Genomic DNA, 278971 nt, shown 5'->3' on the forward strand with positions numbered 1-278971 from the left:
GGGTCCACGTATTTTGGCAGGATCAGCCGCCCGGATAGATTGGGGTTGGGGTCGGGCGCTGTCAGGAGGCTGGGACCTAGAGAAGGGAGGACACTGGCTTCTGGAGGCATCGCCTCCAAATATAGTCTGTTGTTCTTGGGGTCCCCACTGCCTTTCAGGGTGTAGATGATTCTCTCCTGGTTCCAGGGACAAAGAGCAATGCCCTGGGTTTTCAGGAAAGAGGTGAGGCGGTGGGAAACATCCTCTAGAATAAGGTCACTCACCTGCAACCCCATTTCATACCCCCAAGGCAAGTCTCCCCCAGACACCCAAATTCTCCCGTATGTCCCCAACCCTGAGTCCAGGTGCAGACAGAGACAGAGCTTTCTGCAGCCCCCAGAAGGAGAACCCTCGCTCTGGTCAAGTGCTCTCCAGCACAGTTCTCTGCAGTTTGGCTGCGCCGGGTAGAAGGGTCTCTAACCAGGGCCTGGCCACTGGCCATGACAGACCCTAACACAAGACCCTTTTCGAAGTCGCCAGTGACCACAGCCCTCCCCATGCAAACTTACTCCCCCCAGCGTGGAAGAGTTTTAGCGATTTCTCACCACAACCCTGCTGCCCCATCACTCAACACCAAAGCTTCCTTCTGGAGAGACCGCGTAGTCAAATTTCTCAGCCAGTGCCTCAGCCTTCCCGCCCCATCTCTCTCAATCATGCTGAGGTTTGGGGAGAGCATTGTACTTCATCCTGGAGCCTCAGGCACGGCAGAAGAATTGACATCCTGAAATAAAAAACCTCTTGCTAGCACCCATCCCCACATATCTGATCCTTAATGTCTACAAATGAGTCCTTAACCTGTTCCCCAAATATTCCTAAGTTCCATACCCCAGCCACACCAGAAGACACCCCTAAACAGGCACATCTTTTTTCTGGGTTCTCCTGCTTTAGAGGGGTGCCCAGCTGGCCTCTTCATACCCATCCCCTAGCTCTTGCCAACGATGTCAGGAGGGTGAACGAGGCATGGCCAGCAGAACTCTCTCCCAATCACCCCCAATCCTTCCATCTTTGAAAGGTTCCCAAACCAGCTCCCCAATTCCAGTTCCGCCCCCCAGGTCGGGGGTCCCAGGAAGAAAGCCGAAGAGGTGCCCCTACCCACTCTTTAGCCCACACTATATTGAGGACCTAGCCGCATCCCAGCGGCATCATCTCTGGCCCTGGCTGGGCTGGGGGGCTGGGGAGGCAGAGCTGCGAAGGGGGGAGATGTGCGGTGGACTCGCTTCCCTTCCCTTCCCTCCTCCTCCCCCTCTCCGTTCTCACTCCCAAATTGGGGGCCGGGCCAGACAACTCTGATTGGCTGGGGGACGGGCAGCCGGCTCCCCCTCTCCCAGGGGCAGGGTTCCTCCCCGCTCTCCATCAGGATGGTATAAAAGGGGCCCGGGCCGGTGGTCGGAGCAGACGGGAGTTTCTCCTCGGGGTCGGAGCAGGAGGCACGCGGAGTGTGAGGCCACGCATGAGCGGACGCTAACCCCCACCCCAGCCGCAAAGAGTCTACATGTCTAGGGTCTAGACATGTTCAGCTTTGTGGACCTCCGGCTCCTGCTCCTCTTAGCGGCCACCGCCCTCCTGACGCACGGCCAAGAGGAGGGCCAAGAAGAAGGCCAAGAAGAAGACAGTAAGTCCCACACTTTTGGGAGTCTAGGGCTGCTTGGTATCTTGCCCTGCGTTTGGTCCCAGGGGTCCGCAACTTAAACTGAGACTCGGGATGCTCCGGAGGCTCAGGAATGGAAGGAAGATGGTGAGGGCTTGTCCTCGGCGCCCTGGGATAGAAGGGACCGCACTCTGGGTCAGGGTGTAGATGAACGCCCCCCAGGAGTGAGAAGGGAGGATGCTGCACGGCGCGAGTTGGCACAGGAGGAGTTCTGAGCGCGCACTGTGAAGTACTGCGGGGAAAATGGGGTCTGGACGCCGGGTGGGGGGAAAGTACGTCGAAGATGGGATGGGGGCGCCGAGTTGGGAATTTGGAGCCCAAGCTATGAGTGATCAGAAAGGCTATGAGATGATTCATAAGGAAAGATTGTTTACCCTCTCTGCAGGCTAGACAATGTTCCTGGGGCCGCGGAGGTGCTGGGCGGAGCGGGGGAGGGGGCGCGGAGCGTGGGCGGGTTGAAGGAAGAGATTCGTCGGCGCGGACTTGGTCAGGCAGAGTCCTTGCGCCCTCTGCTGATCTACACTGGGCAGTGCGCCTCCTTATCCAGCGCTTCCCCGCGCAGGAGCCGGAGCGGGAAGACCGGGATTGTTGCCCGGTGCGGACCCCACCTCTAGACCTGGAAAATAAAGTTGGAGATAGGGTAGCCCAGTCTCTAGAAGTAGCCAGTCGGGGGAAATTGCTTAGTGTCGCCCGCCACCTAGTGGCCGTCTCGGTAGACGATCCGCGGTGGGCGTGGTTAACTAACTTCATTTACTATTTGCGGACTTTCTGGTTCTTTGGCTAAGGAGTGACCCAGAGGCACTGGCTGGCTTTGGGAAACGGGGGGTGTCACTGAGAGAGGCCTTTTGAGATGTCTGAGCGCTGGAGGTTAGGGCATATCCTACTTTTACGGTACGCTTCAAGTCTCTGGGCGGAATCCCACGCCAATCAGCCCCTCCCCCATCCTCCTAGCCCCGCCCACGCCATCCCACCTGCCCCGGGAATGGGGCGGGATCCGGGCTAGACCTCTTGTCTCTCCTGCCGTCCCCTCCTTCTGTCTCCACCCAAACCACGCCCCACAAGCCTGCCCTCTGGTTGGGGAGCTTCTCTTCCCACTCCTCCACCCCCCACTCTCCCACCGAATGGCTTTTTATTTCATTTGGCTTCAGCGCAAATGGTCTGGGGTTGGAGTTGGAAGCAACCCCGGCCTAAAACTTTGTTTAAATTCCTGGGAACTGGAAAGAGTTATAGCTTCCCTGGCCAGGCGCCGCGGCCCTGTCACTGGCGCTGATGAGGAGCAGATGAGCGTTTAAGGATTTGGGGAAAGGAAAAACAAAAAGACAAAAAAAGGAGAGGCGGGAAAGGGGAAATCTAAATGTGCCTCTAAGACCGAGGGGAAGGGACGGTGGGGTTGGGGTACCTGGAGCCCCGAGGTGGGGGACTCGCGTGCTGCTGACAGCCCCCATCTCCCCCTCTTGCCCCAGTCCCACCAGTCACCTGCGTACAGAACGGCCTCAGGTACCATGACCGAGACGTGTGGAAACCCGTGCCCTGCCAGATCTGTGTCTGCGACAACGGCAACGTGTTGTGCGATGACGTGATCTGCGACGAAATCAAGAACTGTCCCAACGCCAAAGTCCCCGCGGGCGAGTGCTGCCCCGTCTGCCCGGAAGGCGAGGGTATAGCTCGGGGCCTGGGCCGGGGCGGGGGCGGGGGCTCTCCCTTGCCCAGCGCAGGGGAGGCGTCTGTTGCCGGAAGCACCTGGAGCAAACCTTGCCTCTAAGCCGAATCTCTTCCCGCCCCCCCCTTCTAGCGTCACCCACGGACCAAGAAACCACTGGAGTCGAGGTAATCCTCTGCCCTCGACTTTCGCCACCCCGCCCAAGACTCTTCACGGTTCTCCTTCTCTAACCCGGCTTCTCTTGTTTCTTCTGCCCCAACCCCATAGGGACCCAAAGGAGACACTGGCCCCCGAGGCCCAAGGGTAAGCGGTGCCCTCTCCCGGCTGTTGGGGCTGGAGGTGGGCGTGGTTCCTGGCCTGCGCTCACCCGGCCCGCCCTCTCCCGCTGCAGGGACCCGCTGGCCCCCCTGGCCGAGATGGCATTCCTGGACAACCTGGACTTCCCGGACCCCCCGGACCCCCAGGACCTCCCGGACCCCCTGGCCTCGGAGGAGTAAGTGGAGAGTCGAGGCGTTCGTGGAAGGCCTTATGTCACCTCGCCCCCACCCCCCCACCGCGGGGTTTTTAGTTTGTTGGGGTTGTTTTGGCAGATGGCATACTTCATAGTATGAAATAACTTCAAACTTACAGGAAGAAAACGAGAAAAGTTGCAAAAATAATGCAAAGAACTTTCACATATCCACGATTTGTCACATTTGCTTTATCAGTTTCTGTGTATAAATATAATCATCTGGGTTTTTTTTTTTTTTCTAAACCATTTGAGAGTAAGTTGCTGGTATTATGTCCCTTGGCTCCTGAATACTTTAGCATGTATTTTCTGAGAGCAAGAACATTCTCTTAACATGAGTGTTGCACAATGACTACATTTTGGAGATTTAACATTGATACAGTACTATTTATTATCTACTATGCAGTCCATATTCAAACTTCACCAGTGTTCCCAATAATGGTCTTTATAGCTTTTTTGTTGTTGTTCCTGTTCCAGGATCCAAGCCAGGATCATGAATTACATTTAACTGTCATGTCTCTAGTTTCCTTTCACCTGGAACATTCCTCAGACTTTCTTTGTCTTTTATGACACTGAAATTTTTTGAAGAGGCCCGTTGTTCTGTAGACTGTCCCTTAAATTGGGTTGGTTGGATATGTCTCCATGATTACATTCCAGTGGTACGTCTTGGGCAGGGCTATGCCACAGGTCATGTTGTTGTCCTGCATAGCGTGTCACATCAGGAGGCACGTGATATCAGTTTTTCCCATTACTGGTGATATCTTCTGCCTTTCAACTCACTGCCCTGACCCTGCTTTCTCATGTACTCTCTCTTCTAGAACTTTGCTCCCCAGATGTCTTACGGCTATGATGAGAAATCAACAGGAATTTCTGTGCCTGGCCCCATGGTGAGTCACCAGTGAGGGATGTGGAGGACAGAAGAAGAGCAGATGAGGATCCAGACAGGATAGGCCAGGGAAGGGATATGGGGTGGCATAGATAACTTAGGAGCTCAAGAAGACCTTTGGGACCTCAGAATCCAGAGAGGATGCCAGGCGACTGGGTGGTCTGAATGGGAACCATGGGAGATAACCTTTCCTACAGAGGCTTCATTATGGCCTCCCTTTCTTTTTCCTCTGTAGGGTCCTTCTGGTCCTCGTGGTCTCCCTGGCCCCCCTGGCACACCTGTGAGTATCCAGGCTGTCTACACCGCTTTGGGCTCTGGACTTTTGGAAAGAGGACTGGCATGAGGGCAGGGAAGGTGCTCAGAGATCTCTTGGTGAGATGAGGGACAGGTTGGCAGGGACCTACTCTTCTAACCCTACCCCTCTCTCCCTGTCTGCCAGGGTCCCCAAGGTTTCCAAGGCCCCCCTGGTGAGCCTGGCGAGCCTGGAGCCTCAGTAAGTGCTCCCCAACTTGTACTCTCTATGCAAATACACACTCCCTCTACAAATACATGGGTTCTCCTATCGAAGGACCACCATCTGGGGTCTTCCTTACCTCCTTCTTCCAATCCTAGCCTTCCCCTTCTTTTTTCCTTATCCTGGCCATTCTAACATCCTCTCTTCCTGTCTCCTCTAGGGTCCCATGGGTCCCCGTGGTCCCCCTGGCCCCCCTGGCAAGAACGGAGATGATGTAAGTAGCCCTGGTAAAGAGATACCATCTGACCCCCACCACCTCTCCATGTGTTAGGTCCCTGTAATCTCTATCCCAGTGCCCCCACCACCTTTGGGGGTGATACCCAGAGAAAGGAGGGCATGTTCTCCTTGATTCATGGGACTGCCCTTGAACAAGGAGCCTCCTGGGATGTTTCCCCATCTTCCTAACAGAGGTGGCTGTCCCTCCCCTCACCCCAGTCACCTTAAAGCAGTCCCCAACCCCATCCCCTGATGTGAATGGCTTCCCACAGGCTTAACCACTTACCTCAGATTCTCACTCCACGTGGTGAGATTAAGATGCTGGTGACAGAAATAAACAGAAATTCCTTTGGAGGGACGCAAAATTCAAGCAAGGGTTGCGTGGTAAATTTAAACTGAGATAAGGTTCTGGGCCCCTAAGCCTGACCCTCAACAACTCCAGGAAGACCCAGGCCTTCCATACTTTTCCAACTCAGGGGGCACGGGCACGATGGCCTTTTCTCTTTCTCTCAGGGTGAAGCTGGAAAGCCTGGTCGTCCTGGTGAGCGCGGGCCTCCTGGACCTCAGGTGAGCAGGAGGATGGCGTGGCTGCCTCCAGGCTTTGCTGCATTTGGGCTTCACTTGGGAGCTGTGTCCACAGTGGTGTCTTCTAACAGCCCTGCCTTTGTCCTTTTCTTTTCTCTCCAGGGGGCCCGGGGATTGCCCGGGACAGCTGGCCTTCCTGGAATGAAGGGACACAGAGTGAGTCACCTTTGTGTCATCTAAGTTCCCAAAGTCCCAGTATCGCATTCCAGCCCTTTCCCCAAAGGATCCTGGTGTGCGTCGTGGTGGGTGGCAGCTATATAAGTTCCAAGGGATAGAGAGTAGACATCAAAGAGAACTTCCCTCCATTGGGAAGGAAATCCCAATAAAGGGATGGAGTGAGATCTTGGGCCAGTTGGGATTTAGTCTAGCTCAGACACAGGGAGATAGCTATGATGACCTCCTGAGGTTCCTCATGAGGTCTGGGTGGCTGTCAAGGTTGTCCACAGTCTCCACAAGGTCTCACGTTGGCCCTCTTCCTATCTTAGGGTTTCAGTGGTTTGGATGGTGCCAAGGGAGATGCTGGTCCTGCTGGTCCCAAGGTAAGAAGCTGTATGACTGTCATGGTCCTCCACCTCCCCTGCAGTCCCACCATGAATGAATTTCTAACTCTATTCTCTGCTCTGTAGGGTGAGCCTGGTAGCCCTGGTGAAAATGGAGCTCCTGGTCAGATGGTGAGTATGCCCAGTTGTAGAAGGAAGAGAGGGAACAGGACGTAAGGGCGAGATGGGGGCTTGGGGAGAGGGGTGTGTCTGCTGTCTCACTTGGCTTCTCTTGGTTTTGTTGTCAGGGCCCCCGTGGTCTGCCTGGTGAGAGAGGTCGCCCTGGAGCCCCTGGCCCTGCTGTAAGTACTCCTGGCCCCTTGGGGGACTCCAGGTTCTGGAAGAGGTTCCCCAGGAGCTAAAGTGACTGAGGTGAGCAGTGCTCCGTGAATGTAACTGGGGCTTTCCCCTCTCTCCTGCAGGGTGCTCGTGGAAATGATGGTGCTACTGGTGCTGCTGGACCCCCTGTGAGTACAGCCCTTAGACCTCAGTGCCTGGGATTGCAGAGGGGTCTCAGTGTCAGCTCTTGGGTCTGATACCAGGGGCAGGACTGAACCCCAGGGCCTCTTCTGTCCCAGGGTGTGACTTGCGGCTGCCATCTTCCTTCTCACTAACATCTCCCTTTCATTCACAGGGTTCCACTGGCCCCGCTGGTCCTCCTGGTTTCCCTGGTGCTGTTGGTGCTAAGGTGAGACCCCCCACCCTCCAATGAGCAGGGTTCCCACAGGCCAAGGGGTGGGCATCTCCCTGCTCCCCAAACCAGAGGGACCCAGAATCAAGAGAGAAGCCCAGTCCCCAACACCTTTGTCCTGGGGTCCCCTTCTCTGATCTTGGAGTCCTGACTCTTGGTCTCCTGTCATGGCCCTTCACCCCCTGCCATCCAGCCATGAGGTTGGACTCCCAGGGTGGCTCCTGACAGGTTCTTTCTTCCAATCCAGGGTGAAGCTGGTCCCCAAGGATCCCGAGGCTCTGAAGGTCCCCAAGGTGTGCGTGGCGAGCCCGGCCCCCCTGGCCCTGCTGGTGCCACTGGCCCTGCTGTAAGTGTCACCTCCTCAGTACCCCCATGCCTGTCCCTAACTCAGAGTCCTTGCCTGTCACTCACCCACCTCTCTCTGTGTCACAGGGAAACCCTGGTACTGATGGACAGCCTGGTGCTAAAGGTGCCAATGTAAGTATCCTGCAGGTTTCAGAGCCGCCCCTGGTGCCCACCTTCCGCCCACCCTGTGCCCTCCACTCCTGGGCTTAACTTGTTCTGCCTCCCGCAGGGCGCTCCTGGTATTGCTGGTGCTCCTGGCTTCCCGGGTGCCCGAGGCCCCTCTGGACCCCAGGGTCCCAGCGGCCCCCCTGGTCCCAAGGGTAACAGCGTAAGTACTGCTCTCTCTCTTCTGCCCCACCCCATGAGCTGGCTCCCGTGGCCCTTGTCTGGGAAGCATGAAGATCCAGGCCAGCTGAGCATCCCCACTTTTCACTCATCTTCCTCTCCTCCCACTCAGGGTGAACCTGGTGCTCCTGGCAACAAAGGAGACACTGGCGCCAAGGGAGAGCCCGTAAGTCCCCCAGCAGCCCCTTGGGGGAGGTCCAAGGAGGAATGGGAGCCCCTGGTCCTGGACACCCAGCCTCAAGCCTGCTCTGGAGCTGGTACCAGGACAGCCCCTCACCACAGGCTGCCCCCTCCTCTCTGCCGTCTCCAGGGCCCCACTGGTATTCAAGGTCCCCCTGGCCCTGCTGGGGAAGAAGGAAAGCGAGGAGCCCGAGGTGAACCCGGACCTGCTGGCCTGCCTGGACCCCCTGGCGAGCGTGTAAGCGCCCCCTTCTCAGCCCCAGAGCCGGCCTGGTGCCCACTGTCTGAGCTCACTGACCTCCTCTCCTCCCACAGGGTGGACCCGGTAGCCGCGGTTTCCCTGGCGCAGATGGTCTTGCTGGTCCCAAGGTAACCTCTCTTCAGGGGTGGGAGGCTAACCCTGCCGCTCCCTGGACATTACCTTCCTCTCCCAGATGTAGTCAACCGTCTCCCACTCCCACTGCCCAGTCATTAGTGCCCACACTGGGGCTGCAGACCTCTCTCTTCACACGTAGCCTCACCTTGACCTTCCTACCACCACCATTGCCTCTCAAAGCACCACCCACAGCCCAGGAGGAAGAAGAGGCCAGCCCATGATAAAGAGACCCTAATTGTTGCTGTGACTCCCCCCACCAGGGTCCCGCTGGTGAACGTGGTGCTCCTGGCCCTGCTGGCCCCAAAGGTTCTCCCGGTGAAGCTGGTCGCCCCGGTGAAGCTGGTCTGCCTGGTGCCAAGGTGAGACCCCAGCCCAGCCCTCTGCCCGGCTTGGCCCATGACCCTGCCCATCCTATGAGGGTTCTGGAGCAGGACCACAGATCCACCTTCTAGAATGTCCTCCGCCCCAGCCTCCACTCTCCTTCTCCCCGTCTTCCACCACCCTTATCCCCCACCCCACTCACACCTCTCTGCTCCCCCTAGGGTCTGACTGGAAGCCCTGGCAGCCCTGGTCCTGATGGCAAAACTGGCCCCCCTGTAAGTATCACTCCCCCAGGCCCACATCAGTCTCCTGACCTCTCACCCTCTGTCCTCACCTCCACTTTTGTACCTTCCATCCTCAGGGTCCTGCTGGTCAAGATGGCCGCCCCGGACCCCCAGGCCCTCCTGGTAGCCGTGGTCAGGCCGGTGTGATGGGTTTCCCTGGGCCTAAAGGTGCTGCTGTGAGTACTCAGTGAGGCGTATCACAGGGACAGACACACTTGGGGCGAGGGTGGGGGTGGGGGGAAGAGTCCTTGCTCTGGGGCCACCTCTGCCACTGACTTGCTGTGTGGCCTCAAGACACTCATTGCCCCTCTCTGGGCCTCAGTCTCCCTATTCCATAAAATGAGAGACCTCTCCTGGCTTTACTACCATTGCTCTATCCCTGGAAATAAGTATCGTTGGCCCCCAAACACACACACACGCACACGCACACGCACACGCACACGGGGATAGGATGGGCCTTTTACATGATAGTTAGCCCCAAATCTTGGTGGGTTCTTTGAGGTTCAAAAGAAGATATCAGAAGAGATGAGAGCCCTTTGCAGCTCAGGTCACCAAAGGCATACAATGGGGAGAAGAAAGGGAAGAGGGTGGAGAGAGGGGCCTAAGGGGCGGGTCGTCTGGGAGGAGAGGGCTCAGGGAGGGGCCAAGAGATGGAGCAGTGGAAGCCAGCAAAGGCCTTCCTCAGGGGCCAGAGCTGATTGACAGATTCAAAAGCTCCTTAAAAATGCCACTCAAAGTAAACGGGAGGGACCCAGGAGGCCCCGGTTCCCCACTTCGCTCCCTCAACCCTAACTCTGTCTCCCCACAGGGAGAGCCCGGCAAGGCTGGAGAACGAGGCGTTCCTGGACCCCCCGGCGCTGCTGTAAGTATCGCCTTTTGGTCCCTGTCCCCTCCCTGCCTCCGCCCACGTCACATCCCTACATCCTGCAGGAGGGATGCGGGAGGCTCCAGCCCATCCCCAGGGCGTCAGGACCCCCAGCCCTCAGGCCCCCTACCTGTGCTTTCCTCCTCAGCTGCCCGCCCACCTCACCACCCTGACCCCTTTTTCACTCTCTCCCCATAGGGTCCTGCTGGCAAAGACGGAGAAGCTGGAGCCCAGGGACCTCCCGGACCTGCTGTGAGTGTCCCTGACGGGGAGGCCTGGGGAGGGGGTGCTGTGGGGCAGGAAAGGGGAGATAGCCCCCATCCCCCTTCTCCTGAGCTTTCCCATGACTGCAGCATTTCCTCCTTGCAGGGCCCTGCTGGTGAGAGAGGTGAACAAGGCCCTGCTGGCTCCCCCGGATTCCAGGTGAGGCCTCACGGCTGTCAGGGTGTTGGAAGAGGGGCACGAGCAACACCTCTTCCAGATTCTAATCCCTCGCTTCCCTCCCCCATTTCCCACCTACAGGGTCTCCCTGGCCCTTCTGGTCCTCCTGGTGAAGCAGGCAAACCCGGTGAACAGGTAAGAGGTAGCAGGCCGCTGAAGAGATGGGGAGTGCAGGGAATACAGAGGGAGAGTCCGGCCCCCTAGCTAATCAGACAACCATCAACTAGAGGGATCAAGGTTAGACTCGAGGAAGGACTTCCCATCATGAAGGGTGCTACACAGAGGGGAGCAAAGAGCTGCACCTCTGTGTGATAGGATCTGGAAGGAGCTGCATGGCTGCTGGCCTGGATGACTTCTTTTTAGAGCTGCTGGAATACTCTGGCTTTCCCTCAACCCCAAGTCTGGGGAGGGTGACACGTTCACGAGGAGGAGTAGAGGGATAATCCCGGTTCAATGCTGAGAAGGGATTGGTCTCCAATCACAGACCCCAAGGGCTAGCCCCCAGGTGGACAAGAATGTTTTCTAGTTGGGAGGACCAAGGTGGGTTCTGCTCACTGTGTGTCCCTCCCTCCCGCTCAGGGTGCTCCTGGAGACATTGGTGCCCCCGGCCCCTCTGGAGCAAGAGTAAGTAGAGCCTCTTGCTGCTTCTGCCAACATGCCCCGTGCTTGGCCCCGTCTCTGCAGCCGCCTCATGGGCCCTGTCCTTTCCTTCTAGGGCGAGAGAGGTTTCCCCGGCGAGCGTGGTGTGCAAGGGCCCTCCGGTCCTGCAGGTCCCCGTGGATCCAACGGTGCCCCTGGCAATGATGGTGCTAAGGTAAGGGCAGCACAGGGACCAGGTCTCACCCTTCCTGTGATGGGGGCTGCCTGGCTGTGACCAAAGCTGGCTGGATGTTGGGGAGGGATGGGGGGACAAGACTGGGGGGGTCCATGTGCAGCCTGAAGTTCTGGGCTGTGAACCTTTCCTCTTAGCTAGTACCTGTCTTTGGCCTCAGAACCAAGCCTGGGAGAAATTAAGAGGGGGCTCAAAGCTGTGACCCACTTCTGAGACTCCCATCTTCTTGGTTGTCATACAGGGCGATGCTGGTGCCCCTGGAGCCCCTGGTAACCAGGGCGCCCCTGGCCTTCAAGGAATGCCTGGTGAACGAGGTGCAGCAGGTCTCCCAGGCCCTAAGGGTGACAGAGTAAGTTGAACTCCCCCCTCCCTCGAACCCTGTGTGGTTCCCATCTCTCTCGGCTTCAGATCCCTCAGCATCTCTCTTTCTACTCCTTTGGGTCTTTCCCTGTTCTCCTTAATCCTCCTTCTTCTCTGGCCTCTTGGCTGACGAATCCTTACCTATAGTCCAGGCCCCACCCTTCCCATGTGTTACCATGGCAACAAGAGGTGGGAGGGGGGCTCCTGGATGAGGAATTCCTCTACACAAAACAGGAGCTTCTTAATCTAAGTTCCCCGGAATCCCCACACAGGCACCTTTCCCCTGAGAGATCTTGAGTCCTTGGCACACGTGGGGGCAGGGCAGACACAAACAGGATGCCATAGGTCACCTCCTTGCCCCACACTGGAAGTCTCAGGCTTTCCTATGTCTTTAGGGCGATGCTGGTCCCAAAGGTGCTGATGGTGCTCCTGGCAAAGACGGCGTCCGTGGTCTGACTGGTCCCATTGGTCCTCCTGGCCCCGCTGGTGCCCCTGGTGACAAGGTGAGACGGCTGCCTCCCCACCTTCTTCCCTAACACACAGCTTCCCCAGCAAGCCTGGGCACAGCTCTGCAGGGGGAGGCAGCTCCTGCCATGCTAAGCTGGTGATCCAAAGGTGGGGGGCCAGGAGGGAGGAGGACTCTCCTGGGTTATCCGCCAGGAGTATTCAGCATGGGCCCCTGACCCTGCACCTCTTGTCCCTCCCTCTCAGGGTGAAACTGGTCCTAGCGGCCCTGCTGGTCCCACTGGAGCTCGTGGTGCCCCCGTAAGTACAGAAGAGCCAGTTATGGCTCCATACTCCAGCCTTCTCTCCCTTCGTACCGCCCCTGGCCCTCTTTCTGGCCCTCCTCCACCTTGGCTCCCACCTGCTCTGGTCCCTGTGGAGTTCTCCTCAGGCCCTCCTTCCCCACCCTCCAGTCCGTCCCATCCCACCTTCCCCCAGATCAGGGCATCTCTCCATTTGCCTCCTTTTCTTCTAGGGAGACCGTGGTGAGCCTGGTCCCCCCGGCCCTGCTGGCTTCGCTGGCCCCCCTGTGAGTACCAAGATCCCTTTCATCTTCCATCTCCAACTAGGCCCTGGGGCCTTGAGTGACTGGATGAGGAGAGAGGCATTGGCCTGATTCAGAGAAGCGGGGTGGAGGGGGAATTGTCTCCTGCCTGGAGTTCCTGTCCTTCCTCAGCTGACTTCCTAGGCTCACCTTCCACTCACCACACTCCCTCCTCCCCCAGGGTGCTGATGGCCAACCTGGTGCTAAAGGCGAACCTGGTGATGCTGGTGCTAAAGGCGATGCTGGTGCCCCTGGCAGTGCTGGACCCACTGGACCTCCCGGCCCCATTGTGAGTATCTCGCCGTCTAGGCCCCGAGCTGCCAGCAGGCTGGATCCAGGACGGGCCCAGCCGTGACGCCTCTGTGCTCTCCTACAGGGTAACGTTGGTGCTCCCGGACCCAAAGGTGCTCGTGGCAGCGCTGGTCCCCCTGTGAGTATCTCACTCTGATTCTCGGCCGAGGCTCTCCCCAGCCCGCGTTTGGAGATGGGGCGGCTGGGCCAGGTGAGGGGCTGTCCTCCCTCTGATTGCGTCTTTGTCCTTTTCTCCAGGGTGCTACTGGTTTCCCTGGTGCTGCTGGCCGAGTTGGTCCCCCTGGGCCCTCTGTGAGTGTCTGTGGTGGAGACTCCACCGGTCTGGGAGGGTATGGGGCACAGGCCGTCAGGAGCGCGGTGGGCCCGACTACGGCTTCCGCAATGCTCCGGAATCCGATGGATTCTGACGGCCCCAATTCTCCCCAACCAGGGAAATGCTGGACCCCCTGGACCTTCTGGTCCTGCTGGCAAAGAAGGCAGCAAAGGCCCCCGCGGTGAGACCGGCCCCGCTGGGCGTGCTGGGGAAGTCGGTCCTCCCGGTCCCCCTGGCCCCGCTGGTGAGAAAGGAGCCCCTGGTGCTGATGGACCTGCTGTAAGTGCACTACGCTCCAGACGGGTCCAGAGTGGGGGCAGCGTCCCTGGCCACTGGAAGTCACCTCACCCCCACCCATCCCCCACAGGGCTCTCCTGGATCTCCCGGACCTCAGGGCATCGCTGGACAGCGTGGCGTGGTCGGCCTGCCCGGTCAGCGAGGAGAAAGAGGCTTCCCTGGTCTTCCTGGCCCCTCTGTGAGTGCCCCCTCACCTTGCGGATCCAGACGAGAACAGTTGCAGGACTTGGAGGGCGCAGGGTGGGGGTGTTGGGGTCAGCGGGGACAGAGGAGGCGGGTCCTAAGGTCCTCTCCCACCCCATCCCTGGCCTGACCCTTTCTTCTCCCTCAGGGTGAACCCGGCAAACAAGGTCCTTCTGGAGCAAGTGGTGAACGTGGCCCCCCTGGTCCCATGGGCCCCCCCGGATTGGCTGGACCCCCTGGCGAGTCTGGACGTGAGGTAAGCGGTTGCCGGCCCCACACCAGTGCCGTCGGTGTGGCCGTCTTGGCCTTGGCCTGAGCCTCCCTCCCCTTGGCTGCCGTTCACCTTCCCCTACTCTCTGCAGGGAGCCCCTGGTGCCGAAGGATCCCCTGGACGAGATGGTTCTCCGGGCCCCAAGGTAAGACGGCTGCACCCTGGGGCCACAGCCCCACCTGCCGCTCCACCTGGCCCTCTCAGCTGGGGCTGACCCGGATTCCCCTCCTACCCCCATTCCCCTCTCAGGGTGACCGTGGTGAGACCGGCCCTGCTGGACCCCCTGGTGCTCCTGGTTCCCCTGGTGCCCCCGGCCCCGTCGGCCCTGCTGGCAAGAGCGGCGATCGTGGCGAGACTGTAAGTAGCTGGGCTCTGGCTTTACCGTTTCTGCTCAGGCCAGGGACTCTCCAGCCTGCCGAGGGGTCTGCAGATGGACACCTGGCTTCACCTAAGCAGGGGAGACGAGGAGGCCTTGCAAGATGTCTGGGCCCCTGGCCTCCCTGGAAACACTGAGCCACAGCTCAGCCTTGAGACCCCTCCTCCCGACAGTCCCGCTTCCCCCGAGGAATGGGGTTTGTTCCCAGGTGCTCGCCCCAGCTTCCGTGAGGCCTGAATTTACACGAAGATTCACCTGGGGTCAGGAGAGAACGGATATGGTGGGAAAAGATGAGAGGAAAGAGGGATTTGGCCAAGGGGGGGGGTCTCACCTGCAGCTCAGGCCGTGCCAGCCCTCAGCTGGGCTCTCCCTGACCAGGATCTAATGCTCTAATGCTCTCTTTGCTCTCCCCAGGGTCCTGCTGGTCCTGCTGGTCCCATTGGCCCCGCTGGTGCCCGCGGCCCCACCGTAAGTGCCCTGCTCTGGCCCTTGTGTGCTCAGAACCCTTGTCCAGATGTGGACTGCACTCCCTCAGTGCTAACAGAACTTCCACCTGACAGCCTGTCCCCATCTCTCTTCTAGGGACCCCAAGGCCCCCGTGGTGACAAGGGTGAGACAGGCGAACAGGGCGACAGAGGCATTAAGGGTCACCGTGGCTTCTCTGGTCTCCAGGGTCCCCCTGGCCCTCCCGTGAGTATGCCCAGCCCCTCCCCAGCGCCCAGCTGCCATCTTGTCTTCTTTTATCATCTCCCCAAGTCCTACTGTGTGATGGGGGAGGACACTTTGCCTCGGTTTCTCTCTCTGGACCGTCCTTCTCCTCCCTAGTGGGGACTGGGGTCTGAAGACTAATGGGTATTTCCAAGTAGCCTCTGAGAGAGTGAGGGGTGCGCAACGAGGGATCGTGGGAGGGGTCTCAGCCTATGGACACCCTGGGGCTAGACTTCCAGAATAACAAGGTGGCTGGCAGGGGGGTGGTTGCTGGCCACATTTGACCTACACTCGGCCTAAACTGTCTTCGCATCTCTCCTTCAGGGCTCTCCTGGTGAGCAAGGTCCCTCCGGAGCTTCTGGTCCTGCTGGTCCCCGCGTGAGTGGTGTCTTCTATTTATCTGCTCTTCCTGGGTCCCTCGCCTCTCTGGAGAAGGGTCTGGGGCAGGGGATGAAAGAAGGGAAGGGGGTTCTGGACCACCTTATGCAGCCCTCGCCTCCCCCTCCCCACTGCTTCCTCCCACAAAATTTCCTGGCCCAGCTGTGGGAGTGAGCCGTAATGAGGCCGAGGAATCAGAGCCCAGGCAGAGTGGGTTGTGGGCTTCTCTGCCAGAGCTGGGGTGGGCCCGTGCTTTCTGGCAGGCTTTCTCCAACCAGCTTCCTCCCTGCAGGGTCCCCCTGGCTCCGCTGGTACTCCTGGCAAAGATGGACTCAACGGTCTCCCAGGCCCCATCGGTCCCCCTGGTCCTCGTGGTCGCACTGGTGATGCTGGTCCTGTTGTATGTGGTCCCCCACCTTGTCTGCCCATGGCCCTCCAGCCCCGAAAGCACTGAACCCCGGTAATCCCCCCTCTCCTCCCTCTCTGCGCAGGGTCCCCCCGGCCCTCCCGGACCCCCTGGTCCCCCTGGTCCTCCCAGCGGTGGTTACGACTTCAGCTTCCTGCCCCAGCCACCTCAAGAGAAGGCTCAGGATGGTGGCCGCTACTACCGGGCCGATGATGCCAACGTGGTCCGTGACCGTGACCTCGAGGTGGACACCACTCTCAAGAGCCTGAGCCAGCAGATCGAGAACATCCGGAGCCCTGAAGGCAGCCGCAAGAACCCTGCCCGCACCTGCCGTGACCTCAAGATGTGCCACTCCGACTGGAAGAGCGGTAAGGGCTGGCCCGGCTGTGCCTCCGCCCGCCGCGGCGGGGCTGAGCCCTGAGGCGCCCACATCCCGCACCTCCCCTGACGCCATCGCACTCTGCCCCACTGCAGGAGAATACTGGATTGACCCCAACCAGGGCTGCAACCTGGATGCCATCAAGGTCTTCTGCAACATGGAGACCGGCGAGACCTGCGTGTATCCCACTCAGCCCAGCGTGGCCCAGAAGAACTGGTACATCAGCAAGAACTCCAAGGACAAGAGGCACGTCTGGTACGGCGAGAGCATGACCGGCGGATTCCAGGTGAGCGTGAGCTCGATCCCGTAGCCGCTCTTAGGGGATGGGCTGGCCCGGGGCTCAGAAGGGCCTGAGGGTAGGTCCTGGGTGGACCAGACCTCTGCTAAGTGTGATCAGCTGGGAGGCAGGAGACCTGGGTCCTTGATACGGGGTCAAACACAGGGTGCCTGGGGGCAAGGGGTGCCACCTCTGGACGTAAGGTTCACTAGGATGCTCTCAGGGGACTCCGGGGGGGAGGCCAGGACCGGAGGCTCCAACACAGCCACTCACTCTTCGCTCTTCCGCTCCCACAGTTCGAGTACGGCGGCCAGGGCTCCGATCCTGCCGATGTGGCCATCCAGCTGACCTTCCTGCGCCTGATGTCCACTGAGGCCTCCCAGAACATCACCTACCACTGCAAGAACAGCGTGGCCTATATGGACCAGCAGACTGGCAACCTCAAGAAGGCTCTGCTCCTCCAGGGCTCCAACGAGATTGAGATCCGGGCCGAGGGCAACAGCCGCTTCACCTACAGCGTCACCTACGACGGCTGCACGGTGAGTCCAGCAGGGCCCCCGCTCTGCGCTTTGGCTTTCCGGGCAGGCTCAGTCCCCCACCCCCTCACTGCCACTTGGTGACACCCCTCTCCCATTGTCTCCCTCTCACCCCAGAGTCACACCGGAGCCTGGGGCAAGACAGTGATCGAATACAAAACCACCAAGACCTCCCGCTTGCCCATCATCGATGTGGCCCCCTTGGACGTTGGCGCCCCAGACCAGGAATTCGGCATCGACGTTGGCCCTGTCTGCTTCCTGTAAACTCCCTCCACCCCAACCTGGCTCCCTCCCACCCAACCCACTTGCCCCTGACTCTGGAAACAAAGAACCCAAACTGAACCCCCCAAAAAGCCAAAAAAACGGGAGACAATTTCACATGGACTTTGGAAAATATTTTTTTCCTTTGCATTCATCTCTCAAACTTAGTTTTTATCTTTGACCAACTGAATATGACCAAAAACCAAAACTGCATTCAACCTTACCAAAAAAAAAAAAAAAGAATAAATAAATAACTTTTTAAAAAAGGAAGCTTGGTCCACTTGCTTGAAGACCCACGTGGGGGTAAGTCCTTTTCTGCCCGTTGGGCTTATGACACCCCAACGCTGCCCTTTCTGCTCCTTTCTCCATGCCTTCTTGGGGCCTCCCCTCCACTGCTCCCCGAATCTAAGTCTCCCCGAAAGACGCAGGAAACAATGCATTGTCTGCCCAGCAACCAAAGGCAATGTTGAAACACCCAAGTGGCCCCCACACTCCCAGCCTATTCCCTTCACCCAGAACCCCCGAGCCCTGGGGGAACCCGGAGTTCTCAGACTGCCAAAGAAGCCTTACCATCTGGCATCCCTGTTGCCCCGGCAACATACCCCTCTTTGTTTTTGAGGGGGAGCATGCCAGGGGCACCACTGGCCCTTCACCACCGGGTTTGGAGAAAAGTCAGGAGGGGCCAAGACAGAGCAGAAACGTCGGATTTGAGAAACATGCCAATCCCCCTGTGCTACCCAGCTGGGTGGGAGAGACTGCTCTGTTCCTTGTGTAATTGTGTTGCTGAAAGACTACCTCGTTCTCGTCTTTGGTCTTTGTGTGTCACCGGGGCAACTGCGTGGGGGGCGGGATGGGGGCAGGGTGGAAGGGGCTCCCCGTTTTATATCAAAGGTGCTACATCTCTGTGATGGGGTGGGGTGGGGAGGGAATCACTGGTGCTATGGAAGTGGAAACGCACCCCCCCCTTAGGCCAGCAAATGTTCCTTTTTGTTCAAAGTCTTTTTTTATTCTTTGTTTTTTTTTTTTTTTTTTTTCTCTCGTGGATGGGGACTCGTGAATTTTCTAAAGGTGCTATTTAATGTGGGGGAGAGAGTGCCGGCTCCAGACAGGGTCACTTGCTCTCCACCCTCTCTTCATCCCCCTCGGCGGCGCCTCGCACCACCTCAGGCCTCTCTCCTCTCTCTCCCCCGACCTCTCCCGCCTCTGAAACCCTGTCAGCTGCATCCCATCCTCGCGGCCTCTCTTGTAGTCTGTTCTGCGTTCTCTCTCACTGGGTTTCAGAGCACAATTTCCCAAAGCACAAAGCAGTTTTTCCCCCTAGGGGTGGGAGGAAACAAGAGACTCTGTACCTATTTTGTATGTGTATAATAATTTGAGATGTTTTTAATTATTTTGATTGCTGGAATAAAGCATGTGGAAATGACCCAAACCTATCTGCAGTGGCCTCCTAATTTCCTTCCTTGGAGTTGGTGGAGGGGAGTCCTGGGGAGGGAGCTTTGGGAGGTGGGTGGGCTCTCCTTCAGCGTCTGCCCCTTCCCTTCCCCTCTCCCTCTAGCACCCTTGACGGACCCTCCCCCTCCCTCTTGCCTTTCTTACGCCTTTACCCTTTCTCTTAGCTCTCTCCTGCCATCTTCCTTGCATGTCTCCCATACCCTCTTGTCCCTTACAGTGCCAGACAGGCAACCCACTTGTGCAACAACACACACACGCACACACACACACACACACACACACACACACACACACACACCTACCTCCCGGCAGATCCTGCCCTGCCCAAACCTCATGCCCATGCCCATCAATGCCATTAACTCTCGCTGCTCCTCCCTCCTGCTGGGGGCACCCTGCAGCGTTGGGGGGCTGTGGTCAGGGCACTGGGAGGCCCGTGGTTGGTGGAGGGAGGTGGAGTCCCTGGGAGCCCCCCTGGGCAAATGCCTAGGGTCATCTGGCCTCTTCTCCGTCCTAGCCCCCTCTGAGCTCCTCCAAGGGAGCAGTCAGCAATACAACATGAGACAGGGCTGCTGAGCCTGCCCTGAGGGCCAGAGGAGACCTGGAGAAAACATTGCTTCCTCCTCCTTCTTCTGGTCTCCCCCGGGAGGGAAGGAGGGAACCACCAGCCCTCAGGAAATCCTCCCCAGGGCCTTGGAGAGCTGCAGTCCAGGTACTTATCAGCTGCTACCAGGAAGGTGACAGGCCTTCTAAGTCCCCAAAACATGACCCCTGGGTGTGTGGCGGCCTGGGGAGATCGTTTTGCCCAGCCCCTGCCTCCTGCCCTTTCCTTCTCATTTTTAGAAATTCCTGCTTCCTCTTCCTCCTTTCTCTCCCTCCCTTCCTTTTTCCCTCACCCTCTGTCTGCCCCTCCCTGCTGACCTGAGAGCCTGAGGCCCCCACAGGGAAGGTGACTGGTCAGCTCCCCAATCTCAGGGAAGAGGCACAGCCGTCCGTGGGCACATAGAGGATCCAGGGAGTCAGAACTCCGGAGCAGACCAGGCGCCCAGAGACCTAGAGACGGGGAGAAGTTGACAGCTGTCCCATTCCTGCCCCCCTCCCAAGGTCTCAGGAACTAAACCTTTGGGCAGGAAAGGCCCTCATCCCTCCCTCAGGTCCACAGAGAGATGGACCAGTCCTCAGAAGCTGTTGTCTGCAATACTAATAACTTGGCTGTCATTCAGTAGTCGTGACGGTTAATTATGGCCTTTAATAATTCATCATTAGCACTTCTACCACATTCAGGAAAGTGTAGGACTGGAATCAGCCTAAAGAGGGCAAGAAATTGTGTCTTGTAAACAAAAGTTTATTCAATATGCAAATGACCCCAAGTTACCTCGTGATCCTTTGATCAATCCATTGAATGATGGCCTGCCTGACACCAGCCTAGGCAACTCCCAGGCACCTGGACCTCCTGCCCCCTGAGGCCCTTGGCTGTCTTGGTCCCATCCCTATCTGTCGCACCGGCAGGTGCACCACGCTTCTCAACTTCCAGGCCTTTCTTTTTTTTTTTTTTTTTTGCTGTACGCGGGCCTCTCACTGTTGTGGCCTCTCCCGCTGCGGGGCACAGGCTCCGGACGTGCAGGCTCAGCGGCCATGGCTCACGGGCCCAGCCGCTCCGCGGCACGTGGGATCTTCCTGGACCGGGGCACGAACCCGTGTCCCCTGCATCGGCAGGCGGACTCCCAACCACTGCGCCACCAGGGAAGCCCCAGGCCTTTCTTAGGTTTCAAATGTCTCATTGTCCCCTCATTCTCCTGGCCAACCCAGGCTGAGTTTTACTTGAGTTTCCAAAGCTCTCCATGTCTATGGAATTCATCTCAGCCTTAAGACCAGACATTGGTGCCGCTGTCTTGCTGTCATGTTTTCACCCTGTTATTCTTTTCAAACCAAGAGGAGCTGGCTGAGGCCGGAAGCCAGGGGCTGAGACGCAGGGCTGGGTGCAAGTCTGGGTGTAGATGCCCGGGAGACTAAAGAGAGAGACCATGAGGTCAAGAGGTGGCCTTTCTGGGTGAGCGTGTGGAGTGTGACATCGCTGTGAACAGGAGTGAGCACGTGTGAGAGGAAGAGCACGTCCAGACCAGGCCCTGTGTGCAAGCAGCCCGCGGTGTGGAAGGCTCTAGGCTTGGGCTCGCTGCAATGATAAACTCATTCTCTATCTGCTGTGCAGTACGGTAGCCACTAGCCACTGTGGCTATAGAGCGCATGACATGTGGACAGTGCCCCCGAAGGACTCCATTTTAAATTTTATTGTAATTAATTTTAAAAGCTACCTGTGGCTCATGGCTACCGTACTGGGCAGCACGGTAAAGGAGGGGCTACACCTCTCACTGCATATGCACAACTCTACACGTGGGTACGTGTGTGCACACGCACGTATGAGGGCACGCCAGGTGACGCCGAGTGTCAGGGCGGTGGTGGTGGCAGAGCCCCGCTGTGCAGCCCCGCCTGTGTCATGTGGTTTGGGGCCAGAATGTGGTTGCAGAGTGTGTGCAGGACAGGAGGGGAGGGGGACAAAGGGGCCATTGTATCACATTCCCACCTCGAGCCCTCCTCCCCGCTGACATCACAGCTGCCCTAAATACAGCTGCCCAGACCCGCTGCCTGCACGGAGGCACAGCGTGGACTTCCCACCCTGCTGCTCCGTGGGCTCACACTTGCTTCTCTGTGAGGGAATGGTCATGCTCCTGCGGCTGATTTTTCGGTCAAATCCAGACCGAAAATTCTAGAAAGAGAGGAGGCTTCATTTGGATTTTTTACCTTTTTGCTCTCTCTCTCGGAATCGTGGGTCCATTTCGGGCTCGACCCCATCTCCTGGCAGGATTCTCTATAACCGAAACGTGGCGGATTTTCCCTCTTTTTTCTCCAGCTCCTTAACTGTCGGCTCCCCAGGTGCCCCCAAGACATTCCTAGGCAGAGCTGGCTGAGGTTGAGAGGGGCTTCCCTGCTGAGCGTGGGCGCCTCAGGCCAGGGGCACACAAGGCCCGGTGGGGCTGCATGTGGGGCTCTCAAAGCCAAGACCCACAGGAGGAGGGAGAGCGAGGTGGGTTCCCCCGGCCTCCCCTGAGCGGATGAGAATGCGCCCACCGACCTAGGAGTAAACTGCATCGGTGTCCAAAGGGGCCCTGTACCCGTGGGGGTGGGGGGACGGTGGGGGGTCTGTGTACGTGCAGACTGCTTCCACACACAGACGGCGACCTGAGGGATGGGCCTGGGCATTTGAGATATGTGTACATAGGCATGACAGAGGGAACAGGAGAGTCTGTGTGACGAGGATGAAACGGGGACAGTAGAGCAGAGAGGAGTGTGGGGGAAATGAGGAGAGGCTGGAGGGGTGGGGCACCATCCTCAAGTCCAGGGCCGCAGGGCTCTAGTGCGGGTGAGCAGCTGTGTCTCTGTGTCTCCTCCCAGGTGTGTGCTCCAGAGGGTACCCAATAGGGCTGAGAGATGTCCATGGATCAGGAAGCAAGACCCTGGAAGAAGGACGGCTCTTGTCTCAGAGGGTAATCAGGCCCTTACACACACAGAGGTCCAGTGCTTTGCGGAGGATGTGCATGGCAAGGCCCGGAGGGAGGTGAGTTTGGTCCACATGGGTGCTGGAGAGAGTGGGGTTTTCTCTGCGTAAGACAGTGGAGGAAAAGGAAAATGGGGTAGGGTGGGGACCAGAGCACATTTTAGAACAAGGAGGCCACATATTCAAGTGCTAGGTGACTTCACTGCTGTGAGGCAAAGGCCTGCCACTCCTCAAGGTTTCTGAAAGCTCTGACACATGCAGAGGCCTGGTGTGAGGAGGTGTTCTGGAAAGTGCCTGAGTTCTGGGTTTGGGTCGATCTGAAGTGGAGATACAGGAAGGACCATGAAAACAGCACTGCGGTGGTGGGATGAATTGGGAGATTGGGATTGACATATATATACACTAATATGTAGAAAATATTAACTAATAAGAACCTGCTGTATAAAAAAATAAATTTAATTTAAAAATTAAAAAAAGAAGAAAAGCACTGCCCGATAAAAATACAAAGTGAGGCACACACGTGATTTCTCATTTTCTAGCAGCCATATTAAAAATATAAAAAGAAACAGGGGATGTTAATTTTAATAAGATATTTTATTTAACCTAAGATAACCCCAAATATTATCATTTCATCAGTACATTTGCAGCACATCTCAGTTTAGAAGTCACATTTCAAATGCTCAGTGGCCACAGGTGGCCAGCAGCTGCCTTACCAGACAGAGCGGGATCGGACAGCAGGTCAGCGCCAATGAGCAGGTGAATTTCAAGCTCCGCCCTCATTCACAGGGAGAGCTTGAACTTTTCATAGAATGGAAATTGAGTGCATTTAATCCGGATCTTAGGGGACAGGGAGATCTCACAGACCTCTGGTTTTGGGGTGACCATGTGCATGTTGGTATGTCATAAAGTCTCCGTTCTCGGGAGCTGCCAGATGACAGGTACTCACCTAGTTCTCCCAAATTCTCCCAAAAGCCTCAAGACAGTTATAATTAATATCTATGAGTAAAATGTCAGAGCTGTGATTGGAACCCTGCTCCCTCTGGCTCCAAATCCCAGCAGATACACCAACGGAGCTCTCTATAACACGGGGTCTAAGTGTGTGCGTGCATCTATCTCAAGAATAAGGAAGAAGTGTGCAGGTGGGGGCTGAGGCCAGCTGTAGGGGTCCCTGTGTCCCCTGGTAGCAGAGGGCCTTCTCACCAATTTGAGAGGTGGTGAGCTACCATCTAGAGTCAGGCCATGCGCGAGGGCTGTGTTTGGGATACAGGTGGAGACGCTGGGTCCTGTGGGCATCGTGGGCGTGGCACTGGAGGCGATCAATTCTCAGGAGGGGAACACAACAGCTATTTGTCCTCGGCGGTGAGGGACTGGGGTGTGACTGCCAGGTGGAATCTTGCCCCCTTGCCCTCCCCGCGTGCTGCCAGCGTGGCTGGGAGCTGGGAGCCCAGGCACAGCTCTCTGTCCTCCGCAGTCACGCCATGCCCCCAGCCCCTGTCTGGGCCACTTCCTCCCGGCCAGCAGCCAGGCTCCCGTGTGCTCCTGGTAGCTGAGGGGGGAGGGAGGCGCTGCCAGGATCCCAAGGCAAAGTCGCGCAGCAAAGGGAAGCGTGGCGCGGGCCTCGGACTCTCCCGTCCTGGCCCAGGGTGGCAGCATGAGACTCGGAGAGGGCGGTCCCCTGCTCACGGGGTGGGGGGCAGGGAGGAGGGAGGAGCCACCCCAGACAGCCCGCTGACCAAGTGGAGCTTCCAATCTGAGCAGATTCTGTGCAGCTCCAGGTTTCAGCCAGATGAGGGGCCCCGGGGGAAGGAAATTGCACATGAGAAGTCGGAGAGCCCATGTGGTTGGGGCTTGTTACCTAAAGAGTTCTTCAGCCAACAAACGTTTATTGAGCACATACGCGGTGCGAGCTCGGAGCCTCTTCCTGCCTCCACAGATGCTTCTGGGATTAACTAACTAATGGGTGTGGGGTGGCCAGCAGGGAAGGGGGAGGCACCCACAAGATAACGGTAGAAACTTTGGCAATGGCCTTGCTCACCTCACCCCCTTTGCCCAGAGAGGAGCAGCAACCTCCTTAAGAGCTCGGAGTGGCCCAGACCTGATGGCTTCCCTTCACATTCCTTCCGAGCAACCTTCCTGAGTGCCTGCTGTGTGCGGGCGCTGCACCCCCTGGGGGCACACAGAATCCTGCCCTCCTGGAGCTTACATTCTAGGGCCAAAGCGGACCCCAACAAGGCGCTCCTACAGGGCACATCCTATGGGAGAGCACGGAGGCTGGGCAGAGGGCTCTCTCTGAGCAGGGGAAAGGCCTCTGTAAAGACCTGCCATTTGGGCAGAGGCCAGAATGACTGCACTAAGGGGAAGTTGTGTGGACATGGGGACTGGGGGTCCCCGGCAGAGGGAAGAGCGAGTCGAAGGCCCTGAAACAGGGTTGTGTTAGAAGGCAGCGCGGCTGGGGCACACAAGCCGTGGGAGGGGTGGTGATGAGGTCAGGGGGTGGGCGGGTCTCTACGCCTGGCCAAGAGCGTAGATTAACTCTCGGTGTCACGGGAAGGCAGAGGAGAGTTGACAGCAGAGGGGCGAGACCCCCTGATTTTTCTTGTTAAAGGATGGGCCCAACTGGTGTTGGAGGCGAGACTGAAGGGGCAGGGAGGAGGCAGGGAGGCCACAGGGAGGCTGTTGTGGGGGTCCGCGGTGAGATCCTGGAGCTGGCCTGGGAAGGTCGTTGTGGAAGCCGTGAGATGTGGATGGATTCGGGACATTTTTTGAAGGTGGGGATTCTGGGAAGTGAGAGGAAGGAGAGCAACTTGGGGTCCTCGTGACCCCCTTGCCTATACATTTCTGAAGAGCGGGATGCAGTGTTCAGAAACTCGGCCTCCTCTGGGGTCCTTGGCTCTGGGGGCATCGCCATTAGACCGGGGGCTGCCCTGCCTGTTTCAGCCTCCCCTCAGCCCCCAGGTTGGGCCCTTGCCTCCAGGTGAGAGAAAACTCCCATGCATCCCCCCTACCTTCCCCCTCCACACACACCACACACACACACACACACACACACACACACACACACACACACACACACGGGGAAAAGGGGTGATTAAGCATCAGCTCCAGGACAGCGGGTGGGGCCCAGCCCTAGTGTGAGGGGCGTAGAAAGGGGTGGCGAGGCCTCAGGGTGGGCTTGTCTGTGTTCTCTTTGAGCTGCCCCCGGCGTCAGGGGCCTGGGCCAAGAGGCCCTGCTTCTCCCTCCCCCTCCTTACCTGGGTCCCCTCTGGGGCTTAGTCCCTGGCCTGTCCTCCCCAGGGAGCATGAGATGTGAGACGGGATGTGCCCTGGCTGGTAGGGGCAGGGGTGGAGCCGGCCTGCTTTGTTGCAGCCACCTGAGAAGAGCAAGCTGTGGCCGCTTCCTGGTCAGCCAGTCTCTCCAGGGCTCACGTGGGGACCAAGCTGAGCTGGTGACCCCAAGCTCAACAAGGGCTGTGCGGCGTCCTGTGGACCTCGACCCTGTCCCTGAGGAGCGCACCGGGAGGGGTCGCTGATCCGGGTCACTGATTCAGGGTCCTGCACCCCAACCCCCTCTCCATATCTAGGTTATGACTCCCAAAGGGACCTCCCCCCAGGAGATCTGGATGGGTGAGAGCCTGGATCTCCTGCTTCCAGAGCCCCTCAACCCTCCAGAAGGCGGCGTGCGTGGAGGTGGACATGCCAGGTTTGAAACCAAGCTCTGCCACTTGCCTGCTCTGTGACCTTGGGTAAGTCACTCATTGTCTCTCGGACTCAGTGTCCTTGTCTATAAAATGGGGATGGTGATCCAGGTATCCCTCGCCATTAGGTTCATGGGAGGATTAACATCAGGGCTGCATATGCAGGTCCTTCGCTCTTACTTTCAGAGAATTTGAGACACGGCCAAGTGCCAAGAGTCCAGAGGGCAAGGCGGCAGCTCCTGGCTCCCTCGAAGGGCTCCCCCAAGGCAGAAAGGGAAGCAGAGGCAATGAGGGCTGGGAAGGGGGCTGCTGAGAGGAAGGTACAGCAATAGATGAGCAGAACAGCAGGTTTTATTCTGGGCGACCTGATCCCAGATGCCCTCAGCCCATCCCATGCCATCCTCATCTCTCTGCTTATTCCAAGCCTGGGGTCCACTGGGACAGGAGCTGGAGTCGGAAGGAAGGATGCGGCCATGGGTCGTGGCTGCTCTGTGCGTGGGGAGAGAAGGGAGGATGAGGCCAGGGTTGGAACTGGAGCGGCAAAGAGAAGAGAGGGTGGGGGTCTGCGAGGACCAGGCCCCGGTTCTCCTGCCTTCCCCACCCTGACCCTCTGAGTCCAAGTGCTTGGCACTGGGGCCCACACACCTGGCACTGCTGAGCACCCCCCACCACTGCCTCGGAGGGGCAGACAGGTCTGTGTGCCCTTTCCCATCCGCCCCCCTCACCTGCCCCAGCCTTGAGACGGAGGCCACCTTACTCCCAGAAAAGAGGCTGGCACTGCCCAGCCGGACCCACCTGTGTGGGCCCTCAGTGCTGGTCCAGGATGAGGGGCACCCGGGCGCTGTCCACTTGCGGGGGCAGCCGCTCGCCTGTGCGCACATTGAACATGGGCAGGGTTGAGAGTGGCCGGGGCACCTCTCGGCTAGCTGCCATCTGTCGCAGCTCCTCTGTATTCCCACGGATGGTGCAATGGTGGACCATCTGGATACTGGGGACACAGGGCCAGCAGAATCATCAGCTCTGGGAGTCAGCACCCACTTTGGGGTCCAGCCTGGCATTATCTCTGAGCCACCCTGAAGTCTTCCCCACCTACAATGTGTGGGGAGACACACACGGGATGGGTGGGGGAGGACAAACAGGAAGTTCTATGGTGTCAGCTTAGTGTCCAGTGGCTGAGGCATGGGGTCTGGGTGCAGACATCCTGGATTCAAAGCTGTGTGTCCTTTGAAAGTTGCTTAACCACTCTGTGCTTCAGTTTCCTCAACTGTAAAATGGGGATAATAATAGAACCTACCTCCTAGGATTGTTTTGGAGATGAAATGAGAAAATGCAGGCTGGGTGTTTAGAAAAGTGCCTGGCACATGGTAAGAGTTCCTAAGATACTAAGACATGAATAGATACCTACAGTGGTATTTATTACCAGAAGCCAGTGTTTGCTGGGCTCTATATTGTTTTTATATTCTGATGGTGATCCCCTGTGTCCCTTCTGGCAATCAGTTCCCTCTTCTAATATTCTCTCCCAGCACCGAACCTCCCTCCCCTCCCCGTCATCCCCATCTTAGTCTGGCAAATCTACCTCCTTCACCTTTTCCTAGATTTGCCCAAGTTCTTTCCTGCTGGGCTTTGACTGCCTATATTTTGGACCCTCAGACCTGGGCTCCACTCCCTCTGTAACTTGACCCCCTCCCACCCTGCCCCAGGCTGTCCCCAGCATTGCTTAGCTCCAGACACACACAGAGTCTTGCTTCCTGTCTGTGTTTCGGACCAAGGCTCCTTGAGGCTGGAATGAGGTCCCACCCTCACCGGACTGGAAGCCCCAGCAGCGCCCAAAGGACTGACTACCACCCCCTTTAGTAAGTCCTACCTGAGCTCTAGCTCCAGTTTCCCCTAAGAAGGCTGAGCCTTCTTCTCATCTGACGTTCTCATGGGCTTGCTTTCTGCTGTCCAGGAGCAACTTCAGTTCGTTTTGAGAAGTAGGGTAGGGCAGCACAGTGGTTAAGCATGAGAACCTGCTTTGGGTCTGAGTGTGAGTTCCACTGCTTACTGGCTGTGTTACCCTGTGTAAGTTACTTAACCTCTCTGTGTCACCATTTCCTCGACTGTAATGCAGTTGTTGTATGAATTAAGTGAGTTGATGCAGAAAAACATTTACATCTACTAGTCAGCATGCAGCAAAAGATAGCTATTATTGTGGGGAGACTTCCATGGCTATTATTATCGTTGGTGCTGTTTTATTGTAGTAGGCCCACTGATAAACTTGGCCTCCGGTGGAAAGATGTTTCCGAGCCCTGTTACATGAACCCACCCACATTTGTGGGCTCAGCCTGGAGACCTTTTCCCAGACTACCTGGTTGCTGGGTCAGACAAACAACAGGGACTTTTCAGTACAGACAATAAGAACTGGTTTTCTTAAAGGGGTGGGGGCCCCAGGCAGGGTGGAAGCAATCCTACTTACTGCTGGATTACTGATCAAATCTGGGAGGAGGAAATGATCCCTACCCATGCCCGTGTCTCAAGTCATGGACACAGACTCCAGCTAGAGCCTGAGAGATCAGACTACAGAAAAGTTTTTCTAGCTTCCTACTGAATGTGCCGGGGAGGGTCAAGATGAGCTATTGAGTCTGGAATTTGGCAAGCAGAGTTGTCCAAAACACAAGTTTCCATTAGCAGGCAAGGGGAGGCTGAGAGGGGACGGGAGCAGGAAGCGTGTGGCAGCGGAGGCAGCCTGGCAGGTAATGATCCCTCCGGTGGGGGAGGCCTTAGTTGATGGGCCTCCTCCCCAATCCCAGCCCCACATCTGGGTCTCATTACTCTAGTAACACACACAGGTGGAAAAACGTTCTGCGGACAGTTTTCCAGAGCAGCAGCAGAAGTCAGACCCGCGGTGCCCTCCTCCGCAGTCCTTCCACATCAGCACTTGGGCAGAAAAACCAACTGGCAGGCATTCTCCCTCTCCACACACACACACACACACACACACACACACACGCATGCACGCACAGCCCCTTGAGCCCTGATTCTGACACACAGATCACAGGAGAGGGTCATTGGGCTGGAGGTTGGGCTAGAGGATGTTCTGACCAATAAAATCTGACGTAGGTGAAAAACAGGCAGCAGAATCACAATTTTGGATCATTTGAAAAATGAACCTGAACAGGCAGAAAGAAAAAAAAATAGGATTTTGTAGAAATAAATCAACACAAAATCCAAACCAACAAGGGCTGATACCGTTTGCGCAAACACACAGGGTAAAATTGGTTATTGACTCGAAACTGATGGAGGAAGCATAGTTTCCTGACACCAGCAGAGCTAGAAAGTTGACCCAGGAAAGGCAGACCTGGTGGAAGTAACTGGCCAGAAGAGAATCCCCGCAGTGGCAGGAGACGACACTCATCAAATTTGGCACAGGCCCCCAAATTGAGAAATAAAATCCTCCTTGTAAAATTTACATAGAAAAATCACTGATCCCAGTGGGGGAAAATTCTACCAAATAAAAATGAAAGCAGAAAAAAAAGCAAATCTTTTTCATTGCTTTGTGTAAAAAGTTGATCAAGGAATTAAATCGACTTAGATAGATCAAGGAATTACATTGATGTTCACTCAGGAACATTTATTCCCCATAAAAATTCAAAAATGTTGGTATAATTCCGATTCTAAAAATGTATTGTTTAACCCAATGGATTTATATGGTGGGGTCAAAATGGGGGGGTTAAGGCGCCCTAGAGTCAGCTGGCGAGAACATACACACCCCGTGGGTCCACCTACTTGGCTCACTCGGCCACAGCCCTTCTCCCCAGGCTCCCTGGCACGTCAGATGCCCACACTACCTGGCGTCTGCCCCACCCAGGGGGGAACAACGGGGCTCCTGTGACCCTCACAAGATTCTGGTGACCTCACAATGCTCCCCTGAGGTCACCACAGGGATAACCTTACCACCCTCTGCACCTGAGGCACAGCTCTGCTGAGGCCAGCGTGGGTGACCATCCTTAGCCCTCCTTCTGGCCACCCAGGGAGGGCAAGGCTCCGGCCAGAGCCCTACAGGGAAGCCTCTGAGGGAACCAGGAACTGGGACGCACCTCCTCCACCGAGGAGTAACTCAGGGGAGACTTCCAGCCACCATCCTGGAGGTCCTCGCACCCAGTTCCCTTCACGGGCCCCAGGAAGAGATGAAGAAAGACACTTCGCTGCCACCCCCATCTGGGCCCTTGGCCTCAAACAGTGCCCTGGGTGCAGTCCAGCAGGCCAGCACGTCCGGACTCCCGAGCAAGAGAGGGACTGGGTGCCACGCCTCCTCCAAAACCCACCGGAAGCCCAACATATCCAAAGTGATCCTGGGGGTCATGGCGAGCAAGGGGGCGCGCAAGCGCGTGTCCCTGGCTACCCTGAGGAAGGCCGTCGGCACCAGCGGCTACATGACCCGCAGCGCCTGGCGCTTCAAGCGAGCACTCAAGAGGCTGGTGGACAAGGGCATACTCAAGCAGGTGACAGGCAAGGGGGCCACAGGCTCCGTCTTCATGGCCAGCAAGCACGCCTCCAAGTTCAAGCCCGAGGCAAAGAGACGGCAACGGCAGCGGCAGTGGCAGTCGGGGCAGCGCCGGCCTGGGCAGCGCCGGTTGCCCATGGGCTCCAAGCAGGGGCACAAGAAGCTCGCCAAGGGGGTTCGCAGGGCGGCCAAATGCTGCCACAGTTAACCAGGAAGGCTGGGCAAGCAGGGAGGGCTGCGAGGCCCGCCACAGGCTCAGTGCAGTGGGGATAAAAGGAGCCTAACGTTTCACACCTGCCTCCTGGAGTCTCTGGGGTTCAAGGGAGAGGGACAGAAAGAGGTCTGGAGGCACAGAGGACAGGTAAGGCCATGGGTGGGGAAAACCTGGGCAAAATAAGAGTGAGATAGATTTGGGAGGGGCTGGAAGGATTGAAAGCACCCAGATATTAGCTGGTCCAACCGCATCATCTTGCAGGTGAAGAAACTGAGGCCAGAAAGAGTCACAGTAACTGTGTGGCAGAAAGCAGCCTAGAACCCAAGTGTCTGACTCCCAGCGAACCGTGGTTGTGTGTGTGTGTGTGTGTGCGTGCGCGCGCGCGCGCGCTGGAAGCCTTTTAAGTTGCTTTCTAAAGTTGCTTCTCAAGCCCTTTCTCCCAGGGTGGCAGCAGATCCCTGAAGCTTGGCTAGGTCCCCTCTCCTGTCCCACTTTAGGCTCCTCCATGGAGACCAGAAAATGAGAAAACCAAGCCAGGACAGGTCGGGCCCAGCGCCCAACCGGCCGAGGGCTGGAGCGCACAGGCCGAGGGTAGCTTCATCATCCCAGAGTAATTTGGTTTGTCTGCTGCTCATGGAGGTTGGAGGGTCCAGCCTGCTAGTCTAGGAGACCTCCCACCCAGCCCCCAGATTTCCCCTACTCACTCAGAGGTGGCCAGGTCTCTCTTCAACCTGGAAAAATAAGGGAGGGGATTAGCTATTATCCACAACCCCTCCCGGTGCCAGGCCAGGCAAGGGGCCCTTCCTCCCTTCCTGGCTGAGGACTCTGCTCCCTGAGGGATCTGGGTCCCCACGTGGCACCAGTGCCACAAGGAATCCCACAACGTGAGCACCAGCCCCAGTGCCCTCCCTGCCCTCAGCCCCCACACTCACCGTCCCTCCCGCCGGCAGCACATAACGTAGGCCAGGAGCAGGGTGAGCAGTAGGGCCACCAGCAGGGGCACCAGGAGGGTGACCAGTGCGTCGGTCAGGAATTCTCGGGCTGTGGCCTCGGTGGGTGGGCAGAAGAACGGGTCGTGCTCCAGGATCCCATCACCTGGCGTGGGTACCTCGTCTGCCGGCTCTGGCACTGACTTGTCCACCTGCTCAGAGAGCCCAGGGCTGACCCAGGAGTGGATGGCCAGACACAGAGAACCTCAGGGCGCAGGGCAGGAGTTCTGGGGCCAACCTGCTCCATGCAACTGCAGGGATTCCTCCTGCCTGGCCTCCCCCAGCTCATGTGACCGAGCAGAACAAGCACTGCTCTAGGTGCCAGGAAAGAAATTCTAGGAGAGGCAGGACCGCACAACGGTTAGAGCACAGCTCTCATGTCTGACTGCCTGGGTTCGAATCCTGTTTCAGACAAGTGCTATGCTGCAATGACTTACCCCTAGGTGCCTCGGTTTTCTCATCTGTAAAGTAGGGACGCTAATAGTGGTACCTGTCTCCTGGGTGGTTGTGAGGATAAAACATGTTGATTGCATAGTGCATTGCCCATGGCAGGTGCTCAAGAATGTTGATTACCAGTTCCTGCCTGTGCTGTCGGTCAAGTCACAGGAAGGGTTCCTAGCCCTGGGAATAAGGTCTCTAGGGACCCTAGACCCCTCAGCTCAATATCCCAAAGAGCAGTAGTGAGCATCTTTGGTTTATAACATGGGGGTGAGAGCTATCTGTCCCTTATTTTAGGCCAATTTGCTGTGACACCTTAGAGGAAAATAGAGCTGTCACACAGAGGCCCCAGGTGGAGAAAGGAGTTTGGAACCATCCTGCGGGAGTGATTGTTCTAGCTGTTCCGTTGGGCACAGCTGGGGCTCCAGGAGCGGGTGATCCCTTGTCTGGATCATGGGCTCTGTTGCCCTCTTGTGGAAGAAGGTAGAACATGTGTGTGCGCACGCGCGCGAGTAGATAATTGAAGAAACGGAAATGGGATGGGATGGGGATGGAGGAGACCGTGATGGGGGCCATGCCCCGCCCCCACCCCTAGAACCAGGGTCCCTCCTCACCAACAACACGTTGCACCAGTCAACTCGGAAGTGAGGTGCCAAGGTGTCATAGCAGGACAGCAGTGGAGGCTGGCCCTGGGCACAGCGAGCTTGGCTGTCCGGGGATGCCACCATCTTCAGGCAGGTGGAGAAGGGTGAGGAAGAGCCCACCTTGATGTATACCCTGGGCCCAGACAGAAACCACTATCAGAAAATTGGGGGTATCACTGGGCACTGGAGATTTGAGGGTTATGGTCACCCTGAGATCTGGGGTTATGGTGAGAGTACACAGAGCACCCATCTTCTGGGGCCTTGGCCCCCAGGAATGTCCTTTGATGGATGGATCTATCATGTCCTTATGGGCACCAGGAAGTGCAGAGTTCAGGGTAACTAGGGTTTGGGCCCAGGAAGGGCAAGAGGGAGGAGATGAGGGGGTGGCCAGAAGGAAGTGGACAGTGATGTGATGCTGGGAAGTAAAGATGCGCACGGTGAGCGTGCAAGTGGTAAAGCCCCACTTGGAAGTTAGGGAGACCCATGTTCTATGCCCACCGCCTAGACAAAAGGCAAGCTGCCCCCTCCTCCAGGAAGTCCTCCTGGGCTGCATGCCTACCCTTCCTTGCGGCCCTCGATAGGAAGGGGAACTCGGCCCCCACGGTCCAAGGCAGAGGTGATGTTGAGCAGCTGGAGTTCCCCTGGCTCCCAGAGCCCCCCCAAGGCTGTGAGGAAACGGCCGGCAGGTGTCGAGGGCAGCACCTCCTCTACATCATGGCTGCGCACCAGGAACTCAGCCTGGTATGGTAGCAGGGGGCCTGGGAGGGCCAGGTGGGCACCTTAGGCCGCACCCAGCCCCCAGCCCTGCGTGGATCCTTCCTAAGCCTCCCCCCATCCAAGCTGGTCCCCGTGTCCCCTCAGCTCCCTTCCTTCCTCCCTAATACCCCCTATATCACAGACCTCAAACGCCCTTCCTCCACACCCACAGCCTCAATTACTCACCCAAGCCTCCACCGTCTATCAGCAGAGCGGCCGAGAATACAACTCCAGAGTCTTTCCAGGGTGCCCTGCTCCCCACTACTCACTCTACACCCGCCTTCCAGGGGAGATCCCCCAAGACTGGCATTGGTGGGGTAGGGGTGGGGCGGGGCTGGCGGTACCTTCTGGGTCTCCAATCAACAGCACCAGCCTATGCCGGGTGGTGTCAAAGCTGTCCCGATTGTAGGCTGTGACCTGGAGGATGGGGTAGAGGGCTGAGAGGTGGGGTTAGGAGAGAACCTAACCCCTAACCCCGGGCGGTGCGGCTGGGCCTGGCGGGAGAAGACTGAGATAGCCCACCAAATTAGAGGCATGTGAGTCACGTAGATGAGTGAACGCCGGGTCCCTGTTGCAAGCGACACAGCCCACTGGGGCCCCTACTGGTACCTCGATGACCTGGCGTCCGCGATCTGCTGGGGTGGGGGCGCCATAGAGAAAGCCAGGCTGGTGGGGGCCGCGCTGGGCGTAGCGGAGCCACCTGGGCAGGTCTGGGTGTCCCTGGAGGTGGGCGTGGTAGGTGATAGGGACGGTGGCTGGGACAGCTGGCGGAAGGGAGGAGAGGGGATTGGAGACACAAGAGGAGCCTTCACCAGCCCTGGGCCAGGCGCCCCCAGCCCACCCCGGTGCCCCTCAGGCCCCTCTCACAGACGACGAGCTCAGGAAGGTGCAGGAAGTTTTCGCGATCCAGGGTGTGTACAAAGACGCGGCCCACGAGCGGGTGCAGGGTGGTCTGCTGGGCCTCGGTGCGCCCCAGCCCTGCCAGGAGACCTGTGGGGACCCACGACCCCCAGACACACGGCCCAGCCTCAGTCCTGGCCAGGGAATAAGGTCCCCTTTTCCACCAGCCCCTAGTGGCCCTGAGGGAGTGGAGACATGTGTGAGAGGAGGCAGATGGATTTGCTGGCTCCCAGGCAGGATGGGTTGGGGCCCTGGCTGTGCCGCACACTTTAATCAGTGACAAGACCCAGACCTTAGTTTGCTTTGGATTCACGGAAGCCCCTCACTCCTCATTTTGGGCCTCCATTGAGGGTCACAATGGGCAGGAACTGATGTCTGGCTGAAAGGGGTGTGGGGTGTGTGAGTGTGTGTCTGTGTGTGCAAGTGTGTGTGTGGGTTAAGAGCACTTGGAAAAGACCCCCAAGCTGACTGTGGGAGGCTGGAGGGGGTAGGAGGGAGGGAGAGGTAAGGACCCCTCAGAGGAGGCAGGTAGCCATTCTGGGGCCTCCACCCACCTCCCCTAATATACAGAGGGGAGAGGGCCCACACTGGAGGCCACTAGGAGCTGAGCAAAGGGGAGCCTGAGCCCAGAGCCCCAGGGAGAGGACCTGCCCCAGTGACCCTCACACTCTCCCAGGGCCAAATTTAGCCTGGACCCAGAAAGAAGCCAGCCCATTAAAGGGCCCATGGCACTCTGGGCCTGTGCAGTTAGGCCCAGCCTAGCCTAGGACACCTTGCCCCTCAGAGTTCCCAGCCAGCACCCCATATCGCAGCTCCCAGCCCCAGTTCCCTAGAGCCCCATGGGCTGTGGAATTTACACCCCAAAGTCCCTGTGGCCCTTGCCTCACCCCGACCCCCAACCCCTCCCCTGAGGAACTTCTCACCTCCCCCCCAACCTGGACCTCTCCCCTGAAGAAGACCCCAACTTACCCACAAGGAGAGAAATCCAGATTAGCACTGCTGCCATGGCTGTCCCAACCTGGCCCTGCCTGTGAGTGACAGAGACAGGAGCAGGGAGCAGGGAGGAGGGAGGAGGGAGGAGGGAGGGGGAAGGACGGGAAGATGTCCCAGAGCAGCTGGGCCCGGCTTCAGCCAGCGGGACCCTCCCCTTCCCCACCCAGAGCAGGCACTAAATCTAGGGTGGACACCCTCCTCACAGGATGAGGGCCCTCCAATCATCCCCTTCCTAGGGCCAGAGTATATTTTCTAAACCATCAACCTGACTGCCTGAGGCCCCCCTTAAAACCCTAATGGCTTCCATCGCCCTGAGCTCCGCAGCGGCTGATGGCTTTCAGGCCCTGCCTGTACCTGGCCATCCTGTCCAAAATCCCCTCTCTTCCTCCTTACCCCCTCCCCGCACACACACACTACCCCAGGCTTCTGCCCTGCCTCCCTCTGCTGCCGCACAACCTGATCATCTCTCCTGAGTATACACCCCTTTGCACGAGCTCTTCCCTCTGCCTGGAGCTCCCTTCCTGCCCTAATCCTACCTTTCATCCTACCTTCTACTCACCTTGCAAGACGCAGCACAGGCATCCTCTCCTCTCTGAAGCCTTTCTGTCCTCCCTCCTGTGTGGCACAGCCAACCACACAGTGTTGCGGGGTGGCCTGGGATCTCATGATCTTTGCATCCCTGGACCTAGCCCAGGGCCTGGCAACTAGTAGGTGTAGGGGGCGAGGTGACAGCTTCATGAACAGCACGTGAGGGCACCCATTCACCCAGCCCTCTCCTCAGACTAGGCACCCCCAGCATGCCCCCCAGGTCCGGGAAGAGAGAGAGCCTTGGACAGAACCAACCAGGCAGAGACAGGGAGTAAAGGAGGCCTGCAGGCCTGGACATGAATCCCACCTTGACCCATTCACTGGAGAATATGGCCTTGAAAAATCATCTGCCCTCCCTAGGCTCTGTTTCCACGACTACAAAGTGGCAAGAACAGTGCTCTCCTCCGGGTGTCCTTGTGAGGAATCCACAAAATCGTGAATTGAGCGCATATTACAGAGCACCTGCTATGTGCCAGGCACTGAGGGGGCAGAGATGAGCAGCCCCTACTCAGGTGGAGCTCTCACGTCAGCAGGTGATGACAGCTGCCCTCTGCCTGCTACTGTGCTGAAGGTTTTACATAGATTTACATATAGTAACTCATCCCATCCCCACGGCCGTTCCATGAAGCAGGTATTATCTTTGTCCCCATTTTACAGATGAGAAAACTGAGGCATGAAGGGTGTATAACTTTCCTGAGGCCACACTATAGACAGCTGAATGCATGTAAAGACCTCAGCCCGGTGCCTGACTCAGTCCAGGATGCCGCCAACGTCCTTGCCGGTGGGGTACCAATTCCCCTTCCTTCCTGCGTCTGCCGAAGGATCTCAGTACAGGTGTGATGGAAGCGGTGTGCCCTTCTTTCCCTGGACCACCCATTCAGAACAAGCAGAGGGGCACTCTCCCCAGATGCCCTGAGAAGGAGGCAGGGGACTGTGGGTCCCAGCGTTCCAAAATCCTTGGTACCTGTGTGAGCATTCTTCCTGGGCCTTGAGACATAGGGGGTTGCCACCTCATCGCCATAGGCGAATGCCCCAGGCAAGGACATCTGGGACCTGCCCTGAGTCAGCCTGAGAGGGAGGGTGTTGGCCTGAAGATTGGGGTGACCGGTGGGCATGTTACTCAGTCCTTGTCCCTTCCTGTCTCTCCCCACATGACCATCCCACCTGTCCTTGGATAGCCAGCAAATTCCAGAATGAGTGTCCACTTAGGCTCTCAGACAGGGCAGGGTATGTCCCAGAGTCACCTTGGTACCTCTCTGCCTTCTCAGAGATGGAGGGCAAGAGGAAGAAAGGAGGCAGAGGAAAGTCAGAGGGCTCTGGGGGAGCAGGCAGAGGTGCCAGAGCCTGGCTAGCTGCCCAGGCCTCAGCCCCTCAGTGGCTCCATGTGATTCCCTCCCTCCCTGGCTGCTGCCTCTCCTGCTATTTTTAGAGCCACCCAATCACACCCTCAGCTGTCTTAAGGTGGCATTGCCCGAACCCAGTGCCACCAGGCCCACTGAGGCCAGCCTTTCTTACTGATCCTTCGCTCTCTCCCCAAAATCAAGGGAACCAGGGACTGGGCCAGGAGGCAGCTGGAAGTCCCTTGAAAGTCTCCTCTGCCCCACAGATGACCTCCCCACCTCAGAGCTGTCTGGATTGCAATCTGCTGCTATAACAGATTGAGTGCCTTCCGTTCCTTGAGGCTTAAGGGTGGTGGTGGTGGTGGGCGGGTGTCACAGGGTCTTTAAACCTATTCTGGAAATTTTAAAATAAAACTAAAATATATAGAATAATACAATGAGCCCCCGTATATCAATCAGCCAGCTTCAACAATGATCAACTTATGGCCAATCTCATTTCATCTAGAGCCCTCCCAGTTAATTTCCTCTGTCAATATTTCAGTGTGAATCTTTGAAAGATAATGACTTTTTAAAAATATAATCACAATTAAACTACCCAATGACATTATTTTACCATAAGGTTAATAATAATTCCTTAATATCAGATCTATAGTGCTCAACTTTCCAATTTCTCATAAATGTCTTTTTTTTTTTTTTACAATGTACTTGTTTGAATCAGGATCTATATAAGATGCACACATTGCAACTGATCGATAAGTCTCTTTGAAATCTCTTTAAATCTTTGGAGTCTCCCTCCAACTAACTCTCTGTCTCTCTCTGCCCTTGGGGTAACCAGGTCATTTGTCATGTAATTTCCCAGTCTGGATTTTGCTGATTGCATCTCTACTGTGTTCTTTAAAATATTCCTCTGACCTCTGTACTTCTTATAAATTGTATCTCCTGGACATTGTTTTTTCTTGTAAATTGTAGTTGGATCGAGAGTCCTGATCAGGTGTATATTCCACTTTCTTTGGCAAGACCACTTCATAGGTGGTCATAGGAGCCCATCTTGAGCTCCTGATTTTGTCCTATCCAGCTGAAGCACCCATCTAGGTGAACTGGAGGGTCAGTTCTGCACCTGGGTTTTTCTCAGCCTTGTCTCCAAAAGCCCAGCCCAGGTTCCCATGCCTCTGCTTTACTCCTGCTACTCCAGCCCTGACCTCAGCTAGCTGATTCTCTGTCCCTGCTGCTTTGCCTTCCGCACCTGTCTCCCCAGCTTTCTGCCCCATCTTGGCCCGTCAGTGTCTCAGTTTAATCCCTTGGGTCCTTTGTCCCTGTCTCTCCCCATCTCAATGAATGTTTGCTGAATAAATGAATGATTGATTGAATAATATATCATCTCCCCAACTCTCTCATTCCACTTCCGTCTCTATGAACCTGTTTCTTGATCTCTGAGAGCCATATTTTCTTCATCTGCATCTAAAACGGAGGGTTAGATGTTGGCATGAGGGACAAAGGAAAGGGATTCTTGTCATTGTGATCTGACTGTCGCATCTGCCTCCCAGACTCCACCCACATCTTTCTCCTGCATCCTCTTCGCCGCCTCCAGCACTATAACAAAGGGTGCGATCTGACGGTCTGCCACGAGAGGGCGCATTCGCCAGTTCAGGCCCGGACTTGCGCCTGCGCATTATGGGGCCCGAGCCGGGTGGCCCGTCGGAATGGCAACAGAGAGCCCCGCCCCAGGCTACGGATACGCGTCAGAGGTGCTTGCTAAGCTCGGCGGCTAGAGGGGGCGACGGAAGAGGGGACCCACGGCCTCTAGCCCTTGCTCGTCCTCCCCTTCCGGGTCCGGAGGATGTTCTTCCAAACAGGGAGAACCCGCGAGGAGGCAGGGCACTGGAGACAATGCCCTGTTTCCCACTCTCTCCATCATTTATATCATTTCTCCGACTTGAAACACTTCCATTTTTCCCCACCCCCACGACGTTTGGGGACACCAGCCTGAGGACCTAAGTGTACCCAGAATCTTACCCCCCTTTTATCGGTGAACTTCAGTCTTCAGAGGGGTTCCTTGAGCCTCGTGGCCGCCCAAAGCTATCAATCATGAGTCTGAGCATGCCAGAGACCATCCCTGGCCAAACTTTTTAGCTTAGAGGAGAAACACAGAAGGAGGGGGACTGTCTGAGGCTTCACAGCGCAGTGTTCCGCACAGCTCGATTGCTGCACTTGGAGCTTACAGCCCTTCCCTTTCTGTAAAGTGGGGGCAATATGGGTCCACGAGATAACGGAAGAAAAAGTGCTTTGTAAACTGTAAAGCTCTGGAGAGAGTAAGGGGTCTTTTATTTATAACAGTGCAAGGCAGCAGCCGCCCAGGGCCAGCCCACTGGCACAGCCCAGGAGCTGGGAGAGGTCAGTTAGAAGCTACCACTCAGCGATAGAGGATTAGGAAATAAAAGAAACAAAATCTCACTCTTTTACCAAGGACCTGCCAACATGGGCCACGTTCACACCAAAACCGTGAAGAAGGTGGCCCGGGTCGTCAATGAGAAATAATACAAGTTCCTGGGCAACGAATTCTGCACCAACAAGCGTGTGTGCGAGGAGGTGGCCATTATTCCCAGCAAGAAGCTTCGCAGGGAGAAAGCAGGCTATGTCACACATCTGATGAAGCAGTTTCAGAGAGGCCCAGTGAGAAGTGTCTCCATTAAGCTGCAGGAGGAGAGAGAATTATGTGCCTGAGGTCTCAGCCCTGGATCAGGAGATCATTGAAGTAGATCCTGACACTAAGGAAATGCTGAAGCTCTTGAACTTTGGCAATCTGTCCAACCTGCAGGTCACTCAGCCCACAGCTGGGCTGAATTTCAAAACACCATGGAGCCAGTTGACTCTGCTGTGCTGTAATATTTTCACCGTAAACCTTGGGACCAAAAAAAAAAAAGGAAAAAAAGACTCAGACTTTTTTTTGCAGATGGTATGATTATATAGAAAACCCAAGAGATTCCATAGGCATGTTGTCAGAGCTATTAAGAGAGATCAGCAAGGTTGCTGGACAAAGTTTAACATCCAAATACAAATAAAATACAAAATTCAGCAGTGTTTCTATACACAAGCAATAATTTATTAGAAACTGTAATATCTTTTTAAAAAGAAATAATTCACAATAAAATTAAAATTGTACAGAACCCAGAAAAATATTAGAAAAGATATCTGAAGATATTTGTGAAGAAAAACTATAGGCTATAAAACCATAAAAACTATAGGCTAAAAAAAGAATAAATTGAGAGATGTATTAAGTTTAGGGATGAGAAGCCTCAATGTCACTAAGACAGTTCTCTCCATAAAAATATGTCGATTCAAGGCAAGTCCGCTGAATATTCCAACAGGATTTTTCAAAGAGCTAAGCAATGATTCTAAAATTCATATGGGAGAGCAGAGGACCAAGAATAGACTAGACAATTCTGAAACGAAGACTTATTTGAAAGCGATAGTAATTAAAACAATGTGGTATTGGTGCTGGGCTAGACAAAGAGATCAATAGAATAGAGTGCCCAGAAACAGATCCAAGCATATGTGGAAATGTGATTTATGATGGCAGTGGCATTGCAATGTAATGAGAGAGAATAGGCAACTCAATAAAAAGTGTTGTGACAGTTGACTTTTCATCCATAAATATTAATTCCAGATGGATTAAAGACCTAAAAGTGAGAAACAAAACTTTAAAATAATTAGAAGAAAATGTAGGAGATCTCAGAGCAGGAAAAGTTTTCTTAGATGAGAGACACAACTCACAAAAGATTGATTTCATTACATCACCAAAAAAAAAAAAGATTTCTTCTATGAAAATGACGTTATAAACAAAGTTAAAAGACAAGCAACAGCCTAGGTGATAATATCGGCAGCACATAAAGCAGATAAAAAGTTAGTATCCAGGATATGTAAAGAGCTCCTACAAATCAATAAAGCAAGCACAGAACTTTTGAGTGCCATCCCAAAGGGCAGTCTTTCCCTTATTCCTTGCTAACAGAATCCTGATTCAAAAGTCAGGGGTCTAGGCTTTGGGTGAGGCTGGGCCTTTCCCATCTGCATCAGGTGAACAGTGATTGGTCTAAATAGAGCATGATAATACAGTTCTTCTGGTCAACGATTAGTTTAGGTGTGGACCTGGATGCAGTTCTGTCCACTGAGACCAGAAGGAAGAGCTCCTGTGGGCCTCTAGGAAAAAGACACTGAGAAGAAAGCATCCACTTTCTTCTGCCTCTGGACACTGTTGTCTGCATGAGACGCCCGGAGCTGAGGCAGCCATCATGGACCATGGTGGGGCCAGTCTAGGAAGCAAACCAACATGAGGAGGGTCTTATAGAAAGATGGAAAGAACCTCTTCCTTGATGTCATAGTTGAGTCTCTAAATGAACCAAACCTGGGACTCCTTGTTATGTGAGATACTAAAATTCCCTTTTTTGCTTAAACCACTTCTAGTTGGGCTTTCTGTAACTTGTATCAACAGCTGCACTGGAGAGCAAAGGATGTGGACGTAAGCAATTTGCCTGGAGGAAACCCAGATGGCCAATAAGCATGATAAGATGCTCTACCTCAGAGGCAGGGAATGCAGATTCAAATGAGATACCACTTCACACCCATCAGATTGGCAAAAATAGAAAGTCTAACAAGAGCAGATGTTGGCAAGGATGTGGTCAGATAGGACATCTTGTACAAATGCTGGTGGTGAAAGCATAAACTGGCTTAGAGAGCAGCTTGGCAGTACTAGTCTAGGTGACAGGGTGCCTGCAACCCTGGCTTCCTGCTCCGAGCTGTGCACTCCAGAGATGGGTTAGACAAGCACAGGGGTGTTCATCGCAGCCCTGCTTATAACAGCAAAACACAGAAACAACTAAAAGGCCCATGAGTAGAGGAACTGATGAATAAGTTGTGGCTTATTCATATGATGAAATAGAAAACAGAAGTTAATATGAATGAACCAAAGCCACATATATTAATGTGGCTGCATCGTGGAAAACACCTCAAGTGAAAAAAAGACGCAAAATGATACACACAGCATGATGGTCATTATATACATTTTAATAATACAGAAAACATTACCATACGCTGCTTTATGAATACTTAAATGTGTAGGGAAAGTATGAAATTATGGGCTAGACTTAAAAGGTAAGGAAATTCTGACATATGTTACAACGTGGGTGAATCTTGAGGACATCCTGCTATTCGAAATAAACTAGTCACAAAGGGACAAATACGGTATGATTCCATTTATATGCTGTACCTAGAGTAGTCAAATTCATAGAGACAGGAAGTAGAATGGTGGTTGCCAGGGGCTCGGGGGTGGGGCCTGGGGAGTTATTGTTTAGTGGGTAGAGAGTTTCAGTTTGGAAAGATGAAAAAGTTCTGGAGATGGATAATGGCGATGGTTGCATAACAAGGCAAGTGTACTTAATGCCAATGAACTGTACACTTAAAATGGTTAAAATAGTAAATTTTATGTTATGTATATCTGACAATTAAAAATGGTAATTTAAGAATTATGGGCTAGGGACTTCCCTGGCGGCGCAGTGGTTAAGAATCCGCCTGCCGGGCTTCCCTGGTGGCGCAGTGGTTGGGAGTCCGCCTGCCGGTGCAGGGGGACGCGGGTTCGTGCCCCGGTCCGGGAGGATCCCGCATACCGCGGAGCGGCTGGGCCCGTGAGCCATGGCCGCTGGGCCTGCGCGTCCGGAGCCTGTGCTCCGCGACGGGAGAGGCCACGGCAGTGAGAGGCCCGCATACTGCAAAAAAAAAGAAAAAGAATCCGCCTGCCAATGCAGGGGACACGGGTTTGAGCCCTGGTCCGGGAAGATCCCACATGCCGCAGAGCAACTAAGCCCGCGTGCCACAACTACTAAAGCCCGCGCGCCTAGAGCCGGTGCTCTGCAACAAGAGAAGCCATCGCAATGAGAAGCTCGCGCACCGCAATGGTAGCCCCTGCTCGCCACAACTAGAGGAAGCCCGCGTGCAGCAACGTAGACCCAACGCAGCCAAAATATTAATTAGTTAATTAATTTTTAAAATTATGGGCTATAAAGGATGCATTCCAAATTTGTGAGAGTGGGTAGGGTGGGCAACAGGACTGGGGATAAAGAGAAAGGGGATTGGGGCTTGGTAGCGCAGTGGTTGAGAACCTGCCTGCCAATGCAGGGGACACGGGTTCGAGCCCTGATCTGGGAAGATCCCACACGCTGCGGAGCAACCGGGCCCGTGAGCCACAACTACTGAGCCTGCGCGTCTGGAGCCCATGGTCCACAACGAGAGAGGCCAAGATAGTGAGAGACCCGCGCACCGCGATGAAGAGTGGCCCCCGCTCTCCGCAACTAGAGAAAGCCCACGCACAGAAACGAAGACCCAACACGGCCAAAAGTAAATAAATTAATTAATTTTAAAAAAGAGAAAGGGGATTGAACCTGTGCCCCCTGCATTGGGAGTGTGGAGTCTTAACCACTGGACCACCAGGGAAGTCTCTGACAGCATTTATAAATTCTGTTTGTTATGTGATTCTCTGAACTTTTCTTTTTTTTTGGCCCCGACCAGGGATCAGACCTGAGCCCATGGCACTGATAATACCAAGTCCTAACCACTGGACTGCCATGGAATTCCCTGAACTTTTCTTATTTTTAAAGAAACTTTTCAAACTAAAAGTAAAAAAGTAAGTGCACATTCTTTTTCTTTTTTTTTTTCTCTCAGAAACAAGAGTTCTCTAAAGTAGAACTGCCCTGAAGTGGCAACATTTGTCACCCAACCCTCGCCCTCAAGGCCACCTGAAGTGCAAAGGATTGAGTGTGGAGCCTGAAAGCTGGCTTTGCAGACAGTACCTAGGCCAGGCGCATGCAGCCTGGCCGAGCCCGGTGGAACCAGTTGGGAGGGGAGCTGGCAGGGCCAGGATTCTCTCTCCTTTGACCTTGGGCAGGTGAGGCAAAGGCTGGTGGGAAGGTGACTCTGAGAGCCAGTCTCTTCCCCAGGCATCCACTGCAGATCCAGAGAGCAGATGAAAAACAGAAACCAACATCAAAACACAGGAATGTGTAATAATAGCAGTTGGAGCAGTTCTACGAATCTGCTGATGACAAAATAATATTGCTCAATCTTTCCAGTTATTTTTTTTTCTTTGACCTCCCTGCATATCTCTGGAGCTCCGACGGCTATGGCTGTCTGCTTTGCAAAATACATATTTACAAACCCTCTAAGCTTAGCTAAATATAGGCTTTCTTTTAAAGCAACTGATGATTTGGAGAAATCTTTCCTCTGTCCTAACCCTTCCCTGCCCCCAACACACACACACACACACACACACACACACACACACACACGCGCGCACACACACACCCTGACTCTTCCTTCTTGGTCTCCTTCCTGAATCTCTAAGAGGTATCTGAACTTTCCAAGTGACACTAGAATGAAGCGTGGAGGGTGGATGAAAGAAAGCGGGGCAGAGCAGAGAGACCCAGGCAAGCCAGTCTCCCAGCTGTGGGAGGACCCCAAGGGGCACTCTTTCTGCAGGGGCACTGGGGAACTTGAGACACTAAGAGGAAGGAATGAAAAACACTTTGGGAGGTAGAGAAGGAAGGTCACCTTCACTCCAGGGATGATCCCAAAAGCTTTGGAGGAGCTGCAGGCAGGGGGTGCTTATATTTCAGAATTTCATATAATAGACCTTAAAAGGAAACAAGAGGCCCTATAGTCCAATGAAGACACACGTGGAGATGCAAATACCGATGCCCACTTTCAGTCGTACCTCCCCACACGTGTACACGTGTGCACATACACGTTCAGATATACATGTAATCAATAACAACCAAGCTCCTTTGTGCCAGGAGCTGTTCTAAATGTATTTAATTCTCACAACACTATGAGGTTGGTCTGTTATCTCCATTTTACACATGAAGAAATTTGTTGAAGTCCCTTAACTGGGCAGTGGCAGGTTGGAGATTCTAACAAAGATGGTCTGGCTGCAAAGCCCATGTTCTGCTCTGTTCCAGAATTGGAAACAACCAGGATCACCTATGCTCGGGAGACACACTCAGACATTCAAATTTGAGCAAGTTGAGGAAATTGGGGCTTAGGGAGAGGAAACAACTAGCCCAAGGTCACTCAGCAAATGGGTGGAGCTAGCGCTCGGTTCAGACCTTGTGAACCCTGGTCTCTTTCCTCCAAAACTGGTAAGTCACTTCCCACTTCAAGTCTCAGCCTTCCTCATTCCCCCTGGGAAGGGGTCAGCCAAGGGCCGCTAAAGGCCCTTCAACACTGACATCCTGGATTTGAGCTCCCCTGTATATAAAACATGTACGCATAGGCAAGCCTTTCCAGCATCCTTGGATTAGCCCAAGTCCCTGGCAGAGGAGGACAGATGAAGGAGAGTGATCGGGGCAGGGGCCACTGGCTCACTACAAAACGACCAAAGAGCGGGGTCTAGGCCAGTCTTTGCTCAGATGACCCTAGCCACGGAAACACCACTTTCCGAGGCTGAGTCTCAAGGCCCCAGGGCTGGGAAGAGAAGGCAGCCTTGGCACCCAGCCTGGATGTGAGCCCAGGGTGCTAAGAGCTTGGGATTTATCACAAATCAGGTCTGTCCCTGCCTTCATCACCTTCATCACCTGTCTTTGCAGTTAACACCTGGTGTTTAAAACTATGAAGCCTTGGGCTTCCCTGGTGGCGCAGTGGTTGAGAGTCCGCCTGCAGAAGCAGGGGACATGGGTTCGTGCCCCGGTCTGGGAAGATCCCACATGCCACAGAGCGGCTGGGCCCGTGAGCCATGGCCGCGTGTCCTGCGCATCTGGGATCAGAGGGCCCCCATCAGATTTGAGGGTAGGTGGGAAAACAGGGAGGAGCTTTATCTGGAGAATAAAGATTACCTCTCCCTATAGAAGCCCCCAGGCTTTTTAGCAAGAACTGGGGAAGGCACACACCCTATTTTCTGTGTTCCACACTTTCACCTCAGTTTACCCTTATCAGAGCACAGAGAGGCTAAGGGATTTGTCCAGCGTCACACAGCTAGTAAGTGGTGGAGCCAGGATTTGAACTCTGGCAGCCTGGCTCCTGCACCAGCTTTGGGAACCACTCTATTCCACGTCAGAGGTAAGGAAGGAACTTCCATTCAAAGACCATCAGGCAGCTCCACAAAGGAAAAAGGAGAGAAAGAATGGCTAAATTACCCTGGGAGATAAGTAAGGATCTGAGGATCACAGCCTGAGGAATGAAAATTAGGTTCAAACCCTTCAGTTTGGGCGTAACCCTCCCCAAAGTAACCGCCCTCCTCACCCTCCCTGCAGGTGTGATTATTGCCTCAGGCAGGCAGGGACTGGGTGGAGAAGATAACAGCCATTCCCCACTCCTCTCACAGGCCAGCCGGCCTGGCGCCTGACCCCGGGGAAGGAGTGAGGCGCTAAAGCACTCATTGCTCCATAACAGCTTCTTCGGGAATACTGGCAGGGGGTGTCGCCCAGGAAATAACGATCCCCCTCGTTAGCCTCAGTCCTCCGAGCTCTGGGCTGGCTCCAACTGTCCTGCATCCCGAAGTACTTAAAAGAGTTTCACTCTTGGAAGTCTCAGGACAAGGGGGACGCAAGCATCCCGAGTCTAGTCCACTCCAAGCTGCTGCTGGAGATGTTGTTGGGGGTCGGGGTGGGGAGCGTCCACTGGGCCTGACTTGGTTCCCACCTCCTCCTCCCGTCCTTTAGAAGCTGGATTCCCCACCTGGCCAGAAGCATGGGCACTGACCCCTTGGGCTGGGACCAGTTAGAATGACTCACCAAAGGGTGTGGGAGATTCTGGGCGGAACACCCAGGGGCCTGTACCCTCCCCCAATCCACACAAGAGCTTCTGAGGACACCGCCCAAACCCCCAACTAGGTGAGACTTCTGTCTCACCCAACTTCTATAGTGAGGTTGAGCGGGGGCGGGGCCGGGGGCGGGGGCGCTGTGGGTGGGGAGGTTCAAATCCCAGACTTGAGCTTGGAAACCCAAGTCCCAAACCTCCTGCTCGGAACCCAGATCGTTCCTCTCCGTTACCCTCAGGATTGCCAGCCTCAAGATCCAGTCCTGTGGTTCCTCGCCCCTCCCTGTCCCAATATTCAGGGTTCCCAGGCGGCTTCCCACACCCCATCCCCCACGCTCTTTTGCACGTGCTAACCAGTTTATATCCCACAAAACCCACACATATCCCAACAGTGGAGAGGTGAGAGGATTCCTTTCGACAGCCCTTCCAGGCAAGGGCAGTGGGTAGTGGGAGATTGGGGAGAAGAGGAAGAGGATGGAAGGGAAGAGGGCGGGGGAGGAGGCAGAGGCTGCAGGAAGGCCCGAGATGCAGGAAGCAGCTGGGAGTGGGGGGAGGCTTTGTGCCTGAGTTGTTCTCTGGGTCCTAGGGTCCACAATGTTCATCATTTTCTGGGATCTGTGGAGTGAAGCCGTGCATCTGGATCTGTCATGGTCTAGGGGGTGGACCTTCACTCCCAGGCCCTGGCATCTGGGGAAGGGTAGAGGGCAACCCCAGGCCCCTTGTTGTGTATGTGGGGGTTGGGGGGAGCATCAAAACAGCTGCCAGGACAGGGAACGTATAGGTCACTGCCCCCCTTCCCCCTCCCTCCCCACACACACTTGCACACAGTGGCCAGAATCCTTTAGAGTAGAGATCCAAGCTAGAGCTCTCACTGGTGAAACTCTGGCCCGAGGCCTCCAGAATTCCTCCTCCAAAACTCCTTCTTCCTGTTTGAGAGGCAGGAGTGCTCTAGTGAGGCCGTGAAGACAGGCATACCACCCCTTCTTTCCCAGCCTGGGTGCAGTGCAGGCAGGTGACAGGACACCCTCTTCAGAATGGCAGAGGGCAAAAGCCAGCTTCGGACTGCCACCTGGGTGATGAGGACCATCTCCTTTCTCTCTTCCCCTTCCTCCTCCACCATAAGGCCAGCAACACTGGGCCAAGGTTTCGCGCGTTAAAGGGTGCAAAATGTTCCCTATGGGAAATTGTTAAAATGCAGATTCCAGGGCAATCTGAATTTTTAAAATTTTCAAAGTGAACTATACTAGGAAGCTCCAAGGACATTGAAGGAAATGATCCTTTGCCCCTCCCCACTATTCTCCCTCCACACCTCGGGTAGAGGAGGGCCACACTTGAGACCACAGTGGTTGGCTTGCCAACCCCCAATATTTAGTGGGAGTGCGGTTATGTGGGTTGTGAAAAGCCACAGTCAGAGGTTGGGATGGAAGGGTTGAAGTGTACAAGCCAGCGTCTGGGGTCAGTGGAAGGCTGTGGCGAGGAACGGGCAGGGGAGGGGAATACAATCGCGTGGAGGGGAAGGGGAGGGCTCACAGGCTCCGGCCCCGGAAATCCGATCCCTTTAGGACCCAGAGGTGCCAGTCCCCAGCGGCGGCTGCGAGAAGGGCAGCCGCTTGGTCTCCGGCAGCCGCCGCTCGGGCAGAGCCAGAGAAAGACCGAGGCTCGGGGCGCGGGGGGGAGGGAGGGAGGGAGGGTAGTGCAGCGGCGGAGCGGCCCGGGCCGGCCGAGCAGCCATGGGCGCCCTGGTGCCGGGCCCCCCAAGAGCCAAGGCCCCCGGCCGGGGTTGGGGGTGCCGGGGCTACCAGCCCCGCTGACACCGCCTCGGACGATGTGAGCCGGCGCCTCCGCTGCTGCTTCGCGGGCAGGGCTCGCAGTCCCACCGGCCCCGGCCGCCGCTTTTCTAATTTGGGTGGGGGCGACCGTTCCAGGCCGCTCGGTCTTTGGTAGAGGGGCTGGCTGTCTTTGGCAGCTTGACTGGGGGAGGCGACCCACACAGGGCTCTCGGAGATATTTTTTCCCTTTTTTTTTTTTAAAGCGAGGTTAACTGTTTTGAGCAGCTTGGTTTTGGGGGGAGGCTAAAAAAGGCCTTTCGGGGTTCCTTTTCTCTGGGGGAGGGGGCGGTGGTCCCGACTTGGCCAGCCGCCTGTTGGAAGGGGGGAGCGGGAAGCGTGGGGATGAGAACCCGGCTCCCCCCACTATGATGAAGACGGAGCCGCGGGGGCCCGGGGGTCCCCTCCGGAGCGCTTCCCCGCACCGCAGCGCCTACGAGGCGGGCATCCAGGCTCTGAAGCCGCCCGACGCGCCCGGGCCAGACGAGGCACCCAAGGCGGCCCACCACAAGAAATATGGCTCCAACGTCCACCGCATCAAAAGTATGTTCCTGCAGATGGGCACGACGGCGGGCGCGCCGGGCGAGGCGGGCGGCGGCGCGGGCCCCACTGAGGCCTTGCGGGCGCCCGAGCGCGGCGTGCGCCTGTCGCTGCCGCGGGCCAGCAGCCTAAACGAGAACGTGGACCATAGTGCCCTGCTGAAGCTGGGCACCAGCGTGTCGGAGCGCGTGAGCCGCTTCGACTCCAAGCCCGCGCCCTCCGCTCAGCCTGCGCCGCCGCCGCACCCGCCGTCCCGGCTGCAGGAGACGCGGAAGCTGTTCGAACGGAGCGTCCCGGCGGCCGCGGGCGGCGACAAGGAGGCCGCGGCGCGGCGGCTGCTGAGGCAGGAGCGCGCCGGCCTGCAGGACCGGAAGCTGGACGTCGTGGTGCGCTTCAACGGCAGCACCGAGGCGCTGGACAAGCTGGACGCCGACGCCGTGTCGCCGACGGTCAGTCAGCTCAGCGCCGTCTTTGAGAAGGCCGACTCGAGGACCGGCCTCCACCGCGCGCCGGGGCTGCCCAGGGCCGCGGCCGCCGGGGCGCCCCAGGTCAACTCGAAGCTGGTCAGCAGGCGGTCCCGGGTGTTTCAGCCGCCCCCGCCGCCGCCCGCCCCGTCGGGGGATGCCCCAGCCGAGAAGGAGCGCGGCCCCGGAGGGCAGCAGCCCCCGCAGCACCGAGTGGCCCCCGCGCGGCCGCCCCCCAAGCCTCGGGAGGTGCGCAAGATAAAGCCGGTGGAGGTGGAGGAGAGCGGGGAGTCGGAGGCCGAGGCGGCGCCCGCGGAGGTGATCCAGGCGGAGGTGACGGTCCATGCGGCCCTGGAGAATGGCAGCGCCTTGGCAACCACCGCCAGCCCCGCGCCCGAGGAGCAGAAGGCCCAGGCGGCCCCCGAGGAGGAGGCGGCGACCGTGGCGGCGCCTGAGAGAGGGGTGGGCAATGGCCGGGCCCCGGACGTGGCCCCCGAGGAGGTGGACGAGTCCAAGAAGGAGGATTTCTCGGAGGCGGACTTGGTGGACGTGAGCGCCTACAGTGGGCTGGGGGAGGACTCTGGGGGCAGTGCCCTGGAGGAGGACGACGACGAAGATGAGGAGGAGGGTGAGCCCCCCTACGAGCCCGAGTCGGGGTGTGTGGAGATCCCGGGGCTTTCGGAAGAAGAGGACCCGGCCCCGAGCCGGAAGATCCATTTCAGCACGGCGCCCATCCAAGTAAGTGAACCCCCTCCCCGCCCCCGCGCCGCCCCTGCCACGTGCACGCAGTCGCCCCCGCCTCGCCAGCCAGCCGGGTTTGGCAGGCTGAGTCAAGCCCTGTCACCCAGCCCCCTTCCCAGAAGTTACCACCCTAAGGGGGGCGTGGGGGACTTCCAGCTGTTTGTCAGAGGGGGAAGATTTTTAGGCCTGAGCCGGGGTGGCCTGCTCTGACCTGCCCTCAGGTTCCTGAGCCCGCTGCCCCGCCCAGCTCTGGGGCTCACCTGCCCTGCCCTGCGCGGGTCCTGGGACACCTGCTTTCCCTTCCTTTCCCAGACCTTCGTCCTCCAGAGGCTGCCAGAGGCGTGGGCTTGGGTGGTGGGAAGGTGTGTCTGTGTATGTGTGTGTGCGTGTGTATCTGTGTCCTCAGGAGAGCCTCCCCACTTTGGTCCTTACTCCACTCTGGGCTGGAGGAGCCTGGGGAGCTTAGAAACACCCCTGCTTTCCCCCTGCACCAGAGCTGCATGGGGGGATGGAGGAGCAGGAACGTGCAGTGGCCTGCAGCCCTTCCTCCACAATGTCTGTAGCCCTCACCCCAACTTTACAGAACTGAAAGAGGGAAGCAGGTCTGTGAGGTTGAGCTGAGCTGGGGCCATGTGACTCGGGCCCTGTTCCCCGGGGTGTGTGCTGGGCCAGCTCCCGAGGTGGGGGTACAGGTTTCCACGGGGAGCAGGCGCTTTCTGTGGGTTTTGAGGAGGCTAGGCCTTCTGAGGGGTGTGGAGAAGGGAGGGAGTGAGGCTGGGAAACCCCCAGGTGCTTTTGCTCTTGGCCTTGGCAGGACCCAGGCGCTCTTGCCTCATTCTCTGGGTGCCCTCTTTTTTGGGGACTCAGCTGCGTACACACACACACACACACACACACACACACACACACACACGCTATTGGTGATTGGTTTGTGGGTTGTGCCAGTGCCCTGAGATCCTCAGGAGAACGTTGATGGTGAGATCCCTGGGAGAATTAAGAACCACAGCCCTCCTGCTACCACAGCCTTTCCTACCACCCTCCATTCTCGGCTGGCACGTTCAGCCTAAAGGCTCTTTCTCACCACGCCAGGCTCAGCTGTGCCCAATTACAAGTCGGCTTCATGGGGGTGTCCAGGCCAAGGAAAGTCCAGCCTTTACCCCTCACCAGTCAAACCCTCATCTGTTTGCCTGAAGTTTCCATAACTACTCCTGGACACTGAAGCTGCCCAAGTTTCCTCTCACCTGCCCCAGCATCTTAACTCTGTTCCTCTCCCACCTCCACCCCAGGGAGCCTGAAAAGTGCTACTCCCCGCCTGGGCCAGCCCCTTCCCCCAGCTGTGACCTCACAGGCCCTTTCCCCTCCCCTCTCCTCTTCTGAAGGTGCTGGCATCCTGGAGGGAGAGAATTGAAGATTATGGGTGTTTCTGGGGACACTGAGGATAGAGGTGGGGACCACTGAGGCGGTCAGGACCTCCCCCACCACCACCACCGGCAGTTCTCTGAGCTGTCTGATCCCCTCAGTTGGAGTTTGGTCTTTCAGCCCTGGGCCTCTGACTGTCTATATTTGACACCTTACCCTGATTTTTGGGTAGAAAATAGCACATGATTTGGAACAGTGCTCTCTGACTCCCTGGTGACTGTTGCTCGCCTGTGTGTGGGAGCCTGTGGTGTGGGGTGCCGCCTGTGCGTGTCTGACGTTTGACCTTACTGGGAATTTCCTCCCCCCACCCCCCAGTTTTTCCCTCTCTTTGCTGCGCCCCCTGCATTGATACTAAGTCCAGGTCTTGTGCCCCTTGGATGACCCAATTGTTGCCTTTACGGAGGCTTCTGCTGAGGACAGAGAGCTCAATTCCAGATTGTCACCTGGAGAGGGGGGACTGGGTCCAGGGCCCTGAGGTAGGCTGGGCACATGGTGGTGGGCAGTGGTGAGGGGTGGTCTGGGACCTCTGAGCCTGAGGCCTGGGTTTCCTGCAGGGGGCAGGATTTGATAGGCTGAGAAAAGAGGGGAGGGCGAAGCCCAGGACAGGCTGTGAGGGTGTTATGGAGGTCACTCTGTGTGTGTGTGTGTGTGTGTGTGTGTGTGTGTGTGTGTGTGTGTGTGTGTGTGTGTGTGAGTGAGAGATTGCGTGTGCACACAATGGGGGGGTTTTGTTGACCCAGGCCACCACATAGACTGAGGGATGAAGGGACCATCTCTGCTGGAGTAGAGGGTGAGGGTCAAAGGGACTCAGGTACAAAAGGGGGCCAAAGCCAGTTTGCCAGGTCTAGGCACACACCAGCCCCTGTCCCAGGGCCTGGGGCATATGTGCAAAGGGGACAGAGTCTCAGTGACCCACCCTCCAGTCTCATCCCGCCCTGTCACAGGCTAACCCCCGTGACCTTGGGCAGCGGACCTGGCATTTTGCACTATGTGTGGATGGGGTAGCCCGTCCCTCCCAGGAGCTTGGGGCTGCTGGCCAGATGTCAGGGGGGCAGCCCGACTACTGCACAATCCACAAGGAGCTTTTAAGCGTTTGTGTTCAACTTTCTCTGATGCTGTGAAGTTGAGGGCAGTGAGTTAAGTGACCACATGGACTCCTCCAGCTAGGAGCCCCCTTGTGGGAGTGGTGGGGCTTCGCGGGGGTGACACCAAACCAAGGCTGGGACACGAGAGTGCCGCTGCCGGCCTGGGTGCCCGTGGAGCCTGCTCCTGGAGGAGTGGGGCCCTGGCAGGGGCCTTGGGGGAGACGGTGCCCCACTTCAGCTGCTCAGGCCTCAGGCCCAGCCATCTGATAGAGCTGCTGCCACCCTTCGTCGCCCCCGCTTGGCTCCAAGTGGTACCAGCCTGTCGCTGCAGGCAGTGAAGCAGGAACACGTCATGGTACCCCAAATGGTGCTCATTAACCTCCCGCCAGGGGCACCCTGCCTGGGCCCAGAATTAGGCACTCCTGCAGAGCCCTTGTCCTAACTTCTCTGCTCTTTGGAGGAGGGTCAGGCTGGGGAATTTCCCTTTCTGCTGAGAGACAGCAGAGGGGTACGGGGGACAGTAAGGCCGGGTTCGCTGTGGACAGTGTCAGAGGCTGCCACCTTCCCGCTCTCCTTGCTTTCTGCAGGGCACTGGGCCCAGGACCTCTGCCCAGGCCTCCTAGTGCCCTGGGGATAGGGGCGTACCTCAGAGAGCTGAGGTTCTAGAGGGAGACTGAGGCCTGGCTGTGCAGGCAAGGCCACAGGGGCTCCTCTGGCCTGCCCTCTCTCCATGGGGGTAGAGGTGGTCCTTCCTGCCTCCCTCCTCCACCCTGGCCTCCACTTCAGGTTCAGGTCAGCTGGGTCCTGGGTGCCCCTCTGCCTCTTTCTACCGCTCTCTCTCCTCCCTTCCCCCTCCCTGCGTCTCCACTCCCGTCCGCCACCCCCCAAATGTGGCATCCTCCAGCATCTCCTTCACTCTTTCTCCTCTGCCCCTCTTCCACTCATCCTGTTCCTTCCTCTCTCCTGCCGTCTGTGTCCGTGCCCACCCTCGCCTCTGTCTGGGACAGGGGCTGTCTGTCCATCTCTCTCTGACCTGGGGACCTGGGTTCCTGAGTGTGACCGTTTCTCCGGCATTGACCTTCCTTTCCTACTCCAGTTGGCCATGCTCATGTGGTCGGAGCTGCAGGGGAGTAATGGTGTGGATGCGGCAAGGCTGGCTCCCTTTCTCTCTCGCCCCACAGTTCCGGAACCAGAAGGGCCCCCACTCTGAGCTGGGGTCATTGCGGGCTGGGGGAGGCCTGTGGCAGGAGGGGAGCGCGGCGGGGGGCGCAGCCTGCCCGTTGGGTCCCCTCTCAGCGGTTTAGCGCTCGCCCTCCTGCGGGCTCCTCTGACAGGCGGCTTCCTCCCCAGGTGTTCAGCACCTACTCCAACGAGGACTATGATCGCCGCAACGAGGACGTGGATCCCATGGCAGCCTCTGCTGAGTACGAGCTGGAGAAGCGGGTGGAGAGGTTGGAGCTGTTCCCTGTGGAGCTGGAGAAGGGTGAGCCGGGCCTCCTGCGCCTCCTCCCCCGTGCCAGCTTCCACCCTGGACCCTCAGGCGCTTCCACAGAGACGTTCTGCTTCTACCTCTAACTGGGCCTCTGTCAGCGCCCCACGGCCCCACAGACTCAGCCCAGCCCAAGCTCCTACCGCCACCACCCCTGTCATGCTGCACTATGTGCTCCTGAAGTCATCAGGCCCCCCGGGAGCACTGGGGGCTGGGTCCTGGGCTGTGTGGGCCAAGCCTTGATGGGAGAGCGACGGTGGAGGTGGGGGGCAGGCCTGGGTGGAATGGTCACATCTAACTACGTCCTTGTGTACAGTGAGGGGGCCGGGAAAAGAAGGGAGGGGCCGCTATAACAGCATTTAACAGGAAACCTGACCAGACTCGGGGGGATCCCCAAGGAAGTGATGCTTGAGTTGAGCCCTGAAGAGGAGATCAGGGGAGTGTGTGGGAGAGAGGAGAGACCTGGTGAATTCAGAGGGTGGGGGAAGAAGGGTGTGCAAACAAGGCCTTGTAGACCACTTTTTTCTAAGATGGACCGGAAGTCTTGCAAGGCCTGGGAAAGGTATTCTAGAGAGACCACACCAGGCTGTGCTGTGGGGTGAAGGGTTATAAGTGGATGGAGAGGGGCCACTGCGGTGTGGACAAGACGATGGCCATGCAGGAGGTGGATGAACAACTTGAGAGCTTCTTAGAAGGTGGGATCGGCAAGAGTCGGTGGTTACTTGGCTTCCACAGAGGGTACGAGGGGGCGGGAGGAATCCAGGTGGCTCCCAGGCCCCATGAAGGAGTGGCAGACAGGAAAAGCCTGTTTGTGGGGGAAGATCATGAGTTTGGATGTCAGAAGCCCGTTAGACAGGCGGGGGCAGCAGCTGTGGAGAGAGGAGTGGGTCTAGGGGGAGACAAAAGCGGGAGGTCTTGAATTGTAAAGGCTGTGAGCAGCGATGAGACTGCTTAGGGAGGGGGGAGATCATCCCCATCGTGGCTCCCTCAGTGGTCCTGTGGCCACCACACACCTGCATCTGCATCCAGACAGTACCCCTCAGCACCTCTGCTGCCCGTCTGTTCTTTGGATGGGGCAGAGGGCAGGCAGTGACCCAAGAGCATCCTAGTTGGCAGAGAAGAGGTGGCCAGAACCATGTCCCTTCCCCAGGTGTGGGACACCCCCACGTGGAGACTGCTTCTTGAGGTGAGGCCATACCTCAGCACGAGGGTAGGGGATGGGGAGTCTCTCACTCTGTCCCCTGCAAGCCCCAGGCTGGAGCTCCTCACCCCACCCCCCTACCTGCTTCTCATCACCCTCTGCTTCGCAGATTCCGAGGGCCTGGGCATCAGCATCATTGGCATGGGGGCCGGGGCAGACATGGGCCTGGAGAAGCTGGGCATCTTCGTTAAGACTGTGACTGAAGGCGGTGCGGCCCATCGGGACGGCAGGTACCGCCTCCCCTTCCCTGATCAGCCATCATGTATGGGGCGGGCCACTACCTGTGTGGGGCTCAGATGTTCGTGGAGCACTACTGTGCCAGGTGCTGGTCCAGGCCCTGGGGGTACAGTGAACAGAACAGGCGGAGTGCTCGCCCTCATGGCATGTGCATGCTAGGAGGCTATATGTAGGTGTTGTGTGTCCTGGTTTTGAGTGTGTGTTGGGCCATGGGGAGGAGAGCACGGGTGTGGAGGCTCTGTCCTAGCAGAGTACCTGTGAGCTTTTTTTTAGTTTAGCAAACACTGAGCCTCTGACCCTGTTGTAGGGCTGGTGCCAGGCGCTGGGGAGTCAGTGTTGAGGCCTTGCCCTCAGGAAGCATGTAGTGTAGTGAGGCAGACGGTTGAATAGTGGATACACAGAAAATGGTGAAACAGAGAAAAATACAGGGTGCCACTAAACCCTAAAACAGGAGGGCTTGACCTCTCTGGGTATCAGGGAAGTCTTCCTGGAGGAAGTGATGTTGGAGTTGAGACCCGAAGCATGAGCAAGAGTTAGCTAGGCTGAGGGAGTGGGGCATGCAAGGCATTGCAGGCAGGGCACCGAAAGCAGGCAGGTATAACTGGAGCTAGAGACCACAAGGGATCAGGTGTGCGGTGAGGCTGGAAGAGCCAGTGGGGGCATGCCAGGGAGGAGGCTGCTTCTTGCCTGTGTGCCTATGTTTGGCCTCTGAGGCTGGAGGGTGTGAGTTCTGTGGGTCAGAGGGCTCAGGAAGACCCCCTGGAGTTACGGGCAGCCCAGTGACCCCTCTGGAGCCTCCCTACTGTGTGTGGATTGCAGAGGGGGAGTGGGAACAGCTGTAGGGCACCCCGGGTTATTGTAAGTTAAAGGCTGATATCAGGGGTACCTTGTGGTACCTCTAAGCACAGACCCCTCCACGTGACAGAGGTGAGTGGGTGTCCTTGCGAGGACCGGGGTCATGATGCTGGAGGTGGGGTTGCCTCACTCAGGGAGCTTCTGTCTGCTGCAGCCCAGGTGGCATGGCGGGCTGGGGTTGGGGGGTCAGAGAAGAGGAAGGAAGGCCATCCCTGCTCTTTCACTTACCCCCTCATTTGAACTTTCCAGAGCCTTTCCCATGGTCTCTCGTTGGCCGCGTGGGGAGTGTGTGTGCATGTGAGAGTGTCCCCACACGAGGCATGTTGGTGTGAGCTGTTTACAGTAGGCTGTCTCCTCCATTTCTGTGTGGGAGCCCTGCGGGGAGGCCTGGCATTCTGGGGGGAGGTGGGAGTGGAGGAAGGAGGTGGCCGAGGGTCCCTCCCACGCTTTCGTCCCCCTCGGCGGCCTGTCTGGACCACCCCCATCTCCTTGTGTGGAGAACAAGGGCTTCCAGCACCACAGCTGGGGCGTGTTGGGGGCTGTGCACCTGTATGGGGGCAGGGGGTGACCCTGTGGGACTGTGTGAGAACACAGGTCTCAGGCATTTGGAGGAAATCTGCGGACTCAGGTCTGCACGGAAATGGATGTATAAGAAGGCTGTGTGTTACGTGTGCGCGGCAGGCCCTTGCTGGTGTGCATGGCCGTGATGAGCTCTGTGGATGTCACACTGGTCCGCCGAGTGTGGTGGAGGAGGGGAAATAGCTTGTGATTGTCATGGCAAGTGTGCTTGCCACCATTCCTGGTCCTGGATGCCTGGTCTCACTGCCCATGGGCCTGGCTGATACCTGGTCCTCCGGCCTCATGCATCTTATGCAGGCAGACAAAGTACCAGGTCCCTGTGGGGACTGAGCCTTGAGTTACTGATGGGAGGGGGGCCATGTCTACCCCAGCTCCACAGTTCGCCTCGTGACCCCCCCTAACCAGTGTCACCTCCCTTAGGATCCAGGTGAATGATCTCCTGGTGGAAGTGGATGGAACAAGTCTGGTGGGAGTGACCCAGAGCTTTGCAGCCTCCGTGCTCCGGAACACCAAGGGCCGTGTGCGGTGAGGCCCGGGAGGGTGGGGGCGGTGGGCAGTGGGAGCAGACAGGAGGCTCAGCCCTCATCTGGCCACTTTGCCCAGCTGCCCACGCCTAGTGAAGACTCTGGGTGGCCCAACTTACAGAGGAGCTTTCACCATCTCCCTGCCAGAAGGAACTGCTGTGTTCCTATCCCCTGCCCTGTCTGCCTTCGCATCTCTAGCCCCTGACTGCTGCTAGCCACCAGCACTCAGGCTTCAAGGCCCGTTGTCCACCATGCCTCCACACTGGCCTCTTGGGCTTATTCTCCTTTCTCCCTGCCTGTCCTGACTCATTCATTGAAGATCCGAGACATGCAGGGAGGATGCTATCCAAATCGCAGTTGATCCCTCCCTCCTCTCTAGCCTGGTGATTCCTGTGAAGACTCCTCCCGGGGTCTGTCAATTAAAGGGGTTGGGTTAGAAGCTCCCTACTTTCCTCTCTGGCATAACATTCAAGGACCACTCCCTGCCCCCTCCAAGAGGGGCACTGCCCCCAGAAAAGGGTGGTAGAGAAACAGGATGTGGGTGGCCACGGAGAGGAGGGGCTGGTGCCTGGAAGTTCCACTATTTCCTCTCCATCCTAATCTCTAGTTGCCATCATCCCGCCCCTTCCTGAAGCTCAGGGCCTTGGAGTGCACACAAGACACCCGTCTACAGCCCCAGGGTCGGCTTCGCCAATCCCCTGCCTCGTTTTCTCCCATGTGGTGGGGGAAGAGCTCCTACGCTGGCACCTCCCGAACTCCTGTCCCCTGCGGCCTAGCCTGAAGTTTGACTGACGTCTCCCCACCCCACAAACTGGCCAGAAGGGCTAGTGGGCCTCTGCTTCTCCTGGGAAGGAAACCCAATAAGGGCCCCCTGCTACCCCATTCATTATTAACACTCTGCAGTCTCTGGACTCAGTTCTTTCATTTCACCTCCCTGGGAGGACCTGGATGTGGAGAGGGGAATACCAGCGGGGAGGATGGTGGCATTTTCCGGCCAAGGACAGAGACAAAGGGAACGATGCTGGTGCCTCTGCAGATTTATGATTGGCCGGGAGCGGCCGGGTGAGCAGAGTGAGGTGGCCCAGCTAATTCAGCAGACCCTGGAACAGGAGCGATGGCAGCGGGAGATGATGGAGCAGAGATACGCCCAGTACGGGGAGGATGACGAGGAGGTAGGGACTCCGCCTGGCTGGCAGCGTCATCGCCCCCTGGTGGCTTGATGGAGTATTATAGCCATCCTCTGCCTCTGCCACTTTCCAGGCCTTGTGAAGAACCCCAGAGCAACGCTCCTATCCTGGGGGAGCCCCCAGTCTGAGGGAGGCGATGCAGACCTTTCCCCTAAAGAACCTCTAGTCTGATGGAAGAGTCACACCCTCTGTCTTCAGAAAGCCTTCCTGGTCCTACAAGAAAAACGTAGTTCCCTCTAAGAGCCCCCACTCTGAGGGGACCTAGTCTAAGGAAGGAGACAGTTCCAGACCTCAGGGGACCTGCTGTGTGAGGGGGAAAGCAGAGGCTGTTTCTTCAGGGCCCTCAGTCTCACAGGGGAATTACCCCTGTCTTCTGGGGACTCTCCAGGCTGTTGGGGGTAGACACAAACCATGCCCCTGGGTGACCCCCAGTCTGATGAGGGCAGCGTGAACCACACCCCTGGGTGGCCCCCAGTCTGACATGGGCAGACTGCTGCTGGCCTAGGCCCCAGTCCTCAGGGCTGAGGGAGGTTGCGGTGGGCAGGGTGCACAGCCGCCTGTCTCCCTTCGCAGACAGGAGAATACGCCACTGACGAGGATGAGGAGCTGAGCCCCACGTTTCCAGGTGGCGAGATGGCCATCGAGGTGTTCGAGCTGGCAGAGAACGAGGATGCCTTGTCCCCTGTGGACATGGAGCCTGAGAAGCTGGTGCACAAGTTCAAGGAGGTGGGCAGAGGGGTCCCTGGGCTGGTGGAAGGCAAGGGCAGGCTGGTATCCAGCCCCGCAGTACTGCCTGCCCCAGCCCGAGCTGAGTGCCTGTGCCCCTGCCCCCACAGCTCCAGATCAAGCATGCCGTGACCGAGGCGGAGATCCAGCAGCTGAAAAGAAAGGTAAGGGCGGCGGGGAGTGGGGGTGGGGCGCTGGGGGAACGACCCCTCCACCCTTACACTGCACATGCTGGCCCTTGCCCTCCACCCACAGGTGCGTGCAGAACCAGCCGCTCTGAGGTGAGGGAGGGTAGTGTTAAGAGCACAAGCTCTGGACCCATCTCTCCACCACTCACTTGCTGCTCTGGGTCTCATTCTCCTCACCTGTAAAATGGGTTGATAACAGTGCCAACACCGTAGGATCACTGTGAGGATAAAATAGAATAATACGCGTAAAGTCCTTAGTACAGTGTCTGACACATAGTAGGTGCTCAATAAAAAGTTGTGCTGTTAGCCGTCAGCATTCTAACAGCTGAACGTGGATGTCTTCACGTTCACGCAGTCCCACACGTGTCCTCTACACACAAGCCCAGCGGTAAACGTAAACCATCCAGGGGTCCAGGCACGTGGTACCCACAGACTCACTCACCCAGACACCTAGAGACACCCACTCTGCTCAGACATAACACGGGGACAACGGACCCATGCTTCACATGGCAATACCTCTGTGTCCGTCTGCTGTGTCCGTCCGCTGTGAGACACAAGAGGAGTGTCACAGGACGTGCGCATTCTCACAGAGATGCTGATGCTACCAGTTGGTGCACACACGTGACATCTACAAACACACACATGTGCTATGTACAGACACCCACACGAGCACACTGGGTGCCCACACCCTCACAGGCATAGATACACAGACTTCTGATACACGGTCTGTACTGGGTCCCTGCTGGGCCTGGACATTAGGAGTCCCAGTTCCCCTGGGGCTTCCAGTGTGGCAGGGAGAGGCAGGGGCACATAGGGACTGTGCAGACATGGTACACACATGTGCACGCCCACACGTGGGCTTAGACCAGCACACCTGGAGAGAGGAGAGCGTGAAACAGCCCCAGGGGGAGGGCAGGGTTTAGATGACTGAGGCAGGGGAAGGGCATTCCTGGCAGGGAGACCAGCGTGAGCTTGGAGGCTGGCTTTGGAAGGAGGCCCACAGGCTGTGGCAGCCGTTCCTGTGGGGGAGAAGTGGGAGACAGCTGGACTGCCAGGGTGGGCTACGCTTGCAGTGTCCTGACGCCCTGCTAAGGGCTCCAGCCTTGATTCTTTGGCCGTATGGGGCCACGAGGGGGAAGGTCACTGCCGACAAAATGGGAGGCGTGGGGGTGAGCAGGACTTGGAGGCTGGCGAACCAGTTAGAAACCCGGGTGATGTCCCGGCAGGGATGGGCAGGGCTGCCCAGGGCACAGGCAGAGGGAATGGATAGGAAGGGCGGGTTTGAGTTGCATTTTCTAGGGTGAGGTGACAGGCCTTGTTCCTGGGTAGATGCGGAGCATGAAGGGGAGGAGCTGCTGGGCGCCTTCTAAGTGCTCAGCGCCATCTAGGACCTGTGATGGGCGAAAGCAGGTTTGATCCTTGCCCTTGTGCGGCTTAGAGTCTCTGCACCGACACTGGTATCACAGAAGCTGACCCGGGCTCTAGAGGAGAGGACAGGGCCGCTGAGCTAGAGCCAGCAGAGCCTGGTGCAGCCGGGCTGTGTGTGGGCTGTGCTGTCAGAGGGGAATCACGGGAGACTTCTAGGGAAGTGATGCACTAAGGAGAGGGCCTAAGGGTGAGCTAGTGGGAAATGACGAGGCGGTGGGAGGGTAGGTGTGGGCATTCCAGGCTCAGGGAACGGGGAGGCAAAGGCCCTGCAGCAAGAGGGAATGTGGCAGGTCTGAGGATGTGCACGAAGGCCTGTGTGGCTGGGACACAGAGGGCAAGGGGTGTTTGCAGCCAACGAGGTTTGAGGGGCAGGCAGTGGGGCTTGAAGCTGAGCCCTGGGGTGGCAGTGAGATGACGGCACCTTTGGATGGAGGTGGGCTAGTCAGAAAAGGAGGAATAGGTTTGTGTGGGTGGGGGCAGGGTGCCTCTGAGGAGCTGGGAGTAAATTTGGGCTGGAGGTGCGGGGCTCAGTACACAGAGGTGGTGAAGGAGGTGAGTAGAGAGAGAACAGAGTCCCCAGGACTGGGCTGTGGGCGCTGGGAGGTCTGCACTGGGGTGGCCAGGGAGCTGGGAGAGGAGCCAGGACTGTTGAGGAAGCCACAGAAGCCAGGGCTGCAGAGAGGGGATAGAGGGCAATGGTGACCCTCACCTGCCCTGCTCCTTTACCTCCACCATCTCACTGCAGCCTCTGTGAGCTTGGCAAGGAAGGAATCACTCCTGCTTTACAGATGGGAGGACTAAGGCTTAAGACAGAAGTGGCCTTACCCCAAGGCCCCGAGCTAATCAGCGACGATCCCGGGCCTCCGGCCTTCTAGGAGTGTGGCACGTGTCAGGGCCCCTGGCTGGGAAGGCTGAGGTTGTGGTCCCACCTCGTCCCTCTCCAGCATTCGGTTCTCAGGCCCAGCCAAGGAGAGTCAGTAGCTGGGGGGCAGTGGGCTCCGTATCTGCGGGAATCATCCAGCGACTCTGGCCCCCGCCAACCCAGGGGTGTTTCTTCCTCTCAGCTGCAGAGCCTGGAGCAGGAGAAGGGGAGGTGGCGGCTGGAGAAGGCCCAGCTGGAGCAGAGTGTGGAGGAGAACAAGGAGCGCATGGAAAAACTGGAGGGCTACTGGGGCGAGGCCCAGAGCTTGTGCCAGGCTGTGGACGAGCACCTGCGGGAGACCCAGGCCCAGTATCAGGCGCTGGAGCGCAAGTACAGCAAGGCCAAGCGCCTCATCAAGGACTACCAGCAGAAGTACGTGGCTGGGGGCTGGGCTTCCTGGGCCTAGGGGGGACTGAGAGGCCTATGGTGGCATTCCCTCCCCACCCCAGCCAAGTAGGGAGGCAAGGAGCACAGAAGTTGGAGGGCCCTGTGGTGGGGATGCCCGGGTTTGTAATGACTGGGCGCCAGAGGCAACAAGCCAGGCCCCAGAGGCTTTGGGAAGAGCTGGGACCTCCCGACCTGAGGACAAGGAGCCGGCAAAAGCGGCCCAGGTGGAGCCGAGGACGGGGCCGAGGACCCTGAGACGCTCTGGATGGAAGCTAGACCAGACCCCCTTACCCACTGTCTGTCTCCCCCTGGTACCCAGGGAGATTGAGTTCCTGAAAAAGGAGACGGCACAGCGCCGGGTTCTAGAGGAGTCAGAGCTGGCGAGGAAGGAAGAGATGGACAAGCTCCTGGACAAGGTAGGCCCAGGGGTGCCCTAGGGGCAGGCAGGTCAGCCCCCGTCTGGCACCCACCCTGTGGATCCTGCAGGGAGAGAGAGGAGTCATGCTGCTGGCTGGGAGCTCAGGGTCATGTCTCCTTCAGGGGGGCCCGAAGGGCGGGACCATGCCCAGCGCCCAGGCCTGACTCCCTCTCCCCTTTGTTTTTCAGATCTCGGAACTGGAAGGAAACCTGCAAACACTGAGGAATTCCAATTCTACTTAACAGGAATCATTCCTTGACCGGACAATAATTAATCCCCTCCCATTGTCCTCCTCCCTCCCCTGTCCTCAATACTTCACCCCGCCCCCTACCAGCCTGGGGACAGGTGCCCCGACTCCCCCACCCCTCCACCCCACCTCCCCCAGCTTCAGGGACCAGAGGGCCCATATTGCAGGCCCCCTTAAGGTGGCCCCGGGCAGACAGGTGGCTGGAAGGATGGCCTCCTTCTAGCCTTTGGGGCTGAGGCACAGAGGCCATGGGATGCCAAGGGCTGGCCTGGGTGGTGGATGGACACGAGGACCTGCAGACCAAACTGCCAGACGTTACAACCTCCAGCCTTTGTCTCTGGACTGGAAAGGGGCCGGGGGCTCTCCCAGCATCTCACCACCTGGAGGCTGCTCCCTGCTCACGGGGCTCCTAGGCGGCCCCTGGGCCTCTCGACTTGAGTCTCCCTTCCTGTCCCTTCCCGCTCCCCCGTCATCGTGCTGTTCTGTTGCATCCTGACCCTCCTGCTGGGAGGGGTTGCCTCCACCTCTCCTCCCATCCCCGTCTGCCCTCCCAGGATGGGTAGCGTCCACCCAGAGCCTGGAGGCTGGGCCTGGCCCTGCACTGATCTCTCACGTATCCTGCGTGAAAAGGGGAGAGTCCGGGACACCTGCTGTCCAGCTCCCCCTTTGCTCGGGGCAGCAGCCCTCAGTCTCTCCTTGTGCCTCCCCTCCCCCAGGTGCCAAATAGCCATAACCTCTTCCTGGAACTGTTCCGCGGCCTCTTTGGGGACCAGGTTTCCTGGCCCACCCTGGGAATGAGCGGGAGGACAGGAGGTCAGCTTAGGGGGCCTGGTTTTAGGCAAGGGGAACATTTGTCACTGGAGAGCCAGGCCCTGTCCTGCCCTACGCAGGGCCACACCTGGAAGCCTTGTACTAGCACGGCAGAGATTCGGCCTCGCCCCACCCACACCCACAGTTTTCCAATGTTTTGACTGGAGGGCAAAATTTTACTACTTTTCATCTTTTTGGAGACCAGGGCTGCCCTGCTGGCAGCCTGCTTTCTAAGTGAAATCGACTCCGTTTCCCCACTTTAACCCCAAATTGGGGCTTGGACCAAGGGAGGTGAGACCCTCACCCCAGGTCCCCTCCCCTTTCAGATGACATCTCTCATTCTGCCTCTTCCTCACGCCCCTGCCTCAGCCTGGGTTTTTGTTCTTTTTTTAAAAAACGACGCTTGTTCCATCCATTTTGGCTTTTCCTCGTCCCCTGTAAATACACCATGCCATCGATCAGTATTTCTCAGCACCCACTTCCTGCCCCCAGACGTGCGCCCACCCCCGAAGGAGCTGGCTGTCTCAGTGCCTGGGCCCGTGCACTTCACCTCCTCGGCCTCAGCAGATGGAGGGGGCGGGGCTGGGTGGGCGGGGCCGTGGGGGGGTGCTTCTGGTTTCTCCGGCCGGGGCCACCTCTGTCCCGCCTTCCACAGGACTGCGTCTCTGTATATAATATATATATGTATGTATTGTTCCCGGTTTTGTACGGACCATGCCCTCTGTCAGGTCGTCCCCATAAAAGCAGCCCCCAGAGCCTTGCTGCCTGGTTTCTTGATTCGCAGGAGGGGGTGGGGGGCAGAGATGCCAGTCTGAGCCCAGTGGTCTCCCGCTAGTGCTACCTCTGACCCTGAGGATCTTTATACTGAGAACCCTTGTTCCCGCAAACTCCATCTGCCACCATCCCCCCACCGCCCCCCATCCCTTCCGGGCAGGGCTGGGGTTTCTAGAGCTTTCCTTAGGCTCATCGCTTTCCTCTTTTTCAAGGTCTCTGATGGAATTCAAAGGATGGGTTAGCTACAGTAAGGTGAACCCTGAGTCCCTCCCCTGAGAAGTGTAACCTGATGGGGATACCCAGCCCCTAGTTTTCCGGAAGTGCAGCTGGGGGTGGGAGATGATATGTCAGAGCAATTTTGTCGCCTGGGTTCTAGAGATTCCCTCTGGCAGTAGCCAGAGAGGCCTTAAGTAGTCCTAGACCTCTGCTCTGTGCCAGCAGGTTTGGTTGCTAACTCACCAGTTCTAATACCAACAGGCCTGGGAGTCCCGATGCCAGGGTTCCAGGGACAAACTTCAGTGAAATCCCAGACAGAGATGAGAGCAGGGGGCAGTGGGGCCTCTCCTTGCTCTGGGAGCTGTGTGCTATGTGTGAGAAAAAAGTACAAGACACTTGTGTTCAGTGGCCCGGCCACCAAGAGGATTCTCACGGTCCCCTTTGCCCTAAAGAATGGAAGTCCCAACATTAGGGCCCTTCAAAGTCACTTTGGTGGGTCCCTGACAAACCCGAGACGAGTGGCCTCTACCAGAACTCCCAGTGGCAGTCGGCTCCTGGGGTGGCCACTCCCTTCTGGATGGCTCTGTCACACAAGTCTCCTTCACGTCAAGCCAAATTCTGGCTTCCCATAGCTTCATTCCAAAAATCCTAGTTCTACACCTCAGGGCCATATATAACCAGTCCAATTCTGCCACCCACCTAAGAATCACCTGGGAACCTGGAGATGGTGGCCATGCCTCTCTAGGCATTTTCTCTTACAAGTGGCTCTTCCTTGGAACACTGCTGGGAAGACAAATCCAGGTGGCTGAATCCCAGGATCAGAAACCACCAAACCACAAGGTCACAGGTCATATCTCCAAGTTACAGGTGACTCGGGCCCTGCTCAGGCAACCTGGCCAAGAAGACCCAAGGAGGACTTCCCTGGTGGCACAGTGGTTGAGAATCCGACTGCCAATGCAGGGGACCCGGGTTCGAGCCTTCGAACCTTCCCTGGTCCGGGAAGATCCCACGTGTTGCGAAGCAACTGAGCCCATGCGCCACAACTACTGAGCCTGTGCCCTAGAGCCCATGAGCCACAACTGCTGAGACCGCGTGTTACGACTACTGACGCCTGCGCACCTAGAGCCTGTGCTCCGCAACAAGAGAAGCCACTGTGATGAGAAACCCACGCACTGCAACGAAGAGTAGCCCCCACTCACCACAACTAGAGAAAGCCCGCACGCAGCAACGAAGACCCAACGCGGCCAAAAATAAATAAATTCATTAAAATAAAAAAAAGGTCCCAAGGAGTGAAGTGGCTGGATCTTCCTGGGTGGCGAGGCAGACGTGGGGGTTGTGATGAGGGTTTCTGTTGATCTGACCAGAGCAGAGCATCCAGGGTGGGGTCCTGCCCCCGTCTGTCCTGTGTATTAGGTGAGGGGCTTGCACCCCGTATGTTCCAAAAGGTGGAATCCCTTTGGAAAGTAGCCCAAGTCAAAGACTGAGTGTGGTGTGTGGCTGGGGATGGTGTGTGTGGCTTTGCGAGTTCCTCAGGCCTGAGAGGTGACTCACCTGTGAGCTATGTCAAGTAGCCATGGGCAAGCCTGTGTGAGGCGTTACCCCAGCCCTGCCCTGCCACCTCCCCAGTTCTTAGGAGCTTGCGTAGGTTTGCCACAGCCCCAACATTCGCCATAAGGGAGGGAAATCAGATGAGGGGAGTTTCCCAGCTCCCAGAAATTTAGGGGGTCCTCCTGAGTCTTATGATCTATAGACACTCTCCCATAGAATGTGCCCCCAACATTGACATTACATACCTATCATCTCCCCACTCCCTACGGGGGCTATATAATCAATCCCTCACTCCAGCCTACCACCCAGATTTCACCAAATGCCCACAAACTGTGTTTCCCAGACACAGCCCGATAACACCTCCAGAGTCACCACTCCCTCCCCAGATCTCCACAGTCCAGCCAGCAACCCATGGCTGCCAGCAGATTCTAAAGACACCCAGAGATGCCACAACTCCCACCATCTCATTGGATCTTCAGCCCCTAAAAGTTATGAATTCTGTCCTTACCCATGGTCCTAAGACCATCCGGGCTCAACATGCCACCTCCCAGAGCCCCTCAGAGACCTGGGACTGCAGAGACTTTGGCCATCGGGGAACTCTATCCCTACAGACTGCACACTGCTCCCCTGGGCTCTGGACCCCCTTGCCCAACCTCACCACTTGCTCTTGAACAGACAAAGGGGGTAACAGAAACACCTACCTCATGGGTTTATCGTGAGGGTGACGTAAATCATCTGAGAAAAGTGCCTAGCACAGTGTCTGGCATCCCCTGCACCATCTCGGGACCGTAGCTAGCTGTTGATTATTGTATTCTCTCCCCTGGCTGGCCTGCCACCACCTCCAGCTCACCAGGTCCAAGTCTGACCTCATCCCCCCACGCCCCCTCCACCTACGGGGCCTCCAGCCAAGGCCTGCAGTCATCTAGACCCCTCCTTCTCCTTCTGTGGCCAGCCAGTCCCCAAATCCTGTCAGTTTCTTCAATTCCACATCCTTAATATTCCTCATCACGATCTTTGATCTTCGTGCCCACTGCCATCACCTCTCAACAGCCTCATGAGTGGTGCCCCAGCCTTCAGGCAGCCTTCTCCAAAGGAGCCGAGGGGTTCTTCCTAAAATGCCAATCAGAGCCCCTCACTCCTCTGTTACTTTTTCCCCTACGGCTGGTAGGATGAAGTGCAAGCCCCTCTCCCCATCCTTCATCTTCCTCTCCTTTCCTCCCCACCCCCACAAGTCCCACTAGCACTTCTACCCTGGCCTGGCCTGCAGAAGTAGCCAACAGGTCACCTCCTCCGGGAATCCTCCTGGATCACTTCCACACACAGCCCCCGCCCCGGTCCTCACCCGCCCCCGGGCGAGGCCTGGCTCCCTCTGGTGTGCTCTCCCCGCGCTGAAGTGTCCTCTGTGAACCAAGGCTCACAGCACCCGCTCTCTTGAGAGCCTCCCCACTCGTCTGTCCCCCTGACAACGCTGCGAGAGCCACGACGGCCCGGACCGGGTCGGCTCTGCTCTCCACGGTCCCCTCGGGCCTCGGCGCACCCGACTGCTCTGTGGACTTCTGTTGAATGGATGAATCAGGAGCCCTCACAGGCCTTGCAGAGGAGGCAGAAGCCCCGCAGGTCCTAAGGTGGGGCCGCATCTCCGTCCGCTCACACCCGCCCCGACTCCCGCGGGCCGAGAAGTAGCGGTAACTAGAATCCCCTCGCCCGGCTCCGCCAGCCGGGGCCGCCTCCTCCCTCCCCCATGCTCCCGCTGCCTCCGCCCCTCCCTCCCTCCCTCCCTCCCGTTCTTTGTCTCCCGGGCGCCCGGCCTCCCCGCCACGCGCCCCCTCATCGCCCCTTCCCTGGGGACCCCCCGCGGATCCCCGTTGACACGACGCTAAGAGTATCCGCCTGCCAGGCGGGGGACCCCGCGTCCAGCCGGGCGGGGCGGGGAGACGGTTTCTCTCTCTCTCTCTCTCCCTCCCTCTCTCTTCTCTTCTCTCCTCTCCTCTCGTCTCCTCTCGTCTCCTCTCCTCTCCTCTCTCTCTCTCTCTCACACACACACACACACACACACGCACACGCACACACACGCACACGCACACACACTCGCACACACACGCACACACACGCACGGAGCATCCTCCCGTCAGGTCTCCTGGTCCAGCCCCTCCCGCCGTGCCTCCTGCTTCCTGCAAACCTTCTCCTTCTCTCTCCGAACTCCCCCACCCCCACCCCCACATTCCCTCCGGCTCCAAGACCCCCCTCGCTGACCCCTACCCCTACTCCCGGGATGGAGCGGATGGAGCCAGCCCGGAGCCCCCCGAGGCCGGGGTGACTGTCCCCCGCCCCTCTCCCGCCTGGCCCCAGCCCCAAACACCATGGGCCTGAGGGGATTCTGAGGCGCCGGACGCTGAAGATGACAGATGCTGGAGGTGAGGTATTGGGACCCCAAGAGCCCCAAGTTGAACGGGGAAGCGGAGCTGGGGGGGTCTCCGGCTTGCGGTGGGAACCCGAGTGGGGTTGGATAGGGCGAAGAGACAAGGACCTTTCTTCCCCTGTCCCTAGGGCGGCCCGCACAGAGCCAGGGTTCTGGGCCGTTAGGAGATGGGGTGGAGATAGGATTTGTGTCCCTAATCCTCTCCCTTTGCCCGAGGTCCGGAGAGATTAATTTTTTTAAAAAACTGGTGTTGGGGGAGGGGGGAGAGCTTAACCCCTTCTTGCCTGGTGCGGAGTTGGACTAATGGATCGGACAGAACTAGCCACTTGGCTCTGATTGGGCAATAGGGGCCCCGAGAGTGCAGAAGGTGCCCTGTCCTCCACCCCCACCCCATCTCCAGCGGTGCTTGCTGGATGCCCCCAGCTTGGGCCTTATGGGAGGGGGTCGCCCCTTTCTCTAGCTCCACACTGCCTCCCCCTGCCCCAGCCTCCTCTCCCAACCATCCCTCCCCAGTTGCACTTCTTTCTCGGGCTCCTTCTCCTCTTCCAGGGCCCCTTTCCTCTTTCCTTCCCCACTGAGGGCCGCCTCTCTCCTGGCAGCGGATTCTGCCCTTCTGCACCCCTCCCCTGGGCCTCACTCAGGGCTGCTGGAGCCCTGTCTGTACTGCTTCTTCCCCTGGCCCCGCTGCCGCCGCTGCTCTCAGGCTCATCTCCTTCTTGCTCTTTCTTCCTCTGCAGCTCTGTAGACTGACTCTCCACCAACCTGTCTCTGTCCTGCTCCCCATTTCCTCTCCAGGGCTTGTGTACCCTTTCTTTGTCTTTCTCCTTCCCCTGGGTCCCAGGAAACTTGGAGTTCACCTGCCTCCCTTTCTCATAGGGAAGGGTCAAAAGTTATTGGTGTTCTTCCTCCGGGAATTGGGAAGTTTTGGGAGGAAGGAGTGGCCTGGTAGAGTCAGAGCCCAGACTGCATCCAGAGAACAGGTTCATTTCCACCTTGTAGTGGTTACCTGGTTTGAATGTGCATGTATGAGTGTGGCGCGGGTGTGTGTGTGTGTGCGTGTGTGTGTAGGAGTGTAATGTTGTAGGAGTGTAAATGGGGGGGATGTCTAATTTACCAAGGTTCAGTGTTGGAAGGGGGGGTGGGAAGGGCCTGGTGACATTCTGATGTCATGCTTCCCAGAGTTCCCCAAGGGACAGTGTAGGGAGGGTCCCCCATACACCCCCCAGGGAGTTAGTTGTTGAAGAAAGCGGTTTGTGCTGAATCAGAATTCATTCGGCACTGATGTGAGCTGGAGGCCCCAGCCCACCCCAGAGCGTACCTGAAAGAGGATGGCATCCACAAGAGGGTCTCCACCCTAAACTGGGACCTTGAATAAAGAGCACATGGGGTCTCCATTCTCAGGTGGTCTAAGAGAGGAAGCACCCTCAGGGAACCTCCATTCTGTTGGGAGAGGCAGTTCTTATCTTCCGAGATTCCCTCTTCTGATGGGGAATGCTGCCCCTTCTCCTCAGGAGCTCCCATCTGATGTGGCAGAGATGTGACCCAGTTAGGGAATCAATGAAGTATGAAAAATTACTCATTTCCTAGTAGTGGGGAAGAGTGGATTTAGAAATTATATAGACAAATGAGAGGAGTGAGGGCTATCTAGGACAGCTTTCTGGAGGAGGTGGCAGCTAGGTCCTGGTCAGATGAGCTTTGCGATGGAAGGAGGGAATTCAGTTCATTCTTAGGGGCAGCCTCTCTTCCCATCTACCCCTTCAGGACAGGAAGAGAGGTTCTAGAACTTCTCTGTTACTAGCACCCAGGGTTGAAGAACGGCAGGAGGGTTCCTGGAGGGCCCACATCCCTGGCTCCTTCTCATACCTCATTTCCTGCTTGCAGCCCCAAGCATCCGCAGAGCCTGGGGTAGCTTTGAAGCGTATCCGGTCCTAGCGAGTATGGACCAGCTCCCTTACCTCTACCCCTGTCCCTTCTCCCAGCAGTGTTCTTTCCTCATGAGCAGGTTCCCAAACTGCAGATCACCACCCAGGACAGAGCTGAGGGGCAGGAGACTGTGGTCAAGGTCGAGTTCTGCCTCTTATCTCCTGCATCTCAGTTTTCCCATCTGTAAAGTGGGGACACTAAGAGTCCCGAGCCTGGACAGTTCACAGTGAGATGAATCTATGTAATAACAGAAGAGGAGAATCGGAAAAGACCAAGCAGGCATGAGGTAGCTTTCCTACACCTGTCAAATGGGTGGTCTAATGCAGTGCTCTGCCCTTCTCATGGGGACCTGAGTGTTAGAAGTAATTGGAGATCACGTCCCAGGCATGCAGCATGCCCCTGACCCTGAGCTTCCTCCTTCTCCCCTCATCTGATATTCCCTTGCTTCTCTGACACCCAGGCTTTGGTTTAGGGATGCTGCAATCCTACATCTGCTAGGAAGCCTGCCCAAATTGTTCCGGCTACATATATCCTGCTTTCCCACCTGCCCTTCCTTTCTTACTTCCCACAAACAAAACCAAACCCCTATCCATCCATATTTCTTCCCAGAACATTATCTGGTGCATCATAGAGATTTGGCTCTGCACTGTTCTGCTACGGGTACTCTTTATACCCTTCTGCATCTGTGAGTCTGTCTTGAACTGTGAGAACTGTGACTTTGTCGAGAACAGTGGCCCTGTTGATGATGCCAGCTTCCTGAACAGCTCATGTTCAGGAAGACAGGTGGTGAGTGCACCAGTGATGAGAGTGGGGGGAGGCAGGACTGGGTGATGGATGGGAAGATGGATGGGTGGATGGTATAAATTGACGGATGTAAAAATGGGTGGATGGTTGGACGGGGCGGATGGTGGATGGATGGGTGGCTGGAAAGATAGATGTTTGGACAGATGATGGATGGGTGAATGAGTGGACGGTGAATAGGCAAGTAGATGCATGGATAAGTAGGGACGTAAGTAGGTGGGTGGATGGAAGAACCTGGGTTCTCATTTTGATCTTGCCATTAACTTATTATGCGACCTTAGATCAGTCATTCTCCTGTCTCTTTCTTTATTTGTAAAATGAGAGGATTGGATTTAATAGTCTCCAAGATTTCTCCCAGATTTGATATTGGACAGCTTATGATGATTAAAAGCTTTTAGGGAATGCTAATGACGGAAGGGCCCAAGACAGTGACGGGGAGAGAAGTTCAGTGACCCGTGTGCAGGCACTCGGCAAATCAGCTTGGACCCGGGCTTCAGGACAGCCTGTGTCTATACCCTGGACTCGCTTCTACCTCCTGCCTGCCCCAACCATCTGGGCTGTGGTTCAGATGATTTCTCTTTCAGGGGCCAGAGAAAGAGTTGTAAGGAGAGGTGAGGGCCGGAAGGCTAGGAGCAGGTAGCCATTGGCAGCTCCCTTGCCTGCACCAACCTGAACCTCTTATCCATGGTCTTCTTTTCCTCTTTCTCCTCTTGTCCTCCCAGCTCTCTTGAGTCATGGCTTCTTCAAAGCTCCGAGAACCTGCGGATGAGGTTTTCGGTAAGTTCTGTTTGGCTCTATCTCTAGCCAAGGCTATCGGGCCTTGGCGGAGAGGAGTCCTGGTAACTTCAGTGTGTGTGTGTGTGTGTGTGTGTGTGTGTGGTGTGTGTGTGTGTGTGTGTGTGTGTGTGTGTGTGTGTGTATTTTGGCCTTACAGCCTGATTTTTTGTCACCATTATCTGAGTAGATACCCAATTACAACACGATGATAATAAGGGTCCCCATTTATTAAGTGCTTGTCTCATGCCAGGTACTAGGCTAGCACCCCCGTTTCACATGCACTGTATCATTTAACCCTCACAACAAGGCTAAGGAGTGTGCCCACTTGTCCTACGCCTAGGACACGGAGCACAGAAGTGACTTGCTTTAAAGATCACACTGCAAGTTAGTGGCAGAGCTGGGACTAAAACTCCAGACTGCCTAACTCCCTGCTGGCAGCCACTGTGCCGTATGTACACCAGTATTCCCCAGCGCAGGTGACACAGGTTACCTCCGAGCTGCATAAATAAGGGACCTCATCTGCATGGATGTGCAGGGAAATCAAAAATGCATAACACACACTCAGCATCTACACCCTCGGGGCACCCCCAGACTGACACCCCTGTGTTCTCACTGGGGTGCATGGACACCCCCCCCACCCCATCATTTACCCCCTGCAGCCTTTCTATTGTGTGGATCAGAGAAAGACCACTGACGGGGCACAGCTCCCAGCATGCACTGGGGTGGAAAGGCTGTTTACCAGCTGGGTTCGGTGGAGGAACGTGGAGGGCGCGGTGGAGGCAGAAAGCTCGCGTATGCAGCCCTCAGGACTCTCAGCTGGGAGGGGCTCCTAGCTGTGGAATGCCACAGGGCCTCCAGTTTCTCCACCCCTGCCTCTCATCTCTACCTTCCTTGCCCTCTCCTCCTCCCACTTCCCCGCTCACCTCTCTCTCCCCTGTGGCTGCCACAGGCCCCGGCAATGCCAACGCCGCCCGCCGGAACTGCTGCCTCCTGGCTCCTGGGGAACTGCTTCCCGGCCTGGCCTCCCTGGGGCCTGTGCATGGAGGCTTTGCCTCGGGGACGCCCCCAGCCTCGAACTGTCTCTGGGCCTCAGACTCTGAGTCTCTCCATCCCCACGCAGGCCCAGCCTGACCCCTGGCCTGGCAGAGGCGAGCTCCCCGTTCCTTGGGCTTTTTGGCCTCCGCTCCCCCACCCCCGACCCTTCCTGTTTTCCTTCTCCCTGACCTGCTGAGGTAGCTGCCTGCCTGGCAGCCCTCCTGAAGAGAAAGGCGATGAAATATTCATGACTTCCCACTGCCCAGGGCCGGGCTAACTCCCAGGGAGAGAGGGAGAGGGAGAGCAAGATAGTGGGAGGGATGGACAAGGTGATGAGGGCCTGGTAGAGTAAGGGACCAGAGGAGAGGCTGGCCCCACCTTGCCTCAAAAAGCCCCAAGCCCCTTAGGAGTTCCTTTGCTCCCTAGACCCTCCACGGTAAGATGACCATGGTTTTGATGTGGCCCAGATTCAGGTGCAGAGAGCCCTTCTCCACGGCCCAGGGCGGCTGGGCACCAGCTGCGCGCTGGACGGGTCGAGGAGGCTCATGAGCTCCCTTCCAGGAGCCCTGCCTACTGTCCTTAACTCCCTCTGCACCCTGGGCCAAACTTTCCTCTCCAAGGAAAGTAAGGGCCTGTAAGGTGAGGGGTTGGACTCACAAGTCACTCCCATCTCTGCCTCAGAGGACGTAGAGAGGGCTTGGTGGTTACACACGGAGCCCTGGAGCCGGAGCCCGAAGGCCTATGACCCTGGCCTGCTCTTCACCAGCCCTAACCCTCGGGCAAATGAAGGCTGCCCTGGGGGTTCTTGGAGTCGCTTCCTCCTTGGGTTGTGGGGAGGTTTAAACGAGCTAGTAACTGTAAAACGCTCAGAACACTCATATACACATACACTCTCTCACACACACACTATTCTATGCCTGTGTTAGTGCAGTGAACAAAAGAGAGAAACGTCTGCCTTCACGGAGCTGACGTTTTAATGGGTGGAGAGACAATAAACTAAATTAGTAAAATATATGGTATGCCAGAGGATGACAAATGATATAGGAAAAAATTTAGCAGTGGGGGTTTGGGGGGTATTCTAAATTGGGTGGTCTCTCAGTGAGAGAAAGCATTTAAGCAGAGACTTGAAGGAGGTGAGAGAGAGAACTGTGCAGAAATCTGTGGCAAGAGCCTTGCAGGAAAGGGAAGAGGAAGTGCAAAGGCCCTGAGGTGCAGGATAGCTGGTGTAAGGAAGAGCCAGGAGGCCAGGGTGGCTGGAGCAGAGGGAAGAAGAGGGAGAGAGTCGCTGAGCTGCCTGAGTCTGGAGGCCGTGGTAAGAACTCGGCTTCTTACTCTGTGAGAGATGGAAGTCACTGGAGGGTTCTGAGCGGAGGGAGGCGTGACCTGGGCTGACATGTTTTATCAGGATCACTCTGGCTGCCGGGTTGAAATTAGGCCGTAAGTGGGAAAGGGAGGAGGAGGGAAGACAAGCCGGGATGATCTGTAATAATGGAGGCAAGAGGTAGTAGTGACCTAGACCAGGAGTGCTGTGTGTTCTCCCTCTCCTTTCCTCTCCCCTCCTCCTTCTCCCCACATGTATACATGTATGTAAGTGCGTGTGTATACAGACACATATACACAATATTTTACTGTGGGAAGTCAAAAGTAGAGAGACTAGCACAATGTACCCCATCATACGCTTACGTACTCATCTCTCAACCTCAACCATCATCAACTCATGGACAGTCTTGTTTCATCTACATCCCCTTCCACTCTCCACTCCTAGTCTCCTGGATTATTTTGAACCTAACCCAAAACATCATGTCATTTCACCATAAATATTTCAGCATGTCTAGATATATTTCCAAAGTAGACCTAACAGGAATTGTGGACGGATCAGTTTGCAGGGTGAGAGGGAGAGGGAGGAATCACGGGTGACTCCAGGGGTTTGGCCTGAGCAGCTGCAAGGATGGAGATGCCATTCACTGAGCTGGGCAGACCGGGCAGCTTAGGGGGTAGGGAGGTCAGGTGTCCAATTGTGACATATACGTTGAAGATGCCCATTGGACATCCAAGTGGAGGTGTCAAGTAGGCAGCTGGACACATGAATTACCAACTGGGTCTGAGAGGAGTGACTGGGTGGACAGTGGGGCCTTTCAGTGAGCCAGGGACAGAGAACCAGTTTGAGGCAAGGTGGTGGGTTCATTTGATGGGCTGAGTTTGAGGTCCCTGGGTGATTCTGACATGGTAAGTTCCCTGGCAGGTGCTGAGGTGCCCAGACTTGGAATTCAGGGGAGGGGTCAGAGTTGGAAATAGGTATAGGTAGTAGTTCAGCCACTGGGGTGGCTTAGGGGGTGTCTGCAGACAAGGGAAAGAGGAGCAGGCAAGGCAGGGCCTTGAGTGATGGGATGGGGTCCCTGAGATCATGAGGGGTGGAGTGGTGAAGAAAGGTCTTAACCCATGCTGAGGTCTGGGAAGAACCTGTTCTGCCTGGAGAAGCTCAGGGTCACTGCAGAGTGAAGGTTGCATTCTCCGGTGGAGCAAACGGAAAGTGAAACTTGGAGCAGGAGGGTCTATGCATAATCTGTTGGGTTTGCCTACTCTTCCGCATGTCCTCATCCAGGACCTAGCCCTGGGCCACGGACCCCAGGACGGGAGAGACAGGCTTCAGGGGTCTGTAGGCTTTCCTCTCTAACACCGCCGCTGGCTTTTGGGGGTCCCTCTGCTCCAGTTAACTGTGAGCCCTCTAGATGCTCAGCAGTGCTGTCTCTGAGCGTGACCTTGAGCGTGGCACAGCAAGCCAGTGTCCCCAGCAGGGCCAATCTCTGGAGCTAGACTAGCCAGGCCGGCGCGGCGCCCCCTGCTAGCCAGGCTCAAACCCCAGACCATTGCTAGCTGCTGGCCTCAGTCAAGAGACTTAACCTCTCTGATCCTCAGTTTGCTCAGCTGTGAAATGGCCACAGCAGCTGTGCCTAGCCTGCGGGTTGTTCTAGGTAGACAAGGTGTTGTATGTATGTCCTGGCGTGTAGTGGGCGCTTCCTCAGTGGTAGCAGTTACAACCATGCTCTCTCCGGCCTCATCCTCCAGTCCTTCCCTCCACAAACCTGCCCTCCCATTGCCCTGGAGGTGCCCGCCCCCAGCTTCCCTTCCTCCCAGCACTGCATATACCAGTTTTGCCAACCTCCTCTCTTGTAAACTCCCATCCAGACCTTAAGACCCAGCTTTGGTGTTTCCTCCTCCAACCCATCCAAACAGAGCCATCCTGTCCTCTGTGCCCGTGAGAGGTTCCATCACACACTGCATGTATGAGCTGATATGTCCAGCTCCCTGCGAGACTGTGAAAGACCCAGCTCTCCGTCTCATAGGACTATCAGTGCCCTGCGCTTGGAGACATTTGTGGAATGCCTGGGTGTGAGTACAGGTGGCCACTTGAGGTGGGCCTCCGGGATTGCTGTCCTCATGTGTCTGGTCTCTGCCCCTCTTCCCCGGTTTGCAGACCTGGACTTGGCTGTGCCAGAGACCGTCAGACTGGACAGCAGTTTACACAAGGCCCGAGCCCAGCTACTGGCCAAGGGCCGGAGACACAGGCCCTCCCGCTCGAGGCTTCGGGACAGTGCCAGCTCTGCAGAGGATGGTGAAGGCTCCGATGGGGCCGGAGGCAAGGTTGGGGCAATCCACCCAATCGCACATACCCCACCCACCCTTCTTGCTCCTGGATAGTCCCTCCAAACCACTCTTCCAGGGAAACCACACCCCTAGACTTCTGACATCATAAGGCTAACAAATATTAGCTGCAGTTCAATTCTGGCTAATCTCATCCTTTCAAGGAAGGTATTAGCCCCATCTTCCAGACGAGGAAATTGAGGCTCTGAGAGGTTCACTAACAAAGTCACACAGTTAGGAAGTGAAGGAGGCGGGATCCAGCCCCAGCCCATGTGACCGGAAGTCCCGTTTCCCACCTCTCGCTGCCCAGCCACCTCTCGGCCCAAGGCACGAGGAAACCCTCCCTCCAAGTCCCGGAAGGACCTAGGAGCCCCGCGCTCCCCTCCGGGAAGAGGGGAGGAGGGTTGGCGGTGAGCGGCTGCCCCTTCCCCAGGTGACCGATGGCTGCGGGAGCCCCCTGCACCGGCTGCGCTCACCTCTGCACTCGGGCCCGGGGTCCCCAGCCGGGAGCTCCTTCTGCCTGGAGCCCCCGGGGTTGCGGCGCAGCCTGGACGAGGACGAGCCGCCGCCCTCGCCGCTCGCACGCTACCGACCCCTGCACAACGCCGCCTCGCACGAGGGCCTGGCCGCCGCCTCCTGCTCGCCGCCGCGCTCCGCGCCCTCGTCCGACAGCTCGCCCAGCTTCGTGCGCCGCCATCCCCGCGCCGAGCCGCACAGCGAAGGTGAGCGGCGGCCGGCGCGGCGCCCCCTGCTGGCAAGAGGTCCCTTGGGCGCCGAAGTGCGTGGCGGGATCCGAGGGGCAGGGTGGCTGGGGAAGGTGGGGAATAAAGACCACGGTTCTTTCACTCATTTCCCGAGCGCCTTAATATGTGCCAGGCACTGCTGGCCACTGACACACACAGAAGAGCAAGCAGATGCAGTTCTCGTCCTCACGGGGCTTATAGGTTCGAGCAGAAACAATCAAATCATCCATTGATTAAACGTATAGTTACAAGGTGTATTAAGTGCTATGTGAGAAAACAGTGCGCGGGGCAGGAGAGCATATATCAGCGTGAAAGCATCCTGGGAGCAGCTGGGAGCATCCTGGAAGGCTTCTCTGAGGAAGTGACATGTGAGCCAAGATTAGAAGGTTGGCTACAAGTTGGACAAGATAAAATTAACAGTAAACAGCAGTGGTCCCTACGTTTTCAGCGTGGTTTATGGTTTGTCTAAGGCTTTCATCAACATCTTATTAGGTCTCATGAAACAGGCAGTGTCATTATCCCCGTATTTGAGATGCAGGAAGCTCAGAAGGTAGTAACTTGTCCTAGGTCACACAGCTAGTGAAGGGCACCAGAGCCAGGTTACCTGATTCTAAGTCGAGAGAATTCCTACCACCTCACTGGCAGCTGGAAGAGGCAGACAAGCCACCACCCAGGCTGTTTTCTTCCTTCTCTTCCACAAAAGATGACAGCCGGGATGCCAGCCCACCTGAGCCCGCCAGCCCTACCATCGGCCTGGATAAGAAGACTCGCCGCAAGTTCCTGGACCTGGGGTGAGTGGAAGAGGGGCCAAGAACAAAGGCTTGGGGATGGGGGTAGCACAGTGGGCAGCACTGTCCCACTCCCCCTCGCCCTCCCCACAGGGTCACCTTACGCCGAGCCTCCACTAGCAAGAGCCGGAAGGAGAAGGGCAGCAACCGTCTGTCCATGGGCAGCAGGTAAGAGGTACCCACAGCCCCTCAGCCGCAGCTTTTGCCCCCAGCTCCCTGGGGGCCCCAGCCCTCGCCTTGGTGCCCACACCCATGCAGGGCGCTCTCTCCACAGGGAGTCGGTGGAGGGGTCCGGCAGGTCAGGGGGCTCCCCGTTCCTGCCCTTTTCCTGGTTCACAGACAGTGGCAAGGGCTCGGCGTGTGCTGGCAGCACCACCTCCCCGGCCTGCTCCCCTAAACACGAGCGCTTCAGCCCTAAGAAGTCAGCTTCTCAGGTGAGTCTGTGGCCCTCTGGCTCCCATACTGGCCCCCAGACTCAGGTGACATGAAGACATACTTCCCCCTGGCTTGGGCTGGGATCCAGGCATTCCTGGAGTCCATCTGTCTGTCCATGGAGCCATTCCGTGATCCATTAATTCATCCAGTTTCTGAGTTCAGGCATTCGCTCATTCACTTGTTTATATGCTGAGTGGCTCCTTCATTGATTCGTTCATTGCTGCCTCCAGGATCCCCTAGTACACACCCGGCCTGAGGGCTCCTCTATCCCTGCTAACTCTCCTGCCTGGCTCAGTTCTGGCCCCATGTCCTGTCTTAGGAGCTGGGCTACGTGTGTGGTGTGGTGATGCTTGGGGGAAGCAGAGATGAACAGGACCCCAACCTAGCTAGTGCTCAGAAAGTGCACTAGCTGTGGGAGAAGTGAGACCGAGTAGCAGAAGCAAGAACGGGCAACTGTTGACATTCCCCGGGACTCCGCGGTCTACAAAGCTCTGAGCGCATGTTTTTGCTTTACTCTCACAAAGGCTCAGTGAAGTGGGGAAGGCAGACACACTCACCCCCATTGTACAGATGAGCAAATGCAAGCCCAGACTGAAGGGATGTGCCTACAGACTCAGTTGGATTTAGGTGCCAGGCGCTATGACTCCCAGCCCTGTGCTTGTTCTGTGATTCTCTTTCTTATGTGCAGCCTGGTCAGAGATCAGAAAACTGGAAATTCAGGGGAGAAGGGATCCCTCCCTTTCTTCCTTCCCTTGTGCTGGGCCCTGGTGAACAGACACAGCCCAGGCCCTCACAGAGCTCACAGTCCAGTGAGGACAAAGACATCTAACCAGGTTTTTACGAGCCAGGGTGCTAGAAGCCATGCTGGGGAGGCACAAGGCAGAGACGTCCGACCCAGCGCGAGGGAATCCCAGTCTGCTGTCTAGAAAGCGACACCAGTCTGACCTCCTCCATTCCTGCTAACTACTCCGCCTGGCTCAGTTCTAGCCCCACGTCCTCCCAGAGGCCTCAGATGCGATGTCTCGCACGGGTTGCCGCGCCCTGCATGGCCGCCTAGCTCCTGGCTCACTACGAGGGCCCTGAGCAACTCCTGGTGCCCAGCCCTGGGCTTCAGCTTCCTCTGGATGGGGCTGGAGGGTCGGGGGTGACTGCCTTGCGCTTGGAGGTGAGCTCTCTCCTCAGCAGCGTGCCCCCGCCCCCCCCGTCTAGGAATCCACTCTGAGTGACGACTCCACACCCCCCAGCAGCAGCCCCAAGATTCCAAGTGGTCCCCGGCAGGCGGCCAAGTGTTCCTACCCCTACCACACACTGTCCCAGTCTTCGGATGAGGTAAGCAGGCCCTGACGTCTGACGCAGCCAGGTGTGCGGGCCACGGGCCACGCCTTCCCCCCTCACGCTCCTTGGTCTCCGCCCCAGTTTCTGGATGAACCCCTCCCCACCATCTACCACTGGACCAGTCAGCAGGTGGGCCAGTGGCTGCACAGCCTCAACCTGGAGCAGTACGCTGCCGAGTTTGCTGCGAGGCAGGTGGATGGGCCGCAGCTACTGCAGCTGGATGGAAGCAAACTGAAGGTGGGTCAGAGTACAAGGACCACGACCCAGCCAGAGCCTGAGGCAACCTTCAAGAATTAGGATCCCCTCATCCTGACCTTTCCACTCCCGTTAAGACCACTGCCCTGGCCTCTGACCTCTAGGCAGGATCCCCGGCCTGATCGCTGCCCTCTAGTATGGGTTCCCAGTCTGACTCCAGCCCAATTCCTCAGTTTGACCTTCAAGCTCCAGCCCAAGTCTCCAGGTTGACCTCTGACCTTGAGGACTAGCCTATCATCTGACTCTTCACTCTAATCAGTCTCCCGTGGTCACCTCACCTGATTCTTGGAGTCTTAGTCTCCAAGACTAAGAATCTTGGAGGCTGGTGGTTGTGGGAGGGAATGAGTCGGGGGTGGGGTGGGGGGCGGTGGCAGGGGGCTTCTGGCCTGTTGTGCACCCTCTGCTGAGCTGCTTGGGGAAGCGGTGGTGCAAAGAGTCCCCCAGGAAGTCTCTGGGATGGAGAGGGGACTCAGCTACTGACTAGCTGTGTGACCTTGGACATTTTGCTCCCCGTCTCTGGGCCTCAGGGGATCAGGCAGGGTCATGCCAAGGCTGAAATCCTGAGTGGAGGAATATGGGAGCCAACCCTCTACCCTCATCTCTCCCAGTCACTCCCATTCCAAATTCTTGCCCTGAGGGTTCTGATCCATCAGCAAGTCTGGGAGGTGGAGGCTGAGGGCTGGCAAGAGCTCCGGATAGAATACACCTGGGGCACAGAGAACCCGGGGCTTGGGTTGGCCAGGCCTGGGTGGCTCCGGGGCTCTTCCGCTCACCCTTGGATTCCTCCCCCAGAGCCTGGGGCTCAGCAACTCACATGACCGGGCGCTAGTGAAGCGGAAGTTGAAGGAGCTGGCAGCGGCCGCTGAGAAGGAGCGCAAGGCCCAGGAGAAGGCTGCACGGCAGCGTGAGAAGCTCCGGCGCAGGGAGCAGACGGCCAAGAGGAGCTAGGGGGACGGGCAGGCAGCTGCTGGGCTCTGAGGGCACAGGCCGCCCGGGGAAGTGGGGCCTGGCCCCATGCTCTCAGGAGGAACAGCCCTCTCACCCTGTCTTCTATCTGGACCCAGATTCCTCAGAAAGGGAGACCCCAGGGGGAGGACCCAGTAATAAACCCCATTTCAAGGACTCGTCTGGCACAGGGTTCCTGGGGGAAGTGGCAGATTATGGGCAGAGAAGCCAGGGCTGAAGCAAGTCTGGGAGCCCAGAAGTGCCTGAGTCATTCCGACCCTCTGCCCTCAGGCCATGGTGGTCCTGGGACCAGCAGTGAATTAGGAGGCCTGCTTACCTACCAGAAGCCCTGGGCTCAGAGGGGGCCGGGCGTCTCTGCAGGAGCAGGTAGATAGAGCAGCTCCTTGCCAGCTCTCCCAGGTGACTGTGTCGGGACAGCCCGTTCTGCTCCGCAGGGAGGCTGGTGGGCCTGCAGCACGTTGCATGCAAGGTGGGCTCCCAGTCTGCACTCCTCAACAGGAGGGCAGAGAAAGCAGCATGAGTACCCCACATCATCTCTGCGAGGACTTCAGAAGGAAGGGAGGAGGCAAAGCTCCTCCTTTTCCCTGTCCCTGTCCCGTGGGTCTCTGTTGAGATAATGCCCTTGCAGGTCTGCCCCTCCTGAGGCCCAAAGCCTGGTCTTTGACCCACTCTCCAAGCTGGGCCCACTTCTGCTGCTCCCTCAGGGGCCACCTGGGCCCTCCCTGAGGACACAGCAAACTTGGGAGCTGGTGGCCACGGAAGACACCCCCTACCAATGCCTAGATGGTCCTGAACTGGCGAATCCTCATCCCAGCCAGAGAGGCAGAATCTGGGAGGTCCCCCGGAGGCTGCTAAACTGGAAAGGTCCATCAGCCGTCCCCCATCTGCCCTGGTCCCTAGCGAGGCCTCAGTGGGTTCCAGAACTGGCAGACAGCGCGGGCTCCGGTTCCTGGGCCACAGGGAGGGGTGGGGCCGGCTCCCTGGGTGGGGGTGGAGTCCACCCCAGCAGCCCAGAGCAAGCCACCTGTCCTTGTGGGGAGGGAGTGTGCGGCTACGGTGCTGCCAGCGGCTAGCCCAGCTTCTGGAGCGCTGGCCGGAGTTAACAATGAGGCCAGCGGCCTCTGATTAGAGACCTCCCTCCGCCTCCTCCCATCCGTCTGGAGCGGTGGACAGGACCCGATGCATGCCTGCTCCCCTCGTTCCAGCCCAGGCGCTGTGGCCTGAGGGCTACCCCTATTCCTGGGTCTCAGTCCTTTCCTCCTCTCTGCTATCTGTGCCGGGAGAGGGGCTTCAGAGAGGGGACTGAGATATGGGGGCATCAGTACCATCTGGGCCCAGAGGAGGGGCCGGTGGGGAAGGTGAAAAGTCCCCAGGTCCTTGAAGCCATCGGGAGTTATCTGGGTGCCCACCTGCATGTGAAGGGGGAGGCGGTACTCAGTTTATTTCAATAAACACTTACGACGTGCCAGTGACCTTTCTGTCTGCCCCAGCTGGGGGGTTGGGCTGGGCCCCGAATGTGGGAGGCCACAGTCCCGTCCCTGGGTGCCGCACCGTCAAGTGCTCTGAATGGACAGCTGTGGCCGCTGTTACACTCGGCACGCACTGAACCACGTCCTGAGCCGGGATCAGGTGTCCCGAGCGCGTCATGTGTTGGTCACAGGGGCTGCAGTCTGTATGCGTTTATACGTGAGGATCTCCCTCCCCCAGGAAAGCAGCAGGGCTGCAGTCTCATTCGATCTCCTCTTTACTGTGGATGTCACTGTCACCATCACAGCCACTGGGAGGAGCACACAACTTTAACCCCCTGTGTGCTAAGGGAAAGGGCTATAAAACTAGCTATGTACACACAACATTCTAGGGAGAAAGCCACCCCAAGCACACGCGGGCACAGTGGGAACTGGGGTCTGGAGCTCGGTGGGGGACCGTGTGTGGCAGGCAGGTGGACGCATGTGAGGACATGCAGGGGAAGGGCTCGGGCGGCGGCAGAAACGTCGCTGGGGCCACCTGCAGGCTTCAAGCAGCTTGGCTGGACGGCCAAGCTCTGGGTCCTCCCAGGCTCCTCGGCTTTAGGGGTGAGCCCCAGGTGAGAAACCCCTCCCCCCTAACTTTGACCTTAAACTCAGTGGAGAAAGAGACTGTAGGACCAGGTCCCCAACCAAGGGTCCCCTCCCCCTATGCCAGATGTGGCGGGTACCTGGCCCCTTCCTAACACTGACACCAGACCAGGGCCAGGGTACCGGCACGGGCCAAGGGAATAAGGCAAGCAGGGGTGTCCACTTGGAAGGCCAGGGCTGTGGAAGGCAGTGAGGGGGACCTAGGACCCCCAGCAGAGAAGTGGCAGCTCTGGGCTCAGAGAGAAAGAATGCCATGGAAATGTATCTCTGGGACACCCTATCAGGGTGGAGGCATCCCCCAATCCTCAGGCATTGCCCACAGAGACTGGACCCAGGGAGATCCCCTAGGAGTCTCCACAGGGACAGAGATTGGCCCTTAGGGGCCACCACAGACCGGTCACCGCAGTGATTTCCACAGAGCCAAGAAGCTGGTCATCAGGGAGAGCCTCCCCCAACCTGGGGTGGGGACAGGGAGGGTCACCATGGTGGCCGGATGCAGAGACAGCAGTCCATGCTCCTGGGCGCAGATGAGTGGGGCGGCCTCTAGCTGACACGGTACGTGGACGTGTTCTTGGGCTCCGTGCTGGGCACACACCAATCGCCGGCCTCCTGGATGGTCTGGTAGTGGCGCCAGGCTGACTTGTTGTAGACGGGCAGGCGCTCCACCGAGTCCGTGGACAGGGCCTGGACGGCATCAGGGTCAGCCTCTCCTGCTTCCCTGCGCCTTGCCCCCTCCTCGGCACACCAGCCTTGCCCCGGTACACTCTGGTGGCCGCTGACTGTGGCCCACATGTTAGCCCAGCCAAGTGCCAGACACGGGCTGAGATGACTAACCCGGAAAGACCCATGAAAGGGTCTGTCCCTTCTGTGGCTCGCTCCTGCCCATTCAAGAAGGCTGTTCACTTAAAGGTCAGGGAGGGATAGGAAGGAGGCTAGGCTCTGTGACCCTGAACAAGGTCACCAGCTCTGGGCCTCAGTCTCCCCCCTGAGCTGAATCAGGAGTTCTCTGTGGTCCCCCCTTTCCTTTTTTTTTTTTGCAGTACGCGGGCCTCTCACTGTTGTGGCCTCTCCCGTTGCGGAGCACAGGCTCCGGACATGCAGGCTCAGCGGCCATGGCTCACGGGCCCAGCCGCTCCGCGGCATGTGGGATCTTCCCGGACCGGGGCATGAACCCGTGTCCCCTGCATCGGCAGGCGGACTCTCAACCACTGCGCCACCAGGGAAGCGCCCCCCCCCACCCCATTTCCTTCTGAGTCTAGCAAGTCAAGGGTTCCCAGAACAGGGTCTTACTCATGCAAACCACAGACTCCCTGAAATTGCCTGCCAACTTAGGAGTGCCTGGTGGCTGGGAACTATAGCTTCGCTCTGATTCTCAGTTTGGAATCAGGAAAAGGTTGGAGGGATGGAAAAGAAACCTAATAACAGGCCCGACCTATCAGCAAACTCCCCCAGCCAGACTCTGCAGGCAGGGGCACTCACCTTGAGATAGATGACAGCGTCGGTCCCAAAGCCCTCCATGGAGAAGAGCTGCAGGTCCCCCTGGAAGTACTTGGCATACAGGCGGGAAATAGGGAGCCCATACCCGAAGCCAGCCTGCAAGGGGGTGAGAAGGGAGCGTGAGGAGACACTGGCCCTGGGCTTCCTGGAACTGCAGGGACCCGATGTGCTGAGTGAGGAGGGCCAAGCTGGGGTCGTGCACGGGGACTCCCAGAACTGGGGTGGGGAGGGGACATGAGAAAGGGACAGCTCTGAGGCAAGGTGGGGACCGTGGGATAAAGGAAATCGGTCTGGCAGAGGGAGGAAGGCTGCGGAGCATGGGGCGGGTGGGGAGCAGTAAGCAGGGCAGGGAGAGGGGCTCGGGACTGGTAGCCAGGGGTCTGGGCAGGTCACGGGGCACCTCTCTGTCTCAATTTCCCACACCCAGCTCTGCCTACTCTGCTGGGAACGGACAGGGAGGTGTTGGTAAGCTGAACAACTCCAAGAGAGAGGTAGTTACTTGTGGAGAGAGAGAGGGGAAGGGAGAGTTGAGCAACAGTGACAGACAGAAGACACCCACAGATAGGTAGGTAGGTACAGGCTGGGAGAGACAGGAAGAGCAGGGAGGCCCAGACTCAGACTCACACACAGCCACACAAGGACGGAGGGACCATGGGAGGTAGGGAAGCGAGAGATGGGCAAGAGTGACAATTTGATAAGAGACCCAAAGGCCAACAGGCATCCTTCAGGAGGCCAGTGGGGGGAGCCAGAGAGAAGCCGTCTCACCAGTGGGGTTCCCCCGGTGCCAGGCTGAGGCGTGGGGGCCGTGGAGTACATGTAGCTGAAGAGGCGCTCAATCTTCCTCAAGGGAACACCCCCACCTCGGTCACTCATCTGGGGGACGTGGGACACGTCAGGGTCTCCAGACCTCAGTTCTCTCCACACCCCACCCGACCTTCTCAGATCTTCCTCACCCCCAGGGGCTTCCCTCAGCCCATCTCCTGGCAGGAGGGAAGTCTCCACACCACTGCTCTCTGGTCCCCAAAGTCAAGGGTCACATACTTTGATGGAAAGATCTTCCTCGCCCAAGGCCACCATGACCTTGAGAGGTGGGAGAGTGAGGCTGGATTCATGGCTTTCCACAGTCGCTCGCATGGCATTCTGTGGTGGAAAAGGGGTAAGACACAGTGAGAGCAACCTAGACCCCACCACTCCCACCCCCCACAAAGGACCATCCCCCAGCCTCCTCACCTTGAAGAGTTCAAAAAGCATGTGGTAGAGGTGGGAGGGGACATAGACCATGTGAATTGGCTGTTTGGAGTTGGATGCTGCCAGGGAAGTCCAAACCACAGATCAGGAAATTGTCAGGAGGTCAGCATTCAGCATTCATTCACCAGCATCCAGCACCCAGCACTCAACCACCAACCACTGTCCCTCCATCGTCCATCCATCTGCTCATTCGTTCATCCGTCTAGCCGTTCATTCAGTGTCCATTCATCCCTCTCTCTCTCTGTATAATATCCATCCATTGTACAGTGTCTGTCTGTCCGTCCAGCCATCCATTATCCATCCATTCATAGTCATATCCATTCAATATCTATTCGTTCCTCTATCTACCCATTCGATGTCCACCCAACCATCCAATTGTCCCTCGATCTATGTATCTGTTCAAACATCTCTTTCCCATCTATCCATTCATTCAAAGTACAGATCCATCCTTCCATTCATCCACTGTTTATCTACCCATCTATCCATCATTCATCCACCCAAATAATATCTGTCTATCCTAAATGTAGCCTACTAGCGTTCACCTTGATACCAGAATCCCCTGTAGAGCCTGTTCACCCAGAGGAGAGGGGAGGGGGCTGCCCAGGTGATTTTGACACCAGCATCCTACTTCCCAAGAATCACTCTATCCTGGAGAGTTTTCTTGGTTTTATAGACTGAGTGTCTCTTCCTGGTGCCTGGCACAGAGCTTTGCATGTAGCAGAAGCTCAGTAAATGTGAGTGGATCAATGAAGGAAGGAAACTCGGGCCCTGTGCTGAGCAGTGGAGACATAAAGTTGAATAAAATTCAATCCTACCCTCTCAGAAATTCAAGTCTAGACAGAGAAACGCACAACTGACTTTCACATTAGGTGTTGTACCCAGAGCTGTGTGCTAGGCCCTGGGCTTGACCCCAGGGATCCTGAAGTAAAGCGGCCTGTCTCTGCCCTTTGGTTTCCGCCAAGTAATGCAAACAGTGCAATTTAGAGGCACACCTGGCGCAGGCGGTGCCTAACTCTTCCTGGGAAGGCTTTTCAGAGGAGGTGGACTTGATCCAGGTCTTAAGGAAAGACTAGGATGTGGGCAGTGCGACTTCCAGGCACAGAGGTGTGAACACCTCAGGTTTCTGGCCCACAGGCCAGGGTGGCTGAGGAGCAGGTGGGTGGAGGGGAGGGTAGAGGCCCTGATCCTCCTCACCCCTGCACCTCCAAGGCATTTATCCAGTTCACCCCCTTCTTTTCCTCTCTGCTGCCTTCCCTTCCCCTTGCCTGAATCTGCAGTGACCTCCTAACTGGTCTTCCTGTGTCCTCTCCTGCCTCCTCCAACCTCTAAACATCTTTTTTTTTCTTTAATATTTATTTGGTTGCACTGGGTCTTCGTTTTGGCAGGTGGGCTCCTTAGTTGCGGCTCACAGGCTCCTTAGTTGCGACATGCATGTGGGATCTAGTTCCCTGACCAGGGATCGAACCTGGGCCCCCTGCATTGGGAGCACGGAGTCTTAACCATTGTGCCGCCAGGGAAGCCCCCTCTAAGTATCTTTAGAATGTTACTCAGATCCTGTCATCACCGGGCTTCAAACCTCCGGTGGCTTTCTGCTGTTCTCAAAATCCCAGCTCCTGTCTGTGGTCCACTGGCCCTGCATGCCTAGCCTCTCTCCCACCCATCACCCCTTTAATCTCCTAACCCCACCACACTGTTCCTTCTGGTCCTTGACTACCCCATCCAAAGTAGGACCCTTGTAGCCATCCTCTTGTATCCGTTATTCCCTTTCTTCTTTTAGTAATAGATGCCTCCCTCCCCTGAAGTTTTGACTAGCACGTGACTACCCAGCTAGAGACTAAATTCCCAGCCTCCCTTGCAGCTGGGAGACGTAGGAAAGTGCTGTGTTCAGCTCTTAGGCCCTGCCTTCTACATCCTCTTTCCCCTTCTCCAGGCTGGAACTGAGACATGAGGGTGGGTAGCCAGCTTTCACCATTCTACCCCAGGGGCTGGGGAGACGGAAACCTCTCTCTCAAATTAAACCAGTTTTTGGATTTTGGGAAGACAGCCAAACTCATTTCCCACCTAATACACTGCTCCTATCCATCACTGTCACGTTACCCCATTGTGTTTCCTTCCTGTCACTTATCATGACCTGAAGTTATCTTGTTTGTTATTTGTTCCTTGGTTAAAGGTCCCATTCCCCAACCTCCCCAGTACCGAGAATGTAAGCTCCGTGGGAACGGGGACCTTGCCTGTTGGGTTTACTGCTTAATAAATATTTACCAGATAAATTAATAATAATAATACAATAATAGCTCTGCTTCTCTCTCATCCAGGTAACAGTTCATTTCCTGAGTCCCACCTCACTTTCCTCTCCCATGTGCCCAGCGCTTAGACAGACAGACAGGCAGACACACAGCCTCACTCCCTCACCATTGATCTCCTGGATCTCCAGGTCAGGTGAGGCCATGTAATACTTGTCACACAGGAGCTTGGCCATGTCGTAGGCATCTGAGAGAAGAGAGGGGTCATCAGGGAATGGGGTGACCTCTCCCCAGCAGGCAGTCCTCTTGGCACCAACACTGAACCCATGGGGACGTGGCCCCCACCCACTGGGGAATGGGTCACCGTCTGGCCAGGTAAGATTGGGGGATCACTGGGGCTCCTCTGTGGGCCAGGCACGGTGGGGACAGCTCACCTTTCACCACCTCAGAGACGCTGCAGTTGGGGTCGATGCTGCCGATGTGTTTGGGGTGGGCTGGGTTGGTGCTGCCGTCAAAGATCAAGGCTGCGGGCGGGGAGGGCGGGCGCGGTTAGCGGGGCCACACAACCCCAGCGCTCCCTCCCCCCGGTTCTCCAGTGCTCCACCTCTACTTCTGACACTTCTGACCCTGATGCCGCCCCCCCCCACCCTCTCTCCCCTGACCCCTGACCCCTGGCCCCTCCAGCCCTGGCCCAGGCCAGTCTTGGACCTTTGTAGGCCTGAAGCAAGTCTTCTCAGAAGTTTCCTCCCCATACATTCTACGTTATATTTAGTCTTCTCTTTTGCTATACATTTAAAAATAATTTTTACCTTCTTGTGTAATTAATGACTGGCTACGATTTCTCAACAATCATAGTTAATACTCCTGGAGTAAGAAACACCAGACAACCACCTGTGTCCTAACGTAAAGAGACTTTTACGAACGCCGCGTAAAGAGGCGACGCGGTTTTGCCTTCTGTAAACATGCGAACAGCGACCGGCCCCGCGCCCGCTCACTGTGCTGGTTGATCAGCATGCGGATGGAGATGCGGCTGAGGTAGAAGCGGTCCAGGAAGTACTGGATGTTCTGGTTGGAGACGGGGTCGTCACCGTAGGCGTCCTTGTACTCCAGCACGCCCTGCGCCATGGTGGGCACCACGTCATTGTGGCGGTTCCGGATGGTGACCAGGGCGTCGGTGAACCTGCGATGGGGGTACACGTTGGCCCTCACCCTGCCCCAGCCCTGGGACACCCTCAGAAGCACCCCGCTTCTCTCCATGGTGCCTTCACCCACTTGACTCTCCCCAGCCCACTCCTCCGGAAGCCCACCCCAAATCTCCCACCGCCTGCCTGACGGCCTGGGAGCTCCACAGGGGCGGGGCCTGGGTCCCCCCATCAGACTCAGGGCACACCAAGGATCGGGGGCTGTCTGCCCCCTCAGACTGGACACCCCTGAGGGTGGGGGCATTTCCTTCATCCCGCTGGCATTTCTGCCCCCGGGGCCGTGGCCCACACCTGCCCTCCCGCCCCCAGCCGAGGCCTCACTCACTGGCTCAGGGTCCGATGGTCCTCAGGGTCCTTGTCCAGGAACTCCATGATGTCCAGGAGACTCTGGACATACCTGTGTGCGGGAGGGGGCGGGGGACGCCTCAGCCCCAGGCCGGGCCCCGGCACACCCGACTCTGCTGACCCTGCTTCCGTCCTGCGCCTCCAGTGGGCGCCGCCCAGAGCTGGGCCGCGTGGGTTCTCTCACTCTGCTCCCTCCGTACGTGAGTCTCCCCAACGACACCGCGAGTTATGCAAGAAAGTCTCTAATTTGTTGGTACCTAGAGCGCCTCTGCTTGACATCCTAGAATACCAGTCCTCAAAGGGGGTTTGGTGACCACCCCACCCACAGGTCTCCCGGATTAGGAGACTGAGGCCCAGACCGGAGAGGGGCCTTGCCCGAGACCAGCAGTGAGGGCAGGCTGGGGCGAGGCACTTAGCTCCCCAGGGCCCGTCGTGGAAGCAGATCTTAGTGTTTGTCCCGCAGGGTTGTTTCTGCATCCCACGGGCACGGGGGCAGAGTGGCCAGCCCAGAGCTCTCCCAGACCAGGGGTTCAGGGAGGCCCAGAGCTCTCCCAGAGCAGGGGTTCCGGGAGGAAGATGACAGCCTTATACTCCCGACTCCAGGCACCAGGAGCTGTGCAGGCTCCTAGGGAACTGGATTGTAAATGGTGGGTGGGAAGGACTCGGGGTGGGGTGGGCATGCCCAGCTCTGACACTGGGTAGGGCTGGGGCCCACGGAGAGCCTGAAGCGACCCGGGCTGCCCAGATGGTGCCAACCTGGAGCCACTGTCCCCCCCGCCCCTACTGCGAGGCAGGACGCCACTGCTTCCCTGCTAACGCCTCAGCCCGCGACAGCCCATTCTCCTGGGGAAGGCGGAGAGCTGAGCCTCTCTCCGGCAGAAACACTTCCAGCCGGCAGGAAGGAGGGGCCACCGAGAGCTCTGACCGGGGCGGGGGGGGGGGGGGGAGGGCCCCCGGGGCCTAACAGTGTCTCTAGAAGAGGCCCCCACCACAGTCGGAAGCATTCCCAGGTACACAGTGCTTTGACCCTGACAGGTAAGAACGGCAGTAATTAGCCCCATTTCACAGTCTCCTCAACTGAGGCCTGAAGCAGCTCCACAGCTGGGAGGTAGTATAGCGAAGACCGGCCTCCAGCGCACCTGCCACTGTACAGTGCTGGCTGCTCGAAGTGCTCAGCCCGTGGGGCCTGCGGTTCCCTCTGCCTGGAGTGCCCTGCCCCCTCCACCCACTAGCTGCTACTCTCCCCTCTGCTGCTTAAACCAGTAGAGAAGAGGGTAAAAGGGCTAGCTTTGAAGCTGGCTCTGCCGAGTTCCTGGCTGGGTTTTTCCACTTTGAGTTGCGTGGCTCTGGGTAAGTCATGGAACCTCTCTGGGCCTGAGTTTGCTCATCAGAAAAGGAAGCGTTTTGGACCTACTGCTGTCACTGCTTTCTGGTTAGAATTAAATGTGATAATTAACACGGTGCCCAGCAAACAGTGAGCACTCTCTAAACGTTTGCTCTTGTTTCGAACAGTGGTTCAGACACTGTCAACAGCTGAGTGCACCCTCTGGGTCCCCAGGCGGCACACGACACACTTCTCCTGGTTGTACTGGGCAAAGACTCGGAATCACACCATGTCTGAATCTGTCACGCTCTGGACGGCCACTGATGGCAGGAATGGGGCCGTGCTCGCCCTGCTGCGCCTGCCTGCCCTCCCCACCCAGGGCCCGGCACGACGCCTGGCAAGAGGTGGCGTAGTCACTGGTAGGCGGAGCCGACAGCAGAGGAGATCAGCTCCCCCTCAGTACCCCCGCAGCCCCAGCAGACAGAGCGGCCCTCCTTCGGCCTCACCGCAGGCTCCCTGGAGAATAAGAACAGACGACACTTACCCAGTGACTGTTAGAGCTCAGAGTCTACACAGGGTCTCTCACCTCCCAGCAGCCTTCATGAGCACGTGGTATTTCCCCCCTTTTGCAGACAAGGAAACCAGCTCAGAGAGGGCAGGTAATATGCCCCAGGCCACACAGTAAGCATTCGCACTGGGATTCCAACCCAGGTCTGTCTGATGCCAAGTCTACACCACACGGTCAAGTGCTCACTGTCTACACCGGTCCCAACAGCGATGCTGCTGGTGAAGGCGGCCCAGCAGCTACTGGCGCCGGCCTTGTGCCAGGGCTCTGCTCTGTGTTCCCCTACTTTGACCTCCACAGTGACCCTGTGTGTTGGGGGGGTGCTACCGCTAGACCCATTTTACAGATGAGGAAGTTAACATGCAGAGCTGGGATCCTCTCTCACAGGCCTGTGTTATCCCTCATTCCTTGACCACACCCAGAAGAAAGCGTCAGGCTCATGGGATTCTTAGAGGGAGAGGGGATTTGGGAGGAGAACCTGCGAGTATGCAATGGTGGGGACAGGCAGAGAGAGGAGAGCGAGGAGACCAGCTGAGGGGTGGGGGCCCTGGAACCCCTTCCCAAGACCCTGGGCTAAGCAGAGAGAGCTAGGGGCCCCTGACCAGCTTGGCCAGGAGCGGGGGCGAGGGTAGGGTGAGCGCTCTCGCTGCGGGCCCCGCCCCTCTGGGGCTGCCTAATGAACCACAGGGCGCTGTCACGTGGCCAGTGAAGTAGAACAAAGGGCACCAGGATGGACTGGCAACAAACGAGCAGCGCCTGCGGGCAGGGCTCTGGGGAGAGCGGCAGCCTCGGGCCTCCGTCTCCTGACTGTGAAGCAGGGTTTAGAATCCCTGCCTGCCCCCCTCGCAGGGCCATTCCTTCAGGGCAGTGGTCCTGAGTGTACTCTTGGAAGGAAGAGGAGAGGATGACAAAGATTCTCCCAGGGGAACCTTGACTCTGGCCTGAAGCCCCCCAAGGGCCTGGCAGACCAGACCTCAGCCCTGGGCCAGATCTTGGTCCTAAACAGGGAAAGACGCTGGGGAAGGAGTGACGCTGGCTCCTGGGCTGCCCACCCCCGAGGGCCAGAGAAAGAGCTGGGCTTGGACACTGGTCTGGACCAGTGGTGCAATGACAGATGCGCAGCCTGCCCCGGGCCTGGCAGAGCAGGCAGTGGGGCCAATGTGACGCCCTAGGGAAGGCCTGGCCTGCCGACCCCAACAGTAAACAAGGCCGCCCAGGACTTCCTGGGTGAGATCTAGAGCTTCCTTCCCCTCCCCTCCACCGAGGTAATGTGGAAGCCCCAAACCGTGCCTCTGGGGCTTTCCAGCCATTCCAGAGCCCTGGATTTAGGAGCTGGGAGGAGTGGAAAACGGAGAGAGGAGGGAGCGAGACAGCGTGTGTGTGTGTGAGTGTGTGGGTGCGCGTGTGTGAGCGTGTGTGTGTGTGCGCGCGCGTCTGTGTGAGCGTGGGTGTGTGTGTGAGCATGTGTGTGTGCGTGTGCGCGTGTGTGTGCGCGCGCGTGTGAGCGTGGGTGTCGGAATGAGTGCCCGGCAGCTGGGGAGGAGGCGTGTGCAGCCTTGCGTGGGGGCAGAGGAGTGGTAAGCATGTGTGAGTCTGGGCGCCTGCGGGTGTGTGTGCACCACGTACTAGTGTCCACAGCCGCTGGGGACCAGGGGTGTGAACAAGGCCAAGGCCCTGCGAGGAGGGGAGAGGGGGCAGACGTGTCCTCCATCTATCTGGAAGCTGCTTGTGGAGGGGTGATGGGCACGGCCCTGAGCCAGGCCGACCTGGGTCCCATTGCTGGCGGTGCCACTCAGGTTCCCGTGTGTGAAGTGGGCTTCGTAGCAGCAGGCGCGGATTAGAGGAGACGATGCTGGTGCCCGGGTCTCCATTCTGATTACGTAAGTGGCGGCTGAGGGATTCAATGGCAGGGTTTGGCCCTGGGCGCCCGGAACCTGTGAGGTGGTCATTCTTTTCAAGGGCAAGGACTGGGTTTGGGGTCTACATACCTTGCTGACGCGAGGGAAGTTCAGAGAAGGTGCTGGTGACACCCCCTGCCACCCCCTTCCCTACAGCCCTGCAAAGGCTCTACTGGTGACAGGAGGGACTCGCTGTCGTTTGATTCTACTCTGCAGTCATCACTCAACCCTCCCTTTTCTCGAAGTACATCCCCACCGACTCCACGCCCTTCCTCAGGCTGTCTTTCTCTCCTGAGAGGAGGCAAGGTTACCCCTCTGTGCCCCCACAATACTAGCCATCAAACCCTCTCTGTAAAGAAAATCTACTTTCCCACTGACTTGCTCTGCGAGCTTAGAAATCTCTGACTCCTGGTCACTGTCCCAGAACGCGGTTCTCTCCTTTCCCTTCAAGAACGCAGCCTCCAGATCACAGAGCCTGGGCTGGGATCCTGGCTCTACCAGTTATTACCTGAATGAGCTCAGACAAGTTTCTTACTCTCTCTGAACCTCAGTTTCCTCGTCTACAAAATGGGGATAAGAACAAGGCCTACTTCATCAGGCTGTTGTGAAGTTAAATGAGTTAATACGTGGACACGCTTAGAACGGCTCCAGGCATGTCTGCTTCTGTCATCGTCATCATTATTATTACTACGCTGTGAAGAGAACCTCTGCCACAGCACATCGTCTTTGTCCCGGAGGTGCTGTTGCCAGAAGCTCGCAGACATCACTCACGCTTAGAGAGTTCCGTGTACTTTCACAGCCAGCAGTGGCATCTGACCCTTAGCAACAGAACGGATCCCCATTTTACAGATGAGGAAGCCGAGGCTCAGAGGGGCCACGTGGTTGACCAAACATTAAGTGTCTAGCAAGCAGCAAAGCCAAGCCTCAGAGTCAGGCATGCCGGCGCCACCACCCAGGGCTTTCCTCTACCTTCCAGTCACTTCCAAAACAGGTTCCCACAACACCAAGTCTGTCCGGTTGAAATAATACATCAGGTTTGTTTAGAGCCAGGAATTCTCCACTTGCCCACAGTGATTCCTGCCTGGAACCTTTCCCCAGCTGAACAGAAACTCCATTAGCTGTTGCCACAGATTAACTATTACCTCTGCTCCTCCAGAGAGCAGGTGCTCAGGGCTTGTCCATTTCCAAAGGGGAGGTTTTGCTCCTCACTCATCAGACTCTGAGGCTAGCGGGCCTCTTGCCAGGCTCTCTGATAGGTCGTCCCCCTCCTCTCCTGCAAACTCTACCCACCTCCACCGCCTCTATCATCCAAGCTGGCAAGGGGGTTCCCCCAGATAGGGAGGTCTGCCCTCTCTCACAGGCAGCCGCCTCAGAGAGTCCTTCCTTCCCTCAGACCACAGTCTCTCTTGCTGCAGCTGATGCCCATTCTCCGGGAACAGTCTCAGCAGGCCGTCTCTTCAGTGTGTCAGCACACTCTAGCAATACCTTGGCCTGCTCCCCTCTAAGTGAGTCATGCACTGGGAAGTCTTCCCTTTTGTCTAACTTCACTCCCTCCTGCTGCTGCTGGACATTACTTCCCAGCTCTGAGGGAAGAAAAACGTCAGGCCAAGCCCCCCGACACGTGTAACCGCGTTTCAGGAAGGGACTCTGGGGGCCTCGGGGGCATCGCGGGCAGTTCAGCAGCTCCCTGCCCTCCCTCCCCACATCCCCTGACTCTTCTAGGAACACGGTGTCCAGGGAGGGGCCTGGAGTCAGGGACCAGCTGGAGAGGCAGCCAGGTGACTCAGCCGGAGGAGGGCTGGGGAGAACAGATGGTACCTTCCGTCCCTCCCCATGCCTTCCACACTGCCCGATGGCAGGAAATGCCAGTTGGCTCAGAGGTCTTGGACCTCTAAGGGACAGGGCCCAGCGAGGGGTGACCTTGTTGGGCCACATGCAAATCAGGCTCTGCCCTCTGTCCCCCCGTCCACCTTCACCGCTTGCAGTAACAGCACTGTATCCACAAAGTGAGCGCTCAGGTGCCCCAGCCGGGCCCTCTCCGGCCTCTGCGCCTTTGCACAAGCAGTTCCTTTGGCCTGGAATGCCCTTCCCTCCCTTCTAGGTCAGGGTTCAGTTAGGTACCCTGTAAGGCCCAGTGACACGTCACCTCCTCTCTGCGTCCATTTCAACTGCCCCACAACTTTCTGATTCAACTGAAATTCACTGTGCACACATCATGTACCTGGTCCTTCCTTACCTTATCCTCGTTTAATTAGAGTAAGTCATGCATATGCATATTCATGCATAGAAAAAAGCTGGAAGGGCACCAATAAAGGGCACTTACAAAACCTTAACAGTGTGTGGTTAAGGGGTGGAGGGTAGTGGTTGGCGTTCCCTTTTATCTACTTTTCTGTGTTCTCCAGGTGTCAACGTGAACATGTCATACTTCCGCAACGAGGGGAAAAAACCCAATCAATGTTATTTTAAAATAATACTTCGCTTTTAATTTAAATAAAGCTAACTTTTCAGCGGCTTCCTGCTCCTGCCACTGTGTAGCTCTTAGTTTGCCCTCTTCTACTCCCCGCCATGCGATCACAGGCTCCCTGAGGGCCGCTGCTGCCTGTTTAACCTAACACGGCACTGGGCTCGAAGTAGGTGTGGATGCCGCGAATCCGAAAGGAAACCACAGTCACACCACACCTGCCACCGCCAGAAGCAAGGGCAAGATTTCTGCACACACGCCACTGAAGATCAGCCATGATGACGCATTTACATACCCAGTTACACAGCAAATTCTTGCTCCTTCTCCATGTGACTGGCCTCTGGCTAATGGCGTTTAGGTACTTATCCCTGGACAGAGTTTCTGAGTAAACTTTACTGAGGATTTCTCTCTGCTACTGCTGCTCTGTGCAATAAACCTTTGGTCTTTGCCCATCCAAAGCTCTCTGGAGTTGGTACTGAGCCATCCTTGCATCTATTCCAGTGTTTTCCAACATCCAAAACACGCTGATGTGTTTGGATTATATAATTTGAAGGTTAGCTTCTTCCGGTGTCTGCTTCCCACTAAGTTGCCTCAGGTAAATACTACCCAACAGGTGCCAGATTTTCAGGACCAGGGCTGGTGGCAAATGCCGACATTAGCCTGATTTGGGCTTGGGGCTGTGAAAATGATGATTTCCTAGGTGGATCCTGTGTTTCCAGAGAACGGAGGGTGGTGAGTATAGGGCTGTGTCCCCTAGACATGGAGGCCACGAGCTTGATCTGAGTCCCTGCTCTGGCCTAACATTCCCACTTGACCGCAGGAACCCCCCTACCTCTCGGAGTCCCTGTGCCTCTCCTCTTTCCCCGCCTCCCTCAAGGTTCCTGGGAGCAGGGGGCATCTGACAATGGGGTGGGAGGTGCGGGGACCTATTCAGGGGTCTCACCAGCTCTGTACCAGCTGCACCGAGGGTGTGCTCAGCACCCGGTCGGGAAGCAGGTTGATTTCTTTCATGATGTTGGCCAGGCGCACGGGCAACTCCTGCCTGAGGAAGGTGAATGAGGTTTTCTCACAGGCATTGCTGGACCCTGGTGGGAGAGGGAAGGGTGAGCTCACAGAGTTACAAAGCACTGGAGCCAGAGGACATCTTGGGGGTGGGGGCGGGGTCAGGTCACTACATCCTTTATTTCCTTGAGGGTTCAGAAGAGAAGAGATGGAGGCATGGGACAAGGAGTCTTTCCTGACCCCCCTGCACTGACCACCACACCACCCAGCCTAACCCTTAGAGAGGTTGCATCCTCTCCTCACCCCCAGCTGAACCCTGCTTGCCTTCAACCACAGGGAAAAGGGCCACCCTGGGCCCACAGGGAGCTGCCTCCAGCCCAAGTTATTCACTTCTCTTCCTTTCCCTCCTAGTAGATACTCACTTCGGGGGGGGTTGATCCAGGTGGGCAGAAGGGCCTGGGAAATCCATCCCTACCTTGGGATGAGCTCCCTCTGGCTGAGGGGAGCTATGCTCAGACCACCGCAGCTGCAGGGTCCCAGTGTCATCTCTGGCCCAGCTGGTCTTTATGCCCACTGTAGAGCTGCCCTATGTTAATGCTCGCCCACCTGTGAGGTAGACAGGGCCTGAGAACCGGGGCCCAAATACTTTGATCCTTGGTCTGGCTTGAAAATGAAGAGGGAGTAGAGGACTGCACGAGGCCATGGCCTAGAGTCAGGAAACCTGGGTTCTAAGTCCAGGTTCCGCTTTTAACTGTCATCCAGTGCATGTCACCATCCTTCTGAAGGTCTGTTTCCCTCACTGAGCTCCAAGTGGGGGACCAAACTCTACTGTGAGCCCCTCCCTCCTGTGACAGTTCTGTTAACTGGGGGCCAGTCTGGACTGGACAGACGCTGGGGGCTGGGAGTGGGCTCAGGAGGCCTTCCTACAAGGGCGGAGCTCAAACAGGGAGGGGGGTAGGCGGACAAGTCTTGGGGAACAGATGCCCTGTATCATGGCTGCCACCTCCCCGCCCCGTCCCACCAGTGACACAGCTGTAACCTAAGCCAGGCTCTGTCTCCTCAACTCTTGAGAGACCCGGGCAACCCCCCCTGATCTCCAGCTGGCACCATGTGTGAACAGACAGGGTCCACACAATGCCTGTTTCAGTCCCGACGTTGGCACAGCCTTGCCACCCCCAGAACACTGATGGTAGGCGACCCTGGCCCAGGATCCCAGGGGGGCAGCCAAGGATGGGTAGGTACAAGCTACCTGGCTCCATCTCATGGTGCCCCGGACCCCTGCCCAGCTGGGGTAAGGCGGCCAGGCCACAGCAGATGTGATCTGCAAGTGTCCTTGCCCTCTAGGACAGCTGGGAGCCAGCTCCTTCAGTGCGCGGAGGTGGACCGGCCAGGGCCTCACTCCTGTTGACTCATCTGAGAGAGCCCCCTCCCCCAAACGACCCCTCCGCGCCCACCCCCGCACAGGTCTCCTTCCAGATGGCTGCGCCTCCCAGTGCTGCCTTGTTACCCCCACCAGCATCCCCCTCATCTCCTCTCTGACCTTCACTTTTAGAGTCGCCAGGACAACCCCCAGTAACCCTTTAGTGCCTGGTTACACCCTCCTGCTCCAACGTCACCGCCTCACTGCCCCTTCCTCTCCAAGACCCCTCACAAAGCCCAGGAAGACATCTTGGACCCTTCCTTCTCAGTGCCCCCCCCTTCCTGCTAACAGTTCAGTCTCTTCAGTAACGGTGCCCTTAACCCTTTCAAGCCCGGCGGCCGGCCCCTTCCTCCCCGTTAACCCTTTCCTGTCTGGACCCCTGCAAGCAAACCTTCCCTGTCACTCGGCCTCCCTTACCCTCCTCGTTAATCCTTCATGGCCAGGACTCCTTCACTCCACCTCCACCCCCCGCGGGCCCTCGCTGCCAGCCGCCTCCCGCCCACTTGTACCGAAGTCCAGAAACTGCTTCATGGAGAGCGGGGACGGGGAGAACTTGCTGAAGTGCTCGATGTACTTGGGCGCCCCTGCCAGGGACGCATTCTTCAGCAGCGCGCGGACCCAGCGCATGGCGGCGGCGGCGGCCGCGCCTCGGGCTCGGGCTCCGGTCCCCGCCCGGGTAGCGCTGGCGCTCCGTTCGGCCCAGGTGGGCCCAGCGCCGCAGCAGCCGCCTACACCCCACCCTGGCCCTGACGGGTCTCCGAATCCCGGCCAATCGGCTCGTCGCGGCGCCCCGACGTTGCCAATGGCGGCTCACAAACAACTCCGGGAGAGCCAGTAGCCTCTCGCCCCGGCACGTGGCTGCCCCTGGGCCCACCCCCTTAACACGTTGTTTACCCGGAGCGGCCTGGTGTTTTCGAGAGGCCTCGCCGAGAGCCCGCCTCCCGGGCGTCACCACGCGCCTTCCTCCTCTGCGCCTAGCCCGGGTTAACCCCTCCCTCCCCAGAGGCCCGTTATTCCCTTTCCTCTTACACTCCTTCCTTTCCCCGCTCCCTCCCTGAATCTCCTTCACTTGCCTTCCCTGAGATTGTCCGGGTAGCTTTCAACGCATTCCTTTCCTCCCAAAGGGGTCTGATTCACCTGTCCTGAATTCCACGCACCTGCTTTCCCTCAGGGGGTCTGGTGGGTTTCCAGTCCTGATGAGTGACTCAGACTGTGAATGTTTGCTAACTTCGGGTTCGGGGTGCAAGCCCACGCTAATCCCTCATATAGATATGCAACCCACCCACTTCCACAAATATCTAAGCGCTCAGGAAAAGGCGGCATTTTGCTTTTCCAGTTAAAAAACACCCAACCCCCTAACTAACGCCTAGCGGCGGCTACAATAAACTTTTCAAAACACTTTTATTTTATTACTCCCTACTCATTTGACCTGAGAAAGCAACCTTTTCTGCCCTGGTCTTCTTTAGAGAAAGGTCCTTTGAGGTGATTTGTGCTGGAGGCCGAGAGCACAGCCTTGCCCAGCAGCCCGGCTCTCTCGTGGGAACATAGCGCGCCCTCTTGTGGTCGAACGCCGTAAGTCCTGTTCCCTCCACCCCTCCCGCTTTCCCCTTTGAGGTGTTTTTCACCCTTCAGTCCTTGTCTGGCACTCACCAAGTGCCTAACAGGTGCTAGGCTTATATGCTGGGAACGGGAAACATAGACAGGATTGGGACATGGTCTTTTCCCTTGATTATTTCAGTTCTCAGTTTGAGAGAGAGCTGCATAAGTAAATAATAGTTATAACAGAATGCAATTACAGCCAATGCAGAGCTACGTGCAAGGCGTCACGATGGAAGGGATCTCTTAGCTGAATGAATAATAACCTATGTGCCAGGCACTGTTTGCATGCATCATCTCATTTAATTCTCCAGACAGCTCTACTGTGCTACTCTTATCCCATTTTATAGCTGAGGAAAGAGGTTCAGGGATCATTTTCAACTGCAAATCTGAAGGTGTTACTTCTCTTGCTCACAGCCTTTTGATGGCGCTCCACTTCTTACTGGAGCCTTTCTAGCTCTCACATGATCTGATTTGGCCTAACTCTCCAGCCTCATCTCTCCACATTCCCTGCTCAACTCCTAGCCATACTTATCTACTGCCTTGAACCAGCCTCCAATCTCCCCGCTGTTGCTAATGCTGTCTCTTACCCATGGACCATTCTTTCTTCTCACTTTCACCTACCCTTCTTCAGGCCCCTGACCCCCCAGGCTGGGTTATGGGCTCCCTCCAAAAGTTCCTTAGGCCTCCTGACCTAGCACTATTTTAGCTCTTATCACACCAAGTGGTAATCATCTGCTGACTCATCCGTCTCCCCAACTAGACTTTAAGCTCCACGAGGGCAGGGCTGTCTTGGTCTTATTCACCACTGTCTCCAGCACTACTGTCTTCAGCACTGTCTCCAGGCACAGCACCCAGCACACTGAACGGAAAAGAAGGAGAAAAAAGAAGTTGGGGTCACTGGGAAGACAGGCCACAGAGGTATCAGGGAGGACCACTGAACATCCCTCAGGCTAGCCATTAGGTCATTGACAACGTTGGTGTGTGCAGTCTTCAAGTTGCCCAGAAGAGTGTATGAAATACTATATGTAAAAAGCCAAGCCCTATGCCTGGCACACAGTAAATAATGAATAAATAGCAGCTATTACTATTATTATCAAAACTAAAGTAACAAGGAAAAGGCCATGACCTCTGAGGCTACATGTAAGCGACAGAGGAGATTTCCCATGATCGTCCCCTTCGAGCTGGACTTCCGTAATGAGGCTCTGAGCTTGGATTAAATTCCTCCTGCAGAGATGGCTGAAGGGTGGTAATGGGAGTGGTGTGGTGTATCAGTCCAGCTAGGTTAGGTGATGGGAGGTAACAAAACCCCCCCAATTCCCAAATTTCCCACTAAATGTACAAGGTGGGTTGGTGGGGGGCTGTCAAGGCCTGACAAAGCTTTATCTCAACACAGGCTTCCACAGCAGCAGAGTTAGGAGAAGCAGAACTGGGAGAGGCACCCCCAGCAATGAACTGTCTCAGCCCAGAATTGATCCCCTTCCCTCCGGCTGAAAACTCATCGGCCGGAATGGCCTCACGGGGCCTCATCCAACCAGGAGGGCCCAGGAAACGCAATCCAGCCCTGTGACCAGAGAAGAGAATTACCTTATGGATTCTTTTAGTGATATAAAAGCCGAGACCCTCTTCTGAAACTGTTCGGAGGTGCTGCAGCTCCAAGGAGCTCAAGAAGCTTGGCATTAGAAAGGGTCCTTTTCTATAAAGCGGACATTGCTGCATCTCTGTCAGTATGTTTCTTTCATGAAAGGGTAGCTGCACCAGTCCTGGAAAATGACTACTTATTCTCACAACCGTGTGTGTGAGACAGACGGTGTGTTCGTATCCAAACAGGTGCTCACAGGAGGTGGGGGGCTGGGCCTGTGAAGCTGGCCAGAGGGATGTGGAGATCCCACTTCTTTCTGCAGCAGGAAGTGGTTGCAGAGGACTGGACCGAACTGCACGGAACTCTGCTCAACCTGAGCTGGGCTTTCACAGCCCACACGTGTATTATTCCTGGCCCAGTGAATAACCCAGATTCTGGAAAACAAACTGAGGTCTCCGGTTACTGGTTCTGAGAGCTCTGGGTAGGGGCTGGGGTTTTCCTGGAGGAATTGGACATTTCACTGTCAATCAGTGACAAATCCCAGCACAGAAAGTGAGGGGGTGGGCTCTGGTAGAGAGTGGGGAGGGCAGACAGCTGGCACAGGAAGGCAGACACGTCAGGAGGAGCCCGAGACAGCGGCTGGGTCTGAGGGCTCTGCGTAGCTGAATTGAAGATCTGCCTCTAGGCTTCTCTGGGTGGTAATTTCCGGCCTTCTTTCTTGCCAAAGGTCACCGCCTTAGGGACAATTAACAGAAGGACCTGTGCCACGATTTAGGACAACCTTAGCGCAGAGGAGGCAGCGGAGAGCTTGACCCGCTGTGGACTGTGGCTGTGGACTCAGGACAACAGCACGTCTGGAGGAGCTGCCGCTGACTAGGACTCCAGGTACTCCCGCCCAGAGGCTAGGACATGGATACTATGACCTTTCAGTTTTTCCGGGCTTGTGTCACTGGTCCACCTTTTGCTCGACTCATCATGGGGCCTAGGGCTAGTTGTGGGGGAACTGAGGCAGTAAAGCAGGTTCTTGTCTGAATTTAGCCACCAGACGAGGGCTCTCGGCTCTCCACCTGTGCACCCAGCCTCGCCCCACCATTCCCCGGGACTACCTGCTTCTACAGCACAGTGGCTTCCTGCTTCTTCCAGACCCTGCCCTCCACCACCTCTTCCCCAGGCCTGGCGCACTCACCACCAAGAAGCCATTTTGGGTTCCATCCAGTCTACTCGGGTCTTTTTCATTCATCTCATGTTCTGGATCTCAGTTATGTGACCATGACCATCCCTTAGACTGGGACACCCCTGAGAACAGGAGCAGGTGTCTCCGCCATAGAGCTTCACCTTCCCAACCTCTATGAGCCCTGCACCTGGCTTTGTCCACCTGGGGGTCGGCTAGGCAGCATGATCCGTCAGACCGAATGGCGTTGGTGAGGCGCGGGCGTGGACGGAGGCAGAAGCAGTGTGTACAAACTGGGAGCTCTTTACTGGCTGCCGTGAGAAGCCTATATACAAAGAAGGCACGAGGAGGGGGAGGGAGCTCCCCTGCTACAGTACCATGGAAGTGGGCAGGGGTTGGGGAGGGGGCCTGCCAATAGGCAGGGGTCAAGAGAGGTTTTCTGGAACCAGCCTCAACTTCTGGAATGGGCCACAGGGGAGAAGGCAGAGCTAACCTGGCTCTGAAAGCCAAGGACAGCCAAGACCTTCACTTCTAGGTCTCCAGCCCACGGTCAGGGGGGGCAGAGGGGGGTCTGGCTGATGTGGCATCGTGGGGCTCCCTCCCTGTTCTACATTCAAGTGTCGCTCCCTCTGTGATCTTGTGGGGGTCCCTCCAGGCCAGGATGGTAATGTGGCTGAAAGGTGGTATCTGCTCTGTATCCTTCCAACATCTCCCTGGCCCAGGACCAGTCCCCTCTTCTGTTGAGGATTCCATTGTGCTCCCAGGGCAGTCCCAGCACAGTGTGTCCTGGCTGCCTAGCACTGTGTCCATCTTTTTTCTTAGGGCTGAATTTCCTGCTAGTGCATGGAACGGCCATGGCTGAGGACAGAGGTTTCGCAACGATTCATGAAAGAAAGCCATCCTGGGGACCTTCCTTCTAGTTCCTTCTGCTCTTGGGTCTGAGCATGCCGGGTCCTGTGAACACCCCCTTGGACAACCTTAGGCAGGCTCCGACTCTCTGGCATGGGTATCGGGAGCTGCACCGGGGGCCTGTCAGTAGTTTTCATCTTGAGGACAGAGTCAGTCCAGTGACTGTGGCGCACGATGGGTCCAGTGTGACAGAGGAGGTGTCACCACATTGGGGGCCTCTTCCTCCTGGCTCTGGTGGAGGCCCTTTGGCGTGGTTACGGCACAGGTAGAGGCTGGGACACGCATGTCCATGCACCATCTGGGGCGCACAAGCACAGTCCACAAGCAGTAGGACCCATATGTGCTCATATGTGTCCAGGGCACAGGGCTGCAGTGCTCAGCAATGCAGGTTCCACGGCCCCAGCCCTCCTTCGGGGAGAAGGCCATGGCTGGAGGGCACGTGCATACACTTGAACAGGTGTGTGTGCCCGAGCCTGCTGGTGCCAGCCAAAGGCAGTAGCCCCTGTGGACCGTCAGGGCATAACTTATGATAAATAGAAGAAGGGGACACTAGGGGAGCAGGGGTGGGATCAGGGAGGATGTCAGTAGTATCGGTCGCGAGTCTGCCAGCTGGTCACCCAGTGCTTCTTGGTGGGCAGGGTGCTCCCTGGAGGTGGGTAGCGCTCCTCCTCCCGGATCCGCACCCCGTGGTACTTGGGCATGATCCGGTAATAGCGGGTCCGCTTAAAGAAGTCACACTGGAGAAGGGGAGAAGAGAAAGGCCCTTAGCATCCAGCTTTTGCGCCAGTGGGAAGATGTGCCCAGCCCCTTCCTTCCCCACTCGGAGGTCCTCAAAGCCAGGACCGCTACCCAAACACAATGCCATCTCCCTGCGCTGAGATGGGGGGACAAGGTTCCCCATCCCGGGCCCCAGAGGAAGGAGGAGTTGAGGAAGGCAGAGAGGAGAGGGAGAGGCAGATGGAGACAGAGGGGCAGTCGCTGAGACTGCTGACGGAATGGCTGGGAGGGGTGGTGATCTACCCTGACCACAGTGTCGGGAGGGGTCAGTCTGTCACCCCAGGGGACTCCCAAGAGGAAGAGGGCTGGTTCCCAGAAGAAGGACTCTACTAGTGCCCTCGTTCTCTAGAGGTGGGGATGGGGGTGTGGAATCACTCTGAAGTTTGTCTTGTGGCCTACAAAGATGGGGCCTGGCCTTGGCCTTGACCCTTTCCCGATCCCCAGAAAGCAGAGGGCGCACAGGGAGGGTTTTATGGTTCCCTCTGGGGGTCCCAAGTCCTTGAGGGGCTCAGTGGGGAGGCTGGTGAGAGCAGACACCCCGAGCTCTCCCAGGGTGCGGAGAAGGAGGCCGACAGAGTGGCCTGTTTTTTGTGGTGGTGCTGGGGACAGAGTGACGTGCAGAGAGGGCCCATAAAGGAAGAGGAGCAGACAGAACAGAGTCAGAGGCCCCAGCCAGCTGGGGGCTTGGGGGAAGGGGCCCGGAGGCCGCGTTACCCAGTGGACCAGGGGTGGGGGGCTGCCCCCCTCAGTAGTCGTCCGTCAGCCTCTCTGTCTCTGATGGCTGGCTCTTCATCTCCGCCTTCTGCCTCTTAGCTTCATACAGGGCCCGAGTGCGGGCTCGCTTGAAGAAGCCGCACTGCGGAGGGGAGGAGGTGGGGAGGGGCCATCAGGGGGGGTTGGGGGGTCCTTGCCAGCAGCACTCATGAACGGGGGCCCGGATGCCTGGGTCCCAGCCCCAGCTTGGTGATGTAGCAGGAGCCAGAGCTCCTGGTTCCCCTTTCTGGCTTGCAGGTCCCCCCATTAACCCAGGCAGGAGCATCCTGGGTGAGATGAGGATGGGGCAGGGGGTGCGACTGGGAGCTGCGAAGAGGTAGGGGGGACTTGGGGGACGGGGGGTGAGACGGAAGTGAGGACTGAGATGAAGGGAGAGTTGGGGAGGGTCTGCTGGCAGGAGGTCCCAGAGCGGGCGTCGCAGTGGCGGGCTGGGTGTCCTCACCTTCCACAGCAACAGGATGATGAGCCCGAGCAGCAGCAGCCCGGCGCTCACAGCCACGAGCACGAGCCACAGCTCGATCTCGGCCGGCAGCTCCTCCACCAGCTCGGAGTCGATGTCCACGGAGAACTGGAGGGGTGAGAAGGGGCTCAGCCTGTATCCGCGCCCTCAGCCCCAGAGCTCATCCCTCCTGCTCCAGCTGGACCCAGGACCCTGCTTTTTTTTTTTTTTTTAGTTGCACATATTTATTTTTAAATTTTTATTTATGTATTTATTTTAAACATCTTTATTGGACTATAATTGCTTTACAATGGTGTGTTAGTTTCTGCTTTATAACAAAGTGAATCAGGTATACATGTACATATATCCCCATATCTCTTCCCTCTTGCGTCTCCCTCCCTCCCATCCTCCCTATCCCACCCCTCTAGGTGGTCACAAAGCACCGAGCTGATCTCCCTGTGCTATGCGGCTGCTTCCCACTAGCTATCTGTTTTACATTTGGTAGTGTACATATGTCCACGCCACTCTCTCACTTCGTCCCAGCTTACCCTTCCCCCTCCCAGCGTCCTCAAGTCCATTCTCTAGTACATCTGCGCAGGACCCTGCTTTTTGATCTACTGCCAGTAGGGGGCGCTCAGGGACTGGAAAAGCCCCTGCCCGCCCACTGACAGCCACAGATTCCTCCATCCTCCCCTTTCTCCACAGGAGCAGCCTCAGATCTGGGAGGCAGCCTGTAGTCTGCGTTTGTGACCCACACATCTGGGCTTGGGTACCAGCTCCATCCTTCACAAGCTGTGGAACCTTGGACAAGTAATTTCATCTCTCTGAATCTCCATTTCATGCTCTCTGATAAGGGGATCATAATGCCTACCTCATAATCCAGTAGAGACCCAAAAGTAAAACCAAAAGCATGGGTTCTGGAGCCAGACTACCTGGGTTCAAGCCCTAGCTGTGTTATTCACTAGTTGTGTGACCTTGGGCAAGTCACTTAACCTCTCTGTTGTTCATCTATAAAATGGGGATTATGCTAATAATACCTACATCATCACAGGTTGCTGGAGAGGATTAAATGTGTTTAGTATGAGTAAACTGCTTTGAGCAATAGCTGGTACACAGCAACACTCCATAAATATTTACAAAAAAACAAAGAGTGCATAGCATACAGTACAATTTCTTCTTCCCCTACAATGAAGATATATATATAATATATATATATTATTATATATGTTTTATAATATGTAGTTATTTCATATATTTTAAATATACATTTATATATGGAAAAATATTTTTTCTGATGCTACATTATTATTTCTTAAAAAGTTATTTAGGGGTCTTCCCTGGTGGCGCAGTGGTTGAGAGTCCGCCTGCCTATATAGGGTACACGGGTTCGTGCCCTGGTCCGGGAAGATCCCACGTGCCGCGGAGCGGCTGGGCCCGTGAGCCATGGCCGCTGAGCCTGCGCGTCCGGAGCCTGTGCTCCACAGTGGGAGAGGCCACAACAGTGAGAGGCCCGCGTACCACGAAAAAAAACAAACAAAAAACAAACAAAAAACAACAACAAAAAGTTATTTTGATTATTTTTTTTTAAAAGATGACATGAAGAAAATTAAAGGTTCCCAGTAATTTTACTCCATAGCAAAAGCTATCTTCAACATTTTGTTGAATCTCTTTCCATATATATATATATATATATATATATATATATATATATTTTTTTTTTTTTTTTTTTTTTTTTGGCCGTGCTGTGCAACATGTGGGATCTTAGTTCCCCGACCAGGGATTGAACCTGCGCCCCCTGCATTGGAAGCGTGGAGTCTTAACCACTGGACCGCCAGGGAAGTCCTCTTTCCATATTTTTAAATGTATGTGTTAAAACATATATATTTTTTCTTCCACATAAATGGGATCTGTGTGTACTCTATGCACTCTTCTGCGACCTTTTTCATTATCTTTCGATGTCAATTAATAAAGATCAACCTAATCTCTTCAGATGACTGCATAGTCATTGTAGGAAATGTACCATAATTTATTGAACCAATCTCCTACTGAAAGACATTTAGATTGTTTCCAATCTTATGCCATCATAAACAATGCTATAAAAATATTCCCCCCAAAAAAAAAAAATATTCCCATATATTTATGTTTGCAAACTTGTCCTATTAGCTCCTTAAGATATATTATCATGTGCAGGATCAAAGGAAATGTGCAGTTAAAATTTAATAGATATTGATAAATTCATCTCCAAAAAGAATCCATCAATTTATATTCCAATCAATAGCATTTCCTTCTACCTCATCAGCACCGGACAGCATTATTCTTTTTAATATTTTCTAATATGATAGGAAAAAAATCTTATTGCTATTATTTTTATTTCTTTACTATTGAATTGAACATTGGTATTTCACTCTATGTACACTGCCTGTTTATCTCTATGCCACCCTTTATCTTTATGTATTAAAAATATGTTGGGCTTCCCTGGTGGCGCAGTGGTTGGGAGTCCACCTGCCGATGCAGGGGACATGGGTTCGTGCCCCGGTCCGGGAAGATCCCACATGCCACGGAGCGGCTGGGCCCATGAGCCATGGCCGCTGAGCCTGCGCGTCTGGAGCCTGTGCTCCACAACGGGAGAGGCCACAACAGTGAGAGGCCCGCGTACCGCAAAAAAAAAAAATATATATATATATATATGTTTATCAATACTTTGTCATGTATGCTATAAACTTTTTAAAAAAGCAACGTATCATTTGCCTTTTTAGTTTCCTTTACATCTCTTTTGCTGTACACAGATTTAAAATTTCATAGTCTCTTATAACTGATTCATTTTGCTGTACACCTGAAACTAATACAACATTGTAAATCAACTATACTCCAATAAAGATTTAAAAAATAAAATAAAATTTCATATAGTCTAATTTGTCAGATTTTTCCTTTGTGACTTCTGGGTTTAATAAAATAACTCCCTTTTTCCATAATTAAAGATTATTAAATTATTTCCTGAATTTTCTTCTGGTATAATAGATTTTATTTCCGATATTTAAATATTTAATCTAACTCAAATGTGTTTTTGTTTATGGTGTGAGGCAGGGGTTTGCCTTTACTTTCCAAATGTGTTCTCCCAATACTACTTGTTTACCTTTTTCTCCTGATTTAAAATGCCATCTGTATAATAAAGTCAATTTCTATCCTGTTCCATTGATCTTTCTGGCCCTTCCTATACTACCTTAATTCATTTTAGGAAATGTATCATAATGTATTTAACCAAAACTTCATTCGCCTCCTATACCTATCCCCTTCATATCTCCACTTATATCCCTTTCATAACAAATTATTAGGGATTTTGTCATGTTTATTCTTCCATATGTAACTCAGAATCAAGTTTGGGAACTTTCTTTTCAAGTTTCCACGGAGATGGCACATCTTCACAGAGATGTCGTGCAGATCAAATGAGCTCACGCAGAGGTTCTCAAGCCTGGCTGCACGGTAGAATCACTGGGGGGCACTTTTTAACGTACCAACACTGGGGTCCCACCTCCACAGACTCAGATTTCATTGATCAGGGGTGTAGTCCAGACACCAGAAGTCCTCCAGAGGATTCCAACGTGCTGCCGAGATTGAGACCACATAGCTAAAGTGTGCGAACATGCTCTGGAAAGATGCCCTGTTCTCCCATGCCCTGGCCAGGCACTGCTGTCTCCTAGCACGGTCACTCACCCGCACCGTCTTGTTCTCCATGTTGATGCTGGGGACGCTGGTTCGGAGGAACAGCGTGGCCCAGCTGGCTACCCTGACTCGGTCAAAGTCTTTGTAGTCCTGGAGGGGGGAAGGATGGGTCAAAAGAAGCAGCTGAAGCCCCTCTGAGCCTCTCTCCTGACCCTCCCTCAGGGTCAACAACAACCCCCAGGACACCATCCCCACATCCTTAAGCAGCACCAGGCCTCTCCTCCACACACGAACACACGTCATTCATTCATCCGTGCGTCAGGTCCTGTGCTGGATGCTGGGGACAGCAGAGACAATGAAGGTCACCGTCTAGGTCCGGCCTGTGGGCTAAATCTGGCCCATGACCTGCTTTTGTAAATAAAGTATTTCTGGCACATAGACGCGCCCATTCATCTATGTATTGGCTGCGGCAGCTTCGTGCTACTGTGCAGAATTGAGTAGTCGCAACAGAGAGCACGTGGCCCACAGAGCTGAAAAGACGTTTAATCTAGTCATTTACAGAAAAAGTTTGGTCTAGGTGGCACAAGATGGCTGGCACTGCAACCCAGAGCAGAGCATGGTGAGCGGCACGCGTGGTTTCTGAGAAAGTTCTGTGCGTGTCCAGAGGGGAGAGGTCATTTTCAGCTGGAAAAGTCAGAAAAGACCTCGCTGGTGGTCTCTTGAGGGAGACTGTGAAGCCTGAACAGAAGTTTACATGCAGAGATAAGAGGCGAGTTGGCATCCAGGGGGAAGGAACAGCATGGACTAAAGCAGGGAGGTGGGAAAGCGATGGACACGTGACAGAATAATGAACATGTGAGAGAAGGTCATCTTGGCTAGAGACAAACTTATGTCACATCCCCCACGCAGATGCACAGACTAACACTGACACAGCACACAGCTACAGGTGCACAGCCCAGCATGTATCAATCTCCAGGCAGTCACTGACACACACTTGGGCACACACATGCACCCTGGCCTCATCCTCTTCCTGTTGCTCTCCCTGCCCGGATGGGTGGCAGTGGAGACCTCCAGATCCCAGCACTGACCTCGATGAAGGTGCTGTTCCACACTCGTGCCTGCACCGTCACGTTGGTGATGACGGGGGCATCAGGAATCCGGCACTCCAGCCACACACAGCGGGTGTGGTCACCGCCACAGCTCTGAGGTGGGCAGGGAACACAGAACACGAGACAGTCTGGGTCTCTAGATTCTTCAGGCTTCGCCCCTGGCTTTGTCCCACCCATGGCTGACCTGAAGGGGCCTGCCCTAATCCCTTCACTCACGCACACTGCACTTACGTTTTTAAGGCACATTCTTTGGGCCAGGCATACGTAGATGCCAGCGACAGGGGGAATGGGAAATCTGATCCTTGTTCGTGTAAATGGGGCCCAATCCCAAACGCCACCTTTCCAATGCCTTCCTACGCTGAGCCTTTGTTCCTGCCGGCTCCCTCCTGGAAGGCCACTTCTCCCTCTCCACCCAGCTAGACCTCAACTTGCTGCCCAGGCCTGCTCCCCTCTCCCTTCTGACAGAGGGCGCCCTGCACCCTGTCTTCACCTTGCCTCTCCCCATTCCCAGCCCTCATGATCAAAGCTTTGAGCATCTATATCACTCCCAACAGGTTGGGGCTCCTGGGAACAGAATCAGTATTTCTTCCTTCAGTCCACTGTCCTGGCTGCTCCCCAACGCAAGGCAAGGGCAGCGGGGTCCCTCTGAGGGCAGGAGATGAGTCCCCGCCCCCGACTGGAGGCTCCTGAAGGCAGGGGCCACATCACCTCATCAGACTGGGTTCTCCTGGGGCGTAGCACCTGTCTCCCTTGCTTCGTGTGCCCCCAGGCGCCCACCCACCCTGTGATGGGCGGGCGCAATCCCCTCCAACCTTGCCCCATCACTCACCAGCTGGATCTCAGACTTGGCTTTTTTAGCAGCAGCCAGAGTGACCGGCAGGGGGCCCTGGCCTCCCCCGGGGTCCAGTTGTCGCCGCCTGCGTTGTGGAGATGGCGGCCTGTCCTCAGGAACCTGAGGGGGAAGAGGTGATTTGCTGGAGGGAGGATCAAAGGTGAGGAGAGGAGGAAAGGGCAGGTGGAGGGGCAGGCCCCAGAGATGCAGGAGGGGAGGGAGAGGAAGACGCCGGCCTTTCTGCCCTGCAGCTTGCAAAGGAAATGAGATGCAAGTGAACGCTTCCCCTGGTGTCCTTACAGAGAGAGTGAGGTTGAGAGGGTTGACGAGGTCTCCAGGTGGCCGGCAGTGCCAGGACCCATTGCCGTGGACCGTGATCTCCGTGGGGTATAGCAACCACTTGCCATTGCTGACTTCATAGGGCCACTCCAGCCCCAGGATCAGGGCACCAAGGGCTGCCAGCCCTTCCCCCACTGGGCCCACCTGCGGGTACAAGAGGTGTCATGGCTACTGTCTCCTGGAAAACCACCTCCATCTCACCAACCCCCACCCTCACACCCTCAGACCCTGGACCCAGAGGTCCCCTTACCTGGAACTCATACTTGAGGGGGCTTCCCACATCCTCCACAGTTTTCATGCCAGACTCACCCATCACTGTCCCCCCAAAGAAGCTTTGTAGCCGGTGACTCACCCTAGGGGTAAGAAAGATGCTGGAGTCACAGGGGATGGGAGGGGCCCTTGCGGGGGCGGGGGCACCAAGGTTAGCTACAACTCCTCTGATATCAGGCAGACCTGAGATAAACCCCAGCTCTAGCATTTACTAGCTGTATGGCCTCAAACAAGTTATTTATCCTCTCTGAGCCTCAGTTCCTTCATCTGTAAAGTGGGGTTAATCTGTTAAGCAGGGTCACTATATAATGGGGCTGTTGTGAGAAGACAATGAGATGATGTATATAAAATCCTTAGCATTGTATATACGTTCCACATCTTCTTTATCCATTCATCTGTTGATGGACACTTAGGTTGCTTCCCCTAGAGTCTGTCATACAGAGGGAAGTAAGTCAGAAAGAGGAAAACAACTACCGTATGCTAACACATATATATGGAATTTAAAATAAAAAAAAAATGGTCATGAAGAACCTAGGGGCAAGACTGGAATAAAGACACAGAACTACTAGAGAATGAACTTGAGGACACGGGGAGGGGGAAGGGTAAGCTGGGACAAAGTGAGAGAGTGGCATGGACATATATACACTACCAAACGTAAAACAGATAGCTAGTGGGAAGCAGCTGCATGGCACAGGGAGATCAGCTCGGTGCTTTGTGTCCACCTAGAGGGGTGGGATAGGGAGGGTGGGAGGGAGGGAGACGCAAGAGGGAAAAGATGTGGAGATATATGTATATGTATAGCTGATTCACTTTGTTATAAAGCAGAAACTAACACACCATTGTAAAGCAATTATACTCCAATAAAGATGTTTAAAAAAAAAAAATCCTTAGCACAACAAGCTCTCAGGAAATGGCAGGGCCACGCCAACACCTTAGCCCCAGAGTTTCTGATTCCTCCACGGCTACCTGCTTTGCAAGGAGAATAATAATAATAGTAACAATAATGATAGTGATGTTGTTATGTCTTGGCCTAAGGATACCAAGCCAGGAGAGGTGTCTCAGAGGAGCTTGAGAGACACCTTAGGGAGGGGAGACCCTAGCTCAGGCCCAGCAGGCTGGGGTTGGGGGGAGTGGTACCCACATGCTGAGCGAGGCCTGGAGTGTGTAGTCCACCAGCAGAGTCAGGGTTATGGGCCACAGGTCATCCTGGTGACTTGACCTGGGGAAAGAATGGGGAGGGTAGGGGAGGAATGTGTCAGCTAAGGCTGGGGTGGGGGGGCCCAGGACATCTCAACCCCGACATAGCCTGGCTTCTCGAGGTCACTCACGTGGAGAGCTGCAGCTGTGCCTGGAGTTCCCTTGTGTGCAGGGTCACCCCAATGACCTCGAAGGCAATGAGCAGCTCCATCTGCCATGAGGGTGAGGGAGGCAGAGAGGAGCGTTTGGGGCCAGGCAGGGGTGATGCCATGGGGAAGCGAGGGGCTGAATGCTACGCTAAGGAGTCGGTTCTCTGGCCTCCTCCTCCCATTCAGGGTGCAGTCTCCCACTGCCACCTGTCTCCACTTTTCCACCTTCCTAGCCCCTTTTCCCATTCTCTTCTGTTAGTAATATCTCTGCTACTTTTGAGCCACATGACCTTGAGCAATCACTGAAACTATATAAGCCCATGTTTCCTTTCTGTAAATCAGCATCTACCTCCTCAGAAGGTTGTGAGAATTATATCATATAAAAGAAGCACAGCCTTGGGGTCAGGGCCTGGCACATAGTAGGTGCTCAGCAAAATCGGTTTCCTCACCTCCATCTGCTCTAGCTTTGTGCATAGCTCCCTAGTGGCCCCATTTTTCTGTCTCTGGGTCTCTCCCCACCCCCTACTGTATCCCCCCCTCCTCCACTCTGGCTCTTTGCTTCAAGGAAGCCTGGGAAGCAGGCAGGCAGAGTGAAGATAAGGAACTCATCAGAGGAGGAGCCTGGGACCCACAAGGTTGGGAGGGTGTGGTCGGCGCTCACCCTCTGGTTCCGTTTGAAGGGGTTCCCCAGCTCGCAAACAATGGTCATGGTCTCGTTGGCTTGGCAAGCTCCAGGCTGAAGAAAGAAGACAAATCAGGTCTGGGTGGTCAGACTAGGGCTTGTCCCGCCCCTCTCCTGTGGTACAGGGCCTGAAGCCCTAGAGGCCTGAGAACCCATGTGTTCCCCTAGCAGCAGAGACGCTGCAGGCACCTGAGGAAGCCCAGCCTAGAGTAGTTGACGGGGGGCGGGGAACACATGGCAAATGACAACACATGTACATGACATGTATGAAGGATGCATATACGTGGTGAAGCCGTGATTGGGCTCCGAGGGGGCGGAAGGCACTCACGGGGCGCACTGAGGACAGCAGCAGGGCGGGAGGCACCGCCAAGGTGAGCAGCGCCTCGTGGGCGTCTTCCCCAGCCCGCTCCCGGCTTGGGGTGTTGGTCAAGTTGATGCTCAGCAACAGTTTTCGGAAGTCTCTACTGTATGGGAGCCTGAGAGGGGAGGAGCCCCGGGCTGAGCCCAAAGCCCCGCCCCCGGGCCCGCCCCAGACCTGTTAGGCCCCGCCCCCCAGAAGAAAGCCCCTTTTCTGGCCAGGGAAGGCCAGTCTGAACAGCTCCCACCCCGCTAATTAAGGTCCCTCCTCTCCGATTCGCCTCTCTCTGAGACGCCTCCCCTCAGATCTTACCAGTTCTCTCCCCTCTTCCAGACCAATAGGGCCCCGCCCCTCAATCCCCCAAAGCCAGTGAAGTCCGCCCCACCCTTGGCCAATCCCCGCGGTCCAGAGCGCACCTGCTCAGCCGCTGCCCCAGCTCAGACACGAAGGCCGCCTGCATCTGCAAGTTGCTGTCGCATTTGTTGTCCGGCCCGCACTCCTTCTGGAACTGGACCTGGGGGTGGTCGGAGGCGTGGAGGGCCCACCACTCACAGCGCCCTCTGGCCCCACAGCTCTCCGGGTCCCTGTCCTTCGGCCCCACCCACCTCCGTGTGGTTCTCCAGAGCCTGCGCCTGGTTGAGGACCGGGTAGGCGTCCAGGGACCGAAGCCCCAGTCGGGGGCGCTCAGGCATCCGCAAAGGTAAAGAGTAGTTCATGGAGATGATGATGGGTCGGAGTTTGTCACGGACGTTGTCCTGGGAAAGGAAGGTGCGCTGAACCCAGCTCTGCACTGCCCTCCAAACCAAGTTGAATCCTCACACCATCCTAAACCCCTAGGGAGGAGCTGAAGGCCCCCACCCCGCCTCAACCCTGAAAACCCCCTGTAAGGCTGAACCCCCTCCCGTCTGATCACCAAATTGACCCCACTGGTACCACCTTGACCCACAAGTGAGAAGGTGGGGCTCCTCCTCTCCAGGGAACCCTCTGGGGGGAGGGTTGCGCTTCCCTTCATCCCTGGGGTTCCCAGGTTGAGTTCTTCCTTCTCACCCTGATGTCCCAGAGAGAGCCTGAGCCTGCCCCTACTAACGGATGCCTTTTCCCCAGAGGTGAGCTGAGGCAAGAATTTCACACCCCTCACTGTGGCCCCCATCCGTACTCCAAGGGGCTCCTCTCTCCTCTACCATGGGCTGGGTGCTGTGCACTGTACCCTCTACTTACCTATGGCCTTCCAGGCCGACCTGCCACCTCTGTCTCTGGGGAGACCTCATTCCCTCACCCTTGACCTTGGGGACTCTGGCTACCTCTTCCTGGGGCCATGGAGCCCATGTGCCACCCCTCGCCCCTCCCTCACCATCAGGAGCAGCTCCAGCGTCTGGCAGCGCATCTCGGGCATGGAGAAGAAGCCATGGAAGATAGCTGACTGACTGCGTGCAAAGCGGAGCCGGGGCGGGCGGCGGTCCCGGTCGGCCTCCAGAGTGTAGGCCAGGGCTGCGGTGCACAGTGTGGTCAGCAAGTGACCAGGTGAGCACGCCCTCCCCCTCGCCCCGCAGCCCAGCACTCACTGATGTTCCGCCTGTAGTTGGGGTCCCCGGCACTCTGGTTGTAAGCAAAGCACAGCTCTACCTGCACACTGTTGAGGGTGGGGGACATGGAGGAGGGTCTGGTCACAGTGGGACCCAGATAGCCAGGCCCTGGCTTTCATCCCCTTTCCTGGGCAAGGCGGAACAGGGCCCTTCAGGGAAAAGGCAGGGACAAAACTGGGGAGTCCACAGGGTTGGGCTGGGGTGTCCCTGGCCCCTTCCCTCCCCACTCTCATCAGAGCCATAGAAAACAGGGTTAGAGGGCACCAATGGGGAAACGGAGGCCCTGAGAGCAGGAGTTGCCTGAAGTCATTAGTCAGTTGTTGGCCCAGCCCAGTCTTGGGCAGGATCCCCAGTCCAGATCTCCCTCCCCACCCCGCCCCCCACTTCCCTGCCCTGTCTCCCCCTGCCTTCTGATCCAGTACCCTCATTCACACACAGACCTTGGGGTCATCACCATCATTACTGTAACCATCTTAGCAACTAACATTTTTTGAGCACTCAGGGTTTACAGAGAGCCATGCTAAGGGCTATTTGTATATTATCTCATTTGATTATCACAGCAGCCCTGTGAATTGGTTATTAACTTTGTTTTATAGGCAAGGAATCTGAGATTCAGAGAGATTAATTTGCTCAAGGTGGCTCTCTCTCCTTCTCCACATCCCATCACCTAAGTGTCTTTCTCTTCCCTCCCCTTCCAGGATCTCACCCCCCAGAGCCCATCCCCACCACTGCAATGGCCATAGCTGGAATTTGAACCAGGCGGTCAGAGCTCCCACTCTCAACCACCGTGCCCTATTGCCCCCACCCCCAATTCACCCATTACCTCCTGCAAGGAATTTTGCTTTTTAATGAGGTTGGGTAGGGAGGGCCATGCTTACCCAAGAATCAGCCCTTTAATGGTGGGATATCGGGAGTTGCCAGGGGAGGGTTTTGGGAGAGCCTTCCCATACATCAGGAGGAATGGGTGGGCAGAGTGGGGCCTGAGGGTCTCACCAGGAGGTGGCTGTGCAGAGTGCAGGGTCCAGTACAGATGGCCTGGCCACCAATGTCCTGTGGAGGATGTTGATGACAGGCCGGGCCCTGCATGGAAAACCCGCAGACATCAATGCCTCTGGCCTGTCCCAGGCCAGGCTGGGGTCAGGGCTCAGGTTTGCACAGACATGATGCTGAAGGTGGACCGAGCTGGGGCTCCACGCAGACAGGGATGCAGGAGAGAAAGGCCCCCATCCACTGTCGCCCTGGCTCACCGCAGCAGCACGATGTGGTCTGACAGGCTCCCCACCAGCAGGTCTGGGTAGAGGTTCTCATCCACATCCATCTGCCCACTCAGGGAGTAGCCGAAGGTGGCCAAGCCAGGCAGTCCCAGCTTCTCTCCGTCTATTACCTGGAGGCAGAGGGAAGCGGTGAGGACAGGCTCTGGGGTAGGCTCCAGGGAGTGGGGCCCAGGGGGAATAGGGAGGGGTGGATGAGGGAAAGGAGGAAGGGCCCCTCCGTCCCTGTCCATCCATACCTGCTGGGGCTGTCTGAGGAGCCCCCTGGAGCTGCCGTGGTAGATGTACACTTTGCCCAAGCCCTCGAAAGGGGCTCCCACGGCAACGTCTGGGGAAGAGATACAGTACAGGGTCACCCCGTGTACTATGGGCCCCACAGTTCCCCAACCCTGTGCTCCAGGCCACAGAGCCCAGCATGGCACTGACCTCCCTGTCAAGACAGTGCTCAGAGCATCAGGGAACAGAGCTCTGTGGCTCAGGATTAAAACTGGGACCACTGGGCACCCAATTGCCTCTTTTATATGAGGGAAATTAGGCCCAGAAGAGGGAAGTGACTTACCCAAAGTCACACAGCAAGTTAATGTGTCCAGCAGGCCTAAACCCCAGATTTCTGACCACTGGCTGTTGTTTGTTTTCCCTCATTGCAGTGCCTTCCTTCTCCCCCACCAACCGCCCCTCCAGACACCTGGTCCTTCTAATGACATTTACCAGCAGGGCCACAAAAGCAGGTGTTATCCGTTGGTGACTTTGCCAGGTAGTTATCAAGCACTGATGTCATCCAGTCCTCACAAGAGTACTGGCAGTAGGTACTACTTTGTTTTGTTTTTTCTCTTGGCAGTAGGTACTACCGTCCCCACTTCATAGATGAGAAAAAAGGCTCAGGAAACCCAAAGTCACACAGCTAAGGAGTAGAGAAGAGGCTCTAAGCCCATGTCTGTCTCTGTGTGGGGGCTGGGATTTTAATCACAACACTCTAGTGAGCTTTACTTGTTAAAATGGCCAGGCTTTTAAATTCTAACCATTATTTGCACAAATAAATCCAAAACGTTTTGTCTTCTTAAACTTTCTAGTTTTCTGCTTTTGATCTGATAAGGTCTAGGTAACCAGAAAGCCAAGCTCGTTAGAAAAGGAAAAGGAAGTAGGTCCTGAGTGACAACTGGGCAACTCTTGTATCAGTAAGTGCTTGGACTTCATTAACTAGACTTTCTAGCACCTGTTTTGTCTCTTCAGCGGCGCCTCTGCCTTCCTTTTGGTTCTCAGGTATGTTCTAGGAAGTTGAGGTTGTCAGAGAAATGATTTACAGATACGCCAGGTGCTCCCGTGGCAACCAGGCTCAACGCCTTGATTTGTCCCTCTCCTTGATACACCAGGTCTGATTGGTCCCCAAGTCCTGCAGAGCACTAATGGCATCCCCTATATCTGGGACGTCTACCTTGTCCCAGCGCTTAACGTCCCACACCTGATATACTATGTTCTTGATCTTAACACCCCCAGCCTTGCTCCCCGCATCCATCCATCCCACATCTCCCTCCAGAATCATCTTGCAAGGTACCAAGTTATCATATCAAATCCCTGCCCCCAGATCTTTTTGGACACCACTCTGCCATAACCCAAATATAAAGCCCTAGTTTTTCTGCTTGGCTTTCAAAGCGTCCACCCCACCCCTACACTACCTCTCCAGCCTCATCTCTGATGCGAACAACCCACACCTACTAGATCTGAGCACATCAGGCAAGTGGACCACACTCACGTTGCGCCCCTTCTCTTCCCTCCACTGTGCACACTCAGCCCAGCCTTTGATGCCCAGTGGTACGTCCACTCCTCCAGGAGGTCTACCAAGCTCGCCTCTGTGGGGGCTCCCTTTGCACGCTGTCTCTCCAGCACCGCTGTGAGCTCCCCAGACCTGGGCCCCAGCCTGTCTTCTCTTCGGACCCTGTCAAGCCTGGTATGCAGCTGGCTCTCAGTCAGTGGATGCTGGGGCAGGAGTGCTGGCTCATACCCTGGAATCCATCCTGGTTGATGTCACCGATGCTTGCCACGGAGAAGCCAAAGGCAGAGCGACTGGGGCCGTGAAGAAGGAGGGAGGGGTGGGCCGGGAAGGAGGTGCCTGCCTGGTTCATGAAGACATAAATAGCACCCCCTACCTCCTCTTTCCGCTCAAAGTAATAGGGGGCACCCACCAGGAGGTCCTGCCACCTGCACAGGAGAGAAGAAGGTGGAGATGGGACATGCAGCGTAACTCTTATTTAGCAGACACAACTGTGCCAGGCAGGACACGTGACTCTACAAATGGCGCCTCTGGCCATAGGTCGTGGGAAGGACAAGGAAGCGTCACTGTGACCCGTCTAATAGAAAACACACGTTGTGGAGAAGCCATGTAGACACAGGTCACACCCAAACAGCCCACATCCACTAGAGCCATACAGATGACAGGCACAGACGAGGAGATGCAAGTCTCATGAAACTGACATGCAAATACCCAGAATCCCATAAAGTCTGATTGCAGATCAACATGCAAAATTGACTAGCCAATCCCTGCAAACAGCACGCAAAGAAATGCACAACGGCAAACCTCCATTTCTCTGCCCTGCTTTGGGCAAGCCCGGCCCCCTCACCATAATCCCGGCCCCAGAGAAACGTCCCTGGATTCTCACCCATCATTGTTCAGGTCTGCCAGGGCAATGGCGCTGCCAAAATAGGCGCCCACCTGCCTGCCCTCCAGCACCTGCCTCCTCCGCAGGTCTCCACCCGCCTCCTGGCTCAGCAAAAAGACAGCGCCCACATGTCGGTGCCGAGGGGCACCCGTCACAATGGTGGTGCTCGTAGGGTGCAGGACGGCACTGCCCACCTGCATCGTGTAGCCTGGGAAGCGGGGAAGGTGGTCAATCAAGGCTCCAGTAAGTTTTGTCCCCTTCTACTCTGGACCCACCTCCCAATATCCCCCCATTATCTTCTGTTCCTCTATTCTAAGTTGGGCAAGAAGGTGGACCTTGGATGCCCAGCCCCCAGTCCTGCCTGCACACTGGACCGTGAGCTCCATGAGGGTCATGACTCTGCATCTTGGGGGCATACAGGTGGTGCTCAATAACTGCGTGCTCGCTGAATTAAATGCCACTAGTCGCACTGCACCCTGGCCTCACTCTTCCACCAGACACTGAAGGTGAGAGGGCCACTGAGCCCCTTTCCTCCTCTCCACCCAAAGGGCCACCACCACAGGACTCACCAATGTAGAGGTTGCCTTGGTCCGCTGGGTCCTTGTAACTATATTCGGATAAATCCCAGTCCTTCCGCTGAATCATGTAGCTGTTTCCTTCACAAGGATTTGAGGGGGGGAGTATAAGTCACGACTCCTTTCCTCCACTATGTCCAGGCCCCCCACCTCCAGATAAGGATAATAATAACCCCTTTTATTTGTGAGTACTTCGCCATTTGCAAATCACTTCCTCTTTATTTTAACAATTCTGTGAGGTAGAACGATGACCCCCATTTTGCAGATGAGAAAAGTGAGGCTCAGGGATGGAGAGCTAGTTGTCCAGCTGGAATCCAGTCATCCAGGCACCCAGATACTAGATGACATTTCCCTCACCCTAGACACCAAAGCCAGACTCCACACCATTATCTCCTCGTAATCCTGCCCCAGACTCGGGCTGCCTACCCCTACCCTGCTCCCCAGGGCTGCTGCTGGAGAGTACCTGTGGCCCTGCCAAGAGTCTACAGGAGCAAGGGGTGGGAGGTAAGACTAGCAGAGCGAGCAGAGGCCTCGGCCTCGGGCAAGCCCAGAGCGGTGACTACGCCCTGCGCTACCTGTGGGTCAAGAGGACGAAATAAATAAATCATTGGGATGTAACATAGAGCATAAGAAATATAGTCAATAATAACGTAATCACTTTGTATGGGGACAGATTGTTTCTTCACTTATGGGGTGATCATCTTATAATGTATTTAAATGCTGAACCACTATGTTGTACACCTGAAACTAACAAAATATTGTATGTCGACTATACTGCGATGAAAAAAAGCAAAACAAGATTCTGGGCTCCCTCTGCCTGTTGATTCTGCGATAGTAGGTGCAGTAAGGGAAAAGCGGCCACTGTTGCTACAGCCTATGTGGTGGAGAGAGGCAGGTGGAGGGGGTGTGAGCCGTCAGACTCCTGAGAGGCAGTAGGTGGTGTGGCAGATACAAGCATGACTTTGGATACAAGGAAATCTCTGCAGCCCTCCCAAAAGACTGCCCTGTATGTACGGACATGAAAAGATGCCCACAGTTTATCGATGTGTGAAAAGGAAGTAGCAGAACAGTACGTTTAATGTGATTGTGTGTGTGTGTGTGTGTGTGTGTGTGTGTGTGTGTGTTAAGATACCTATACATTCTAAAATAAGTCTGGAAGGAGCCACAAGACACTTAGCAGCATACACTGGGAAATGGGACAAGGAAGACGGGGGAGAAGAAGGGCACTTTTCCTCTTTACTTTACTGTACCATTTAGTAGTTGTACCAGGAACGTGCTTTATTTTTTAAGTTTTTAAATGGTTAACCTGGAGTCAGATGGGCCTGCATCCAATACAAGTTTCAGAACTTACTGTTGATTTACTTCACCTCCCTGAGGCTCAGTTGTCTGTAAAATGAGTATAATAATACTCGTATTTTAAGATTAATTCAGAGAATAGGTGTAAAGCCTCTGGTACCTAGTAAGCACTTTAAAATAGCAGAGGTCGAGGTAGCTGCTGGTGTTGGCAAACGAATGCTCTCCTCTGCCCTCTCGTGGGGAGGCTCTGGCAGGCTGCCCTCGGGCCTAACGGGGTGGTGGCCTCTGCCCCCTTCCCTCCCCCCACGGTCCCCACCTTTCCAGTTGTAGGCACCAGGAGCGCCGAAGTACACAGTGTTTTGGGTGAAGCCGCCGCTGGCGCCCAGCTGGCACATGCCGGTCTCCAGGTAGTCGGTGTTGCTGTTGCACATCTCGTTGTGGTAGGTCTGCCAGTCGTCCCTGGGGTCCAGCTCCAGGTCGTTGCCCCTCACATAGCACTTGCCCACCATGCGCCGCTGGTCCTCCGACCCCGACCACAACACCTGGGTGTAGCGGTGGGCACAGACCTGGGGACCCCAGCCCCCCCCAACGCACACAGCTGAGCCCGTGGCATGGACTCAGGAGCAGTGTCTCCACAGCCCTGTGCGCCTCTGGCTTTGCAGGAGGGGAGTGGAAAGAGGTCTCCCAGCTTTTCTTTCTTCCCACAGTGGTGCTTGGACCTGCATTGCCTTTCCAGAATTCAAAAACCTGCTCTGAAGGCTGAGAACACTTCTGGAAGGCCAGAAGGTACTGGAGTTGAGAGTGGCTGAGGGATCTTGGCAAAACGAAAAGGGAAAAGGATGAGAGAATGTGGGGTTCAGGCCCTTGGGTCTAAAAGGAGCTAGACACAGGGCTTCCCTGGTGGCGCAGTGGTTGAGAATCTGCCTGCCAATGCGGGGGACAAGGGTTCGAGCCCTGGTCTGGGAAGATCCCACATGCCGCGGAGCAACTGGGCCCGTGAGCCACAACTACTGAGCCTGCGCGTCTGGAGCCTGTGCTCCGCAACGAGAGGCCGCGACAGTGAGAGGCCCGCACACCGCGATGAAGAGTGGCCCCCGCTCGCCGCAACTAGAGAAAGCCCACGCACAGAAACGATGACCCAACACAGCCATAAATAAATAAGTAAAAAATAAATAAATAAAATTAAAAAAAATAATAATAAAAATAAATAAATAAATAAAAGGAGCTAGACACAGAGCAGGTTAGGAATTTGCGTCTCTGCTGTCCCCTGATGGCCTCGCCCTCTTAATGAAAGGTCAGTATTAGAATAACAACAACCACAGCAGCAGCGGCTGACACTTACTGAGTGCTGACCGTATGCCAGACACAAGTCTGAGCTCTTCACATATTCATTCTTTTAAGCCTCCTACCAGCCCTATGGAGTAGGGATAATTATCTTCCCCATTTTAGATAAGGAAACTGAGGCACAGAGAACTGAGAAACCTGCTTAAGATCTCACATCTAGAGAGAGGCAGGGGATGTTCAGACGAAGGCTGTCGGGGCTCCGGGGTCTGAGCTCCTAAGTGTCAGGCTGTGCTGCCTCTCTTGAAGCTTCTCCCTGCACATGGGAGGTGCTCCATGAAGAGTTATTGGACAAATCAATCAGAATAGGGTATTTGCAAAAACAGCCAGGGGCCAGGGGAAACCCAGAACCAGGCCTAGTTCTTGTTTGCTCGCCGTCTGTGTCCCCGTCCAGCTGTGAGCCAAACCCATGCTCGTACTGGCCTGAGCCTGTCCCGGGTAACTACAAGGTTTGTAGTGCGGGCTCCGTGCAGGGCACACAGGACGTGCTCACCAAAAACGGACTGAATGAATGGATGGGTGAGCAGAAAACTGCTGAAGGACCCAGGATCTAGAACTGACTTAAGTGGAAACCTGGACCCACACCATCCTTAACAAAAGACTAGAAAGGGTGTTTCAGTGAACTGGTCAAACCCAGAGCTTACGACAGTGTTCAGAGGTGACAGAAATCACAACGTGATCCAAAGGTGACGGCTATGGGGGTGACGGTTGACTGGAAAGGAGTGGGCTTTCTGGAATGATGTAAATATGCTATTTCTTTAGTGGGTGTTGGTTACACAGTTGTATAAACGCAGTTCAGTTGTCAAAACGCAACTGAAACAAAATTTGTACATTCACTGTATGTAAATGTTACATGAATTTAAAGACGAAAAATAAATTGTCTATCTGGGACTCAGAAATTGAGGAGGTGACAGCTGACAGCAGGGAGGGGGCCCCCAAAGCCCAGCCGGGTGAGCTGGGGCAGCAGGGCTGTGCCTCTTCCACCAGCCGGCCTCCCCGGAAGGAGCGCGCCCAGGCCGCACTGCCTGAGGCCCTCTCTGCCCTTTCCATCTCACAGTTCCCTCAGCTCATTCCTACGGAGGGTGAACACCCCCCCCCCCCGTGGGGGCGGGCAGTGGGTGCTTCAGACAGGACCCAGGCTGGCCCTTGGAGAGCGCCAGACACCCTCCCTACCCCCAGCCCCTGCTACAAGTGCAGGATGAAGGGACACACATGCCGTGGAGACGTACAGCCACAGAAATGGACATTTGCAAGGCACCAGCTCATGCGCAACGGACCCTTCTCCTGCCCTCTGCCTCCCTCCGAAGCTCCTGGGAGACGAAGGAGAGGGTTGGAGGGGGACACCGACGGCGAGCGCCCACTTACCAGGACTCTGCCCGCAGGGCCCTGGCTGGCCACAGTCACCCCGAGCCACATGTCCTCAATAATGTGATGGTCAGGGTCACCTGTGGGCATGGGAGGGGTCATGAGCCAGGGCACCTCACCCCACCCTCCCAGCATCAAGAGCACCCAGGGGGCAGGGGTTGGTCTCTCCCGGATCTTCCACTCCAGCAGGGCAGCCCTACCTCCCCGCCTTCTCCAGCCCATCATAGTCCGAGCTCCACAAATCCCATCTGGTCCCACTCTAGGACTCCCTCTTCCCAGCTGGACAAGAAGGGACTGGAAGCTACCCGGGTGAGCCTTCTGTCTCTTCCAGTCATCCTCTCTGTGCCACGCCCTCCACCAGGCTCCTGTCCCCCTGCTCACTTTTCTCTGCAATGTCCATCCGTTCACAGTCGTTCTTGTGGGCAGTGAGTGGGCACAGGTACACAGCACCGGTCTGGTTGGTATAGCCATCAGGCACAGCAAGGTCCCGGGGGGCGCCAGCCAGGAGCCTGGGGGCAAGAAGGTAGGTAGACCCGGGCCCATAGTCCCCAAAGCCCGCTTCAAACAACTCACTGCTGAATGTGCGTGGGCCGGGCATCCGCTCTGTGCCAGGCTCTGCCATTGGGAGATGAATGGCTCCCCGCCCCTGCCCTCGAGGAGTGCCCAGGGTAGGGGAAGCCAGGCAAGGAGACAGACACCCGTGGTCAGTGCCTCATGAGAGGAAAGCAGGGAGCAAACCAGCCCAGACTCTGCGTGGGGGGCAATCAGGGAGGCCCACAGAAGAGGGGACCCTGGCCTGAGTCTGATGACCAGGGCTTACCAGGTGAAGAAGGGGAGGAGGGGCTCTGTAGGCCAAGGTCTGGCCTGTGCAAGAGCCGGGAAGCATGAGCAAGAGAGTGACTCAGGGACCTGCAAGGCCCTCGGTACAGCTGGAGGCCAGAAACACGGGGAGGGACAAGAGGCAGGGTGGGAAGGGCAGCCACGGAGGGATTTCAAGCAAGGGAGCGACATGGCCAGATCTGGGTTTTGGAAGAACTGTTTTGGCATCTGAGTGACATAATCAGATCTGGGTTTGGGAAGGAATGCTTGGCCTCTGAGATGAAGCCAGAGGGGAAGAGAGCAAGGCTGGAGGAGTCCTGGTCCTACCTCTTTGAGCCACATCTGAGGACTTAGATCCGGGGGCGGGCGCTGAAGAATGTGGGCAGGAAAGGACAACTGACCCTAAACCGGAGCTGGGTGAGCTGAGGTCAGCAGGGCCCTTATGTGACCTGGGCGATGTCTACTGTCCCCCCCCACCCCTGTTGAGACAGACATATGAGGTACAGGGGTGGTGGCAGGGGAGCTGGGTACCTGACACTTTGGACAGTGTGGCCCCGGGGCAGAGTTCTTGCTGCTGGGCATGAGAATAGGGATGCGTGAGGACTAAAAATCACCTTGTCCCCAGCCTGCCTGGAACCCCTCTTTAGGGACACCAACTGCAAGTCTCTGCAAGGTTCTTAGGGCTCTAGCAGCCCTTCCCATACCAGAGAGGTGACTAGAGGAGAGGAAGGCGGTGATCAGCTTTGAAATATCATCTCAAAAGACAGTTCTTGGACCACCAGAATCAAAAATCCCTGCGATATTTGTTAAAAAGGCAGATTCCTCAGCCCATCACAGACAACCTGGATTGAATCTGGGGGTGGAGCCCTGGAACCTGCTTATTTAACATGCACCCCAAATATTCACACCACAGTTTGAGAACCCAGCTCTACCACCCCTTGCTCTCCCAGCATCATCTGTCTGCAGCCTCTGGACGTTCTGCCAAGACCACCTCGTCAGTCCTGCTGGACCCAGCCTCCTGGGTGGCAGGCATCTCCTAGGTAGGTACCCCTCCATCCGGCCCCAGCAGTGCTGTCACCTGAGGCGCCCAGCTCAGAACCTGGGCGCCAGGCCCCCTGCCAGAGTCTGCGCGTGCAGAGCAACAGCCCTGCCTGCAGCTCCTGCCTGGGACCTGAGAGTGAGGGCTGCCGGGAGTGGGCAGGGCAGGGCCCGGGCATGCCAGGGCCTGGGTGCCTCGGCCCACTGGGTGTCAGGAATGCGCTGCCTGGGGGTGCTGGGAAGGGGACTCTGCCTGCACCTCACACCTCAGCTCAGACCTCACCCTGGGGAAGGGTTCCTGGGGGCAGGGGTATAGCTTCTCTAAGCAGAGCAGGGCTGGGAGCTCCGGCAGGAAGGCTGGCAGGGGGCCAGTGTGGCAGCCAGGCCCTGTTAGTCACCCTCTGTCTGGGCTGGGTGGGGTGCCTAGCGAGTCCGCTGCCTGACCACCCATAGGCATCCGCCCCCAGCCTGACAGGTGCGAGAGGGGAGCTGCTGCCTGTGGGAAAGGAATATCTCAGCCTTGGAGCTGAAGGGCCTGGTTCTAGGTCTGTTCTGCCTCAAGGGACAATTTCTTTTCCCTCTCTGAGCTGTGAGTGCCTCATCTGTAAAATGGGACAGCAGCTGTCCCACCACCCTCCAGGGTTGTTGGGGGAAAAAGTGGGTTCATTCTTTGAAAGGGCTTCCTGACTATGAAGCCAAGGCCAACGTGAGCACTGTCGTTCTGCTTTCTTGTGGCACCAGGACTGGCCCTAGCACACCCCCAGGCCTTGCTCCGGGGACCCAGGAATTTCTGCCCCACTGGGTTAGGGGACCTGAAGCACAGGCACAGAGCAGACTAGTTCAGGTGTTCAGATGGGGCAGAGGATCCACGGTCTAAGGCAATCAGTCAGGCGGGGGTGGGGCACTGGCAGCTAGTCATTGGACGGTGAGAGCCCAGATTAGGCTGGAGGTGGCAGCTGGGGGTTGGCTACAATGACCTTGAAGGGGTGGGTCCAGGCCTCAGTGGGCAAGGGGTCCCTGGAGAGCCCAGGTTGCATTCCAGGGCGGGCGATGCAAGGGAAGTGTTGCCGTGCCTACAGCTCTCTGGGCCCAAGTTGTCAGGGTGGGAGGTGGCTGAGGAACAGGGTGGCCACGCCCTCCCAGCTCCCTCATCTTAGAGGGAGTGGCCTGAGGGTCCCCGCCTCTTTGCCTCCTGTGGTACAGAGCAGGCAGAGCTGGGCATGAATAGCAATTGGATTGACATAAATCCCCTTACCACCTATACCCTCTCCACTCTCACCCCACACCAGCCTTGTGCCCATTGATGGGCGGTGGGGCAGGGTCCTAATCCCAGCACCCCCCCCCAGCATCCCAGGCCCCTCCCTCCTCAGAGATTCCACAGAGAGCACCTCCCACCTCCCTGGAGTATTTTTAGCTCCTACTTGGCCTGCTTAGAGGCCCTTTAAGGCCCTCTGGCTCCCAGCCCAGGATCCCATGGGTCTACGGCCAGAGGGCTGGGAGTAGATGGTGGAAGGAGGGTGCACAGAGGGCCGGGTCCAGCTTCCTCCAGCCACAGTCAGAGGTGGGAAAATCCAGAGGGTGGGAAAGCTCTTACTGGTATGTAAATGAATGTAAGTTACTATGCAAATGAGCACATTGCTCCTGCTGTTGGATCTGGTCCAGATCAAAGAGTCGAGAAGCTGATCCCTCTGAAACCACCACTGAGGTCACCCTCCCAGCAGCAGCCAGAAGTGGGATGCTAAGTGGAAGGCTGTGCCCAGCCCTGGGAGCAAGGAGGAAAGGAGACTGGACTGCCTCCTTCCTGGAGTCAGGCTGGGCTGGGTGGGAGCAGGTGTCTTTCCAGGAGGTAGGGAGATGAATAAAATGACCTCGCAAGGGCTTTCAAACAGCTGCCTCTTCACCCTATCCTCAGGCTCCGGCCAGACAGCCCCTCCTGGCCTTTGTGGAGGCCCCTGAGCCCCAAGTTGTGGAGAAGCACTTTCTCACTCCTGCCCCATCACTCTTCCTGGGGCAGTTCAAAGCTAATGAACAGCCAGGTAGAAAGCAGTGGAATCACAGGAGGCAGGGGAATGGGGCCCAGGGGTGTCAGGGCACCAGGCTGGCTCACCCCAGAGAAGAAGGCCCCCTGAGGGATATTGGGGTGGGGTGATGCTCAGAGAAACAGCCTGTAGGATTCAACTTCCCAGACTCCTCACCTCAGGAAGGCACTGGGGTAGCCCCAGTGGAAAGACTTCAGTTAACAATGAGGGTCCAGCGGGCCCCCATGCCTTACTCCTTAGGCCAGGAAGCCAGTTGGGGAGGGGGCCCACTCCAGCTCTGAGCCCTGGGGTGGGTTGGGGGCAGCTCTCAGATGCCTGGATCCCAGCTCTGTGCCAATCCTCCTGACTGAGTTAGCCATGTCCCCAGAGGCTTCTCCTGCGGTCGCTGAAACTGCAGTCCTCTCCATCCCCGCCTTACTTCTCCTTACGCTGCCCCCCAGCTCCCTTTCCCCTCTGGTGACGCAGCCCTAGAATCAGAGCAACAAGCCGGAGAAAGCGAGAGAATGAGAGAGGACAGGAGAAAGAGGCCTTGCTCAAGCCTCCAACAATAAAGAACAAGGCTGTTTTTCTCATTTCTTCTCCCTTTCCCTGGCTCCTTAGTATTTTTCCACATTGATCCCTTAGGGCATTCTTCATGTCATTTAACCTCAATCTCCCTTGCTGTTACCGCCATCCTCTTCCTTCTTTGTTTAGTTCTGACCAAGCCCCTTTCACTTCACTTTCTACAAGATCAGGCTTCCCTTACCTCCTGCCCAGTTTTAAGCTCTCTGGCTTGGCCTGGTCATTGGAGACAGCCAGAGAAAAAGGACACTACGCATCCCCGCCTTCTGCTTGCAGCCACAGCTGCTATGCCCATTTCCTCTGGCACGAGCCTTGGAGGCTGCCAGGTGCCTACCCTGCCCAGGGAAACATGTTTTAGGAGAGCAAGTAAGCCTAGTTCCTGCCTACCTCAGGTATGACCTCATCTTCCAGGAGCTGCAGCCACCCCCGCCCCAGGCATCCCAGACACCCTCATTTCCAGGCAAGAGCCCCAGAGGTATGTCCCATAGCCCACAAGGTCAGGCCGGACCAGGACACCTGGATTCCCAGGAGGGAATGACAGAACAGGTGCTGGGGGAAGGGGGGGAGGTCAGTGACCATCTCCCCGAGGAAGAGTCCCTCTGCTCACCCAGGGGTCCTCATGTATCTCACCAAGAAGCCCAGAGAACCTTGGCTCCCTGTCCTGCTCCTGACCCCTCACTCCAGAGGCTGCGAAATTGGGACTGGGGTTGCAGTAAGCCTCCGATGTTGTGGGCATGGAACCTCAGTCTAGAGATGAAGGTGATGGGGAACAAAGACACACCTGGGTTTTTAACCATTCCTGGAATAAGGCCATCTTTGAGAACATAACGAAAGCTATGCTCTCCCCTCCTCCAGGCCCCAGAACAAGGCACACACACGCAAGATTTTGCACACACTTTCCAGGATCCCTGCATCTCCTGAAAACCTTCAGTGAACTTCAGGCTAAGACTTCGCTCAGGATCATGAACCCTCCCCCTTTTCCAAAGGCACTTTGAAGCTAACAAAACCGCCACTTGACTTGCTGGATGCCCTGGGCTGTGCACTCAGGCAGCTGTTTACATCTGGCTATACAGCTGGCTGTAGCTCAGCCCAGCTGGCCCAGCTGATTCTCCCAAAGGGTCATGGGGCAGAATTCAGTGAGATGAGGAGATGACCCAAGATGCAGAACCACCCCTGGAAAAGTCTGAGGATACCCAAGTGAGTCCCCCAGAACGCTATCTAGACTACCTGCCTCTCCGAGATTCATTAGTTTTAGAAACTTCTGGGCTCCTGGCAGGCCTAATGCCATCTCTAGCTGCCCAGGAAGAAAAGTGGGACCCCTCTGCTCAGCCCTCTTGGGTGAGGTCCTTGGTTAGTGAGGGCGCATCCAGGTCCCAGCTTCAGCACAAGAGCCCTCAGCTGCCCCTGGGCGAAGAAGGCAGATGCAGAGCATTTTACACAAATTATCTCATTAAAAGCCCACCGTCACCCCATGAAGAAGGCGTGTGGCTCCCCTCCCCCTGACGTGTAAGATAATTAAGCCTCAGGTATTAGTGACAGATTCAAGACAGGAAACTGGCAATGGGACTCGGGAGCCTCTTCTTTCTCCACAGTGCCAAGCTGCCAACAGAGGCAGGAAGGAGTACATAGATCCAGACCCAACCTCTCCTTGGGGAAAACTGGCCCAGAGAAGAGAAATACCCTGCTTAAGGTCACACAGCGAAAAAAAAAGGGGGGGTGTGTGTGATTACAGAAGCTATGATTTACTCCAGCTTTCCATTATTTACCCTTGCTTTTCTGATATTCTCTTTACACTCCATTGCCTCATATCATGCAGATTCAGCACTGAAAATCGGAAAATCTTTTTCTGGGCTGGGGCAGAAAGAGCACCAACATAGAAACGTGTGCTGATGATCACTTAGGGTCTCCAAAAGATGGAAGAGTGGCTAGGGCCAGACCGCAGCTGCTAGGGCCAGGCTGGGAAGGGTGTGGTGGCCCTAGCCTCTGCAGAAGCTAGATGGAATTGAGGCCAAGTAGGTAGGTGGCCTGGGCAGGGGCTGGACCAGGAGGGCAGGGAACAAGGCTGGGGCAGTCTGAACTTTGGACATTGCAACTTCCTCAAGTTTCTGCAGGTTCCAGCCAGAGTTGAGAAAGGTTTCAACACACCCTTTATCCGACCATGTCCTCTTGCTCAGCAGGGTTTGACATCTCGGTAGGTCAACCAGAAGGGCTACTGCCCAAAGAGGGCCTGCCTGTCCCGTCCTAACAACCTTCCCTCCCGTGGCAGCCTCACCTTCCCCAGCGGCCTCTTCCCCTAACTGCCAACCTCAGCACGCTGAGCCCATGCAGAGAAACTTCTCAAACTTGGACATGCCCCACTGGGCATGACTAAGGGGGGCGGGGGTGGCAACCCAAGCAGCTGGATGCGCTCCTTCCCCTCTCTCCCCTCTGCCTAGCTCTTTCTCCTCCTTCTTGCAGCTGTTGGGGAAGGAGAACAGAAGAAAGAGAAAAACACTATTTCCCTCCTGAGACCAAAACAAACACACTCAGGGTTGAAGATTCAACATGAATCCATGGAATGCGAGGAGGACGTCTGGTGGGAGGGCATCACTGCTGGGGGTGGGGGTAGGTTGCAGAAGACCAAGCAGGAGTTGGGACAGCAGCTCCTCTCACTTCTACTTCTGCATCCTCAAGGGGTCAGAAGGAGCGCCTGGACAGCTCCAAACGCCCAGACTCGCCCATCACTTCACTCTCCAACCGCCAAGCAGTTGAGAAGGCCCTTCAGTGTGGTTCTGCAGAGGGTGTGGCTGGCGGGCCGCAGACTATGTGCGAGGTGGGGGCGGGCGTAAATGCATGTCCCCGTAGGTTCTTCCCAGGAAAGGGGAAAGGTGTTTATCTTGCAGTTTTCCCCAGTTCCCAGCCCTGGAGAGAAGAGGCATTCGGTATACTAAGCACCCAGTTCACTGAATGGGAGGGGGGTCAGGAAACGGGGACCCCACTTCTACTCTCAAGAGAGGTTTAAAGGCCTGAGGGGCTGAGTCTAGACAGGTTCTGGCCGGGTCAGCACTTGCCAATAATTACTGCCCCCCCATCCCACACCCAATCCCTTTACTTGCCGCCAAGCCTCGGCAGCAGAAGGGCTGCCTAGGTCTCCGCTCCCTTAATCGTCGCTCCCCAGAGCTGGAGGCCTGCGAGCCTGGAAGCCAGCTGGCCCAGGGCTTGGACTCCACTCGGGATCCGCACCCTGTTCACACACTCTCCCATCCCACCCCGGCCAGTTTCACTTACAGGTAACGCTGCTGCCGCTCCGTCTGCCGATGGAGGGCGACCGAGTAGCCGAAGAGGCTGCCCGGGTTCCCGGCCTCCTTCACCACCAGGAATCGGGTGTCCAGGTTGAAGGCGGAGGCGACGCGGTCGCTGGCGGCCACCATCAAGGCGAGCGCGCAGAACATCGGGCGTAGGACGCGGGCGGCGCGGCTGGGGCCGGGGCCCATGGCTGCGGACGGGAGCCGGGGCCCGGGCGAGAGCGCGTGAGAGCGTGGAGCTGGGAGTGAGGACCTGTTCACCTGCTCCCCCGCGCCACCGGAGAACACTCTGGCGTCCGCTTAGTTGAGCCCCGAAGCGCTGATCAGTTTCTGGCCCCCAGCCCTGGCCAGTTTCACGTCCGCTCACGGTCTGAGCTCTCAGATTCCCCTCTGAGGTCCGCGGGTCTGTTCTCCCGCCTGCACTGTCCCGGGTCACCGCCCCCCTGCCCCGGGCACCCTGCCCCCCAACTCGTGCCGGCCGCGCCCACTTGGCCGCACTGTCGCCTCCGATCCGGGCTCGGCAGCGGATCTGGGCAGGCAGACCTGTCGACAGCAAGGAGGACGGGAAGGAGGGGTCCCACCGCGCGCGCCCCGCCTCTCCACGCCCAGCCCCGCACCTCCCCACCTTGCGCGCCCAGCCGGGGCTAGGCTTTCCTTCCGGGGAAAGAGACAAGGTCCCGGCTCGGCCGCCTCCTCTTAAAGGGGCAGCACCGCCCCTCCCTCTCCATCCTCCCTAACCCGGCTCCGCCCTCTCCCCCAAACACCTGTCCGGAGCCCCCGAAGGCTTGGATTACCCCTCCCCGCCCCTTGTTTCTCCCGAGAAGCGTCGCCTCCCGAGCAAGATGGATTGGACGGGCGGGGCCGGGGGTGGGATTTGTCCCGCTGCTTTGCTGCGGAGGCTACAGCCGCTGGAAAGGCCGTTCCGGACGCGGCCACCTCTGTGGGTCCGGCTGGAGAGCCCCGGCGTTGGCGCATCTGGGAGCCGACATCCGCAAGCCACTGGCTGGAATGCCCTCGCCTCCGCCGCGCTGTGAGCCCCTGAGAGAAGGTTAGCGGTCTCTGGGCGTTCTTCCTCGTACGCAGCCCTTCACCGTCCTTGTCAAGATTTCTTTCTCTTGCCCACTCGCTCCCACCCACCCCGATCCGAGCTGGGAATGGTCGCTCAACAAAATCAGACAGATATTTAGCATTGGTAATAACCAAGTATCGCTAACTGTAATTAGCAACAAGACAGCGTTTTCCCCAAAGGGCTGCGCCTTCTGATATCTATTTTGTATCATGGATGTCCGGTAGATGTGGAAAGAAGTCCCTTCTCTTTAGAGTGTCTGCGTGGCCAGGGAGCTGGGCCCAGACTGGACCCATTTCTCATCCACCCTTGCCTTCAGGGCCCAGCCCAGCAGAATTCCAAAGGCCCCCTCCAACCACGCAGGCTCCAACCGAGCGTTTGGAGACGGCGGGCGACTCCAGCCCCCACTGGTGTGTAGTGGGTGGCGCCAAGGTGGAGGAGTTAGGTGGGCGAGGCCCAAAGGCCTGGTTATCCGCAGAAGAATCGAACTGAAAGGGAACTTAAAGAGATCACTCTGTATTTTCTTGAGTCTGACTAAGATTTCCCTTATTGCAGCACAAAGACCCATTTTTCCCCTGACCATTCTTTTTTCTAGGCTAAAGGAGCTTTCTTATTTTGGTCCAGGAGTTCAGTTCTCAGCTCTTACTTCCTTGAAATTCATTTTAGAGCCCCTATCTCTGAGAGTTTATGATAATAAGAAAACCACCATATAGTAGTGCTTGTGCAGCAGAAACTATGCTAAGTGCTTTACATTTTTTTTTTTTTTTTTTTTTTTTTTGAGGTACGCGGGCCTCTCACTGTTGTGGCCTCTCCCGTTGCAGAGCACAGGCTCTGGATGCACAGGCTCAGCGGCCATGGCTCACAGGCCCAGCCGCTCTGCGGCATGTGGGATCCTCCCGGACCGGGGCACGAACCCATGTCCCCTGCATCGGCAGGCGGACTCTCAACCACTGTGCCACCAGGGAAGCCCACAAATATTATTAAATTAAATTCTCACAGCAATCTTTGAGGTGTTATCTCTGTTTTAAGATGAGAAAACTGAGGCTCAAGGAGGTTAAGCAACTTGAAGGCTATGCAACTCGGATTTTAATCCTGTGTTATCTGAGCCGCCCTTCTTGACCACTTATGCTAATAATTAACATTTGTACCATACTCAGGGCAGATCTAGGTTTTGTGGGGCCTTGAAGCTTGTACAATTTGGAGCCCTCTTTAAGGAAAAAGATAAAGAATTAGGAGCACAAAATTAGATTCAAAGAATTAGGAGTACAGAATTAGATTCAGAGCCTGGGAAGGGACTCGAGATGAACTTGTGCTTATGAATCCTTTCACCTGCAGACTCTCATATTCTCCTGGCCTCATTTGACTCCTCATTTGACTTGAGGAACATGGATGTCCAAGGTCACGCAGCTCATGGGAGGTAGAGCTAGGACTGGAGGCCACTGGCCACAGCTGTGTCTTTAAGAGACAAACTCCAGATGTTGGTCAGAAAGCCAGACATACCTAAACAAAAGCAGCTGTGATAGCAGCGTTCTCTGCGGTGTTTGGGGAGAGGACACTCATCCCTGTCTGCCCTTGGAGCAGCATTTGTTCCCAAGCTTTGACTCTCAGAGCTGCCCAGCCTCTCTCCATGGTCTGCTTTGCGGCCCAGAGTCTCCAGGGGTTAGGACATGTGGGGCCAAGGAACAGGAAGCTGACCTGGATGGAAGTTGAACAGTTACCTCGCTCTCCTTCCAGCTGGCTGCCGGGTCCTCCACCTCATTCTTAGAGAAGGAGGAAGCAGACAGGGCCAGGAGCCCAGGGGCCAGGGTGGACACTCAGTGTGGACAGGGGCCCCACCTGAAACAGCTTTGAGAGTCCTGTGATGACAGATGGGCTCCATGCCAGGTGTTATCTCTTCGGCCATCCCAAACAGGAATGACCAGCATGTCCGATCCCAGGGCTGGGAGCAGGAAAGGGATGAGGGATGGTTTTTCCACTCTGGGGAGTGTCCAGAGGGAATGTGGGAGTGGGAGCACGGGTGCCTGGTAGGGGGAGGGCCCAAGCTAAGGAATGTGGGGGAGTGTCAGACAGATCTGGGGGAGATGGAATGGGAATGGAGGGATGAAGGGACTGGAGGGGTCTCTGGGCTGGAGAGATGCAGAAAGAGAAATCCCCAGTTCATGCCAAAGGTCCAGAATCCTCTGATGTAAGTGACATTATCATCCACAGCCTCATCTCATCCCTCAGTTGACCGATGCCAACCCTTCCCAGTAGAGAAGGGACCCACCTAGAAATGTAAACAAGGAGAATAACATGTGTAATGAGGAGTCTGAGCCCAGTTTTTTGTTTTTTGTTTTTTTTTTTTGCGTTATGTGGGCCTCTCACTGTCGTGGCCTCTCTCGTTGCGGAGCACAGGCTCCGGACGTGCTGGCTCAGCGGCCATGGCTTATGGGCCCAGCCACTCCGCGGCATGTGGGATCTTCCCGGACCGGGGCACGAACCCGTGTCCCCTGCATCGGCAGGTGGACTCTCAACCACTGCGCCACCAGGGAAGCCCTGAGCCCAGTTTTTGATGTTTGACTGCTGACACCTTTTAAGCCGTCCCCTCTCCCTCTTCCCCTTGTGCCTCCCACCTGGACAAGCTCATAGCTTGGTAATAAAAAAAAAAGAAAGCCTGGGTGCTGTGCTGCCTCCTTTGGCGTCCATGGGAGATTCGAACCGTGCAAGCCACTTTCCTCACAAATGCTCACCTGGCCTCACTCCCTCACCACAGTAAAAACCCAGGCCAATCTCCTTTCCTCGCTCTCTCAAGCCATTTTGGACCTGTTTGAGAAGCCAGCCCTGCTCCTGCAGAGACCTCAGTTATGTAAATAATAAACCTTTTCATTCCCTCTTAGTGTGTGTGTGGCATCATCAGTCTTGACATTGAACCAAATCTTGGATGGGGTCCATCTGCCTCTGTGGGCAAACATGACAACATACAAACTGTGGGTTCTGCTGTAGAGTCAGGGAGGCTTCCTGGAGGAGGAGTATCTGGACAAGTGAGAAGGAAAGGATTATTAGCAAGAGGGAGCCTCAAGAGAAGAACGCAGAAGAGTTGGGGCCTAACTTGGGGTGCAGTTTTCCCAGTTGTAACATGACAACGTCATATTCTGTAAAGGTACCTTCCATTTATTCAGTGCCTGCTGTGTTCATACCAGCCTTCCTCTGCTGCTCCCCCCCGACACACACAACACTTCCCCCCCTCCCCATCTCCCTCTTCCAGAGCCCCAGAGCACACCTCTTGCTCACTCACTTCTCATAGGAAGGTCAGTGCAGAGATGGAGAGATATGGATGGAGTGGAACTGTGGTTCCACGAGGGCTGGATGCAGGCTGTCTTCTGCCCTCTCACCTTGCGCAAGTTCCTTTCCTCCTCCAGGCCTCGGTTTCCCCATCTATGAAACGAAAGGCTGGAAGGAATCCCTTATTATTCCTCACCTGGCATCCCTTGTGTCCCAAGGCTCCTAATATTCCTTGAACTAAATGGACCAAATCTCAGCTATGGAACTAAGACTCAGGTCTCTATCTCTGACATGAATTGAAAATGCAAATTACTGGGGAGGGAGGGAGGAGCAGTGAAGCATGAATGGGTTTATCAGATTTCCTTTCTCCTGTGCCCCAGATGTGGGGGAGGAAAGACATCCAGGTCAGGCAACTTCTCTGGCTCAGAATCTGTCAGTTTCAAGCATTCCGTGACAACCTGCTATGTACTGGCACAGAGCTGAGAAGCCTCAGGGGTTCAAAGATGAACGAGGGAGGGCTTCTTCAGGAGGCCAGGGTTTCATCCCGGCCTCACGTTCTGAAAGCTCTCAAATTTAAACATTGCATTATGTTTCAGGGCTGGTGATTATGGAACAATGGGGGTGTTAGAAAGAACATTTTGGCTACAGCGTGACGCTGGCATTGCCAAGACGAACTGGGCTGGGGAGCAGGAAGGGGCTGCTGTAATCATTTAGGCAATGGGTGAAGTGGGCTGAGCAGGGGCAGGGGCAGAGGGAGGGAGGGAGAGAGTGAGTGAGAAGGACCCAGGGCGCTGATTTGACTTGGACTTCAGGTACATGTGTGGTGGGGTACGCAGCGGGTGGGGGAGGGAAAGAGCAGAGGGGTTCCAGGGATAAATGGGCAGTGACCCCCACAGGGGCCTGGCGAGCAGGCTGCAGACATCAGGAAACTTCCCTGCTGGCCCACCCCTTTGTCTTTCTAGTTCCTTCAACCCTCTCCATGGTCCCCTTGCTGCCCGCCACGGCCTGGCCTTGCTGCACAAGCCCTGCCCTCCTGGCTGGGAGATTAGGACTCTATAGCATTCTCTACCTCATGCCAAGGTGGCCTCTTCAAGTTTGGGAGGCCACGGGGACCCACCTGGTAGCCCCAGCTGAGCTGAGTCACCAGCCCCCTAGGGCCTTGCCATTTCTTGGGGAGATGCCTTCTTATTGGCAGGGTTCTTATTGGCCAGGTGGGAAATCTGGACAGGTGGGGGGCTTCATCTGCCTCCTCCACACACTCCTACTAACTTCCTAGAGCTACTGCTAAGGGTGGAGGGCCATGTGTGGTTGTCTATGGAGCACTTCTATATACATGTTGATGGGAACATGTATCTGTGCACACGGTCCCTTGCACATTCACACCTGTTTGCCTGTGTGACTATGTGTCTCTGAATGTTTTATGAACATTTGAATTCAGAAGGGAAGCTTACATTTATTGAGCACCTACTGTGTGTCCCGCCCTTTATGTATGTTATCTTCTAATAACCTTTTGAGGTGGAGATGTCTCCCACTTTACAGCTGAAAATACTGAGATGCCCAAGGTGCAAGAGGTGTGAATATCTCCTCCAGGCACCCTGCTTCCCCCATCCCCCAGTCATCTTGGCTGCCTTCTGTTCTTCCAGGACACACACAGCTTAGAAGTCACATCCTTGAGATAAGTCACCTGTCTGCTCTCTCTGGAGTAGGGATTCTGCCCTTGGGTTGTCTTGGTCCCTTCTACCTCCCCAACCTGGTTTCAGCCCCCTCATCTCACTGAAACCTTATCCACTTGGGAACCAGCCTCCTCTGGGGGGCATGCCCGGTAGTAGTCTTTGGTCCTTTGCCCCTGACCTCTCTGGGGTGGCAGCAGTGACCCTGTTGACTGACCTCTGCACCTTCTCTTGGCCCTCCTCCCGCACTATCTCTGCCCAGCACCCTCACCCCCTTGCGAGATTCCTCAGCCCACCCCGGGCTGCTGTTCGTGCTCGTCCCTCTGCCTCCCCAGATCACCCTTTGTGCATTACCATCCTCCCCCATGCTGATGACCCCCACCCAAGCACCTCCAGGCTCCAGCCTTGATGTTCAACCCTTGCCAGTCACCTCCAGCTGGCCACCCACAGGCTTCCCAGATTCTGAGCGTCCGGAACGGGCTCAGCACCTCCCCATTGTCCCCACAGCCTGCTCCCCTGTAACAGCCTCTGTCGCAGCGCCTTGCCCCTGGCAGGATTCCACAGACACGCCAGGGCTGGTCCGTGCCACTTGCTGATACCTCTGCCTCCCTACACCCCCTCGTTCACTTGGGAAATAGCCACTTGTTCTTTGAATTCTTTCATGAATTTTCACTTCCTTCCCTCACCCCTGCCCCCTGCACCCCTGTGTACACACACACACACACACACACATACACACACACACACACACAGATGTAATCACTCGTGCATCTTCCAGACCTTGCACTGACTTGTAGGCTGGGCTCATGGTATGATTAGAGACTGATAGGGCCGTGACCTTGGACAAGTCCCTTCACCTCTTAGTCTCAGTTTCCTCACTATAAATTGGACACAGATACCAGACTCACAGGTTTGTTGAAAAACAGCAGAACTGGGACCCAGAAGTCGCTCACTAAGTACTCGCTGTACTCACTGTCCATTACATCTGTATTTCCAGCACCCATGACAGTCCCTCACACACAGTAGGTCTTCAACCACTGCACGTCTGGCTGAATTCAGTTGGCCCCATACTGTTTATGGCCCTAAAAAAGTGAACCTGGTAGAGGTGAGTGAGAGGCCAGCTCTGTCTCATAAATACCCTCTCGCTCCCCTCCCCTCCCCTCCCCCACCGCAGGATCCTGTTGGGACAAACGTCTTGGCTCAGTGGGTTGAAAAGGAAAGTCAGAATTCTGAGGCATGAATTGCTGTGCCCACTGACTCACTTCCTCCTCCCCGCCCGCTCCGGACGGGCCAGGGCCCTGAGTAACGCAGGTTGTAGCCTCCTCCCAGCTCTCGCCCCTCATCCCAGCACCGCCCCGTCCCCAACCAGCCCCTCACTTGGGACCTCACCCCTGAGCGGCCAGCGGCAAGAAGGGCAGTGGGGCGAGTTGCCGCTGATTTGAAATCTGCTTGCAAGTTTCAGTGAGCTAAAGAGTAGATTACAAGGCAGACGGAGCGGGGAGGTGCAAGCCTGCTCTAGGGACCCAGAGTCTGATGTGCAAGGCAGGGCACCCTTCTGGACTCTGATCTGGGAGACAGCAGACGTTCCTCCTCCTCATGGCCCTCTCCTTTCCTGCCAGGATCACAGAAATTCTCACCACTGGGCAACCTTTTTGTGGCTTAGGGCCTGTTTCCTGAAGGTTGCTATTAAAAGGCGGGGAGCCCTACCTGGCAGGGATGGGGCAGGATGCTACAGCATCACACACAGAAACCAGGGCCCTGGGGTATAAACTGACGCAGGCAGCCATGAAGGTGGGAGTGGTGGTGGCAGGGAGGAAATGGTGCTGTGCTGGGGGAAGAGCTGGGACAAAGAATGATTTAGTGGGGAGTGGGCGGGGCAGGCAGGGGTTCCAGACGGGCCCTGGCACTGCCCTCTTTGCTTAACTGTTACCATGATGAGGGCAATGATGGAGATTTCAGTTTCCTGTAAAACAATCCCCCAGGGGCTTGGCCTTTTCTCTCTGGGGGATCGTCCTGGGCATCAGGGACTCATCTGAGGTAAAGAGTCAGATGGGGCTTGGAGGATGTGAAGGCCACTCCCGAAGTGGCTGAACTGCTCTGGACCACGGCCCCGACAGGTATAGCTCTGCGATGGGTGAGAGCACAGTCCACCACGGCTGCTGAGAAGGGAACTTACGAGTGGAGTGTGGGGAGGTGGGGGGCACTGAGATGCAGTAGGTAGGACACTGGGCAGTAATCACAAGTACAGCTGGCTGTAAGGGACACGCTCAGGAAAGCACTAGAGCCTGGAGTTTGGGCTTCAGCTTGCTGGCCTTGGCACTGAAGGGAAGTGATGGGTTCATGCCTTGGAGTAAGCAGACAGCCTTTGTGGATTCAAAAGCTTCCTCTGGTTGGGAGTCAGGGAGACCCATCTGGGGCTGATGTGGAGAGAGAAGTGAGAAGGGGTGAGGGGCTGCCTTACTGTAGAGATGTAGGTGGACTGTCAAGATATTTGGACGAGGAGTGTGGGCAGGAGTTGGTGGCTATGGGATGCAGGGCACACGGGAGAAGTCAGCAGTAAGGACAGCCAGCGAGTCGGGGACCTCTAGGGCCTCCTACGTGGAGGTGCAGGTCTGGCTGGCAATCTGCCCGAGGCCCCAGGGCAGGGCTAGAGATAGACACGGAGGCCAGAGGCCAGGAGGGACTCCAAGGTTTGTACCCCAAACCCAGACTTTTCCCCAAGAGCACCAGCCTGAGCTCTGCTGTTGATCAGGCCACTGGTCAGCCAGGCCCACCACAAACTCACTGAAGACAACCCCTGCGGTCCCAACCCCCGCAGGCCTCTCACCACCTGCACCCTGGGCTCCGGCCCCTCAGCTCTGCCCTTCCTTCCTTTTGACCCCCTGTTGTTCTAGCTCTCTTGGTGACCCCATTTGTAACCCCGGAAGCCCCACCTCATTCATTCCATGCCCACCCTCCTCTCTGCACCCACAGACACCCTGAGAAGACCTCAGAGTACTGCACACCCACCCTCGCCGCCAGTGGGCAAACATGGTCTGGGGCCTGGCCTCACCTTAGGGAACAGGGCCCCCACCCCAGTGCCATTAGCCTCGAACCCACCTCTGGTCAGCTCTGAGCCTCAGTTTATTTACAAAGAGGTGATGATCATGCCCACCTCTAGGGACTGTTGGGAGGCTGAGATCATACCCAGGGAGCACCTGGCATCGGGCTACCCACCATATCTTTCCCTTCTCTCCCCTTAGACAATTGTCACCTGGCCCCAGGAGGCCCTCCTCCTCTCCTCTGATCTGACTCCACTTAAAACACTACCTTGGGTGCCTTGCAGAACCAAACCCGGAGCCCAGATCCTCAGCCGGGGCCTTGAGGTCCTCCATGACCGTCCTGTTCACCTTCTGCCCTTGCCCGCTGCACTCCCGTCCTCCCCACACAGCCCCAACTGCCAGGCAGATCTTCATCCCCCAAACGCCTGCTCGCCCCCTTCTTCTTTTTTTTTTTTTTTTGCGGTACGTGGGCCTCTCACTGTTGTGGCCCCTCCCGTTGCAGAGCACAGGCTCCGGACGCACAGGCTCAGCGGCCATGGCTCACGGGCCCAGCCACTCCGCGGCATGTGGGATCTTCCCGGACCGGGGCACGAACCTGTGTCCCCTGCATCGGCAGGCGGACTCTCAACCACTGCGCCACCAGGGAAGCCCTCGCCCCCTTCTTGAGGCCTTTGCCTGCAAGCAGTGCTCCTACTTCTTCCTGCCCATGAACAACTCCTCTTCCTTCAAGGCCAGCTGAAACCCATCATCTTCCCAGACTCCCTGGATCTCAGTGGATGTTTTCTGCTCCAGCATAACCCTGTTTCTCCCTCTGATAGAGCATTTGTCACATTTGACCAGATGTCACTTATTCACTTGAGCAAAGTTGCTTAAGTTCTTTGTGCCTCAGTTTCTATGTCTGTAAAATTGAGTTTAAAATTGCACCCTAAGCATAGAGTCATTGTGGAGAGTAAAAGAATTTGCACAATGACTATCACATAGTAATAGCTCAACAAAATTTATTTTTCATTGCAATGGGTGTGGGGGTGGCAGTGGCTATCTCTCCCCCTATAGCTCAATACTCCAGGAAAAGTAAGCTCAGACTCCCCTCTCTCTCCACCCTGCCAATAGCTCCTACCACAGTGCTCTGCTTGAAGTCGAGGTCAAGGATGTACATTGAATTGAACTGGTCCATTGAAAAACTCATGAAGCTCCCTGTGGATCCCCTTCAGCCCCATTCCCTATGAGACATGGATACGTCTATGTGAGAGAAATGGACACCTGAGAGCTCATGGAGATATCAGAACCTGGAGAGTCCCATCATAGCACCTCCATCACGCAGGAGCCCAACTGGCCTTCCCCAGGGCTCAGACTGGGACCCCAACACAGGGATGGGGAGACAGGGGAAAGAGGGCATCCTGGACGACTTCCTGGAGGAGGAAAGTGGGAAGAGCTAGGCTGAGAAAAGAGATAACATTTTGTATTGGGAGTCTCATTGTGCCAGGCGCCTTATGTATATTATGTCTTTTATTCTTCATGACAAACCTGTGAGGTCAGTCCCATTGTCCCCTTTTCCAGAAGAGGAAACAAAGACTTAGACTGGCAAAGTGACAGGCCCAAGGTCATGCAGCTGGTGGAGGGAGCAAGATTCTCATCCAGGTCTGTTGGGCTTTGAGGGATTGCCTATCCGAGAGATGGCTGAAATTGAGGATGGTGGGAGAATTCGAGTCCCAGGCCAGCTGCCCACTCAGCCAGGGAGGTTATGGGTGGGGCGGAAACAACCACCGGAAGTCAGGGACACGCAGCAAACAAGGGTGCCAGGAAAAGAACTGAAGCTGGGGCCCTTCCTCCCGGCCAGCTCTGTGCCCCTGACTGCCTGCCATCTCCCATTCTCAGCGCTTCCTCCAAGGGAACAGGGAAAGCTGGGTCGGAGCCCAGGGAATGGCCCTTGAAACCCTGGAGGAACCCTGCCAGGCCTAAGCCCCATTGTCCCCGGGGAGAGAGACAGGGCAGGGTCCCAGGGGTCTTGTTCTGTTTGTCTCAGATGGGGCTCAGACTGGGGCCTGGCACAGGCAAGGAACTCAATAAACGTATGTTGAATGGAGACACAGCAGGCATGGCATCAAAGCTACCAGCAGGAGGTAGAGACCTCGTCCTGACATGGTTTCTGCCCCACCTTGTGACCCTGGGTGAGTCACAGAGCCTGTTATCCTGGAGTGTACCCCACATTCCAGGAAGCCTGAGGCCCTTCCAGCTCTGACAATGCAGTTCTATTCATTCTTTTACTCATTTGCTAACTTGGTATTTCAGCAAACTACATAGTAGAGTTCAGTAAATATATTTTGGTACCAATGAAGTAGTGGGCAGAGTGGGGGTGATAAACGAAGGCTGATTGGAGGGCAGTGATTAGTTGGAGCAGGGCCTCTGGAGGCAGACGGTCTGGGTTTAAATTCTCCCTCCATCACTTGCTAACTGTGCAACCTTGGGCAGTTTACTTACCCATGTTGAACTTCGATTCCCTCACCTATAAAATGAGGATAATAGGCGTATATACGTCATAGGGTTAGTGTAAGCGTTAAATGAGATAATACTACGAATAAAGCGCTTAGGAAAGTGGTACCTAGCAAGTGCTCATAAATGTTAGCTATTATTATCCCTTAGAGGATGAGTGAATTTCAGTAGGAAAAGGTGGATGGTGTGTGTGAATGTGATAGTGGTTGGATGCAGTGTTAGAACAGTATATACTAAGGCCTGGAGGCAGAAAAACCCAGTGCAAGTCTAAGGAACAGCAAGAGGCCAGTTGGGGGCAGATGGTGAGAGGCCTTGGCTAGGCTAAGAAACTTGGACCTGATCATATAGGTTGGCAATTCCCAATTGGTGTTCCCTGAAGCACCAGGGTTCCATGAGATGCTACTGGAGGTTTTGTAAATATACAAGGTGGACTGCAGGGGAGGACTGGGATATTCACATGCAGAAGGATGAAGTTGAATCACTACGTCAGATCATATGGAAAAATTAACTCGAAATGGATCAAAGACCTAAATATAAGAGGTAAACCTGTACAACTCTTAGAAGAAAGCATAGGGGTTAGTCTTTGTGGTCTTGTATTTGCCAATGGACTCTTAGTTATAACACCAAAAGCACAAACAACAAAAGAAAAAAGAGATAAACTGAATGCTGTGGGCTGGATGTTTGTGTCCCCACCCCCCACACACCCGTATTCATATGTTGAAATCCTAATTCCCAAGGCAATGATTTTAGGAGGTGGGACCTCTGGGAGGTTATAAGGTCATGAGGGCAAAGCCCTCGTGACTGGGATTAGTATCCTCATAAAAGAGGCCCACAGAGCTCCCTAGCTCCTTTCGTCACGTGAGGCTAGAACAAGAAGTCTGCAACCCAGAAGAGGGCCCTCACCTGACCATGCTGACACCCTGATCTTGGACTTTCAGCCTCTAGAACTGTGAGACATAAATTTCTGTTGTTTAGAAGCTACCTAGTCTGAGGTATTTCATTATAGCAGCCAGAATGGACTGAGACACTGAACTTAATCAAAGTTGTGCTTCAAAGGACACCTTTAAGGACTTGCCTGGTGGTCCAGTGGTTAAGAATCCGTGCTTCCACGGCAGGGGGCATGGGTGAGATCCTGCATGCTATGTGGCACGGCCTAAATAAATAAAAATAAATAAATAATAAAAATAAATAAAAAGACACCTTTAAGAAAGCAAAAAGATAACCCATAGAATGAAATAAAATATTGATCCATCATATATCTGATAAGGGATTTGTATCTGGAATATATAAATAGCATTTACAATTCAATAATAAAAAGACAAGTAACCCAGTTTAAAAATGGGCAAAGGATCTGAATAGACGTTTCTCCAAAGAAGACATACAAATGGTCAACAAGCACATGAGAAATGCTCAACATCTCTAATAATTAGGGAAATGCAAATCAAACCACAATGAGATACCACTTCACACCCACAAGGATGGCTAGAACCAAAAAGTCAGATAAGTGTTGGCAAAGATGTGGAGAAACTGGAGCCCTAATACGCTGCTGGTGGGAATGTAAAATGATGCAATGGCTTCAAAATAGCCTGGAATTTCCTCAAATAGTTAAACATAGAGTTACCATTTGACCCAGCAATTCCACTCCCAAGTATATACCCCAAGAGAAATGAAAACACACGTTCCCACAGAAACTTGTACATGAATGTTCATAGCAGCATTATTCAAAATAGCTCCGAAGTAAAAACGACACAAATGTCCATCAACTGATGAATCAAAATGTAGCTTATCCACACTATGGACCATTATTTGGCCATGAAAATGAATGAAGTACTGATACACATTACAATATGGGTGAACCATGGAAACATTTCGCTGAGTGAAAGAAGACACAAAAGGCTGCATCTAGTATGATTCAATTTCCACGAAATGCCCAGAACAGGCAAATACAGAGATAGAAAGTAGATTAGTAGCTGTCCAGAGACGAGAGGGAGGGATAAGCGGGACAGGTTGGGGTATGGGGTTTCTTTTGAGGCTGATGAAAATGTTCCCAAATTGATACTAGTGATGTCTGCACATCTCTGTGACGATACTAAAAACCATTCAGTTGCATGCTTTAAATGAGTCAGTTGTATGATTTGTGAGTTCTATCTCAATAAAGCTGTGAAAAAGAAAATACAAGGTGAGGAGAGTGTGAATTTATCATCAAATTCGTTTGGGAAATGCTGAGTTGAGGAGGGGAATGTTTGCCTTGGGACTTCCTTGGGCCAACATGTGTTGGCAAACTCCTGGCATGGGTGAGAGGACGTAGCATTTCCCCAAATTGTGACCATAATTTGACCATGGAACCATCTTCAAAGGAACCTCTCCTGACCTCTCCCCAAACACTTTTCACAGGACACAGTTTGGTAAGTTCAGCTGTAAGCAGTGGGGAGCCATTAAAGGTTTAAGCAGGGAAGAGCCTGGCTAGAACCTCACTTAGCAAAGGACAGGCTGCTACGGGGAGAATGGATGCAGGCAGGACAGCCTAGTGGCTTCGTGCCAGCAAGGTGGTTAAAAAGCATTTGAATAGACATTTCGCCAAAGAAGATACACAAATGGCCAATAAGCGCTTTAAAAAAAGATGCTCAAAAAAAAAAAAGGATGCTCAACATCGTTAGTCATCTGGGAAATGCAAATCAAAACCACAAGGAGAGGGCTTCCCTGGTGGTGCAGTGGTTGAGAGTCCGCCTGCCGATGCAGAGGACACAGGTTCGTGCCCCGGTCCGGGAAGATCCCACATGCCGCGGAGTGGCTGGGCCCGTGAGCCATGGCTGCTGGGCCTGCGCGTCCGGAGCCTGTGCTCCGCAATGGGAGAGGCCACAGCAGTGAGAGGCCCGCGTACCGCAAAAAAAAAAAAAAAAACCACAAGGAGATACCACTTCACACCCATTAGGTATGCAGGCAGAGGTGGTAGGGGTCTAAATGCCACCTTTGGGTGGGACCACCCTGCTCCCTCTCTCCTTAGCTCCTGGAATGGGTGCTTCCCCACTCCCTGGGCTCCCTAACCCAAGCCCTAGGAATTCCCAGACCTCCCTGACCCAGACAGGAACCCCAAGTATCCTGGTACTTCCGGAGAGGATGCTGGGGCTCTAATCTATCTCAGCAGTGTTTATGTCCTTCTTCCTGGAAGTGGGATGGGCACCAGGCTGGCAAGGCTGGAGGACTATGGAGGAAGACCCCAGATCTGGGGTCCCATGAGAACCCGGTGGGGAGGGCAACAGTGGCTGGGAGCAGGTCGGCCTGCTCAGGGCAGGCAGGTTGGGGCAGGGGTTTGTCCAGTCCCAAAGTATATTATTTCCTACACAGCCTTCCTTCCCCCAGGCAATGAGAAGCACACCCGGAACTCAGGGCTGAGGGAACGTGGAGAACTTGGTCTTTGAGTCTTAAAAGTCTTAGTAATAATGGTTAACATTTATTGACTACTTACTGCATACTCTATCCCATGCATATTGCATGACAAGACAGTGGGCCAGGGGAGTATCATGAAGTGAGGGCAGACCCACAGAGCAAAATTGGAAGAGCACACACGAGCACCTTCTTGCCTGCCCCGACTCCAGCTCTCCTGCTCCGTAGCCTGTCCCAAGGCTCTAGGAGTGCGGGCGGGGAGCACCCTGAGACTACCTCAGCCATCCCCCTGCAGCCGGCGGCCGCCGGTTCCCTCCAATTCCCAGCTGCCTGGCATGGGAGCTGTCCAGAGACTTCCTTCAAAAGACATCCTTGTTGTCTTGATCTGAGGCCACGGGAGAGGGGGAGTTGAAGGCTGCTGTTCCCCTCCAGGCTCCCGGTAGGGCAGGAAAGGGGACTCCCAAGGAGTTTGGGGGCGCCCACCCAGGGCTGAGCCCTTCCGGACAGGGTGACAGCGGGCAGACAACTCTCCAGGAGGGGGCAGAGTGGAGCGGGGTGAGGACCATGGTTAACTTTCCAAAGGCCAGACCAGTTCATTTCGGTCCCAATACCAAGTAAAGGGGCCCCTGAAGGACGGAGGCTAGATTTTAGGAAGAACATCCATCAGCAAGGCTGATGAAGACGGGCACCAAGCCTTCTGTGGCTATATGAGTCGGCTGTGTGGGGAGGGGCGGGCATCATTCACTCCCCAAATATTTACGGACTGTGTTCCTGGCGCTGGGCCCAGAGCCAAGGAACTTGGGTCAGGCCCTGGCTGCATCCATTACTCTTGTCTCACTCAGGCAAGCAGGCCCTGGACACGGGGAGGGGAAGCCGGAGGAGGCAGGAGCCTGGCTCACCCTCTGAGGGGGATGGGAGATGCAGAGAACAGTAGCCAGCCTACTGATCCTCCCACAGCCCACCAGCCCAGCAGGAATCTGGTTGCATCCCAGAGGCTCCGGGCCTGCTCTCAGGGGAGAGGTCGGAGAGCTGGGGGCAGGGAGGGGGCCCTCCCTGGCTCCCGGGATGACGGTGGGAAGAGTCTCTCTTGTCACACTGGCTTGGGTTATTCAGCCCCCTAGGAGGGGGGCTCCCCCAGGGCCAGGCTGGGTCAGACAAGCTGCTGCCTGCCTTACAGCCTGGGCGGGAGGCCGTCCCTGAAGGCAGAGCTGACAGGAAAAAACAAGCAAGGAGCTTGACAGGGCTGGGGGTGCCGTCCCAGGCCTGTCGGCCTCACAAGCGGCCCCCACCCAGGGCACACCGCCCCATCAGGCGTGGCAGCCTCAGACACACCCTCAGAACTGCCCTGGGGCGCCAGAGGCAGGGGCCGGCCCCAGAAAATTACGATACTCTTCCTGGGCAGTGTACAGGGGCCAGACCTGTGTAGCTCCCTCCCTCTGGGCCAGGAAACTGGGGAGCCCTGCTCCGCTCCCAGGGCCTCTGCCCGAGAGCTTTCTCGAGCCTTCTCCCTTGTCCCCTCCTCTGCCCCCATCACCCACCTCTGCCTTCTAGTCCTGTCTTCCTCTGCCTCTCTGTCCCCTCTCTCCTCATCTCTCATCTCTGCATGGACAGGCTGGGACAAGAATCCAGGTGCCACCCACCCAAGAGTGGTCTGGTGGAAGGAGGAGCCGGGCCAGGAGAAGTGGCTGTGCATCCCCATAGCGTGTTGAGGACCCAGACGCTCAGCTTTCTCGGTCCCGTCCGGCCCCACCCGTGCCCTGGGAGGTCTGAGGCAGCAACATAGGAGCAAACAACACCTCTTTCCCCCTTGGCATGTTTAAGTAGCTAAACTTGAACTTCAGCCAAGCCTCTCCCAACCAGGCAAACACCTGCTCCCCTTCCCTGAAGGCCACCCTTTCCCTGATAACACCCCTGGGGACAGAGGGGGAAGCAGCACCGCCTGCCTCCTGGGGAGCCCCATTCAGCTCTGGCCAGCGGGGGGAGGGGCTGTGGGCCTGAGAGGCTCCAGGCCCTGTGGGTCCAAGGGCTCCAGGGAAGGATGGGCCCTCTGCCCAGTCACGGCCTCTCCTCCCCAGACCTGGGCTTCCCTGGCTGGGACTAGTTATGGGGATGGGCTGGTCCCCAGCCAGGGCAGCAAGGGCAGGTCTGCCCTAGAATCAGGGTTCAGTGGGCATGTGGCTGTCAGAGGAGATCCGAGCACTCCCTCTTCTCCCGTAAATTCTGGAAGGTCCTCCTGCCTCTCCGGGGCCCCCTCCCTCAGGAAGTCTTCCAGGTGGCGTGGACCGTCTCTGGTTGACCCAGAAAGTGCTGGTGGGCACCTGCCCTCTGCGGAGCGCACCTCGGCAGCCTGGGGGAGACCCGGAGGAGCCCTTGGCCCTGATCTTCAGAGGTCACTCAGTGCTCAGTGGGGAGACAGGCAGAGCAGGCCCTCCACTCAGGTGGGGGGCTGGTGTGCCTGTGTTTGGGAGCACGGGTTGGGGATGAGGATGGGGACAGCCTCTTTAATGAGGGCATCTGGGAAGGCTTGCTGGAGGAGGTGACATTTGGAGACGGGCCTCCATGAGGAGGGTCCTATCCCTCTTGGGGGCTGTGTCCACCACTGCTGCCCCCGCACTCCCACACCGACCTGGAGCCTCCTTAATCGCCAGGAGCAAAGCACGTTCCTTGCCCTCCTGCCACCTCACCCAGGGCTGGCCTCTCCTGCACCCCCATGACTTCCCAGCTGTGTCTGGGCTGGAGCCTCTCAGAGCCTCATCAGTGAGAAAGAAATGGTCTAGCACTGCCTCCTGCAGTCTTCCTGCTGATCGACTGGGGTCCTGTGAGTGACAGGTCTGAGAGAAGAGAGGTCCTGCACCTCTGCGCCAACAAACTAGACCTACTGCAGGTGACTGGGGTTTCTAAATTGTGAGAGGCAAAGGAGATACTGTGGTAAGCGTCCTCCCACTTGCCCTGGGGGGAGCTGAAGCCCCCCCCCCCCCCCCGCCGCCTTCAGTCTCAGTTCCTCAGGGCTGCTGACTCTTCTCTTGGGGCCTTGAACCCCTGTTTCTTTGAGTGTCAGAGTCCTTCCACCCAACGATAGGCCTGGACAGGGCAGGGGTGGGGGTGGGTTGGGAAGGGGGGCTCCTTCAAGCTCCCAGATGTCGGCAAGGTGAATCTCCATGGCCTCCTCCAGCCATCTTGGCCTTTGGTCACTGACATGCTCCACGGTGTTAGTGTGTCTGTGTAACATCTGGCTGAAAGGTCTGACCTTCTACAGCCTGCACCAGTGCAGGAAAGGGCTTGGGGAAGTTAGCTGAGTGCAATGGGCCCTAAACCACATCCAAGCTCCCCTGCCTGCTTCACATGAAACCCAAGGGCCAGTCACCCAGGGAACTCGAGTGCTCCAGATTTCTAGGCTCACCCTTCCCCTTCTCACAATAAAAATCATACTGGGGGCTTACCTGGTGGCACAGTGGTTGGGAGTCCGCCTGCCGATGCAGGGGACACGGGTTCGTGCCCCGGTCCGGGAAGATCCCACATGCCGCGGAGCGGCTGGGCCCGTGAGCCATGGCCGCTGAGCCTGCGCCTCCGGAGCCTGTGCTCCGCAACGGGAGAGGCCATGGCAGTGAGAGGCCTGCGTACCGCAAAAAAAAAAAAAAAAAAAAAAATCATACTGGAAGAGCATGAGCCCCCCACCCCGAGGGTCTGGCTTTTGCTGAATTGTCTTCTCTGCCTCTCACCTGTGGGCTGTTGGCCCTGCACTTTGTCAGCCCAGGTGTGGAATGCACCCCCTCCTTCCTTAATTCCTCCTTGAATACTAGTCACCCAAGGCAGTGAAGGTGGAGGATCATTCCTGCGGGGTGGGGGTGCTGGAGGAGGGAGGGGAGTGATGAATATCAGATACCACTGGTCTTCAAGCCCCACGGCTGCCCTCTCCTCTCACGGCCAGCCGCCATGTTTTCATCTCACCCTGGTCACCCACCATCTTGTTGGTTCTCAGCCTCTCTCTGTCTCTCTGTCTCCCCCCACCCTCCCGCCCCGCCCACATCTCTCTTCAAGAACTCTCCCCTGAAACCCCGAGTGCTCCAGGCTGTTGGCTGGGGCCAGGCTGCTCTTCCTTTCATGTCCAGAGAGAGCCCAGAAAGTTATTTCCCAAGCATAGCCTCCTCTCAGGGGAATTCTGCTGTCAGCTTTTATAACAGCAACTGTGGTTTTGTTTTCTTCCCACTCCACATAGATGGGGGGGAACAAAGCAGGAGTAAGAACCTAGGACTTTAACTGCCGGTCTAAGAGCTGTGTGACCCTGAGCAAGTTCACAGGTCTCTCTGGGCCACCATTTAATTTTGTTGTAATGTGAATGTTTTATTGAAGTGTAACATACAGACAGAAAAGTGCATGGGTTTTCACAAAATGAACACAATATGTGGGACTTCCCTGCTGGTCCAGTGGTTAAGACTCTGCACTCCCAACGTAGGGGTCCCGGGTTCGATCCCTGGTAAGGGAACTAGATCCCACATGCATGCCGCAGCTGAGTCCGCATGACACAACTAAAGACCCCACATGCCACAACTAAGATGCCGCGTGCTGCAACTAAGACCCGGTGCGGCCAAATAAATAAATAAATAAAAGATCCCACACGGCATATGGCACGATCAACATCAACAAAAAATCAAACTTCTAAAACAAAAAATGAACACAATATGTAACCAGAATGCAGCTCAAAAAAATAGATTAATTCCAGCATCCCCCAAAGCCCCTCTTGCCTCCCCCTAATCTCTGCTTTCCCTAAAGGTAATCACCACCCTGACTTCTACCACCACAGAGTAGTTTTGCCTGGTTTTGAACTTTCTATCAACAGCATCGTACAATATGTGTTCTTCTGTGTCTGGCTTTTTTTTGTTGTTGTTCAGCGTTAAGCTTGTGAGATCCTCCATGTCGTTTCTTGTAGTTGTAGTTTGTTCCTTTGAGTTGCTGTATAATACACCATCATGTGAACATATCACCCTTTATCTGTCTATCCTACTGCTGATGGCCATCCAGCTTTTAAAATTCGTGGCTGCTGACCACAGTGCCGTGGGGAACACTCTTGCCCCTGTCTTTTGGGGCATAATGTATGCCTTTCTGTTGGCTACATGCCCAGATGGGAAATTGTTAGGCCATAGGGGTTGGATAAGTTCAGCTTTAGTTGATGCTGCCATAAAGGTTTCCAAAGTGGCTGTGCCAACTTACTCCCACCGGCTGGGTACAAGAGTGCTACGTGCTTCACGTCCTGCCAACACTTAATAGTGTCGGTCTTTTCCCTTTTAGCTCCTTATGGTGTCTGCATCTCCCTGGTGACTGATGATATTGAACATCTTCCCAGATGTTTACAGGCCATTTGCAAAGCCTTATTTGTGAAGTGCCTATTCAAGCCTCTTGATCTTCTGATTGGGTTGTCCATCTTATTCCTATTGATCAGCAAGACAAGCCCTGGACACAAGCCCTTTGCATTGCAAATATCTTCTCCAACTCTGTAGTTTGCCTTTTCACTTTCTTCATGGTGACTTGTGATAAATAGAAGTTCTTAATTTTAGTGGAGAATAATTTATCAAGTTGTTTTCCATTATGGTTAGTACTTTGTGTGTTCTGTTTAAGAAACCTTTGCCCACCCCAAAGGCATGAAGATATTCTATGCTTTCTTCCAGTTTCCTTACCTTTTATATTTAGAACTAAACTTATCCTGAATTTATTTCTGGTGTGATGTGAAATAGGGATCAAGATATCTTTTCTCCAGATAATAACTAGACTTATTGTGGTGATCATTTTGCAATGTATACAAATGTAGAATCATTATGTTGTACGCCTGAAACTAATATAATGTTGTATGTCCATTATACTTCAATTTTTAAAAGATACTTTTTTTCCAAATGAATATCCAATTGACCCAGCACCATTTTGAAGAGACCATTCTTTCCCCAGTATAGCATAGCAGTATCATCTGTGTCAAAAATCAAGTGGCGGGGCTTCCCTGGTGGCGCAGTGGTTGAGAGTCCGCCTGCCAATGCAGAGGACATGGGTTCGTGCCCCGGTCCGGGAAGATCCCACATGCCGCCGAGCGGCTAGGCCTGTGAGCCATGGCCGCTGAGCCTGCGCATCCGGAGCCTGTGCTCTGCAAGGGGAGAGGCCACAACAGTGAGAGACCCGCGTACCGCAAAAAAAAAAAAAAAAAAAAAAAAAAAAATCATGTGGCCATATTTGTGTGGATCTGTTTTGGGGCTCTGTATTTTGTTCTATCTGGTCTATTCTTGCACTAATACCACGCTGTCTTAATATCTGGTGCTGGAGTTCTTTTGCTTTGCTCTTCTTCAAGAGTGTCTTGGTGTTTCTTGGTCTTTTGCATTTCTGTATAAATTTTATTTTTTTTTATAGGGGTAAATTTAGAATCAACTGGCCAAGTTACACACACAAACTCACACACATACACATTCTCACTAGGAGTTTGATTGGGACTGCATTGAATCTATAGATTGATTTGTGGAGGATGAACACCTTTACAATATCTAGTCTTCCAATCCATGAACATGGTATACCCCTCTGTTAATTTAGGTATTTTAAAGTATTTCTCAGTAATGTTTTGTGGTTTTCTGTGTATTGACTATTCTTGCACTATTTTGGTTAGGTTTATTTCTAGGTAGGTATTTGCTAATCTTAAGGTGTATAAATGGTGTTTTTAAAAAAATTCCTTTCCCTAATTGTACATTGATAGTATATTGAAGAACATTTGATTTCTTATACTGATCTTGTATCCAGTGACCTTGTTAAATTCACTTATTTAGTCTAATATTTTGTATATTTTATGGATTTTGTCTGTGTATCATGTCATCTAAATATTAGTAGTTTTCCCAATGTTCATAGCAGCATTATGTACAATTACCAAAGTATGGAAGCAACCTAAATGCCCATCAACAGATGAATGGATAAAGAAGATGTGATACACACAAACACACACATATACACACAATGGAATACTCAGTCATAAAAAAGAATGAAATTCTGTTATTTGCAGCAAAGGTTGGACTTGGAGGGCATTATGCTAAATGAAATAAGTCAGACAGAGAAAGACAAATACTGTATGATATCACTTATATGTGGAATCTAAAAACTACAACAAACTAGTGAATACAACAAAGAAGAAACAGACCCACAGATATAGAGAACAAACTAGTGGTTACCAGTGGGGAGAGGGAAGGGGAGAGGGGCAATCTAAGGGTAGGGAGAAAAAGGGTTATGATGGGATTACATGAATTATGTGTGTGAAACTTTTGAAAATTGTAAAGCACTATAGAATTTAAAGAATCTTTCATTCAATAAAAAAAATAATAAGATAAATGATTCAACACCTCTCCCCACCCCAAAGTACTGGTAGTTTTATTTCTTCCTTTACAGTTCTTATAACTTTTATTTTTTGCCTCATTGCCCTGTCTGGGACTTCCAAGTGTAGTGCTAGTCAGAAGTGGTGATAGTGAAATCCTTGTCTCATTCCTGATCTCATAGAAAAGTTTACAGTAATTCACCACGAAGCTTGATGTTGGCTCTGTGTGCGTGTGTGTGTGTGTGTGTGTGTTTGTGTGTGTGTGTGTGTGTTTGGAGATACTCTTCATGGTACTTTTTTTTTTTTTGCTGTACACGGGCCTCTCACTGTTGTGGCCTCTCCCACTGCGGAGGACACACAGGCTCAGCGGCCATGGCTCTCGGGCCCAGCCGCTCCACGGCATGTGGGACCCTCCCGGACCGGGGCACGAACCCGTGTCTCCTGCATCGGCAGGCGGACTCTCAACCACTGCGCCACCAGGGAAGCCCCATGGTACTTCTTTTTTGGACACATTTTTCTGATAAGAGAAGGAGGACCTGGGGTGGGGAACACTTGGGGGAGGAGCACCCCTGGGAATGGCCTGCTCCTCACTCAAAAACCAAAACGGAGCTGTCTCCAAAGGGGGAGCACCTCCCTGATGACTCCCCTTCACGTCCTCCACCAAGCTTCAGTCTAGTCTAAGGGGTCACTAGGTGTTCCCCTTAGGCTCAGAAACATGAGACCACCAGTCCATTCCTGTCATTCCTCAGGGAAACTGAGGCTCAGAACAGGGTAGTGACAAGCTTCAGGTCAGTAAGTTAGTGGCAGGAGCCAGAATTAGAACTCGGGGTTCCTGGATCCCAGCCCCCCTTCAGCCACTGCTCTCTGGCCAGGAGTTGGGAGGTGGCCAGAGGGCAGAGGGAGGTGTATGTGTTTTAGGTAAAGGACAATTTTGTCCGAATATCCACAGATGCTGTGTAAAGAAGGTGGGTAGGCAGCCCCTCCTCTGGCAAGAGAGGGAGGGGCGCTGGGGCTGGTAGAGGTGGGAGGTGGGTGGAGAAGCTGACCCTCACTTCTGGTCCTGCATAGTTTGGAAGGGGGCTTTGGGGGAACTCTCAGAAGAGACTAGAAAAGGATGAGGAACTAGACATGGGGTCCAAGATTAGAGGGCCTGGGAGGCACATGGAGGGGCCCTGGGTCCTGGGCTGGGGGTGGTGGTGGCGGTGGCGGGGAGACACTGGAGCAAACAGAGACACAGGATGTTGAAGTCAAGCAGCATTCTCCTCTTCTGTCCTCCCCTCCTTCCCTGCCCACGGGGAATGTTAGGAATGTGATGAACTGATAAGATCGGGACTCCCACTCTACCTGGCGCTGAGTACTGGGGCTGGGGTGCTTCGCCACCCCCACCTACAGAGGGGATTTTCTTGAGAGTTGGGAAGTTTCCAATAGATATAATTCTAATGGAGGAGCTGTACGGAAGGTGTGAGGGAGGGGTGCTCCTCATGTAGGGCAACGGGCCACATGCCAGGGCCATGGGCATGGCCAGATGCTTTCTAGCTGAGCTGAACCATGTGTCAGAAGGCAGGGGGCTGGGTTGAGCGAGGGGGTTCCCAGTTGCCAGGGAAGCTGGAGCAGGAAGAGGGGGGAGTGGGAAGCAAGGCCAAACAGTGGCTGACACTCTTCCAGAGGACAGGGCTCCGTGGCTGCTGGCCAAGGAAGCCATCTGGGGGCCCTGTCCAAAAAGTGACCCCAGGGGTGCTACCACACCCCTGCTGGGTCTGGAGTTCCGGTGTGTAAGGAGCAGACTGGGGCTCCTGCGGTCCTCATTGAGGTTGGTCCAGGGGATCCTCCGATTCAATTCAAGGCAGTTACTTGGACCCATGGACACTCTCGGGCGTGTTCTTTTTTTTTTTTTTTTTTTTTTTTGCGGTACGCGGGCCTCTCACTGTTGTGGCCTCTCCCACTTCGGAGCACAGGCTCCGGATGCGCAGGCTCAGCGACCATGGCTCACAGTCCCAGCCGCTCCGCGGCATGTGGGACCTTCCCGGACCGGGGCACGAACCCGTGTCCCCTGCATCGGCAGGCGGACTCTCAACCACTGCGCCACCAGGGACAAGACTCAATGCTTCCAGCACACGGGAGACCAGTGCTCTGGAGGTAAACACTGGCCCTGGTTACCCAGAGCAGGGGTGGGGTAGGAGCCAGGTTTCAGGAAGGCAGAGGCGCACAGTGACCCCAGGGCACGCAGGACCTGGGTCTGCTCCCGGGGCCCACTTTCTGCTCTCTGGATGCACATGTCTGAGGAAAGCTGCCAGAACAGAGCCGTGCATGGGAGGACGAGGGGAGGGGAGGGGCTGGTGGTTGGAGGTTGGGCCTGGTTGGAGGAGGAACAGAGATAGAGAAAACCGCAGCCCCCCGGGGACCTCTGTGCGGCTACACCTGAGACCCGCTGCGAGCGACCCGACACAGGGATGGGAGGCCATCCAACCCTCGCTCAGGGCCCACTGCCCGTTGGTTCTTGCTGCAGAACAGAGGCAAGGGGCACCATCCCACGTGGCTGCAGTAGGAAGCGACCGAGGCAGCAGGCCTGAGCCACAGACACCTAGCTGCCCTTACTGACCCGCGTCTGCGCATGGGACGGGCTGCTGAGTAGAGAGGAGCTGTGCGAAATGCCTACAACAGAGCCCTTGTCTCGGCCACTTTTGTTTCCTCCTTACACCTAGCACAATGCCTGCTGGCACATGTGAGGAGTCCAAAGTGCTTGGGGAATAAAAACCACGAATGAATAAATGATGGATGAATAAACAAATGCGGTAACCCATCTGAGCTCCCAGCAGCCGGAGTCCTCATCCGTTAGAAGTGGACAGACCTGCCACCTGGTGGTGATTGCGCTAACTGCAGCACGCGGTCAGGGCCCAGCATCGCCCGTCTCCAAACCGCAGAAGCCTGGATTGCAACGGTTCAGACTCATCCAAGGGCCACCTTGACCCTTCTCCTGCCTCCAGACCACACCCCCTTCTTTTCCGGCACACTTAGGCAGTTTTCTCTTATTTTTAAAAATCTCCAAGGAAAGAGATTTCTCCTTGGAAAATCCTACCTATGATCTGACCTCTTATCCTCAAGACAGAGAAAGACTGAGAGGACGAGAGGGCACCTGTCCCCTCATCCAGACGGGATGGTCAGCCTGAGGAGGGGCCAGGCCCTGGACTGGCAGGAATTCTGTCTGTCTGCCGGTTTCTCCTTCGACTTCTAAATATATTAAGTTGGCTGGTTTGTACCAGGATGGGTTGTTGGCTCCTGCCTCTCTCCATTTGTATGAGAAAACTTGGCCTCTTCCTCCTCAGAGGAAGGAAGGCAGATTCCAGGCTGCTCTGCAGGGTCTGGGCAGCCCCAGTGGGCACCCGGGGCCCAGAGACACACTGCCATTCACCTCACAAGGCAGATAACTGTGGGGACCCCCCAGGGCCTGTGAGGAACTCGGTGGCTCTAACATGGGGAAACGCCCAGCCTGGGGATGCAAGACGTTGCTGTGTGACTGTGGGCAGGTCACCTGCCCTTTCTGGGCCTCAGCGACCCCACCTGTATAACTGGGGGTGCCTCTGCCTCTTCATACCTGGCTGACGTCTATGGCGTGTCTCCCCTCCTTCCACTGGCCCAGTTTCCATAGCTGTCTCCATCCTCTCCATTCCTCGTCTTGCTCTTCACCCCCAGGGCCAGCTGCAGAACAAATGGTGACTTCTCAGATGTCCCTGTAAGGAAACATCCCAGTGTGGTGAAATCATTGGTTGCCCACCCCTGACAACCACTCTTCACTTCCTCCTTGGTCACAGACCCCACTTTTACTGGGGACAGCAGGATCTCTGGAGGGGAAGCCCAGGAATAAGCGCAAACATTTCCCCGAGCAGTGGGTGCCCGGCTGCACCCAGGCCGCTCCCCCTCCCCCATTCCATCCCTGCCACTGAGCTCCTTTGCCCACAAAACTACACCAGAGGGACTTGATGGTGCCCTGGGGAGAACACCGGTGTCCTTCCCAGGGTGCTGTCTTCCAGTGTTCCTCAAGCTGTCAGCCCCTGGGTGCCAGTGGTGCTCAGCTCCAATGCATGGGCCCCACAGCAGCTGTGCTGGGGCTCAGAGGCTCAAAGTCTCTCACATAAATGCTCCTGCCACCTGCCTAATCAGGAGCTCAGCCTAGGCTGTGGGGTTGGGCAAGGACGGATGCCTTGGCTAACATCTTCTCTCCACTCCCCCAGCCTATCATAAAACAAAACCCCCCATGCTTTTTCTATACCTGTCCCTCCCCGGCTTTCTGGAGAGGCAACTAACCCTCTGCAAACGCTCATCTTCCTGGAGACCAACGCTGCTGACTGGCACGCCATGCCTCTGCCAGGGCGGGGACCAGGACGGCCAAGCCTTTAGGGGAAAGACCTCAGGGAACCCAGCTAAAGGTTAAGAGAGGCAGGGGCTGACAAAAGAGTGGAATACGGCAGGTAAACTGCTTTGCAAAGGAACGTGCTTCTGATCAGCTGAGGAAATGCTATTCATGGTAAATATCTGCTTGTCATTCCTTTGTCCAAAGGGGTAGTCATTGTGTCAAGGTGGGAATGATGGGGAGTCCCAGTGTCTGGGCAGGAGGAGCCCCAGGGAAAGAAGGCTGCATCCTGAGTCACAGGTAGCTTCGAGCCTGAAGGAGGTGACGAGGCACAGAGAGTGGAATGGGTTGGGAGGGTGAGAGCGGAAGGTGGGGGAAGGGCCTTGGGAGCTGGACTGAGAAAGGATGCTGGTCAGAACAGCAAGTAGGCATGGGTCTCACTGGGCACGAAAGTGAGGTGGAAGTTGTCCCCAGGCACTGGGAGAGCTCATCCCCGTATTTCAGGGGCTGGCAAACTATAATCCAAGGGCTAAATCCAGCCGGCTGCCTGATTTTGCAAACACATTTATTATTGTCCGCGGCTGCTTCCTTGTTGTAACAGAAACCATAGGACCTGCAAAGACTAAAATATTTCCTATCTGGCCTTTTACAAAGTTTGCCAACCTCTGCCGTCCCTGGTCCGCCGATCTTCCACGTAACAATTGATGAGCACCTACTACGTGCCAACCCTGTGATAAACTCTGACTGCAGTGCCAGCAGTAAGGGGTATCATCCTGCCCTCTTGGCACTCACAGTCTAGAGGGAGAGACTGGTAAGTAGAGAGACTGGCTGTCTAACCAAGAGGTTTTACCACAGGAAGCCAAATTGCTGTCGAATACAACAGCGGGCACACAGTAGGGAAGAGAAAAGCACAGAGAACCTAGGAAGCCAGAGGCAAGGCTCTCAGCTAGGGGACCAGGCTGTGTATCATAGAAGGCTTCTTGGAGGCGAGCTTGGTTTCCAAGGACAAGAGGGGGTTGGCACCTGAAGAAGGAGGAAAGACACCGAGAGGGGGCTGGAGCCCGCAGGGTTGAAGTGCTGCTGGTGTGGGCTTGAAGGTGAAGGTGATGCACCGGAGGGCTTTGAGCTGGAGTATGGTTACAGAGGAGGGGCGGGCTGAGGGAGACCTGGTGCAGGACATCTGGGGAGGGATGCTGAGGCCTGGATATGGTGGGGGGCAGGGCAGTGAGATGGGGATGTCGGGAAAATTGACAGGTATTTGGGAGGCAGGACTGATCCTACACTCGGGGAATGACTGATTGTGGCAGATGGGAGCATAGTGCATGGAGTGACATGGTGCCGTTGCTGAGAAGAGGAGCAGTGAGGGAGAATGTTTAGGATGAAGACGGCAAGTTCCATTTCCAACGGATGGAGTTTGAGCTGCCTTTGGGACAACCAAGTCAGGGGGAAGGTCTGTGCTGGAGCTAGGGATTGAACGCCATAGGAGTGGAAGAGATTGTGCGAGGCACATGTGACGTGACAGCTGAGAACAGAGGCAAGAGCAGGATCCCAGGGACATCACTGAGCATATACGATGTGCCTGGCTGAGTGCAAGGCACTGGGGATAGAGCGGGAATCAGACGTAGTCCCTGACCTTGAGAAACTCACTGTCAAATCGGTAAGAGAGACACATCGATAGATCATCTCAATATAATACGGTAAGTGATAAAATGGATGCGTGTTTGCTTGGCTCCGGGAGCTGGACAAAAACGATTTAGTGGAAAGCACTTTGGCTCGCAGCTGACCGGGTAACGGACAGCTGAGGATGCTTTTGCCTGTGCGTCATCTATTCCCCCTTCTGGTAAGAGCCCCCCAGTTTCCCTTTAGGGAAGCACTTCTCCACTCCCGTAACCAGTGTTTGAGGAAGCTGGCTCCCTCCAGCCTCCCTCCCACTCGGGTGAGCACATCCAGGCTTGGCAACTCCCTTTGAACACCACCATGCCAGTGGTCCAGGGCATCTGCTGAAGCCCAGTCCCAGTACTTTCCTGGTTAGGACTGCTGGGTGAGGATAATGGAAGCACAGGCTGCAGGAGGAACCAGAGAAAGCAGACAGAGAAAGAGAGTGAACCTGGCAACATCATCTGAGCTCTGTGAAATGAATTCTACCCGGGCCCTGGCTTTCAGAAGGCAGGGAATCACCTCATGTGTGGGTGACCAATTTTTTAAAGTCAACCTGGGACACAGTCATACCAGACAAAATGTATAAGGGCATAATAAAATCATATATAGTATAGACATGTTTTATGACTTAAACATTAATATATGAAAATAGTTATTTATTTGAAATTATATGTTATTCTCTGTTATTTACTTTTCTGGTCCATAAATGCTGTTATATAAACAAAACAACAATAGGACTAGTTAAAAGAGATTAGTACTAATTGATAGTGAGACCAATTAAACAAATAATATGTGCGAGAAAAATATAACAATATTTTTATAACATCTCTTTTGTTCTCATATAATTTTATAAATTTATTTTAACTCTTGAAAACTTTTCATTGGATATTAAAATTCTGTGGGCTATATTACTGTGTATTTTTTTTTAATTTATTTATTTATTTTTGTTTGAGTTGGGTTTTTTTTTTATACAGCAGGTTCTTATTAGTTATCTATTTTATACATATTAGTGTATACATGTCAATCCCAATCTCCCAGTTCATCCTACCCCCACCCCCACCCCCGCCACTTTCCCCCATTGGTGTCCATACGTTAGTTCTCTGCATCTGGGTCTCAATTTCTACCCTGCAAACCAGTTCATCTGTACCATTTTTCTAGGTTCCACATATATACGCTAATATACAATATTTCTTTTTCTCTTTCTGACCTACTTCACTCTGTATGATAGTCTCTGGATCCATCCACATCTATACAAATGACCCAATTTCGTTCCTTTTTATGGCTGAGTAATATTCCATTGTATATATGTACCACATCTTCTTTATCCATTTATCTGTCAATGGGCATTTAGGTTGCTTCCATGTCCTGGCTATTGTAAATAGCACTGCAATGAACACTGGGGTGCATGTGTCTTTTTGCATTATGGTTTTCTCTGGGTATATACCCAGTAGTGGGATTGCTGGGTCATATGGTAATTCTAATTTTAGTTTTTCAAGGAACCTCCATACTGTTCTCCATAGTGGCTGTACCAATTTACATTCCCACCAACAGTGCAAGAGGGTTCCCTTTTCTCCACACCCTCTCCAGCATTTGTTGTTTGTAGATTTTCTGATGATGCCCATTCTAACTGGTGTGAAGTGATACCTCATTGTAGTTTTGATTTGCATTTCTCTAATAATTAGTGATGTTGAGCAGATTTTCATGTGCTTCTTGGCCATCCGTATGTCTTCTTTGGAGAAATGTCTATTTAGGTCTTCTGCCTATTTTTGGATTGTTTGTTTCTTTAATATTGAGCTGCATGAGCTGTTTATGTATTTTGGAGGTTAATCCTTTGTCCATTGATTCATTTGCAAATATTTTGTCCCATTCTGAGTGTTGTCTTTTCATCTTGTTTGTAGTTTCCTTTGCTGTGCAAAAACTTTTGTTTCATTAGGTCCCATTTGTTTATTTTTGTTATTTCCATTACTCCAGGAGGTGAGTCAAAAAAGATCTTGCTGTGATTTATGTCAAAGAGTGTTCTTCCTATGTTTTCCTCTAAGAGTTTTATAGTGTCTGGTCTTACTTTTAGGTCTCTAATCCATTTTGAGTTTATTTTTGTTTATGGTGTTAGGGAGTGTTCTAATTTCATTCTTTTACATGTAGCAGTCCAGTTCTCCCAGCACCACTTATTGAAGAGACTGTCTTTTCTCCATTGTAAATCCTTGCCTCCTTTGTCATAGATTAGTTGACCATAGGTACGTGGGTTTATCTCTGGGCTTTCTGTCCTGTTCCATTGATCTATATTTCTGTTTTTGTGCCAGTACCATACTGTCTTGATTACTGTAGCTTTGTAGTATAGTCTAATGTCTGGGAGCCTGATTCCTCCAGCTCTGTTTTTTTCCCTCAAGACAGCTTTGGCTATTTGGGATCTTTTCTGTCTCCATAAAAATTTTAAGATTTTTTGTTCTAGTTCTGTAAAAAATGCCATTGGTAATTTGATAGAGATTGCATTGAATCTGTAGATTACTTTGGGTAGTATAGTCATTTTCACAGTATTGATTCTTCCAATCCAAGAACATGGTATATCTCTCCATCTGTTGGTATCATCTTTAATTTCTTTCATCAGTGTCTTATAGTTTTCTGCATACAGGTCTTTTGTCTCCCTAGGTAGGTTTATTCCTAGGTATTTTATTATTTTTTTTACAATGGTAAATGGGAGTGTTTCCTTAATTTCTCTTTCAGATTTTTCATCATTAGTGTATAGGAATGCAAGAGATTTCTCTGCATTAATTTTGTATCCTGCAACTTTACCAAATTCATTGATTAGCTCTAGTAGTTTTCTGGTGGTATCTTTAGGACTCTCTATGTATAGTATCATGTCATCTGCAAACAGTAACAGTTTTACTTCTTCTTTTCCAATTTGTATTCCTTTTATTTCTTTTTCTTCTCTGATTGCTGTGGCTAGGACTTCCAAAACTATGTTGAATGATAGTGATGAGAGTGGACATCCTTGTCTTGTTCCTGATCTTAGAGGAAATGCTTTCAGTTTTTCACCATTGAGAATGATGTTTGCTGTGGGTTTGTCCCATATGGCCTTTATTATGTTGAGGTAGTTCCCTCTATGCCCACTTTCTGGAGAGTTTTTATCATAAATGGGTGTTGAATTTTGTCAAAAGCTTTTTCTGCATCTATTGAGATGATCATATGGTTTTTCTTCTTCAACTTGTTAATATGGTGTATCACACTGATTGATTTGTGTATATTGAAGCATCCTTGCATCCCTGGGATAAGTCCCACTTGATCATGGTGTATGATCCTTTTAATGTGTTGTTGGATTCTGTTTGCTAGTATTTTGTTGAGGATGTTAGCATCTATATTCATCAGTGATATTGCTCTGTAATTTTCTTTTTTTGTAGTATCTTTGTCTGGTTTTGGTATCAGGGTGATGGTGGCCTCATAGAATGAGTTTGGGAGTGTTCTTTCCTCTGCATTTTTTTGGAAGAGTTTGAGAAGGATGGGTGTTAGCTCTTCTCTAAATGGTTGATAGAATTCACCTGTGAAGCCATCTGGTCCTGGACTTTTGTTTGTTGGAAGCTTTTTAATCACAGTTTCAATTTCATTACTTGTGATTCGTCTGTTCATATTTTCTTTTTCTTCTTGGTGCAGCCTTGGAAGGTTACACCTTTCTAAGAATTTGTCCATTTCTTCCACGTTGTCCATTTTATTGGCATAGAGTTGCTTGTAGCAGTCTCTTAGGATGCTTTGTATTTCTGCGGTGTCTGTTGTAACTTCTCCTTTTTCATTTCTAATTTTAATGATTTGAGTCCTCTCCCTCTTTGTCTTGAGTCTGGCTAATGGTTTATCAATTTGGTTTATCTTCTCAAAGAACCAGCTTTTAGTTTTATTGATCTTTGCTATTGTTTTCTTTGTTTCTATTTTATTTATTTCTGCTCTGATCTTTATGATTTCTTTCCTTCTACTAACTTTGGGTTTTGTTTGTTCTTCTTTCTCTAGTTCTTTTAGGTGTAAGATTAGATTGTTTATTTGAGATGTTTGTTGTTTCTTGAGGTAGGATTGTATTGCTATAAACTTCTCCCTTAAAACTGCTTTTGCTGCATCCCATAGGTTTTGGATCGTCGTGTTTTCATTGTCATTTGTTTCTAGGTATTTTTTTATTTCCTCTTTGATTTCTTCAGTGATCTCTTGGTTATTTAGTAACATATTGTTTAGCCTCCATGTGTTTGTGTTTTTTACGTTTTCTTCTTTGTAATTGATTTCTAATCTCATAGCGTTGTGGTCAGAAAAGAAGCTTGATATGATTTCAGTTTTCTTAAATTTACTGAGGCTTGATTTGTGACCCAAGATGTGATCATTCCTGCAGAATGTTCCATGTGCACTTGAGAAGAAAGTGTAATCTGCTGTTTTTGGATGGAATGTCCCATAAATATCAATTAAATCTCTCTGTTCTATTGTGTCATTTAAAGCTTGTGTTTCCTTATTAATTTTCTGTCTGTATGATCTGTCCATTGGTGTAAGTGAGGTGTTAAAGTCCCCCACTATTATTGTGTTACTGTTGATTTCCTCTTTTATAGCTGTTAGCAGTTGCCTTATATATTGAGGTGCTCCTATGTTGGGTGCATATATATTTATAATTGTTATATATTCTTCTTGGATTGATCCCTTGATCATTATGTAGTGTCCTTCCTTGTCTCTTGTAACATTCTTTATTTTAAAGTCTATTTTATCTGATATGAGAATTGCTACTCCAGCTTTCTTTTTATTTCCATTTGCATGGAATATCTTTTTTCATCCCCTCACTTTCAGTCTGTATGTGTCCCTAGGTCTGAAGTGGGTCTCTTGTAGACAGTATATATATGGGTCTTGTTTTTGTATCTATTCAGTGAGCCTGTGTCTTTTGGTTGGAGCATTTAATCCATTCACATTTAAGGTAATTATTGATATGTATGTTCCTATTACCATTTTCTTAATTGTTTTGGGTTTGTTTTTATAGATCCTTTTCTTCTCTTGTGTTTCCCATTTAGAGAAGTTCCTTTAGCGTTTGATGTAGAGCTGGTTTGGTGGTGCTGAATTCTCTTAGCCTTTGTTTGTCTGTAAAGCTTTTGATTTCTCCATAGAATCTGAATGAGATCCTTGCTGGGTAGAGTACTCTTATTGTAGGTTCTTCCCTTTTATCACTTTAAATATGTCATGCCACTCCCTTCTGGCTTGTAGAGTTTCTGCTGAGAAATCAGCTGTTAACCTTATGGGAGTTCCCTTGTATGTTATTTGTCATTTTTCCCTTGTTGCATTCAATAATTTTTCCTTGTCTTTAATTTTTACCAATTTGATTACTATGTGTCTTGGCATGTTTCTCCTTGGGTTTATCCTTTATGGGACTCTCTATGCTTCCCGGACTTGGGTGGCTATTTCCTTTTCCATGTTAGGGAAGTTTTCGACTATAATCTCTTCAAATATTTTCTCGGGTCCTTTCTCTCTCTCTTCTCCTTCTGGGACCCCTGTAATGCGAATGTTGTTGTGTTTAATGTTGTCCCAGAGGTCTCTTATGCTGTCTTCACTTCTTTTAATTCTTTTTTCTTTATTCTGTTCCACAGTAGTGAATTCCACCATTCTGTCTTCCACGTCACTTATCCGTTCTTCTGCCTCAGTTATTCTGCTATTGATTCCTTCTAGTGTATTTTTCATTTCAGTTATAGTGTTGTTCATCTCTGTTTGTTTGTTCTTTAATTCTTCTAAATCTTTGTTAAACATTTCTTGCGTCTTCTCGATCTTTGCCTCCATTCTTTTTCCAAGGTCCTGGATCATCTTCACTATCATTATTCTGAATTCTTTTTCTGGAAGGTTTGCCTATCTCCACTTCATTTAGTTGTTTTTCTGGGGTTTTATCTTGTTCCTTCATCTGGTACATAGCCCTCTGCCTTTTCATCTTGTCTTTCTGTGAATGTGGTTTTTGTTCAACAGGCTGCAGGACTGTAGTCTTTTTGCTTCTGCTGTCTGCCCTCTGGTGGATTAGGCTAAGAGGCTTGTACAAGCTTGCGTTGGGTTTTCCTTGCTGCGTGCAGGCTTTCTCTAGTTGCAGTGAGTGGGGGCTGCTCTTCATTGCAGTGCTCTACTCATTGGGTGGCTTCTCTTGTTGTGGAGCAAGGGCTCTAGGTGCGCGGGCTTCAGTAGTTGTGGCATGCAGGTTTAGTTGCTCCGCAGCATGTAGGATCTTCCTGGACCAGGGGTTGAACCCATGCCCCTGCGTTGGCAGGTGGATTCTTAACCACTGCACCACCAGGGATGTTCCTATTACTGTGTATTCTTTTGTTTTTTGTGGTTTTTTTTGCGGTACGCGGGCCTCTTACTGTTGTGGCCTCTCCCGTTGCGGAGCACAGGCTCCAGATGCGCAGGCTCAGTGGCCATGGCTCACGGGCCCAGCCGCTCCACGGCATGTGGGATCTTCCCGGACCGGGGCACAAACCCGTGTCCTCTGTATCGGCAGGCGGACTCTCAACCACTGCGCCACCAGGGAAGCCCTGTGTATTCTTTTTTTTTTTTTTTTTCCTGTGTATTCTTAAGATACATAAATGTGAGGCTTTTAAAAAGGAGAACAGAAATATAATAGGACAAATTAAACAGATATTACCCATATTTAATTTAAAAAAGAGCAATGACATGTTTCTTCCTGTCCCATGGCACGGTAAGGTAATTTGACTCTTTCTCTTTTCTCTTCCAGTAACTGAACTGCCTGAGGTCTTTATTTAGGATGGCCTTCTCTTCTTTTATGTAATAGTGCAATTCCAGACAGGCAACTGTAAAATCCACTTGGACCTACAGCTTTGCTCTTATCAATCCTACATTATACTGATTCCTTGGTGTCAGTCCAGTACGACGACGTGAAACTAAAAATCCTCTCAACATAAACATTGGAGAGTGGAATACTTAGGATTTTACTTACTGACAACAGCAGGTTTTTAGACTTGTAGAAATCAGTTTATAGCTCTTGAGAAATGTCCTACTTTTATCTACAGACTTTTGGTCGACCAGCTTTTATCAATCCAGTCTTTTGCATCTATGAGTTCATCATATAGACTCTCCGTATCCAAAACGTCCATCATTTTTAAGGACTCAGATGTCACCAGAAGTTTAACTTCTTTCTCAGGGAAAACAAAGCACAGAGGTAATTTGAAGTTGTGAAATCAAAGGTGAAATGATGCGATGGTTAATTTTATGTGTCAGCTGGATCGTGTCCTTGGGGTGCCCAGATATTTGGTTAAACATTATTCTGGTTGTGTCTGTCAAGCTGTTTCCGAATGAGATTAGCCTTTGAATTAGTAGACTGAGTACATTGACTCTATAGATTCCTCTCTCCAACGTGGGGGGCCTCATCCGGTCCTTTGAAAGCCTGAGTATCAGACTGAGACTGGAACTTAACACCATTGGTTCTCCTGGGTCTCAGGTCTTGGGATGCAGACTGGAACCATACCTCATCTCCCTTGGGTCTTCAGCTTGCTGACTACAGATACAGAAGTCTTCTCAACTACCATAACCACCTGAGCCAATTCCTTATCATGAATAAGTATATATCTATATATAGATAGATAGATATAGATAGATATAGATAGATATGGATGCCCATATCTATCTACCTATCATCTATCTATCTATCTACCTATCTATCTAGTCTGTCTATATATCTATCTAATGTTCTATTGGTTCTGTTTCTCTGGAGAACCCAGACTAATACAGTTTTCAAATAAGTTAAAGTTTTAGTAGAGAAATTAAGAAATTCTTGAAGCAGTCTTATTTCCAAAGTATGAGGGTTTTTTTTCTGTATATGAGTTTTTGTCACAATGTACACATGACATTGAACAACTCAGATGCTGTTGGTTCATCCTTTTCTAGGCTCCTCATGGCCTCTCCAAAGATCATCATGCAGTTCTGGAGAAACAGCATAAACATCTGTTTTACTGTAATCCCTTTCTCTATGCTCATCTTTTTTTTTTTTTTTTTTTTTTTTTTTTTTGCGGTACGTGGGCCTCTCACTGTTGTGGCCTCTCCCTTTGCGGAGCACAGGCTCCGGACGCGCAGGCTCAGTGGCCATGGCTCACGGGCCCAGCCGCACCGCGGCATGTGGGATCTTCCCGGACCGGGGCACGAACCCGTGTCCCCTGCATCGGCAGGCGGACTCTCAACCACTGCGCCACCAGGGAAACCCCACGCTCATCTTTAATGTACTTCCAAATTAGAGACATTCTTTTTATCTTACCCTTTAAAAATACGATTTTACAGCAGGTCAACATCCTAATATCTCTGCCATGGACAGCAACTGAGCTGTTTTGTAGGCGCATGCCTGAGGAAGCGATCTCGTTAACCGCTTCTGCACATTTTGAGAAAACTGAAAAGTGACTGAAAATAATTCATTATGAAAACCTCAATATCACAGAAAAGTAAATCACACTCCTTTCAACAGCAATGTGCACAGGAGGTGCGGTCCATTTAGCAGGTAAGATCTTTTCTATTTTTTGGTAAGAAGTTTCCAGACTGAATGGAATTTGCCAAAGTTTACATTTGCCCTGTCTGCTGAATATCCAAGATAGATGAGCAAGATTACTTTGTATGTGGATAAGATATCAACAACCTTTCGTTTTGTGCTTTCTGTGGATTTTTAAAAACCTTCATAGAAATCAAGATGACCATTTGAAACTCTGTTTTTCAAATCAAGGTACCTAAGAGCTGGGGTGGAACATCTTTTTGTTGCCATGATTCAGACTTGAAATACATGGCATGACTGTTGGTGAGATCTGACAAAATCAGCTCTCTACTGTTGGAGGTCATGACGTAGGTTATCGAAAAATCCCCTTTTGCTCTCCCAGGGGACATTTTAGTTGCACCGTCTGAATCAGGTAATGTAACTTCACTCAGTTTCACAGTGCTGTCAAGGAAACTATATGATGATACCTGCTCATTCGTGTAGGATGCCTGAACCACTATTTGTGAGTGAGGATTGTGTCTTTTGGGAGATGAAAAACTTTTGATTGATTTATAATTACTTGCCTGATTCATCCCAAATTTGTTGAGATTCCATATATATGAGTCTCTGTGTTTGCTTCACGGCCCCTTCTTCAAGCCCAAATTCTATTCTGCATATTGTGCAGTTCTCTGTTTTGATTATTTACCTCCCCATTCCAGTTCTATATGTCTTTCTGTCATTAAAACAACACAGTCATTCAGAGAAAGACAAATATTATACGATATCACTTATAAGTGGAATCGAAAAAATAGTACAAATGAATAAAACAGAAACAGACTCACAGACATAGAAAACAAACTTATGGAATTAATATTGTTAAAATGGCCATACTACCCAAAGCAACCTAGAGATTTAATGCGATCCCTATCAAATTACCTATGACCTTTTTCACAGAACTAGAACAAATAATCCTAAAATTCGTATGGAACCACAAAAGGCCCAGAATTGCCAAAGCAACCCTGAAAAAAAAAGAACTAAGCAAGAGGCATAACCATCCCAGACTTTAGACAATACTACAAAGCTTCAGTAATCAAAACAGCATGGTGTTGGCACAAAAACAGACATATGGATCAATGAAGCAGAATAGAGAATGCAGAAATAAACCCACATGCCTATGCTCAATTAATCTTCAACAAAGGAAACAAGAATATACAATGGGAAAAAGACAGTCACTTCAGCAAGTGGTGCTGAGACAGTTGGACAGCTGCATGTATATCAATGAAGTTAGAACACACACTCTCACCATACACAAAAATAAACTCAAAATTGCTTAAAGACTTAGACATAAGACATGACACCATAATAGTCTTAGAAGAGAGCATAAGCAAAACATTCTCTGACAAATTGTACCAATGTTTTCTTAGGCCAGTATCCCAAGGCAATAGAAATAAAATGAAAATAAACAAATGGGGCCTAATCAAACTCATAAGCTTTTGCACAGCAAAGGAAACCATAAACCAAATGAAAAGACAACCTACAGAATGGGAGAAAATATTTGCAAATGATGCGACTGACAAGGGTTAATTTCCAAAATATACAAACAGCTCATACAACTCGACAACAAAAAAACAAACAACCCAATCAAAAAATGGGCAGCAGACCTAAAGAGACATTTCTCCAAAGAAGAAATACAGGTGGCCAATAGGCACATGAAAAGTTGCTCAACATCACTAATTATTAGAGAAATGCAAATCAAAACTACAATGAGGTACCACCTCATGCCGGTCAGAATGGCCATCATTAAAAAGTCTACAAATAACTAATGCTAGAGAGGGTGTGGAGAAATGGGAACCCTCCTACACTGTTGGTGGGAATGTAAGTTGGTGGAAAACAGTATGGAGGTTCCTCAGGAAACTAAAAATAGGATTACCATATGATCCAGCAATCCCACTCCTGGGCATATATCCAAACAAAACTATAATTCAAAAAGACACATGCACCCTTATGTTCATAGCAGCACTATTCACAATAACCAAGACATGGAAACAGCCTAAATGTCCATCGACAGATGAATGGTTAAAGAAGATGTGGTACATATATACAATGGAATAGTACTCAGCTATAAAAAAAGAATGAAATAATGCCATTTGCAGCAACATGGATGCAGCTAGAGATTATCATACTAAGTGAAGTAAGTCAGAAAGAGAAAAGACAACTACCTTATGATATCACTTCTATGTGGAATCTAAAATATGACACAAATGAACCTATCTGGGAAACAGAAACAGAATCAGGGACAGAGAGCAGACAGATAGTTGCCAAGGGGGAGCGGGTAGGAGAGGGTTGAATTGGTAGTTTGGTATTAGCAGATGTAAACTGGCGTATATAGAAGGGATAAAAAACAAGGTCCTACTGTATAGCACAGGGAACTCTATTCAATATCTTGTGATAACCTATAATGAAAAAGAATTTTTTAAAAAAGAATATAGATATATGCACATATATATGTATAACCGAATCACTTTGCTGTACACCTGAAACTAATACAATATTGTAAATTAAGTAGACTTCAAAATAAATAATTTAAAAAAACCCACAGTCCTAACACAGTCCTTTAGCCTTTTTCACCTGGTGGTGTCATTGGTATTGTAATTATTCTCATCGTCATGATCTGAACTCTTAAAATACATGGTCACAGTATTCACATTGTTAAAAATGAGACTATCACCATCTCAATCCACAGGCCAAGTCAAAGGCAGACTGCTAAAGTCTCTTAAGTTACTCACTTCAGTGCCATCACTCAGAGTGATGCAATGATGATGACCCATTAGAGTGAACCACAAATCACAGTTGGCATAATAGTCTTAGTCCAGAATTGCCAAAGCAACCCTGAAAAAAAAAGAACTAAGCAAGAGGCATAACCATCCCAGACTTTAGACAATACTGCAAAGCTTCAGTAATCAAAACAGCATGGTGTTGGCACAAAAACAGACATATGGATCAATGAAGCAGAATAGAGAATGCAGAAATAAACCCACATGCCTATGCTCAATTAATCTTCAACAAAGGAAACAAGAATATACAATGGGAAAAAGACAGTCACTAAATTTATGTCTACATAATTAGCTAAATTTATGTCTACTTTTTTTGGGTTAGATTTACTCCTATGTATTTCTTTTTTTAGCAATTGTAAATGGTATTGTATTTTTACTTTCAGTTTTCATTCCTATTATATAGAAGTATGATTGATTTTTATATATTCATCTTATATCCTGTGACCTTGCTGAACTCACTAGTTCTAGGAGGGTTTTTTTTTTTTTAATATATTCCTTGGATTCTCTTTGTAACACATCATGTCACCTGCAAATAGGAACAGATTTATTTCTTCCTTTCTGATCTGTATGTGTTTATTTAATTGAAGTATAGTTGATTTATAATAGTGAGTTTCAGGTGCACAGCAAAGTGATTCAGATATATATATATATATATATACACACACACATATATATTTCAGATTCTTTTCTTTTTTAAAAAAAATTTATTTTTAAAATTATTTTTATTTTTTTGGCTGCTTTGGGTGTTCGTTGCTGTGTGCAGGCTTTCTCTAGTTGCGGTGAGTGGGGGCTACTCTCTTCATTGTGGTGCACAGGCTTCTCATTGCAGTGGCTTCTCTTGTCATGGAGCACAGGCTCTAGGCACGTGGGCTTCAGTAGTTGCAACACAGGCTCAGTAGTTGTGGCTCGTGGGCTCCAGAGCGCAGGCTTGGTAATTGTGGCGCACGAGCTTAGTTGCCCTGTAGCATGTGGGATCTTCCTGGACCAGGGATCGAACCTGCATACCCTGCATTGGCAGGCAGATTCTTAACCACTGGACCACCTGGGAAGTCCCTCATATTATTTTCCATTATAGATTATTACAAGATATTGAATATAGTTCCCCATATTATACAATAAATCTTTGTTGCTTATCTATTTTTTATATAGTAGTGTGTATCTATTAATCCCATACTCCTAATTTATCCCTCCCGCCCCTCCCTTTCCCCTTTGGTAACCATAAGCTTATTTTCTATGCCTGTGAGTCTCTTTCTGTTTTGTAAATAGATTCATTTGCACTATTTTTTAGATTCCATATATAAATGATGTCATATAATATTTGTCTTCCTCTGTCTGATTTACTTCACTTAGTATGATAATCTCTAGGCCCATCCATGTTGCTGCAAATGGCAATATTTCATTCTTTTTATGGCTGAGTAATATTCCATTATATTTACTTTCTTTATCCTTTCATCTTCTTTATCCATTCATCTGTTGATGGACTCTTAGATTGCTTCCATGTCTTGGCTATTGTAAATAGTGCTGCTATGAGCATTGGAGAGCATGTATCTTTTAGAATTAGAGTTTTTGTCTTTTCTGGATATATGCCCAGGGATGGGGTTGCTGGACCATATGGTAGCTCTAGTTTTAGTTTTTTAAGGAACCTCCATACTGTTTTCCATAGTGGTTGCAGGAAGGTACATTCCCACCAACAATGTAGGAGAGTTCCCTTTTCTCCACACCCTCTCCAGCATTTATAATTTGTAGACTTTTTGATGATAGCCACTCTGACCAGTGTGAGGTGATATCTCATTTTGGTTTTGATTTGCATCAAATCAAATCAAGTGAGGTTGAGCATCTATTCATGTGCCTGTTGGCCATTTGTGTGTTTTCTTTGGAGAAATGTCTACTTAGGTATTGTGGCCATTTTTTTAGTGTGTTTTTTTTTTAATATATATATTGAGCTCTATGAGCTGTTTGCACAGTTTGGAAATTAACCCCTTGTCTGTTGCATTGTTTGCAAATATTTTCTCCCATTCCGTAGGTTGTCTTTTCATTTTGTTTATGGTTTCCTTTGCTGTGCAAAAGCTTTTAAGTTTGATTAGGTCCTATTTGTTTATCTTTACCTTTATTTCTTTTACCTTAGGGAGCAGAGGCTGATCTAAGAAATACTGCTATGGTTTATGCCAGAGAATATTTTGCCTATGTTCTCTTCTAAAAGTTTTATGGCATCATGTCTTATATTTAGGTCTTTAACCCATTTTGAGTTTATTTTTGTATATGGTGTGAAGGGGTGTTCTAATTTCATTGGTTTACATGAGGCTGTCCAGCTTTCCCAACACCACTTGCTGAAGAGACTGTCTTTTCTCCTTTGTATATTCTTGCCTCCTTTGTTGAAAATAATTGACCGTAGGTGTATGCGTTTTATTTCTGGGTTCTTTATTCTGTTCCATTGATTTATATGTCTGTTTTTGTGCCAGTACCATGCTGTTTTGATTACTGTAGCCTTGTAGTACTGTCTGAAGTCTGGGAGGGTTATGCCTCCAGCTTTTTTCTTTTTCCTCAAAATTGCTTTGGCAGTTCTGGGTCTTTTTTGGTTCCATATAAATTTTTAGGATTGTTGTTCTGGTTCTGTGAAAAATGTCATGGGTAATTTGATAGGGACTGCATTAAATCTGTAGCTTGCTTTGGGTAGTATGGCCATTTTGACAATATTAATTCTTCCAATCCAAGAGCATGGGATATCCTTCCATTTCTTTGAATCATCTTCAGTCTCTTTTATCAATGTTTTATAATTCTCAGCATATAGATCTTTCACCTCCTTGATTAGGTTTATTCTTAGTTTTTTGGGTTTTTTTTTTTTTGACACTTTTTCTTTTGGCTGCACCATGTGGCTTGTAGGATCTTAGTTCCCTGACAAGCGTGGAGTCCTAACCACCAGGGAATTTCCTTTGACACAATTTTAAATGAATTTTTTTTTTTTTACTTTCTCTTTCTGATATTTCATTGTTAGTGTAAGGAAATGCAACCGATTTCTGTATACTAATATTGTATCCTGCAGCCTTGCTGAATTCATTTACTAGTTCTACAAGTTTTTGTGTGGAGTCTTTAGGGTTTTCTATATAGAGTATCATGTCAACTGCATATAATGACAATTTTACCTCTTCCCTTCCAATTTGGATACCTTTATTTCTTTTTCTTGTCTGTTGTTGCCAGGACTTCCAATACCATGTTGAATAGAGGTGGTGAGAGTGAGCATCCTTGTCTTGTTCTAGAGTTTAGTGGGAAGGCTTTCAACTTTTCACCATTGAGTATTATGTTGACTGTGGGTTTGTCATAAATGGCTTTTATTACGTTGAGATATAATCCCTCTACATACACTTTGGTGAGAGGTTTTTTTAATCATGAATGGATGTTGAATGTTATCAAATGCTTTTTCTGCCTCTGTTGAGATGATCTTGTGGGTTTTGTCTTTTCTTTTGTTATTGTGGTATATCACATTGATTGATTTGCACATGTTGAACCATCTTTGTGACCACAGAATGAATCCAACTTGATCATGGTGTATGATCCTTTTAATATATTGTTGGATTCTGATCTGTATTTATTTTTAATTCCTTTTCTTGCCTTACTGAGGTGGCTAAAACTTCCAGCATTATGTTGAATAGCAGTGACAGAGTGCACATCTTTACTTTGTTCTTTATCTTAGGGATAAGGCATTCAGTCTTTCATCATTAAATATGATGTTAGCTACAGATTTTTTTTTGTAGATGTTCTTTAGCAAGTTTAGGAAATTCCTTTATTCCTAGTTTGCTTAGAATTTTCATCATGAATGGGTGTTGAATTTTGTCAAATGCTTTTTTCTGCTTTAATTGATAGGATCATGTGATTTTTCTTCTTTAACCTGTAAATATGGTAGATTGCATTGACTGATTTTTAAATATTGGATTCTCTTTACTTCCCTGGAATAAGTCCCATCTGGACATGGTGTATAATTCTTTTATGTAATGCTGAATTCTATTTGCTAATATTTTGATAAAGATTTTTGTATCTATATTCAGTACGGATTCACTTAAAAACTATCCTTTTTTTAAACATCTTTATTGGAGTATGATTGCTTTACAATGTTTTGTTAGTTTCTGCTGTATAACAAAGTGAATCAGCTATAGGCATACATATATCCCCATATCCCTTCCCTCTTGTGTCTCCCTCCTACCTTCCCTATCCCACCCCTCCAGGTGGTCACAAAGCACCAAACTGATCTCCCTGTGCCATGCAGCTGCTTCCCACTAGCCATCCATTTTACATTTGGTAGTGTATATATATCAATGCGCCTCTCTCTCTTCGTCCTAGCTTACCCTTCCCCCTCCCCAGGTCTTCAAGTCCATTCTCCACATCTGCGTCTTTATTCCTGTCCTGCCCCTAGGTTCATCAGAACCCTTTTTTTTTTTTTAGATTCCATATATATGTGTTAGCATACGGTATTTGTCTTTCTCTTTCTGACTTACTTCACTCTGTATGACAGACTCTAGTTCCCTCCACCTCACTACAAACAACTCAATTTCGTTTCTTTTAATGGCTGAATAATATTCCATTGTATATATGTGCCACATCTTCTTTATCCATTGAACTGTTGATGGACACTTAGGTTGTTTCCATGTCCTGGCTATTGTAAATAGAGCTGCAGTGAACATTGTGGCACATGACTCTTTTTGAATTATGGTTTTCTCAGGGTATATGGGTATTGCTGGGTCATATGGTAGTTCTATTTTTAAAAACTATTCTTTTTTTAATCTTAAGGTTTATCCTTTCACTGTTTATAAGCAAATATACCCCCCCTTTTTTTTAGGTAACTGGCAACATACTATACACATTTCTCTCCATCTTTATATTTTTACTTTATTTTTTACTTAACAATATATCTTGGAGAGAGTAAGCTTCAAAAACAAATCAGGGATGACATCAAGGCAAATGGTACAGTTGGATGCTCCAAAAATCAGCCCTTCCACTGAAGCAACCAGTGACAATTGACAGAATCGACTTTTTTGGAACTCTGAAATCTAGTAAATACTTACAGCTCTCAGAGGAGTGTGTAAAAAAGAAAGGAGATGCTAAATGTTGACATTTAAGATCAAGTCACTGGGACTTCCCTGAAGGTCCAGTGGTTAATACTCCATGCTCACGATGCAGGGGGCACAGGTTTGACCCATGGTCGGGGAACTAAGATCCCAAATGCCACACCATGTGGCCAATAAATAAATAAAGTTAGTATTAAAAACATAGTTTAAAAAAAAAGATCAAGTCACTGACTGATCACTGAGATATTAGAACAGAAACTTCAGTGACCACACACGATAAGGCACATAGTCTTTGCAAAACTAGTTTGGAAAAGTTACTAAACAAATGGATGACTATATCCCTCAACAAGCAACAACAGCAAACTCGGGAGGAGAAAAGAATCTGATTTCCAGAGTTACCACATTATAATATTCAAAATGTCTACTGTTCAACAACTACAAAAAAATTACACAGCATACAAAGAAACAGAAAATATGGCCCATTCACAGGAAAAGAAATTGACAGAAACCATCCCTAAGGAAGCAGACATTGGACTTACTAGATAAAGACTTTAAATCAACTGTTTTAAAAATACACCCAAAGAGCTAAAGAAAAGCATGGATAAAGAACTAAAGAAAACCAAGAGAATGGTGTACGAACAAATAGAGAATATCAATAAAGAGATAGAAATTATAAAATGGAACCAAAATTCAAACAAAAAAACAAAATGCAAACGAAATTCTATATTGTTATGCACCTAGAGAATATCATACTAAGTGAAGTAAGTCAGACAGAGAAAGACAAATATTATATGATATCACTTATATGTGGAATCTAAAAAATAGTGCAAATGAATCCATTTACAAAACAGAAACAGACTCACAGACATAGAAAACAAACTTATGGTTACCAAAGGGGAAAGGGAGGGGGAAGGGATAAATTAGGAGTACGGAATTAGCAGATACAAACTGCTATACAAAAAGTAGGTAAGCAACTAGGATTTACTGTATAGCACAGGGAACTATATTCGATATCTTGTAATAACCTATAGTGGAAAATAATCTGGAAAAAAATATATATCTGAATCACTTTGCTCTACACCTGAAACTAACATGATGTTTTAAATCAACACTACTTAATTAAAGAAAAAACTCCATGTTGTTGTTTTTCCTTTCCACACTTGAAAAAAGATTTCACCCCACTCTGATTTTGCTCGCACGGTTTCTGAGAAGTGTGGTGTAACTCTTCTATTTGTACCCTCCCTCCCCAGCTTCATTCAAGATTTTCTCCCCACTGCCCCCTCCCCCACAGTTTGAATAGACTCCAATCTCTGGCTCTCTGACCACAAGAGCGTCCCCTCTGTGATCTCCTTGCTGCCTCCCTCTGACCTCATGGGGACCCCAGCCTGGACTCTCCTCCACTTTCCACCAATCACTCTACCCTCCACTTCTTTCCTTGCCCAACTTAAGAGTCCCCTGGAAACCACTTGAGCAACCCTCGCTAAGGTCCACTCCTCCCTTGCCTGCTAAGCAACCTCTACCTGGTCAACTCAATAATCTGCCCACAGCTGCTGCTGAGCCCAGCTGGAGAGCAGCCCACCACCTGGGACCCCCACCATGCTTCCTGGGGTCACTGCAACCCCATGACCTCTCACAAGCAAGAGGGCTCTAGGGGCCCTGGGTATTCTTCCATTTCCCCTGGCCAGTCCTCTCCCCGGTCCCCATGGCAGCAGCTACAGTTGGGACCTCCTTTCTCCACTGTCCTTAAACCTCTGGGACCAGCCACCATCTCCCCTCTCCTCAGCTACTAACTTCACACCTACTTTGCATACACACCTATACAGGAACCCCCAAATGTCTTGAACAGCTCTGTTTCCTCTGAAATGTTTCAAGCATCCAGAAAAGTACAGAGAACGGAGTAGCTACCACAGAGGTGAAAAGTCAGATTGCCTGGGCTCAAACTGTGAATCCAGCATTTACTTAGCTTCTCTGTGCCTCAGTTTCCCCCTCTGTCAACTCTGTGCCTCAGTTTCCCCCTCACAGGGCGGTAGGCGGAGTGAACGAACTCATATGCGTAGAACGTTCAGTGAAAGCTAGCTCTTATCGGGTCATCTTTCCTCTTGACTCAATTGAAGAGAGAACTTGCTGTAAGGCTAACCCCTTGGGTGGGCTTCCAGATCCTTTCCCAAGTCCCCTCTGCTGGCTGCTGTAATTGACTTCTAAACAGACTTCCTCCCATTTAAAGCACACAGACACCCCTCCCCATGTGCCAAATGCCCTCCAGCAACCACCCTCTCCATCCCTCTTCCTTTCAGAGTCAAACTTCACTTGTTCTCTGCACACCCTCCCTCCCACTTACCCTTCAGCCGGCCATAAACTTCCCTTCCCCTGAACCCACTCTTCCTTGAAATCACCAAATGCCTCCTTGAGATGTCATCCCGTGGGCACATCTCAGTCCCCATCTGGCCATTCACAGCAGGATTTGACTTTGCTGACCACTCCATCCTCCTTGAAACACTCTCCCAGCCCCCCACAAACTCAGGGCCACCTCCCTCTGCATTGCCTCACACTCTCTGGTCACTCTCTCACAGGTGCTGCCCTGAGACCCTCGACCCTCTGTTCTCTCTCCACCCCCCCCTCCCCGTCCTGGACCATCAGACCCATGCCATCGAACTTCACTTACCACAAGTTGTCCCAAGCCCCCAATTTACATCTCCAATCCCAGCTTCTTTACTGATTGTTCAGATCCATGTAGCCAACTGCCTGCTGGACAGCTCCTCCTAGATGTCTGAGAAACACTCAGACTCAGCATGATCAAAATGGAGCTGATGGGGCTTCCCTGGTGGCGCAGTGGTTAAGAATCCGCCTGCCAATGCAGAGGACACGGGTTCAAGCCCTGGTCCGGGAAGATCCCACATGCTGCGGAGCAACTAAGCCTGTGCACCACACTACTGAACCTGCGCTCTAGAGCCCGTGAGCCACAACTACCGAAGCCCGCGCACCTAGAGCCCGTGCTCTGCAACAAGAGAAGCCACAGCAATGAGAAGCCCGTGCACCACAACAAAGAGTAGCCCCGGCTCACCGCAACTAGAGAAAGCCCATGCACAGCAACGAAGACCCAATGCAGCCATAAATAAATAAATAAATTTATTAAAAAAAAAAAATGGAGCTGATGGGGCTTCCCTGGTGGCGCAGTGGTTGAGAGTCCGCCTGCCGATGCAGGGGACGCGGGTTCGTGCCCCGGTCCGGGAGGATCCCACGTGCCGCGGAGCAGCTGGGCCCGTGAGCCATGGCCACTGAGCCTGCGCCTCCAGAGCCTGTGCTCCACAACGGGATAGGCCACAACAGTGAGAGGCCCGCGTACCGCAAAAAAAAAAAAAAAAAAAATGGAGCTGATGGCACAAGCACTTTGGGGAACTACTCGGCAGAATCTTCTAAAGGAGAATGCACGCCCACGCCGCGGCTCACAATCCCACTCCTCGTGTCCAACAGTGTATACATATGTGCACCAAAGCACATGTACAAGAACGCTCACAGGAGCACTGCTCATGAGGACGCCAAACTGGAAACTATTCAAATGCCCATCAACAGTAGAGCAGGTAAACAATGTTGGCACGTTCCTATGCTAGAATACCCGCCCACAGTACTGAAAATGAATGATTTATCCAACAATATGGATAAATCTCACAAACATGTTGAGCAAAAGAAGCCAGACAGGAAGGAGTACACACTGTACACTTCCAATTATATGCTTAAGCTGAGCTGTGGTGCTGGGCGTTAAGACCCTGGGGAGCAGTAGCTGAAGGGAACAAGAGGGGGCATCTGAGTGTCCTGCAGGTGATGATTCCCAGCCTGGTCCTCGCCCTGGGTGCTAGTTACACAGCAGTGTTTGGTGCAAATCACTGATTGTGGTATGTGCACTTTTCTGCATAAATTTTATACTCCAATGAGAAGTTGAAAAAAACAGGACACATCCTCTTCCCCATCAAGCACCCCCTCTCCCTGGTGTTCTTTCTCTCAGAGAATGGTCCCAACTTTCCACACAGTTGCCCAAGTCAGAAGTTGAATGTTATTCCCTGCTGTTACCCGCTCCTTGTCATATACAGCCAAGCACTATCACTCTACCTTCTAACCATGTCTCAAATTCACCCACTTCTCTTCACCTCTACTGCCTCTTCCTTAACCCAGACCCAGCTCCCCCCTCTCCCCTGCTTCTGCAGCAGCCTCCCAGCCTCCAATTTTGTCCTTCTGAGTCAACCCCACACAGCTGCCAGAGGGACTCTTCTGGAATGAAAATCCGATCTCCCCTGGTTAAAAATTTTCAGTGATTTCCTAAAGCCTCCAGATGAAGCCCACCCTCCTGCTCTGGAGTCCCAGGGGCTCTGTGTTCTGGGGCTCTGACTCCACTCCAGCCCCAGCGCTATGCCCCAGGAAGTCTCACTAGCCTTTGCACAGGCTTTTCCCTTGGCCGGAACCCTCTCCACCCCCTCATCCCTGCTCTTCCTGGCCGAGGCCCACACTTCAAGCCTCAGCTCAGATATCCTCCCACCTCCACACAGGGTTTGGGCCCCCTTGGGCTGTCACAGCAGCGTGTGCTGCCCCCATCCCAGCACATACCACACTCACTGTAGTGAAACTGGCTGCATGTGTATCCACTTCCCCCACTAAACCTTGGGCTCCGTGGAGGAGGCCATTGTGTGTGCCTTGTTCACTACTCCATCCCCAGAACCTAGTATGGTAGAAGCTCAGGAAGGATTCGTTGGATGGATGAAGGACCCCAGAAAGAAGAAAAACATCCCGGCTGCAAAGTGCTGAAGGCCTGGGGTGGATCTCCAAGGGGGTTGGTGAAAAGGTAGGGGGAATTTCCCCCTTAAGAGACAAGAGCTCTAGAATTAAACATCTTAGAACATCAGAGCTTGAAGGGACCTCAGAGGCCATCTAATAATCCACTTTTTTTTTTTTTGCGGTACTTAGGCCTCTCACTGTTGTGGCCTCTCCCGCCGAGGAGCACAGGCTCCGGACGCGCAGGCTCAGCGGCCATGGCTCACGGGCCCAGCCGCTCCGCGGCACGCGGGATCCTCCCGGACCGGGGCACGAACCCGCGCCCCCTGCATCGGCAGGCGGACTCTCAACGACTGCGCCACCAGGGAAGCCCCTAATACTCCACTTTTTGATTTATTCATGAGAAACCTAAAGGAAGGAGCCACTGGCTGGACAAGAACGGGTGGGAGGAGGGAGAGGCGGCAGCTGCAGAGTAAGGCAAGGTGATGATGAAAGTGAACATTTAGTGTTGACAGGGCTCCTACGATAAGTAAAGATAACATTCCTTCTGGGGATGTTGGTGGGGTCCCACAGGTGGCCCGCTTCCCAGGTCTCCCCAGTAGAGCTGGACTCGCCTCCTCACAGTGACCACTAGATGGCGCCAGCTCACCAGGCAATGAAGAGAGCAAGGGCTGGCCGGCTCACCCTCTGCTTCCGTCCTCCTTCCTAAGTTCCTCCCCTCAGACCTGGCACTCTGTGAGACCAGCTGTTGTGGCCGTGCCCAGGTGGCATAATACTTAGGCTTCAGGGAACAGCCTGCTTCAACAAGGTACCTGTTTTCATGCCAGAGAGAGGGTGGGCAATGGACTCTGACCTGGGCATTGGCCAGCACTGCCCCTTCTCCCTCCCACCAGCCTCCCAGAGGCACCTGACTGACTGCCCCTCCATCACCCCTCCACCAGGGGCAGGACTCTGGCCAGGCTGACACCTGCTCATCTTGTTGGCTCGGGCGAGGTGCAGTGGGTGGCACTGGTCCCACTGTATCCTCTGGCAACCTCGTCACCCTGAGCTGGCAGGTGCCAGCCCAGTGGCTGGTGGCTTCAGTCCTGCTGGTCTGACAGGCCCCTTTGGGGCCATATGGCCCCATCTGGGAAGCTGCTTCTGCGCTAGAGTGGGACAGCTTGACGCCGGTGCCTCCATGCCGCCCCTTTTCCTAACCACTCCATGGAGTGGGACTCCATGCCGCCCCTTTTCCTAACCCCACAAGCATACCCAGCCAAGATGATTCAGCCCCTCTCCAGTATTAGGGGGTCTCAGTTATTCATTCAACAAACATCTACTGAGCACTGAGGTTGTGTGTGCCAGGACCTGCCCTATGTAACTGGAAGGTAGTAGTGAACTGGACAGATGCAGTCCCTGGTGTCTTGGAGCACAGAAGGCAATGGGGCACCAGATACTAACCTCACATTACCAATTGTTTAATTGCTCGCTTAAGTCCCTAATGCTGCAGTTTTAATCCACTTCTAGAACTCTTGGACTTTCAGAGCAGAATGCAGCATAGAAATTATCCTAACATAACCCACCATCACCACCACCCTTTCATGATTCCAGGATTCCGGACTCCCAGCCCAGTGCTCTTTCACTTTACTCAGGAGCGGCAGTGAGGAGGGAAGGGAGTGAGGCCTTTGTGAGAACCGCGTGAGGAAGATCGACTCTCTGCTTTCTCTGAATTACCTGGCCCTTCTCTGTCTCAGTTGATGGATGGATGAATGAATGAGCCCCCGCGAAGGGGCTTATCCGACGCTTTGGAGAGCTGGGAGGTCCAAAGCAGGCCCTGCCCGCCTCCCCCGCTCTCATCCTGGGAGGGGGAGCCGGCCTGCCCAGTGCCCTTCCTGCCCCCAGCGCCGCGGGCTCTCTAGGCGCCCTCTTGGCAACAGAACAGAGGGCATCCAGAGCGGGTGGTAACTCGTCCCGCCACGGGCTCGGAGCGGCGGGCGATAGGCGCTGGGGGGACGCGGAGATAGACAGATAGCTCTCCCCTAGCCCGCCCCCCGCCCCCACCTTTCCCACGCCTCCCCGGAGCCACCTGGACCTGGCGGGCACTCCTGCCCCTCGGCCCGCGGACTGTGGCCCTCTGTCTCAGCCAACGGCAGCTATCAAAGCCCTTAGAACCCTGGCAGCCCGCCCTGGCGGTCTGACTTTGGCAAGGGGCACAGAGCCCCCTGCACGCTTCTCTACCGGACAGAGTCTATGAAGGAGACCCTTCCTCGGGGCTGGGCGAGACTTGGGGAGGCCGCAGAGGCCAGGACTGACCAGAAGGTGGAGCGCTGGCACTGCGTGTCCCTGGGACGCGTCAGCCGTCCAGGCAGGGAAAGGGGACAGGAGAAGAATTGACGGGGAGCCCTGCGTGAACGTTATATGCAGCAAGGAAATGATATTTGGAGGAGCTCCCCCTCCCCCCACCAAGAAAGGCGGAGAAACAGAATTGAGAGTGGAATGGATAAATGCGCTGAAGCGTTGGGAACCATTTGGATGCCCTAGAGGCCTGGCCTTGGGGGCTAGACAGAACTGGGAGGTGGGGGTCCCCGGGGAGCAGAGCCTCTTCTTCAGAGCTTTCTTGTGGGGAGGGGGTTCAGTGGAGCATCATGGTTCCCAACTGCCGGAGATCGGGAAGGTGCTGAGTTCTATGTACATAGGTTTACAACTACACTTTCACACACAGACACCCCATCCCATGGTCCTCCACTCACACTGCTTACAGCCCCCCCATATACACTGGTACACTTTCTCACACTCACACTCCTGCACTCACGTACATTCTCTGCAGGTAAATGAACTCTGTACCTACTGCGGAACACTTGAAATCCTCCCGTCACACAGCTCAAGTACACGCATCCCCTACCCCTGACCTCTAAAAAGGCCCACACTCCCCCGGCGCTGTCCCCGATACACAGAATCTGCCCCCAAACTTACCGAAGCACACAGATATCCAGCCTGTGTCCCGCCCATCCTCATGGGGACCCCAGGTTCCCTGTTCCCTCCAGCAAGCCTAGGCCATCTCTGAAAGTTTTGGAGATAACGTTAACATCGCCACACACAGGCTGTGCACCTCCACCCTCTCTATAAGCCCCTCACCCACACACCTGCCTACCAGGCCCTCTCCAATAGGACCCTCCCTGGACCCAGTGATGACTTTCATAGGCCCAGGGCACTTTTGCCTGATGGGCCCCTTCCTCCATTAAGAATATATATATTTTGAATTACACTTTATGACTGCATTGCTGTAAAGACAATAAATATATGAATATACACTCAACCATTTTCTTCAACCTAAAATGTTCTCCTTTCTTCTGATTTTAAAAGAAATTAGAACATTATCAGGAGCCCTGGGGGCTTCTACTTTGGGCGTGTTTATCTGCCTGTCATTTCCCCCCACACACACCTTGGACCACCTCCCTCCACAAACACCCAATAGGCAAATTCCCCTCCTTCTCTGTCGCACCTGAGCCCACCTTCCACCCGCAGCCAGAGAGACAGACAGACTGAAGGATCCTGGGGACTCTACAGATAGACACCCTCCTCCCACTCTTTCCTTCAGAGACACTGGGGGTTTATCTGGGCTGAGGGAGGGACCCACAGGAGGAGGAACAGAGGGGTCTGTGTGAGTGTGAGTGTGTGTGTGTGTGTGTGTGTGTGTGTGTGTGTGTGTGTGTGTTGGGTAACAACAAAGAATGAGAGAGAGAGAGAGAGAGAGAGAGAGAGGAACGAAAGAGCTCAAGAGCATGTTTTGCCTGGAAGGCAAGACTTGCAGCCAATCAGAGCGCTGGGGCCTCCCTCTGCGACTCCACTATTGAGTCTATAACCGGCTGGCCGGGCGGAGCTGGTAGCATTTGACTGTGGCTTGGGACGCTACGAGAGGCGCGCCGCGACCGCCGGAAGCCCGGCGATGGTCTAAGCGCCCCTCGGCCGACCCTCCCCAGAGACGCTGCCGGGCCCTCCCCTTGCCCTCCGGACACGCACCCCCGCCTCGTCTCCTCCGCCTCCCCCGCGCTCCTGCCGGTTCCGGCGCTCCGGCCGAGGCCAGCCCGGGGGGTGGCGCGGCGCCCGCCAGGATGAGTGGCTCCTTCGATCGCAAGCTCAGCAGCATCCTCACCGATATCTCCAGCTCGCTCAGCTGCCATGCGGGTTCCAAGGACTCGCCCACCCTGCCGGAGTCTTCCGTCACTGACCTGGGCTACTACAGCGCTCCCCAGCACGACTACTACTCGGGCCAGCCCTATGGCCAGACCGTGAACCCCTACACCTACCACCACCAGTTCAACCTCAACGGGCTTGCAGGCACGGGCGCGTATTCGCCCAAGTCCGAGTATACCTACGGAACCTCCTACCGGCAATACGGAGCCTACCGGGAACAGCCACTGCCCGCGCAGGACCCAGGTGAGGACCACAGGGTCGCGGGAGAGTGGGGGACACGGGGAGGTTCCCGAGCGAGCGAGAGAAAGGCGAGGAATTGGAGCGGAAATCTAGGGAGGCGCCCCGGGTAAGCAATGTACCTGTCCGAAGTTAGAGAAGGTGGGCTAGATGACCCCCAGAGGGGACAGACGACCTTCCAGTCCCGAGACTGCGCGCCTTCGGGGCGTGGTGCGTGTGCGGCGCCGTGGTCCTGGGTGAGGATCCGGGTGAGCGAGGCGAGGACGCAGGGGCTGTGGATGTCAGAGAACCTCCTGCTCCAGGTGCTCTCCGGGCACTTCAGCAGGCGGTCCTCCATCGGGCTGTAGAGGGCTGGCGGGTAGGCAGCGGGCGCTGGAAGCTCTGCGACCCCGCTTTGGATCTGGGCTGGGGGGGAGGGAGAAAGGTGAGGGGGACACGGAGAGAGACCCCTCAGAATTACCGGAACAGGGAAGGAAGCAGCAGTGGACAGTGGAGAAACTGAAAAAGAGCAAAGTGGAGTCAGCGTAAAAGTGGAGAGACAAAGTGAGAGAAAGGACACAAGAAAGGAACAGAGGAAAGGGCGAAGGAAGGAAAGAAGAAGGGCGTCTGATGTGTCTGCAACTTTTCTGAAAATCTAAAACTATTCTAAAATAAAAAGTTTAAAGAACAATAAAGGAAGGGAGGACGGAAGGGAAGGAGGGAGAGAAGCGACCGACAGCGTGGTGCGGGTGACAGGGCGGCGGGCAGACGGTGGCGGGAGCTGCGGAGAGCGAGGCGGCGGCCGTGCGCGTCCGGTGGTAGCTTGGCGCCGGGACCGCGCTCTGGGGGCGCGGAGCTGGGAGCGGGGAAGCGCCGCGTCGCGGGCGGCCGCCGGCCCGGCACTGTAGCCGCAGCTCCCACCCGGGGCGCCGGCGGCGGAGCGAGCAGCCGGGAAGTCCCGGGGTGAGTAGGTGGGCCGGAGGGTGGGGTGTCCCGCGGGGCCCATGAGGGCCCCGGGGTCGCAGGCCGAGGCTGAGCCGCCCACTGACCCGTGCGTTGCCCTCAGTGTCCGTGAAGGAGGAACCGGAAGCCGAGGTGCGCATGGTGAACGGGAAGCCCAAGAAGGTCCGAAAGCCGCGCACGATCTACTCCAGCTACCAGCTGGCCGCCCTGCAGCGCCGCTTCCAGAAGGCCCAGTACCTGGCGCTGCCCGAGCGCGCCGAGCTGGCCGCGCAGCTGGGCCTCACGCAGACGCAGGTCAGTGGTGGACGGTCGAGGGCCGCGAGGACTCGGTGGGGCCCCGCGGGACCCCGGGACTCCCCAGGCGCTGCTGAGCCTAGATGGCCATCTCTTAAGTTCCCCGCAGGGCCTTGAAACCCTTGCCTGTGGGTGGAGGGGCCCCCAGATCTCAGCCTCTGTTAGAAGTTTGTGCATTAGCACGTGTGCAGGCGTGCATATTGTGAACCTGTGCGACTGAGTCTCTCACAAGGAGAGATGTCCTCCCTGTACCCCAGAATTGACAGCGCCCACAGGCCCCCAACAGTGTGGGTCACTCACAGGGTTGGTTACTGATAGGAGTCTCCACCGTGTTTCCCCCCAGGCTGGGCATGTGTGTGTAAGCGGTGTACATATACGTGTATTCACGTATATATTTGCATACAGGCGAATGGATCTGTGTACATGTGGGAAAGCACACTTAAGGAGTGAGACCCGAAACGGGTCACTGTGCTTATAGATGGCAAGGCAGATGTACTTGACTGGGCACGGGGGTGAGTGCATGTACAGAAATGTGTGCTTCTATCAAAAGACTGCATTCCTGCTCGGCACCCAGTGCTCCACCCCTTTGTGTGTGCCCGGAGCCAGGAACAGAGGTTCCCCACAAAGGCGGACAGGAACTCGGAGGTGGGACTCCCCCACCCCCAGTCTGTCCCTAAAGCCCCCAGCAGCCTGTCACTGCTCAGGGGAGGAGTGGCGGACGCCTGGCTCCCTACAGGTGTTGACAGACGGGCCTGGGTTGCGGCTGCGTGGGGCCTGGTCCGCCGGGAATCTGGGTCACCCGGTGAGGAGCTGATTCATTGTTTGTACCAGTCATGGGGTGGAGAGCAGCAGGGGGAGGGGGAGAAACCCCAAGGGAAATCTGGGGAATCATGGCTCGCCTGCTCCCGAGTCCCCAGGTCACCCCCATTAGCCAGCCCTGGAGGGCTCCTGAGTGTGTGAACGTGGGTGCTCACCTCTGCAGGGTGTTTATCTGGCTGTATCTGAGCGTGTGTGTATCTTTATAGCCTGGTGTCTCGTGTGTGAAGCTGTGAGTGCGTACGTTGCCGCGCGTGGAGATGCTTATGCGGGTGTGCGTTTGTCTCTGTGTATCTGTGCACCTCTGCTTCTGGGTTTCCAATGTGAACAAAATACCACAAACCGCCCATCTCCCACCTGGGCTGCCTTTTCTTCAGTGCTTTACTACGTCAGTAGGATGGCTGGCTGTTCTGAGTTCTTCATTTGTCTTAACTTATTTGAGCATCATAATAACCCTAGGACGTAGGTAATAGTGCTGCCACCAGCCCCATTTTGTAGATGAGGAAAGCAAGAACCAGAGAGGTTAAGTAACTTCCCCAAGGTCACACGCTTTGGACCTAGGCAGTCAGTAGTTCCTGGCCGAAGTTCTGTCCCCGACAGAAAAAAGATGCTGGCCTGGGGGTTCGGGTGCCTGGGTTTTGCCTGGATCTCGTGTGACGGTGGGTGCTGGCCTTGCCCTCTCTAGGCTGGGTTCCCCCATGGGTTTTCACTCAGCGTTCTGCGAGGCTAACTAGCTCCCCCTTTCTTCTCTGGGGCAGGTGAAAATCTGGTTCCAGAACCGCCGCTCCAAATTCAAGAAGCTGTACAAGAACGGGGAGGCGCCCCTGGAGCACAGCCCCAATAACAGTGATTCCATGGCCTGCAACTCACCACCGTCACCCGCCCTCTGGGACACCTCTTCCCACTCGACTCCAGCCCCCGCCCGCAGCCAGCTGCCCCCGCCGCTCCCGTACAGTGCTTCCCCCAGCTACCTGGACGACCCCACCAACTCCTGGTACCATGCACAGAACCTGAGTGGACCCCACTTACAGCAGCCGCCGCCTCAACCAGCCGCCCTGCACCATGCCTCCCCCGGGCCCCCGCCCAACCCTGGGGCTGTGTACTGAGCACCCACCTGGCCTGAACCTCTCACGAAGGAACCGCAGGACCAAGCAGAAGGCGCCTCCGTCCTAGCCGACACTCAGGAATCATCGAGGAGCACCAGGGAAAGGACACCCCTTCTCCTCCTTCCCTTGCCCCTTCCTCCAGGGACCCAAGAGCTTCCAGATGAAATTTGCATGGACCAAGGATGCCCCCTGAATTTCCCTTCCCCTGCCTAGACACTGGGGTGCCCCTCCAGATGTTTGGGAACTTCACTGCAGCTGGGACAGCTGTTTCCCTTCTGCTCCAAGAGGCTGGATTGGCTTTAAATGGCTCATCACCTTCCAGATTCTAAAACTTAGTACCGAGTCCCTAGACTGGATTCCTTGGGCACTGGGGGCACCGCGGAGCGTCTTCAGGTCAGGCCTGGGCTGGGGCACCAGGCACTGTGGATTCTGGGACCTGCCAGGCCTAAGTTCCTGCCATGGGGACCTGGGCTGCCCCTTAACTGAGCATTCCCTCTGCCAAAAAGACATTGAACCTTGAGACTGGGACTCAGGGTGGGGACCTCAACGAGCCCCGCCCTGAACTTTTAGCCCTCATTTAGGGTTTGAGGGTTAAACCAAAGAAAAGCCCCCAAGTAAGGGAAGCTTTTAATATTTGTGGCTTTAGAGAGAACTCAAGGAGCACCTCCCCTCCCCCGCTTTGGTCGGAGAGGAGGGGCGGGTCCCAGGCATCCCTCCCGAGGACCCAATTCTTCTTCCATGTACAGGACTTTGCACAACTTTGGTTTCAAAAGCTGTTGAAAAACAGGAAGACAAAGGGCATTGTTAACAGATAGGACCAATCTCCCCTGCGTGGGTGCCTCTGCTCGCCCGCACCCCACTATTCCTCTCCTCCAGTAAGTTGGCAGTTTTGGCGCCAAACCCCAAATCTCCAAGGCAAGGCAAACCCCAAAACACCCCCTTTCCGGTGGCCTTGGAAACGGATAATTCCCACCAAGACGGAGAATGTCGGGTGAGGTGCACGGGGCACATGGGAAGGGTTATAACTCGGTGCCTTTAGGGGTGAGGGGGTGGCTGTCTGAAGGGTCAGTGGCACTGCCCCTTCCTGGCCCAGACGCCCCCCAGAGCTAACTTTCCTCCACCCCTGATGTGGTCGAACATCGAAGAAAAGGAGACGTAGAAGACTGTAGCTATATATATATATATATAGTATGTATTTTTTTTTTAAAGCAACAGAGAGAAGCAGCCTCCTCTCTACTGTGGTTTCCTATTTATGCGGCCCTTTCCTCCTGGATGTACCTGCCTGTGCGTCGCGAGCTGAGAGAAACAGATGTGGGCTCCGGCTGGATTTGGGTTTGTGGGAGGTGCAGGCGAGAGGAGACACGTGGTGGATCTCGAAGAGTCCCACCCCAGGGGTAGAGGAACGAAGCCAAGTCCCACCCCCTCCCAGCCTTCTCATTTCTGCTTTCTTATTGGACCCATCTTTATATATAACATTAATAAAAAAGAAGAAAATAACCACTGAGCTCTTTGAACTGGAGGCTAGAGGCAGGCCGCTCTCGGCGGAGGGCCGGGAGTTGGGGAAGGCGTCTGGTGGGGAAAGCCCTCAGAGCCTCCAGGGTCTCCTGGGGGAGTCAGAGCCCTGGGGACCTAGTGCCGGGGCTCTGGGCTCGAGGACTGGGCTGGGCCTGGCGCCGGGTAGTAGGTGCTTCTGACCCCATGGCTGCCCCCACGGTCTGGGGAGTGGAGGCTCCCAGCCCTGGGCCCGCCTGACTCCACGCTGCTTGTGGCTTGGCGTCCCCTGCCAGCCAGCACCCCTCCGCCACTGCCACCGGGTCATCTCAGGGCTGCTCTGTGATCTTGGGCTCACACGCAGACACGCTTGCACACGCGTGTAAACCGCCTGCCTCCATGCCCTGGCCCCTCACCCTCCTGTCTATCCCTTTCAGCTGGGGGTGAGGGTGAGGCCTCAGGCAGGGGGAACGCCACTGGTCCCACAGCTGGCAGGGACCCCAGGCCACTGGGATCCAGGCTGGACCATGGAAGCAGACAAGGGGTCTCCACGTTGACCTTCCCTGGGAGTGCTCGGGCCCTGACTCAGAGCCCTCTTGCTGCTGCGGCTGCCGGCCTGGGCCAGCAGTGCCGCCACCCTCCTCTTCCAGCTGCCAGACTCTGGGGACGGAGAGCTGGAGGTGGCAGGAGGAACGGAGGGGTGTGTGCGTGAACAAACGTCTTGGCACAGATGGGAGACAGCGTGAATGCACGCACACGTTTGTGAAGCCACCTCTCTCGCTTATACACACACGTACCAAGAAATGCATCTCTCTACCATCGCACATACACGGACTCCCACCTCAGGCAAACGTGTTGCCCTCTGAGGCCAGTACACAGACCCAAACGCACACCTGAGACATGGTAGCATCACACAAATATACAAATCGTACATTCCAAGGGGTACACAGGTGCACACACACCTCGCTCAAGTCACCCGAGTATCCCGTGCACACACACAGGTATAGGCAGCCCCTGTACTGGAAAAAGTCTAGGATGGAGTCAGCAACACCACCCAGCAGCCCAGGTGACCCAGCTTCGCCTGGAACCTCTCTGTCAGAATCTCAGTTTCCTCATCTGTCAAATGGGAACAACAATCCCGACCCTTTTGGCCTCTGTGGCTACGGTGAGGCACAAGGCAGAATAAGGCTGAGAAGGCAGAAGACAGAAGGGCCTTGTGGAACAGCAGGGCTCCAGAACGTGGGGGCCCTCCAGCCCTCACCTCACCCTCTGCCTCTCAGAAAATACGCCTCGCCTCCCCTCCCACCACGCCCGAGGGTGGTGGAAGGGAGGAGGGCCTCCAGCCCACGGACGCCAGCCAGGCTGGCAAGGGTTAAGTGGCAGCTGCCAGGCGGGGCTGAGCTGAGCAGTTTGGGTTGAGGGCTGCGTGCAGGCAGGAGCAGCGAGGCGGCAGCCGGGCAGACTTACTGGAGACACTGCATTTTATTAGGACTGGGCTGCCAGCAAAGGGAGGGAGAGGGAAAAAAAAGGGCAGAAAGAGAGAGGAAGGAAGGAGGGAGGCTGGGCGGGCAGGCTGGCGGGCGGGCTGCTGCGGGATGAAAGGATGTTGTAAGCTCCCTAATTCCTCCCTGCTCATCCCTGCTCTGTCAGGCTGGATTGACTGCCCGGGTGACCTCCCTCAGGGTCAGCCCCGCCCCTCACCTCCCCTTCCTCCTCTCCTCACCTCCAGGCCAGGCAGGTGGCCCTCTTCACAGCCCTGGTGGGTAGGAGAGCCACGAGGACAGGGACTTGGGTGGGGGACCTGGCAGAGTGCCTAGGTGGGGCAGCCGAGCCCATCTTCTGCCAGGTGCTTCTTGACTACACCCGTTGCCTCGTGACAACCTTCAGGGAAGAAGAGGGGGGCGAGGGAACCCTGGTCTGCCCTGAGGATCACTGTTCTCCAAACCTTAATAAGGGCTGGATTTGCTAAACTCCTACTCTACGCCAGGCACTTTGCATGTTATCCTCGCAACAGCCAGGGAGGGGGGTGGTATAGTGTTCAATTTTCAGATGGGGAAGCTGAGGCTCAGAGAGGTCCAATCTCTGTCAAGTTCTCATACCTAATACATGGCAATGCTGGGATTTGAACCCTGGTCTGTCTGGAGAATGCGTGCTCTTCATGGGCTTTTCTGCAGCTCAGGTTACTAAGACGCCAGGGCAGAGTGTCAGAGAGCTGGGCAGCTGTGCCCACCCCAACCCTCCAGGCCTCCTCCCTGAGTTCTTCCCTGGGAGAAGTGGAGGCGGGAGGGGCTGGGCTTCTTCCCCAGGGCTGATGCTTGGAAAAGCTTAACGCTGTAGTCAGGAATGTGCACGCTGGAGTCAGCTGACCTGGAGTCAGTCCTGCCTCCACTGCTTTCCTGACTGTGTGATCTTGGGCAAGTCACTTAACCTTTCTAAGCCTCAGTTTTCTCATCTGTAACCTAAGAATAGTGCTACCTGCCTGGCAGGTAGTTGTCTCAAGGACTAAATGGATAATATGTGTAAAACGCTTCCCAAGGCACCCAGCGCATGGGGCGTACTGCTCGGGGTATCAAAGTTGCCGTTGACGATGGTGACAGTGGAGATGGAGTTTACTGCCCACCTAGCCTCCTGCCCCATCCCACCCTCAATGTGCCTGATTCAGACCCGGGCCTCTGGCTGCACTTACCACACTGGTCGGTCCACCGATCTCTAGGTGCGCTCCAAAAAGGATTCAACCAACATTTATTGAGCACCTGCCCTGTTCCACGCACTGTTCTAGGAGCTGGTACCACGGATGACTGAAGCCTGGGGAAGGGAGGCGCAGACCTGGGCTACGAGCTCCATGGCCAGAAGCGGGGCCCACCCTGGACAGGCCCCCAGCTGGGCAAACCTGACGCAGTCAGAGGGACTGGATGGGTTGTCAGAGGAAAGGGCAGGGGCAGGTGGTGGTGGGTGGGAAGGAAACGTAGAAAGCCTTCACGGGGGAGGTGGGATTCGAATTATGCCTCGAAAGAAGGATGGCAGCATGACAGGCAGAGATGGGGGTCTGCGAACATACTCCCTGGAGACCCCGCCTGCAGAATAACTCCTCTCCTAGGACTCACGGGGTGCAGAGGAAGGTTTGTGGGGGAGCCTGAGAGCAGGAACCTCGAGGGCCCTCACGGGTTGGCTAGAGCTGATGCTGAAGGGAGGGGAGGCATGGACCCAGTGGGTCCTTAAAACCTTCCCCGGATGCAAGGCTCAGGGTCTGCCACTTCCCAGCCCCTCAGACGTGCTGGGAGCCACCCTGACTCTGAGAGCCTGGAGAAAGGAAACTCCTGCCCCTCTACTGGAAGGAGACGGCCCCTGCCCTTCTCACTTGTGGAAGTGGACGAGAAGGATGGTCTCTACCCCTGTCCTTGAGGCCCCTCCCTTTAAGGGGTCCCAGGCACTAGTGGATCTTAGAGACCTCACCCCAAATCAGCCTCTGCACACCACCCGCCTGAGCAATACACCATCACTACCACTTACTCCCCGGGCCAGCAGAGCCCCCAACCTCCTCAGGGAAGGGATTCTGGGCAGCTGAGGCCAGCCGGACACTGAGTAGCGTCAACCAAGCCCGGCGGGGATGGAAGAGGAGGGCAGGGGGATGACAGAGAGGGGGAGGGGAAGGGAGAGCCTTCAGCCAGCACCCTGGCCTCGGTTTTTCCAGCTTTAATTGCAGCGTTAATCACCTTAACAAGCTGTTTACCAACCACCCAGCAGCCTGAGGCTGGGAGGCTTAGAAGCCAAAAAGTGCTTGGAGATGAGTTTCCTTGGCCCCAGGGAAGAGGGGTGGGAGGACGATGTTTATGGGGGCCCTGGTGGGGCTTGGGCCAGAGGGAACAGGTTGGGGGGATGGCAGAGAAGGCTGGAGCCAGGGAGTCAGGAAGGCCAGCCTCCAGCTCTTTTCAGGGGCCCAGTCCCCAGCCCCAGAAGTCAGTTCCTCAGGGAAACCTTGGACCTCCAGCCCGGGTGGCCAGCCCCTGTCTTTCTCCTTTGTCGCTCAGCCGTGCTGGTCACTGCTAGCCGAGTGATCCTTTCCAGGCCCCCAGTCCTAGCTCTGTGGAGGCAGAGCCTGTGTCTCGCCTTTACTGTCTCGTCCCCTGCTTATAGCACTGGGCATGGACCACGTGGAGAATTTTTGTTCACCCTGGGGAGGGTTGCTGGGCTGCAGAGCAAGGGGCCTGGGGAAGTCTTTTATACCAAGGTCCCTGGGGGCAGAGCTGGGCAGGGTTTGAACTGGGACATCAAGCATGAGGGCAGGGGCTTTGGTGTGTCCACCCCATGCGCGTAGCGCTGACTGGAGAGCAAGATACTCAGTGGACATCAACTGCCCAGATGAGTAAGTGAAAAGAGCTCTTGGGACCCCTCACACAATCCCTCCCACTCCCATCAGATGAGGGAGTGTGGGGCTGAGCGGGGAATGATAACTGCTGTTGGGGGTCAACCAAGACAAGGAGAGGAGCACCTGGCACCCCATCACCAATCTCTGCTTCTGAGCAACTGAAGGAACTAACAGTGACTGCACCCTCACGAGGCATCATCTCTTCGGGAAGTGGCCGCAGAGCGACTGTGTTACTTGCCCAAGGTCACACAGCAAAGGAGGGGCAGTGAAGTTAGGAGACCTCCTGGCAGAGGAGAGAGTGTGGGGAGGTGGGCTGTCTGAGAGAATGAGTGACTTAGGGACCCAGGGCAGCTGGGATAGACACCCTGGTAGGAGGCAAAGCTGGGGAGGGGACTGAGACGGGGCGGGGCCTCAAGGCCCCAATTCCTGGGTTGTCTCCTGGAGCAAATGGGGGCAGGACTGGCATTGTCTGCTGAGTAGGCAGGGACCAGAGACCCCGCACCTTGGAGGATTAGATGGGGCGGGGGAGGGGGTATCCCCCCACTCATCTTGCACCTGGTAAATGGCAGTGGCAGAAGCAGCAGCAGCAGCGTGTCCTTCCCTGCGCACTGAGGGCGTCTGGCCACATCATGCAACGCGTGTGGCATTGTCCCATGCCCACCCCTGGGGCCAGTCAGGCCTGCCCTGAGCTCAGGAATCACCAATGGGGGAGGGGGGCATGACATGCCCTCAGCTAAGGGAGGGTCGGGGGAAAGCTGAGGAAAGCAGGAGGCTGGCTGGTAAGGAAGGGGAGTCTCCCAAGTGCAGTCTCAGATCCTCCCAAGATCTGAGCAGTGAAGATGCTAACGGAGCACATTCCGTGCACCAAGCCCCAAGCCAGGTGCTCTTACAGGTACCGTCTCAACTGCCTGGCAAGGGCAGTGCCATTATTATCCCACTTCCCAGGTGAGTTAACTGCGGTTCAAGAGGTTCAGTGGTTTCCCCTACAGTCCTCCAGTCTAGCCTGAATCCCTGGCCTGCGGGCCTCTCACCGCCCCATGGCCTCTAAGACTGAAATGGAGAGGAAGCAGAGAGGGGGCCAGGCTCAGCTTTCCCTCCTGTTCCCAGATCTGCCCTGTGCCCTTGGAGACACCAGGGTGTCATAAAGTAGGACACACATGTGCAAACACCCAGGCACACGTATGAATACTTCTGAGCTCTAACCCTGACTTTGACGCTCATTCACTGTGTGTCCTCAGGTAAGTCATTTGCCCTCTCTGAGGCTCACTTTCCTCATCTATAAAATGGAGCTAATCATATGTATCTTTCAGGATTTCTGAGGAAATTAAATAACACATATAAAGGGCTTAACACAAAGCTTGGCCCAGTGATGGAGCTCAATAAACTATACTGTCGGTTCTAGATGAAACCAGCTTTTATGCAGTTAGGACACTCCTCAGTTGACCTTGCGAGTTCTAGGTGCCCTCAATGGGCCCAAAGTTGGCCCTTCCTCCTAAGGAGGGGGAGTCTCATATAGAATTCCTCCCTCTACTGCGAAAGTCCTTTCTCGATTCCAGCCTAAGTCTGCCACATGCTTCAGATGTAATGGAAGGACAGCCACCCAGGACAGACCCCTGTGCTGGGCCTTAGCACCAGCAGAAGGGAAGAGGGCAGGGTTTAACACAGGCGCACCTTGTTTTATCGCACTTCACAGATATTGCCGTCTTTTTTTTAACAAATTGAAGGTCGTGGCAACCCCGAGTTGAGCAAGTTTAGCAGCACTATTTTTCCAAAAACATTATTTTTAAATTAAGGTACGTTTTTTTTAAGACATAATGCTATTGCACACTTAATCGACTACAGTATAGTGTGAACAACCATAGTGCAGTGTAAACCTAACTCTTCTATGCACAGGGAAACCAGAAAAGTTGTGTGACTCGCTTGATCGCAACATTCATTTTGATTGTGGTGGACTAGAACTGAACCCGCGATATCGCCGAGGTACGCCTGTATCTTTCAGTTACTAATCAGCTAAAGAGCTGCTTCTCCACATCTACATATTTGCAGCGGTTCGTTCATTTGTGTTTCCATTGTAACAGGAATATTTCCCCTCATTTATTGTAAGACTAGTGAACAGCATCCTATATCTATCTTGTATCCAGCCACTATACCGAAATTTCCTTACTTCTGGAAGATCTTTCCCCCCTAAGGCGTCTTGAGTTTTCTAGGTATACAGTCAAATATCATTAAAAAGAAATCTTTTGTTTTTTCTCTGCTTTTGCTTTTTCTCTGATTTTTTTGTCTAGCAGGAGGGCTTCTGGGGTTATAGCAGAGGTAATCGTTCATGAATGAAGAAGTCGGGAACTTCACTTCCCTCTGCATTAACTCTGGTACGGGATGATCTCACCTCTTCAGGCACATTCTCACCTGGGCTGCTCAGAGGGCTGTCCTGGAAGCACAGTCAGAAGTCCTCACCCTTCAGCCAGTGTCCTGCACAACTTCCTCCCCTCTTCACAAAACAGCTTCTGTCCAGCCCACCCCTCTCGCTGTGGGGTGTTTGGGGAAGACAGTCAGACTAGGGTTCTGCTCACAGGTGGAGACCAACAGAGGAACAGGGATATCTGCACAAGACATCTCAGGGACAGAGAAGGTTTTTCTCGCTTGGCAGTCAGAGATAATACTAACAGCTAATCCGTGCTGAATCCTGACTGTGTTATAGCGCCTTTTGTTGTTTTAACTCATTTAGTTCTCACCACCCTAAGAAGCACATGCTATTAATTATTATCTTCATTTCCCACATGAGGAAGGTGAGGTACAGAGAGGATAGGAAACGTCCCCAACTTAAATAATGTTATAAACCGATGTTACCTCAATTAGAACAAAGAAAAAGGGGAGGGGGAAGGAACTTGACCGTGGTCATAGAGTTGGATTTGAACTAAGGCCTCTGGCTTTCATTTTTTTCTTGTGTGCGTGTTCCTGGGGATGGCTATACTCTTCACCGTTGTGTGGTAAGTTGGTGGGACAGAGGAGGATTTAGGCAGATGGGGGAACTGGGGCAAAGGAATAGGTCACCATGTCCCCTGGCATACCTGGTGATCCGCTGGCATACCTGGTGTATTTCACAGTGCACCAAGAGTGCACTCTCCCTGTCTCCATGACCTTCTTCCTTTTTTTTTTTTTTAATAAATTTATTTATTTTTGTCTGCGTTGGGTCTTTGTCACTGCACGCGGGCTTTTGCTAGTTGCCGTGAGCAGGGGCTATCTTCGTTGCAGTGTGTGTGCTTCTCATTGCGGTGTCTTGTCTGTGTTGCAGAGCACGGGCTCTAGGCACACGGGCTTCAGTAGTTGTGGCGCATAGGCTTAGTTGCTCTGCAGCACGTGGGATCTCCCTGGACCAGGGCTCGAACCTGTGTCCCTTGCATTGGCAGGCAGATTCTTTTTTTTTTTTGCGGTACGCGGGCCTCTCACTGTTGTGGCCTCTCCCGTTGCAGAGCACAGGCTCCGGACGCGCAGGCTCAGCGGCCATGGCTCACAGGCCCAGCCGCTCCGCGGCATGTGGGACTGGGGCACGAACCCATGTGCCCTGCATCAGCAGGCGGACTCTCAACCGCTGTGCCACCAGGGAAGCCCCGGCAGGCAGATTCTTAACCGCTGTGCCACCAGGGAAGCCCCTCCATGACCTTCTGAGATATCATTCTGATCATTATCCCCACTGCACAGTGAGGAAATAAAGATCCTGAAAGGTAAAGGGACTTGCCCAAGGCCTCTCAGCTGTGCGTCTGCATTCCAGAGACTCCATGAAGTTTCTCTGGACGAGGAGACACATTTTACTTTCCAAGGGGCTGGGGGAATAATTCTTATTGTTTGGATGGGGCTGCCAAGGGGCTGGGAGTGGGAGGGAGTTGAAGCCAGGGATGGTCCCAGGGCAGATTCAGGCTTTGGAGAAGGAGGTAAGAGGACCTGAGGACGTCACCAGGGGTGGAAGAAGCCTGCATTGGTGGATCCAGCTGATCCCCCTGGGCTTGGGGAATGTGACAGGAGCCCAGCAGAGGCATGTCAGCCGCCTCCCACAGTCTGGCTTCCCCCAGAATCTGTTGGAGCAAAGAATTCCCGGTGGCTCCAGGGCTGGGAGGAGGAGTTTGCAGCAGGCCCCAGCTTGCAGGGGCAGAAAAAGCAGCTCCTGGGGCCAGCCTGAGAGGAGTGGTCTGGTGGTTCTGTGGCAGGCATGGTGGGAAGCGGGAGGGATGGGACCTGGGCAAGGATCCCAGGCCCCCACTCACACCTAGTCCTCTGCCCAGCCCCACGCACTGAGGCCCTCCACCCCAAAGAGAGTGGGAGCATCAGGCTTGGGGAAGGGGTGGTCAGGCAGAGAAAGGAACCACCGAGGGGAGAGCCCCCCAGTTGGAGAGGGGAGGCCAGTGCCCTGCTCCCTGGCAACCTCCAGTCTGAGGAAGAAGCACTAGTCCTGATGGGTCAGGCAGACAGGACAGAAAAGGTGATCGCGGGCATAGGCTTCTAGGCCAAGGGGACTCCTGAGCAGAGAGGGGAAGGAACGATGCCCTCCAGGGAGCCTCACGACTGGAGTGGGATCGTCTAGATGCCACGCTCCTGGCCTCATGATGTGGCCTGTATGTTATTCAGCAGCTTGACGTGCGGAGAGGGAGAGAATGGGGGCTCCAAGCCAGAGTGGAAGTCCTCAGGCTGGCCGAAGGACCCGACCCAAAATTCAACTGAACTCTGAAAGGGCATGGTTCTGATGAAGCTCGGAGGAATATATTCCACAGAAAGTAGAACCGTCCCCTGGAAATGAAGTGACCTCTCCATTTTGGGGCCAGAGACACTGAAGGCCTGGCACTGCGCAGAGTTGCATCAGAAACCTTGGTGTTTGGAGGAAGCTTGAAGGCAACTCCTTTCCCTTCCTGGGCTGGCAGACACGTCTCCCAGGATGCCACTGGGGCTGAGTACCTTAGAGACATCAAACTATGGGGACTGAAAAGAGCTGCAGAAGGCATCCATTCTGCTGGGAGAAGCAAAGCCCTGTACTCCGGGAGCCTCCAGTCTGATGGGAGAGACAGGCTGTGCTTTACAATGGAAAGTGGTGGTGGATACACATCAACCCCTTACACACACACACACACACACACACACACACACACACACACACAGGATTTAGGAAGTGAAATTATCTAAGCTTCAGAGGGGGTGTGTAACTTGCCCGAGGTTACACAGTAAGTAGGAACCAAAGCAGTGCTTTCCTCACCACCCTGTGACCCCTGAGATCCCTCCTCCTTGAGTTGCTGTCAGGGCAGGGGCGCAGAGGGTTCAGTGGAGCCCTCCGAGAGGACAGCCTCTGGGTTTCTGTGCCAGGGCTGGAATCTATGGCTACGTCTGGGAGCCCCAGGATGTGCCAGGAAGGGCTGGGACGGGAGCTCTTGCTGGAGCTCAGGAAAGGAAGCAGGCAGGGCTTCAGGGAACAAAGAAAATAAAGTTCTAATCAAATTATCAGGTTCTTGGCCATTCAGTCTCTCTCCCCAACTGCTTACCAGGGAAATATTCTCAGAAAATAGGAGACGGACAGCCAGGAAAAGGGGGTGGGAACGAGAAGGGAGCGGGAGAAGCTCACACACAGGGAAGCCAGTCTGTGCATTTCTGGGGATGTTTCAGTCTATTTTCGCATGTGTTTAAGTCCCTGGGCATTTCCTCTTGGTTCATCCCTTTGTGTTGTGCTTCACTCTGTGAATATATAACCTGGGAGTGTACCTCTCTGTATATGTCCATGGACCGCCATGGAAGGTTTCCTGTACACATGCTCACGTGTGTCTCACATGCAGCTCTGCCCACTCCACGTATGCTGGTGTGTGTGTGCGTGCACTTTGTTCTATGGCAGTGTGTGTGCCCTTATGACGTCCCTGTGCCTGGGTCCTTGCATCTGCCCGTCTCTGTGCATTTGTCCGGGGCCTTTGTACTTTGAGTTTGGGGTAGAAGAAACTTTAATTCCCCCCCTGTTAACCAATCCGAGCTGGCCAGGAAAGGGGGAAGGGGAGGCATGAGGAGGCAGCCACTTTTCTCTCTAACTTTTTTCATCTTGGAAGGGGAGAGACAGCCGTCGCCCAGGGACTCGCTGATAGGATTTCTCCCTGGCTGTCCCAGGTCCAACAGCAATGCTACTCAGAGAAGGGGTGGGAGAAAGGGCTGGAGAAGGGGGAATAGAGCTGAAGGGCCCCTCCTCTTCACTCCTCCTTGGCATGGGAGAAGCCAGGAGACAGATGGGAGAGAAGGGAAGATATGAAAGAGAAATACTTTAGGGTCAGTGAATTTTTCTTTTCCACCCTTATTGTTAAAACATTACTCATCTCTTGGAACAGGGGATCCCAGGCGAAGGGGGACCTTCGACCTTTGAAAACCAGGTACTTTGGGAACAGGGTTCAGAGGAGTTTTTGCAGAGGTCTGAAGCCCATCCTCACACACTGGTCCCAGCCTCCTACCTTCCACACCAGTCCCCTCTAGGCACCGTACCCACCTCCACCTGCAAGGAAAGAGTCATCCCAGGTGAATTAGGGGTGGGACACACCTGCAACACCTTCCTTCTCTGAAGGAAGAGGCTTCAGTGGTCCCAAGGACAGAAAGCTGGGAGGAGATCTGCCACCACTACAACGGCAAGAGTTGAGGTTAGATGTCAGACAGAACTAGAAAGCTGATTATCAGATCGGGGAGGAGAGAGAGTGGGTGTATCATCACCTCCTTGGAAGCAAGAAGTCAGCGTATGTCTCCTCTGGCCCTTCCCCGCTCTACCCACATCCTTTATAAGTTCTGGGGAAGTCCTTGATCTCTAAGGCCTCATCTACACAGGCCTCAGCTACCCGGATAGCATTCCATTGACTCTGGATACAGTCCCAGAGGCAAGTTCAGGCATCCAAACTCAAGTGAGGCTTGGAGCTGAGTAATCAGCTGCTAGGGCTATGCAGACATTTTGTCCGGGGAACAGCCAGCTCCGCACCCCACCTTGCAGGGCAGATGTGTGGTGGGGGAGGGGCGGTCTGTCACTCGGTCTTCCCAGCCCCCTCCCAGCACCGCAAGCTCCCTCTTCCCACCTGCAAGTAATTTGGCCAATGGGAGGGCAGTTCAGATGGCAGTGTGGAATCCCTCTAGATCTGTGTGTGCTTGGTGGGGAGGGGGCGGACTCCTTCCCCCCAGACCCAGTGTGCCCTTCTCCTCTTCACAGCGGCAAATTACTTGTAATTATCTCGCATCGAGAGCCTTCAGGAGCTGCTCCCAAAATTGCTTTAATTGAATTAATTGAATCTCATTTTGTTGGGGGAGAGATGGGGGACATGTCTTAAAATAGCACGTGGGGAGAGGGCAGGACAGCTCCCAGTCAGCTTTCCTGTGGCTGAGACCCGCGCAGGTGAGAGAGTGGGCTCCAGGCTCAGCTGCTTCTAGATCCCGGCGCTTTTGCATTTAGGTCCTCGCCTGTGTCCTGCTCTCAAAGGTGATGACCCGGGATGTGTGGAGTTCTCTAGTCTCCAGCCCCTTTTCTCCTCCTTGCCCTGAGGAGGCTGGTGGGCTGGAGGCAGGAGGTGAATGGATGGCCGTGGCAGTATGAATTCAGCATCGCTGTGACCTCTCCTCTTCGATAATCATACAGCAGCTATGAACACCACTTATTACGTGCTTACTAAGCTCCAGGTACCATGTCAAGCATGTTACAAGCACCATCTCATTTCATCATCACAACCGCACTGGGAAGCAGGTCCTATTAGTGTTCCCATCTTAGGGGGCAGAGAAAGGAGGCGGAGAGAGAGGTTAAGCAACTTTCCAAAAGTCACACAGCAGAGCAGGACTCTTCGGAGGCCAAAAGCCCAGTTCTAAACCATTCAGTAGTGTCCCCCCTGCCTTACTGACCCAATTTTCCCAGAGGGGTGTCCTCACAGGAAGAAACCACAGCCTCCCTTTCTGCAGCTCCAGTGGTTTGTGGGAAGGGAATGGGGTACCTCTTCCACTGGGGTTCATTTCCATCAGCAGTCAGGAGCCCAGGGAAACTGGACCAGCTCCCAAGTGGACAAGGTTTCCTGTTTCCACTGAAAAGGGAGAATGGATGGGTGTAGGGAAGAGGGGGCACTGTCAGCTCAGCTGGCCGCTGGCTGGAAGAGTAATTACACTCCTTCTGCTACTTAAGTTTACAATCTGGGCTGTTGTTTTAACGATGCGACTCTTGTCGGGCTGTCCAATTAATCTCGCCTTTGGAGGTTTTCCGAGATGGAGCGGTAGATCTTATCTCAGGTCTGTGGAAAGAAGAGTGTGCAACCTGCCCTGGGAGGGAACAGCTGCCTTGAGGACCTGTGGCCTTCAGAGAAGACCCAGAGGAGGAATCTGGGGCTGGGGCTACCGAGAGAGCCGGTGGAGATGGGGTGGGTGGCGAGGGGCAGGAGAAGGCATCGGTGGGGAGGAAGAGGAAGGCGTTTCTCTTCCTGGCATCCTCATTCCTCACTGCTCCTAGAGCTTGTCTTTGACCCACCCTGTGCCATTTGCCACCCCCAGGAGACCCCTCCATGTATATTTTGGGGAATGGGGGTGGCCTAGGAGGGGCTGATTGCAGCCCTTTTGAGGTGGGGGGCTCCCACTGACTCTCATAACCCCTCTCCCCTACATAAGACTCCAATTTGGGCTTCTCTGTGGCCAGCCTGGGTTGGTAGAAGTGCCCGGGTGGGCTTTCCAGTTTGCTTGGGGACAGGTTTAGGTAGTAAGAGGGAAGCTTGACTTGGGAGCTTCTAGTCTGGAACTGGAGGCCCCTCCCCCAAGGCCTCGGGCCAGGCTGGGCTGGATTGCCCGAATTATTTGCAGCCCCTGTCCTCAATCCCCCTGCTGCTGGGTGCCAGGTGCGCGTGTGTGTGCGTGTGTGTGCGCGCATGCGTGCGTGTGCGTTGACTATGCCCTCACTGCCCTCTGCACTTCCCTTAGCCTGCCACTTCACACAACTGGCTTGTCATTGTCTGGCCTCTGTTAGCCCACAGGGTCTGCCTAGGTCACCTTGATATCCCCAGGATCTAACACAGAGCAGCGGCTCTACAAATGTTCGTTGGATGGAGAAGTCCAGTCCCTTCTGGGGTTCTCCTTCTCCTCTCCCTCCTGCTCCCCCTTCCACTAGGTGAATTGGGGCCTTTCCACCCCAAGGAGCTCACTTCTCCCAGGGGAGGACTGGACTGGGTCAGTAGGTGTGGCCTCCCCCAAGGTGAGCAGGGGCTCTCCCTGGGCTGAAGGTGGGCACAGGGGGCTGTGAGGTGCCTGGCTCCCTCCAGAACTGGGCCAGGAGAGAATTTGCTGTGAGGATCACTCAGACTTTGATCATTCCCTGTATTAGCATCTTCTGGTTTCACACTGGAGTGTCTGAAAATATGGAAATTACTAGAACATTCCAGAGCTAGAACCGGATAGCCAGTTAGTGGTAGAGGAGGATCCAGTGCCTCTGGTTCGGTGCTGGAAGGGTCAGGTGGGAGAGAAGAGAAAGCTGAGCAGAAGTCATGAGATGAACGTACCTCAGAGCCAAGGCCCAGGTTTCTGTACAGACTTTAATCTCTGGATGCTTATATATGGGGGCTGGTAAGAGCCTGGGGGCTGCTAGTCAGACTGGTTATAAATACGAGCAGTTCTATTCGACAGAGACAGCTGTGAGGAGCTAAACTGCTGGGCTCACCCCACCTATTTGGGGGCATCTCTACCTACACTTGTCCCCATTCTCCCGAAAGTGTTACCCTGCTGGCTTCCAGAGAGTGTGTGCATGTGGGTTTGTTTAGGTATTAGGAATAGGAATCAGACTCTTAATAATAAATACTCATTGAACTAGATGGGTAATTGGGTCCATTATCTACTCATAGTGGGTAGACATGGGGAAAAGGGGCTTTTTTAGGAAGAGGGTAAAAATTACCCGTAGGTGGACAAAACTCTACTCCACCCCATCTACATCATAGGATGGTGAGTAGGTGTATCAGTTATGGGGGGAAAATCAGGAAAAATCAGTGGGTGGGTCTCGATGGTGGTCAGCTTGGAGACTCTGGGTGTCCACTTCACTCCTGCTTTTACGCACCCATGGGTTGGGCAGGGCCCAAGGCACACAAAGGGAAAAAACACTCAGTGTTTGTTGCTGGTTGAACCCCAGGCTGTGGTGGGACTGCAGTCCTTTCAAGGACGAGTGGCAAGGCTAGGGGTCCTGGGAAGTCTGAACTCCAGCCAGTGAGTCTCTCTCCAGAGCCTCTGACCAGCTGGAGGGAAGGTGTCCAGTCCTTGGTGGTGGTGGGGGGGGGCAATGGCCAAGGCTGTCTGGGTTATGAGGCAAGGAGGAAAGGATGCCACCCCACCCTTTTTCTCCTCTACCTCCTCCTCCTCCTGAGAAAACCCATCTGGGTCTGGCTTCCTCCTGGCCCAGGAGGGGTGCAGGTGGGCTGGGTCCTGCCTGGGCGCTAGAGGAGGGCTGGGAGCCTGACCTGCACTTCCCCAGATTCACATCATCTGAGGTGGAGCCAGGACATCAGGGGAGTGATGCTGATACCAGGCTCCGAAGTTGTTGCCATAGGCACTGGTGGGCAGGGCCCCTGCCTTGGGTAGATCCCAGGGGGGTGGAAGGGGTGGGGAACAGGGAGACAGGGAGGGGGACCTCCCAGGGAAGTCCCCTTCCTGTCCCCCAGAGTTCTGCTTCAGGAGCTTCTTGTACTTGGAACGTTTGTTCTGAAACCAGATCTTTACCTATGGGGAGAAAAGGGGAAAGAATGGAAGGTCAGGAGGAGTGTGCCTGTGGAAGGGAGTGACGAAGGGAAAGGGACCCAGCGGGAGGGAGCCGTCCTGGGAGAAGAGCAGAAGTTGGGAACATTCGCTCCAGCCCTCCACAAGCCCCTGAAGGCCCTGAGTTCCTGCATCTGAGTTAGAATACAGTTCTCCCAGTCTGGGTACCCTCCTCTACACCCTGAATCACTGCCCTACCTCCCCCGCACCCCCGCACACACCTTTTAACGCATTCCCCCAATTTACTGGGGGCCAGCTAGAACTGTGAAAACAGGGCTTGGGGACTCATCAGTCGTTCACACCTGAGGGTGAGTTCCCAGAGAACACACTTGGGGAGGGTTAGCATGCAGGAAGGATGGGACTGGCCCCACCTGTGTCTGGGTGAGGCCAAGCTGCGCGGCCAGCTGGGCCCTCTCGGGCAGAGCCAGGTACTGCGTGTGCTGGAAACGCTGGTTCAGGTGCTGCAGCTGCAGACTCGAATAGATGGTCCTCGGCTTCCGGAGCTTCTTGGTCGAGGCCTGCGGGCGCCGCTCCGAGGGCTCCGGGGACAGCGGCGGCTTCTCCGAGTCTGGGGGGCGGCCCGAGACGATGTGTGCACGCATAGAGGGGCTGACGCGCCTTCTCACGGCTCATCTGCATCTCGTTTGCATTCCGGCCACGGGTTAGCAAAAACTCGGGCTTGGGGCTCGGCCCTTCTCTACCTTCCGCTCCACCCTCCTTTCAAACCCCACACGTCCACTGTGTGCCACGTGGGACTAGCCGCAGTTCTTGCCCTCAGGGAGCTCCCACTCTTAACGCTCCTGTGACCCTAAGGGGGACAGCGTCACTGGCCGGAGCGAGGGTCGGGGCGGCGCCCAGCGGCGGCATGACAGAGTTCAGCCGCGTGCGGTGACGCCAGCTTGGGGCGGGGCGGGGAAGAAGGGCTGGGTCGAGGGCTGGGCTGAGGCCAGGAGAGCACGGGGGAAGGGCGTTCCGGATGGGGGGGAACTCAAAAGCATTGTTCGGAGACCCGAGACAGTGTCTGCGTGGCAGCCTCCCCGCTGCCGGAAGAGGGGTGGTCAGAGGGGCCCGGCGAGTGGGCCTTGAACGCCAGGATGAGCACCCTTCCCAGCTTCAGAGTATGGAAAGTGCCCCAGGGTTTGCCATCACCTCCCCTATTGTAAGGGCCTCCCTCTCCCGAGGCACAGCCTCCAGAAAAGTGACCATCTCTTCCATCCGCCAAGGCTGGCTGGCTAGAGTAGTGGCTTTCGGGGGCCCTAGAAGCCCGGTGGTGCAAGGCAGCCCCCTCCTCCGCCCGGCCGCACCCACGGAGGGGTTCCCAGCCAGCACGGAAGGTGACCGGGGTTCGGAGAGAGCGCAGCGCCGGCAGCGCAGGCCCTCTGGGTCGCTGCTGGATCGCGCTAGCGGTGCCGCCGCGGGAGATCTGGTCACCTCCTGCCTCCCGGCCCAGCCTCTCGAGGAATCTCGGTCTGGGAACAGCTCGGCCCCGGGATGGGGGTGGGCGAGGGGTTCCCCTCTTCCGATCCGGGAGGCCCCAACTACGCCACTCTACGGGGACATTGGGACCATTCGTGTAGAGAGCAGTGTTGGGGAGGACGGAGCGGCCGAAATGCCCGCGGGCTTAGGGTACGTTGCATTCCTCGCAGGGCTGCCGGCCGACCTCAGTCGACAGAGCGCTGCGCCCGGGTGCCCAGACGCAGCGGGGGTCCGACCGCGTCCCCCACCCCCTTCCTCCGGTCGGGCTCACCCCGCACTTCAGGTTCCACGCCCTCGACCGGCCGCGGTGACCCCGTGCCGTCACCTCCCCCGCATCCCTCACCCTTGGCCTCAGGCGCTGCGGGCTTCTCAGATCCACCCCCCTCGACCCCCGCCTCAGCCAATTCCCAGAAAAACCGTTGGGTTTCCGCTCCCGCCCGCGCCTGTCGGGCCTCCCCTGCTTACACCCGGCTGCTCGCCGCCCCGGCGACCACTCGTGCCTCTCTGGCTGCGTGAAACAATTCGGACCGTGAGGCAGAGCTAGCGGGGAGCCTACCCCAGCTGCTAAGCTCTCAAAGCCCTCCGCGCCCTAACTCTGCCAGCAGACACCCCCCCACCCTTCCCAGTTCCTTTCCCGACAGCTGCTTTCTCCACAGCAGTTGCAGAAGTCACGACTGGATCTGCCCAGGTCTTGATTCAGGAGCCCAAGGGCCTCCCTTGAACCATAGCGGCACCTGCCTGCTCATCGGGGTGGTGGCACGCAGCTCACTTGGAGCCGAACCTCTCCCCGAGGCTGGGGTGGACAAGAGTGGCGGCAAAAGGAAGACCCCCCAAGCCCTCTCTCACACCCCCATCATTTAATCTAGAGTGAGCCCAACGCCCCAATTTCAGTAGGTAGATGCTATAATCTAATCTCAGGACACGTGTGGTTTTCGTTGGATCCGGGGAAACTTTGTAAAGAAAAGGAACCCTCCACTCTCGTCCTTAAACCAAGAAAAGGGAAGGCAAGAGTGTAGAAGACAGGATTGAAAATACCAACCCCAATTCCAAGAATCCTCTTAAGGACAAAGTTATCTTATTCTCACCCCACTAAACAGACACACACGCACACACAAATGTACCACATCAGCATATACTGAAGAGAAGAGGCCAAGGGATTCGTTTTTTAGAAACTAGATCATTTGTAGAAACACCCCCCCCCAACTGCTCCTCTTCCAACCACAGACCCAGAAGCGGGAAAGAGGCAGCCCCAGTTCTAGCACAGAAGGCAGTTAACTTTGGGGGGCTTTGAGGAAGTTCCCTAAAATCCTCTTTTCTGGCTTCATGCAGTGAAAGCCAATTTGCAAGGGCCAAGCCTGGAAAACAGTCTGTGTCCTTGACCCGTGCACACCCTTTCTTTGGGCCTCAGTTTGCCCATCTCTACATTCAGAAGCTCCTAAATCTCTAGGGTCGCTTCTGGCTCTGATGTTTAGGAGCTCATGTGTCTCAGCAGAGCCACAAGGGAAGGGAGGGAGACATCTTGGTCCTGGCTGAGTCCCTAAGTCACCCAGCGGATGTGCATCCTTAGAGGAAACTGTGCCAAGGACAATTGTGGGGGTAATTAGGTGGGGACAGGGAGTGCAGGGGAACCGAGCTCTAAACCCAAGCCACTACAGATGGATGTATGTACTGTGTTGCATGGGTACAGCCTGTGCAAGGCCCAGGACCAGGAAGACAGGCCAGCTCCCTGGCTTCTTTGAGGCCTTCCAGTGAGCACTTTCTTAGGAGCTCAAAGGTGCTCCAGGCAATGTAACTGGGGCCTGACCTACCCCAAAGGCAAGGGGCGGAGATAACAGGAATGGCCAGTTCCTTTGGCTGGAAGGCTGAGATCTACTAGGAGAGGCTGCCTGACCCACCTGTGGCTACATTCTTAGAACAATGGGCAGTAGGATTTAGCCCCGGATTCTACCAGGTCAGCTTTTGGTCTCGGTCTGGCACATTCGGGTGCCAGCTGGGGAGAGGGGGAGGGGCCCCGAATAAACCCCCACTTCTACTGCCCTCCAGCTGGGACCTGATTTCTACTTATCAGGCTGTGGCTTGAGCACTGCTTTCTGAGACAAGAACGCGGAGAGGGGCGACATGGAGGAGAGAAGGAGTGCGTGATGGAGAGAATCCTAGGGAAGGGGCTAGGCACCTACACCCACATCTGGATTGTTTCAGTTTTCCGTTATAAGTAGGTACACAACCCCGCTGCTCCAAGGGGGTGGGGTAGGGAGCCCTGCCACCCGCCTTCACATAACTGCAAATCGAAACCAGGTCGGTCTTGAAAGGAGACCTAGATCAACTCGCCCCCGCCCCTCCCCCCTGTCTCCCGCCCCATCCCTTCGCCCTCCCCCCAACCCCAGATCCCGTGGAATCTGAGTAAGGTCTGAATCCCGCCAGCTGCGCCCAACCAGGCGAGGGCGAAGTTCAGGGGCTCACTGGAGCAGGACCCCGGAGGTGGGAAGAGCCGCTGCGGCCGTACTTACCTGGCTCCCACTCTTGATGAGACTGCTGAGACGGCGCCGTGGGTAGCTGGCAGGGCAGGTAGGAGTCTCCGGGGGTCGCCGGCCCAGTGTAGGGATAGGGCAGGACGTGGCCATACGGCCCAGAATAGGGCAAATCGGAGGCGGCTGCGGTTGCGGGGGACAGGCCAAGCTGGTAGGCAGCCACTACCGATGGGACGGGGGCGATGTCCGGGAAGACGGCTTTGGAGGCGTCCGGGCCAGGGAGCGGGCAGGGCAAAGAGGTCATTGCGGCCGGGGCCGGGGCCGAAGGGCCTAGGCCATGGCCCCGCACGGAGTCCGCTCCCTCCGCCAACTCTCTCTTTTCGGAGCCTCGGGCGTTGGAGCCCCCAATCAGCCTCCCCCACACTTATCCCGGGGAAAGTGTCTCTCTGCGCCTCATCCAGCGGAGAGCGCGCGCCTGGGAAAGGGGTTCCGGGGGGTGCCCCCCATGGCTTTTCCCCTCCCCCCTAAATCCATGCCCCCCCGCCCCCCGCCCCCCCGCTCGCTCTTGGCTTCGGTTCCCGGGACCCGACGGCGTCCCCGCCCACTTAAACGCCGCGGATTGGCTACCACACGCGGTGACCTCATGGAGGGCTGCAGCCGGGGCCCGCCCCTCCGGGGCAGCCCTGGGTAGGGAAATTCAGAACCGGGAGATGGGAGGAGAGCGGTGCGCACGGCCCAGGCCCAGCCATCTCGGGATCAGCTCCGAGAGGCATGCCGGGGTTGCAAGGCGATTGGGGCAGTCCGATCATAACCGCAGAAACGCAAGGAAGTTGACAGGGCCGCGAAGCCTTGGCGGAGGCGCTGCGGCTGCGGGGGCGCAAGGAACCTGCGGGCGCGCTCTCCGACTCTGGGGGATCTGCGCGGCGGTTGTGATCCCGCCGCCACGGACCTGCAGAGGAGTCGAGAGCAGCCAGCCAGCCCCGCAGCTTATTCAGCGCGTCGGAATGCGTCGCTGCCGAGCGCCGGCAGTTTGTTGGTAAACAGACGCCGGGTCGGAGGCGGTACCGCCCGGCGCCCAGCCGGCCTGCACGCGCGCGGCGCGCACACCCCCGCAGGGCGCCCTTGGCCTGGCACGCCGCGACCGCCGCGATTGAGCCTCACCGCCCCTGTCGCTTCCGCTTCCGGCAGGGGCCAGGGTTTGGTTGCGACACCGCAGCTCCGCAGGCCCCCGAGGCCGAAGGAGGGGTCCGCCGTCTGAGCTTCTGCCAGTGCGGCGCCCCGCCTTTCCTGGCGCCGCTTGAGGCTGAAGCCTCGCACGAAGCCGGACAAAATCCGAAAGCGGGAGGCAAGTCCAGTTTGATGGCTCCTCGGAGGGCGTAGGAAATACGGCAAGCCGGGCTCCGTGGCCAAACCTTCCCATCTGTGTACAGGGCTTTCCTCTAAGATCTTGGTGGGTGGGTGTCTCTGTGGCCACAGATACACAACTACACAGAGACGCCATTCAAATACAACATACACTAGCGTTTACCAGCACACAGGTGTCTACAACGATGTTCACGTTAGCATCCCTCCATGAACAGAGGTTCATGTGTGGATCTGCAGATGCAGAGCACAGACTGTGATGTGTACACACCTACGCACCCAAAGATGAATAGCAACACCCCTGAATAAAAGCACTGTGGTTGTCTTACACAGACCCGCGACAGACCCAAACTGTTGGTGCGCACTCTAAAATACAGAAAATCCAACCATATAAACATGTATGTACTTGTATGCATCTTAGGAGACACCAGTCCACACACATTTAGGCTGTTCCATGTTAGCGGACAGTTACCCCGCCCAGAAACCTGTCAGTCCTCACAGATTCCCCAACAGACTCATATACAAACCCTCTGTCACTTGAATGTGCAGATAATTCATGTTTGTACACACACGTGCTCTCGTTATCAGGGTGCAGCGTGAAGGCAGCAGTCTTAGAATTGGGGAGTAGGAGAGGACAACAGAGAAAGAGGGAAGCTTAGAAGAGTAAGAGAAGGCACTGGGGGGTGGGGGTAGCCACGAGAGACAGAGAGATTTGAAAGGGTGTGCAGTCAAGTGTCCTGAGGGAAGGAAGAGCAAGTCGGCATCAAATTGGATGCCCTGCTGGAAGGTATAGAGATGAATTTTTCCAAGAAACCACTCCCCTGGCACCTGACTCTGAGTTCTCTCGCCTGAAGTCTTGGGGCTTCAGGAGAAGGAACTCTGTGAGGGAGCCCCCTCCCTGGATATCTGGAACCCACTTCCCTCTCATCCAACAGGGTGTGCAGGGTTTGCATGGTTGAGAAATGCTATTTCCACGTGGGATCACCTTTCCCCCTTTGTTCCCCAACTCTAGCCATGCCACCACCACCTCCTTAGAGCTGGGGCTAAGAACTTACAGGGATATCACCTTCCAAATCTTCCTTCCTGCCACCACCATTTTCCTCTGGAGAGAGGCGGCCACACAACGGTACCGTGATGGGTTTCAAGGACTGCATTTCAGCATGCGCCAAAAGAAGAGAACGCTCTTTGAGGTGGGGTGGGCTGTCAGGGAAGCTTTCACAAAAGAGGTGCTTTTGAGGTGGAACTTAAAGTTTGGGTTGCAGGACTTTTCCTCCCAGGGCCATGTACACAGAGTCCTTTCCATGCTAGACCTAGCAAGAAAGGACAGGGTCAGCTTTTCCAGAGGCCCCTAAAGCAGTGACTTTGGGCATCCTCCAAAGCCAGGCAACCCATAGTGAGAGCATCTCCTAAGCTCAGGGGGCGTGGCTGAACTCATGCAGGATCTTCACCTCCACGTACCAGTAGGAAACATCCTGCAGCCCTCTAGAATTTATGAAGCACACTCACAACATACAAGCCTTGTGTATCTTCACCAAAAACCCGTGAAGTGAGTACTGTTATTATCCCCAGTTTACAGATGAGGAAATCTCTGCTTCCTTCACCACCTCCCTCTTCAGGGCTCCCTCTTCCCACATGCTGGAGGGTGTGGGGCTGCGACACCTCTTTGGGAAACTTCGTGGTCTCCTCAGATGCAGAATCCCCAGGGAGTGGTCCCCTCCAACAGGTGCCACATCTCACCAACTTTGGAGACTGGAGGGGCAGTGGGGAAAGGTGGAAGGGATAGGCACGGGGGCTAGGAAGGGCTGTAAATCTGAGTTTGATCAGAAGGAAGGGAGGGCGAGACTGAGAGGCCTGAGGCCTGGGTTCCCATCCCAGCTCAGCCACGAGCTGGCTGGCTGTGATAGTCTGGGTCAGCCATTTACAGTCTCTCAGACTTATTTTATCCAATAAAATGAGGGAGCTGCGCTCAAGACCTCCAAGCCATTGTCATTTGCTTTAGAATGAATTGCAAAACCCAAAATCCCAAAACGTAATAAAACCAAGATGAAGGAGAAGGGGGAGTTGGAGGAGGGGAGGAAGGAAGGCAGGCAAAACATAGGAACTGTCTCCTGTCACTACCAATACCTCAACCCACTGCTTGTCACAAAAGCCAGAAGTGGCTCTCCCAGCTCTTTCTCACGCGGGTCTTCTCCCTTAGCGAAGAGGGGCCAGCTTGGAGAGCCCCAGCACCGAAGTGAGGGGCTGGGAGCCGACAGTGGGGCGGGGTCCCGAGTGGGGGACACGGCGCCGCTGAGGTCTGGGGAGTCAGCCGTGAGTGGACGCGAAAGATCCGGTGCGGTGGTTTGCAGGCTCTTCGCAGCCGCCCGGCAAACGCAATCCCACCCGATTCGGTATTGATTCTTGGCTCAGAATAAGCGCCCAAGGCGGTGGGACGTATGCCTCACTTGCAGTTCCCCCGAATTCGGACTCTGCCCTGAAGACGGGAGCTCCATCCGAACGAGTGCCCCTTCCCGACACCCCAAACACCTGATGGGTTCAGGGCTCACAGCACAGTCCCTGGACTCGGTACCGGACGGACCGCGCGCTTCTGAGCAAAGTGGGGGGCGTTGGCGAGGGGAGCCGGGCGTCGGGTCTGCAACCTGGTGCAGGCTCTCCACGCAGCACCTGTGGTGGACCTGCCCTGGGGAGTAGTTTCCATCGCGACCCCGGTCCAAGGCCCTTGGCGGCCGTTGCGGGATTATCAGCTCCCTTTCTCCTTCATCCCACTCACTGACCCCCGAAGGAAATGTTAGTTTAGTTTCGTCTGTTCTCCGTGGAATTTAAGTACGATTTGTCGGGGCTCTCGTAGTAACTCGGTTTGGGGAAACTTTGCGAGTAATTCGGTTTGGCGGGGATGGGGGGGATGAGAAATCCTCCCTCCGCTGGGCGGGGAGCGAGGTGGGTAAGGACCCCCCTCTGTGAGGCCCGCGAGGCCGCGGAAGGGGCAGTCTGTAGAGGCTCGCGAGCCCCGCCACACACACACTCGGATCTGGCTCTTCCTGAGATGTGGGTGAACTATTGTCTCTTTTCTTCTTCGTGATGGAGCAGTGAATGAGCGCTGGCGCGGGCGGGGCGGCATGCTGGCTCCTGAGGTCACTGCCCGCCCCGCCGCGCTCCGGGTGCGCTCACGTCCACGCTCCCGAGAGCTGTCTCTGGGATTGTCGTCCCCGCCTCATTTTCCAGATCACCTGGGAGGAGCTCCCAGGAAGGGGGAGGGGGAGGCCTTGGGGTCAGCGCCACCTCGAGGTCCGGGCATCGCTGAGCAGGCGGGCTCCGCACGAGGGTCTCCGGCTGGCTCGGTCTTCAGCCACTCTCCCCACGTCTTTGCTTTATTTCCAAATTTCACACCCGCTCCGGGAAACGTCTTCAGCTGGGGTTTGACTGAGACGTTTAAAGTACACACATATATGAAGTCACCAAACACATAAAAAACAAAACAAGACAAAACCATTAACCACTCTTGGACCAAATAACTCCCTCCCCCCCCCCCCACAAAAAAAGAAAACGGTTAACAACAACAACAAAAAAAAATGGGGAGGTTTTGAAGATGCGTTAGAGGCGCTGCCCTCAGCGATGAAGGAGCCATGCTCCTGGCTTTGGCCCCGGCCCCGCGCGGGAGCGGGAAACGGCCGGCTGGGGAGCGCGGGAGTTCCGGGCGGGTGTCCCAGACCCGGTCTCGTCTGGCGGACAGACGGCGGCACGGCGCGCCGGATGCCCGCGGGGAGCGCGGAGAGCTGGCGGGAGGCCCCAAGGCCAGCCCGGCTGCAACGAATTCGCGCGCCCGGAAAGAAGGCATCTCGGCCGGTTTCTCCAGACCTTTCCAGACCCCTGTACAGAAACTAGGGCGTTCCGCCAGTCTCCGTCGCCCGACCCCGGAGGGAAGCCGCTGGTAGGACGTGGCTGGAGGGGGAACGAGCCTCTAGAGAGCACCGACGAAGAGGGTGCGTGCACGGGCGCACACCGACACACACTGCCATAACCCAACGGCCGCAGCGCTCACCCCGCAGGCCACCACGCCACACCAGCAACACACACACAACCACATCACGCCCCCCCCACAGGCACACGCATGTTACCCAGTCCCATCCCGCTGGACCCCCTGGATCTGGCGGAAGGTCTAAGCAGTTGGGTTATTGGTTTCACTTTCTGACTCCGGGACTAGACCCTTTTCAGGTCCGGAGTGTTTTTCTTTCATAAGAAAAGGGTAGGTCCTGTCCCCGCGTCTCATCTGGGCTGCCGAGTCAGGGAGAAGCGGGACAGCCTTACCTCTGCTGGGCCCGGCCTGGGAGAATGAGGGGGATATTGCCTTGGGGGGTGGAGCGGGACCGTCACACGGTCGCCGCAGTCGCACCCGCACCCCCAAAGTGAGAGAAATAATCACAAGTACCAAAAATACCCCCCAAAACCAAACTCCGCAGCCTGGGTACCACCGCACTAGGCTCCAGGTGTCAGGCCTGGTGTGGGGGGAGGGTGGATGAGGTGGGAGGGTGAGAAGCAGCTCAGTCCCTGCCCCACTCTTCCCGGCTCTTCCAAACCCTGCCGCACCCGCCACAGCTAAGGGGAGCAGGGGCACGAAGCCGAGAGGAGGAGCCCGGCCCACTCCCATCTGTTCAAGGACGGGGAGGGGGCTCGCGCAGCTACTTCCGCCCACATCTACCCTCGTCGTCAATCACCCTCATTAATTCCCGTTGGAAAAGGATCACACACTAGAGGCTCATCAGCTGCTGCCTGGAAAAGGCTGGAGGACACAGAAGTGGGCAGAGAGGGGGAAGGGTTTGTTCTTGCGGGACGGGGTGGGGGCTGCACTGGTCGTGGCCTCCAAGGGGAGTTGAACTGAGCTGAGTTATCCTTTCCATCTTCTGGGACCAGTTTGCCCCTCCCCTCCCCTCTCCTCCCCTCCCTCCCCTCCTCTCCCCTCCCCTCCTCTCCCTTCCCCTCCTCTCCTCTCCCCTCCCTCCCCTCCCTCCCCTCCTCTCCTCTCCCCTCCCTCCCCTCCCCTCCCCTCCTCTCCTCTCCCCTCCTCTCCTCTCCCCTCCCTCCCCTCCCCTCCTCTCCCCTCCCCTCCTCTCCCTCCCCTCCTCCCTCCCCTTCCCTCCTCTCCCCTTCCCTCCTCTCCCCTCCCCTCCTCTCCCCTCCCTCCCCTCCCTCCCCTCCTCCCTCCCCTCCTCTCCCCTTCCCTCCCCTCCCCTCCCCTCCCTCCCCTCCTCTCCCCTCCCCTCCTCTCCTCTCCCCTCCCTCCCCTCCCCTCCTCTCCCCTTCCCTCCCCTCCCCTCCCCTCCCTCCCCTCCTCTCCCCTCCCCTCCTCTCCTCTCCCCTCCCTCCCCTCCCCTCCTCTCCCCTTCCCTCCCCTCCCCTCCCCTCCCTCCCCTCCTCTCCCCTCCCCTCCTCTCCTCTCCCCTCCCTCCCCTCCCCTCCCCTCCTCTCCCCCTCCCCTCCTCTCCCCCTCCTCTCCCCTCTCCTCCTCTCCCCTCCCCTCCTCTCCCCTCCCTCCCCTCCCTCCCCTCCTCCCTCCCCTCCTCTCCCCTTCCCTCCTCTCCCCTCCCCTCCCCTCCCCTCCCCTCCCCTCCTCTCCTCTCCCCTCCCTCCCCTCCTCCCTCCCCTCCTCTCCCCTTCCCTCCTCTCCCCTCCTCTCTCCTCCTCTCCCCTCCCCTCCCTCCCCTCCCCTCCCCTCCCTCCCCTCCCCTCCCCTCCCTCCCCTCCTCTCCCCCCCTCCCCTCCTCTCCCCTCCCCTCTCCTCCCCTCCCTCCCCTCCCCTCCCCTCCCCTCCCCTCCCTCCCCTGAAGACCCCTCTCAGCTTGTGAGCTGACCAGCACCTGTCCTGGCCCCACCTTGTCTGAAGGGTGGCTCCCAAACTCTGGGGGAGACAAGCCCTCCCCAGCCCAGGTTCTGGTTGGAAAGTGCCCCAGAACTAGTGGGGACGCGGAAGCTCAGCCCCACTCCCCAACTACCGGCCAACCCAATAGGGCACCACTACCTTAGTTGCTTTCCACAGGAAAGGGGTGGGGGAAGGCCAAGTAGTGGTTCTCTGACTGTGGGAGACACAGGGGGATCCAGACGGAGGCACTGTTCCTGAAAATGCATCTAAGGAACCTTCCGGAGCCTTTGGGGGATAAGGCGAGCTTGGGTTATCTGAGGCCCTTTGTCTTCGGTAGTGAACACTTAAGTGTGTTCTTATTCCAGGCACGATGCTGAGCCCTTACATGTATCATTTTATGTATCACACAGATTCTGTGAGGTAAGTGTCCGTATTATCCCCACTTTACAGAGGAGGAAATCGAGGCACAAAATGGTTGAGTAACTTGTCCAAGCTAGAATTGTCACCCAGGTCAGCTTGTCCTCTTAACTACCATGGAGTTGTCTTACCTGAAGAAGCGCCACTCGGCAAGGGCAAGAAGAAGGGCCGAGGAGGAGAGGGGAGCCCAGGAGATGAATGCCCTCTGTGGAATGGTGGTAGGAGAAGTAATCATGTCAATGCTGGCTGAGAGTTCTTGTGGGCTTGTACCCTACGCTTTAACATGCCTTTCCTCACTGAAATCTTCGAACAGCCCTGCAAGGGAGTCCTATTACTATCCCTCATTTTACAGAAGACGACACTGAGGCACAGAAAAGATATGCGTAGGGTCTACACCCACTTGGTTGGAAGGCAAGGAAGAGATTCCACACCGTGGAGAGCCTCCAACGCCGCCAACCAAGAGCTTACGATGGGCCTGTGGACAGAGGGGAGGACCGAGATGGGAGCCGAGGGGCTTCCCGGGAGCAGCTTGGGTGTGAAGTAGGTTGGGAAGGGAAGGGTCAGGTGACAGAGAGCCCAGTTAGGAGGCTGTTGCAAATGGGTCGTGTGTGAAGTGAGGAGCGTGGACCCAGAGACTTGGTGGCAGGGGCGATGGAAAGGAGGGGACATGTGAGAAGGGTTGCTCTAAGACAAACTCTGCTGGGCCTGGTGACTACTGTACGGGAAGAGGGTAGAAGCGAGCAGGACTGTGAATTTCCAGGCCTGGGCAACCAGAGGAGCCTGGGGAAGAAGCCATGTGTTTAGTTCAGAGATTCAGGCATTTGATGGGTGGATGGACCGTGGACCGACATTCTAGGTTTGGGTGCTCCAGTGGGCAGCCAGCCATTCTGGTTTCCCTCTGTGCCTCTGCACAGGTGTATTTCCCCAGGGCCCTGCCAGGGTGCATGGGTGAAACTTGCATATATGCAGATGTATGCAAATGAGAGTGACCCAGCCTGGACCCAGAACCAAGAGCCAGGGGAGGAGGAGGGCTGCCCTAGCCCTGACTCACCCTCTGACATGCTGCCTGGAATGCCACCTCCCCAGCTGAGCTTCCTGCAACTTGGGGAACTTGCTCCAGGAATCATCCTAAGCTCAGGCCCAGAAGATCACAAGCCCAGAAGACTGGGGGTGCTGAGGTTGGGGACTGTCTAAATCAGAGTAAGGCTTTATTCTGAGCCCTCTTTGCCAAATGGCGGCAGGAGGGGAGAAGACAGGAAAAATACCTGGGTAATATGACCTTTATAAGCATAAACGCACATGGCAGTCCCTAAAGCATTTTCACGTCTATAATTTCCTTGGGGCCTCGTAGTAACTTGTGAAGTAGGTCGTTTATTAGGCCCATTTTACAGATGAAGACACTGAGGCCCATGTCGTGAAGTGCCTTGCCGGGGAAAACCTGGCTAATGTGTACAGAGCTGGATTTCCAGTCCAGGCCTCTGACTCAGTGCTCTTTGTACTGCTCAAGGTTTGGTGCTGTGTTGAGGGAAGGGGAAGCTAATTCTGGAGTCTGAGGCTTCTTTGGGGACCTGCTGACCCTCAAGTACCCAGATAACCTCTAAATCCTCTCAGTCCTCAAGAAGTTCTCGTTGAAGAACTAAGTCCTTGTTAGTAAGCTTTCATCTTTAGACCTTAGGTCATACCCCTCCTGTCTGGCTGGACCACGTACCCCACTTCCAGCTCCTGCAATACAGTACACCCTTTTTTTTTTTGCGGTACACGGGCCTCTCACTCTTGTGGCCTCTCCCGTTACGGAGCACAGGCTCCGGACGTGCAGGCTCAGCAGCCATGGCTCACAGGCCCAGCCGCTCCATGGCATGTGAGATCTTCCCGGACCGGGGCACGAACCCGTGTCCCCTGCGTCGGCAGGCGGACTCTCAACCACTGCGCCACCAGGGAAGCCCCAGTACACTCTTTTTAAGCACTTACTAGGTACGGCTCTGGGAAGGGCCCTGTGGGAGGTCAGCCTAGATCCCATCCAACAGTGAGTTTGGCAACTTCTGTGTATTAAAATGGTGATTAAAAATACAAAGAAGAGTGAATTAAAACACACATATGCACACAGAGTTAAGGAATACTTAAAACTAGGTACCCAGGTCCAGAAATAGGACTCTGCTCGCTCCCCAGGAACCCCACTGAGTGACCCTTCTGAATTATAAGCCTTTCCTCCACCTGGGTATTCCAGGTTTCGTGTTATTCACTTCCCTGCTTTTCCTTAGTTTCATCACCCATATCTGCTTACTTTCACCTGTTTATGAACTTGACATGAATGGAATCACACTATATATACGAGTCTTGCTTCTCTCAGTTGACAGTTCGTAGATTCTAAGACATCTTCCCGACTTCCCCATACTGTAACCACTCCTCTGGCAGCATTGCTCCTCTCGGATGCTCTCGGGTGGGTTTGCTGCATGAGGGCAGGGATGGGGTCTTTTGCCTCCGGGAACACAGTATCCAGCACAGGCCCAGGCACATAATAAATGCTCAGTACGTAGGCACTGAATGAATAAGTGAAGATGAGTGAAATGGTGTACCTCTGTTTACATTAATGAGAAATCCCAGGGGCAGGGATGACACAGGAAGCCATAGGGTGACATTCAGGACGTAGGCTCCTGCCAAAAGGCCCCTTGTCCCTCCCTACCCTCCCACACTGCTCCTCAGAGATGAGAGGCTGTAAATGGCAGCATCTCCCTAGATCCCGGCCCTTTCTATGGTGCAGCCAGGAAGGCGCAGCCGCTTGGGAGCCAGGCAAATCTGAATTCTAATCCTGCCTCCACACCTTACCTACCTGGGCAAATAAAACCTCCCTGTGGGGACTTCCCTGGCGGCGCAGTGGTTAAGAATCCGCCTGCCAATTCAGGGGACATGGGTTCGAGCCCTGGTCTGGGAAGATCCCACATGCCACAGAGCAACAAAGCCCATGCGCTACGACTACTGAGCCTGCGCTCTAGAGCCCCTGAGCCACAACTGCTGAGCCCGCGTGCTGCAACTACTGAAGCCCGCACGCCTAGAGCCCGTGCTCCACAACAAGAGAAGCCACTGCAATGAGAAACCCGCGCACCACAATGAAGAGTAGCCCCCACTTGCCACAACTAGAGAAAGCCTGCATGTAGCAATGAAGACCCAATGCAGCCAAAAATAAATAAAATTTAAAAAAAATAAGAGTACTTGTAAAAAAAAAAAAAACTTCCCTGTGCCTCAGTTTCTTCACCTGTGAAATGGACATAGTAATAAGCCCACCCTCACAGTGTTTTGAAGATTCAGTAAATTACTCAGACCCATAGTAGGCGTTTCTCATATGTTAGCTCCCCTTCCTCTTTCTGTTGTTTCCTTTAGCTCACCCACTGGGATGCGCCTGTCCTTAATCTACCTGGAAGATACCAGAGCCAACCTGATTATAAAGCTTTTGTTCCCAGAGGACCCAGTGATGGCTGGAGGTGTCAATCCCAGGATAGAAAGCTCCTGCAGGGCAGAGACCCTGCCTTCCTCAGCTCCTGTCCTCGTGGCATCTGGCACTGTGCCCTGCATACAAAAGGTGCCCAGGACAGCTTTCATTCTCCAGCTAATCCCGGAGCCACCCTCAGCTCCTCCTAAGTACAGGGACACGTGTGAGGGTCTGCCCCTCAGCGGCACATGGAATACTTTCCCACTGAGGATCTCAGCTACTCCTCCTCACCTGGTCAGGTGGGGCAGGTACTGCCATCCCCATTTCACGGACGAAGAAACGAATGCTTGGAGCAGCCCACAGCCATGCCCAGCATCGCACAACCAGTACGTGGAAGAGCTGGGATTGGAACCCCCGCCCTCTGACATTGAGGTTCTCTGGGGTTTTCCAAAGCAGAGATGACGGCAATCAAGACTTAGAGAGAATTAAGGCAACCAGCCCCATGGAAAGTAGGCAATGGGATGTGAGAATTGTCTGCAAAAGCATGAAAGGCTTCAGACTGATTTTTGAGGCCAGAATACCGAGAACCAAATGGAAGTTGGAGGAATGAATATTTAGCTTCGATAGAAGGAAGACATTTTAGGTAATTAGAGCATTCCAAAGGTGGCACACTCTCCCCCTTTGTCTTAGGCACCAACTCCTTCTGCCTTGTACGGAGCGATTCTTTCAGATCTCATTTCCTCTCTTGGAATAAGGCATTCTGGGGGACAGGCTCACCTCCCTTTGAGTTTTGCCTCCTCCAACCTGCGTGCGTACAGTCCATCCTCAATAAGTATTTGGGAGTCCCCATGGTTGGAGGCATCAGTCAGAATCTGGGGGATGCTCTAAGATGTGGCTGAGAGCCTGGGCTCTGGAGCAGAGGGCAGTAGGTTTGAATCCCAGTTCTGCTGCTTGGAGAGCTGGCTTAGAATTTCTGATACTCGTTTTTCTCAACTGTAAAATGGAATTAATAATACCAACCATTAAAACTGTAAGGATCAAATGACATCCTGTATATGACCAGCAGAGTGCAGAGCACGTGAAAAGCTAATAATGCGGCTTTTTGATGATGTGTATACTTGACTGGCTGCATCACAGGCTAGAGAAATGGGGCAGGTTCCCACCAATGTCCCTGCAATTTGACAGCATATGATTCTATTCTATGAGCATCAAAGGAGCTGAGTAGAAACCCGGAAGCAGATTGACTCAACGGAGGAAGCTGGGTTCAAAATAAACAGAACCCCCATTCAGAGTCTCCAGGTACTTGAACTAGGACTTTTCCTACCTTGCCCCGCCTGTCGCCCTCTTAGGCAAGCCCCCAGGCCTGGGATTGGGACCCGGTCCTAGAGAACCTGGGCATCATTATCCCTGGGAAAGGTACCAAGAGTCCCCAGACAGCGCAGACCACACTGGAAGCCCAGCCTCAGGCAGGAACAGGGTCCCAAAGTTCTGATTTGGCGTCACCTGCCCTAACCTTGAGCCCTTCACTGGCCCAAGCCTCTAAACCGGTAGATGTGGCCACCCCCAGAGGGTGTCTATGGCCTCTGAATACTGGGCACCCCAGGCTAGGAGAGGCCCTTGGCAGCCCCTGGAGTAGTTCTTGGCCTCCAGCACTGCTGCTTCTCAAAGTTTCATAGTCCTTAGAGCTGGAAGGCACCTTAGAAGTCCCCAGAGCCAGTGGGTCTGGAATTCTGGGATCAAGAAGGTCTGGACTGGACCTGGAAATCTGCATATCAATAAAATAACCCCTCCCCCACTGCCCACCACAAGCAGCTGATTTGGCCCAGCTCCCTTGCCCTTGTGTTACACATGGAGAGGCGGAGCCCGAGGAGGGATTTGACTGGTCCAAGATGACATGCTGGAACTGGAAGAAAGCCTGGTTCTCTGGACCCTAGTACAGGGTGTTCTCCACCCCAGCTGCCTGTCAAGGCTCACTCCCCCCGAGGTGGTGAGGGGATGCTGACACAGAAGTCTTTCCTGAGTCTCTCCCCCATGCCACCCTCAGAGGTTGTGTCAATTACACGAGAGCCATTCACCCTCCTGGAAACGGCCAGTGAGAAGAATGAGATTGAAGAGTCTTGGACTTGCTGGGGGCCTCCCCAAGGCCAAGGCATGGCAGCAAGTTGGTATCCGGGACTAGATCCATCGAGGGTCACACAGGCACACATTTGGAAATAGCCATTACACTGGTGGGAAATTTTGGTCTGATTTACAATAACCTTTCTCTTCACCAGCGCCCAGCACAGCACCTGGGCCGAATGATTCCAGCTGGGCGTGTGGAATTAATGGATGAGGTTTAAAGCTGATTGGACTCAATCATCTCCAAGGCTACGTGCCCGTCACCTCGGTGACAAGGGGTGTGGAGACTCAGCAAAGCCTGGAGAATGAACACAGTGGGTGCTCATGAAAGAGCATGGCCAGGGAGGTCGAGCCAAGCGGAGGGAGGGGGTTAAGCTGGCAGCCGCGAATCAGACACCCCCATTCCTACCACAGGGGCCAGCTCCCACCAGGTCCCAGCCGCAGAGGGTCCGTGAACACAGTGGGTCTCCGTGACGGAGCTGGCGATGTGGGGATGTGAGCACGTGACTAGTATGTAACTGAGACTGCATGTGTGTGACTCTCTGTGGCTTGGGTGTGGCTCTGCGCTTTGCGCGGGGGCTGTGTGGTTGTGCGCTGCAAGTGACCGTAGTGTGGCTGTGTGTTCGTGTGACTATCGTGTAGAAATGGACATTGCCTGCGCTGTGTGGTGCGTGCCTCTCGGAGGCGAGTTCCAGAGCTCTGGGTGTTGGGTGTGTGCGCCCCTGGGAGGAGACAGCTGTCGTGGGTATATGTGACGATTTGGGACTCTGTGATGTTGTCTCGAGTGTGCCTTCCAGTCTGGCTCTGTGATGGTGCACGTCTATGCCGGGTGGGTTACATGCCTTCAACTGTGTGTCACTGTGTGTCCCTCGGGGACTCAGCTGTGTCACTGTGTGTGACTGTGACTGTGTGTGAGACAGCATGCCCCTCAAACCACACTTCTTGGGCGGCTTTGATGTGCTTGAGTTTCTAGGGGCCGTAAGGACGCCGGCCTCACTCTTGAGGACTTCAAAAGATGGCTGTCCTTTCTGCCCAGCTGGGGAAAAACCCATTTCCCCCTCACCCTTACTCTCTCCTCCGCCTGGAGGAGGGCCCTGTTTGTTTTCCTATTTTTACTGCCTAGGATGAGTTCATGGCCACAACTGACTCACCACTCTTTCCAAGAGACTTGGGGAAGGAAATAGGGGTTGCTTGGTTGGGGCCTCTGCCCACTAGCCCAGGGACTTTCAGAGCAGGGCCAAGGGGACATCTGGATCCATTGTGGCTGTGTGGGCACCTCGAGCCATTCACCATCCCCTAACCTGGAAGGTCAAGGAGTCTTCTTTCTAGATCATTGTCCAGAACCCAGTCTCCTACCCCAAATGAGAGGCCTCTCTCCTTATCTAAAAGTTCTCCCCTCCCTTTGACAAGGTTAATTGAAAAGTAAGCTGGAGCTTTGGAGGGGCCTTTGACACCTCCCCTGGATCCGTGTCACTGCAGGTAATCCACGCCTGGTCCAGTTCAAGCAGCAGCTAGGGTGCCTCGGCTCAGCAACACTGTTTGGGCGCCCCCTATGGGCAGAGGCTGCCCAGGCTGAAGATGGCCGAGCTAGAGGCCTGCACCGTTTGATGGGAGAGACACAGTTGCTGTCCGGAAGCTCTCAGTCTTATGGGGGAGTCAGAACCCTCCAATACACAGGCTCTAAGACAGAGGACAAAGACGATTCGAGCTCTCACTCCCTAGGCTGGGAGGAGAGTGATGTTCTGAGTCTGACGTAGAATCAGAGACGGCTTCTGGGAGGGGCTACGGGGCCTTGGTGCAGGTTGGGAGGGAGAGCGAGTCCTGGAGGCTGGACAACTGGGAGGACTGGGGTGGAACAAATGCAGGAGGTGAGGTGGCATAATCCTCATGTGAGATGATGAGGGGGACTTGGGCTGGAACCTGTCCACGTGGCAGGGGAACTCTGTGGATAGGAAGTCCCCTCTGGTATCTACCTGGTGTCCCTCCTGCTGCAGCCTGCATATAGCACCCGAGGCTGGTTGCCCAGGAAGGAGCTCAGAGGCTGGACCTCACCCCCTTCCCCTGCTCTAGCCCGGGGAGCCAACACTCCAACCGTACTTCCGGCCAGCTTGCCCAGCCTTCAGGCTCTCCTGCCCCCACATGCCCCTGCCAGGCTCTTACCAGCCATGGCTGAAGCCATGAGGGCTTCCCTCCATCCCTGCCCTCCTGGCCCTCTGCCTTGGAGGCTCCTTCTAGCTCCTGTGACTGGCTCACTCAACAGAACCTATCCCTCCACTCTTCTGACCCTGGCCGGAAACTGTCCCCTTTAGGGGTGTTTGGGCCACCCTCCTAGAGGAATTGAGAAGAACGTCAGACTAAGGAGTCAGGGGGCCGGGCTTTAGGGGACTCACTGGGCAAGGCATTTAACCTCAGTTTCTCCATCTGCAAAATGGGGCTAATGGCGCCTGCCCTGCTGGGTTCCCAGGGTGGGTGGGGAAGGCGCCAGTGAGCTCATGGGTGTGAAGGCCCTGGTGAGCTGTAAATAGTCCAGTGCTTGTGGGAGGAAGGGAGGGAGGGAAGCTGTGTTATTCCAGCTGGGCCTGGCTGCCCACATGGAGGGCTTGGTCAGTGGGGGTCTGGGGACTGTGAGGGTCTCTTGCCAAGTACTGGAAACCAGGGAATTCAAGCCCAGCACCCCAATGAGAGCTGGGGGTAAGTAAGGCTCCGCAAAGGCCACATCTGGGACAAGTGCTGGGGTGACAGCAGCAGGGACTGTGATATGAGAACTTTGGGCAAGTCACTTGGACCAGTGACTCTGGAGAAACTGCTTTTGGGAAGATGGGTGAGAAACCTGAGGTCACCGGTGATGTCACTCTCAGCCTCCCTGACATCCCTGCCTCTGCGGGGAGGGGACGGAGACGCCATCTTCTCTGCCCCTCCATCCTTAAGCTCTGGGGACAGGAGGCTGAGTATGTTAGCTAGCAGGGATGCGGGAGATTAGCTGTGGCTTTTTCTGATAAGGAAAATTCTCGAGCTGCAGCCAGCTTTTCAGGAGGGGCTTGCTGTACCTTTCTCTAGTCTATCAGAGAGATGTTTCAGACCCTCCTCTTCCAAAGGCAAACCAGGGCCTTCCCCCAGGTACCCTTGTCCCCTCCAACCTATCTGCTTGCTCTGTCCTTCTCCAGACTCACCTGGGCCTTCCCCCTCTGAACCTTTGAGCAGGCTACCCTCCCCCTTGGGAATGTCCTCCTCCAGAAAACACCCTTCTCAGCCTCAGATCAAGTCCTACCCTTGTCAATTTCTAGCCAGGTGACCCTGGTCGAGTCACCAAACCAATTTGAACCTCAGTCTTGCCACCTGTAAAATGGGGCTAATACTATCTCCCAGGGTGATGAGAATGAAAAGCTAACACATAAAGCCCTGAGCCAAGTTCCTGTCCCTGGTGAGAAGCTCAGCACTTCCACCGTTCCCAGAATCCCTCCCAGCACCTCAGCTTGCTTTATACTGATTTGCCTTATTTATTGCTTTGTAGCAAATCAAAAGACAGATGTTTCCTGAGCACTTACTCTATGTTTAGCACCATAGCGCGCTCGGTTGGGGAGGGATCCAGGAAGGGTTCTCTGCCCACCTGGAAACAGTTGCCAGCCTGAGTGGGCAGCTGACATCCAAAGACGTGGAGTGTCCAACCACTCCGACAGTGTAGCTGTCACGAGGCCAAGGGAGTAGCAGGTGTGTGCAGGAGACAGAATGGCCAGGGCAGGAGTGGTTCCGGGGGCTTCCTGGAGAAGGAGGTCCCGCGGGACAAGTACAGTAGACAGAGGGCGCAGCAGAAAGGTGATCATGGTGTACTCACTGGGGACACAGGAGTAAAGAGAGAGTGTGGGAAATCTTGGGAGTGAAGGCTGCATTAAGAAGGTCATGCCAGAAGCTGGAGACCCTTAAGCCAACTCCTAAGGTAGAGGAAATTAGATCAGACAGAGTAGGAAACAGGGAGCAACAGCAGGGGAGTTCTTGAGCAGGGGAGGAAGGTTAGACGGGAAGGAGTGGGCCTCCCGTTTATTAAGCATCAGCTGTCTTCCAGATTGTTGCTAGGTGCTTATTGTCTGTTTTCGTACTTAATCCCCAAGCAACCTGGTGAGATATACATTGTTATCCCCATTTTACAGACAGGGAAACTGAGACTTGGAGAAGTTAAGCAACTTCCTCAAGGTCATAAAATTAAGGAGAAAGTGAGACAACTGAAGTCTGCCTAACTCTAGAGTCCATGTGCTTCCTAGCCAAACCCAGTTTCCCCCAAAGAGGATGGGGGTCAGAACTGGGCAGGGTCCTTCTTCCTCTCCCTGCCCCCACCAAGCCCCTGGTGGAGTTTGTCTCGGAGACTGGGAGCGTTTGGGGCCAGTGTAGGTGAAGCTGCCTTGGTAGATTGATTTTCCAGCTGCTTATAGGGTGCAGAGGACATGGGACCACTGGTCTCTGGTCACCACATAAGGAGGAGGAGTCTGGAGGGCCAGGGGTGAGTGAGAGGCAGCGGTCAGAGGTGACTCTGGGTGTTTGGGCCTGCTTTCCTGGGAGAAGCGGGAGGTTGTTGACAGAACTGGGGAAGCCAGAGCGAGTTGCAGGAAGGATGAGGAGTCGGGTTTGCAACGTGCTGAGCCTGATGCATTGGGTGAAGCAGAAACAGCCCCAGCTTTGGAGACCCAGGCTCAGAGCTCAGTGCAGAGGCCTGACCTTGAGGAATTGACAAGCACTGTTTTTTGTCCCCTCTAGACTGGGGATGCCCAGGGAGTAGGGACTGTGGGACCTCTTTCCTTGGTCTCCCCACTGGTCCTCAGAGTGGGGTCTGGGAGTCATTCTAGGGAGGCAGCAAGTGGCAGCCCCACTTACCTTGTCCCCTCCTCCCTCAGCCCTTGATGTGCCCTTTGAGGCCTGGGAGCCAAAGGACCAGCTCCCTCCGCTACACTCCTACACGGCCCACTACCCTGGTCCTTGCTTGTACTGACCCCGCCAGCACTTGGGTTATCTCTATGTGTGTCTCTCTCTGCCCAGGTCACTCATTTCATTCAATAGATATCTCCTGAGTACCCACTCTGTCAGGCCTTGTGCTGGGCCTTAAGGACACAGCCATCCTCAGAAAGCTTACATTCTAGTGGAGGAGACGGACAATCACCAAGATATTAAAGAGAAATTCATTTCAGGTAGTAATCGTGCTGTGAGGAAGAATAAAGCCGAGTTGTGGAGATAGAGGAAACAGGGCTGCCAGGAGACACAGGGGCACTATCTTAAATTAGATCATCTAGGAAGGCCTCTAGGAAGAGGTTTTTGTTTTAATACTTTTTTTTTTAAGTTTTATTTTATTTATTTATTTATTCTTTGGCCGTGTTGGGTCTTTGTTGCTGCGCGCAGACTTTCTCTAGTTGCAGCGCGCAGGGGCTACTCTTCGTTGTGGTGCGCGGGCTTCTCATCGCGGTGGCTTCTCTTGTTGCGGAGCATGGGCTCTAGGCGCACGGGCTTCGTAGTTGTGGCTCACGGGCTCAATAGTTGTGGCTCAAGAGCTTAGTTGCTCCACGGCATGTGGGATCTTCCTGGAGCAGGGCTTGAACCCGTGTCCCCTGCATTGGCAGGAGGATTCCTTTTTTTTTTTTTTTTGCTGTACAAGGGCCTCTCACCGCTGTGGCCTCTCCTGTTGCGGAGCACAGGCTCCGGACGCGCAGGCCCAGCGGCCATGGCTGACGGGCCCAGCCGCTCTGCGGCACGCGGGATCCTCCCGGACCGGGACACGAACCCGCGTCCCCCGCATCGGCAGGCGGACTCCCAACCACTGCGCCACCAGGGAAGCCCGGCAGGAGGATTCTTAACCACTGCGCCACCAGGGAAGTCCCTAGGAAGAGGTCTTTTGAGCTCCGAATGACAAAAATAAAGAAAAGTGTAGGGAAGAGCATTCTAGTTGGAAGGAATGGCCAATGCAAAGGCTCTGAGGCACAGGTGGGAAGTACACCTGAGGCAGGTGTTTCTGTATGAGAAATAGCAAGAAGGCTGGTAACCCTGGAATGGAATGAATGAGGGGAAAGGGGAAGATGAAGCTCAGGAGGTGAGAAGGGTCCAGGTGGTGTAGGCCTTGTAGAATTTCCATATTATTTTGAACGAGGTGAGAGGTCCTTGGAGGGTTTGAAGCAGGGAAGGGAGGTGCTCTGATCTGCGTTGATCAAGATCCCTTTGGATGAGCGGGTGAGTGCTGAGATCAGTCAGGGCCATTTCTCATCCTTCCCCTCTAGGATCTCGATGCCCCACAGCCCCCAGACACCTCTGCGTACCTGGACACGGTCCCAGGGAACATTCCAGAGGCGATGCTTTCATGTCTTGCCTCATAATGAAAAAAGTTCTAGGAAAGATTTTGGGAGACCCCAAGGGAGTGACTATCATAGAAGAACTGCCGCATTTGCCTTATGGGGGTCCTTTTGTCCCCAGCCTGTAGGAGGGTGCCTCTGGGTCAGGGGCTCCATGAGGAGGGGGGCTCCTGATCAGGGCCCACACTGATGCCCAGACAGAACTCTCAGGTCTGGACAAATTGAGTGAGGAGAGAAGGGAGGTGGATGGTGGAACAAGTGGCCCAGCAAGTGGCCTTTGCCCTCTGCTCCCCCCTCAGATCCTGCTGGAACCCCTGGCTGCCCAACCAGGGGGGGATGGCCTCTGTCTGGGTGGGGCCTGTGGCATCGGGTGGCCTCCTGGGGATTAGCCCTGGGAATGGACGCCCAGCAGAATTGGGAAGGGACTGAGTCAGATCCGGAGAGCAGCGTGGGGTTGCCCGGCTGAGGTCACAGTCTGGTGGCTGGAGGTGGCTTCCAACCCAAGTCCTCCACCCCCAGCCGGTGCTGGTCCCGAGGGCCCTCCGACGTGCACCAGGCGCCTTCCTGACCTCAGTGTAGCACTGCTGGGACGCAGAAAGCTCAGAGCCAAGACCAGGCCATGGCTGGGCTCCAATCTCCGTCCCACTGTGGGCCCAAATTGACAGAGGCATAACCCTGCCCTCACAGAGCCCCCAGATTCAGGAGAGAGGCACGGCCTTGCTGTCAAGAGCCCCCGTTCTGAGAGAAGACCGAAACCCACTTAAAGAACGCAAAGATGGAGATCCAAAGGAAACTCCCCAACTGGATCAGGATGAGTGGAGGCAAGAAGACACACAGATGGCCAAGAAGCCCATGAAAAGCCTCTCAACATCACTAACTATTAGAGAAATGCAAATCAAAACTACAATGAGGTATCACCTCACACCAGTTAGAATGGACATCATCAGAAAATCTACAAACAACAAATGCTGGAGAGGGTGTGGAGAAAAGGGACCCCTCTTGCACTGTTGGTGGGAATGTAAATTGATACAGCCACTGTGGAGAACAGTATGGAGGTTCCTTAAAAAACTAAAACTAGAATTACCATATGACCCAGCCATCCCACTACTGGGCATATACCCAGAGAAAACCATAATTCAAAAAGACACATGCACCCCAGTGTTCATTGCAGCACTATTTACAATAGCCAGGACATGGAAGCAACCTACATGCCCATCAACAGATGAATGGATAAAGAAGATGTGGTACATATATACAATGGAATATTACTCGGCCATAAAAAGGAATGATATTGGATCATTTGTAGAGATGTGGATGGACCTACAGACTGTCATACAGAAAGAGAAAAACAAATATTGTATATTAACGCATATATGTGGAATCTAAAAAATGGTACAGCTGAACCAGCAGAAATAGAGACACAGATGTAGAGAACAAACATATGGACACCAAGGGGGGAAAGCGGGGGGGGAGGGGGGGATGAACTGGGAGACTGACATATATACACTGATATGTATAAAATAGATAACTAATAAGAAACTGCTGTATAAAAAAATTAATTCAATTAAATTTTTAAAAAATTACTCTGCTAAAAAAAAAAAAAATGATGAGGTGAGTGAGGGTCAGGGAGAGAAGCACCGTGCACTCGCAGCCTAGGCAGTTGCTGTCCTGACTTGAGGGCACGGGTCAGCTCATTCCTGGCTCCTTCACCCGAAGCTCAGTCCCTGATCCCCTCATACCCACAGTGCACTGGACAGGGAGCTGGGCAAGGGTCAGGAGGCAGGGCAACAGACCGGCTGGGGAGGGGAGATTCCTATCTCCCTCCGACTCCCTGAGGCCTTCCCGCCTGCAGCCTGGCCTGTGCGCAGCCAGCACCCTCCTCCGTGGTTGTTGTCCTTGGCTGTCTGCTATCTGGCCTGAGGGTGCCCCCCAGCCCCCCGTACCTGCTCCCCCTCACCTTCCTGCTCAAGAACAGCAGCCAGAGGCCTGAGAGAGGAGGAAAGCCAGGGGCTAGAGCTGGGCTGGGGCATGGCTGAGTCCCCGAGCCCAAGAGGAGAATCAAGTGTCCCCTGGACAAAGCCTCACACTGGGAGGTTTCCTGCCTGAGACGGGCATCAGTGAGCCCCCAGCAGGTAAGACAGGACTTAGCCCCAGACTCAGAGACATAGAAGGTGGACTCTAGATTTAAGACCATGAAAATCAGAGGGTCCTCGGGAGAGATGTGGGTGAGCAGTGTTATAAGAGTCCCAGCCATCTCCAAGTGTAACTGGCTGTGTTGGAAGGGAGTGAGCTACCCATTAGGGAGGCATTCAAGTAGAGACTGCAGAAGTTAATCATCCTCTCACTGAATACTCATTGACTACCTTCTGTAGATGGCTCAGTCCAGGCAGTAAATGGGGAGGTGGGTGCTGAATCACATGGTAAAGTCCCTTCCAGCCAGGAGAGCCAAGGCAGTGTCAATCCGGGCAGGGTTCTCAGAGGACGCGGCAGACAAAAACTAAAGGGCTTCTAAGAGGGGCTGGGGAGTGGCCAGGCCTGAGGCCCTGGAGCCTGCTGAAGCCTGAGGGGAGCTGCTGCTAGACACCAGTCCCCGTCCCAGGAGGTATGCCGGCTTAGGTCCTGGGGGTACAGTGTGGGGAAGGGGAGCCAGACAGCTCCTTAGAAAGTGGCGGGCAGGTGAGCGGGGCTCCCCAGTGATAATTAAGGAACAAAGGTGCCGAGGAGCTGGGAGCCCGCGCGGGCCTCTGGAGCAGGCAGGCTAATGGGAGCCTGGAGGAGAGGTAATAACAAGCGGAGAACTGAGCAGACAGCCCGGCGTCACTACACCCACAAGCCACCCCCTCGCCCTCCTGCGCCAGAACAATAACTGAGCACCCAGCTGGGGGTGAAAACATACGGATAATACACAGGCAAGCTGTTCTGGGCAGGCGCTGCAATGAGGTGGCGGCCCGGGATGTGCATCTCGGGGAGAGAGGGCCTGGGGGAAGCAGACGAGCCTGCGGGGGGCCGGAGAGGTCAGGATGAGGGCAGGGATGGGGGCAGAGAACTTAGGCAGGTGGACATTGGCCTGGGGTGGGTGCCTGGGGAGAGATGCTTAAACGGATCACTGTCTCCCGCAACGATGCTCTGGTGACTCACCTCTTCAGATGCTGGAGGTGGCCAAGAGTGCTGGACTCAGAGGCAGGAAGCCCGGGCCCTGGTTCTGCTTTGGACAGTATTGTAACCCTGGGCAAGGTTCTTAGATCCTGGGCTTCTGCACCTGTTGAAATGGAAACAAGAATATGTACCCCGCAGGGTGGTAGGACAGTTCAGTGGGCTGGTGTGCAGAAAAGCCCCTGGCTCATGGCGACCCTCTATACAGGTATCCCCAGACTAGATGGAAATCAGACTCTTACCTGGAGCCACACACCTGGTTAGTCCTCTACCTGAGCCTGCACACAAGCAAATGAGCAAAACCCACTCACAGAGCCTCACACAACAGTTGGACTTCCCCAGTCCTTCCGCCTGCATACGTGTATCCCTCCCCACGCCAGACACCCGTGTGTTATACCTGTGACAGCAGAATCCCTGAACTCCCCTTTTCACACACTCTGACAGGGGCATGCAGCTCCCCAGCTGCACCCCCAAATAGAGGCCTGCAGAGCCACCCCAACCCCAAGCCATGCTGCAGGGCACGTTGCTGCTCACTGTACACAGCCCCCTCAATGGGCAGAGTGCTCAGCTAGTATAGACTCATGGCTGCCGAAGCGCGCACACACCCATACGGACTCCTGCACGTGCCTAAAACTTCGGAAACGAGGCCGAGATATTGTTGAGGTCAGCCCCTGATTCAAGAATAGAGACCATTCAACGCTCTCACAACAGAGGATTGTCTAGTCATTGGAGATTATTACCCGCACACATATTATATACATGTCCTCACACGCACACTCCTCTGTTGGTGCATTTGGCTAGTACAGCAGTTGGTCTCCTCCCCTCCACATCCCTCCTTATTCCCATCTGGTCCAGCATAACGCTGTCTGATTCATCTTCCCAAGACTCAGCTTTCCCTGTGTCTCTCCATTGCTCCAGACACGCTACACGGTTCCCCACTGCCCTCTAAGATGAAGTCCAAGTGCTTCATCTTCCCTCTTGTTTTTCAGTGGCTTCCTCAGCTTCACTGGACACCTTAGAAGACATCAGTACTAGAATTCTTAGAAGAATTCAGTCTGTGAATCCCCTTTACAAGTTGTTGTCAAGCCTTCCTTTGTGGTTGCAGTGAGGAAAACTCACTGCCTTCTGAGCTAGCCCATTTCATTCCATTACAGACAAGCTGTAGTTATTCGAGCTTAATGTAGTGAAGGCAACCCAGCCCAGGTCAGCTTCTGCCGCCTCCTGGAAGTTTTCTGTAGCCTCTTGCTCCGAGGTTCTCCCTTGTGCATCCCCTGCCTTCATGCTGGCTGTTGTTTCATGCCTTCTTTTCTTTGCCTCTTGGGCACAAGGTACTTGAAATCGCATAGATGCTCAGTAATTGGGCACCCGTTCGATGGCACGTGCCCATGTGCACACCCGTGTTCAGCTGAACATGTGCCTACGTGTGTGCAGGCCTGTCCCCGTGCATTCTGGGTATGCACAGCACAAAGACTGCAAGTTCTGACACAGGTGGGCATCAGAGGTCATTTCAGGAGGCTCCACTGGCCTGAGATTCAGACGCTCCAAATTCTCCACTTCTGTTCCCATCTCCCTCCAGGGGAGTGAGCATAGCTGAAGGAGGGATCAGAGGTCCCTTATCTATGCTCCTGGAGCCCCCAGACTGTCACAGCATCAATTAGTTTTGTGACGTAATTGCAGCCACGCTCCTACTCTCTGACTCCCTCCCTGCGTTATTTTTCTCCACAGCACACATCCCCTTCTACAGGCTATATCACTTGCTTATTTCTTTTAACTACTTTCTGTCTCCCTTTTCTAGAATGTGAGCTCCTTAAGGGCAGGGATTTGGGACTGTTCTGTTCATTTCTGTATCCCCAGCCTAGAATAGACCCTGGCGCACGGGAATCATCATCTGTTGAATGAATGAAGGTAACAGGTTTCTTCTCCGTCACCAGCCCTGGACAGTCAGCTCCAGGGCGGCAGAGTCCATGCCTGGACCTGTGTGCTCAGTGTCCAGTGCAGTGTCAGGTGCACAAGACGAGCTCAAGTCCATGCCTGTTGGCCGAATGAACAGGGGTCATCAGCAGAGTTCCTGTCCGTTCACGGCACATCCAGAGACACCTGCCAGCGCAGCCATGGTGGGATGGGCGAGAGGACCAAGGCTAAGGGGAGGAAACCGGTTCCTTCTCCGGTGGGTCTGCATACACCCAGCTCCCGACAGCCTCGCTGGCTGACCAGCCTGCAGTCTTGGGATGTGGACAGATGGGGAGGGGTCATGGCAGGGTTCTCAGGGGTTCCAGGAGAAGCAGGAGGAGCCGATGGCCATGGCTAGAGGGATTGGAGATAGGGTGGAACGGCTCGACTTTGTGCCCTTCTCACGGGCTGTGGAGTCAGCCCCTTTGTCACTTTCCAATAGTGTGCTGTTGGGCCTCACTCAGCCTCTCTGACCTCGGTTCTTCCAGCTGAAAAATAATAATAGTACTTGCTTGTAAGCGGAGCCACTGGTACAGAGCGAGCACTGAAATGTTATCTGTTATTGTTCTGAGGATGCTGATGGCAAAGGATCATGATGATGAAAAAATTAAATAGGTAAAACAAGGGACCCAGCTGCTCACTTCCTAGTGCTGGGGGTCGTCTCAGACTCCTCTTCCGGCTGTTGGGTTAAAGGGATCAGGATCCCAGGGGTCTGAGCCTTAGGGGAGCTTGAGGCTAGATAGGGGCTCAGGGACCCAGAGAAGAGACGGCTGGGCCCCGGGAGGCAAGACGCAGGGAGGCCAGGCTCTCCAGTCCATGGGAGAAAGGGGAACTGAGGCGGAACTGAGCCCTTACTGCTCTGCGTCACGCACCAGCAGGGGTGGGGCGGGGCACAGAGGATGGCAGCGTCAGGAAATCCTCCCACGGGGCCTGCTACCATGCTGGGGACATGGGACATGGGCTCCATCGGCTCTGGGCAGAGAACATCCTTGTCCTGGAGGTCCCAGGGGTAGTGAGAGAGCCCCCTGGGCGAGGAGTTGGGAGACCCAATCTTCAGCCCAGACCCTGCCTCTCACTCACCGTGGGACAAGTCACTCCCCCTCTCTGAGCCTCAGTTTCCTCCTCTGTCAAATGGGAGGATGGACTGGATGGTCTCTAATGCCTCCCTGTTGGACAGGCTGTGGTTCTCTAGGGAAAGTGAGGTGAAGCACATCAGCACGGTGCCTGGCACGTAGTAGGTGCTCAGTAAATATTGGGGCTCCAACACGTTTGAAACCATCCTCTGAGGAGACTGAAGGCAGGGCTCCCCTCATACTCCACTTGCCCCCCCACCACCAACTTCTGCCAACAAGACAATCCTCCCCCAGGGAGCCAGAGACGATGGTGAAGCTATCAGTCAGCCTCCTTGGCTGGCCCTGCCTCTTCCCAGCCTCCATCCTACCTCCCATTCTGGCTACCTCCCAGCTTCCTGCCTCCCCTTTCCCTCGCTCACCCCATAGCTACAGGGCAGCTGACAGGGGTCGGGGGGCGGCGATGGGGCTTCCTGCCAACCTCCTCACAGGCCTTGACTCTCTGGGTCCTACTCAGGCAGTTGAGACCTGGGCAAAGACCAAGTTCTCAGCTAGTTGTCCCTAGAACTTCTAGTTTCTCCAGGGTCCAAGTCCTATAGACTTCAGAGGTATCAAAGCCTCCGCGGTCCCAGCACTGAATCAGAACTGAGCTCTGATCTCCGTTCCACCTTGGCCACTGCCTACTGCCGGAGCTCCGCCCCTCCCTGCCTATGAGAAGGTCCTGATCCATGGGGGAGGCAGCCTACAAGCCTCACCTCATGATGAAAGAAGCGCCTTAATAGATGCTTCCAAACAGACTGGGGCGTCCGCAAGGGCACCCATCTGCCTGCTGGGGCCAGGGGCGGGCACGTGTGGGCTAAGACTAAAAGTATGGGTGGGCAAGGGGAGGAGAGGTCATCTCAGGCACGGCGCAGGCACAGCGTGTTCTGGGAACCACCCCCCGACCAGGGCCGCGGGAAGACATCCAGCAGATGGGACTGGAAGAGTAGGCAGAGGCCAAGTTGCGGAGGCCTCTGTGGGCCAGGCCGAGGAGACCAGCAGGAAGTGGGCAGCGATGAAGCTGGCCACCCCGAGATGTGCAGGGCCCAGGACAAGAGTCCAAATGGAGGCCCACAGATCGAGATAGCAAACTGCTAAATAAAATATGTTCCTCTTGCCTTCCTTGACAATAAGGCTTCATAACAATAAAAACTTTAAATGTGCATAAAGCCATGGATTTTACATGGATGAATATTAATTGACTAAAATATTCTAATATAACAATTAAAAGGCAAAATACAAATTATAGCTAATGAACATCAAGACAGTAAATCGGAATTATTGATGTAAATCTAAATGTTTAAAATTTTGTAAACATCACTATGTATGAGGAGATATTTTTATAAAATATAATGCTTTGTAATTCCAGTTTTCAACGCCCATCGAATTGCCAATACAAGGATTCGTTGTCAGATTTCATGTACGGTGCATCTAGACTTACATTTATACAAATTGTTATATGAATTATTTAGTAGAGTAAAATGTTTCTCACTTGCAATGTGCATCTATCTTGAATACTATGCTAATTTGTGTGTACTTCGGAACTCGAGGGGAAGCAGGAACACGGATCCTTGATACACCAGGAGATTTTATTATATAAGAATCCATTGGAAAAAAAAAAAGAATCCATTGCATTATTCTTGAATTTTTTAAAATAACCTATTACATGTATGCCAGCTGGGAGGAAGGATTTAACAAGTATATCCATTTATTTTTTACTTCACCCCAAAGCACTTGTACAGTGTTCATTGATGTCACTGGCAGAGGCACACTGGGATGGCAAACAGACACAGTTGCCTTTTATTCTTTTTTTTAATCACTTTTGTGTGTGTGTGTGTGTGTGTGTGTGTGTGTGTGTGTGTGTGTGGTACACGGGCCTCCCACTGCCGTGGCCTCTCCCGCCGCGGAGCACCGGCTCCGGACGCGCAGGCCCAGCGGCCATGGCCCACGGGCCCAGCCACTCCGCGGCATGTGGGATCTTCCCGGACCGGGGCACGAACCCGCGTCCCCCGCACCGGCAGGCGGACTCTCAACCACTGCGCCACCAGGGAAGCCCCGACACAGTTGCTTTTTGTTTCACGAACTTAGAGCAAGTCCATCCCGGCATGATCAGTGTTAACCACAAGAGCAGATGTTTAAAGTTCTGGCTTATGCCCTGCAGCACTCAGTACCAGATCCTGCATGCCCTAGGCATCCAAGGGCGCTTCAACGAATGTAGCACCAGTGCTGTATTCATGTTTTGAGGGGCCTGGAGAAGGGGGCCCTCTTGATAGTTGTAAGGGCAATATTGCCTTGAAGGGTGTTGAGCAGAGACGTGACATGGTTAGATCCTCACGTTAGCAAGACCACCATGGAAGCTCTGGGGAATGGACTGGAGGGAAATGAGGAGTCTGGGGGACTTTTAGGGGGGACAGTTGAAGTAATTTCTGCGTGAGAAAAGATGGAATCCTGTACAGAGATGTGGGTGAGGGTATAGGATGGTGAAGAAAGGTTAAGAGAGATATTTAGGAAGCAAGAAGGTTTTTTCTGCTTTTCTCCACGATCTCTAGAACCTTCTTACCAAGGTGGAGTAGGGGGACACCGGACAAATAATCATACAGCTAAAGTAAGAGAAATTCAGAATCAAGGGCAAAAGGTGACCAAGATCGACCCAGTCCTGAGCCGTTTGATGTTCTCCAGCAGTTAGTTGGTGACAAACTGGAGGCCGAGGCTAGCCGACGGTCCCCATGGAGTGCAGTGCCTGTAAACGTGCAAAGAGGTGGGTCGGAGTTAGAGTTCAGGAAGCGCTGCTCAGGATAGGCGCAAGGGGAAGAAAGGCTGGGGCCAGGGAGGAGCATCCCCAGGCAGGGCCTGCTTGGTTTGGGGCCGAGGGCGTGGAGGCATCGGGTTGGACAACATAACCTCGTAGGGAAGCCTTCAAACTCCAGGCTCTCTGCCCTGATCCCAAGGGCTAAGCCTCCGCCTGCGTCCTCCGCGCTCCACCATGTCTACACCTGGCAGCCTTCGCAGAGGGTTATCTCCCCTCCCCCCACCCCACGTCTCCAGCCGCCTGTCCCTCTGCCAATAGCCCCACTCCTGGCCTTTCGTCTCATGCCACAGCAGCTGGCCACGATGCTGCAATCCCCCACCCCACCAGGCTGTCCAGCTCCACAGCTTCTCCCGGGCTTGGGGCCCACAGGGCCGGAGACCCAGGTCTCCCAGGGCTGTAGCTTCCTGCTGCAAACCCTGCCCGGTGTGGCCTAGGGGGCCTGCCCCTTCTCACCCTGCAAGCGTGAGCACATGCCTGAGGCACATCCTGACTGCCCTCTCCTCCCCCGGCAACCTCCCCTCCATCAGGCCTCACCCCGAAAACTTCCCGTCTCCAGGGCCCTTGTCCTGCCCCATCCTCTCTGACTTGAAGGACCGGGAAGCCAGAGGAGGCCGTGAGACTGCGGGAAAAGGCTCGACAATGGGAAGAACAGATGTTGGAAGGATAACTGCCATTTTTTTCACCCAAATCTTCTTCTTTTCCTGAGACTGGTGGAGGCAGGCACAGCGCTGAGGCAGGGAGACGGGTGAACTGACCGGTGGCAGGTCAGGACGGTCAGCTCCTCAGGTGATCGGTTGCCATGCAGGCATCGGCCCCCTTCCAGCGCCAGCCCCAGCCCCATCCGTTCCCAGGACCTTGGGGGAAAGTATGGGGTGAGGACACCCGGCATAGGGGGGATAGGATAAGTCCTCTGTGGTACTGGCAGGTGGCGGCAGCCTGCCAGGAGGCTGGCAGGGAAGCAGGAGATGCCTTGATGGGGGCAGGTAGGCTGACATAATAGGTCCAAGTCTCTGGATGAGACTGAAAAGCTTGGGATACGGCCTCCTCCTCTGGCTGGGGCGAGTTGAGGCCAAGGCATATCTTGGCCATCAGAAAAGAAGAGAAGCCACATCTGGCAGAGGGAGAGCAGAGACTTTGTCCCGAATCCCCCCTCCCCCAGCCTTGAGCACCCTCTGGGCAGTCAGGTGGGCCTGGCCTGAGCTCTATGGGCCACGGTCATCCAGGAGCCAGGCCAGGATGTGTGGGTGCCTCCTGCACAGGCTTGGGGGGGCCCTGAGGTCAAACACTGGGTCTTCTGTACCTTCCTACCTGGTCCCCCACAGTATTGGGGGCCACTGCCCACTGCCAATTACATCCAGGTGACTTTCCTGAAGCCTGCTTCGCCTCTTCCTTAACAGCCTCATTACCTGCTGTTTCCTGATTTCCAGGAGCTGGGCAGGGAGCAGCAGGGTGTGGGGAGCTCTGTCAACCCCCCGACTGTTGGCCAGTCGCGTTGATCGGACAGTGAGAGGAAGGCGCCCGCCTGCGGGCTAGGAGCTCCTCAAAGACGCCCAGAAGCAGCAAGGCTTGAGCAGAGCTTCCAGGGACAGGCAGGAATTGGAGAGAAGAGCATTCACTGCAGCAGGGGACAGGGGTAGGCCAGAACCACTGTCATCACACCACTCAGAGGATGAGGGCGAGCAGCGTGCTGACCGCCAGAGCTCCAGACCCACTGTCTGTTGAGAAGGGGCAGGAAGAAAGTGCTTGTGCCCAGAGCGGGCAGAAGAATTACCCTTGGAGGGAGGGGGTGAAGGGACATCATTATTTTACTGTTTATTTTCTAACACTGTTGAAAGTCATGCAAGAATGCACTCATCTATTACTCGTGGAATTAAAAAAATATAATAAACGGTGAAGTCTGAAAAAAGTGTTGGGTTTAGTTAACAGAAATGTACCAGTGTTTAATTCTTCACTGGGACAAAGTTACCCGAGTGACATAGGTTGTTAACAACAAGAGGAACGGGGTGTATGAGAACTTTTTGTTTTATCTTTGCAACTTTTCTATACATCTAAAATTATTCTCAAACAAACCAAAAAAATAGGTGTTAAAAATATAATAAAGGGCTTCCCTGGTGGCGCAGTGGTTGAGAGTCCGCCTGCCGATGCAGGGGATGCGGGTTCGTGCCCCGGTCCAGGAGGATCCCACATGCCGCGGAGCGGCTGGGCCCGTGAGCCATGGCCGCTGGGCCTGCGCGTCCGGAGCCTGTGCTCCGCAACGGGAGAGGCCACAGCAGTGAGAGGCCCGCGTACCGCAAAAAAATAAATAAAGACCAAAAAGAAAAAAAAAAAGCCTCGCTTAGACAAAGTGCTGTCACTAAGAAAGTCCATTTGTCACCCTGCCACACTGGTGGTCGACACTGGCCTGACTGGAAGGCGGTGGGGCGGGGCCGGTGGGGGGGAGGGGGCCGACTGCGGGAGAGGTCTGGGGTCATTTCACAGAGCACAGCTGGTTGGGGAGGCTCTGAATGCTTGACCAGTGGGCATCAGGAAGGTTTGTCTCGATGGGTCAAAGAACTTCTAGATTAATGGCAAGCCAGACAGATGGGTTATGGTGGCAAAATACAGGAGCTGTGGGAGCATGAAAAGAAACTCTTGGAAGGAGGTAACATCGCATGCCTAAAGGGTAAGTGGGAGATAGGGGGAGAGGGCAGGAGAGCTTTCTAAACAGAGCGCGTGTGGCTCCTTCTGGCTGGGCTGTGCGGGGGAGGGGAATGGCAGCTCAGGGCCGCAGCCAGGATGTGGAGTCCAGTCTGGAGTCCAGACTCCTTACTCACTGTGTCCCTGGGCAAGTCACTTAAACTCTTGGGGCCTCAGTTCCCTCATCCATAATATGGAAATTATCATTCTATCTGCCCTGCCTGCCTCCCGGAGTCATCGTGTTGTAAGCATCACACGAGACACTCCTGTGGAGAGGCCTGGAGTGGAGCAGTCACTGTGGAAAAAAGAGCACTGAGTCCACAGTGAGTGGAAGGGTGGCCAGCAGCCCCTCTCCGCCAGCACTGAAGTCAGTCTAGCCACACTCAGCCCTGGATGCAGGCCTTGGAGGAGCTCCCCCCACCCCCGCAGGACCCTCCCCAAGAGCGGGTGTCCTCCCCATGCTTGCTGGGGACAGATGCCAGCCCTCCGCGGGGCCCTGCGCAGCAGATAGCCAGAGTCCCCACGGTGGGCGGGGGCGGGCAGCGGGGGCCTGGGCAAGCGGGCCGCCGGGGCTGGGAGGACGCTGAGGTGGAGATGGAGGTATCTGTGAGGGCCCAAGCCCAGGGGGGAGAAAATTCTTGCTGGAGCTGTATAATTAAAATCCTATTAAGCGGCGCCTGGCAGTCTCCCATCAACCCCCACAGAGGCTCCACGCTGAACCCTCGGAGCAGCTGCGGCACCCTGCTCTCTGGGCACCGGCTGGGGCTGGCTCCGCGCGGGGAGAGCTGAGGGCCAGGTTACGGCTGGCCTTGGGCTGAGCCAGGGTGGGCCAGGATGGGCACAGGGGAGGGGGAGTGCGGTCAGGGCTCTGGGCCAGGCCTGCCTCTGGGCCCCTGCATCTCCGCCATCCTTGAGGACTCAGCGTCCCCCCTCCACCCCCTCAGCCCCTCCGCCTGGGACCAAGGGAACATCTTCCTGGCTCCCCATTCTCCCTCCTTCTCTTCATTCCTAGGCTCTCTGCTTTTCCCTGGGTAGCTCCTTGGATCTGTCCTCCCTCAGCTCCATCCTTCTCAGCTCAGGGTTCTCATCCCCCCAGCGCTCTCCCCTCCTAAGCTGATCGCCTGTCTGAGGCAACCTCCCTTTCTCCTATCCTCCTGTTCCAGGCTCCTTTTTTCCATGCAGTCTGCGGGGATTCCCGACCCAAGTTCTATCTACCCTTTTCTCTGTGCCCCAGCCCTTCAATATTCATTTTATCTACACTCTGCTGTCTTTCCCTGCCTCTATATCCTGAGTACATTGGTGTCTTACCTCCCCCATCAGACTGATTACTGTCTCTCCCATCACTCTGAAGGGCTCCCTGCAAGCAGAATGCAAACCCTGTGAGTTTGATATGCTCAGGGATTGATTGTTCTCCCTTCAGGAGGGGCTCCAGCCGGAGAGCCATGGTGTTCGGTCAAAGCAAGAGTCCTGGGCAAGAGGAGAGGGGCTCGGACCTCGGGGCTCCCCACCCATCCCTTCTGAGTGGCCTAGAGAAGAGGTCCTTAAGCAGGGCCAGTGAAATGAGGGTGGGGGTATGGGATGGGGAACCTGGCTGGGCCCGGCCTCCTCCCCTGAAGAATGCATCCCAGCACCTTTCCAGACCCACACCTCTAGTTGCAGAGCCTGCCCTTAGCTTTCCCCCCTCGGGCCACCAGTGGGAGTGAATGCTCTAAGCCCCTCAGAGGGGGTGGGGGCCTGAAGTAACCCGATCTCCCAGCCCTCCCCCAGGTGCCACCCCTGGATGACCTTGAGAAGACGCAGGTGGCCTGGAATGCCAGCTGTTGGAGGTGGGCCCTGTGTGCCCCATGTTTCCTGGACTCCCTCCTGGATCACAAGGCTGGAGACGTTCTGAGTGGTCCCCTGCCACCACGCTAGGCCGCTCTCACCAGGCTTCCCCTGATTCTCCAAGACCTCTAGGGCAGAGGATTTCACTGCCTTCAGAACCCCCTTTGGATCCCAAAGGAATGGCAGGACCAGAGCATGCGGCCCTTTGACCTTCCCAGCTGAGTTCTAAGTCTTCCATAGTCAGGTCTCTGGCTCCTTGTGAACTCAGCTCCTCTTCCAGTCTGAGAGGAGGTAACACAGGAAAGGGAGAGCCCCCCACCCAGCCCCCTCCCTCCACGTCCTACCTCTAAACCTCTCAGCATCAGCCTAGGAGTCAAAGGTTCAAGTCCGAGCCCTGCCACCAACCGGCTGTACGACCTTGGGCGGTCGTCACTCCCCCCGCCACTGACCCCAACCCCATTTCAGCCTCTTGATGAATCTAGGGATGTAGACATTGCCTCACGTCCTCCCTGATTCTGCCTATCACTCCCCCGCCTCAGTCAGCCCCTCCCCATACGCTCCCCTCCTGCCTCCCCCTTCCCACAAGGTACCCACCCAGCTCCTCTTCTCAGCCCTTTCACTTCAACAAGCATTTATAAGGCACAGGCTATATCACAGGCCCTGTGCCAGGTGATGCGGTCACAGAGACAAGACATGGTCTCTGCCCATTGCACCCACCCCTCGTTCATGTCATTTAGGAGAAAGGTGAAACCAGAGACTGAAGCAAAGGCAGGTCAACAGAAAAACACAGACACTGTTAGATGCTCCATGAGGCTTTATGCAAACGAGCATGCAAATGAATGAAAGAAGGACGGGGTAGTGGGCGGGACCAAATGAGTGTCTGAGCATAGATTCTGATGCAATGTTCTAACAGGACGGGACATTGGAGATGATACGGTGAAAGGGAGGCCCAGGGAGGGGAAATGCCTCAACTGAAGGCCTGTGGCACACAGGTTGGCATCGGGACCAGGGCCAGGGCTCTGTGCACCAGCCCAAATGGAAGAAGCTGCGCCTACAGAGGGGAAGTCTCTGAATTCGCCCAAGTCTCTTCATGAGACTCAGCCTCTGACACATCTTCACCTGAGCCAGCCAATCAGTGCCGGAGAAGCTGGTCCCTGCCTTAAAGGTCTCATATGCTAGGAAAGGAGGTGGGCAGTAGCCCGCTGACAGTAATCTAAGGCACATAAGCTGTGTCCCAGGGAAAGCTTGAGCTTCTGCTGATGAGGGCCGAGGAGGGAGAGGGGAGGGGACACAGAGGCTGGAAGCAGGCCCACTGTGGACCCCACCCTTGATTTACCCGCAGCAGGTCTGTTTAACTCTTGTCTCCCGAGTTGTCCTTCTATGCAGGTTTGGACAAGGTGGAATCCCTTCCCCCTGTCAAAGCCACTGTCCAGGTCCAAGCCCTTCATTTGAAGACAGAGGAGACTGAGCTCAGTAAAGGGCTGTGACACACCCACTGAGGCTCACAGAGCCAGGTGCCCTGACCTCTCTCCTCTCCAAGTCACATTCTCTGGCCCTCGCCACTGACAAGGAGTCACCAGGCCAAAAGGACCCTGAGGAGACACGTCTTGTGCTGGGAAGGCCTGTTAGGAAGACAGGGTGGGGACAGATGGGAGGAGTGGGGAGCCAGGCTCTTCGATTCTGGCTCCTTCTGCTTTCTGACTCTGCCCCTCCCCACAGTTTCCCCACGAGACCTCAGCTGACACCCTCACAGCTGCAGGGGCGAAGGCTCAGCCCGGGGCAGCCACACACCTGGTCCGAAGCTGTGGTGACATCACCTCTAATTTTGCTGGACGTGGTACTTCCCACGATGACAGACAAAGTCCACGGGCCTTTCATTCCGTGGTGAGGACAGTGTGGAGGGGGGAGCCTATGGCGTAGACACCAAAGGCAGCCCCCTTCCCACCCCACAGAAGGATCCGGGGTACCGGACAGGGCCGAATGCCAGCTCCTGTGTTAGTTAGGCCCTTCTCTCAGAGCGCTCTCATCCACAACAGCACAAAGTTCTTCCTGAAGTCTGCCCTCCATCTCTCTTGCTGCAATTGAAACCCCTGTGCATTCCTGGAGTCACCAGCACTGAAAAACTCAGCTAGTGAGTAGGTAACTATTTATCTTCTGCCATGGGCCCAGCATGCCGTCTGTCCACAGGAGCCATGCAAGGAATTTACCATAAATCCCAGCGCTTGAGAAGCTTACAGCTTTGTGAGCAACACGCTCCCCCCATACAGCCTCCACACTTCCATCCACGCCCCACTCCCGGCCTTCGCTTTTCTGTCAGGAGCCCTGATTTCCTGAACGGCATTCTCCAGTCTCTGCTCTTCCCTCTGTGCTGTGTGATCCCAGTTGGACAAATCACTCCGCTCTCTGGACCTCAGTCTCCCCGTCTATAAAAAGGAGGGCCTTTTCCCCCTTTTGTTGGGGGTGTCTCAAAGATGTCACAGCCCACTCAGCCCCAGTTGGCCGAGTCAAATGGGGTCCAGGAGCTGGCTGTGCTCCCAGACCACAGAGGGAGCCTCTGCCTTCCCCAGGAGGCAGGCTGAGATGCAGGCTTTCTCTCTCATCCCTGAGGGCAGGACCATCCTCGCTGACAGCATCAGCTCGGTGCCCTCTGAAGTCCTGCCAGTGTCAGCACTCTCCCCCTCCGCACCCCACCTCATCCCACCCAGCCTCACCCAGCCAGCTCCACTCGGGCTGACAGCATCACCAGCCTCTTCCCATAGCGGGGGCTTCTGGCAAGCTGATGAGCAGCAAGGGGGGTCCCTCTACTCCCTAAGTCCTATTACCTAAAGTACCACCGCCCTGACTCTATACTAATTGGGGGGCTCACTTGCATTTTGCCTTTGTGAGATTTCAGAGAGGCTTCCTGCCCACCCCATCCCAGGGGCTCCACAGCTGTCTGCTCAAACCCACAGCTGGCTTCAGGGGAAGGAGAGCAGGGCTGGGGGAAAGGCAGGAAGTGGGAGCTAGAATGGGCACTGGGCCACCGGCTTCTCCAAGGAAGGGGAGTCTTGGCAAGGTCCCCAGACCTTGTGCCAGTCTTGACACAAGGGCCAGGGTGGAGATGGAGGGGGTGACGTCCTCCACCTCGCCAGTCTCAGTTTCCTCATCTGTAAACTGGGGCTAATGACACTTAACAAGCGAGGGGGGTGGGGGGCATGTAATTGGCCCCTGCTGGCTCTGGGCTTTGAAGTGGGGTGGAGGAGGGAGGCTGTTGGCCTGGTGCAGGCAGGACAGTGTTGGAGGCCTGAGTGCACTGCCCCGCAGAGGGGGAAGGTATGAATCCCAGGGACCCTCTCCCGTCTGAAGGAACTCAAAAAGCTGAGATCATACACCTAAGAAAGGTGCCCCATCACCCCCTAACAGGCAGGAGAGGGGGCCTGGGATCCAGACCAGGAGCTCTCAAGCTGTGCTTCTTTTATTTCATGAACCACAGTGGCCCAGCACATACCCAGACATACAAGGCATGTGTCCACAGGGAAAGGCAACAGCCCTGGGCACGTGGGCTCATGAGAAACCCACGAGGAGGTGGGAGAGGGTAGGGATGGTGGGAGGGAAGGAGGCTATGGGGACTGAGCCCAGGGAGGTGAAGACAGGAGGGAGGGAGCCACCGCCTCCCACGCCCTCGGCCTTTCCGCTCGCCCCATGACGTCAGGGCTGAGTCACTGGGAGAGGCCGCTGTCCAGCAGGGGTGGGAGGACCCTGGAGACCAAGTCTGGACACTATCCCAGGCCAGGCAATGCGTGGGGCACCTTTGACCCGGCTGGCGCACACCAAGGATGCAGGCTAGAGCCTACCATCCGCAGTCCAGCCACCCACGCCTGGTGGGCAGAGCCTTGGCCGGGCCTGGGAGGCCCCAAAGGGCCATCTGGGAGGATCAAGAAGTCATCTCTGGCATCCCCCTGCCTCTGGACAGGTCAACAACGGAAACATCCAAGATTCACCAAAATATATTGGGAAGGCCTTCTTGATATCAAACCATGAGTCTTCTTGCTACAAGCTACACCCATTGGGCCTTCAGCAGGGGTAAAGTCCAGGTGGTCACTGCTCTTCCTGGGACTCCTCTCTGCCCCACCACGCTTTCTCCCTCTAGCTCCTTTTATGTTTCCAATAGGTGGTGCGTGGAGACAGCTGGACATAGCCCATGGATGGAGCACATGTGCAAAGCCTCAGACGCCGGGACTAACCACCCAATGATTTGTTTGGTGGAGTCTCAGAGCCATAAAATTCAAGGGTTCATTTGGTCTCCTGAATAGAAAGAAGACTAGTTCATTCGTTCCACAAATATTTACTGATACCTACTAGGTACCGAGCACTGTTCTGGGCATGGCGATACGGCAGGGAGTCGGGGGCTGCTTCTAGAAGAGGCCTCAGAGGGAGAGGAGGATTTAGGCTGTCCAGGGAAACTCTGGGTAGAGTCTCCACCCACCATAAATCCTGGAGGCCCATAAATCCCAGAGGCTCCCTCAGCCAGGGCCACCACTTTCCCACTGGCCTTCTGTGGTCCTGTCTGAGCCTGGGACTCGCCGGCTGGAACATCTGGAAGAACTGATGTAGTGTTTCACCCACTCATCTCCACCCACCGAGTGTGTGTTGGGGAGGGTGGCAGGTGAGATTTATGGGATGCTGGCTGTGCAGCTTGGTCAACCTCCTTGAAATGCAGGGTTTTTCTGTTTCCTGGGTTGACAGTCCCCAGATAGCCACGGTGAGAGGAAGCTTCCTCCGGTACTCAGGAGCCCACCCAGAAGCTGAGACCTGGGGACCACCCCACACCACTCCTGCCAGTGCTTACCTCCATCCACTCAGGAGCTTGCCCTCTCGGCCTGCTGTCACTCAGCTCTGTCACTGTTGGTCTCCTCTGTACGTAGCTCAGTGACCTCCTGGGTTCCTGTGGCCTGTAGGGGGAAAACATCCTGGAAAGGATGTTATTAGCTCAACTGAATTAAGTCTAATCAAAATTGGAACATGGATATATGGATGGTAGATTAGATAAAATATTGAATTGATGCAAAATTATAAAATTGATAGCTATACTGTGGTTAAGGAAGAGAATATCCCTTTTCTTAGGAAATACATGCTGAACTATTTAGGGGTAAAGGGCCATGATATGTGTAACTTATCCTCAAATTGTTCAGGGAAAAATATATACAGAGAGAGAGAGAGAGAGAGAGATTAAATGGGATTAAATATTAAATATTAACAATAGGTTAATCTGAGTGAAATGTATAAGGGTGTGCTCTTTGTACTTTTTTTTTTTTTTTTTGGCTGCACCACATGGCTTGTGGGACCTTAGTTCCCTGACCAGGGATCGAACCTGGGCCCACAGCAGTGAAAGTGCCAAGTCTAAACCACTGGGCCACCTGGGAATTCTCTGTACTATTTTTATCTGTGAAATTTTTTCTAAGTTTGAAATTATTTCCAGGGACTTCCCTGGTGGTGCAGTGGTTGAGAATCCACCTTCCAAAGCAAGGGACGCAGGTTCCATCCCTGGTCGGGGAACTAAGATCCCACATGCCTCAGGGCAACTAAGCCCGTGCGCTGCAACTAGAGAGCCTGCGTGCCACAACAACTGAGCCCACACACTCTGGAGCCCGCGCACCACAACTACAGAGAAGCCCACAGGCCACAACGAAGATCCCACGTGCCGCAACTAAGACCTGACGCAGCCAAAGAAATAAATAATAATTTTTTTTTGAAAAAGGAAAGAAATTATTTCCAGTGACAGAGCTAAAGAGAACAGCTCTAGCTCTCCCTTATCCCTGCACTCCTCCCATATAGACCTGGGGTGGGGGCTCCCCATGTTTCATTCACTCATTCCTAGAAGAGGACCCGGCGCATAGAGACACTCAGAAGTCAATATGGCTGATACGCTAGATGCGCTCCTGTCTTTCTGTCTTTGCATTTGTCCCAACATCTCCATTCATTTATTCACTTATGAGTAAACACTCTGCATCACTCAGCACACAGCCTCTTGCTTTCCCCAGACATATGTGGGAGACAGGAGGACCCACTTACAGAGCCCACCTTGGTGGGTCTTTGTGGTTCTGAGTGAGTCTCGGGCCTGTATCTCGATGCCCCCACCAGACGTTGACCTCCTTGGGGCTGTCACCATCCTCAGACCTCTCCGGGGGATGGCGGATGGGAGGTACTGGGTGCAGTTTTTAGAGGCTGGGCCCTGCCCACGGGGCTTTGGCGACTCCTTCCTCCCTGCCTTCGTCCACCTGCTGCCCTTCTCCCCTCCTCCCTTGGAGGGCATATGTGCTCCCAAACCCAAGGCAATGGCTGTGGCCCTGAGGGTCCAGCCTCCTCTTTCCCACTTTCCGACCCCTTCTAGTCATGCATGGGCCTGGCCACCGCACCCACCACCCTTGGGCTCCTGAGGTGAGATCACCAGGGCTCCGCCCCCGCCCCCCCCTCCGCTGCGCACACACCCCACAGCAGCAGCAACTCCCAGCACCACCTCACCATCTCTCCTCTGGAACATCAAAGGCCCAGGCAGCAGTGTCCCGCTCCTCCCGGCCCCGGGGGGTAATAAGAGCCCATGTATGTAAATGCTGTGCCTTTCAAATAAATAAATACTGGAACGCGCTGGGTCTCCTGTACTGCTGCCCGGCGCCCTGAGCTGGGACCTAGGCACAGGGCCAGCCCCTGACGAGGTCTCGGGGACCACCTGGAGCCCGAGGTGTGTGTGAAGAGTTTCACGCAGGCTGAGGCCCAGCTGATCCTCAGTAGCATCAAAAAGACTGCATATTGGAGGGGCCAGGGAAGCGGTGTAGGGAGGGAAGGTCCGTCAGCGGGTGCCCTCCATCTCTCACAACCCCACCTGTTCTACCTAATGCACAAGCCACTCTTCCTTCAACATCTTTGACTCCAAAGCCAGCCTGCCTCTTCCAACAAGTCCAGATTGCATCCTTCAATGGGGGGGAAGAAGAAAACACAGGTGGTGATAAGCGTCATTGGAAGGGAACACTTGACAGGCCGGGACCCTGCCGATTCCTACAGCAGAGGGCCGTGGGTGGGCTGCATCGAGCATCTGAGGCCAGGAAGAGGAGGAGAGGGAGAACAAAGCAGCCTATATCGTGCTAAAGGCTAAAAGGAGAGGGAGGAGCCCTGCACCTCAGGCCAGGGAAGCAGCTGTCCATCCCCGGTGGCCAGGGGACATGCCGGCAGGAAGGCACGCATGTCAGCTGTGTGACTCTGGGTCGGTCACTTAGCATCTCTGAGTCTCAGTTTTATCGCCTGTAAGACAGCCTCTCACACAGGGGAGCAGAAAGGGGGACACCTTGATGAGGGGTGGGGGAGTCCCTGTGTGTCTTCAACTCCCCCACAGGGCCTGGCACAGCATAGGCACCAAAAACATGTCTGAATAACTGAATTTTTACAAAATGAATGAACACATTCCAGACTTGATTTCTCCAACTACTTAAAGTTTGGGGCCATGTTCTCATCTTTTTGGCTCAGGACCCCTTGGGGAACCTGATGTAAGCAATGAACCCTCACCCCAGACAAAAGTATATGCACATTTGAATGTAATTTCCAGGATCCACACCCCAGGCTCTGGCTTCAGTGGTGGTGGTGGGGTGCATCCTGACTCCTCCACTGTTAATGTGACTTGCAAAGCATGTAGGACCTTTATGCAAGTGTTATTGTTCCCTTTTACAAATAAGGAAACTGAGGCCCAGAGACATAAAGAGACTTGCAGGGGTCAACAGCGAGGATGTGCTGGAGCCAGGATTTGTTCAGCATCTCTGACTCCAAAGGGCTTCAAGGTCTGGGCTTTTTCCAGGTTTTGTTCCCTGGAAATTAAGTTTCTGTCTCTGGCTTTTGAACCCCAACACAAGACAGCACAACACCTTTCTGGAGGGGGTGGCGAGTGGGTGGCCCACGGGCTGGGGCAGACAGAGGCCGGCTGACAAGTAAAGAGGGCAAATTAGAACATGAGGCTCAGAGAGAACATTCTATTGAGCTCTGACACCACACATGGGACAGGTGGCAGAGGGCAGAGGGTGGGCCGCAGGGGTGGGGCAGTTTGGGAAGGGAGAGGAGCACAGGGAAGCTCTAAGAACAGAGCAGGATGCCCTCTCTGGGAGAGCTCCCCACGGTAAGGTGGGCACAGGTTAGATACCCTGGAGCGGGTCGGAGAAGGCTGGTGGAGGGAGGCTGTAAATACCAGCGACTAGTCACATAGCGACCATGTGCCTATGAGGTGCTCCCTACGTGCCCAACACTGTGCTAAGCAATTTAAGTACTTTGTCTTGCTTAGTCCTCCCAAGTCTCTGAAGTAGGAAACAATTATCACTGGCCCCACTTTACAGATAAATAAGCCACTTGCCCAAAGTAAGTGGTAGTACAGAGTAGGTGTGCAATAAATATTTGTCAAATCAATGGATGAATGGTGGGATGGATGAATGGACAGATGGATAAATGGGTGGGTGGTTGGATGGATAGATGGATGGACGGGTGGGTGGGTAGATGGATGGATGGATGGATGAATGGATGGATGGACAGATGAACAGATGATTAGGTGGGTGGATGGATGGATCAGTAAACCTGTCTGTCTGATCTGGTCTGTCTGACCCCCAGATTTATCTCTTAACTTCTCCCTAATCCTGGGAGGCAGTAAGGAAGAGGGGATTGCTAGAGCCTTTCAGGGGCCCCAAAGGAGAGGCACCCTGGCTGCTTTCCTTACCCTATCTCACTCTGAATAAAATCCAGAGTCATTGCCACAAGGCCCTGTGTGATGCGATTCCAGCATCATCTCTTACCACCCTCCCCTCCCCTCACTCCGCTCCAGCCTCAGTGGGCTCCTGGCTATTCTCTGAACACGCCAAGCTCTCCCCACCTCGGGGCTTTTGCACTTAATGTTCCCCCTGCCTCAGGTATCTTCCCCAGCTGTCCACTTGGCTCTCTGCTCAGGTGTCACCTCCTCAGAGAGGCCTGCTGAGCTCCAAATGTAAACTGTCATCTGGTCACTCCCTATTCCCTTATCCATTTCAATTTTTCTCCTAAACAGGAGAGTTCTCCTAACCAACTACCATCTGATCTATATGCTTGTGTCTGTCTCCCTCCCCCCCGCCCTGTCAGGAATATGAACTCTGTGAAAACGGGGGCTTTGTTCTGTTTACACCTGTATCCGCAACACCTAAAATGGTACCTCATACAGTCAACATCAAGAAATGTTTGCTGAGTGAATAAACGACTGGCTCTGATCAGTCCTGACAAGAAGGGCACGACCTGCTCGTGGTCAGTGCTGGGCTTAAGCGTGTGCTAAATCCAAGTGAGAAATTGTCCCTCCACCAAAAAGCCCTCCTGAATTTATACCTTTTTCAGCAAAAAAAACAAAATCCCCAGTGTTGAGCTCTCCTTGCTGCATCCGATGGGACATAGCGCCTCCCTCCTGCCCTCTGGCTTCCCACCCTACTCGCCCCTCCCTGCGATCATTCCAGGTGAGAGGAAGGGGGAAGAGGGTCGGGCTCTGGGGTGCCCGCCCAGCCAGCCTACAGCACTCGAGCCCCAGCCAGGCGGCAGGAGGCGGTGCCCTGGGCTTAAGGCATGAATGGAGCGGGAGGCGGATGAAAGAGCCAGCGCTCCTGGCGTAACGTACAAAGGGGACCAGAGCAGGTGTGAGGGAGGCCTGGGGCCGGCTAAGAGGAGAAACTGGATCTGGATCTGGAGATCAGTTTCACTCGCAGCACTGCAGGCTTCCATTAGCGTTCTGTGGCTGTCACTCAGGCTTTGGGGACAAAGCTACAGCTGGAGGTTAAGGAGAGGAAGAAGTCTGGGGGTGGGGGTTCCTTTCTCCCCGGGGGGCAGTCGCTTCTCCACTTCCCAGGAGGCAGCTGCATGAGGCCAGTGGGAGCTTAGGGAAGATGGGCCAAAACATTGGCATTTTATAGATGGGATCAATGAAGCCTCCAGGTGCAGTGACTCACCCAGGTCACACAGCTACTTGCAGAGCTGGGACCTGAATCCAGGAGACCCCACTGCGGGGTCAGCTCTTAGGAACTGATTTTTATATGCAACCTGTTCTGTCTCCTGGGGGCCTATCGTGTGATTGGGGCCGGGAAGTCTCCACAGGGTAGCTAAGTTTGGGCTGGGTCTGGAAGGCACATGAAGGGGGCAGGCCTAGGGCAAGGACCAGACAGGGTGGCTCCCTAGACGGGAGTGCCACAGGCAGATGAGTTGGGCAGGCAGGGCTGGGCTTCCCTGAGCAGAGGCCCAGCTCCAAAGAGCACCATGAGGTAGAGGGACACCTTGCTCCTGCAGAACTGCCCAGAGCCATCCTGACCTCACCCCTGCAACAGCTGCACTGCCTCAGGCTATGGAGGGGCCTCTGAAGGGGGCAGGGAAAGGTCTGTGGTCTGGGTGGGGGCAGGGTGGGAGGGGGAGGAGGAGGACAAAGCCAGCCTGTGTGGCACCTGGGACATTCCCAGTCTCTGTCCTGTCCCTCCTTGATTCTGCTAGGACCAGGTGGGAACAATGCCCCCATTGACGTCCATACCCCCAGGGATAACATCTCTGTGTCCCCTGGGACAGGAGCCAAGCAGGTGAGCCTGGTGGGGGCTGGGAGCCTGCTCTACAGCAAGAGAGGCAGGACCTGAGGGATGGAGCAAGGGTTCCAGAGGGCAGAGGTCTCCCTTGGAGACCACAGCACAGGGATGGTGGTGGCCACAGCAGGAGGGACTGGGGTCAGACTTCTGGGTGGGGCAGGGGACGCACTTCCCAGTCTGGATGGAGCCCTTCTCTGCTCTGAGAGGGAACACAGGAGTACCAAGGACCCAGCCCCTGATCACAGGAGCTGATGGTGTGGGGAAAAGGACCCAAGACATGAGGACTAACCCTCTCCTTTAGGAGACAAGCAACAGAAGAAGTGGGTGGAGGACAAGAGTGACCCTGACCTTGGTTTCATCCAGAAAGTAACAAGTCAACCTTGAAATGTCTTTCCATGCCAGAAACAGAAATGGCTCATTACCTAGTTGGGGCATCTACTGGATTTCCAATCAATAAGACCTCAAATAAAATAAGAAGCTGCATTTGCTATCATTTTAAGAAGAAATTCAGCTGGAGAGGGTGTGGAGAAAAGGGAGCCCTCCTACACGGTTGGTGGGAATGTAAATTGGTTCAGCCACTATTGAAAACAGGATGGAGGTTCCTTGAAAAACTAAAAATAGAGTTACCATATGATCCATTAATCCCACTCCTGGGCATATACCTGGAAAAGAAGAAAACTCTAATTTGAAAAGATACATGCATCCCGTGGGCTTGGCTTCCCTGGTGGCACAGTGGTTGGGAGCCCGCCTGCCAATGCAGGGGACACGGGTTCGAGCCCTGGTCTGGCAAGATCCCACATGCCGCGGAGGAACTAAGCCCGTGCACCACAACTACTGAGCCTGTGCTCTAGAGCCTGTGAGCCACAACTACTGAGCCCAAGTGCCACAACTATTGAAGCCTGTGCGCCTACAGCCTGTGTTCTGCAACAAGAGAAGCCATCCAATGAGAAGCCCGCGCACTGCAATGAAGAGTAGCCCCTGCTCACCGCAACTCTAGAAAAGCCCGCATGCAGCAACAAAGACCCAACGCAGCCAAAAATAAAAATAAATAAAATAAATAAATTTATTTTAAAAAAAGATACATGGATCCCAATATTCATAGAAGCACTACTTACAATAGCCAAGAAATGAAAGCAACCTAAGTGTCCATCAACAGATGAATGGATAAGGAAGATGTCACACACACACACACACACACACACACACACACACAATGGAATATTACTTGGCCATAAAAAGAATGAAATATTGCCATCTGCAGCTGGACCTAGAGATTATTATACTAATTGAAGTAAATCAGACAGAGAAAGACAAATATCATATGGTATCACTTATATGTGGAATCTAAAAAAATGATACAGGAACTTCCCCAGTGGTGCAGTGGATAAGACTCCGCACTTCCAATGCAGAGGGCCCGAGTTCGATCCCTGGTCAGGGAACTAGATCCCATGGGCATGCCGCAACTAAGAGTTTGCATGCCGCAACTAAGGAGCCTGCCTGCTGCAACTAAGACGCAGCTCAACCAAATAAATAAATATTTAAAAAAATGATACAAATGAATCTATATATAAAATAGAAATAGATTCACAGACATAGAAAACAAACGTGTGGTTACCAAAGGGGAAATAGGTGGGAGGGATAAATCCGGAGTATGGGAGTAACAGATACACACCACTTTATCTGAAACAGACAAACAACAAGGATTTACTGTATAGCAGAGGGAACTGTATTCCATATCTTATAATAACCTAACATGGAAAAGAATCAGAAAAAACATATCTATATCTCTCTCTATATATCAATATATAACTGAATCACTTTGCTGTATACCTGAAACTAACACAATATTGTAAATCAACTACATTCAATTAAAAAAAGAAGAAGAAATTCAATACGGTAGACTCATCCCTTTATGGAGCAACCATCGGAGCTGGGCTGTCCTGGGCTGGGTCAAAGGACTCCTGCTGAGCCACAGGGGGAAAGGGGCACTCTCTGGCTGGGCGACCCAGCAGGAGGGTCACCTTCTCTGGGCTCAGTAACTTAGCTCTGAAGTGGGGCCAGAAGACACAGTGGCCTGACCTCAGTGGGTTGGTTCACATCTGCCTCCCTCACAGGAGTATGTGACGCTGCAGTCAGGAGCCCCAGCCTGGAACAGTGCCTGGCACGTGCTAGCCTTAGAGTTCAGGAACTGTCTGCTGAATTAATTTTGAACAGGGTGTGGGTGGAAGTTTTTTTAAATTAGAGGTTATATCAACATGATTACCAATCCAACAACATGAGGAAGACTCGGGTCCTGCCCTCGAGAAGCCTACTGTGCAGTGAGCACAAAGATGATGAGAAGGTGGTTCAGGGAAGAGCGGACCTTCCCAGGTGAGGGCCCCAGGGACGGCATTAAGGATGGGGAGGCACTGAGATGCCCCCGAAGGATGGGAAGTGTTCTGACAAGCAGGGATGGGAAGATGGGAGGTCCTCAAAGCAGAAGGGTAAGGAGTCATTCACTCACTGACTCATTCAGACTGTTGGTTGACTTTTGTTGAGCCCCTACTGGGCACTGGGGATACAAACATGAAAAGGTGTGGCCCTGCCCTCAGGAAACCATCACAGCAATTCGACCACTGCCTCGGTAGGGGCGCCAGCCAGAGTCTTCATCAAGGAGGCAGTTTCTCAGCGTAGACTAACAGTGAGTTGACTAAGAGTGAGTTTGGGGGCTTCCCTGGTGGCGCAGTGGTTAAGAATCCGCCTGCCAATGCAGGGGACACGGGTTCGAGCCTTGGTCTGGGAAGATCCCACATGCCGCGGAGCAACTAAGCCCGTGCGCCACAACTACTGAGCCTGCGCTCTAGAGCACGCGAGCCACAACTACTAACGCCACGTGTTACAACTACTGAAGCCCACGCGCCTAGAACCTGTGCTCTGCAACAAGAGAAGCCACTGCAATGAGAAGCCCGTGCCCGGCGACGAAGAGTAGCCCCCGCTCGCCGCAACTAGAGAAAGCCCACATACAGCAACAAAGACCCAATGCAGCCAAAAATAAATAAATAAAATAAATTTATTAAAAAAAAAAAGAGTGAGTTCATGAGCAAGGTGCGACGAGCACACGCCATGTGTAAAAGTGGGAGAGTCTGGGGGCCACTGGCAGAGGGTTGTTTTTCTGTAGGCAATGGGGAACTATGGAAGGCTTTGGAGCAAGGGAAGTCCACATTTTCAGCAAGGTCCTTTGGAAATAGCCCCAGCTGCTGCAAAGAGGCAGGGCTAGAGGTAGGGAGACAAGGGAGGGCAGGGACATAAAAGTCTACCTCGGCTATGGTGCGGCCAGGCTGAGCAAGGAGGAGGGGTGAGTTGGAGGTGGCAGGGAAGGAGAATGGAAAAATGGATGACGCAACTGGCTTGAGGGAAAAAGCCATGAGCTCCAGGCCCTCAGAGGGCAGAACTGAGGTGGAGTACCTCCCAGCATTCCAAGCAAGAAGGACATCTTGAAGGAGAGTTAAGAGAGCCCCCATCCTGTGCAAGACTCCTTCCTGCAATAACTGCTCAAAGAACTTCAGTGAAGGGAAGCTCCCTCCCTGCCATCAGCCTGTCCTATGGTAGAACAGCTCCAGCAGCTGTGGAAAGGGTTTCTGTGGGTCCTGTTTAAAAGTGGGTCAATGGGGCTTCCCTGGTGGCGCAGTGGTTGGGAGTCCGCCTGCCGATGCAGGGGACACGGGTTCGTGCCCCAGTCCGGGAAGATCCCACATGCTGCGGAGTGGCTGGGCCCGTGAGCCATGGCCGCTGAGCCTGCGCGTCCGGAGCCTGTGCTCTGCAGCGGGAGAGGCCGCAACAGTGAGAGGCCCGCGTGCCACAAAAAAAAAAAAAAAGTGGGTCAATGGATGGGTGGATGGATGCAGAAGAACACGCACACATTGAGGCAGGGGTTAAAAGAGCAGGTCTCCGTTACCCTCTGTGCCCACCCTTGCAGCTCCAGCCCTGATCTTTCCTACCCTCTCCTGCAGGAAGCCTGCCCTTAACTTCCCCGTCCTTGCAGCTTTCCCCTCCATCTCCCCTGTTTCCCCAGCTCAGACTACTTGGGTTAGATGTCACTCTAGGTCTGTAGCCTGGGAGCTGCAGGGGCAGGGATAGAGCTGGGGTTCCTGTCCCCTGCGGCAACACTGCACATCCCCTGGTGTCCACAGGGAACCCGTCTCCAGGGGACCTCAGGACAGGAATGGTGTCAGGGAAGTAACCAGACTTGGTCCTCTGGTCCCCACCGCAGGCACGTTGCAGGCAGCCCTGAGCACCCACCTCACGGGCTTCCTCCCCTTGTCTTCAGTCTCAAAGCCCCTCTTCTGGGGGGTGGGGCACCTGCTTTAAGCAGGTCCCAGCTAGGACCTCAGGTAGAGGCGTCTGCCCTCACACTTTACCAAGCTGTAAAAGGGGCTAATGACCCCCTGCACTGGCCCCCAGCTGACAGGAGGGGCAGAGGAATGCTGGCCGGGGCTCTGCATGTTCTACATGAAAGGGCACAGAAACCTGTGAGGAATTTTTATCCTCCTGGGGAGGGGGGTGGGAAGGGAGGAATGTCACCTGGAAACCAACCACCCTTTCCTCCCCTCTCAGGAATCCTCGGCCTTGAAAAATTAGGAAATGTAGACACCCCTCCCTAAAAATCAACCATGTCCTTTTTATAGACTTCCACATATTTCATGGCCCCTCTTTTAAAACAGTCCTCTCTTGATTCCCCAGCTAATAATAATAGCAATAGCACTTACTGTGTGCCAGGCACTGTTCCAAACTCTGCAAACTCTCCCCAACTCAATCCTCTCATTAGCCCTATGAGCCCGGTATTTGGATCTCCTCAGCACTGAGGCACAGAGAAGTTAAGTAATCTGCCCAAGGTCCCACAGCAAGCAAGTAGCAGGATGTGAGCCCGCACCCTTATCCACTTTCCAAACACCATGAGTCATTTCCCTCTGACCCTGGAGGGAGCTGAAACCCCAGCTGATGACAAGGGTGAGCAGAGAGGAAACTGGATTCACAGCTTATCTGATTCCCCCTGCAGCCCCACACCCTGGGCTGGGAGAGATGGCCTCATTTCTTAGAGGCAGAGCCCCAGGCCCCTCCTTCTCGGGCAGTTGAGAGGAGGCCAAAGGGCAGGCAAGAGAGGCTCTGCCCTTCCATCCACCTGGACCCCAATGAGGGGAGACGAGAGTCACACACCAGCAATTTTATCACCGAAGGGAGTGGTAGAGAGCCTAAGGGAGAGGATTCTGGATATCAATCTCACCTCCACTGCTTATAGCTGTGTGATCTTGATACATCGCTTCACCTTCCTGAGGCTTAGTTTCCTCACCTGTAAACTGGAGAAAGTAACAGGACCTATCTCATCCGGCTCTTACGAGGATTCAACACGTCGTCTGCTAAAATGCTTAGCCCAGTGCCTAAAACGTAGGAGGCCCTCAGTCAAGGTCAGCCAGGACTACCGCCAGCCAGCCGAAAAGCTTCAGTATTCACGAGAAGTGGGAAGCGGCCTGTACTGGGGGTGCTCTCTGCCCTGCCTCCCGGGGCGGGGGGACCCAGTCAACACTGCAGTTCCTTCGTGGGCAAACCCATGGGCCAGGGAGGGAGTGGGAGTTGGAGGGGGTGCAAAATGCACCGACTGGGCATAGACCCCTAGCGCCTTGAAGCCAGAAGAGAGCCAGACCAACTGACATGCAGGCTTTCACCTCAGTGGCACTTTGGGCAAGTGTCTGCACCTGCCGGTGTGTCTCCCTCCGCCAAGTGAGGGTATTCCCACTTGCCCGGAGGCTAGCACTGGGTGTTGGTTTTTTCTCCTCTATCCAGCCTCCTCGGCCGCCTGCGAAGGCAGCACTGTCTCCTTAGTGGGGAGGGAAGAGGTCTGTAGGCTCCATACCTTTGGGGGAACAAGGACAGGTGCTCCTAGGAGAAGAGCAAGTGTTTAACTCCAGCTCTCTGCTGTTAATCAGCCCTGGGGGAGATCAGCAAAGGCCCTTCCCCTAGGGGTTCAGCCTGCGAGTGGCTGAAAGTGGCCTCCAGCCTGGAGAAGAGGGCTAAGTAGCTGGGAGAGGGGGCGAGAAACAGGAGGCTTTCTCAGAGGGCCATGGGGCACAGCCTTATCTGCCCCTTGGGGTCTGACTCCATGGGCTGGCAGAGGAAGGGAATGCAGCCAGACCAGACTCCTTTCCTCTGTCCTGCCCCTCTGGGTCCCTCCAATCCTCTATTCTCAAACAAGATCATCTCCCTCCAAGTGCCCACCCTGCTGTCTGGAATGGCCACGCCTCCTAAACATCTCTTCTCCTCCTCCCCCTCTTCTGCCTTCTCTTACCCATCCTCCTCCTCCAGGAAGCTTTCCAGGACCCAGAAGAGGACAGAAGACTGTTGTTTTCACAGCTCCCGGCTAAGATCCACCCCTCCCACCTGCTGCTGCCCCATCAAAGATGCTGAGTCATGATTTGATGTTGGACTCAGTGATGTCGGACTTGGTGATTGGCTGAATTATGGACCCTGTGAAAGCAGGGTTTAGAGTCACAAAAGCTGCAGTGAAGCAGGTAAATGAGCAGGCTCTGAAGTCGGACAGACCTGGGCTGGGCTGCCTGTCCCAAGGCTCTCGGGGATGAACAAACTTACCCCCTCTGTGCCTCAGTTCCCTCACTGTGGAGCAGTAAATGCAACCATGCATGAAAAGTTTTGTAACAGCGCCTGGCGCTATTATGATGAAGGCAGTTATTCCAATCCCAATATCTTGGGACCACATCAGCTCAGGATTTTAGAATCTTAGGATCATAGGACCACAGGGTCTTAGCTCAGAAGGAGCCTTGGAGGTCCTGTGGGGCAACTCACCTTCTCACCTTCTGGGTCTCTTCCCCCGGCCTACCCTTTCTAAAAGCATCAGACATGAGTTCCCGAGATCACCGACTCCTCTGTGATGGTCATTGCCATGGCGCCTACCCATGGGTACTTTAATGACAGGGATGACCCAGGTGGATGAGTAAGCCTCTTTCTGTCCCACTCTATCTCCCAAAAGTTTCATCCCTGGCCCCAAGGAAGTATTTGACCAAGGAGAGTCGCCCTCAACCCCATGCTGAGCCTGTGAGCTGGGGCCCAGGGCCTGTAGAGGCCTCAGCCTCAGGACCCTCTCCCTCCTGCTCCAAGCTCTGCTCTCTAGGACCCTAGGGCTGAGCAGAGTAGGATAAAACAGGATACTGCCTCTTTCAGGCCTGGCCCATGATGGGGGCTGGAGGCCAAGACCTGTGGGTGTCTGGCTCTCCCCTTCCCAATCCCTGCCCAACCTGGTGGGCTTCCTACAAGAAGTGGGCTTGGGAAAAGCTTGTTCATGGTCTGAGGGGCATGCAGCATATGCAGAAGCCAGTCTGGGCTCTAAGGAGGTGGGGGCATGGCAATGGGCAGCCTGCAGCGGGAGGGCTGGGGAGGGAAGGGGGCAGGAGAGACACCCTCAGAGGGCTGCTGGTGGAGCCCTCAGCCTGGACAAGGATGGAGTCCTGTTGGTATCCGGCTGCTAATGCAGAATGTGGTGTCTAGGAAGCCTCCAGTCCCTGCCCCCCGGGAGAGGTTGTGTCTAGTGGGTCCCAGACCTGGGGGTCAGGGATGTTCCTTGAGCCTGGCCAGCTCTCGGGACAGGGGTGGCCCAGCCCTAACCACTTGGGTCACTCTGGGCAGTCACCACCCCTTGCTGGGCTCCCTCGTTCTTTTCCTATGGCATTCCTGCCCTGTGACCCACTGGCACGAGCATGGGACATGCCAGGGGGGTGAGTGAGGTGCCCTGGGTGGGTGGGTTCAGCAGCTGCTCGGGCCAGGGGAGGAGGTAAGAGGGGACAGGCAGAGCTGGCCAGCTGCCCACCCCCACCCCACCCCCTGTCTGTGCCCAAAGCCCACTTGTAGCTCTCATCCCACTTGGCAGATCAGAGCCCTCTCTGTGTAGGCCTTTGAGGGGCTTTGGGGCCCCAAGGGGGTGTCAGAGAGGACTGGGAAGAAACTCTACCTGACAGCCCTGCTCCTCTGGGGAAACACCTGGCACAGCCCCTCTGCCCTCCCTCCCTGCTTGGCCTCACCCTCTTCTTTCCTTCCTTTCCAGGGCGGCTCCTCCACTTCCTCTTCGGGCACCCTTACAGATTCCTCTTCCCTCTGGCCAGGCTCAGCTCTCCATCTTGCCCCCAAGTGTGTACGTGTCAGGTGCCCATAACAGGTACCTGGAACTGTGGGCTTTGCCCTATCCCTGGCTGCCCACTAAGGACCTCTAGAAAGTAAAACAGAAACATGCAGCTCTGCCAGATGTGGAGCAAACGGGTATGTCCCTGGGCATCAGGTCTGGCAAACAACCTTCCACTGCTGCTGCTGGAAGCAAGGGAAACAAGCCAAGCTCCTTGCACCTGGTGCCCGGAGCCCTCAGGAAAAAGAATAGGAAGGGGCCAAGGGGAGCACACTCCCTAGGGGCAATAGGCATTCCCTCCCAAACATCGGGGGCTGCACCAGGCTCAGCCACCAACCTGCCTTCCTAGGAGACATGCCACCCACCAAATGGGCAAACAGCCGCTTGCCCCAAGCCACTTCTCTGGCTGCAGCCCGCGGGCAGGACATGTTCATCTTACAGACACCCTCCTCCTTCTTGGCTCCTGCCTCTCCGTCCCGTGACCTTCCCCCGCAGGAGGCAGAGACACCCTCTCCTTTTTCCAGTATTGATCCCTTCACTCCTTCCTAGCCCTGATGGCTCCACATCCCCCTCCTCCGAGAAGTCCACCGGGGTTTCTCCCCTGCTCCACGCTGTTGGCTGCTTAACTCCTCCCCCATCCCATCCCTAGCACGCTGGATTTCCAGCACAAGCACACCTGTGTACAAATGATCTCTCACAATGAGGAGTAGGGAGTTGGGGGTGTTATTCTTGGTATTTATTATTCCTCCGACAGTTTACAGTTTTCGTAACACTTTCCCTTACATTGGCTCAAATCATCTTTAACATTACTAAGAGAGGTAGGCAGAAAGAGTAAAATATCTGTATTTTTGTAGAGGACACTGGGGCCCAGAGAAAGGAGGAAATTTGATCAAGGTCACCGAGCCTACTAGAGGACTCAACCCAGATCTCCTGACCCTCTGTGACTCCGGGACACCCAGACTGTCGGTGCTTGTTAGTCTGGGAGGGCCTCCTGGAGGAAGTGTACGCGTGCGCTGCCGGAGGAGGGGAGGCAGAGACCCAGGTGGAGAAGGGGCGCGGGCCGCGGCCTGCTGGGCGGCGTGGGAACAGGCCGGCCGGAGAGCGGGGAGGGGGCGCCGCGCTCACCGCAAGGCTCCGCCCCTCGGCGGGCGCAGACAAAGGGGTCGCTGTGCCCGGCTGCCCCCTCCCCTTGCTCGGCGCCCCGCGCCCGCCCCCTCTCCCCAAAGCTGCTTTCAATTTAAACGCCTCCAACCAGCGGGCGCTGCCTCGGGGGGCGCGACCGCAGCGCCGAGCGCCCCTGTAATTTCCGCGGGGAGCTGACCGGCTCAAACACGGCCCCGCGGTGCCCCGACCGCAGGCCCAGAGACCGGAGACGGCGCCCAGACGGCCTTGCCCGGGTCGTGGGAGCGCCGCTGGGGTGGCCTCCTCCGCGCACCCAGCCCGGCCCCGCCGCCTCCTCCAGGCAGCCCAACGCCACCAGGGAGCCTGCGTGCCCTCCCCAACCACTGCTGCCTCGCGGTCCCTCGCACCTCTAAAAGCCCAGCTCCCTTTTGGGGAAGGAGGGACTCAGTAGGAGACCCGGTCAGGAGTGTCCATTCTGTTTGTATGTTGTGTCTCCCCTTATCAGACTAGAGGCTCCCTGAGGGCAGGGATTGGTTCTCTTCAGACTAGAGGCTTGTGAGGGGAGGTATTGGGTCAGGGCTTCCCCCATCAGACTGGGGAGATCTCAGATGGCAGGGGTTGGGCTCTCCCTAAAAGACAGAGAGCCAGTGAAAGAAAGTTTGTAAAGCATGGAAGCCTGGTGCTAAGACCTACAGTAAATGTTTGTGTTTTAATTGTTAGCTAATACGACTACTGATTACGTAATAGTTTCCCCAAAGCTGGGGTCACAGGAAGCCGTCATGTCCCGCCTTTCTTCTCTATCCCCCAGTCCACAAGTGCCTACGCCAGAACAGTCAGGAAAGAGAGGACGCTTTTCACATGCTGCCCCCTCTCCAGGGCCCTTCCTGGAGGGTGAGTCTGAGTGACCTGAGCTGTAGTTCCTACTTGCCTGGTGAGGAAGTGGGAGGGAGTGTCCTGCCCCCAGGTGAGAGAGGAGGGGACCCCAGCCTCTTGGCCTCCAGAGAAGGCCCTAGCATGGATTGTCTCAAAAGGAGTGAGTGGGTGAGGGCCATGGACATGGCAAATCTATCTGCAGATCCTCAGCTTAGCACAGATGAGGCAGAAGGGACAGCTGGACACGGGGAAGAACTTTCTGAGTCCTGGCAGAGAGCTCCGGGGACTTCTCCAGGTTGGGCCCTGTGTTGGGATGGTGGACATGCCTGCCGAAGCTCCCTTCTGGCCTGAAGAGCTTCTTCTCTTTCCTGCTCCCCTCTGCCTAGAAGCTCTGCCCACCAGCCTCCATTGCAGGAAATCTGGAGGGGCATTTTGAATTAATACATACCAGTGAGTTGTCTAAAGGGCCTGATGTCCCTGGATCATTGCTACTCTCAGTAGGTGGGGCTCCATTGGAATTTTCCAGATCATGGTGTGTGTGTGTGTGTGTGTGTGTGTGTGTGTGTGTGTGTGTGTGTGTTGAGCTGTGGGGAGGGAACACAGCTGGGGGCCCTGCTTGTCCTGAGTGCTCTGCTCCACCTTGTCCCCTCCCCCATGCCCCAAACACCCCTCTCTTTCCAGCCTGGCTTTTGTGGTGAAGCTAATCAGAAGTAATTATGGGGGAAGGAGGGATCCTTAGAGGGACCCCACAGAGACCACCTCATCCGCCCAGGACCAGCCGTGGTGGCCCTGGCCCCCAGGGCCTAGGCCCAGCTCAGCTCCTCCTGGGGAGGGGGAAGCCGCCAACGCCAGCCCTGCCCACTGCTCTCCCCTCTGCCTGCTGACCCAAGCCCTGCAGCCGCAGGTAAGGTCGCACATCCGAGTTTGCCTCAGTTGGCCCCCAGCTGTTCCATCCGCGTTCATTCATCCCACGTTTATTGGGCACCTTCTCTGAGCCAGGGCCTGTGCTGGGCACTGAAAGGGACTGGTCCCTGCCCTGGGACGTGGGTCAGTGTAGTCACTGCAGAGGGGAAGGCAGAGGGCCCCCTCCAGGATCACAGGCCACTTCAGGGAGGCCCTCCCTGGCCACCGTCTTGCCGCTACTGTGGGGACTGGGGGGACAGAGCCCACCAGCTCCAGGAGCCTGTGAGGACTTCCTGATTTCTGCACTCCTAACCCGGCAGGCCGCCCAATCCCGCCTCCCACCCGTTGTTGACGGGTGTCAGGCCAACCCTGCTCTGTCTCCCTGTCCTGGCCCTCTGCCCTCTGGCAGCCTCCTCCATCCGCTTCTGTTCTCCCTGCTTCTTTGCTCAGGGGTCCCTCAGCAGTGCAGAGACCCTCAGTTGGCACTGCACAGTCACCTCCCTGGGGTTCAAGGCCCCACGCGGGAGAGCCTTAGAGACAGCTCTCCTCTCTTTCACGCACAAGGAAACTGAGGCCAGGACGGGTGGCGGGGAGAGTGCAGGCAGTCAGGGCAGCAGAACTAAACCCTGGTCTTCTGACTCCCGGTCCAGTGCTCTTTCTGGGGAGTCCTCCCTGACCTGCACCTGAGGGCAGTTCGGGTCTGTCCTTCCTCAGTCCCCTTACTGTGCCCAGGAGAACCAAGGAGCAAACAGGGGTCTCCACCATCTTGCCTCCTGCCCTGCCCCAGCAGCCTGGGCCCAGAGACTGGGTGGTGGGGTGGGAAGGACCAGAGTGGGTCTCAGTTGAGGGTCTCTCATTTGCTCCTGCCTCTTGATGTCCGGACTAAAACCGGCCTTCTGTGCCCAAGAGACTTCCAAGCAGAAGTGGAGGTCAGTGCCCCCCGCCCAGCCCCAGAGGTGCCAAGGTGGTAATTAGGCTTGGGGGTGGGTCCTGGAAGGATGGGGGTGGGGCGGCCATTATCCCTGGGAGCTGAGCCTGGCAGAGGAGCTGTGTGGTCCGGGCAAATGGGTGGTTTGTAGGTGGTCTGGGGAATGAATGAGTGAGTGTTTGGGAGGGAAGCTGGTGGGGAGGGAGTAGAGAGGGGGGCGGAGCAGAGGGGGGTGCAGGCGGATTGGAGAGCAAAGCTGGGTAGACTCTCCCTGGACTCCCTGGTCTGGGCCCCTGCCCATGTTCTCAGGCATCACCAAGGAGAGGCCCATGAGGCACCTGGGGGTTCTCAGGGATGCTTGCCCTAGGCCTGCAGCAGTGGGACACCTGGACCACCACACAGGGCAGGGCGGGAGTGGGGGCACCAAGCTGTCTGCTGAGGCCATGTCTCTGGGCAGCCACCATCTCTCCACCTGCTCCCTCAGCTTCAGGAGGGGTGACGTGAGGAGGTGGGCAGAGGTTGTTCAGTGCAGGGTCCCTGTCATGCTGTGGGGTGCTGGCCTGCGGCCCCTCTGTCCCCACTCCCAGCCCAGGTCTAATCTCTCTCACTGTAGGGAAAAGTTCCTTCTTGGGCAGAGAAGCGTCCTCTGATTGAATCCCTGCCCCTGTCTCAACCTCACAGGAACTGAGGGTCCAAGAGAAGGCCTCTTTCTCTGACCCTCAGGGTCTCCCATCCACTGCTCCTCCACGCAGGGGCCGCACAAGGCAACCCTCAGGGTCTCCCACCCACTGCTTCTCTGCGCAGGGGCCGCACAAGGTAAATTCCATCAGTGACTTCATGGCTCTGAGCTTTGGTTTCCCTACCTGTAAAATGACAGTAACACAGCATTTAACTATGGGGATTAAATAAGCCAGCCCAGGGTCCACGTTCCTAAAATGGCAGTTGTGGCAATGACTAATGCCCCACAAGATGCCCCTTGTGTCTGGAGGCTAATTCTCCTCCCAGAATGGCTACCTGGAACCCAGGACCTGGCCGTGACTCCTGGCATAGGGACCAGGACTGTGACAGGCAGGCCGTGAGATGAGCAGGTCACTGGGAAGGGGTGGGATTACTGGACTGTCCGGTGGCATCTGCCTGAGCCTGGGGCACATTCCTCCTCCCCTGCTCTCCCCACCTGCCAGCTGCCACCTGGGCTGCCAGCGCCATGGCTCACCTGGCCTCTGCGCTGCTCTGAGGGAAGGAATGGACTGTGGGAGTAGCCCAATCTGTACAGCCGGCTGGGGCACCTTAGCAGCTGGCCCTCACGGAGGGGCTGAGCATCTCTATCCCGGTTTCATCAGCACCCTGGGAGTACCCTCACGACAGGGGCTGGATCTCCACTCTCAGACTGGGGTCTCCCTGAGGCAGGGCTTGGGCCCTCACCATCAGACCAAAGGATTCCCGAAGTGGGAGCTTTCCCAGAGAACCTGGCCCAAGGGGACTGGGCTGGGATTTGATGGGTCAGCCTGGAACCTCCATGGGTCCAACAGTCTTACCCCACTCCTTGTTCACATCCAAACTTTTCCACTGATGGGAAAGTCTGCAGGGAAGCTGGAGAGAACTAGAAAGCCTGGGAGATTGTCTGCTGCCCTGTCGTCTGGAATGGCTGAGGTAGGGGGAAGGGCAGTTTCGTTTGGAGAGGCGGCCTCTAGGGTCATTCCCAAATCAGCCTCCCTCCTCCTCCCTTCCCTCATCAAAGCCAGGCAGGCTAACCCCTTCTCTCCCTCTGTGCCCCCAAAGAGCTAGAGAGGGAAGGGACTGCTTGGCGTTTAGTGGTGGGGGTGAGACCAAGGGGAAGAAGGCACCTTGGTCCCCCAGACCTGCAGTCAGGCTGACACAGCAGCCTGCAGGGGGTGCTACTGGGTGGCTGGGACCTTGGGGGTGGGGGATGGTAAAGCCCAGATTTGGAGCTGATGATCCCCATAGCTCCTAATGTCAGCACCCACTCTCCCAGCAGGAAAAAGAGCCCCTTCCCCACCGTTCCACACTCAATCCAAATATGGATCATCTAGGGTTAGGGGATGAAGGGGAGGGGGAGCTGAGCTAAATGGAATGCTGTTTCCTAGGAACTGGGAGGATTCTGAGGCACGTTGGGAAGTATGGGTTGGGAGTCGTTTAGACAGAGAGAGGACAGAGCTTTGGAGAGAGGCGACATCTAGGAGCCCATAATGCCCACCCCCTCCCTTCCACGCCAAGCCTCGCTTAAGTCCTCTCAGAGAATGTCTCCTGTGTTCAGGTCTACCTCCATATGCGTTCAATGCAGAAGCCTCCACACCCTCACTTAAAAAATAAAAACACTTTCATTAAAGGCCTACCGGGGGGCTTCCCTGGTGGCGCAGTGGTTGAGAGTCAGCCTGCCGATGCAGGGGACACGGGTTCGTGCCCCGGTCCGGGAGGATCCCACATGCCGCGGAGCGGCTGGGCCCGTGAGCCATGGACGCTGAGCCTGCGCGTAGGGAACCTGTGCTCCGCAACGGGAGAGGCCACAACAGTGAGAGGCCCGGGTACCGCAAAAAAATAAAAGGCCTACTGTGTTCCAGACCTACAGTGTGCTGAAGGGTGGTGTTCTAAGCATGAATGAGCAACACCCCCTCCCTCACTTGCTCACAGTCTAGGAGCTGCAACACACAAGACAGATTCCAGTTCAAGACAGAATGAAATACAAGCTAGGCAGAGACGCCAAGAAATCTGGGTGTGCAGACAGGGAAATTCGTCCTGACAAAAGATCAAAGATAACCTCCCCAAACATCCAAGGGTAACGCAAAAAGTAACTTGCATCCAATACCCTGACGTGCCTCTTCTGCGTAGAAGCCTTCTCTGAGTCCCCAGCCTAAATCTGTCCCACACCCATGATACGTTCTCCTTGAGTTCCTAAAGACACCCTGAACTTATCACAGTTTGTAAGGATATATTTATTTATGGGATTATGTGATGAATCTTTCTCCCCCACAGCACCGTAAGTGCCAGGAACAAGCTTGTCTGTGAGCTAAAGTGGTGGGCCGTGAAAGCATGCGGCAGGACTAGGGTGAAACAAGCCACTGGTTATGGCTGGAGTTGAAGGGGGTGAAGTATATAGTGGTGGCCCAGGCTGGCAAGGGAAGTTGGCACCAGATCAGGGCAGGCTGTAAATGCCAGGCAACGTTGGGACTTTATCCTGCTGGCAGTGGGGAGCCGTCAAAGTTTCTGAGCATGAGAGTGGCATGTTCCAACCTGTGTTCTGAGATCCCAGGATCTCTAGTACGATGCGGAGGAGGGATTGGGGGGGTTGGGGTGTGCCCCCCTGGAGCCAGGGGGACAAGCCCTTGCTGCAGTAGTCTCAGGGACTGGTTTAAAAAGGCCTCAGTTGGGCTTCCCTGGTGGTGCAGTGGTTGAGAATCTGCCTGCTAATGCAGGGGACACAGGTTCGAGCCCTGATCTGGGACAATCGCACATGCCGCGGAGCAACTGGGCCCGTGAGCCACAATTACTGAGCCTGCGCGTCTGGAGCCTGTGCTCCGCAACAAGAGAGGCCGCGATAGTGAGAGGCCCGCGCGCCGCGATGAAGAGTGGCCCCCGCTTGCCACAACTAGAGAAAGCCCTCGCACAGAAACGAAGACCCAACACAGCCAAAAATAAATAAAATTTAAAAAAATAAATAAGAAGACCCCAAGATCACTATTTTAAAAAAAAAAAAGGCCTTAGTTGAATCCGGAGCAATCAAAGTGGGAAGAAAAGTGGGCACCTTCGAACTACTAATGCTACTGAAAGGATGGGGCTTGGTGACCAGTTGGATGGTGAACGGAGTGGACATTAAGGATGACTTGCAAATTCTAGTCATACTGCCTTGGAAAAGGTGATGCCTTCACGCTGGATAAGACATACCCAAGGTACCAGTTTTTGAGGGAGATGAGCTATATTTGGACACATAGTCCCTCCTGAGGTCTACTCTCCAATTCTCCTACTATAGCCAAAGCCGATGTTCTCTTACCCACCCCCGTGCAAGCTTCAGGGTGGCATAGCTTCCCCCAGGGTGATGATGCTCAGGGACACCACGGGGAGTGGGGGGTGGGGTGGGAAGGTGGGGGTTGGAGCTGGGCGCCAGGCCTCCTCACTTCTTGCCCCCACTTGGCACTGCCTCCTGACTGGACCTCTACTTCCCGCCCCTCTTGGAGCTCCCACCCCTCCTAGGTGGGGAGGAAGCTCCCCAGGGAGGCTGGATAAGATGGGGAAGAGATCTGAACTCTGAGGCAGGTTTAGCTCCTAGAGGTTTGCCCTCCTCACCCCTGCCCACCAGATACCCCTGTGCACAAGAGAAAGCACAAGAGAAAGGGGGTGGGTGTCTGAGAAACACATAGGGTTGTGGGGAGGCATTGGGTCCAGCCACATGTGGAGTATAGAGAGGGAGTGCAGCCCCAGGACATGGGCCCTGAGCGATAAACACAAAGTCGAATGAGCAGCTCTCTATGGAGGGCTCAGGACACAGCCCCCAGACCCTGGAAGTGGGAGCCCAGACCTCAGGGCATCACAGAATACCCCACAGTGAGCCCTGGACACGGAGCAAATGCCTAGTTGGCAAGGCCCCCAATGAACAGAGATGCATCTGCATCACGCAGCAGATGCAGACAAAAGGAAGAGGAAGCTGTCAGAGCCACAAAGGATCTCACACCTTACCTAGATCTCAGAGCTTTCCAAACCGCATTCCCTGGAATCCTCCCTAGGTGTGCTCATGAGATGGATGGGAGGGAAAGGAGACCTCACCCCCTGCTCCAACCAGAAACTCTCCACTTTGTTTGATTTATATACTAGGCATCTGCCTGAGACTCTGCTTGGGGGAGAAATGTAGATTGCTACTAAAACAGATACAAATAACCCCACATTTTGAATTACCGACCTTGTAATTCTGCACACTGGAGAAACTCAGAGCCCACTTTCCCTTAGTCTAACAGCTGAGCTGACCCTCTCAGCTCTTCCGATGTATGCACTGCATGAATATATGAATTCCTGGACTCTCGGTCCAGTGCTCAAGAGCTACAGCGACTTTCCAGAAGAGGGCACAGCAGCCTGGGAGGTTGGCCCGCCCCGCGTAGAGTTCTTGTGGGGGAAGGGGAAGAGGCATCATCTGTTATTGGGAGACCTGTCTCTTAGGTGTGTCAGCCCTAGAACCAGAGAGGCCTGAGGCCAGCGGGGTTGGCGGGGTTGGCGGGGTGGGGGAGGAGCGGGGGACCCCCCTCCAGCGTCCGGACGCCCACTCATTAGCCGGCGCGCCCAGCCTCCGCTCCAGCCTCCCGCCCCTCTGCCCCTCGTGGTTGGCGACCACCCGGCAGCTGGCGGCAGGGAGGGGGTGCGGCCAAGAAAGGGTTAATCTGCAGAGCCTTTCATCAGCAGCTTGGCGGGCTCCCAAGGCCCACAGGCTGGGTACCTGGGCGCCTACCTCCGTCGGTGGGGCGGAGACGTGACCACAGGGCAGCCCTGCCGTCTGCATTCCTCCCGCGTGAGTGCGTGAGTGACAGCCGCCGCCGCGCCTGAGCCCCTCGCCGGTCCGCCCCACCCGCCCGCTGCGCGGGGCAGAGGTGGGGGCCGGCCCCCGGGGAGGGGAGGGCCTTGCTCCCCTCACCCCCCACACCCCTCCACACACAGCCCCCCACACCCGCACCCGCGCCTCCTCTTTTCTCTTCTCTCCTCTTGCTGTGACCCGTGCTCTGGGGGGAGTCCCAGGCCGGGAGGGAGACCAGGAAAACCCTGCTGGGGACACAGGGGAGAAGCAGTTTAGCCTCTGCCATGAGGTCAGGATCCAGGGATGGGGAGATGACCTGGGCTTCCTGGAGGAGCGGTCAGGACAGGACAGGCACAGCCAGACCTAGGCTGGGGTCCCTTGGAATTCTGCCTCTGTTCCCTTTATCCTCCGCATGCCCCAGCTCTCCACGTAAATTTCAACCCTCCCGTTACACAGAGGCGGCACAGGCCACAGCCTCAGTTCCTCTTCCCTGAGCTCAGGGCTCTTGCCTTTGATCTCCCCTGAGGCCTGTTGGTGGAAACAGGAAGTTGCCTTTGGCTTGAAGCAAACTCAGAAAGGGTGTAAACAGGCAAGGACCCCATCTTTCAGGCTTCCCCCAGGTGGAGACCAAGTATCAGGGCCCTTAGGAGCATCTTCGCTCTGACCAAGTGGTGGAAATGCACTCCCTCCACCACTAGCCCTGGGGGTTCTCCACAAAGGCCAATGGAATTAGAGAGAGGCTTCAGAGAGGTGCCTCGTCTTAGGGAAGAGCCTGTCCCCAAAGTGGAGCTCAGCCCCAGGCCCAGCACCACTCCATTCCACCAGACTAGTGTACAAGGCACCGCTCCTGGGAGAGGAACTCCCCACAGGGGACAGCTTGTCCACCCAAGCCCTCTGGGAAAGAGGCACTTGGGGCTGCCCAGAAAAAGGAACTGGGTAGCCTAGCCCTAAACTACACAGCTCCCCAAATGCCTCAGTAGTCCCAGAGTCATCAGACCCAGGAAACCAGCAGAGATCCTGAGAATTTTCCACCTCCCCCTTCAAATTGGCACTCCAAGCACAATTTGAAGTGCAAGCTCAGCTGTTGCTTCCAGCCTCTCTCTGTTTGAGCTCCAAGGGCCCTGCGCTTGTGAGCAGAGGAGAGGGAGGGAGGGGTTCAGGGGGGAAGAGGCATGTGGAGGAGAGGTGGGTCAGGGCAGGAGCAGGTGGGGACCAGCCCCAGGGCAGCCCTACTTCAGGACCACAGAAGCACCGCTCTGCCCACTGGTCTCCCTCCCCTCTCCAGGCCGCTCGGCCATCTCCTTTACATCTTGGCTTCTTCCGGTTCTGTCTCTGGGATGCCAGTTGCTGGTGTGAGAGCAGGTAGTAGTTTGGTCCGATATCTAGATTTTCAGAAGTCTTCTCTGCCTTTGGAATTCTGCCAGGGTGACCTCCTCTCGCTCTCTGTCCTCAGTTAATTATGTCATTAATGTCTGGGGAGTGGGGTTGAGGCCACTTTCAGGGGAGGAGCAACTGACTCCCCGACCTGGGGCAGAGGGCTTATTCCTGACCTGAACAGGCGATGGGGTGAGGGGGCAGATATCCGGGAGACCTTGCTTCGCTCTCCCCAAACTCAGCCCTGGGGCCAATGACTCCATCTCAGTTCTCCCATCTCTGAAATGGGATCGTAACTCCAGAAACCACACACAGGGGGCGTTCTGAAGGTTCCTCTGTTAATTAGAGATGGGTGTTGGGTGGTCGGTACCCTGGGAGAGCAGGCCAGCTTGGCTGCTGTGATCACACCCCAAGCCTGTGGTCCTCAGCGTGAACGAGATGAATGACTAAGCTATGCACCGCCTGCCCCAGTACCCCCACCCCCGCAAGTCAGGGTATCCTTCCAACACCCCAGGCACTACCTTGAAAAGAAGGCCGAGGAACCCACAGATAACAATAAGGCGTCAGGCAAAGTCAGGTAAGGACGAAATAAAATCAAATGAGAGATCAGGCAGCAGGTCTCAGAAGGACTGGTTTCTTCTCCATCTCTCTGCCTGGTCTCTGGGGCTTGTGCTAAGGTAGGGTGATCAGCTGGGGCCCAGTCTGCCCAGGACTATTCTGGCTTTAGCTCTGAAAGGCCACATCCCTGGAGACCTCTTAGTCTGGGGAAACTGGGACAGTTGGTCACCCTTTCTCAGGGGGATTTGGAGGCTGGAGACATCACGGATGTCTGATTCCCTTCACTCCTCCTGATTTTCTTTAGGTATCCATGTAGCAATGAAAAAATGCAGGAGGCCCGAGAAGCTTCCACTGCTAGCCTCCCAAACTATATGACATCACGATGGAAAGCAGTCCTCCCCCACGCTGCCGGCTAGGACCCATTTCCCCAGTCATCTTTCTTCCAGGAGAATTCTCATCCAAGGACTGAGGTCCTGGGCCCCTGCCCCCCTTCGCCCACTCCAGGCAACAACAGAGCTCTGGTGCTTCTCCTGGCAACCAGGGAGAACCTTTGAGGAGACAAGCCCCAGGTTGCCATCTGGTGGTAATTCCCCAGGGAAGAGATTTGCCCAGGTGACCTCTAGGTCAGCCTCCTTTAAATAGCCCCAAATTGCCTTTGACACAGGCAACCTGGGGTCACTGCTGGGGGAGGAAGACCCAAGACTTTGAAGGCCATACCCCCCAATGGTACTACCTCAAAGCCACTTCTACGGGCGAGCCTTCCAGCTGCACGACAGCCGTCCACAGGCATTCCTGAGGGGTAGCTGCAGCAGCCGTCTCTGCGACGACGGGCAGGGAAGGGGTGAAGGAAGTGGGGGCAGGCCCTCCCTTATACACGCCCAGCTGTTTTCTTTTAGGAAACACCAGACCCCTGCCTCCCGCACCACACACACACACACACACACACACACACACAATCTCTGTTGATCTCAAAGCATAACCATCACTGCACAAGATGAGAAACCAAGGTCCAAGGGAGACCTGGTGGAAAGCTTAGAGAATGCTGCTCCCCAGGCCCCACCCAGCTGTTCATCTACACGCACACACACAGAGCAGAGATACAGGGCATACAGGTGCCTGGGCCCTGTTTGGAGCATGGCATCCCCCATAGAAGCAGGTTAAGGGGTGGTGGGCAAGCAGCCTAGCCTGGGCCTCTCACTCAGAGCCAGGCCCCCCAGGCTGGCCAGGGAGCTGTCAAATCCCCCACTACAGAGACAAATGGAGCCGTCAGAGAAAATAGCTTCTAATGGGGAGCAGGAGCCAGGCTGGGCTGGGGGCGGGGGGAGGACTCTGCTGGCCAGATGTGAATTCTTCACTAATCACACCAAATTGGCCCAATTTGTTCACTGACACGTGGGGGGACCGGCCTCATCTTTCTCCCACCGAGCGGGCTCCCTCCCTCCCGCAGGAAAGTGCTTTTGCTGTAGGGCTGGGGCTGGCCAGCTGACAGCAGGCTGCGGGGGAAGGGGATGAGTCCAGATTTACACACACCCCTCCCTGTGGGAGCCCAGAAGTTGGCTTGGGCCTGCATCCCCTCCATCTCTGCCAGCCCACTAGGCCCTAGGTGCTGAGGGCCACAGAGTTTAGGGACCCTGGGGAAGGGGGTGAGGAAGAGAAGGGGGCTGAGGCATCTGCTCCCTTGGAAATGGGTACCATAGGCAGGAGTTAGGGAGTTAGAGATACTCTTGGGAAGAGTGGGGAGGGGTCTTGGGAAAGGCTAGGGGGTCACTTCAGGCAAGATGAAGTCACTTTTTGGAGGCAGTGGAGTTTACCAGGTCCCATCAGGGCCACAGACTCTGAGGCTACGGTGGTGGGCGTGGTGGGGGCAAAGGAGGGTCCTTCCCCCTCTCTCCAACTCTGAGGAAAACTGACCCCTTAAATGCTTCTACAAAAATCATGTACTGAAGGTAGGAGTAGCAGGAAGGCTGCCAGTGAGACTCTGAGAAGAACTTTCTCACCTTCCGCTTCACGTGCGCCTCTCTTTCTCCAATGCAGATCAAAAGGCAATAATGAGATGGGCATCTACTGGGGTTTGGGGGTTCCAGGAGGTAGGATAGGGGTGATGATGGGGGCTCAGCCAGGGCAGGAGCATAAATGGAGGCCCCAGCCTCTGAAATCTCTCTCTTCTCTGCCCTGGACCAGGAAAAGGAGACACGCACGTGGGTCTGGGTGCCCTAGCGCACCATCTGAGGTCCACCCTCCCCCTGCCCCCTGACCACACCGCCCACCCAAACAGCCACCCTGGGGTCTCGGAGTTTCAGCGGGCCTGGCCTAGGGAAGATGGAGTGAAGGGGAAAGCCTGTGTAGACCCGGACAGCAGGCTCAGGGCTGCTCGGGCAGGGGGTTCTGAGGTTCTGTGGTCTAGAAGGAATTGTGCCAAGTCTCCCCCTTAATTTCATGGAGTCCTTACTCTTGGGGAGGGGGATCTGGCTGGAAGAGGGCCAGAACAGGGCTAGTAACCTTGGGGCCTAAGGCAGGGGCCCCCCCCATGCCCAGCCCAAGAGTAATACTGCTGCCAGCACTTACTTCCTGCCTGAGGGCTGGGGAGAAGGTAAAGGGCATCCAGGTGCCCCAGCCCAGCTAGCTCTGGGGAAGAGGACACCTCCCGTCCCCAGGCCCCCTTCCTTCCTCTTGCTCCAGCCCACCTCTGGGCTAAGCCATTGCTCTCTCTGGGGATGGCCCTTAAGAACTTTCCCGGGGGCTTCCCTGGTGGCGCAGTGGTTGAGAGTCCACCTGCCGATGCAGGGGACACGGGTTCGTGCCCCGGTTCTGGAAGATCCCACATACCACGGAGCCGTGAGCCATGGGCCCGTGAGCCATGGCCGCCGAGCCTGCACGTCCGGAGCCTGTGCTCCGCAACGGGAGAGGCCACAACAGTGAGAGGCCCACGTACCGCAAAAAAAAAAAAAAGAACTTTCCCGGGTCACCTTTCACCCCAAATCCCAACCTTCCCAAGGCCCAATCCTGTTGCAATCCGTGCTACTCCCTTAGGGGGAATTCCACCCGGGAAACCAGGGAGGGTGAGGCCAGCCCTGAGGGGGAGAGGTCACCTGGTGTGATAACCTGTGGGACCAGGTGTGGCCTGTTCCAGGAGGGAGGAGCAGGACAGAGTTGCAGCCAGGGCCTCAGGAGATGGACAAAGATGACGGAGGCAGGCAAACCCTGTAGGCGAAGTCAGGGGGCATCCTGGGGAGAAAGGGCAGAGGGAAGAAGGAGCAAAGGGCTGAACAGAGTCCACCCTGCTCCAATAGCAACTTAATTTTGTTTTTCAATAATTCCTACTCCTCCCTACCTTACCTGCCTCCCTAGATGTCCCTGACTAAGCAGAGTGCCCCCTCCTGGCAGGGTTATGGACCTGCCTTCCAGAGAGCACAGCCCAAACAGGCAAGGAGGAATGCAGGAAAGTCCCTTTGTTTCTCTTAGAAACACCCTCTACCTTCTGTTTTCTCACACAGCTCCTAGTTGATTTGTGGGCTTATCTCCCCTAAGAATAAGACCTCTTCCTCCCACCCAAAGAGTCACACTGACCCAAGTGTGAATTCTAGTTCTGCTACTTACTTGTTCTGTGAACATGACCTATTATTACATAACTTTGAGCTGTTATGTAACCTCTCAGAGCCTCAGGTTTCTCATCTGTGAAGTGGGAAACCTACCACAGAGGACGCTGTGAGGACTCTCTGAGGTCATGGAAGCCTTTGGCCTAGCGGCACACAGCACACAGCCGCTGGGTCAGTATCCTTGAATGGATGGATGGATGGATGGACGGACTTGAAGAGCTGTTTATGTCTTTTGCCTGATTTCCTTACAGATTCTTGGGCACCATCTGGATTTCCAACTTAACCCCTCCAGGTCTCAGTGTCCTCAGCAGTAAAAAGGGTGATAATGAGACTCCCTGCCTGGTGGGGTTATTGTGAGGCTTGGATGAACGCGTCCAGGTGAAGATCTTCCAGGAGCGCCTAGTACTTAGTAAGAGTCCAGTCAGTGTTGATGTTGGTCCACTAAAGGCCACCTTGTCTCTCCCCCAGCACAGAGCAGGGCCTTCCCTCCAGCCCACACCATGCTATCTTCAAACAGCTAAGATGCCCCAGGACACTTCCTCTTCCTTTTTTTTTTTTTTTTTTTTTTTTGGTATGGGGGCCTCTCACTGTTGTGGCCTCTCCCATTGCGAAGCACAGGCTCTAGACGCGCAGGCCCAGCGGCCATGGCTCACGGGCCCAGCCGCTCTGCGGCATGTGGGATCCTCCCTTACCGGGGCACGAACCCGTGTCCCCCGCATCGGCAGGCGGACTCTCAACCACTGCGCCACCAGGGAAGCCCTCTCTTCCCTTTATCTTATTGCCCGCCCCTCCCCAGGCCCAGTCCTCCCCACTTGGAGATCAGAAAATCCTTTCCTCAGTACACTTCTTCTCTCAGAAATACTCTCCCCAAGACTGTAGAAACTCCAGACAAGTTCCACTTCCTCAGAGCCCTCCCGGGCCCACCCAGGACCCAGTTTGGGCCACCTGCCCTCCCCTCCTTCCCCGTCTCCAGGACTGATCCTTCCCGTGTCCCTGCCATGCTCTCAACCAGGGACCTCCCTCTCCACCCTCCTCCCTGTTGCCCCTCCACCTGGCGGCTGGGCCTCCCTCTCCTGGGTGGCGGGTGGCGGTTGTGTGCAGACTGAGTCTGCAGCAGGTCTTGGGAGGAGCATGGGGTGCCAAGACCAGCCCGGGCCGGCGGCTCAGGCCTCCTCTTGCTGAAACCTGCCACCTCCCAGCCCCTGTGGACACACGCTCATCCCCTTTCGCGGCCGCCAGGAAACGAGCTCCAAACACCTTTACCTAGAAACCAACACTCCCTACCTACCAGATCCTGTCCTAGGACAGCTCTGCCAGCTTGTCGCCTCGGGTGGGGCCTGTGGTCTTTGCCTGGGCTCTGGCCCTCTCTGGACAGTCTTTCCCCACTGTGACTGACCTGCACCCCTTCTAAAGTGGGCCCTAGCCCAAATGGCAGAGAGGAAATATGGTGGTTATTGGCAAACAGTACTTCTCAAAGTTCCCCATGGGGGACCTGTAAGAGCAGGATCCACAGGTGGGCGGGAAGGCCATTCAGAGCAACTCACTCATAAATACGTTCATTTCAGGCCTCTGGTTTACTTTTAATAGACGTGTACATAGGTATTACACACTTTACTCCATGTTATGTCCAAGTTTGCTTTAATATAAAAAGCATGCTCTTGGGAATTCTCTGCTGGTCCAATGGTTAGGACTCCACACTCTCACTGCTGGATTCAACCCCTGGTTGGGG

At 54.7% G+C, this 278971-nt stretch overlaps 9 protein-coding genes, 1 long non-coding RNA gene and 1 pseudogene across 15 annotated transcripts; 6 read left to right on the top strand and 5 right to left on the bottom strand.

Moving 5' to 3' along the window:
* Window positions 1-1447: 1447 nt before the first annotated feature.
* Window positions 1448-18866, top strand: COL1A1 (collagen type I alpha 1 chain). The gene is made up of 51 exons (XM_079905814.1): window positions 1448-1651; window positions 3151-3345; window positions 3480-3514; window positions 3615-3650; window positions 3739-3840; window positions 4674-4742; window positions 4977-5021; window positions 5181-5234; window positions 5416-5469; window positions 5985-6038; window positions 6159-6212; window positions 6542-6595; window positions 6683-6727; window positions 6844-6897; window positions 7018-7062; window positions 7230-7283; window positions 7534-7632; window positions 7719-7763; window positions 7861-7959; window positions 8089-8142; window positions 8287-8394; window positions 8472-8525; window positions 8793-8891; window positions 9075-9128; window positions 9215-9313; window positions 9946-9999; window positions 10201-10254; window positions 10372-10425; window positions 10525-10578; window positions 11023-11067; window positions 11159-11257; window positions 11517-11624; window positions 12031-12138; window positions 12347-12400; window positions 12615-12668; window positions 12865-12972; window positions 13060-13113; window positions 13233-13286; window positions 13426-13587; window positions 13676-13783; window positions 13937-14044; window positions 14151-14204; window positions 14309-14416; window positions 14850-14903; window positions 15018-15125; window positions 15468-15521; window positions 15814-15921; window positions 16013-16295; window positions 16402-16592; window positions 16880-17122; window positions 17237-18866. Exons 1-51 carry the CDS (start codon window positions 1549-1551, stop codon window positions 17381-17383), a joined length of 4392 nt encoding a protein of 1463 aa, XP_079761940.1. The 5' UTR covers window positions 1448-1548; the 3' UTR covers window positions 17384-18866.
* An 8018-nt stretch (window positions 18867-26884) lies between these two features.
* SGCA (sarcoglycan alpha) lies at window positions 26885-35522 on the bottom strand (the record flags this gene model as incomplete). The annotated part of the gene is made up of 9 exons (XM_079904339.1): window positions 35471-35522; window positions 34469-34591; window positions 34211-34365; window positions 33946-34018; window positions 33405-33603; window positions 32816-32978; window positions 31707-31915; window positions 31479-31505; window positions 26885-27065 (listed from the first exon to the last, which is right to left on the bottom strand). Exons 1-9 carry the CDS (start codon window positions 35505-35507, stop codon window positions 26885-26887), a joined length of 1167 nt encoding a protein of 388 aa, XP_079760465.1. The 5' UTR covers window positions 35508-35522.
* LOC307177030 (histone H1.9-like) lies at window positions 30244-30768 on the top strand (the record flags this gene model as incomplete). Its single annotated transcript, XM_079903711.1, has 1 exon — window positions 30244-30768. One exon carries the CDS (start codon window positions 30244-30246, stop codon window positions 30766-30768), a length of 525 nt encoding a protein of 174 aa, XP_079759837.1.
* A 4233-nt stretch (window positions 35523-39755) lies between the features above and the next one.
* On the top strand, window positions 39756-46821 carry LOC307177781 (small ribosomal subunit protein eS17-like; annotated as a pseudogene). The gene is made up of 2 exons: window positions 39756-40301; window positions 46784-46821. The product of its transcript is annotated as a small ribosomal subunit protein eS17-like (transcript).
* Window positions 46822-48923: 2102 nt separating this feature from the next.
* On the top strand, window positions 48924-65670 carry PPP1R9B (protein phosphatase 1 regulatory subunit 9B). Its single transcript, XM_079905815.1, has 10 exons — window positions 48924-50785; window positions 54643-54775; window positions 56092-56212; window positions 58074-58178; window positions 59214-59349; window positions 59938-60090; window positions 60201-60254; window positions 62771-63000; window positions 63335-63431; window positions 63622-65670. Exons 1-10 carry the CDS (start codon window positions 49412-49414, stop codon window positions 63673-63675), a joined length of 2457 nt encoding a protein of 818 aa, XP_079761941.1. The 5' UTR covers window positions 48924-49411; the 3' UTR covers window positions 63676-65670.
* Window positions 60136-67799, bottom strand: LOC307178111. The gene is made up of 4 exons (XR_013825131.1): window positions 67730-67799; window positions 62532-62779; window positions 60456-60496; window positions 60136-60242 (listed from the first exon to the last, which is right to left on the bottom strand). It is a non-coding gene; the product is annotated as an uncharacterized lncRNA (long non-coding RNA).
* Window positions 67800-69079: 1280 nt separating this feature from the next.
* Window positions 69080-83612, top strand: SAMD14 (sterile alpha motif domain containing 14; the record flags this gene model as incomplete). 3 transcript variants are annotated; one of them, XM_079905817.1, is made up of 10 exons in its annotated part: window positions 69080-69442; window positions 72894-72948; window positions 77459-77625; window positions 78059-78347; window positions 79072-79159; window positions 79250-79324; window positions 79431-79590; window positions 80801-80920; window positions 81008-81163; window positions 81974-83612. In XM_079905817.1, the coding sequence occupies 9 exons, from the start codon at window positions 72906-72908 to the stop codon at window positions 82127-82129; spliced, it is 1254 nt and encodes a 417-aa protein (XP_079761943.1). In that variant the 3' UTR covers window positions 82130-83612. The 3 variants fall into 3 exon arrangements, with proteins under 3 accessions (XP_079761943.1, XP_079761942.1, XP_079761944.1); XM_079905818.1 differs by lacking the exons at window positions 69080-69442; window positions 72894-72948 and adding an exon at window positions 77286-77373; XM_079905816.1 differs by lacking the exons at window positions 69080-69442; window positions 72894-72948 and having other exon boundaries at window positions 77278-77625.
* Window positions 83613-83717: 105 nt separating this feature from the next.
* On the bottom strand, window positions 83718-100251 carry PDK2 (pyruvate dehydrogenase kinase 2). Of its 2 annotated transcripts, none has more exons than XM_079905820.1 (11): window positions 99976-100251; window positions 97988-98129; window positions 90777-90848; window positions 90245-90429; window positions 89684-89773; window positions 89419-89496; window positions 86989-87065; window positions 86800-86898; window positions 86524-86631; window positions 85741-85854; window positions 83718-84945 (listed from the first exon to the last, which is right to left on the bottom strand). In XM_079905820.1, the coding sequence occupies exons 1-11, from the start codon at window positions 100091-100093 to the stop codon at window positions 84805-84807; spliced, it is 1224 nt and encodes a 407-aa protein (XP_079761946.1). In that variant the 5' UTR covers window positions 100094-100251; the 3' UTR covers window positions 83718-84804. The 2 variants fall into 2 exon arrangements, with proteins under 2 accessions (XP_079761946.1, XP_079761945.1); XM_079905819.1 differs by having other exon boundaries at window positions 99884-99992.
* A 3865-nt stretch (window positions 100252-104116) lies between these two features.
* Window positions 104117-133640, bottom strand: ITGA3 (integrin subunit alpha 3). 2 transcript variants are annotated; one of them, XM_079905319.1, is made up of 26 exons: window positions 133120-133327; window positions 125777-125904; window positions 125396-125475; window positions 123006-123255; window positions 121388-121474; window positions 120819-121026; window positions 120164-120360; window positions 118404-118492; window positions 118141-118277; window positions 117887-117973; window positions 116873-116940; window positions 116662-116798; window positions 115916-116065; window positions 115727-115824; window positions 115281-115428; window positions 114932-115006; window positions 114253-114332; window positions 114066-114143; window positions 112905-113007; window positions 112616-112798; window positions 112313-112435; window positions 111463-111576; window positions 110426-110524; window positions 106718-106843; window positions 106216-106357; window positions 105327-105461 (listed from the first exon to the last, which is right to left on the bottom strand). In XM_079905319.1, the coding sequence occupies exons 1-25, from the start codon at window positions 133323-133325 to the stop codon at window positions 106247-106249; spliced, it is 3162 nt and encodes a 1053-aa protein (XP_079761445.1). In that variant the 5' UTR covers window positions 133326-133327; the 3' UTR covers window positions 105327-105461; window positions 106216-106246. The 2 variants fall into 2 exon arrangements, with proteins under 2 accessions (XP_079761446.1, XP_079761445.1); XM_079905320.1 differs by lacking the exon at window positions 106216-106357 and having other exon boundaries at window positions 104117-105461; window positions 133120-133640.
* A 52704-nt stretch (window positions 133641-186344) lies between these two features.
* On the top strand, window positions 186345-190057 carry DLX3 (distal-less homeobox 3; the record flags this gene model as incomplete). Its single annotated transcript, XM_079903980.1, has 3 exons — window positions 186345-186905; window positions 187945-188135; window positions 189710-190057. Exons 1-3 carry the CDS (start codon window positions 186581-186583, stop codon window positions 190055-190057), a joined length of 864 nt encoding a protein of 287 aa, XP_079760106.1. The 5' UTR covers window positions 186345-186580.
* A 15982-nt stretch (window positions 190058-206039) lies between these two features.
* DLX4 (distal-less homeobox 4) lies at window positions 206040-210960 on the bottom strand. Its single transcript, XM_079903982.1, has 3 exons — window positions 210650-210960; window positions 207038-207234; window positions 206040-206630 (listed from the first exon to the last, which is right to left on the bottom strand). Exons 1-3 carry the CDS (start codon window positions 210912-210914, stop codon window positions 206388-206390), a joined length of 705 nt encoding a protein of 234 aa, XP_079760108.1. The 5' UTR covers window positions 210915-210960; the 3' UTR covers window positions 206040-206387.
* Window positions 210961-278971: the final 68011 nt, after the last annotated feature.

This window comes from Stenella coeruleoalba (genome assembly GCF_951394435.1).
Source record: "Stenella coeruleoalba genome assembly, chromosome: 19".
NCBI lineage: Eukaryota > Metazoa > Chordata > Mammalia > Artiodactyla > Delphinidae > Stenella > Stenella coeruleoalba.

Bases quoted from the DNA above. Each gene is read 5' to 3' on its own strand.
- COL1A1 (XM_079905814.1), top strand. From the start codon at position 1,549: ATGTTCAGCTTTGTGGACCTCCGGCTCCTGCTCCTCTTAGCGGCCACC. The intron at 8,143-8,286 runs GTAAGTCCCCCA...TGCCGTCTCCAG, and splicing joins CTGGCGCCAAGGGAGAGCCC to GGCCCCACTGGTATTCAAGG. The intron at 8,526-8,792 runs GTAACCTCTCTT...TCCCCCCACCAG, and splicing joins ATGGTCTTGCTGGTCCCAAG to GGTCCCGCTGGTGAACGTGG.
- PPP1R9B (XM_079905815.1), top strand. From the start codon at position 49,412: ATGATGAAGACGGAGCCGCGGGGGCCCGGGGGTCCCCTCCGGAGCGCT. The intron at 59,350-59,937 runs GTAGGGACTCCG...CTCCCTTCGCAG, and splicing joins ACGGGGAGGATGACGAGGAG to ACAGGAGAATACGCCACTGA. The intron at 63,001-63,334 runs GTACGTGGCTGG...CCTGGTACCCAG, and splicing joins ATCAAGGACTACCAGCAGAA to GGAGATTGAGTTCCTGAAAA.
- PDK2 (XM_079905820.1), bottom strand. From the start codon at position 100,093: ATGCGCTGGGTCCGCGCGCTGCTGAAGAATGCGTCCCTGGCAGGGGCG. The intron at 90,849-97,987 runs GTGAGACCCCTG...TCCCGCACACAG, and splicing joins GTGCAGCTGGTACAGAGCTG to GTATGTCCAGAGTCTCCTGG. The intron at 86,632-86,799 runs GTATGTGACCCT...CACGTCCCCCAG, and splicing joins AGGAAGATCTTTCCATCAAA to ATGAGTGACCGAGGTGGGGG.
- ITGA3 (XM_079905320.1), bottom strand. From the start codon at position 133,325: ATGGGCCCCGGCCCCAGCCGCGCCGCCCGCGTCCTACGCCCGATGTTC. The intron at 125,905-133,119 runs GTAAGTGAAACT...TCTTGCCCCCAG, and splicing joins GAGCGGCAGCAGCGTTACCT to GCTCCTGGCTGGCGCCCCCC. The intron at 125,476-125,776 runs GTGAGCAGGGGG...CCATGCCCACAG, and splicing joins GATGGACATTGCAGAGAAAA to GTGACCCTGACCATCACATT.
- DLX4 (XM_079903982.1), bottom strand. From the start codon at position 210,914: ATGACCTCTTTGCCCTGCCCGCTCCCTGGCCCGGACGCCTCCAAAGCC. The intron at 207,235-210,649 runs GTAAGTACGGCC...GCCGCCCCCCAG, and splicing joins TCATCAAGAGTGGGAGCCAG to ACTCGGAGAAGCCGCCGCTG. The intron at 206,631-207,037 runs GTGGGGCCAGTC...TTCTCCCCATAG, and splicing joins TTGGCCTCACCCAGACACAG to GTAAAGATCTGGTTTCAGAA.